The sequence below is a fragment of the Mesoplodon densirostris genome, chromosome 1, assembly GCF_025265405.1.
Source record: "Mesoplodon densirostris isolate mMesDen1 chromosome 1, mMesDen1 primary haplotype, whole genome shotgun sequence".
In the NCBI taxonomy this organism is placed as follows: Eukaryota; Metazoa; Chordata; class Mammalia; order Artiodactyla; family Ziphiidae; genus Mesoplodon; species Mesoplodon densirostris.
In genome coordinates this window covers 166,656,779-166,945,136 of record NC_082661.1, presented here as the reverse complement: position 1 = coordinate 166,945,136, position 288,358 = coordinate 166,656,779, and the positions used below count along the sequence as shown (strand labels likewise).

The 288,358-nt window shown below is 39.3% G+C and overlaps 2 protein-coding genes across 2 annotated transcripts; one reads left to right on the top strand and one right to left on the bottom strand.

Moving 5' to 3' along the window:
• Positions 1 to 67,663: 67,663 nt before the first annotated feature.
• On the bottom strand, positions 67,664 to 68,382 carry LOC132485090 (ras-related protein Rab-5A-like). The gene has a single exon (XM_060091574.1). It carries the CDS (start codon positions 68,340 to 68,342, stop codon positions 67,695 to 67,697), a length of 648 nt encoding a protein of 215 aa, XP_059947557.1. The 5' UTR covers positions 68,343 to 68,382; the 3' UTR covers positions 67,664 to 67,694.
• Positions 68,383 to 101,430: 33,048 nt separating this feature from the next.
• STIM2 (stromal interaction molecule 2) lies at positions 101,431 to 279,347 on the top strand. Its single transcript, XM_060111378.1, has 12 exons — positions 101,431 to 102,002; positions 172,282 to 172,412; positions 215,532 to 215,646; positions 244,864 to 244,975; positions 248,923 to 249,038; positions 251,923 to 252,100; positions 252,623 to 252,800; positions 258,579 to 258,746; positions 259,430 to 259,530; positions 259,771 to 260,009; positions 272,762 to 273,035; positions 277,914 to 279,347. The coding sequence occupies exons 1-12, from the start codon at positions 101,597 to 101,599 to the stop codon at positions 278,389 to 278,391; spliced, it is 2,496 nt and encodes an 831-aa protein (XP_059967361.1). The 5' UTR covers positions 101,431 to 101,596; the 3' UTR covers positions 278,392 to 279,347.
• Positions 279,348 to 288,358: the final 9,011 nt, after the last annotated feature.

Sequence of the window (288,358 nt, the reverse complement as noted above, 5' to 3'; positions counted from 1 at the left end):
TGTTTTGTTTTATTTATTTATTTTTTGGCTATATTGGGTCTTCATGGCTGAGCCAGGCTTCCTCTAGTTGCGGTGAGCCGGGGCTGGTCTTCCTTGCGGTGCGCAGGCTTCTCATTGTGGTGGCTTCTCCTGTTGTGGAGCACGGGCTCTAGGTACACAGGCTTCAGCAGTTGTGGCTCGCGGTCTCTAGAGTGCAGGCTCAGTAGTTGTGGTGCCCAGGCTTAGTTGCTCCACGGCACGTGGGATCTTCCTGGACCAGGGCTCGAACCCATGTCCCCTGCAATGGCAGGTGGATTCGTAACCACTGCACCACAAGGGAGGTCCCAGTAATTAATTTTAAATATGACATTTTAAGATCAAGTGGTAGAAGATAATATGTGAAGAATGCCCAACTTCATTAGCATTTGTATGACTTTGTTAATTTGAGACTTCATCTATATCTATAGAAAATGGACCGTGGCATAGCAGATCCTTTCATTTGGAACAGGTGGCTCTAGCCAGTCATTCTGAATCTGAACCCCAAAGCCAAACCTAGTAGGCTGCCACACATTTCGCTGCTGTCACAAACCCCTCTCAGCCATATGCTGCTCTTGGCTGCTTGTTAAAACACTGCATTGAGGGCAGTCAGGTTGCCTTGCCCACTCCATCTCTAACTACACTCACACTACTTCTCTTGACCTCCTCCCTCCAGCATTCTCCCACGCCATCTCCTACCAACCCCTGGCAGCCCCTCACATAGGCTCTGCCAGTGATCACAATGATCTGAGTAACCAGTGATAATTACATCATTATTCTACCTGTGGCATTCTTACTGATGGTGAAATAGCCTAATAGACGAATGGCATTTGGCTCTTCTGGATTTCAATTCACTCACTATGTATGTATGTAATATGTATGAACTTATATTGTGGAGGAGTTTATTGAACAATCTTTTAGATCAGAATGTTTTGGTAATGCAGCCTTCTGGCTAATTGAAACTTTCAGTGTATCTTAAATGCATAGCACCCACTTACACTCTGCATGTACTCTCTGCCTACTTCATAGAGAAAATAGAGACCATTAGGCTTGAACTCCCTCAGGCTTCCACTTCACAATTTAGCTTTATTCCCCTATACTTATCTTTTTCTTTGTCTCAGGAAGTATCTAATCTGTTCTTACAGCTCTCTAAATACAGGTTTGATTGTGTCACTTACGCAGTTAAAAATTAAATGATACCACATTGCTTAAAGGATAAAGTCCAGGCTCTGTAGCAGAGTGGGGGAAATTCACCACAGCTTGATCTTTCCATTCCTGTTCTCTCACACTGATCTGTTATCCTGTGCTTCATCCTCACCAAATTACGTGCTCATCCTCAACCAGCTATGGCCTTGTACTTTATCTCTGCCAGAAGGACCTCCATTTTTCAAGGCCCCACTAAAAAACTCTCCTCTACTGTAAGATACCCTGGAGCCTATAAATTAGAATTAATTACACCCTTCTCTTTGTTCTCATAAAACTGCTCATTTACTAATACGGTGCTTAGAATATTGAGTGATAGTTTTTTGTATATGTATTGAGTTTCACATCACTTCGTTCTGAAGTCAATTTTCATTGACTAGTCCTAGGAATGGAAGATGAAAGAAGAAATTTGCCCATGTGTGTTTGTACCCCCAGACTTGTTCTAAAAATTGTTGGAATCTGTTCAACAATTATGTTTTTCTTAAAATATAATTCCTCCTAAGTATCTATAGTCTCCCTTCTTCTGCAAAGGCTCTAATTTTTATTTGGAGATCTACCCCTTCTCCATGCGCTTCAGATGAGTCTGACTCCCACCTCCAGGACCTCTGGGTCCTGGCCAAGCCATCATTATGTACCATCTCTCTGACCACAAGGATTGCTTCAGGATCCATGCAAAACCTAAGACTGCAAAATCAATGAAACTTGATTATGAGGCTTTGGTTTAATCTTTCAGGGAAGCTGGATATGAACAAGAGAGGATATAGGGTCTGGAGCTGCTGCAGCCTAGGAATGCAAAAAGGGAGAAGCTGCTCTGTTGACCTTGTTAATTCCCAGGTCACACTCCATCAGTCTACCCCTGGACTGTTTTGTTACATGAGCCAAAAGATTCTCTTTGCAATAGAAAGGATCCTAACCGAAGGTATAGTTATTTTACCTTTTAGGTGATCCTCTACAACATGGATATCATCTTTGGTACAGGACCCCTATCTACACACTGGTTAAACTAGCGGAATCTTTTAAAACTTTTTTTCAGTCAAGACACAAGGATGAAATCTGTGTTCCAGACGTACTAAGCAACCTGCAGTACCTTAAACACATGGTATGTCTCTCTCTCCTTTGGCCCTTTGCCCATACAGCACCCTCTGCTTGGAATGCCTTCTCTTCCCTCTCTACCTCACTCTTACTTGTACCTCAAAATCCAACTCAAGTGTTGCATCATCAGGGAAGATCCCTTCTCTTATGAATTCTCTTCATACCCTAAATATACATAAGCAGTATCTTAATGATATGTTAGCTTGCCTTTGTCTTCCACTAGACAGATTCCTAAAGGGCAAAAATGGTTTCTTTTTCAGCTTTATATCTCTAGAATCTGGCATATTTCTTGCCCATAGTGAGCTTTAGTCAGTGCTTATTGAATGAACAAATGAAGTCATCTAATTCACTCATTTTACTGATGAGGAAAATTGCTCAGTTCAGAGTAATAACTCACTTGTTCAGTGTCACTCAGCTATTTTACCTACTAAGTTGATTTGTGGAATTGCCTGTGGAAGTCCAAAAAGGAAAAATATTTTGAGAGAAAAAAAATACACACTTCAGCTCACTCAAGTTATTTCATTTAAGTCAACTTTATTAAGATATAATTTATGTACAATAAAATGTATTCATTTAAATTATACAGTTCTATAAAGTTTGACAAATGTATAAACCCACATCACCACCACCACAGTCAAGATACAGAACATTTCCATCACCTGAAGCAATTCTCTTTATGCTCCTTCCCATTTGATCTTCCATATGCACATTAATTCCAAACAACCATTGATCTGCTCTGTCCCTAAATATTACATTGGTCTTTTCTGGAGTTTCATGTAAATGGAATCATACATACGTACTCTTTTGTGTCTGACTTCTTTTGCTCAGCATGATGTTCTGAGATTCATCCGTGTTGTGTGATTAGTTTTCCATTCCTTTTTATGACTTAGTAGTATTTTATACAGTTTGTTTACCCATCATTGTTAACGGCCATCCATGTTGTTCTCATGTTTTCGTGTATTATGGATACAGCTACTATAAACATTTGTGTGCAAGCCTTCATGTAGAATATCTTCATTTCTTTAGGGTAAGTACCTAGGAGTAGAATTGCTGAGTCATATGTAAGCATAAATTTAACTTTCTAAGAAACTCCTAACTCTTTTCTGAAGTGGTTCTACCAGTTTACATTCCCACTAGCAATTTATAAGAGTTCCAGTTGCTGCAGATCCTCACCAACACGTGGTGTTATCATGTTAGTCATTCTAATAGGTGGTTTTAATTTGCATTTCCCTAGTTACTTATGATGTTGAGCATCTTTTTATGTTCATTTGACATTTATACGTATCCTTTTATGAAGTGTCTAAATCTTTTGCCCATTTTTTTTTTTTTTTTTTTTTTTCTGTACGCGGGCCTCTCACTGTTGTGGCCTCCCCCATTGCGGAGCACAGGCTCCGGACGCACAGGCCCAGTGGCCATGGCTCACGGGCCCAGCCTCTCCGCGGCATGTGGGATCTTCCCAGACCGGGGCACGAACCCGTATCCCCTGCATCGGCAGGCGGACTCTCAACCACTGCGCCACCAGGGAAGCCCTTTTGCCCATTTTTAATCAGTTACCTGAAGTGGTAAGAATTCTTTATTCTGGTTTGTAAAATTTTCTCTCAGCCTCTGGTTTGTCTTTTAATTTTTAACTATCTTTTTTTTTTTTTTTTTGTGGTACGTGGGCCTCTCACTGTGTGGCCTCTCCCGTTGCGGAGCACAGGCTCCAGACACGCAGGCTCAGCGGCCATGGCTCACAGGCCCAGCCGCTCCACAGCATGTGGGATCTTCCCGGACCGGGGCACGAACCCCCGTCCCCTGCATTGGTAGGTGGACTCTCAACCACTGCGCCACCAGGGAAGCTCCTTTAACTATCTTTTAAAGAGCAAAAGTTTTAATTTTGTTGAATCAGTTTATCCATTTTTTTATGGTTCATACTTTTTTTCTCCTATCTAATAAATCTTTTTATAACTCATGGTTACAAAAATTTTTTCCTATGTTTGTTTCTAGAAATTTTATAGTTTTAGCTCTTACATTTAGGCCTTTGATTCTTTTTTTTTTTTTTTAGTTAATTTTTGTGTATGGTACCAATTAAGGATTGAGAGTCACATTTTGCATATGGATGTACAATTGTTCCAGCACCATTTGCTAAAAAACTATCCTTTTATGTCAGCACCTCTGTATAAAAGCAATTGATCGTATGTCTGTGGGTTTATTTCTGGACTCTTTATTCTTCTCCATGGATTCATGTCTATACTTATTCCAATATCACACTGTCTTGATTTTTGTAGCTTTAGAGTAAATCTTGAAATCAAGTAGTATAAGTACTCTAATTTTACTCACCTATGTCAAAACTATTTTGGCTGTTTTAAGTTATTTGCATTTCTAAATAATTCTTAGAATCAGCTTTTCCATTTGTACCAGAAAAATAAAAGCTGCTACAATTTTTATTTTTATTGAGATAGCATTAAATCTATAAATAGGCTTGGGAACAATTGATATCTTAACAATATTGAATCTACCAATCCATGAACATGGACTATCTCTTCATTTTCTTTAGGTTTTGTTTAGTTTCACTCAGCAATATTTTGTAGTTCTCCATGTAGAGTTCTTGCACATATTTTGTTAAAATTATCCCTAATTATTTCACTTTTTATGCTATTGTAAATGGTATTTTTAATTTCAATTTCCAATGGTTTGTTAATATATAGAAATACAGTTGCTTATTTTATATTGACCTTGTATCCTGAGATCTTGCTAAACTTACTACTTCTAGTATCCCTTTTTGTAGCTGCCCTAGGATTTTCTACATATACAATGTGTCATCTATAAATAAAGACACTTTTACATTTTTTCAAATCTATATGCCTTTTATTTCTTTTCCTTCCTTTATTCACTGACTGGAACCTGCAGTAGAATATAGAAGTGCTGCAGCTCACCTAATTTTAAATTAAATGTACTCCTTTCTTGAATAAGTGCAACAAATATTTTAAATATATGTCCATTTACTGGTTTAGCCAGTTTAGGGATTAAACAGTGGAAGGAAATGAGACAGATTCAGAAGGAGGTGGGGAGACATATTGGTACAAAGTGAAGATAACTTTGTTAAGTTTTATTTTGCTGATGATCCAAATTGCTTCTTCAGATCATTTAATTAAACAATTGGCCTCAGGTATTAATGTCTTTGTTTTGTTAATTGGGTTAATTTTATATTACTTCAACTATTCTTTACCCTTAAAACTTTTTTCTTAGATATGTGGTATGCATGTATTTATTCAACAAACACTAAATGCTTACTCTGAACAAGGTACTATTCTGGTTGCTCACGTTTATACGTATTTGTATGTTTGCTTTTTCAGTAATAAATGTGGTAAGAGACATTACTTCTTCTGGAACTAGAATACTAACACCTCTTTTTTCAAAGTAATTGTGCTATCCCTCTTACAATAGGAAGAATAATGTTTCCCCAAAGATTTTCATGTCCCAATCCCTGAATCCTGTGAATGTGTTACCTTATATGACAAAAAGGCATGTTGTTTGTGATTAATATAAGGGATTTGAGATGGGGCTATTATCCTGGATTTTCAGGTGGATTCAGTGTAATGACAAGGGTCCTTATAAGGAAAAGAGGGAGGCAGGCAGGAGTATCAGAGTCAGAGAAGGGTTTGAAGATGCTATGCTATTGGTTTTGAAAATGGAGGAAGGGACCATGAGCCAAGGAATGCAGGAATGCATAAGGCAAGGAAATGGAGTCTCACCTAGGGCTTATGGGAGGAACTTGACCCTGTTGACACCTTGATTTTCAGACTTCTGATCTTAGAACTGTAACATAATCAATTTGTGTTATTTTAAGCCACTAAATATGTGGTAATTTATTACAGCAACTGCAGGAAACTAACCTACTTCCTCTCAGATAAATTGTGTTTACCATATCGACTGTAACCTATGACAATAAATACGCATTGCTTCAATTCTCTTACCTAAAAAATAGGTGATTCTACCTGTCGAGTTCCTCTCATGTGGTTTTTATAATATTCAAATAGGATAAAATTTGTGAAAGTATTTTGAAGACAACCTTCTATTGCTCTGGTGCTGACAGGGAAAAGACCCCAAAAAGCTGAGCTTTTATAAGGCAAGTGTAACGGAGGAAAAGACGTGTTGGGGGAAATGCATTGCCAAGTCGTAATGTTTCTCTCCATGTGGAGGGAGTTCACTGGTGTAATGCTTCTCACTCTCTCCTCCCGTAGAGAGGAGTGAGTTATATCATTGTTGAGGTTGGGATCAATGAGTGGGCATGCAAATAAAGCCAGCCCCTTTCTCTCACCTTTCTTTTAGGGTCTAGCAGCCCAGAGCAAACGTATGTTCTGTAGTGTTCCTCTATGCCCTAGCTTTAGAAGTCTGGATCCCGTGGTATGGGGAGAAAGTGGGGTGAGGGGGTGGCTGCAGTTGTTCAGGTCATCCCTGAGTGCATAAGCCCAAGACACACTTTTGAGAAGCCTGTCCTTGCTGCAAAATTAAGTCACATTCCTGGGATTAACTTTATCAATAGGAAAGAAGATACATCATCTTCATCTGCTTTTATTTACCTAGATTTTCATTTTACCTCTCAAGTACTCAGAACTCAGGCAGGAAGAAGGGTGCTGTTTATTGGACCTCCAAACTTCATTCAGTAGGGCAAAGAGGGCACTTCTTTGGCAGTCCTGTGATTAAGACTCCACCCTCCCAATGCAGGAGGGCACTGGTTTGATCCCTGGTCGGAAAAATAAGATCCTGCATGCTGCAAGTCATGGCCAAAAAAAGAAGAGCAAGGAAGTTAAGGGTTTGAAGGAAAGAACTATAACAATGGGTCATGGCATATAAACTAGAAAAGAAGAAATGAGGGATAAGGAGGGGTTGGTGATTGAGGGCTTTCATTCTCTTATATGAATAAAGAGAAGTGGTTGGATTAAAGGTCACAACAAAAAAGTGAAAGCACTTTTGAAGGAAGGGTACTTTAGCAAGTAGCTTGGAGGAATAATATTTGTAGCCAGGATGAGATATTTGCATTTGAAATTTTGGAGATTATGTAATTTTTGTTGATGCTGAGATCTAAGGCATGGTGGATAGCTATGGTAGGGTAGAAGAACACATCATTGAAAATATGAGGAAGTCAAGAAACCAGGAGTCTGTAGTATTGGATGGGTCAATCATCAGCCTACATGTTGAAATCAACAAGAAGGATGACAGGGGTAGAGATAAGAAGAAAATTGAATTGAAATTTAGTTTTACTGAGAATGAGGAAGAAAGACCCAGAGGCTACTAATTAGTGACTATAACATGGAGGAAGAAGAGTGGTACAATTGGATGCTGTGAGCCTCAAAGGAGCGGAAGGGGTTTACAAGATGGAAGTGGGGATAAAACTCCAACTGGCATTGAGGATTAAGGCTGATGCTGAAGCACTTTGGGTCTGAGAGAAAAGAAATAATCCATTTGAGAGGGCTGCATAGAAACCATGTTCCCAGGATACAGCCACTTTTAGTTAAGAGGTGAATACAGTCTTCAGAGAAAGGGTTGAAGAATACAAGCGTTCATTGATTTCACATTGGGAATTAGAAATTCTAAGAGACAAAGGGGGAGGAATTTACTAGGGAGAGGAATGAAGAATGGGTGGGAATTAGGTCAGAATAAGGGAGGAAAGTTTAGGTAAGTAATTGATGACTGGGAAGCTTAGAATTCTGATGGAGAGAGGAATAAATGGAATCCTCTCAGAGATGATTGCTGTGCTCCAGACCGTTTTCTGTGGTGGAGCAGCTGCTCCCTGAGGGAGCCTGGGGTTGGTATGGTCTAATTATAGTCAGCTGCTTCTTCAGTCAGCAGGAGTTGTGGTTGTCTCTGCGCCAGCACTGCATTAGTTTGGTGACTTAGCTATTTTTTTCCCCATCCAGTGAATTTGGTTCTCCTCTTCCTCTTTGGGCTTTTGCCTATTCATGTTTCAACTTATTCATGGCTTGGGGAGAGATTATTTTAATTATTCAGACAAAAGGATCCTTTCTTTATAAATGGAATCACTGCAAATTTTCATGAAATAGCAACAAATTATCTCTAATTACAATTTAATTTGCACCCATTGAACAAGCGATGGATTGACTCATGGAGAGACAATGTGTGTATGTGAGAGAGAGAGAAAAAATGAATGAATGAATGAATGAAAGGATGAGAATGTCAATGTTAAGACTGTATAGGAAGAAACTCTCTCACCTTTCAAAGGACTGTGTGCCTTACCCTCAAAGAAGGGCATACTATTTTTTGTATTGATGGGCTTCCTCCCCTTATTGCAGGAGAAAAGTGGCTGAATAATTAAACATCTCATGTGTGAGAGCCTAAAAAAATGGAAAGACCGGAATAATTGTATGGGAAGAAAGATTTAGATCTGCGGACAGGCCTCTAGGACCCCAACTCTGACAGGGCTCTGACATTGCCAGGCTGGTGGCCAAGTTCACAAATGTTGTAAGGGGACACAGTATGACGGACAAGAACTCCCCTGGACAGAAGGCCAACACAGGACTTCAGCCCTAGGACAAGGTCAGTGGCCTCATCCAGAGAGTAGGAACAACACCCTTCCTGACCTTCAGGACTTCTCTTACCAATATACTCAATGACTGTGTGAGAACACCTCCCAGCATTAACCTTAGGACCCTCTTTACTCTAAGGGACCACCAGATACCTATTCTATGTGAGGGAGATTGTTGGAAGGGAGGGGGAGAGTTCCTACTGTGCTTTGTAGGGAACCATGCATATTAGTAACTCCTGTGCTGAAGACAGAGGGAATGGTCACAGCTCTTGAAAACAAATATTTTCACAATATCCCTTTCTTTTTAAAATAAATTTATTTATTTATTTATTTATTTATTTTTGGCTGCATTGGGTCTTCGTTGCTGCGCACGGGCTTTCTCTAGCTGTGATGAGCGGGGCTACTCTTCATTGCGGTGCACAGGCTTCTCATTGAAGTGGCTTCTCTTGTTGCGGAGCACAGGCTCTAGGTGCGCAGGCTTCAGTAGTTGTGTCACGTGGGCTCAGCAGTTGTGGCTTATGGGCTCTAGAGCGCAGGCTCAGTGGTTGTGGTGCACGGGCTTAGTTGCTCTGTGGCATGTGGGATCTTCCCGGACCAGGGCTCGAACCCATGTCCCCTGCATTGACAGGCAGATTCTTAACTAGTGTGCCACCAGGAAGCCCCCCCATATTCTTTTATGCTCTATTAGACATGAACTTGAAGCCCAACTCCACCATTTGCTAGCTATGTGACCTTGGTAAAATTACCTAAACTTTATAAGCCTTAATTTCTTCATCTATAAAATGCTAATAAGAACCAAATAGGACTGATCACTCTGAAAATTAAATGAGATAATGCATTTTAAACATTTCACATGACACTTTACTTACAAAGAAGAAAGGAAACTGTTCTTTTCCTCAAGAGGTATAGAATTAATATGTACATAGTTACACAAAAAATAACAAGTCCTGAATAGTAGGGCCCATCAAAATCTCTGCCATTTTTAGGATTTCATGATTAATACATTTGGGAAATGTGTAGTACAATATCTTCCTTTTGGAGATTTACACTGCCATTAGAGACTCTGAGAACTCTTGCAATAAACAACCTGATTAACTACTTAGCCCTTGGTTTTTCAACATTGTATGTACACAAACTATTAACATCTTGCAGATTTAGTCTTCCCCAAAACACAGTTTGGGGAAACTTCCACTTCTGTCCTAGGTGGTTGTTATTGACTGAGCGTTTGTGTTGCCCCCAAATTCATATGTTGAAGCCCTAACACAGAATGGGATGGTATTAGGAGGTAGGACCTGTGGGAGGTAATTAGGTTTAGATGAGGTCATGAGGGTGGAGCCTCCTGATGGGATTAGTGTCTTTATAAGAGGAGGAAGAGACCAGAGCCCTCTCTCCAGCACAAGGAAGAAAATGTCCTGTGGGCACACCAAGATATATTAGCCACCAAAAGCCAAGGGAAGAGGCCTTAGAATGAAGTCTACCTTGCCAGAAACTTGATCTTGGACTTTCCAGACTCTAGAACTGTGAGAAAAAACATTTCTGTTGTTTAAGCCTCCCAGTCTATGGTATTTTGTTATAGCAGCCAGTTAATGAAATAATTGGAATCATATTTACTCTACCCCTAAAGCAACTAAAAAGCAAACTGAAACAAAAGGTCTCAAGCCATGTGGGACATCAAACACTAAGGACAGTGAACCTTACATTGCCCCAACTTACTGCCTATAGAAAGGTACCATGATGCAACATAGGAAGGGGAAACCCAGTAAGAATTTGATGGTCTCCCTGAGTTGAAGAAATGGAACTAGCAGGCCAAGGAGACCAAGGCAACAGGGGTTTTCAGGACAGAGTACTGGAGAGGAGAGCGATGCACAGAGAAGTGAAACTAAGGATCTGCAAAAAAATCCTTTTCAACTATCCAGCTGGGAGCTTTCCTCAGAGCATGCCTGTGAGGAAACTACCCAAGGCCAAGAAAAAAAAAAAAAAAAACTACCCCAAAGTATTAGAACAATCCCTTGAGCTCACACAGGGCCAGGATGGTGCCTGTTCCCACCAGCCAAAGTGGAAAACCTCATAATTCATGGGACATTAGGCAGAGTATTCAAAAGCATTTTGCCTCATTAGTGGAGAATATTAATCCTCAAACTAATGGCACTCTGGTCCCACCTAACAAACCTTAACAGCAAAACTGAAGATCAAATGGTGTCCAAGTAACTTAACCCTAACGCAAAAGAGAGCTCAAGAATACCTATAGGAATACAAATATACCCAGCACTCAACAAGGTAAAATTTACAATATTTGGCATTTAATTTAAAAATTACCAGGCATGCAAAGAAGTAGGAAAATTCACTTCATAAGAGTCAAGAAACCAGTAAATCAAAACTGATTGAAAAGACACAGATGATAGAATGTCTGAACAAGGACATTAAAACAGTTTTTTATAACTGTGTCCCATATGTTCAAAAAGCTAAAGGAAAAACTAACCATATTAAGTAGAGAAATGGAAGATATTTAAAAGTTCCAAATCAATCTTCTGGAGAAAAACAAAAATACAGTGAGATGCAAAATAGCTGGATGTTTTAATGTAAAATTAGACATTTCAGAAGAAAAGATTAGTGAAACATGAAGAAATTGCAATAGAAAGTATTAAAAATGAAATACAAAGAGAAAAAAAGACTGGAAAAAAAATGAAAAGATAAATGAGATATATGTCAGCTTCAGACAACCTAATATACTTGTAATCAGAATCCCTAAGGTGGGGGGTAGAGAGGGTGATATTTGCAAAAATAAAGATAAAAAATTTTCCAAATTTGATGAAAAATAACCTCATGTGCAAGAAGATCAACAAACCCCATGCACAAGAAACATAAACCAACAGCAACAAGACAAATCACAAATTTGGTTAAAAGCAGTGATAAAGAGAAAATCTTTGAAGCAGCTGAAGAACTCCCATTCTATGCAGAGAAATGAGGTTAAGGATGACAGCATGCTACTTGCCAGAAACATGCCACCTAGAAGACAATAGAGTAATATCTTTAAAGTACTGAAAGAAAAAATATTGTCAACCTAGAATTTTTTACCCAGTAAAATTATCTTTCAAGAATGAATGGGAAGGGACTTCCCTGGTGGCACACTGGTTGAGAATCCTCCTGCCAATGCAGGGTACGTGGGTTCGATCCTTGGTGCAGGAGGAACCCACATGCTGCAGAGAAACTAAGCCGGTGCACCACAACTACTGAGCCCACACACCAGAACTATTGAAGCCCATGTCCCTAGAGCCCATGCTCCACAACAGGAAAAGCCACCACAATGAGAAGCCCATGCACTGTAACAAAGAGTAGCCCCCACTCACCACAGCTAGAGAAAACCTTCGCACAGCAATGAAGACCCAATGCAGCCAAAAATAAAATTTAAAAAGTACCTTAACACTTAAAAAAAACGTTAAAAAAATGAATGAATGGGAAATAAAGATAATTTTTTCACACATTCAAAAGCTGAAAGAATTTGTCACCAGCAGACATGCCTTAAAAGAAATGGTAGGAGGCGGAGTCAAGATGGTGGTGTGGGAAGACGTGGAGTTAGCATCTCCCCACAACTAGGCCACCTGCCAGCTGCTGGTGGGGAACTCTGATGCCCAAGGAGACGGGAGGAACCCCAAAGTGAACCAGTAGGACATAGGGGGACAGAGGGGGGAGGAAAAGTGAAGCCAGACAGGTTCAGCGCCCCTGAGGCTGGGGACATCATGAAAGGCAGGCGGGAGGGATGCTCCGGGAAGAGCGGGAGAGGAGTGGAGGGCAGTCACCTGACTCACTCGGGCCAGGAAGCCTGCTGAGCTCCCAAGCCAATACCCACCCCAAAGCCCCATCCAGGCCACGTGGGTCCTGGGGGCATAGGAGGGAGGCTGGGGAGATCAGGAGATGCAGGTGGGAGGGGCCCTCCCAGACCAGAGGAGCAGGAGAGGAGAGGAGGGCATGTGCCCTGCCCACTTGAGCCCAGGAAGCCTGCTGGGCTCCCGGGTGAGGTCACCCACCCTCTGAGACAAGTGGTGGGGGGCACACCTGGGCCCCTTCTGTTCCTTGAGCCTAAGCCCCACCCCCCACAGCCCCCAGGGAGTTTTTCAGCCCTGTGGGTCCTAAAGATAGGCCCTGCCCACCATCCAAAGCTCGCATTTGCTTAGGCCCTACCCTCCACAGCCAAGGCCTTTCCCCCGCTTTTTCTTTATTTCTTTTCCCTCCTCCTCTTTTTTACTAATGTGGTACTGATGTACCTTCCTGTTGTTGATTCATTTTTATTTTTATTTTTATATTCTTTCTAACATATCTGTTAGTTTCCTAGTCTAATTTTATTTTTTACTTTGTTATTGTTCTCTTTTTCTTTTTTTTTTTTGCCACCCCACATGGCTTGCTTGATCTTGGTTCATGAGCTGGGGGTTGTGCTGAAGCTCCTGTGGTGGGAGCTCCAAGTCCGAACCACTGGACTAACAGAGGACCGCAAACCCCAGGGAATATTCATTGGAGTGAGGTCTCACAAAGTTCCTCAACTCAGCACCAAGACCCAGCTCTGCCCAATAGTCTACAAACTCCAGTGAAGGAAGACTCAGGCCAAACAACCAGTAAGACAGGAACACAATCCCACTCATTAAAAAAAGAAAAAAAATGGGATTCCCTGGTGGTGCAGTGGTTGAGAGTCCACCTGCCGATGCAGGGGACATGGGTTCGTGCCCCAGTCCAGGAAGATCCCACGTGCCGCGGAGCAGCTAGGCCCGTGAGCCATGGCTGCTGAGCCTGCACGTCCGGAGCCTGTGCTCCACAACAGGAGAGGCCACAACAGTGAGAGGCCCGTGTACCAAAAAAAAAAAAAAAAAGAAAAAGAAAAAAAAGAGATGGCAGAAAAATATGTCACAGATGAAGGAGCAAGGTAAAAACCTACAAGACCAAATAAATGAAGAGGAAATAGGCAATCTACCTGAAAAAGATTTCAGAGTAATGATAGTATACATGATCCGCAATCTTGGAAGTAGAATGGAGGCACGGATTGAGAAAATACAAGAAAATTTAACAAAGATCTAGAAGAACTAAAGAACAAAAAGAGAGATGAACAACACAATAACTGAAATGAAAAATACCCTAGAAGGACTCAATAACAGAATAACTGAGGCAGAGGAACAAATAAGTGACCTGGAAGACAAAACGGTGGAAATAACAGCTGAGGAGGAGAATAAAGAAAAAAGAATGAAAAGAATTGAAGACAATCTCAGAGACCTCTGGGACAACACTAAATGCATCAACATTCAAATTATAGGGGTCCCCAAAGAAGAAGAGAAAAACAAAGGGTCTGAGAAAATATTTGAAGAGATTATAGTCAAAAACTTCCCTAACGTGGGAAAGGAAATAGTCCAAGTTCAGGAAGCACAGAGAGTCCCATACAGGATAAACCCTAGGAAAAACACACCAAGACACATATTAATCAAACTAACAAAAATTAAATTCAAAGAAAAAATATTAAAAGAAGCAAGGGAAAAACAAAATATAACATACAAAGGAATCCCCATAAGGTTATCAGCTGAGTTTTCAGTGGAAACTCTGCAGGCCAGAAGGGAGTGGCAGGATATACTTAAAGTGATGAAAGAGAAAAACCTACAACCAAGATTACTCTACCCAGCAAGGATCTCATTCAGATTTGATGGAGAAGTCAAAAGCTTTTCAGACAAACAAAAGGTAAGAGAATTCAGCACCACCAAACCAGCTTTACAACAAATGCTGAAGAAACTTCTCTAGGTGGGAAACAAAAGAGAAGAAAAAGACCCACAAAAACAATCCCAAAACAATTAAGAAAATGGTAATAGGAACATACATATCAATAATAACCTTGAATGTAAATGGATTAAAGGCCCCAAACAAAAGACACAGACTGGCTGAATGGATACAAGAGCAAGACCCATATATATGCTGTCTACAAAACACCAACTTCAGACCTAGGGACACATACAGACTGAAAGTGAAGGGATGGAAAAAGATATTCCATGCAAATGGAAATCAAAAGAAAGCTGGAGTAGCAATACTCGTATCAGATAAAATAGACTTTAAAATAAAGACTGTTAGGGCTTCCCTGGTGGCGCAGTGGTTGAGAGTCCGCCTGCCGATGCAGGGGACACGGGTTCGTGCCCCGATCCCGGAGGATCCCACGTGCCGCGGAGCGGCTGGGCCCGCGAGCCATGGCCGCGGAGCCTGTGTGTCCGGAGCCTGTGCTCCGCAACGGGAGAGGCCACAGCAGTGAGAGGCCCGCATACAGCAAAAAAAAATAAATAAATAAAAATAAAAATAAAGACTGTTACAAGAGATAAGGAGGGACATTACATAATGATCAAAGGATCAATCCAAGAAGATATAACAATTATAAACGTTTATGCACCCAACATAGGAGCACCTCAATAAATAAGGCAAATGCTAACAACCATGAAAGGAGAAATTGACAGTAACACAATAATAGCAGGAGACTTTAACACCCTACTTACACCAATGGACAGATCATCCAAACAGAAAATAAATAAGGAAACACAAGCTTTCAATGACACAATAGACCACATAGATTTAATTGATATTTATAGACCATTCCACCCAAAAGCGGCAGAATACACATTCTTCTCAAGTGCACATGGAACATTCTCCAGAATAGTTCGTATGTTGGGTCACAAATCAAGCCTCGGAAAATTTAAGAAAATTGAAATCATATCCAGCATCTTTTCTGACTACAATGCCATGAGATTGGAAATCAATTACGGGAAAAAAAAACTGTAAAAAACACAAATACAAGGAGGCTAAACAGTGCGCTACTAAATAACCAAGAGATCACTGAAGAAATCGAAGAAGAAATAAAAAATACATAGAAACAGATGACAATAAAAACATGACAACCCAAAACCTATGGGATGCAGCAAAAGAAGTTCTAAGAGGGAAGTTTATAGCAATTCAGTCTGACCTTAAGAAACAAGAAAAATCTCAAATAAACAATCTAACCCTACACATAAAACAACCAGAGAAAGAATAACAAAGAAAACCCAAAGTCAGTAGAAGGAAAGAAATCATAAAGATCAGAGCAGAAATAAATGAAATGTAAATGAAGAAAACAATAGCAAAGGTCAGTAAAACTAAAAGCTGTTTTTTGAGAAGATAAACAAAATTGATAAACCCTTAGCCAGACTCATCAAGAAAAGAAGGGAGAGCATGCAAACCAATAAAATTAGAAATGGAAAAGGAGAAATCACAACTGACACTGCAGAAATACAAAGGATTATAAGAGACTACTACAAACAACTATATGACTATAAAATAGACAACCATGAAGAAATGGACAAATTCTTGGAAAAGTACAATTTTCCAAGACTGAACCAGGAAGAATTAGAAAATATAAACAGACATATCACAAATAATGAAATTGAAACTGTAATTAAAAATCTTCCAACAAACAAGAGTTCAGGACCAGATGGCTTCACAGGCAAATTCTATCAAACATTTAGAGAAGAGCTAACACCAATCCTTCTCAAACTCTTCCAAAACATTGCAGAGGGAGGAACACTCCCAAATTCATTCTACAAAGTCACCATCACCCTGATATCAAAACCAGAAAAAGATATCACCAAAAAAGAAAATTATAGACCAATATCACTGATGAACATAGATGCAAAAATCCTGAACAAAATACTAGCAAACAGAATCCAACAGCACATTAAAAGGATCATACAACATGATCAAGTGGGATTTATCCCAGGGACGCAAGGATTCTTCAATATACACAAATCAATCAATGTGATACACCATATTAACAAACTGAAGAATAAAAACCATATGATCATCTCAGTAGATGCAGAAAATGTTTTGACAAAACTCAACACCCATTTATTATAAAAAGTCTCCAGAAAATAGGCATAAAGGGAACCTACTTCAACATAATAAAGGCCATATATGACAAACCCACAGCAAGCATCATACTCAATGGTGAAAAACTGAAAGCATTTCCACTAAGACCAGGAACAAGAGAAGGATGTCCACTCTTGCCACTCTTATTCAACATAGTTTTGGCAGTCTTAGCCACAGCAATCAGAGAAGAAAAAGAAATAAAACGAATACAAATTGTAGAATGGGCATCATCGGAAAATCTACAAACAACAAATGCTGGAGAGTGTATGGAGAAATGGGAACCCTCTTGCACTGTTTGTTGGAATGTAAATTGATACAGCCACTATGGAGAACAGTTTGGAGGTTCCTTAAAAAACTAAAAATAGAATTACTATATGACCCAGCAATCCCACTACTGGGCATATACCCTGAGAAAACCATAATTCAAAAAGAGACATGTACCACAATGTTCATTGCAGCACTATTTACAATAGCCAGGACATGGAAGCAACCTAAGTGTCCATCAACAGATGAATGCATAAAGAAGACATGGCACATGTATGCAATGGAATATTACTCAGCCATAAAAAGAAATGAAATTGAGTTATTTGTAGTGAGGTGGATGGACCTAGAGTCTGTCATACAGAGTGAAGTAAGTCAGAAAGAGAAAAACAAATACTGTATGCTAACACATATATATGGAATCAAAAAAAAATGGTACTGATGAACCTAGTTGCAGGGCAGGAATAAAGGCATAGACATAGAGAATAGACTTGAGGACATGGAGTGGGAGGGGGAAGCTGGGCGAAGTGAGAGTAGCATCAACATATATACACTACCAAATGTAAAAATAGTTGGCTGGTGGGAAGCAGCAGCATAGCACAGGGAGATCAGCTCGGTGCTTTGCGATGACCTAGAGGGGTGGGATAGGGAGGGTGGGAGGGAGGCTCAAGAGGGAGGGGATATGGGGACATGTGTATGCATGTGGCTGATTCACTTTGTTGTGCAACAGAAACTAAGACAGTACTGTGAAGCAATTATACTCCAACAAAGGTCTATTAAAAAAAAAATAAAAAGAATATTATATATGTATAATTGAGTCACTTTGCTGTACAGCAGAAATTAACACAACATTGTAAATCAACTATACTTCAATAAAATTAATTTTTAAAAAATGGTAAAGGGAATCCTGCAAGCAGAAGGAAAATGACATTAGAAGGAAAGCTGGATCTACAAAAGGTAATGGAGAGCACTGGTAATAATAATTATGTAGGTAAATATAAAAACTTTTTTCTTATTATTTAAATCTATTTTTAAAATAAACCGTGTCAAGCAAAAATAATAAGAAATTATGAAGTTTACATAGAAGTAAAATTCATGGCAATAGCACAACAGCATGTAGAGTAGAAATGTAGTGTACATAGTTTAAGGTTGTCCACATGTGTGGTATGAATATCACTGGAAGGTGTACTATGGTAAGTTTAAGATGTATATAATAAATCTTAAGGCAACCACTAAAATGAAACAACAGTTATTATAATAAGCCAAAGGAGATAAAGTGGAATCATAAAAACATGCAGTTCAGAGGAAGGCAGAAGAAGGCAGAAAAAGGAGTAAAAAAGATACAAAATACACATGGAGAAAATAGAAAATAGCAAAATATTCAGCCAAATCAATAATCACATTAAAATGTAAGACTTAGATGTAAACATTTCAATTAAAAGGCAGAGATTGTCAGATTAGATAAAAAACTAGACCTAACTATATATTCCTTTTAATTAGCCCACATTATTATGAAGGTATATTTAGGTTAAAAGGATGAAAAAAGATATAGCATGCTAATACTAATCAAAAGTAACCTGGAGTGGCTGTATAACTATCAGACAAATTAGATTTCAAAGTAAAGAAAGGAACGTTACCATAATGATAAAAGGTGAAATCATCAAGAATATATAACAGCCCTAAATGTTTATACATACAACAGAGTTTCTAAAATTATGAAGCAAAACTGATAGAGGAGCAAAGAAAAAGAGACAAATTTAAAATCATAGTCAGAGATTTTAGCACCCCTCTATCAATTATTTACAGAAAAATTAGGCAGACAAATCAGGGTGTTGGTATTGGTAGTTTTGTGCTGATCTTCTGAGGTTCGTTCTGTGCTCTTTCAACACATAATTTCTAATCTTTTTTTCTTTTAATTTCAAGAAAATTTTCTTGAAATATAGTGTTTAGTATTTGTTCTGTTTCCTTGTTTTTGGTTTTCTTCTACAGGAAACCCTGGGATAGTAGGTCCCCTGATATCTTTACATAGCTCTATTAGATAAGCCTTCTTCACTTTTCAGTGAATGAAACTGATGATCAGAAAGATTATGCAATTTGTTCAAGCTTCCACAGCTTGTAGGAAGAGAACTAGAACTCTGGCCTGCTCAACTCTGAATCCTGAGGTCTTTCTCCCACACTACCCTGCTGCCTGAATCCAGAAATAGGCCTTTCACTGCATTTATTTCACTGCCTTTCAGTCCCATGGTCACTCTCATATGTCTTAAAACCTTGCTTCTCAAAGTAAGGTCCTTGGACCAGCAGCATTGACATCACCTGGGAACTCATTAGAACTGCAGAATCTCCCTTGCTTTAGGACTTCTGAATGAGAATCCGAATTTTTACAAGATGCCCTGGTGATTCCTGTGCCGTTAAAATTTGAGAAGCACAGCTCTAGGAGAAATATCTGAAGGTGCTTCATGCAGTGGTTCTCAAACTTTTACTGCCCGTTAGAATCACCTTGGAATCATTTAAAAATCCTGATACCCAGGCCACAATTCCTACCAAGTAAGTCAGAATCTCTTGGGATGGAGCCCATGCATCAGTATATTTTAAAACTCCCCAGAAGTACAGCCAAGTTTGCACACCAGTGCTTAAGGGAGAGCTTTTTAGTCCTTAATGTTCCTAGGAATCACCCGGGAGCATCTTAAATGACAGATACTGATTTAGTGGATCTGGGGTGGGGCCTGAGATTCTGCGTTTCTAACAAGTTCCCAGATGACAGATGCTACTGGTCTGAGGAGTTTCTGGAGAAAAATGAAACTCCCTGGGGTTTCTTTCAACAATACCAATAAATGCAAATAGCACAGAATCACGGCAAGCTTATCTAAGGCACAGTCCTGGCCTGCTCATCTCTGAGTGAGATAAAATAAGAAGCTCTGGGAGAAGGGAGCGGGTGCTTCAGGCTCTTCCGTGGCCTTCCTGCTTGCTTCACACCTGGTGCTGGGCTGGGCAGCCACACCAAGCCCGGACTGATCGTGCAGCCAGCATCGGGCTGCTGCACTGGGGCCCCAGGGCGGAGCTCTTGCCAGGGCTGCTGCACTGGGGCCCCAGGGCAGAGCTCTTGCCAGTACGCACTTCGGTTGCCTGTGCCTTCACAGGCCGTCTACCTTTTCTTCCCCTAGTTATCTTCTCACTTCTCCCTGGGGTCCTGCGTCTAGGCTTACCAGCAGGCCCTGGGGCACTTGCTCCGCCCCGTGTGTGCTTACTCGGGCTAAGTCAAAACTGCAAAAGTTCAGGCCATAACACTGAGGAACTCAAGCCAGGAGAATAAGGGCCACAGGATGAGTGACCAAGAGACCCGGCGTGACAGAACTCGATTTGTTGTTCATCCCAGCTCCATGCGTGGCAGGCAAAATTCGGTCTGACGACTGGAGCTTGGCAGGACTTAACACACACTGTGCTCACTCCAGCTTCTAATTTACATATTTTTCTCCCTTGGCAAGACCCAAGCAACTGTCATCAGCAAGTTGCGTGGGACCTGCCGAGTGCGAGGCGGGCCTGTGTTGGGTCCAGAGTTTTGACTCAGATCCCCTGGCCTCCAGCAGGCAGGGCTGGGTTGGTTGTCTGTGACATGAAGGCTGAGTAAGGGGTCCCTCTGGACACAATGAGGCTAAGGAAGCCCCCTAGCCCTGTTTCTAAGAAGGCAGGACACTCACCCAAAATTCCAGTGGACCCAAAATTAACCTATACAACAGAGCAAACTAATTCACTTTTCTCTAGGGTTGGCAGAAAAAAAAAGAAAAACAGGAAGGGAAGGGAAAACTGAGACCTTAAGACGTCTAGTGCACAGGCCACCAAGTAGGGGATTCTTTCTAACTGGGCTTATCCCACATTTTTTATTTGGGGCTTGTTCACTGATGTTTCTAAGCCCTACTTACAAGGCATTTTACCACGTGCCACATAAAACTAGTTATCAGAGCACAAACTGTTTACCCTCTGTAATAACACCTGCCTGCCCCGCCCCTCGCGCGCTCCAGATTCTTGAGACTCTCTTTAATTTCCTGCCAGTTTCCAAGGATTTAGAGAAAGCAACTCTGGGAACTAAAAGAGTTAATGTAGCTCAAAGACTGAGCAAGTTTCTCCTCTCTACTGATAGCATAATTAATCCTTATTGGTCCCCAAAGGATAGCCAAGGGAATGGTTCATTCCCCAGATGGGGGTGTTCAACAACCTCCCAGAGGCTCTGGCCCCAGCTACTAAGTGGCCAAGTACCCGCAGCGCAATCAGTGGGCTGGACCCAGCCTCTCAGATGGGCCTCTGGTTTCCCATGACAAGTTTAAGTAGATTTAGTTTCCTGTCTTCACTTCCCCAAGCCTAATAACACCCCCTGGGGGCACTATTTAAATGTAGGCCATTGAGGGTGGAAACAAAAGAAGAAATTACTTCCTGGCCAGTGAGTAATTGGCCTAGTGAAACCTCACCTGGGGGCAGCTAGTTAACCAGTAGAGAGCAGAGGCGGAAGCAACTCTGGAGGGAAGTACCTGACAAGTGGAGAAACAGCCCAGTGTGTGGAGATTGTCTGTTTATGGGACTGGAAGTTTCAGCCTGGCCACTGGGGCCCTCTGACAGCCCTAAGCATCCAATAAATTAGAGGAACTTCTTAAGGGCTCTAAGACCCAGGCCTTGAACTGTCTGCCTTGGAAAGCCCCAGAGTTAAGGTCCTGCTCTCACCCACTTGTTCTCAGTGTGGTTGCTAAGGAGCAGCATCCCCATCACCTGGGAATTTGTTAGAAATGCACATTTTCAGGCACCGTCCCAGACCCGCTGAGTTCAAATCTCTGGTGGTGGGATCCAGCAATCTGTGACTTAACAAGCCCTCCAGGTGATTCTGGCACAGGCTCAAGTACGAGGACTACTGCTCATCGTTTATTCAGCCCCTTGAAATCAGGCTGCTTTGGGACCATCCAGAGGTAATGGATGTGACTTTGGGTCACAAAGTGGGGCTTCCAAGTTAGATTGTCAGGTTCTGAATATTAGTTCTGCAACTTCCTAGTCATGTGACCTTGCAAATTGGTTCCCTCGGCTCTAAGATGGAAATAACACCTCTTCCACAGGAGGTCATGAGCGTATAATAGTTTCTGTCTCTTTCCCACTCCACTGTTTCTGATAGGAAATTTACAGAACAAGACCTACTGCCCTTAGAGTGAAAATCTGCAAGACAGGAAATGGCCACACATATATAGGATGCTAATGTTAATATGTTTTAATTAACATTTTTTAATGGTTCTAGGTTTAAGAGTTCAGTTCAGCCTTTGAATCCTGATGATAAGGATTTTTTTCTTTTAGCAGAAATATATTCCTCATGCTGACATCCATCCAAATAGTTTCAAATATTAAATTAAAACTTTCCTAGGGCTTCCCTGGTGGCGCAGTGGTTGAGAATCTGCCTGTTAATGCAGGGGACACGGGTTCGAGCCCTGGTATGGGAAGATCCCACATGCCGCGGAGCAACTGGGCCCGCGAGCCACAACTACTGAGCCTGCGCATCTGGAGCCTGTGCTCCACAACAAGAGAGGCCGCAATAGTGAGAGGCCCGCGCACCGCGATGAAGAGTGGCCCCCACTTGCCACAGCTAGAGAAAGCCCTCACACAGAAATGAAGACCCAACACAGACAAGAATAAATAAATAAATTTAAAAAAAAAATTTCCTCTCTAAAAAAAAAAAAAAAATTTCCTAAAAAGTGAAACTTAACTTCATGCACTGATGCTTCCCTTTTTTTTTTAAAATTTTAAAGATATATTTATTGGAATGTAATCTTGGGCCAAAGAATATGAACTCTCTCAAGGATTTTCATATACATGTATCACCAAAGTACTTTCCATAATCTCTGTGTGACCCTGCAGTCATGCACCTCTTTCATTTAATAACTTCTCAGAAAGATGGAGTTGATCAACTCTCAACTTCACTTCCTAATTGAATAGAACACAGGAGAGTGAAAGGTAAAAACACATAATAAATGTCCCATTTGGGGCTAAGATGTCAAGGAGCACAGGTGGGCAATGATGTCCCTGAAGCAAGACTGTGCCCATAACTGTGATACCTAGTCATTCATTGTATTAGTTTGCTAGGACTGCCATAACAAAGTACCAGGTTGGGTGGCTTAGACAACAGAATTTAATCTTCTCACAGTTCTGGAGGCCAGAAGCCCAAGATCATGGTGTTGGCAGGCTCCTTCCGAAGTCCCTCTCCTTGGCTTGCGAACGGCTGCTCGCTTGCTACCTCTTCACATGGTCTTCCTTCTGTTTGTGCATCCCAGGTTTCTCTTTGTGTGTCCAAATTTCCACTTCCTTTTTTTCTTTATTTTTTTTATACAGCAGGTTCTTATTAGTTATCCATTTTATACATATTAGTGTATACATGTCAATCCCAATCTCCCAATTCATCACACCATCACCCCCGCCACTTTCCCCGCTTGGTGTCCATACATTAGTCCTCTACATCTGTTTTTTTTTTTCCTTTTTAAGAGAGAGAGGAAGCTTAATTTGGGCTTTTCGTATATATAATTCAGGATCAGGCAAGGTTGACAAAATTAATCAAAACAATGTGAGCATTTTCCTTCTCTCTTAAGGCACAACACTTTTGATTCTATATTGCATGCTACACTGTTTTTTACTTACATATTAAAAAGTATATCTTTATAGCAAGAATTTTAGAAAATACAGAGAACTATGAAGAGGAAAGAAAACACCCATATCCTACTGCTTAGAGATTGTCACTGAAGTACAGTTAAGATTTCAGTATATTTCTCTGTGGTTTGGTTTTCTGCTCACAGGTGTAACTATTAATATGTATACATATAGAAAAACTTTTTCATAGGAGCTCACTGTATTGTTGTGATCACCCCAACTCAAAATTTGGTTCAACGTCAAAACTGATGATGCCACACATGCACCAGGAGGATATGAAAAGGTTTATTACTCACATTATGAGGTATTCTGGGGAATGCAGGGCAGGCTTCAAAGGAGGTCCAAAAATGGCTCGAAAGAGCAGAGAAAGGAGACTGGCTTGAGGGTTTTAGTGTGGTTAGAAGCGGGGGCTGGGTGAGGGTTCCTGCACGGGGACTGGAGCCTTACATGGTTTGAACTTCCTGCTGGTGCCAAAGGAGGTTGCACCTGGGCGGTCTCCTCAGCTTCCCCAGCCATGGGCCAGACAGGGAAAGGGAGAGGGGCTTGAAGGTTGTCGGCAGACAAACCTCAAAACTTGAGTTAGACTCCATTACTTGCACAGTTTTGCATCTTTGTCTTAAATTTAGCATTGCGTGTTGTACTACGGTTAATGGTGACCAAAAGCTTTATTGTCAAATTAAATTTCTTTTGACATTGGTGTCTTGTGGCAATGCTTGTTTTCCCTGTAACTGATCGTTTATTTATTCATATTCCGGAAGGATGTATAGGTTAAAAAACAACGTTGATTTTTTTTCTTATAAAACAAATTTTTTAAAATCATGGTACCTACACACACTACTATATATAAAATAGGTAAACAACAAGGACCTACTGTATAGCACAGGGAACTATACTCAATATTGTGTACTAACCTATATGGGAAAAGAATCTGAAAAAGAATATATATACATATATGTATAACTGACTCACTTTGCTGTACACCTGAAACTAATACAAGATTGTAAATCAACTATATGTCAATTAAAAATAAATTAATTAAAAATAAATAAAATAAAATGCAAATTGAAATAACAGCAAATCATGGAAGAATAAAACATAGCATATATCCTGAAAACAAGGCATTAATACGTTTTCCTTGAAAATAAATACAGGTTGCTCAGGGAAGAGAATACAAATAGTTTTCCTGTTTGTGAGTATATTTGCATTTTTTATGATCACACATTCTACAGAATGTGTGAGTCACATATCTAATCTGCTTTTAAATATTGGTCCTAAAGAATGTAAGTACTTACAATCCTACAGTTGGAGTCCACACCTTGTGACCACAAAAGACAACTCAAGTCAGCTTCAAACAGGAATTATAACTAACCTCAGGGCTATTTTTTCCAACTGTAATAAAGAATGTTCCAACATCTTAAACGACTGAAGATAATCCTCTGTCATGTTGTGCATCTTGGTTATAAAAATATATGCACTGCTTTGAAGAAAGGTTCTGGTCCATTGATGTCAAGTGAAGGTCAGATTATGGAAAACTGGCATTGTTTCAACAGGAATGAAGCCTGCTTATGTTTCTCTTGGTATTTTTGAATAAAGAATCTCACTACGTAGGTTCCAACTTGAAGATTTAATTAAGGGCATGAGGAGTGATTGATTCTAGATGTTGATCAGGGAAGATGACTCACCGTGTGTTAGAGAAACACCTTCCATTGAAATGTATGAGGGAAACAAAATCTGGTTTCCGATTGAAGGTCTACTGAAAGACATTTTGAATAGACCAGAAGAGCAGAACAAATTGGAATATCTTATTCCAAGATTAAAAATCACTTTTTTAAAAAAGAAGCTATTTGGGCTTCCCTGGTGGCGCAGTGGTTGAGAGTCTGCCTGCCAATGCAGGGGACACGGGTTCGTGCCCCGGTCCGGGAAGATCCCACATGCCGCGGAGCGGCTGGGCCCGTGAGCCATGGCCGCTGAGCCTGCGCGTCCGGAGCCTGTGCTCCACAACAGTGAGAGGCCCGCGTACCGCAAAAAAAAAAAAAAAAAAAAAAAAATGAAGCTATTTGGTAGAAACCTTAGCCAATCCCATTTTTTTCCCTTTAATGCAAAAGAACTTGTCACCCCGAGGAATAAAGTAGGTATGCCTTTTGAGCTAAAGTGTAAAGATTGGCAATACAATGTCAAAATGATAGCTAGATGGGGGAGATATAAGATAGGAGGATGGAGGCGGGGTGAACAATTGAGAAGTAATGCTTTTCAGGGGTTTTAATTTAGAGAAATAGGCGTTCCTCATAGTTCCCCTAATAGGTATGATCCAGCCGTGGCAGAAATGTTCCTGGAGCACAACGTCCTCTGGTGATTGCCATCTCCAGGAAGCTTCCCCCAAGCTTCTAGGCCGATCATCAATAATTCCAATGATGTATGCAGAGTGGTTAACACAATGTCTGTCACACAGTTTGCACTGAAAGATGTTAATGTGATGATGACGGTAATGACGACATGGCTATTGCCCTCCAGGACTTCACAGCCTAGGGGAGGGAGCGTTCAAGTAAACAGATGATCATAATACAGTGCGGTGAGAATCTTGCATGAAGTGTGATCAGGACTTTAGATAGGAGAACTCTAGCGACTGGGGGCAGGGGAGCGGGTGGGACCCACACCATTCAGTCAACACGCAGAAGTGCTGCGTGGATGTGCATGGGTGGCTGACAGCCACTTGTTTGTCCATCTGCTGTGTAAACAGGAACAGAGTTGGGTTCAGACAACTGCTGCTTTATTCATTTCCTTTTCCTTGTGCTACATAGGACCAGGATCTCCAGGAGCTTTTTAAAATACCACTTTGGTTGCTGTTGAAGAGTAGGTTGGATTTGTATTCCAGTCATCAGAGCTTTCATTGTAATATTATAAAGGGGCATGCAGGATGGAAAGAGAAAGAATTATGGTTGTTTAGGAAACGGAGCTCTGTTTCCTGTGATTACAATCTCAAGGCTAAAGTTCATTGCTCACTGCAGAATTTTCTTGACAGCATTGTATACCTGTCAAAAGGTTTGGAAATGCTATAAAACTCAGGTCCTTTGGGGTTCCAGGAGACGCTGGCTCAGGACTCTGGCAAGAGACCCTTTGTCTGTTGACCTGTCTTAAATGGACTTCCCTAGCCCTGGTCGCCTAAAGACTTGGCCTTCTGCCTCCTGGTCATCTGGGAACATGGTTTTTATTGTCTCAACCTGCCCATAAAAAGCAGGGTAAATATTCAGTCATTAACCCGTTGTCAATAAGTATCCAAAATGCTCAAAGTGCTGTGGTAGGCTTCATGAGGGACACCTGATCCCTGTCCTTGGTGATTCCGATCTGGCTAGAACGGTAATGTCTACACTAGGAAAGAATTAGTACCACACTGGGCTACCATAGGAGGCTTACAGATACTGAGCATCACAGGACATTGGAAGTGGAAAATAACTGCTTTGTTGTATGTAGGTATTTGGGGAAGGAACAAGAAGGTGGTAGATGGTCAGTTGAATGGATAGATGGGAGGGTAGAGGGGTGGGCAGACAGATGGGTGCCTGTACACATGCATGGTTGCTGCGGCATAACTCAGTGGCTTTTTCTTTTTTTGGTTTTTCGTTTTCGTTTTCGTTTTTTGGCTGCGCTGGGCCTTCGTTGCAGCGTGCAGGCTCTTCGTTGTGGGCTTCTCTCTAGTTGTGTTGCGCAGGTTTAGTTGCCTCAAGGCATGTGGGATCTTTGTTTCTGCATCCCCTGCATTGGAAGGCGATTTGTAACCACTGGACCACCAGGGAAGTCCCACAGTGGTTTTAAAGCCAACTGGGCAAGAGTTGCCGGTCTGTCATTTACTAGTGACATGACCTCAGGAGATTTAAATAACTCCTTCAAACCCAATTTCTTCACCTATAAAATAAGATGATAATACTTGCCTTGCAAGATTGCTGAGAGAATCAAATGTGATAAGGTTTGTAAAACACCTCTTATATGGTAGGCACTCAATAAAGAGTGACATTTATATTCGTAATGGTCTAGAAAAGTTTCCAGGTGGACATGAATTAAAGGCAGGCCTGGAGAAAGGATGGGATTGAGATGAATGGAAAGCAGGGAGAGGGTCCTCTGGCGGAAGAACAGCATGATGAGAGTGTGTGCCTAGAAAAGCTGGAAGCACATTCGGTGTCACTAAGGGGGGCTACCTGGAGCCATAGTTTCCTGAGGTGGCAAAGGCGAATTGAGGCCTGAGCTTAGAGGACTTGAAATGCTAAGGAGTTCCGGCTTTTCCCTAGAGGTCAGCAGGGAATACCGAAGGTTCAGAGGAAGCAGAAAGGCCCCCTCTGGGCCCCCTTTCTTCCTCAGCCCGACCTTGACAACATCCGGACTTCCTTTGAACTTGGAGGCTCTCATTTTTTACAGTATTTCTAGTTCCCCTTACCTTTTACATGTAGCCCCTGGACTTCCTGTGCCCAGGACAGCTGCAGGACTGTGGCAGCCAGCCTTTCCTCCATTACAGAAACCCTCCTCTGACAGTGAAGAAGCAAATGCTTTTTAAAGATTAGCTGTCACAAAGGGAAACAAGGCCCCTTAAACCTCCTTTGTCAAACAAATGCTCCCTGTGAATCAGAAGAGCTTCTGCCATGACTCACACTTTCACAAGGCTGGTGGAGAAGGCTGTCTGCCAGCAGATCTGGGGGCGCGGTGCCAGGCAACCAGAGGCCTTGGCTTGTGGGGTGCGGCTGTGCTTAGCACAGCCAAGCGGACCTCCTGGAGGCTGACCCCGGAACCCAGAAGGTGCCTGGAGGTTTCCTTCCATAGGAGGCAGCAAAAGCAGAGGGAGCGGCTCTCCACTGCTTTTGGAAAGCAAGAGCATTCAAGCTAAAAAGTAACCAGAGTCAGCTGATCTTAACGAGGGCTTCAGGGATACCCTTCCGGAAGTCTGGCAGTCCTGCAAAGTCAGGTGGCTATGTGCATTTTGTGGGGAGAGGACCCCTAGTTTTAGTTAGATACTTTCGGTTTTAAAACCCCCCTGGGGGCCTCCCTGGTGGCGCAAGTGGTTGAGAGTCTGCCTGCCAATGCAGGGGACACGGGTTCGTGCCCCGGTCCGGGAAGATCCCACATGCCGCGGAGCGGCTGGGCCCGTGAGCCATGGCCGCTGAGCCTGCGCATCCAGAGCCTGCGCGTCCGGAGCCTGTGCTCCGCGACGGGGGAGGCCACAACAGTGAGAGGCCCGCATACGGCAAAAAAAAAAAAAAAAAAAAAAAACCCTGGATGTCTTGATCACATCTCAACTCTTCACTTTGCCCAGAGAGCATGAGTGAGTGACTTCCCAAAGTTACTCCACCAGTGGGCAGCAGAGAAGAGAGAGGAAGCGAGGTCTCCAGGGACCGTTCCACTGCCCTGGCCCCATGAGAGAGCCTAAAATAAGACGACAGCCCATGGTGTTCTGAACAGGGCCCCCTAGACAGAAATTAGACCTGTCAGATGGACTACTGTGGAAGTCTTCGTCCCGCCAGCCCCTCTCTGCCTTCCAGTGAAGCCCTCCCCCACAGCCCGCCCACCTGCCAGGCTGGCTTCCTGTTAAGAGAACTACGTGCTCTTAGTGACAGGCATTTGTGATGGGAGGATGGCTGAGGCTGCCTCCCTGATTATCAAGCACCTGGCAGGGAGGGGGAGGATGGGCATGGGATTGTTGCTGAGTTTATGGCCCTCTTGGCTGTACCCTCAGGGGAAACGGCAGATTGAGAGTGAGCAGAAAAATGGGAGCACTCTAGGGGTCTAGGAGTCTTTTTTTTTTTTTTTTTATTGGGGTGGCTGGTCATCACTTTGCCCTAACCTCAATGGAACGTCATCACAGTTGTAGTGATAAAGAGGCTGTACTCTGGGCACTGACAGCTTGGGTTTGCATCCTGGCTCCATCACTTTTTACTGATATAACCTTGGGAAATTTCTTAACCTTCTAGCCCTTGGTCTTCTCACATGTAAAACAATACACTAGTGCCCGGCTTTGGCAAATACAGATATGTGCCCACTGTTCACACACAGCCAGACTGTTCTTCCCAGCCCAGCCTCCCTTGCTGGTAGGTCTGCTATGGGATTGAATTCTCCAGCGAATGGAATGAGAGGGGAGTGGTGTGCGCTGATTCCAGGCCTGCCTCATGGAAACTTCCTGAGTGATCCTCCACATTCTCACTTAACCCATCTGCTAGCCTAGGGTGCCTAAGAGGACTCTGAGGCCTTGGGGGTGAGGGAGCCACCAGATGGAAGGAGCCTGGGCTCCTGAGTCACCATGTAGAAGGCGGCCTGCCAAACACCTGCATGAACTATTACTTGAGTGAATAACAAACTTTTAAAAAATTTTTATTTATTATTTTTGGCTGCATTGGGTCTTCGTTGCTGCACGCGGGCTTTTTCTAGTTGCAGCGAGCGGGGACTACTCTTCATTGCAGTGCGTGAGCTTCTCATAGCAGTGGCTTCTCTTGTTGTGGAGCACGGGCTGTAGGCGCACGGGCTTCAGTAGTTGTGGCACACGGGCTTAGTTGCTACGCGGCATGTGGGATCTTCCCCGACAGGGCTCGAACCCGTGTCCCCTGCATTGGCAGGTGGATTCTTAGCCACTGCACCACCAGGGAAGCCCAAAACAAACTCTTATTGTGCTAAGAAGCTGAGAATCTAGAGTGGGTTTCTACAGCAGTTAGCCTACTTCATAAGGCAGTTGTAATAATTAAATGAAGTAACATATGCAAAGCTCAAAACAGTGCCTGGAATATATATATAAATGAGCTACATACATGATTGCTATTATCATGATAGGTGGATGGGTGGATGGATAACTAGGTATTGAGAGAGAAAGTGAGAGACCAAGAGAATTACCTTTAAGGATTGCAAAGGTATTGGCCCCAGAGTCTTTTCCCAGTTTTATGAGATATAATTGACACACAGCACTGTATAAGTTTAAGCTCTACAGCATAATGGTTTGACTTACATATATTGTGAAATGATTACTATAAGTTTAGTTAACATCCATCACCTCATCTCAATATAAAAAAAGAAAAAGAAAAATAATTTTTTTCCTTTTTAGGAGAACTCTTGGGACCTACTCTGTTAACAGTTTTAAAATATACCATACATCAGTATTAAATATAGTCGTCATGTTGTACATTACATCCCTAGGGCTTATTTATCTTATAACTGGAAGTTTGTACCTTCTGACCACTTTCATCCAATTCCCCCTTCCCCCTCCTTCCCCTCTGGTAACCACAAATCTGATTCTTTTTCTATAAGTTTGGTTCATTTTTGTTTTTTGTTTTGTTTTGTGGTAGATGCTACATACAGGTGAGATCATACAGTATTTGTCTTTCTCTATCTACCTGATTTCACTTAGGCCAGAGTCTTATTTCTTAGATTGTTGCCAAGGTAATATTAAAAATATATTTTTACCATACAGCTGTAGAGTTTGCATTTTGAGGGCAAAAGATGGCATTGTAGAAAAATACATTGAAGCATTTATTAGTACATTCCTATGTTTCTTGAAGAAAAACAAAAGTCTACCACTTTCCTCATAGAGATATAGTATGGATGAGACAATTAAATTTTTTTCCAATCAAATATGGTGTTTACAAAAAAATAATATTTTCACTTTTCCACTCAAATAATCATTATAATCATTTGCTTATTGGGAAATAAGAAGAAAAGAAGGAAGGTCATAACTGAACATGCCTCAGAGGAATCTCCCTCTCCAGATGTTGAGTTTTCCCTTGCAGTGCTGTCTTTCTGCCCCAGTCACAAAGGCTTAAACCCCAAAGTCATCATTAGTTCTTTTCTTGACTATACGAATGGCCTCCTGCTGGCCAACCTGCCCCCAGTTTCCTCCCCATGCCCCCTCGCCCAACCCCACAGCCATCCATCACACTCTCCCCAAGACAGTTGTCCCCAGATACTCCTTTGTCCCTTATCTCTCTCCTGCTCTAAACCCTGCATGCCTCTTGGCTGCTTCCCACAGAGAAGCTCAAGCTGTTCTAGAGAAGAGTCGTAATGGAATAAGAGAACAAACTCTGTCATCGATTCTTTAATCATTGATTCAGTTCATTCCAATAACATTTTTGAGCACCTGTTATGAACCAGGGGTAGTGAAAAAACAGGCCAAAAAATCTCTGCCCTCGTGGAGCTTACACTAGAGTGCAGGAAGATAGAGGATAAATGAATAAATAAGTTAGATCACAGCAGAAGCAGAAGGAAAATAGTTAATTAAGGGTGAGTAATAGTAGGTACCAGGTGTGGGTGTAGGAGGATGCTATTTTAAATAGCACCTATTTTAAATAGGTGATCAGGGAAGGACTCACTGAAAAGTGATATTGAAGTCAAGCCCTGAGAACATGAGGGAGCAAGGAATGTGCAGAGCTGAGGAAGAGCATTCCAGAAGAAAGAAATTTGAGCCAAGAGCAGGCCTGATGTGTTTGAGGAGCAGCAAGGAATCCAGCAGGACTGGCATGGAATGAGTAAGGAGGAAAGGCGCTAGATCAAGTGAAGACTTGAAAACCATCAGAAGGAGTTTGGCTTTTCCCCTGAGTGAACTGGGAAGCCATCGGAGGGTTCAACAGGAATGAATGGCATGGTCTGACTTATGTACTAAAATGATAGCTCTGGTTGCTAGGTGAAAAATACCCTAAAGTGGGCAAAGGCGGAAGCCAGGAGATGAGTAAGGAGCTGAAGAGTATATGAGCAAGAGACGATTGATCATTGCAGCTTAGACCAGGGTGGCACCAGTAGAAATTCTGGATATAGTTTGAACATAGAGCCAAGACAATTTTCTGATTGACTGGAAGTGGGGTATAAAAGAGGAATCAGGGCTTCCCTGGTGGCGCAGTGGTTGAGAGTCCGCCTGCCGATGCAGGGGACACGGGTTCGTGCCCCGGTCCAGGAAGATCCCACATGCCGCTGAGCGGCTGGGCCTGTGAGTCATGGCTGCTGAGCCTGCACGTCTGGAGCCTGTGCTCCGCAACGGGAGAGGCCACAGCAGTGAGAGGCCCGCGTACCGCAAAAAAAAAAAAAAAAAAAAGAGGAATCAGTCATGACTCCATTGTTTGAAGCCTAAAAATATCAAAGATGGAGTTGTCATTTAATGAGATGAGAGAAGAACAGGTTTACTGTGGGAAGACCAAAAGTTTCCTTTTTGGGTGTGTTAAGTATGAGATGTATATTAGACACAAGTAGGGATGTCAAGTATGCAGTTGGAATTCAAGGGAAAGGTCCGGGCTGGAGACAGCAGTTTGGAAGTTGTCAGCATGTAGACGGTATTTAAAGCTGTGAGACTGGCCGAGATCACCACACAAGACATGTGAATAGAACAGGCAACAAAGGGCTGAGACCCAGAATGCTCCACCCCCTTGCCTCCCCCCACCTCCATGCAAAGTGGTCTGGGAAATAAGAGCCAGAAAAGGAGATGGAAAAGGAGTAGGCACTGTGAGAAAAGAGACCCTAGGGGAATGTGAGGTCCTGGGAGCCAACTGCAGAGAGTGCTTCCGGGAAGAGAGGCTGGTAAACTACATCAGATTCTGCAGCGGTCACAGAAGCTGAGGGCAGATAATTGACCACTGGATTTAGCAACACGGAAGCTACTAGGGACTTGACAAGATCAAAGTGGGAGCAAAGCACTGGTAGGGTAGGTTCAAGAGAGACCAAGATGAGGAGAAGGAGAGACAGTAAATTTAGACATAGCCCTTTGAATGAGTTTTGCTATTAAGGAAGCCAATTAAAGGGGCTAGAGCTGGAGGAGAATATGGAGTCAGGAGAGGGCTTTCCTGAAGATGAGAGAAATTGCATCATAATTGTATGTCACCAGAAAATTGGGGGTGCATTAGCTGAAGCAGCCTGTCATAAGCATAAAACTTCTTTGACGTCTTAAAGATTCAGATCAATTTTCCCTTTTATTCTGAAGAATATGTATTAATTTACAAGCAACTTATCCTCCCAAAATCTTTGAATAAAATTGACCCCCCCCCCAAAAAAAGCTATATTTGTCCTCTTTCCCTGCAAGTACTCAAAATATATACATGCCCCATTCTGAGAAGCTGAGTTCAGATCAAGTTCTGTCTGTTTAGCCTGGCTTTCCAGGCCCTCTATACCCTGAACACAGTTCCTTTCCTGGCCTCCCTATCTCTCTGTACCAACACACACACCCTGTTTGCAGCCTTCCTGCCTTTCCAGGCAAATGGGTCACTTAAGGAGGTAGTTCTGTGACCAAAAAGTTAAACAATTCTGCCTTTCTCCCAAGTCAAAACATTCAAACTCCTAGCCAGCTTTGAAATAAAGGGTTTTTCTTTCCTGTTACCCTTAAAAAACACCAACATTTAACAGACAACCATAAGACTTGGGGAAGCAAATAATGTAGAAGTTTCACGCTGAAGAGACCTACGAAGTGGGCCAAGAGGGAAGTGACTAAGAAAGCCTAAAGTATAGGCGGTGACTCTGCCAGTGGTGACTTGACCCCTCTCTACCAAGAGACGTGCAGTGACCACACAACCTGTGTCTATTAGGATTCCTCGTATGGTGTGTGTCAGAAGTCCAATTCAAACTCACTAGACAAAAGTGGTAATTTACTTGCTTATATTACTAGAATGTTGAAAGGAGGTGAATCAGCTCAGACATGACATGATGTCATTAAGAATCCATTGCTTTGTCTCTGTGTTTCTCTGTGTTGACTTCAGTCTCAAGCTCTTTCTAGTGGCAACAAGGACAGCCGCCAGCAGCTCCAGACTCTTTTTTTTTTTTTTAAACAATGACTTTTCCATCTTTTCTCCTTTTTTTTTTTTTTAAAGAAGATGTTGGGGGTAGGAGTTTATTAATTAATTTATTTATTTAGGCTGTGTTGGGTCTTTGTTTCTGTGCGAGAGCTTTCTCTAGTTGTGGCAAGCAGCGGCCACTCTTCATCGCGGTGCGCGGGCCTCTCACTATCGCGGCCTCTCTTGTTGCGGAGCACAGGCTCCAGACGCGCAGGCTCAGTAGTTGTGGCTCACGGGCCTAGCCGCTCCGTGGCATGTGGGATCCTCCCAGACCAGGGCTCAAACCCGTGTCCCCTGCATTGGCAGGCAGATTCTCAACCACTGCGCCACCAGGGAAGCCCCAGCTCGAGATTCTTGCTTCATAGCCTCTGAAATCTCAGAAGGACAGTCTCTCTCTTTCCCAACAGTTCTAGCAAGCCCTGGGAAGAGATCTGATTGGCTCATCTTGGGTTCTGAGCACATTCCTGGACCAATCATGTGGCCAGGTAGATGTAGAGCTCTGAATAGCTAGGTCTGAGTCATGTGCCTCCATCCTCGAGCTTGGCAGTGAGATATCATTGCCTATGGATAAGGGAGACATTGTCCCTAAAGGAAAATTGATGTTCTGTTGCCAAAAAGAAGGGGGATGCATATTACAGGAGCAAAAAGAAACATTGATGTTAATACTACACTACTAATTTCAATTTATTTTTGAAGGAAAAAAATCCTAATTTAGTCAAGAATTATTGTCACTTAACTATTCACATTTTCCAGCCTACTTTGTTAATGCCTTGGAGCTTAAAATTAATTTTTCTAATTAAGAAAATAAGCCAAATGAACTAGGAAGATGAAGTTAATGAGACAAAAATCTAACATTATTGAAATAGAAATCAACAAAATAATGAAAGGATAAATAAATCCAAAGTTGAATTACTTGCAAAGACTAATAAACAGATTTTATGAGCTTTATTATGGATAAAAGAGAGAAAAATGTACATTTATAAGTAAAAAGGAAGCACAACCACATATACAGAAGAGATTAAAATTCACAAATGGATGTACAATGGAAAACATCAAGGAAATGTATGATTTTTAAAACAAAATACAAAGTATCAAAATTAATCATAAAAGAACCAGAAAAGTCAAATATTAATTACCATAGAGGAGATGGAAAATGTGACTTTAAAACCACCATTGAAACAGACATTAGTATCAGATGGCATCACAGTTGAATTTCAACTTTTAAAAATGGATAATTAAATGTTACTTAAATAATTCTAAGCCATAGAAAAATGTAAAAAGTTCTGTAATTCATTTAAAAGATAAAATAAACTAATCAATTAAACATAAATGTAGGGCCTCCCTGGTGGCGCAAGTGGTTGAGAGTCCGCCTGCCGATGCAGGGGATACGGGTTCGTGCCCCAGTCTGGGAGGATCCCATATGCCGCGGAGCGGCTGGGCCCGTGAGCCATGGCCGCTGAGCCTGCTCGTCCGGAGCCTGCGCGTCCGGAGCCTGTGCTCCGCAACGGGGGAGGCCACAACAGTGAGAGGCCCGCATACCGCAAAAAAAAAAATAAATTAAAAAAAAATAAATGTAAAACTTGAAAACAAATCAGTTAATACAATCCAGCAATGAATCAGAAGAATAATAGCTTCATGACTGAGTTTTTATTCCAATAATTCAAGGTTAGTTTTGTTTCAGAAAATCTATCAACATAATTCATTACTACAACATTTTCCCAATTATCTATTTATACTTAAGAAATGACCTCAAAACCTGTGGCTTCAATAAATGACAGTGTAGTATTGCTTGTGATTCTACAGTTTGGCTGGGCTCAGCAGGGCAGCTGTGTTCCACATGGTGTTGTTGAGTCCCTCATGTGATTGCCTTTGACTGGGAGTTCAGCTGGGCCCAGAGCATCCAAGATGGACTCTCATCACTCAGTAGTTTAGCCTAAGCTTTGTTACAGCATAGCACCTGGCTTCTAAGGGGGAGTGTTCCAAGAGGACCACTTCCATTGTGCAAGTGCTTATCAAGCTCTGATTGCAGCATGCTTGCTAATGTCCAATTGGCTGAAGTCATACAGGGGTGGGAATACTGGGAAGGGTATTCATTGGGGTCACCAATGTAACAGTCAACCACAATATTAAAAGAGAAAAATCATAGGACCCTACCAACGAGTACCAAAACAAATTTGATAAAATTTAGCAGCCATTTCTAATAAAAAACTAGGTAAAAGAGGTATGGAAACCAAGAATAAACATTTCTATTGAATCATGTGAAATCACCAATGTTCAACTCTTTTAGACCTATAAAACAATTGGATATGGTTCAACCTATTATTGACCTAAATGCAAAATGCTGAAACTATTTCCATTAAAAAAAGGAACTTGGAAGGAAAACTATAACCATCATTATTATTTAACAGTGTCTTGGGTTCTAAAAAATGCATTCAGACAAGAATATGAAATAACTTGTATAAATGTTGAAAGAGTCTAAAAGATCTCTGTTTGCTGATGATATGGTTATATATCTGGAAAACCCAAGATAATCTTATAAAATGCTACAAGAATTCATTTTAAAAAAACTACATTGAGGTATCACCTCACACCAGTTAGAATGGGCATCATCAGAAAATCTACAAACAACAAATGCTGGAGAGGGTGTGGAGAAAAGGGAACCCTCTTGCACTGCTGGTAGGAATATAAATTGATACAGCTATTATGGAAAACAGTATGGAGGTTCCTTAAAAAACTAAAAATAGAATTACCATATTATCCAGCAATCCCACTATTAGGCATGTACCCAGAGAAAACCATAATTCAAAAAGACACATGCACCCCAATGTTCATTGCAGCACTATTTACAATAGCCAGGTCATGGAAGCAACCTAAATGTCCATCGACAGACGAATGGATAAAGAAGATGTGGTACATATATGCAATGGACTATTACTGAGCCATAAAAAGGAATGAAATTGGGTCATTTGTTGAGACGTGGATGGATCTAGAGACTGTCGTACAGAGTGAAGTAAGTCAGAAAGAGAAAAACAAATATCGTATATTAACGCATATATGTGGAACCTAGAAAAATGGTACAGATGAACTGGTTTGCAGGGCAGAAATTGAGACACAGATGTAGAGAACAAACGTATGGACACCAAAGGGGGAAAGCTGCAGGGGCGGGGGCGGTGATGAATTGGGAGATTGGGATTGACATGTATACACTGATGTGTATAAAATTGATGACTAACAGGAACCTGCTGTATAAAAAAACAAATAAAATTAAATGAAAAAATTTAAAAAAAAACTAATGTGTTCTTTCTTTGGGCAATAAGCACTTGAAAAACAAAATGGGGAAAAATGTTTCATTCACAATAAAGTCAAAACTTTTCTAGAAATAAATTTAATAACAAGGACACAACCATAAATCAAAGTATCTAAGCCAAAATCTTAACAAATAGAAAAATATTTCATAGTCTTGGTTGAGAGAGGACAACGTAATTTAAAAATCCACTCTCCCACAGGAATAAATTTGCAGACATAGAGAATGGACTTGAGGACACGGGGAGGGGGAAGGGTAAGCTGGGACGAAGTGAGAGAGTGGCATGGACATAATATATACACTACCAAACGTAAAATAGATAGCTAGTGGGAAGCAGCCGCATAGCGAAGGGAGATCAGCTCGGTGCTTTGTGACCACCTAGAGGGGTGGGATAGGGAGGGTGGGAGGGAGACGCAAGAGGGAAGAGATATGGGGATATATGTATATGTATAGTTGATTCACTTTGTTATACAGCAGAAACTAACACACCATTGTAAAGCAATTATACTCCAATAAAGATGTAAAATAAATAAATAAAATTCTTTAAAAAAAAAAAGAAGAAAGAAACATCTATATAAACCCAGCCCAGCCAGGCCCACAGCCGTCAATCAGCAGTGCAGGAATCAGCCTTAATCTGTCTAAGAGCACACATTTTTATCGCCATAAATTTCCATTAGTAAAAATAGAAAAATCAGCCCTCCTTTTCTTCTAAAGGACTGATAAATTTGGAGGAAGGAATTATATGTCTGGTGAAACACTGTATTAAACATAAAAATCCAGTCTCCCAAAATTAAGATATGTCTAATGTGATTACAGTTGGAATGCATGCAGTGTTAGGAAGGTGAGGAATGGCTAAAATTATCTTAAAATTTGTATGGAAGGATAAGTGCCTGAGAATAGCTCACAGAAAATTTTGAATAGGCAAAAATATTAATTAAAGTTAAGGGAAAAATTATACAGTGAAAACTTTTTTCCCATCCTTGTCCCACATCTGCCCAGGTCCCTCTCACCCCCCCACAATATCCTTCCAGAATTTCTTTGTATAGGTATAAGCAGACACAAATACAGAATCTTGTTTTTTCCACACTTTTTACATAAAGCGTTGCATATTATTAATTCTGAATCTTGTTTTTTTGTTTACTAAGTCTCCAAGGTATTTGTAGAATAAAAAGAGCTTTTCTGTCCTTTACTATATAGCTCTTCATGTTCTATTGCATAAATATACCATAATTATTTAACTATTCCTCTGCTATTGAAGGTTGAGGTTGTTTCTAATATTTTGTTACTACAAACAATGTTGCAACTGTGTGTGTCACACCTTTTCTCCTTAATGAAAATGTATCTGTAGAATAATTTCCCAAAAGCACAGTTGCGGGGAAGATGTATTTGACATATCGCCCGATTGCCTTACCTAGGGGTTATGCTCTTATCAGAAATGAATAAGAATATGTTTGCCCATAGCCTCACCAACACAGCAAACTTTTGGATTATTGCCAATTTAAGGGGTAAAAATGGTATATTGGCACAGTACGTTAGGAGTGAGATTGAGCATCTTTTAAAAGATATTTGTATTTTCTTTTCAAAAACTCTTCGTATCCTTTGCTCATATTTCTACTGGGTTGAATGAGAGACAAATAAATCAGTGGAACAAAGCAGGGTCCTGAATGGATCTAACCACATACTTATAGTTTCTGGTAGGACCAAAGTGAGTTTTCACCTATAGAAAAGGCACATTTATAAACACAGAAAGCAGATCTGTGGTTGCCTAGGCTGGAGGGTAAACAGGCATTAAGAAAACTTGTTGGGGTGATGGAAATGTTCTGAAGCTAGATTGTGATGATGGTTGCCAAACTCTCTAAACTTACTAAAAATCACTTAATGATGGGTGAATTTTATACGGTGTGTAAATTATACCTCAGTAAAGCTGTTCTTAAAAGTCATTTTTCAATCCAGTAGGGAAGGATTAGATATTAAATAAGGTTGCTAAAACAACTGAATATCCAGCCAGAAGAAAATAAAAATGAACTCATCTTTTATCCCATATGCAAAAATAAATTCTGGTTGGATTAAAGACCTAAATGTAAAAAATTAAATAGGATAAATAATACTAGAACATCACATGTAAAATCAAGGATGGGTGAAAGCTTTTTAATCAAGACTGGAAACTTGGAAGCTATACAAGGACATATATACATATTTGATAAAATGAAAATCAGAAATATTTGGAAAAGATACCATGAACTAAGTCAACAGATAAACACTAGATTGGGGAGCAGGGGAGGACTGGCAACCCAGAGATCAGACAGAGGGTAAATGGCTATAATATACAAAGAATTCTTACAAAACAAATAAGTAAGACAGGGATAAACACCACAACAGATAATTGAGCTAAGGATATGAATAGGCAATTCAAGGATATGAAAAGAGGCTCAAACTCACACGCAATCAAGGAGATGTGAATAAAGCCACAATGAGACATCAGTTTGCACGGGTCAGATGGAAAAATTAGACAGCAACAATTCTTATTGCTAAAGGGGATATGGGGACTTTCGTAGTACATTTCTGGTTGGAAATATGTATTAATGCAGTCTTTTTGGAAAGCAATATGGCAACATCTGTTATGATTAAAAATGCATTCATCTTTGACCAGAAATCCCACTCCTGGGAATCTGTCTCTTAGGAATGAAAGCTTCCAAACCGAAGGACATATTTACATGGAAGTGGACTGCATATGATAGAAACAAACAAACAAAAACCGAAAACTGGAAACAAAGTGAGTATCGTCCATATGGGAATGGTTGAATAAATTATAGTTCTGTCACCCCATAAAGTTATATGTGGTCATTAAAAAGAATAAGTTGGAGCTAAATTGAGTGAATTAAGAGAGATTCCATGAGGTGTTAGAGATTTTTTAAAAAGCAAGATACAGAAAAATATAAAAATAATAAAACAATGGTAAACGACTTAAACTGTATAGATGTACATGGATGTTTACAGATGATTATATGAACATGGAGAAAAAATAATGGAAGAATAAGGTCTTATTCAGCCTAGGGCTGCTGTAACAAAATACCATAGCTTCATTATCAGACATTTACTTCTTACAGTCCTAAAGGCTAAAGTGCAAGATCAAGAAATTCAATTCTTGGTAATTGCCCTCATCTCACCCTAATTACCTCCCAGAGACTCCACCTCCTAATACCATCGCATTCAGAGTTAGGACTTCAACATATGGATTTGGAAGGACAGACACATCCAGTCCATAACAGATATGTCCTAAGTTGTCTATACAGGTTGCCTGGGGTACCAACAATGCACTGGGGGTGCTACAGTACAACTAAAAAAAAGAAGAATGGAAAAAGAAGAAAATAAATCACAAGATTTACCTGTTAAAATAAGGATTTATCTTGTTCCAACAGATTTCAGGGCACCTGACTAATAGTTGCAGCCCGTAAGGTTTCTCCCTGTTTTCAACATGGAGAAAGGCTGGCTCAGAGAGGATTATTTCCTGAGCCAGGGCCTCACAGCAGGGCAATTACTGAACCATAAATACCACCGAAGCCTCTTGACTTTCCCATGGCTTGAATCGGAACTATTCCCAGATAAATATAACCAAGTCATTAGCATGAAATCGATGAACACAAACATATAAATGACAAAGGCTTGGCTTCACAGCCTGGGAGTTTGGAATTGGCCCTGTGACTTCAGAGAGTATCCAGTGTCGCTTTGCGGGGTGGAGGTGAAAGTGGCTGCCTCTCTGTGTGTTTCCGAAAGAAACAGAACAAATGTGGTTGTGGCTGGAGCCGCGCGAGTCAGCTCTGTGGTCCGGCTCCCAGTTGTCTCCAGCGCATTTGTGGCAAACGGTGCATCTGGAGGGATTAACAGGGAGTAGGAGTGGGTGAACAGATGCAACAGATCAGAGAGGAAATCTGTTCCTGGGTGGCTCTTGGCAAGCTGGAGGGGGTTCTGGCAGAACAGCAGGGAGAGAGAGAGAGGCTGGGGAAAGGAGGAGATGGAAATGTCTCTTTCATTTTTGATTTTGCAGGGCCCTCTGAACAAGAATTTTTACTGCTTGCATGCCCTCTGTAAACTGCAGCTACATTATAAATAAAGGGGAAGGGGGGAGTTGATTTAGGAAGGGTGAATTTTCCGGAATTCAATGGATTCAAATGAATTCAGATGGAATTCAATGGGCAGCCTCAATTTCTCTTTCAATGGACTTGTCTCAGAGGGCCCAGGGATCTAACTCCTACAAAAAAAAAAAAAAAAAAGCAAGTAGCTAGCTGCCTTTTTCTGGGTTATTAAAAAGTTGACAACTGGTTATCTCTGCCAGCAGATCATGGGCATTTACCCTGGCATCTGAAAGTCTACCTGGGACGTGACTCCCTCCCCAGCCTTTCACTTGGGTCGGGGTGGGGGGCAGTTGGCGGACCTCAGCTAAACAAGAGCACCCTGAAAGAGCAGGGAAGCAACCTCGTCCCACTAAAAGGGGGGCTGGTTCTGATGGGCCAAGACGACCAGGCACGGCCACAGGACTGAGCCGGCTTGGTCTGAGCAGCTGCAGGAGAGGCCAGCCCAGGCTTGAGGGCCCCTCTCCCCTTCCATGCGTGCAGCCATCCACTTCACTAGCACTTGCGACGTGTGCGGTAAATGGAGCTCTTAAACGGGAAGCAGCAGACACAGTCCAGAGGGCAAGGTTTATTTTTATTTAGAAACGTTGAAGAGGAAAAATTTAAACCTGATTTATATATTTACTCAGAGAGGCGGACAGCTGAAGCATTCTAACCTAGACTCTGGATGAGAAGTTGAAGATTGCCTTTCTGCAGTCAGCCACCGGCCACAGAGAAACCCCCTGGATGAAAGAAAGAGGGCGTGAAGATTCAGGAGAGTCGGGAAATCAGTTTACAGTTTGAGGTCACGTGGCCCAGCCCCTCATCGCACAGATGCTTGATTGGACTTGCCATGAGACTCTGGGCAAATTACTTAGCTGCTCTCAGCCCTGGTGTTTGCGTCTGTTACAGTTGGAGGGGAAAATACCTAGTTCATAAAGCTCTTATGAGATTAAAAAAAAAGGGAATGTAAAGTGCTGGCACATAGGAAGTGCTTAATAAAAGTGAGCTATTATTCCCTAACTCTACGTTAGGCCTAGGAAACTACAGTTTCCTGGACCCTCTTATATGAAGATTCAGTGGGTCTGAGAAAAGGCCCAGGGATCTGTATTTTGAATATGCTCTCCAAGGGTTTCTACTGGGCAACCAGGTTTGGAGACCAGCGTCTCACGACCTCATGCAGAAGTGTCCCCAGCCCCTACAGTGGATGCCAGTAAGATTCTCAACCCAGAGGTCCTCATTAGGATTCGGATGAGGTGCATAACAGACCAATGGATGCCTAACAGAAGTACAGAGCTGAGTACTTCCCCCCGACTGCTCCTACCTCGCCCACACCTCCCAGATCGCAGCCTTAGCCACACAGTCGCTCAGGTCTCGAGCTTGAGCTTTCTCTCCCCTTCCCCGTCTCCTACCCCAACAAGTCCTGTCACAGCCTCTCCTCCTGACCTCCCCCTTACCTGATCTGTCTCCCGTCTTTCCCTTGTGCTCCACTGCTAACGCCCATGCACAGGCAGAGAGAGCTCTATAAAGATTAAATCAGGCCCCCGGGCCCCCTGCTCCCAAGGCCTGCATCTCTCCTCTCTCTTTGCTGCCCCACTCTAGACTTCAGCCACAGCCTCCCCTCTCTCCTGTGCACATGCTAAACTTGTGCCTCACTCCCGGCCTTGGCACTGGCTCTTGCCTGTGCCTGGAACACCTGTGCTCCCCCCCACTCACCCCTCCGGCCTTCCCGCTGCTGCTGCTTTCTCCTCATCCAAGTCTCTGCTTGCAGGCCATCTCTTCAGAGAGGTTTGCTCTGACTGTCACAGCCAAAGGGACTAACTCTGTGAGGTTTGGCAGGTCACTCAGCTTTTCCAGAATTCAGTTTCCTCATCTGTAAAATGGGGATAATATTAGCACCTGCCCCTTAGGGTCGCTATGAAGGCTCTATGAGTTTAAATGTAAAATTAATTAAATTTTTTTCCTGTTTTATTAAGATATAGTTGACATATAACATGGTATTAGTTTAAGGTGTACAACATAATGATCTGATATATGTATATATTGCAAAATGTTTACCACAGTAAGTTTAGTTCACATCCATCACCTCACATTGTTACAATTTTTTTCTTGTGATAAGAACTTTTACAGTGTACTCTCTCAGCAACTTTCAAATGTACAGTACAGTGTTGTTAACTATAGTCACCGTGCTGTATATTCCCTCCCCAGAACTTATTTATCTTATAACTGTAATTTTATACCTTTTGACCACCTTTACCCATTCCCTCCACTCCCGCACACCCCACTGCTGGCAACCACCAATCTGTTCTCTGTAGTTATTTATTTATTTATTTATATTGATGTATAGTTGATTTACAATATTGTGTTAGTTTCAGGTGTACAGCGGAATGATCCAATTATACATATACATGTACATGTCTATACTGTACATATCTATATTCTTTTTAAAAATTCTTTTCCATTATACTTTATTACAAGATATTGAATACGGTTCCCTGTGCTATACATAATAGATAAATCCTTGTTTATTTTATATTTATTTTATATATAGTAGTGTGCATCTGTCAATCCCATACTCCCAATTTATCCCTCCCCCTGCTTCGCCTTTGGTAACCATAATTATTTTCTATGTCTGTGAACCTCTTTCTGTCTTGTAAATAAGTTCATTTGTACTATTTTTTAGATTCCACATATAAGTGAGATCATACAGTATCTGTCTGTCTCTGTCTGACTTATTTCATTTAGCATAATGCCTTCAAGTTCCATCCATGTTGTCACAAATGACAGGATTCTCCTCTTTTTTATGGCTCAATAATATTATATATAATAATATAATATTTTATAGAAATAAATAAAATAATATATAATAATATTTTATAGAAATATGTTATATAAATAAATAAATATTATATATCTTACATTTTCTTTATCTATTCATCCATCTATGGAAAATGTACATTGTTTAAAAGAGTGCCAGGCACTTAGTGCTCAAGGTGTTAGATCATATTTGTCTCATTGAATTACAATAATTTACTTATGTGCCTACTTCATCTGCAGATTGTGAGAATATGGGGGATCTTACTCATCTTAATATTCAGGCCAACTGGCAGGGTGTCTGGCATAAAGAAGACATGTCTACTGGGGTGAATAATAGACCCCAAAATTCATGTCCACACAGAGCCTCAGAACGTGACCTTATTTGGAAACAGTCTTTGCAGGTGCAATTAGGTGAGGTCATACTGGATTAGGGCAGGCCCTAAAGCCAATGACTTATAAGTTCACACGGTCCTTATAAGAGGCCATGTGAAGATACATACAGGCACAGACACAGACACAGAGGGAAGAAAGCCACGTGGTGACAGAGGCAGAGGTTGTACTGATGCAACTTGAAGCCAAGGATCATCAGAGATTGCCAGCAAGTTCCAGAAACCAGGAGGAGGCAAGGAAGGATGGTCCCCCAGAGCCGTCGGAGAGAGCGTGGCCCTGCCGACACCTGGATTTCGGACTTCTGTCTTCCAGAATTGTGGGAGAGATTTCTGTTGCTTTAAACCACCCAATTTGTACTTTGTTATGGCAAAGTACAAATGAATACAACAGCCAGTACCTGCTGTCAGAGAGAGAGAATAATTCAAAGAGCACACTGTTCAGATTCTCCCAGCACACTGACTTCCAAGAGAGGGCAAACACTACTCTTCTCCTTTTCCCTCTAACATTACCAGGGAGCTCTTCGGGGTGCTGGCAGACAGGGTCCCCTCGGGATATACAGTTGGGGACCCAGAGTCCTTCCCACCTTCGATTTGGAGGTGGGGAGACCAGTAACGGGCTTGCATCAGCCAAGGTCAGCCCAACATAAACCAAGCCGCCATCTGTCATCAAGACAATGGCCTCTGTTAAAGGTGGGAGGAAGGTTTTCCACAGCAAAAGCAGCTAAAACCCATCCATTGGTTTGGGGACACCTAGTGAGTACCCACCCACCGACGCGTGCCAGGTACTGAGCCTGACTCTGGGCTCCCACAATCACTGCTCTGCCCTCTCTTGGGAAACCTCTCACTTCCTCTCTGAATCTTGGCTATTTATATACACTGAGCTGCCTCATTTTTCCCAAGGGGGTCATTTGGCAAAGATAAAAATGGCTCGGCAAAACCACAGACCAAAATACGTTTCTGATGAGAACCGCCCACCCATCAATGTGCCACTTGCGGGTTGAGTTCGTTCTCTCCCATCCACGGGGAACATTATCAGTTCGCCCAGGACACAAGAGAACGTAGCCCCGGTCGGTTTCTCTCTCTCTGGATCTTTGGCCTTTTAAGGTCAATCCCTATATTCTCTAGGCCAGGTCATAGGTTGAGACATAATTACAGACTATATCAGGCTGATAGGACAATGGAGACTAATTAAAATAATGACAACTGGTCCTACTGAGGGCTTACTCTGTACCAGGCACCGTGAACTCTATGTAATGTTTATCACACCCCACAGGGGTAAGGGACTACTATTAACCCTGCTTTGGTGATGGGGAAATTGAGGCATGAGGAGGTTGAATAACTTATCCAGAGTTACACAGTGAATAAGGGACAAGTGACAAGCCAGAGTGTGATGATGGTGGTCTGGCCCCAGAGCCCAGGCTCCCAGCCACTGCTGATAGCAGAGCTGAAGGACTCATTTTTGCAAGAAGCATATTATGCTATCATTGAGGACCCAAAAATGATTTCTCTGAGGACTTACCTTGTCTGTGTTTCTAAACGTAACCAGTATCGACTTTCTTAGCAATAATCCACTAGAAACCTTTATTGAAGCATAGAATAATGTTGAATTTGGAGTCAGTGAGACATAGACTTCATTCCTGGCTCTGGCCTCACTAGATATGTAACCTTGAGCAAGTCACTCAGTCTCTCTGGATCCTGGTTTCTCCACCTGTAAAGTGATGGCATTTACAGGTTGCCTGGCACATGGTAGGTATTCAGCATTTTAGGTCTGCCAGCTCCCTCTGCCTAAGTAGATTTTACATGAAATTCCACAGTTAAGGAGGTACGATATACCCACTGTCTTAGTCCTTTCCAGCCTCTATAACAGAATACCATAGACTGAGTGGCTTAATAACAGCAGAAATTTATTTCTCACAGGAGGCTGGGAAGTTCATGATCAAGGTGCCGGCAGATTGGGTGTCTAGTGTGAGGCTGCTTCCTGGTCCTGTATGCTCACACGGCAGAAAGGAGAACCCCAGTCTCTTCAGACCCTTATAAGGGCACTATTCCCATTCTTGAGGGCTCTGCCCTCATGACCTCATCACCTCCCAGAAGCCCCACCTCCTAACACCATCTCCTTAAGGGTTAGAATTTCAGCACATGAATTTGGTGGGGGGAGGCAAACATCCCATCTATAGAACTACCTTAGGTCACATCTAATCTAAGCGAGATCATTATTAAACTAAGATATTTGAAGCTAAAAGGGACCTCCAGGAATCAAGAAGTTTGGTTACTGATTCTAAGCACCAACCAAACAATTATAGAAGTGTTTAGTAAACACTCAGAATATGGTCATTGCAGAGCAACAATAACCTTGTTTTCTGGGAGGACATAGTGTACTGGGGTGAATGCTGGACTCTGAAGCAAAAGAGAAGATTTAGATTCCTGGCTCAATAGGGAATGAGTGTTGATACCTGCTCTGCCTAGCTGACCCAGTTATTTTGAGGCAAAAGGAATCTGGGGTCAGTGTAAAGTAACTGTAACCATAAAGAGCTCACAAATATAAGGCATTGTTGGGTAAAGCTGTGTTTGTCATGAAATGGTGAGTTTTCCAGCAGCATGGACGCTATTCTGAACAGTGCAGGTTACATGCTACATCCTGGTGGGATACAGGTGTGCTGGATGTTCTCTATTTGCCCCGCACCCGGACTGTGCCCTCCACTCTTCTCCTTGCTCTGTGCTCCTGGAGACCCTTCCTCTGGGACCTACCACATCACTGGGGCTTCCTTGTCCTCTGGCTGGAGGACTGGGCAAGAGAGGGGCCACGGAGCTTCGGCCTTCAGCTCCCTGCCTAGCAAGCAGGGCAGGGCTGCAATTCTCTACGGAAGACCACACTCCCCTTGGACAACCACTTTTCCCTGGGCTCTAGCTCTCCATGTCTCCCACCAAGAAGATTCTTGGGTTAAGAAGGACTGTTTAGGGGAGTAGGGAGATGCGCCAGGAAAGGGAAGGTGGCGATACAGGGAGCACTGCTGAGCTGCTCGGCTCAGACCTCGGCGAAACAGTGTCTACGCACTCCGCGTTGTCCGCCTGAAGGGTGGGGAGGCCAGGGTCCCCTTTCCGGTCCCGGAGCGCTAACTGGCTGCCCACGGACGCCGGCCTCGCCCGCCCACACCTCCGCCCCCATCGTCCCTCCATGCAGTTCTCTTCGCTCACCCCCTGGGCGTGCCTTCTCTTCCCTGCCTGACTCCAAAACTCACCGTGTTTTTCCAAATCGTTCTACCTGAATAACCAGAGGGCGCGGATGCTCGGGTCCCGCCCCCAACCTATCCCTCAGGTTCCGAGGACAGCTTCTTCGCACGCCTGCGGCTCTGCCTGCGGGCTTCTCAGGCTGCAGGCTCCGCTGGCGCTCGTGCCGGGAGCCACAGTGTCGCGAGCCAAAGCCCCTGGGAGCTGCCCTCCAGCAATGACGCGGGAGCCCATGGACAGTTCCCCCCGCCCCTCACCCCGGCGTTCTCGCCCCTGGAGTGGAATAACTCCGAAGCACGGTCCGCAGTTTTCCAGGGGTCTGAGCCGGGCTGATCAGGGCAGTAACTGCTCATCGGGGCCGCCTTCCCTTTCCCGACCCACTTTCCCAACCTTTAACAGTCTTTCTTGGGATCGTCGCCCAGCGAAGCCGCTGGCACTTGAACCTTTGCCTCAGAGTCTGCTTCTGTGAGAACTCAACCTAGGACCCCAGGTAATCAGGCGTCCTGATTAATCCTGACCTCTGGCATCATCGAGAGCCTTCTCTATCCAGGTCATTTACCAGCCACTATGGACCGAACTGTCTAAATTCCATAGCGAGGTTGATAAGATCCTCTACGATCAGGCCCCTGCTGGCTGTCCAGCTTCACCTTTCCCCAATCCCTTCTCCACCCCACCCTCCTCCCACATACCAGCTACCGTCAGTTATGTGTGGCTCTTGGAATATATTCCAATCCTCAAGCCTCTGGCCCGGTGCCATGCTGGTCTCTCTGCCAGGGATGTCCTTCGCTACCGTTCATTTGTCTCCCTCCCACTTGGCTGCGAGGTTGCCGGCTTCCTTGGTCACCCCGACAAGCAAGCACCCAAGCTGGGTGACCTGTCCCTCTTCTGTGCTCCCAGACCACTCCGTCCTCATACTGCCTGTTTTTTTTTTTTTCACTAGACTGTAAGCTCCAGCACGCAGGAACTCTATCTTATGTATCTCCAAATTCTCAAGCCTAGCACCATACCTAGGCAGAATAGGTTTTGAAAAAATGCTTGATGACTTAATGGGGGAAAAAAAGTACTAAATGAACAAAGCTTTTAATTTTGAAAAGGGAATAAGACAATTCTTCCAATACAAGGTGGGATATGGTGAGAATCATGAGGAAAGTCTAAACCACTTTGTGGGCAGCCAGTGTAGAGGCAAGGCAGCCATGACTTCCTTGTAAAAGAGATGCACTTTGGCTTTGAAAGTCATCAAGGATGGTTATAGTTGGGCAGTGGAATTGAAGAGGAGGTGTTCTAGAGAGAGAGAACCGTTAGCACAAATGTCCTGAGGAATGATCCAGGCCAGCAGAGTGCAGAGCATCCAGGAGGGCTTTTGGGGGGAGGCAGTGAGGAAGGGGCCGATGGGGGTGCTTCCTCTGACCATGTAGACACCATCGCAAAACGTGTGACTTTACTTATTGTTTTATATACGGACCCTCCCCCAGCACTGCCATCTTTCCTTCCTTCCTTAGCTTCCTCCGTTAGTGGGTGAGGCTTCCTGTTAAGTTGTTCTGAGAACTGTGGTTTTCAGAGCTTCAGAGACCAGGAATGCCTGCCAGCAAAATTACCACTAAAGATCCCCACTGAATTCCAAGAAATGATTCCTCACCCTGCTAACCTGGGCACTTCAGGGTGTGCCAACCATCCAGGGGGATTAGCTGTTCTCCTCACTGTGGGGTCCCATCCTTGACAGAGGATTCAAGGCCGCTCAGGAGGAGTCCTGCTCCACCCCACTTCTTGCCACAAAGCCAATTTGTAATGACCAGGATTCTTACTATGTAAAGGAATCCTGCTGTGAATCATTTCCAGGACAGAGACTCTCTTGTGAAGTGGATCACCATTCTCTTCTATTTTTCAATTAATAATTTGAAAAACCTATATAAGGTAAATTTCCATTTTTCTAGAGTCCAGACAATATATGTATATATAAATAACTACACAGTAAAAGAAAGACTATAAAGGACAACCGATCAGCATTCATAATAATGACAAGAAAATGCTACCAACTCCTAGGATGACTTCTGAAAATTTAACTACTGGTTAATAATTTCTTACCGACAGTTCCAAAAATCATTTGATAGCAAAAAAAATGGACCTGAACTAATGAGAAGTTATTTATATTCATTTATCTCACTTAAAGTAAATATTCATGCCTTTTGCTTCAGACACACGAATATATTTTATTACAGGGTGCTGCCCTAGACCCTGCTGGGGGCTTTATATAATATATAGTTCATGAGAGTAAAAATATTCTCAATTCCGGAACACCTCTGGCCCAAAGGGTTTCAGATAAGGGATTATGAGCCTGAGCTCATGTAAATTGTATTCATCTTTATTTTAGTGTTAGTGAGAAATGGAATATTTCCTGCCATATCAGTAAACAAAGGATGTAACAGTCATCAGCAATTGCAGCCAGTGGTGAGCTGGTGAGCCCTGAGGGAACTCAGGAAGGAAAGAATACCTGCCATCTAGCAGCCATCAGACTGCAGCCACTCCCTACAGTGAGGCCTAAGGAAACTCAGGATATGAAAACACAGGATACTGGCCCCAGATAGGTGAGATGCATATCAAAGAAATGATTTCAGTGAGCCCAGACTCTTTCATCTTCCCATACATAGAAAAGCACTAAATTCCTTAACTTGGGATATCTGGTTTTCTTTAATTAACAATACTCCTTTGACATTCAGAATACCTGCCCTTTGTTGCAAAACTTCTATATAACCTGGCTTCCTCCCTCACCTCCTCTGAGCAGATGTCCTAGGGTTACTTGACATGCTGCCTCCCGGGCTTGAAGTCCTAAAAACTCCTGCCAAATAAAACATAATTCTCAACTGTTAGGTTGTGAATATGTTTTTATTTGACATTAGACACTTTTTAGGGTGTTTCAACTTCGTGACGTTGAAGCGCTGGCTATTCCCTTTTCATTGCCTGCCGCCCTCCTGTCGCCTCCTGGATCCATACTTCACGCCCGGCTCTCTGTCCCAGGTGGCCACCCACATGGACGGCCTCATTCTGGCTGACCCTCTGGGTGGCCAGTGTCAGGGGCTGGTTGGAGAACCAGATGAGAGGGAAGTTGGGGTGTCTCCTCCCTACTGGACCCCGCTTCAGTGCCCGTTGCTGGCACTACCTGCCTCCTTCCCCATGTCAGCTCCCGCCAGGCAGCCCAATTCACATTCACAGCTCCAACCACTAAATCCCTCCCTCCTTCAGCTCTTAAGGGTAGTATCTGCTCCCCAATCTTGCAGGAGGTGGATGTACCCACCTCCATGTTTGTTCTCTGTATCCTGCCCACACCTCGTAAGCGGCTCATTTGTTAGAGTCTCTCCATTTGAACCATCTGGAGTGAACGCTGTTCCCTGCTGTACCCCTACCAATACGCTGACAAATCAGAGTCCCTGTAATGCCCTGTAAAATGCACTGAGCTTGAATCAAGAGGCTTGAGTTTCAGGATTGGCTGATTTGGGGCAAGTCACTTCACTCTTCTCCTCCTTAGTTTTCCTACCTTAAAAGGGAACTGATATGCCTATTTCAGAGTGTGCCTTGATAATAAAACAAAGCAATGTATGTAGAAATATCCAGGAAACTACAGAAATACTAAGAATTTGAGAACACTTAGAAAACTAGAATATTCAATTATTCCAAATAGCCTATTCTCCCAAATCTTCTGGAGAAGAATATTTGCTTTGTGCCTTAGTCAGTTCAGGCTGCTATAACAAAAACAACATGGTTGTCTTAACCAGCAAACATCTTGGTACGTCCAAGATCAAGTCTCAGGCAGACTTAGTGTCTGGTGAGGAGGCCCTTCCTGGTTTGCAGATGGAGATGGCTGTCTTCTCCTTGTATCCCCACCTGGTGGAAGAGAGATCCCGTATCTCCTCCTCTTTCCATAAAGGCACTAATCCCATCATGAGAGCCCCTCCCTCATGATCTCATCTTACTCCAAGTATCCTCCAAGGCCCCACCACCTACCACCATCCCATTGGGGTTAGGGTTTCAAAATATAAATTCTGGGGGGACTCAAACATTTAATTCATGACACTTTGTTAAAGCAAAGTATACCTATGCTGAGACCAGAGGTGACTAGAAAAAGGAAAGCCCCCAGCCTTCCCTCCCTCTTCCCTAGGTGTCCACATTCTTTGCTGCCTGAACTTAATTTCTGTCATCCAACTTCAGTGAGTGTCTTAGCCAGAAGCTTGTGTGTTTTAACCTGACCGGGCTCAATCTATGTTTTCTTTTCCATCTTCTGCCATTTTGTAATTGTCTGGGCTCCATTTTTACGATCTTCAATATTCTGTCCTGTTTTGAGGGCTTCTCTATCTGCTTTAAAGTCACATATTTCCGTAGAGTGTAAAGTAATAATTTTTAGTAAGGACTCTATCATTCACTGAAATTCTCTTCACCGCCTCAAGCTAACACTATCTCAGAAAAGAATCTCCTGTGGATGGTTTTTATCAATAAGAAATTGTTGCTTTGGCTTTAGAAAAATCTAGATCAGTTTTCTTGTGTGGCCAAAATTCAACAGAAAGTTATTCTACTCTCTATTTTACTTTAATCATATAGACGTGGCCTAAAAATTTGATCTTTTCCAGTAGCTGGTCATTCCAACACTACATGGGTGTTCCCCATAAAAGGGAACAATCAACAAGATTAAGTTACTTTGAGTTCTTAATTGGTTTGCCAGAACTTCCTCTTCCTATCACAAAATGCAGCCTGAGCAGCACATTTAATTTTGCCTAATTCTGCCTGGAGCTTTAGCAAACAAGATGCATTCTGGAAATAAAAGAAACTTCACATGTAAATGACCAGTTGATACTTTTAACCTCCCAATAACCCTTATTATTTATCTTTACCAAATCTACTGCCAAAACAGCTTTGAGAATTGTTCAAATTCGTTTGATCCCTGGAGTTTTGTTGTACCAAATATTTGCTAGAAATAAAGAGGACATTCTTACAGGACTTGGCAATACTTTGAGATGCAAAGATTTTGATCATGCTAATTATGATAATCGTATTTAATTGCTGTGACTTGGTATAATTTTCCTTCTTGATAATTTATAGTTATACTCAAAAAACAAACAAATGAAAAACCAGAATTACTCTCTTTTAGGTAAGACATTGCATGACACCTCTATAGTGTGTGTTGTAGCCCAAATGGGGAAGCCCTACACATTCCTAGGTTCTGGGGCAGGAATGCATGTGACTTGCTGTACCCTGATCCCCCCACACCTGCTGTACCCCTCAGGGCCTACAGAGTAGATGAATGTTGCCTATGTATGACTTAAACAGAAGTCCAGTTCAGCAGAGCTCTCCCCATGGGCCTTTTTATCAAGGGTCAGCAAACTTTTTCTATAAAGGCCAGGTAGTAAATATGGTAGGCTTTGAGGGCTATGCGGTCTCTGCTGCATCTTCTCAATTCTGCCATTATAGTGTGAAAATAGTCAGAAATAATAGGCAAGCAAATAAGTATAGCTGTTTTATTTACAAAAATAGGTGTTCAGCTAGATTTGACCCAGGGGCTTGTAGCTTGCCATCTCCTGCTTTACCTCAGAGCATTTGCTATATTATACTGTAATTTCCTGAAACTTGTCTGTCTCCTCCATAAACCCATGCACTTCTAATGCAGATCCTCTCCTGCTAAACATTTTCAAAAATAAAGACTAATTATTGGGCAACCCATCATAAAAATAATTGATTCAGGCAAGAGTCATCAGTGGATACTAAAATGAGTGAGAGAGTTTAATGAGAAACAAGATATTTACATAGTCTCTAAGTATCTCTCCACAACATACTTATTAATTACAAAGGAGAAAATAATAATTTTACAGTGGAGAAACTGGGCAAAAACCCCCTCAATCAAGTGATCAAAGTTAAGGTACCTTGTCATGGGGTAAATCAACACCATACATCTCAGTTCTGTGGGATTCCTGCCAAAAATAAATAATCCAAGTCCAGTTGTGTGAAAACATCAAAGAAACCCATACTGAGGGACATTCTGCACAATATTTGGACTATACTCTTCTAAATATCAGTGCCACGAAAGACAAAGAGTGAGGAACTTGTCCAGATTGAAGAATCGAAAAGAAACATGACAAGTGAAGGCACCATATAATCCAGGATTTTCTTTTTATAAAGAAAAATTGGGCATTATTGGGAAGATTGACAAAATCTGAAAAAGGTCTGCAGATTGAATAGTATTTTGCATCAAAATTGATTTCCAGATTTTGATCATTGTACAGTGGTTATGTCTTTGATTTTCATAAATACACACTGAAGTATTTACAGGTAAAAGGGCATCACAGCTGCAACTAGAGTGACCAGTTGTCCCAGTTTGCCTGGTACTGAAGGAGCTCTCAGATGTAGGACTTTTAATATTAAAATCAGCAAAGGCCCAGGCAAGCTGGGAGGATTTGGTCACCCCAGCTGCAATTGACTCTCAAAAGGTTCAGAACAAAAATGTGTATGTGTGTGTGTCTTGGTGTCTGGTTGTGTCTATGTGTATGTGTCTGTGTGTATGTACATATGTAAGACAAATGTGGTAAATGTTAACATTTGGGGGATGTGAGTGAAGAACCTTTGTACTATTCTTGCCACTTTTCTATGTCTGAAATTATAGCAAAATAAAAAAGTTGAAAGGAAATAAAGTCCAACTCAGTTTGAAGCAATGTCCTCCTAGGAAGATTCAAATGTGTCTTTGGTGTCATAGTAATAAGTACAGTGGCCCAACGTAGGAACCACAGTGATCTGGGTCTCTGGGTTGTAGGGTGTTACTCAAAGAGCGGCCCCCTTGACTTCAGGTGAGGGGAAGCCCTGCAGCACCCCAGCTGGATCACTGGAAGCCCGTGTTAGATACCATGCTTTTAGACCCAAGAGTTAGAGGCGAGTCGGAAAATAACTGAAAGTCAGTTATTGTTTCATCATCGATTCTATGCTGAGCACGACGTTACGGACTTTCTTTCAGGTACACTCTCTCAGTCCGCAGAACAACCTTGGGGGAAACGTTAGAAACCTCATTCTACAGGCGAAGGGAACTTGATTAATGGAACACAGCTATAAGTGGCCAAGGAGGGATCCAAAATCAGGTCCAAATAATGGAAGACAACACAAATGCCTAACAGTGGGGGTGGGAGAATGGGGGTGGCAGTTAAACACTGTATGCTGATCCCTACTGGGGAATAGGAGGTGACTGTTTAAAAATATGGGTTATTGGGCTTCCCTGGTGGCGCAGTGGTTGAGAGTCCGCCTGCCGATGCAGGGGACGCGGGTTCGTGCCCCGGTCCGGGAGGATCCCCCATGCCGCGGAACGGCTGGGCCCGTGAGCCGTGGCCACTGGGCCTGCACGTCCAGGGCCTGTGCTCCGCAATGGGAGAGGCCGCAGCAGTGAGAGGCCCGCGTACCGCAAAAAAAAAAAGTGGGTTATTGCTGCATATACTGATACATGTGTTATTGAGTCAGATTAGCCCAGCCACATTCAGTTTGTGTTATACGAATCCCTTTGTGCAGGCAGGTATGTGTTTAATCTGTGTGTGTGTGTGCTTTTGTAAAACTATATGTACACATGCACATTTTGTGTTAATAGAAAGGTCAAGGACAATTGACTTCTCAAATTTTAGAGCCGCTAAGAACCGCCTGATGAACTTGTTAAAATGTATGTAGCAGCACGTTCTGCTTCTACTGAAGAGGTGGGGACCCACGAATCTGCATTTCCAACAAGCTTCTAGAATCTGGAAGGCCTCCAATCTAGCTGTTTCCAATGGTTCCACCTAGAGAGTAAGAATTTTTATTTTTTACTTTTAAAAATATTGTATTGTGTGAATATCTTTAAACAGGCATATACCACTTTTATAATTTTAAAATTTATTTTTCACCCCTGCCTGGATCCCAGTCCACTTATCAAACCCCACAGCCACCTGACAGCTACTGGACTCAAGACCAGCCCGTTACTGGCAGCTGAGACCCAGGCCCCAGGGGAAGCAGAGAGCTGTGAGGCCATCCTGTAAAAGTGAGTCTGTCCAGATGCCAGGCTTAAGGTAAGCCCAGAGGCTAGCTCATATGTAGAAAACTCATCTGAGCTTCTGCAAACAGCAGCTGTGCATCTCCAAAGAAATGGATGCCAGGGAGGCCAACGCCCAACAAAGGCAGGCTGTGACCTCCCAGGGCAGCTGCTGGGAACAAGGATAAAAGAAATTCCCAGCGACTAACTGGTTCCTAGAAGAAAAGACTAACTAGATTTTTTTTCTTTAGTGTTTGTGAGCAACTTGTTCTATACTTGGGCATCTGTTTTCTCTCCCAGTGTAGCCGCCCGCAGAGGTTCTAGGAACCAGAGATGGTGCACGGAGATCGAGGTGCCTGGGATGGAATCTCTGTCACTGAGAATGACTGGGATGGAAGGGGTGATGGGTCTTCTGGGTCACCTATTCCTGCTCTGTTTTGCTTCTGCTTCCCCTGAACAGAGTGGGGAATGCTGGAGAGAGGAGGGAATCACCCACACAGAGAAGAAGGAAAAATATAAAGTCTAAATGGATCCAGCGTCTTATCATTTCTCATAATTTCCATCACACACACACTGGTCCAAGCCGCCCACGTCTCTCATCTAGATGACTGTGAGAACCATAGACTTGGCCATAGCAACAGCAAAACTCATGATCGCCCTGCTTCTGCTTTAGTCACTTTCAGTCTGTGCTCAACGCTGCAGCCATGGTCATCTTGTCAATACTATGTAAATCAGATTGTGGCACACTGTTGCCTCCAGTGGCTTCCCATCTCACTCAGAATAAAGTCTAAACTCCTTACGATGACTCATGAGGCCCTTCCCAGTCTGGTACTCAGATGCCTCTCTGACCTTATCAACTACTAGTCCCTGCCTTGATTACTTCTCTGTAACTGTGCTGACCGCCGCTCTTCCTCAAGCTACCCAAACATTTCATGCCTCTGAGCATCTGTGCTTGCCCCTCCCTCAGCCTGGAATGCTTTTCCTTCAGATATCTGCCTGACTTTCTTCTTCACCAATTTCAGCTCTTTGCTCAGATAACCCCTTCTCAATGAGGCCTTCTCTTACCACTATGTCTATCTAGAACTGCAACCTTCAGTGCACTTCCTCTGCTTTACTTTCTCCTTAGCACTTACTGCCACCTAACATATTATACCTTTAACTTATGTGGTGATAGTCTTTGGCCCCATTAGACTGAAAGTTCCATCAGTACAGGGACTTGTTTTCATGGCTGTATTCTGAGAGCCCAGAACATCTCCTGGAATATAGTAGAATATAGCACATAAACGTCTGTTGACTGGTTACTAAACGGACAGGAATCACTCTACTCAGGTTTTCATATGCCCTGATCCTCGTGCTGAATTTGGTGTAGGGATGCATAGGTCCTAATGTGATGCATGGAAGAGAGGACCTTTGGACTTAAGCATGCATGTGACTAAATACTCAGTAGCTTCAGACTGTTCGAAAGGTCTTCAAGTCCTAGCCTCCCTTTCTCTTGAAGATCCCACATCTTGGAAAATCCTTACATCTTAGAAAATCTATTTAAACGCACCTACCTTTCACATTAAACATAATTTTAGCTTAAATTTTTTTAAAGGACTGTTATGATTTTGCTTTTGAAATCATTTGGCAATGAGTGACAAAGTTAATTTACAACTGGCTCTGACTTTCAGCAGTCATGCTCTTGGGATTTCTTTTGAAGTGAAATCAAATCTAACTTTCAAATGGTCTCCAAATGTAATGAAATTTTTCTGAATAATCAATTCAACAGTTAATGAAATGGGGATAATGCTGTGCTTTGTGAGCACTTATGTAAGCCCCTGTGAATTCGGGTTTTGCAATGCTCCTTGTTTCTATGAGAACCGATCATTGTTTTCTTACTCAGGGACTCAGCCATGTTCATGGGCCCCTGGAATCTCATTGCACCAGGTCTGGGACCTAGAAAATCCAATGGATAAAATAGTCATGGCAGAAGTCAGAGATTAGTAAATGGAAGTGTCCCTTTACTGCCTGATAATGTAGGTCCTTGGCAATGAGAGATGTTCCATGGGTGTGGTGGGGAGGCCGGAACTGTGGCGGGCCTCACTGTGGTTGGGCTATGAGTATCTGTCCTAGGCTGCTGGCATGTATGAGCCGGGTACCCATTCTTGATGTGTGGTAGACCTCTGGTGGTCAGGCAGACCACTTCCCTTCGTGACCTTCATCATCTCGTAGACCCTAGTGAAAGAAATGTTTTCACTGACATTTTATGACACTTTTGCAGAATTCCGTTGACTCATGCGAGACAAGATGGGGGATTTTTCTGCAGCAGTTGCCACCTGGGAAAACAGATCTGTTAGTAACATCATACGCCAAGCCCGGCTGCTGTCTATGCAGAGCATTTTTAATCACGTAACTTTCAAAGCTGTCCCTCAGCTACAATGACATTAGCCTGGGTGAATTTCTTCCCCAACTTAAGCTGTCAGTGACTGAGCTTTTCTTGCTGCTCTCTCTGGCAGAGGCACATTTATTTATCACAGAAGAGTCTCGCTCTGAAAGGACCCATGCAAGCTTCCTTCTGGAGCCGAAAAGAAAACCTCTCATCCCTAGCCTGTGCCATCCACTGAAAACCTTTCCAAACCAAAAGCTAGTGATTGTCCTAGGGGACAGATGTCATCCAAAGCAGGCATGGATCATTTTGCTTGTTTTTCTTGCTAACCCTGCATGACTTTGAACCCACTCTGTAAATAAAAGAGACAGGAGCATAAAACTCCTTACACTTCCTGCTTTCCTCCCAGTGTGCTGACATTTCAAAGCCCCATATGTTTCCCTAAACAAAGTTTCATGAAAATATGTATTCAATAATAATACAATGGTTTTTAGGTTATTACAACCCAAGAGGAGTGATGCTGCCTGCCTGTGGCTGTGTAGGGCAGTTTACAGGGTGCTCTGATCGCTTCTACCTCTCTTGTTAAACAGGAGGCATGTTGGAAAGGCTTAAAATGGAGATATGGTTGAAGACCTGTGATATGTGTATGCTTCTTCATTTAGCCATGTAAGTTAGCAATATTCTGCAATGAAGCCGCAGGCAAGATATAGTCTTAATAAATATTTCCTGTTTAGAAATGGACATCTAGACAGTGTTTAAACACATCAGACTCCTAAAGAGTTGTTATAGACATTTGCTAGTCACCCCTCCAGCATGAACTCTTCCCTTTCCCATGTTGACATTCCTTGGGAATACACACCTCTTCCACCTTCACTGGTGGTCCAGATGGGATTGACCTTGGCCCCAGCTTCAGGAATGAACTATAATTGGCTCAATCATTGTATCCCATCCCTCAGGCCATATGAATTGGTCGGGGATGAGTTCATGATTCAATTTAGGCCAATGATTCATAGCAATAAACACCTACATTAAGAAAAAAGAAAGAGCTCAAATAAACAACCAAACTTTACAACGCAAGGTACTAGAGAAAGGAGAACAAACTAAGCTCAAGTTAGTAGGAAAAAGGAAATAACAAAGATCAGAGCAGAAATTTTCAATGAAATAGAGACTATAAAGGCAACAGAAAAAAAAGACAATGAAAACATCAATGAAACTAAGAGCTGTTTTTTGGAAAAGATAAACAAAATAGACAAACCTTTAACTAGATTACCAAGAAAAAAAGAGGGAGGACTCAAATAAATAAAAATAGACGTGAAAGAGGATTCCAATAAAAATTTTAAATTTTTAAATTAAAAAAATGTGAAAGAGGAAACATTACAAGTAATACCACAGAAATACAAAGGATTATAACAGACTACTGTGAATAATCATATGCCAACAAATTGGACAACCTAGAAGAAATGGATAAATTCCTTAAGCTTAAAACCCACCAAAGGTGAATCATGAAGTAATAGAAAATCTGAGCAGACTGATTACTAGTAAGGAGCTTGAATCAGTAATCAAAAACTCCACAACAAAAAAAGTCCAGGACCAAATGACTTCATTGGTGAATTCTACCAAACATTTAAAGAAGAATGAATACTAATCCTTCTCAAACTCTTTCCATTTGGGCCAGTGAGAGAGGTGACAATCACAGGCCTTGCTTGAAAAATACTAAAAGAGATTCTCTGTCCCTAGGTCACACCTGGTGGGTGGTGAGGATGAGTAATTCGCTACCCTGGAGAGAGAGCCCAGAGTTGCCAGGAGCCTTTGTATAGAATCTGGAGCTGAAACTGTCACCACTGGAGAGACTGAAAGAGCCAGATCCTTGGGTAGCTTAGCCTTACTGAAGCCAGCCCAGATTTTTCAGTTATGTAAACCAATAAATTCTCTTTGTTGTTTAATCCAAATCTAAGTGAATTCTCTGTCACTTGCAACCACAAGAAATCTAAATGATTCAAGGCTGCTAATGCTACTCCTAGCCATGCCTAACCAGCCTCTAAAGGAACTGCAATCTTGTGGTGAATGTGTCTTTGTTTTTGTGGCTTTTACCTCACCACGTATTCCACTCTTCTTTTTTCACATGGAACCAACCCCACTGTCTCTTAGGGAAAACACCTTCCCCATCTCTCACTCCGGCCATCCTAGCTAACCACACCTCCTGGCTCCAGCACTGGGCATGTGACCCAGACATAACCAATCACGGCATTCCATTCACAGAACTGATAGGATCACAGATGGGTACACTATCCTCAGATGGCCAATGAAAATAAGATTCAGGACTTTTAAGTCTTATTGAAAAGGCAATTGGTAGATTTGCTGAGAGAGGAGGATATAAATAGATTTGTGAACACGTGTACCACCACATGGAGAGAACATTCCTAAAAACGAAGCAATAGAAAGAAAAGAAAGACAAGAGATAAAGAGATGGTGAGAGGTCTGAGACCTGGTCCAACCATGCCTGACGCATGTTCAGGAATAACTTCCTTCTTGTTAAGACAGTTTGAACTGGGTTCTCTGTCACTCAAAGTTTAGCATATTGATTAATATAGACCTGAAATTTTTTCCACATTAAAATAAATATTTTTATTTATTATAATATGCTTATTTTCCCCTAGTACAAAAGTAATACGTGATTAATGAAGAAAATCTGGAAAACACAAAGAAAATATAGCAAAATTTACTTTTAGTACTACAACTCTGCTGTTATGACTGCTAACCTCTTAGTGTATGTTCTTTGAGTCTTTTTCATACGCATATTTATGGACTTCTACAACATAATTTCCAAATTATGCAGGTGCATTGTAATTTCTTTAATTTCTCCTTTTTAACAAATGAAGTCATTTTCTTTCCTTCTTTCTTTTCTTTTTCTTTCTTTTTCCTATTATTTACTATTTACTATCATGAACATCTGTTTTGGTAAATCTTTGCTCACATCCATGTCCATTTCCTTAGAAAAAAATTGAATTGCCATATGCATAATAAATTTCTCATGAGGTTGCTCCCAAGTTTTTATTATAAATAATGTTTAAATAAACACATTTATGCATTCTTTTGTATAGAATTAATTCCTAAAAGTGGAATGGCCAGGTAGAGGGCATCCTTGTTGAAGGTTTTTAAAATTTTTTTTTAATTTATTTAATTTATTTCTTTTGGCTATGTTGGGTGTTCGTTACTGCGCAGGCTTTCTCTAGTTGTGGAGAGCGGGGGCTAATCTTCGTTGCAGTGTGTGTGCTTCTCATTGCAGTGGCTTCTCTTTCTGCGGAGCATGGGCTATAGGAGTGCGGGCTTCAGTAGTTGTGGCATGCGGGCTCAGTGGTTGTGGCGCATGGGCTTAGTTGCTCCAGAGTGTGTGGGATCTTCCTGGACCAGGGATCGAACCCATGTTCCCTGCATTGGCAGGCAGATTCTTAACCACTGCGCCACCAGGGAAGTCCCCTTGTTGAAGGTTTTTGATACTCTGTCAAGCTGCCCTGTGAAAGGTTATTTGACCCTGAACCTCTGCTGCTCCTCCCCATGACCACACACACTGCGTGTTACTATTGCCACATTACTATCAAGATGAACATTTTCTTCATACGTCATTTGGCTGTTTGTATTGATTTTTTTTTAACTTTTTATTTTATATTGGAGTATAGTTGATTAACAATGTTGTGCTAGTTTTGGATGTACAGCAAAGTGATTCATGTATAACTGAGCAGAGTTTCCTGTGCTATACAGTAGGTCCTTGTTGGTTATCCATTTTAAATATAGCAGTGTGTACATGTCAATCCCAAACTCCCAATCTATTCCTCCCCCCCCCCCCGACCCTTCCCACCCTGGTAATTATAAGTTCACTCTCTAAGTCTGTGAGTCTATTTGTTTTGTAAATAAGTTCATGTATTGATGTTCATGTATTGACTTGCCTCTTCAAGACCAAAAATTTGGAATTCTTTTACTTTTCTTTCAGGAGTGATGGGTAGATAAGGCAACACCTCATTTTCAGTTATTTTAGTTATTTTTCCAAAGACATTTTCTGTAGGTGAGAGAAACAAAAACAAAAAAACAAAAAACAAAAAACCCTCTAGGCTCTAATGGATGTATTTTGGTTAGAAACACCCATTGCCCATGGCTTCAAATTTTTGCTGACAATTTTCCGAATCATTGACCTGCCATGAGTTAAGTACAATGACTTGAGAATTTCTTTTTTTTTTTTTTTTTTTGTGGTACGTGGGCCTCTCACTGTTGTGGCCTCTCCCGTTGCGGAGCACAGGCTCTGGATGCGCAGGCTCAGCAGCCATGGCTCAAGGGCCCAGCTGCTCCGTGGCATGTGGGATCTTCCCGGACCAGGGCACGAACCCATGTCCCCTGCATTGGCAGGCAGACTCTCAACCACTGCGCCACCAGGGAAGCCCGAGAATTACTAATGTCCAGTCACACTACTTACGTAAAAGAGATTTGGATCCAGACTTTCTGGGTTCAAATCCTAGCCCTCTCACTTAGTGATTTTGTGACATTGGAAACATTGCTCAAAATCTTTGTGCCACATTTTCCTTATCTATAAAACCAGGATAAAACTACCTACTTCATAAGATTGTTATATCATTAAGGTAAGATGAGTAAAATACTTGTAACAAAGCTTCCTGGTACAAGTTCAGCCGTCAATAAGCATTAACTATTAGTAATGGAATATAAAATAGCTAAACCATATTGAATGTTCACTGAGATACAAAAGACAAAAACATCTCACTTGATCTTCATCAACTCTCTGAATCAGCTTCTTTTGTTACATTCATTTTATAAATGAGCCAAGATACAGAGGGGTTAACTAACTTAGCCAAAATCTCCTTGTTAATATGTGGGACTGGGACTAAAGTCCAACTATATTGCCTCTGGAAGAATATAGAGGACAGATTGTTCACATTTAAAAATTGTTTTGGTTTTTTTTTTAACATCTTTACTGGAGTATAACTGCTTTACAATGTTGTATTAGTTTCTGTTGTATAACAAAGTGAATCAGCTATATGTATACATATATCCCCATATCCCCTCCCTCTTGCAACTCCCTCCCACCCTCCCTATCCCACCACTCTAGGTGGTCACAAAGCACCTAGCTGACCTCCCTGTGCTATGCAGCTGCTTCTCACCAGCTATCTATTTTACATTTGTTAGTGTATATATGTCAATGCTACTCTCTCACTTCGTCCCAGCTTACCCTTCCCCCTCCCCGTGTCCTCAAGTCCATTCTCTACGTCTGTGTCTTTATTCCTGTCCTGCCCCTAGGTTCATGAGAACCATTTTTGTTTTAGATTCCATATATATGTGTTAGCATACGGAATTTGTTTTTCTCTTTCTGACTTACTTTACTCTGCATGACAGACTCTAGGTCCATCCACCTCACTACAAATAACTCAGTTTCGTTTCTTTTTATGGCTGAGTAATATTCCATTGTATATATGTGCCACATCTTCTTTATCCATTCATCTGTTGATGGACACTTAGGTTGCTTCCATATCCTGGCTATTGTAAATAGTGCTGTAATGAACATTGTGGTACATGACTCTTTTTGAATTATGGTTTTCTCTGGGTATATGCCCAGTAGTGGGATTGCTGGGTCATATGGTAGTTCTATTTTTAGTTTTTTAAGGAACCTCCATACTGTTCTCCATTGTGACTGTATTAATTTATATTCCCACCAACAGTGCAAGAGGTTTCCCTTTTCTCCACACCCTCTCCAGCATTTACTGTTTGTAGATATTTTGATGATGGCCATTCTGACCAGCGTGTGGTGATACCTCATTGTGGTTTTGATTTGCATTTCTCTAATGATTAGTGATGTTGAGGATCTTTTCATGTATTTGAAGGCCATAATTTTGTTTAAAAAGTTTAATTGAATTCCCACTGTAGGTAGAACTTCACATTCTGTCTCCTACCACAAATCTAGCACTAGAGCATTTTTACCCAGCAACCTAATACATATTTAATGATGACAAGTATCACAAAATGCAGAATATTTTTAAACAATTTAAAGTTGATATATATATCAGTTCCCTTACTGTCTGGTTATAGTAGATGAACATTTTTCAGAAAAAAAATATATGAATGACATTACTACTAACCATGTATAAATGCTTAACAGACTCTCCTTATTAAGGTAGCAGGGCTGTTACAATCCTAAACACTTCTTGTGGCTCTTCAATATACCTTTGAGTGTCATTGTTTTAATTGATGTCCACATGTATTTTGTTAGTTTGGGTTTAAATAGATATTCAAGCACCCTAACCACAAGTCCAATAAAGCTTGGCCCAATGACAGTTCAAGGATTATAACCCTGTTGGTAGGCAGAAAAGACGGTGCTGCTTTTACTTAATAAAGATTAGTACTCTGATGTTGGGTAGATGTTTATATTGGTTCAGGGTGTGGGTGGTGACGTAGATTGAGAGGACAGAGCAGAGAAAGTGGAGAGTAAAGTGTTATTAGCAATAAAAGATAAACACTTCCGGAGAAATAATAATAGTTTTGAAATAGGAATGAACCTCCCAGTCAGGCAGTTCAACCCCCTACTGTGAGGTGGAGTCAGGCAAGTCTCTCCCCTAAACTGGTTACATAATATTTTTTTTTCCCCTTAGGAGGTTTCACAACCTCTTTTATAAACTGTTAATGTGCTTATTCAATCGTATCATGGGGAAAGGTAACTAATTTTTAACTTTAACCAGGATGACTTGACCTTCCCATGCTAAGTCTGGTGAATAAATGCAGGCTGCTGTTCCATAACCTTTCTTTGACTCCTCATCACAAATTCCTCACAATAAATGATAAATACAAAGATTGAAAATGCTTTGTTTTCTCTTTCACTTGATTGAAATACTCAGCTTTAAATGTATTGCTATTTAAATGATCTCTCATCTTGGTCACCAAATCCATCATTTGGATCAAAAACATTAGGCTGGCACCCACCTACCCAGCCCTAAATCCAAGCAAATGTTTTCGAGAAAGGGACCATTTCACTGGGCTTTGAGATGGATAGAGGCCATCCAACAAATCCATATCAAAGGTTCTTAAAACAAAGAACTTTGAAATGGTTCCTCCAAGAACGAGTTTGGCAGATGTTTTTTTCTTTCTTTTTTTTTTTTTTTTTTTCGGTATGCGGGCCTCTCACTGCTGTGGCCTCTCCCGTTGCGGAGCACAGGCTCCGGATGCGCAGGCCCAGCGGCCATGGCTCACGGGCCCAGCCGCTCTGCAGCATGTGGCATCTTCCCAGACCAGGGCACGAACCCGCAACCAGGCATCGGCAGGCAGACTCCCAACCACTGCGCCACCAGGGAAGTCCTGGCAGATGTTTTGGTGCCTATATGTTTAAAGGGTGGGATGGAAATTGCCCAGCGCTCCAAGTCCGAATACCTCAGCTCTGGCTCTCATTGTGTGCTGTCCCAGGAGAAATGTCAAGTACTCTGAGCCTCAGTCTTCTCTTCTCTAAAATAAGTTTGTCAGAGGATCCATGGGCTACATGTGTGAACACAAGGGATGCCTGTTATGATTATCACTTCCAGGTAGACCTAACATACGTCACCTGGGGAAATTAACTTCAGCCTCCAAGACTGTAGCTTCAACTGCCTTAAATGGAAGGACCTGACCTGTGAACCCTAACTTCGTTTATTTTTTCTAATTAAAAAAATTTTGTTTTGTTTTTTATACTACTGTATTCCAACCTGAGCACCTCAATATAAAACTAAACCTTGGTGAAATGTTTTCCTTACTAATTTTGAATTACTGTGAATGTACAAGTTCTGCTAGCAGTTCAACACTTAAATAGATTAAATCATCTCTGACACATGGTAGATTTCATATAATGAAAATACCTAAAACAATTAGTGCAATATACTGACCTGATCAAAATAAAATGAACTTTGGAAAACAAGCCTTCAAGATTGTTACTAACATATCCAATACTTATGTTACAAATTACTGGTACATTATTATGGTTCTAGCCAGGTAGGAACAATTGAAGTTCCTTCCTTTCAAAGGGGGAGAGATGGAAAAAAGTAGCTGTTTTAGTAACTGTACATTTGGTATACTTTTAAGCAACTCTTAAATATTATAGAAAAGTAATAAACATATATGGAGACTGCAATGCAGTACCCTATTTACAGTACAGCTGAAGAGCAAATTTAAAATAATCAAGTTTGAAAGTACACAATTGTTAGTGCATTGACTACATTTATGTCCAAAGGGCACAAAAGCCCCCTCCCTACTCCTAAACAACAAAAGCTATGTAATGGCCAGCAGTGATTAAACAGAAATCACAGACACCTGGTTTGTTTCATTTTTGTTGAAGAACTTACATGTTTGAAGGGAACACTATCCTTTAAGGTGCATTTTATTAGTTTTCATACTCCTAAAATAAGACGGGGTTACATTTGATTTTTTTTTTACCCCATTTAAAAAATAACAGGACTAGCTATAATCTAGATGCCACTAATGTTCATTTCCTTCCCCCTGAAGATGTGGGACTGTTTCCTTGTGGCTAATTTATTAAAATGTGGAATGTATACTTTAAATAAGGATACTAAGAGAAATTACAGGTTGCCTGAATATGGTAGCTAAGCATAAATATCTTTAGAACCTCCTTCCAAAGAAAGAATTTTTTTGGAAAAGTCCAAATGAGTAAGTTCCAAATCTTTTTCACAGAACTGGCTGGTTAACTGTGGGTTCAGAGTCATTTGTTTATATCACTGGTGAAGAGAGATGCGTCCCGCTAACCTTCCAAGGAAACAAGTGTACACACAGCTCTCATTTCCCCCTTCCACTGCTAAAACATTAGTCAGAGGGTGACATGCATGTTATTAAAAATTAAGTTCAAAACACTTAAAATAATTCTGTATTAGAAACTTGGCTATTGCAAGTCTCTTCTTTTTGGAAGTCATACTGGGCTAGTTAAATGCTCCAATTCCACTGTTATTAACAATTAGAAAGCAGAAGAACATTCCAGTTAGTTTAAACAGGAGGTTTAGTTACTACAGCACTGACTCCTGGTTGGCTGCGTGGGTTCAGTAAGGTCTACTCCTCTTCCTCTGGCAGAATGTGCTCCTGGATTCTGCGGTTCATTCTTTGGCAACTTTTGAGCTATTGCCATGAATATTTCATTTACGTTCATTGATGTTTTAGCTGATGTCTCCATAAATAATAAACTGTTGTCATCTGCATAGGACTGTGCTTCCTGGAAATTGACAGCTGTTTTATTTGCGAGGTCAGCCTTGTTTCCTGATAAAGCTATTACAATGTTAGGATTGGCTTGCCTCCGAAGTTCTGTAACCCAGTTTTTGGCTCTGACAAAGGACTCCTCGTTTGTGACATCATATACAACTATGGCTGCTTGCGCTCCTCTGTAGTACATTGGTGCTGGGCTATGGTATTGTTCTTCACCAGCTGTCTCCCATATTTCAAACTTTACTGTTGTGTCATCCAGACACACAGTATGGGCTAGAAAAGCAGCCCCCATGGTACTCTCTTGAAATTCATGAAAGTGGCCCTTCACAAGACGAAGCACTAGGCTCGATTTGCCAAAAGCAGACTCTCCCAGAAGTACTAGTTTGAACTGGCATATTTTATTTCCAGTATTTGGCGTGTTGGGTCTTGTTGCTCCTCGATTAGCCATGTCCAAATTTGAAAGAAGTCTCTAATTTCAGTCTCTTAAATGAACTTCCAGGATGCAAGGTGTCAGTTGTTTTCTTTCTGGAGGTAAAGAAACCTGAGACCGCAGCGCCTGGGGCCGCGGCTCTGAAGCTTCCGGCTGCAGGTCCCGGATGGAGCCTGAGAGGCTAAGGCTGAGGCTCCCTAACTTGGTTTAAAACAGACTCCTCCTGGCAGTTTTTTCAGAAATTCACTATGGGAGCAGAGATAAAAAGAAAGTACTGAAACATCTTTGGCTGTTCCATAAAATCTTGGAGCTGTTGCTTTTATGCTGATTATTATCAGCATAAAAGATTACTCAATGGAAAGATTATTAGATGGAAATCATTTTGTCATTCCAAATCATCTCTAGATTAGCCTTTGCTTGGATAATAAAATACTAGATGAAATGACATTTTAAAAACTTCTGTTATAAAACATTGCTTTCTGAATTCATGCATGCCTGAGTATAATGCACTATGGTAAAGTAGCTGAGAGTCTGGAGCCCTATCACCTTCAAATTTTGCTTTTGCCACTTATTAGCTGTGTGACCTTGGACAAGTTACTTAAGCTGTCTGTGCCTTAGTTTCCTCATTGTTAAATAGGGTTAATAAAAGTACCTACCTTATAGGACTATAGGGAGAACTTGCTAAATTAACAAATGTAAGACTTGGAATATTGTGAGTGCTATGCTTAGTGTTAGCCCTTAGAACAGTGTTTGGCAATTAGGCACTGGGTAAATGTTACCTTTTACGTTACTGTTTTAAATGATAGAGGCTGCGATGCAGGAGAGTGGGAAGAACTCAGGAAGGGAGATTAGGACAAAATCCATTTCGTTTATATGCTTTAGTCATTGTATCTACAGTGTTTATCAAACCAGTTAGCTTTCTTTCTTTCAGCTACAATTTCCTGGGCATCTGCAGATGCCCAGAACTCAAGATTGGAAGGAAAGATGAAGCTCTAATAGCTGGTAATTAGAAGGAGTTCACTCTAAAAAGTATGTTTGTTTTTTAAAATAAATTTATTTATGTATTTATTTATTTTTGTATTTATGTATTTATTTATGGCTATGTTGGGTCTTCCTTGCTGCGTGCGAGCTTTCTCTAGTTGTGGTGAGTGGAGAGCTACCCTTCCTTGCAGTGCGTGGGTTTCTCATTGCGGTGGCTTCTTGCGGAGCACGGGATCTAGGCGCACAAGCTTCAGTAGTTGTGGTTCGCAGGCTTCAGTAGTTATGGCACGTAGGCTCAGTAGTTGCGACTCGCGGGCTCTAGAACACAGGCTCAGTAGTTGTGGCACACGGGCTTAGTTTTTCCGTGGCACGTGGGATCTTCCTGGACCAGGGCTCGAACCCACGTCCCCTGCATTGACAGGTGGATTCTCAACCACTGCACTACCAGGGAAGTCCGAAAATATGTTTGTTTTTTAATGGCACTTTACATGAGCTCCTGGGAAGTTTATTATAAAATGCTTGCCTGAACCAAATGCCTTAATGGGAGAAGCCTTATTGAAATTCCATTGTTTAAATAATATACAGGCCATGTCCCTCCTGGAACTCTGTTCCCTCTGTGGGATTCAAAGATTCTTTGAATGTCCCAAGGTATTCCAAAGCAATCACAAAATCACATTTCAGAGCTAGAAGGGGATTTAGAAACAATCTCCTCCTAAGCTCTCTTTTTACAGCTGAAGAAACAAACCCAATAGGGTTAAAGGATTTGCCTGAGGCAACTCAGCAACCTTGAAGCTAAAGTCGACCCCCAGTTTCTTTAACTCTTAGTCCAGCCCCTTGCTACTAACCTGTCCCCAATCTTAGAGAGAGAGGGAGAGGGAGGGCCAGAGGGGAAAGGACCCTGCTACGTGCAGACTTGCAGATGGGGAGTGCCCCAGTTTTTTCCCTTTCGCACTGAAAAAAGAATAAATTGATCACATACTTGTAGAAACAGTTATAATTTAGCAGAGAAAATATCAAGGCTAAGCAATGAATCACCAAGCATTCAAGGCGAAAGTTTATTACCTTTCTTGTTTATTTTTACTTCATCAGGACTAAAACCTGTTGCTATGTTGGGTCTGGGCAGCATTTTGTGATGCCTGCAGACAAACAGCGTGGCTAACTATCCAGGTGGTGAGGCTTTGCTCTCCCGGAATATTCTAGCAAACAATGTAACCTGACACGGGTGTGACAGGGCTCTCCGGGTGGTTATAGTTTATCTTTGGCAATTCCTTCTGCACCGCTTCCACACCCATAAAACCATACAGGAACCATCCAGGACCTGGGCTCGGGGAACAGGTACTCTGTGATGTGGGCCATTCCATCCCAAGGAAGTTATGGCTCCCCAGTCTAGGGTGCCCACTGTCCACAAAATAGATTTCTGTAAGAAGTGGACCCTACCAGAGGAGCACCCAATCGCACATACTGAATTTGGAGGGAAGAACACATAACTGTTTACTCAACTTAGCAGGTACTTGCAAATCACCAGCTCTCTTCCGCCAGTGAATAAACAAAGCTTATATGCAAATGATGAACACCAGTTTTGGCGAGGACTCCTGAGCAGTGTGGGTTGGCATGCCAGTGGAGACTTCACCGGAGGGTTCCTGTCTCCCATCTTTAACTTGGTGGGTTATCATTTAGTTATCCAGTTACTTTTTAAAAATTTTTATTTATTTTTTATTTTTTTAATTTTTGGCCGTGTTGGATCTCTGTTGCTGCACGCAGGCTTTCTCTAGTTGCGGCGAGTGGGGGCTACTCTTGGTTGCGGTGCACGAGCTTCTCATCGCGGTGGCTTCTCTCGTTGTGGAGCATGGGCTCTAGGTGCATGGGCTTCAATAGTTGTGGCACGAGGGCTCAGTAGTCGTAGCTCACGGGCTCTAGAGCACAGGCTCAGTAGTTGTGGCACACGGGCTTTGTTGCTCCGTGGCATGTGGGATCTTCCTGGACTAGGGCTCGAACCCATGGCCCCTGAATTGGCAGGCGGATTCTTAACCACTGAGCCACCAGGGAAGCCCCTATTCCAGTTGCTGTAAATGTATGTGACATCCTACCTCTGCAGAGATATTTCTGCAAACCTGACTTGCACTGTATACTAGTGGGTAGAAAAAACTGAAAGAGGTAAGAGATAAGTCCTTGCAATTAAGTGTGTGGCCCATACGGAACTCTCAGAGCTGTGCAGTGTTTGCATATTTCTGGGACATTTATCACCTGACCTCTGCAGTTGCCTTCTATTACCGGAGATTCCCTAACCACCAGATTGCAGCTTCTGCAATTCAGAGGCTCACAAAGGTTTTTGTTTGTACCTCAGATCATGTAGAGCCAGCATCCAAACACTAGTGTCTGCAGCCTAAATACCCTTTAAGGCTCTACTTTTATAAAACAAAGAGGCTGCCTCTGAGGTGTGATTTTCCATGGATGCTGGGACTGCCCAGCATCCGTGGATGCTGGGACCCTCCGCATCCCCCTCCTCGGACCAGCTCGTGCCTGGAGTCCTGCCTGTAGAGACTCATCGGTCAGTAAAAGAGTAATTTACCTGGACTGTACAGGTAGGCTTCAGACCTCTGTGAACGCTTGAAATTATGCATAGAGTTTGAGTGCATTTGCCCATTTTTAGCCCTAAGGGAGACTCTTTAGGCCTTTGCTGGTAACCAAAAGAGTCGGTAACCACCAAAAGTTTAAGAATGATTGCTTTTTCTCATAAGATGTTTTAAGTTATTTACTATTGAATATGCCTGAAAACACATAAACACATGACCATAAATTTTATGTCACAAAGAGGACCAGATGGAAACTTTGCCTAAGATATTTTCTAGGAAAACAAACAATTTTATTAGCTTTCTTCCTATTCTTTATTCAAAACAAAATATCTGTACTCTTGAGAGAGATGTTCACAACACAGATGCTACCTTTTCATTCTTCACTTCAAAAGTAAGGCCCGAGTGCAGGACTAATGGGGATTCTGAAACTGACTATGGAAGATGTTACCTCTTAGAGGAGAGATGGTCAAACTTCTGTAAACAGTCAGTAGTAAATATTTTCAGCTTTTTGGGCCATGTGGTCTCTGCTGCAACTTCACAGTTCTGCTGTTGTGTGGAAAGCAGCCATAGACAATATGTAAACAAATGGAAGTGGTGATGTTTCAATAAAACTTTATTTACAAAAACAAGTGGCAGGCCAGATTGTCCCATAACAGCAGTTTTGCACCCCTGTCTTAAAGGTTTAAAGATGCTATTGAATGAAAATAACAAGGCTCACATATTTGCCAGGTTTATAATGTATACCAAATTCAATCTACTTTGCAAAATATGAAATGCCAGATTATATTATTCTATTGATTGTTGTGTTGGAATGAAAACATTGAATAATTTCAGCAAGTTATTCTACAGGCTGGGCAAGCTATGGGTGACATTAAACACCTGACAATTAAAATCAATAACTCCACATGCCACCATCAACAAAACGAAAAGAAAACCTACTGAATGGGAAAAAATATTTGCAAATGATATGACCAATAATGGGTTAATATCCAAAATATATAAACAATTCATACAGCTCAATATAAAAAAAAACGATTAAAAAATTGGCAAAATGGGGCCTCCCTGGTGGCGCAGTGGTTAAGAGTCCGCCTGCCGATGCAGGGGATACGGGTTCGTGCCCCGGTCTGGGAGGATCCCATATGCCGCGGAGCGGCTGGGCCCGTGAGCCATGGCCGCTGGGCCTGCGCATCCGGAGCCTGTGCTCCGCAACGGGAGAGGCCACAACAGTGAGAGGCCCGCATACCGCAAAAAAAAAAAAAAAAAAAAAAAAAAAAATTGGCAAAATGGGCTTCTCTGGTAGCACAGTGGTTAAGAATCCACTTGCCAGTGCAGGGGACACGGGTTCAAGCCCTGGTCCAGGAAGATCCCACATGCCATAGAGCAACTAAGACTGTGTGCCACAGCTACTGAGACTGTGAGCCACAACTACTGAGCCCACATGCTACAACTACTGAAGCCCATGTGCCTAAAGCCCATGCTCTGCAACAAGAGAAGCCACTGCATCACAACCAAGAGTAGCCCCTGCTTGCTGCAACTAGAGAAAGCCTGCACGCAGCAACGAAGACCCAACACAGCCAAAAATTTAAATTAAAAAATCAATACATTTTTAAAAAAAGATCAAAAGACCTGAATAGACATTTTTCCAAAGAGGAAATGCAGATGGCACAGGCACATGAAAAGATGCTCAACATCATTAATCATCAGAGAAATGCAAATCAAAGCCACAATGAGATATCACCTCACACCTGCCAGAATGGCTATCATCAAAAAGAACAAGAATAACAAGTGTTGGTGAGGATGTAGAGAAAAGGGAACCCTCATACACTGTTGGTGGGAATGTAAACTGGTGCAGCCACTGTGGAAAACAGTATGGAAGTTCCTCAAAAAACCAAAAATAGAACTACAATATGACCCAACAATCCCACTCCTGGGTATATATCCAAAGAAAACAAAAACACTAATTCAAAAAGATACTTGCACCCCAATGTTCATGGCATTATTTACAATTGCTAAGATATGGAAGCAACCTAAGTGTCTATCAACAGATGAAGGGATAAAGAGGATATACATACATACACACACAATGGAATATTACTCAGAAAGAAAAAAGAATGAAATTTTGCCATTTGCAACAACGCAGATGGACCGGAGGGTACTATGCTAAGTGAAATAAGTCAGACAGAGAAAGACAAATACTGTATGATATCACCTATGTGTGGAGTCTAACAAATAAAAGAAATGAATGAATATAACAATAGAGAAACAGACTTCCAGATATAGAAAACAAACTAATGGTTACCAGTGAGTGGGCAGTAGGAAGGGGGAAGGGGCAAGATAGCAGTAGGGGATTAAAAGGTACAAACTACTGTGTATAAAATAAATAAGCTACAAGGATATATGTGTGGTACAGGGAATAGAGCCAATATTTTATTAAAATTTTAAATGGGACTTCCCTGGTGGCACAGTGGTTAAGAATCTGCCTGCCAGCGCAGGGGACACGAGTTCAAGCCCTGCTCTGGGAAGATCCCACATGCCGGGGAGCAACTAAGCCCATGTGCCACAACTACTGAGCCTGTGCTCTAGAGCCCACGTGCCACAACTACTGAGCCCACGTGCCTAGAGCCCGTGCTCCACAACAAAGACAAGGCACCAAAATGAGAAGCCCGCACACCTCAACGAAGACCAAAAGCAGCCAAAAATAAATAAATAAATTTATATTTAAAAAAACTTTAAATGGAGTAGAATCTATAAAACTATTGAATCACCATGTTGGACACCTGAAACTAATATAATATTGTACCTCAACTATACTTCAGTAAAAAAATTAAATAAGTAAAAGACATAGCTTTAAAAAAGAACTCCACATGTCAGATTTTTCCAGGGCATAAGACAAAAATAAAACCAGATTCTTTAAACTGATTTGTCTCCATGCAACTCAAGGAAATCATATTTTTGGCAAATGACAATGGTAAAATAATCCTTTTACCCTGAAGCCTCACTCCGGGTGGGAAATCCCTCCCCGATCCTCCACAGGTAGACTTCTGTTTTTTCTAGAAACCTGATATGCTTTAGAATCACAGGCTTTTGGCAGCGCAAACACAAGCAGGCAGCACCTGCCAGGCTTCAGGCTGCTGCTTGTCCAACTGGGGAGAAAAAGTCATCTTTGTGATGCTCCCAAAGTCTGCAGTTTCCTTCATTTCCAAGGAAGAATAGAGAAACTCTGGTCTTCTTTTTACTTTCCGCATTCAAAATAAGAGTCATTTTATCTTCCTGTTTAATATTTAGTTTTGCATGCTGTCTGGTTAGAACCTTCATATCCGCACAGTATCAGATAGCGAGGTTTGAACAAATGAACTAAGAGGAAAAGGGAAAGGGCTGGAATCGGCACCCTATGAACCAGAGGCAAGTCAATCAAAAGATGATCAAAGAGCCCATCAAAATTGAAATCACTCCTCTGGAAAATAGACACCCTCAGAATGAGTGAGTGCTGAGTGCTGACTTACCGACAGGAAAAACAATCAAAATGTATGTAAGCTCTGCCCACTGTCCACAGGAGCAAACAGCAGTTGCAAAAACACAGAGACAAACCAGGAAAGATTTTACACTGCCGGTAACAGATTTAAGTCGACACGAGTAGCCAGACTTCATACATGCCAAGGTAGGAGGTGGTACAAGAGAGGAATCAGGGGTGCAATGCAGGTGCAAGAGTCAGTAGGATGGAAAGATTTTTTTTTTAAGTTAAGCTTACTGAAGCATAATTTACAAGCAGTTAAATCACCCTCTTGAGTGTATAGTTCTATGAGTTTTGACAAACACATACAATCATGAAAAAATATTTCCATCACCACAAAAAATTCCCTTGTCCCCCTTTGTAGTCAACCCCTCTGGCAAATCCCAGCCCCTCCCAACCACTGATTTGATTTGAGTCCCCACATATATATTTCTGTCTTTGCCTTTTCCAGAATATCAGATAAATGAAATTATACAGTGGGTAGCAGAAAAAGTGGGATTTTAATCTCAAGCAAAGAGGAGTGTTTTAGAGATCAAATGTCTCTAAAGCATCTTAAGACAGATGAGGCAGTTGGTAAAGGTGGCCTGTGCTATAAAAACTGCCATGGATAGTGGAACTTCTGCAGGTATGTTATTTCCACACAAACTTCCTAAAATGAATACCTGATCGTGCCACCTCCCTACTGGAAACCTTCAATGGGTTCCCATTTTCTTTAGGATAAAATCCAAACTGTTTCATGTTGGCTCGCCAGGCCTTTCTTTTTTGTTTTTAAAGAAGATGTTAGGGGTTGGAGTTTATTAATTAATTTATTTATTTTTGCTGTGTTGGGTCTTCGTTTCTGTGCGAGGGCTTTCTCTAGTTGCGACAAGCGGGGGCCACTCTTCATCGCGGTGTGCGGGCCTCTCCTTATCGCGGCCTCTCTTGTTGCGGAGCACAGGCTCCAGACACGCAGGCTCAGTAGTTGTGGCTCATGGGCCCAGCTGCTCCGCGGCATGTGGGATCCTCCCAGACCAGGGCTCGAACCCACGTCCCCTGCATTAGCTGGCAGATTCTCAACAACTGCACCAGGGGAGCCCAGGCCTTTCTTGATATGATGTCTTTTGCCTCCTCCAGCCCCATCTCTCCTCATTCTCCTCTTTTCCATTCTCCACTTCAGAATTTCTGTGCCTGCCACTCCGCCCACATCTGGTTTTTCCTCCTGAAATGCATTCTCTTTCACCTCTGGGCCTTTGTATGTGGGTTTCTCTCTATCAAGTGCATTTTCCCATGACCCCTACCTCTTTGGCTTCAGACTTTAGCTTCCTCTAGAAGCACTTCCTGACCCTCCCAGTTTACTTTAAACACCATTCTTGTGTGGGCTCCCACACATGTACTTCCCCTATCTTAGTGCTCATCAAGCTACATTGTAATTGCAGGTTTAACGGTGTGTTTCACCAACGAGACTTTAAATTCCATGAAGCTCCAAGGGAACAGAAGCCTAGCCTGTCCTACTCATAGTTGTATTTTCAGCACCTAGCATGGTGCCTGGCACCAAGCGGATTCTCAATAAATATACTTTAAATTGAGTCAAACAGACAAACAAAATTTAGACAAAATTCAGAAGAGGGAGTGTTTCTTTTAGCTAGGGGTGGTGGAGGGGCCGGGAGGTAAGGAATCAAGAACTCCTTTAGGAAATGCATGCTATTTGAATGGGGCTCTTGTCGAGTTAATGCCTGTTGTCTCACAGCCCCACCTGCCATTCTGTGCTATGCCTCGAAGAGGTAAGGCTGAGTGTCTGAAAACTACATTTCCTAGACTCTCTTATGTGCTGGGCCCAGAAGAGAATCCAAAGGCAGCAGAGAGAGGAGTCCTGCTCTGGCTCTGAGAGTTAGGTGGCTGCTGGAGCTGCAGCAGGGGTGGGGATCCAGACTGTAGCAGCCCAGGCCGTGGCAGCATCATTTCAGAAGTTCCAGCCTGGTCCAGGCAGCACCCCTTTGGCACATCCAGAACTGACAAGCAGTACAGTAGCAGGCGTGGACTGAGAGGCTTTAGACCAAGGGTGCTTAGCTGTGCCTTCTCTTTTACTCCTTCAGCTCCCCCCGCCTCACCTTTTGCTATTCCAACACCTCCAGCATCTTTACAACCAATTCCCTGTATTAAATTCCCTGTGTTTGAAACGCCTAGAGTGGTTTCCATTCTCCTGCCTGGACCCAGACCAATACTGCCTTGAAATCAGGATGGGGGTAAAGACAGAAAGGGAGAGACCGCCATGAGCAAAAGTCCAGAGTTGGAAGAGTTTGCAGGGACTTTTGGAGAGCAGAAAATAGTCCAGTTTGGCTGGGGTGTAGTGATTGAATAGGGGAGTGGCAGAAAGAAAAGCCACAGAGGCATAATAGGCTAGCTTTCCCACTATACTGCTTGTTGACTTTGGTCTACAACTTGACAAAGATGTTGGGTTTATGTGACATGATTTGGTAGTCATCGGCACAGAAGTGAGAATCAAAAACATAATGCTGGATGACATCACTAAGGGCGAGAGTAGAGAAGCCAGTCCCACAAGGATGCACGTGGGAGGTGGGTGGGAGGATGAAGTGTTGGAGGTGAGAGAAAGGATATGGAGAAGTAGTGGGAACGTAGGTAGCAGGAGGACCAAGGCTGTTCTGCGCCACAGAAGTCAAGGAAGAAGAAGACTTGATGAAAGGTGGGACTTGCCAAGACTGTCACTTCCTGCAAAGCGTTAAAAAGAATAAAAGTTGAAGAAAAATCCATGGGGTTTGCACATGTCAGTCTTAGTGATGTAGCAGGCACAGAATTAAGATTTCTAATGGCTAGAGTGGTTGGATAATGAGGAAGTAAGACAGTGAGAATGGCCTCTTGGCCCCTTCTGCACCCATTTTCTCTGCCTACCACAAAGCCCTTCCCTCCCCACACCCTCAGCCCCTTACCCACAGCTCCCCACACCGCCTTCATCCAAGTCTAGGATGGGTCAACTGTTGGGATTATGTATACAAAGCCAGCTTGCTGACTTGCAACTTTGGACTTCAGGTAGAGAGTATCAGCTTATTGTGGAGGCCAAAGCTATTCAATAGCATCAAAGAATGGTGCTCAAAGTTGCAGACTAAATGCCCTTAACATTATGCTTTCAGTTTTCCTTAAAGATGTCTAGCAATTTAGTAAATAAAGGCTGGTTGCTATCTACAACTTCATTAAAAACAAACATATAAGAATTATACAGTTCTCCCCTCCCCTCCTTTTTTTAAATAAAGTGTAGCTTGTCTCATGTACTTGACATCCACTCAAAGTCACAAAATCTCATCGACACACATCATTGTGTTGAAAGCTGCATATCTTACAAGACCCTGGTGAACTCTGCAGACCACACTCTAAACAGTTGGTGAGGGGAGGCCACAGAGGGAGTGAGCAGGCTTCCTGTATTTTGATAGACTAGTGGAAGCCAAGGTTAAAATCTGATTACTTTGCAAGGATTCCAAAACTTGACCTAAATCACCTCGCAGAAGTCCGTTAACAAATCGGAGCATCTCCAGTAGCACCGAGCAAGAGGCATTCAATCCTCACAATTCTGGTAAGTTCCACTTTGGGGGTAGGGTATACTTGCCCAAGTCAGACCTTTAATAAAATGTAGAACCTACTAAGTCCAGAGCTAACTAGTTCATGATCAAATATCAGCCTCTAAATCACATTCTGTATGGAAAAACAAGCCTGCAAAACATCCAAACAATGGTGCAGTAGGTGGAAACAGATGTCACCATTTATTTTAAGATTAGTTTATTCAACAATTGAAAGGGAGAATGTTGCTTATTCTACATAACAGCTTAGGATTTGAGTCGTTTACCTGTTATTTTTTTAAAAATACAGGGCTATCAGATAGTTTCCTAGATGTTTTAAGCAGAGCCTAAATGTTTAGCTCTGTGTTGTGCTGCTATATTAAAAGAAAAAAACAAACAAAAAAACAGGTTAAATATTTTAAAGTAACCTTAAAAAAAAAAACTCTGAATTAGTCTCAAATGGCCTAATTTTATTTTTTCTAACTGCCAATAAGAAGCAATAAATACTCATGATTGGTATCTTTGAGGATGACACTTTAACAGGGAGCAGTAAAATCTCAGTTAATTTCCACTTCTGGTCTTGAACTAATTTTTTTTTCCCAAAGTGTAAAATTTCGAGCAGAGATGTTGCTTTATGTCATCTTGCTTTCTTTCTTTATTTAGTTATAGAGAGTGTGTGGGAAGGAGAAAGAGGGAGGAATAGGGATAGCTGGGTGGGTTCAAACTACTTTTCCATCACCCTCCTTTATGACAAAAAAAAGAAAAATGCGTGAAAAATGAGTCTTTACCTTTGCTGCCTCAACTTCATCACCTCCCATTCACTTCACAGCCCACTGCCATCTGGCTCCCATCCCATTTGCTCCATTCAGACTGTTCTAACGAAGATGTCAACAGTGTTTTCCTACTTGCCGAATCCAATGACCTATTTTTAGGCCCTCTTCTACTTGACCTTCCTGAAGCATTGGACAGGCTGTGGGACCCAAGTTTCTGATCTCGGCACCCACGGTAATCGGCCTGGGGGGAGCGGGGCCCGGGTGGCTGCACAGGCAGAGCCCAGTGAGTCCTGGGAGGCTAGTCCAGCAGCAGCGATGCGGCCCTTGCGGGGGTTGATTTTTGCCATCGCAGAGTGTAGACACGGTGTTGTTAAATCTCTTAATTTTTTAAAGAAAAGCTTGTTTTATGAGAATGCTTCTCATTTCTAAATATTGGCTCAAAGTTTTAAAATGCTTGTGGAACAAGTAACCATATCTGTAGAGCTCCCAGGAGAAGCCTCCGCTGGAGGTGGTCCCCCCCTTCTCTTGGCTTCTGCACTTACCTCTCTCTCCCTGTTCATCTCTGCCTTATTTTTTTTTAAACATCTTTATTGGAGTATAATTGCTTTACAATGGTGTGTTAGTTCCTGCTTTATAGCAAAGTGAATCAGCTATACATATACGTACATCCCCATATCTCCTCCCTCTTGCGTCTCCCTCCCTCCCACCCTCCCTATCCCACCCCTCTAGGTGGTCACAAAGCACTGAGCTGATCTCCCTGTGCTTCGCGGCTGCTTCCCACTAGCTATCTATTTTACATTTGGTAGTGTATATGAGTCCATGCCACTCTCTGACTTCGTCCCACCTTATACTTCCCCCTCCCCGTGTCCTCAAATCTGCCTTATTATTTTTTTTAATTTATTAATTTATTATATTTATTTTTGGCTTCATTTGGTCTTTGTTGCTGCACGCGGGCTTTCTCTAGTTGCAGTGAGCGCGGGGCTACTCTTTGTTGCGGAACACAGGCTCTAGGCGCACGGGCTTCAGTGGTTGCGGCACGTGGGCTCAGTAGTTGTGGCTTGCGGGCTCTAGAGCACAGGCTTAGTAGTTGTGGCGCACAGGCTTAGTTGCTCCGTGGCATGTGGGGTCTTCCTGGACCAGGGCTTGAACCCGTGTGCCCTGCATTGGCAGGCAGATTCTTAACCACTGCGCAACCAGGGAAGTCCCAAGTCTGCCTTATTTTTGTTCTTGCTTTTTTTTTTCTTCCATCTACCTCTCTCATGTTGGAGCTCCCCAGTCTTCCTTCTTGGCCCTCATCTATTTTCTTATCCTCTTGGGCAATTTCACAGGCCTAGGGCTGATTGCATGTGTTTGAGATTAGTACAGTCGCAGAGTCCCACGCTTGGGGTTTCATGCTGCTGTCCTGAGATTCTTATGCTGTCCTTGAATTTGTGTTTGAGAGTGAAGGCTGATGGTCAGTGGGAGCATGTGCTGAGGGCTTGGCATCTCAGTGTACGTGCTATCTTTCCTCCTGTGCCTCCCTGGGAAGTGTCCTTGGCCACCAGCTCTCTGACCCTTGTCCCCTGGGTCCTGCCTGCTCTCCCTTACTCCCCCTTTCCCCAAACTGCTGCCGCCCTCTGCCCTGGCAGGGATCTGAGTGCAGGTGTGAGGAAGTTTGGGGTCACAACCAGTGGTATATCAAGGGCAAGGCCCGGCAGTGGTGGCTGTCCCCACCCTAGGCTGGCAACACTGCAGCTCCTTCAGTGGGCGATTGGCTGGGGCCAGCCACTCCTTGATCCAAATACCCGGCACATCCTGGCACAGAGGTTGTGGTACTCTTGGGGTCGCCTATCTGCTGTGGATTGGGACAGATGGAAATGGGAGATGCCTGACTTGACTTCCCAGCTCCCTCTTGAGGCATGGCACATTGGTCTGGGGGCTGGTGGGAGGGGAACACAGCATCTATCAGGTCCAAGTGCATGCAGATCTTGCCAGTCCCAAGGTGGAATCCCCAGCACCTTCAAGGCTCTGAACTTACCCTGCAAGTATCCCCAGATCCTTTGGGCTCACACCGTGCCTGGGGAAACCTTTTCTTCCTCCTAACTTCTCTGAATCTGGCTAGTATTCTTTTCGTCGGAGCAGCTTTGAGGCACCTTCCAGAGTCCAGCCGGAAATATGAATTGCATAATTTGAGTGATTCCATCTACACAGAACAGTTGAGCATTCTGATATCTACATTTAGAAGTGGCATTGCACAATATAAAGATGAATGGTAAAATTCATGCCAATAATTTAAAATTTTTATTTACTTAGAAGAACATTAAACAGCAAATAAAAACCACCATGACATGCTGAGAGACTGTGGAAGAAAGGAAAATGCTTTGTATTTTAGTACAAGTTTATTTAATAGCTTTAATGGCACCCTATTTCTGCTTTGTGAACAAGGGGGACCACATTTTCTTTTTCACCAGGTCCCACAAATTGTGTGTCTGGTCCTGTCCAGGCCATCATTTGCTGATGGCTCTCACCCTTCTTCAGTCGGGACCTCCCTCCTCCTCTCAGACCCACATTTCTGAGGGCACGCTGGGCCAGTGTACCTGGAGCCTTTGCAGGCAACTCAAATTCAACATATTCTCATCTGATCTCACCCCCCTAAACTGCTTCTCCCCTTATATTTCCTTTTTCTGTCATTGGAATGTCATCCACTCACTCTCTTGTAGCAGAGTAGGTAATAACATTGTTGAATGAGTAAAATCTTAGAAACGTTTTCAATTCTCTCCTTTCTCTCAATTTCCAACATCCAATTGGTCATCAGGTTCTGTCAGTTCTACCAAATATTCCATGCCCTCTCCTATCTCTACGCCTATATATGATACATGCTGCCTGCAATACCCCTTTAATGCCCACTCAAAACCCAGATCACATACTACCTTGTCTAAGAAGCCTTTTCATAATTGCCCAGGAAGAATTAGTCATCCCTTTTTCTGTGATCCTATAGCCTGCTTTTACATTTATTATGCTGTATTGTGATTATTCATTTATATGTCTGTCTCCCTTACTAGCCTGGGAGCAAATCAAAGGCAGGGTATATTTATTTATCTCTATATTTTTTGTGTCTGGCATAGTATACTGGAGACTCTCAGTAAATGATTAGATGGTGCAGGGAAAATAAGACAGAATTTACGGGCACCAGAAAAAGCAGACTCTTATACAGAATAAACCTATTTTCTAGGAATACCTGGGCCCAGGGGGACTGAAAATGGAGGCAGACCCCACATCTGTGTAGCTAAAGGTTCATTTCAAGCACAGACATATCATGAAGAAGAAACACAGAAAAAGAAGAAGCAGGAAAAAAAATTTTTTTGCCACTTGCAAAAACATTATATATGGAAATTAATGAGTAATGAAATAATTCCTCTATTATTTTTTTTGGAAAGCATTAACATGACATTTTTTATTTTAAAAAACGTTTTGACATGGGCTTCCCGGGTGGCGCAGTGGTTGAGAGTCCGCCTGCCGATGCAGGGGACACGGTTTCGTGCCCCGGTCTGGGAAGATCCCACATGCCGCAGAGCGGCTGGGCCCGTGAGCCATGGCCGCTGAGCCTGCGCATCCGGAGCCTGTGCTCCGCAATGGGAGAGGCCACAACAGTGAGAGGCTCGCGTACCACACAAAAAAAACAACAAAAAAAAGTTTTGACATACAAAAAGCTATACATAATTAATGTATACAACTTGATGGGTTTGTAGATAAGTATATATCTGTGAAACCATCACTGTGACCTGTGCCATAAACTTGTCCATTACCTCCGAAAGTTTTCTCCCAACCTCATATTTATTATTATTGTTGTTGTTATTATTGCTATTATTATGTGATAAGAACACTTCACATAAAACCTATCTTCTCAGCAAAATTTTAAGTATTCAATATAGTACTGTCAACCACAGGTGCTGTGCTGTACAGCAGATCTCTAGGACTTATTCATCTTGTATAGCTAAACTTTATACCCTTTGGCTAATACCTCCCTGTTTCTCTGGCAACCTTCATTCTACTCTTTATTTCCAAGAGTCTGACTATTTTATAATTATCTTGTAACTGGTATCATGACACTTAAAGCTTCACGCTTATTTGAAGTCCACCCAAGGAAAAACTATCAAGGCCGTGTCCAAGTAAATTCATGTCTCCCCAAACTTTTTAGTCATAGCATACATTTGATCAAGAATTCTCTATGTTCATTACATGTTTTTCCCCAGTGTCTTACAAATCCAGATACCAGATGTTAGGATTAAACATCTTAAGGAATCAGAGAAAGTCGATATGGTGCCAAAGCACTCTGGTGAAAGCACTATGATAAAATGTTCTACTGATCCCAAAGACCATTAATAACATATATTACATTTTTATCAACATTAACTAAGAACTTCAGGACAAGGTCTATTGTAACCCAAAGTTTAAACTTTAGTAATAGCAGAGACAGAGAGTTCTTTAAAGTTAAAAAGAGGGCTTCCCTCATGGCGCAGTGGTTAAGAACTGCCGGCCAATGCAGGGGACACGGGTTCGAGCCCTGGTCCGGGAAGATCCCAAGTGCCGCAGAGCAACTAAGCCCGTGCGCCACAACTGCTGAGCCTGCACTCTAGAGCCTGTGAGCCACAACTACTGAAGCCTGCGCACCTATAGCCCGTGCTCCACAAGAGAAGCCACTGCAATGAGAAGCCTGCGCACTGCAACGAAGAGTAGCCCCTGCTCGCTGCAACTAGAGAAAACCCGCGCACGGCAACGAAGACCCAATGATGCCAAAAATAAATAAATAAAATAAATAAATTTATTTTTAAAATAAATAAATAAATAAAGTTAAAAAGAAAATCATATGCTCAACATCCCTAATCATCAGGGAAATGCAAATCAAAACCACAATGAGATATTACCTCACACCTGTCAGAATGGCTATCACCAAAAAGAACACAAATAACAAATTTTGGCGAGGTTGTGGAGAAAAGGGAACCCTCTCACACTGTTCATGGGAATGTAAATTGGTGCAGCCACTGTGGAAAGTAGTATGGAGGTTTCTCAAAAAAACAAAAATAGAACTACCGTTTGACCCAGCAATTCCACTCCTGGGTATATATTTGAAAAAAAAAACAAAAACATTAATTCAAAAAGATACATGTACATTAATGTTCACAGCAGCATTATTTACAATGGTCAAGATAGGAAGCAACCTTAGTGTCCATCAATTGATGAATGGCTAAAGAAGATGTGGTATATATATATATATATATATATATATATATATATATATATAATGGAATACTACTTGGCCATAAAAAAGAAGGAAATTTTGCCATTTGCAGCAACATGCATGAACTTGGAAGGTGTTATCCTAAGCGAAATAAGTCAGAGAAAGACAAATACTGTGTGACATCACATATGTAGAATCTAAAAAATACAACAAACTAGAGAATAAAACAAAAAAGAAGCAGACTCACAGATATAGAGAACAAATTAGTAGTTACCAGTGGGGAGAGGAGAGGGGGGAAGGGCAATATAGGGTAGGGGATTAAGAAGTACAAACTATCATGTATAAAATAAGCTACAAGAATATTTTGTACAACACAGGGAATATAGCTAATATTTTACAAATGGAGTATAACCTTTAAAAATTATGAATCACCATATGGTACACTTGTAACTTATATAATATTGTACATCAACTACATCAACTATACTTCAATTAAAAAAAAAAACAGAATTGGGATTTCCCTGGCAGTCCAGTCATTAAGACTTCGCCTTCCAATGCAGGGGGTGCGGGTTTGATCCCTGGTTGGGGAGCTAAGATTACACATGCCTCACAGTCAAAAAACCTAAACATAGAACAGGAGCAATGTTGTAACAAATTCAGTAAAGACGTTAAAAATGTTCCACATCAAAAGAACCCAAAAAACAAAAAAAACAGAATCATAAAACCTTAACTAAAGTCAGTACAGGTGTGATCCTCAACTGCCTTAAAAATGCAGCAGGTTATTTTGGGTAGGTTAGTATTGATACTTTCCTTTAATCTAACAAGTGAGGCTATCTACCTCTTCTTGTGCAGAGTAGCAAGCATTAATATGTTCTGAGTTGGAGACCTGATAAAGCAGAGAACTCACTAGTAATTCCTAAATTATGTCTCCATAGCTTGCTCCCACTGTTTCAGAATATCCAGAACACATCATCTGGGGTGTCTGTTAAAAATGCCAGTACTTAAGCGCCATCCCAGACCCACTAAATTAGGATCTTTTGAGGAAGGACTGAGGACACTGCATTTTTAATAAGCCCTCCACCCTATCCCAAGTGATCATTAGGCACTCCAGATTTTAGGAAAACCCGATTTCCAACATAAACACAAGAATTTTAGATTGTCAAATAAAATAACTTTTAATTTCTCTTTAACAATATTGGGAAAATGAGGAGTTCTAGCTAAGTGAGTTTCCCAGAAGCATTTAATTTCAGTTTACCCCCGGAAGTGCTGGAACTTCTCAGTGTTTTAAACATTTTAATGAAAATCCTTCTAAACTGTGTTATATAATGCACCACCTTCTCAAATAGAATATATTACACACATTGGGCATCGTTATAGGTGACTCAGGCTCATTATTACAAATATCCATTATTATAAGAATAGCTTAAAAAGTTATGAAGTCTATAAAACTGTCTGATCCTACCCTAAATTCTACAGCCAGCTGTGTTTTTATGGTACTACAGCTGCTTTTTTGTGTTTTGTTTAGATTATTTTCCTGTTTTCTCCCTTGCTGGTAGGTAACTTTTATTAATGGAACCATTACTTTTTCTACTTTCCACATTTCTCTTTAATAAGCTCTGGGAAAGCATGAGGAATTCTAGATGAGAAAGTTCTTGTGTGGGTGTAAGGATCTGTTGGAATGCTTTCAGGTGTCATAAAGAGCCCCAAGTCAGACTGGCTTAAATAATAAAGGATTTCATAATCTCACATAACAAGAATCCTTGTTTTTGCATAGTAGTCGAAATCAAATTGTATATACAAGTTTTATTCTGCCTTTTTCACTTATTATATCAAACTATTTCTTATTTCATTAAAATCCTTAATAAATATTCTTATACGTAACATTTCATCATACTAATTAATTCAGTGGAGCTGTGTTGGGTAGCTTCTAGGTGCCAAGCACAGGAAGGGGGGTGGAGATGAAGAGCAGTAACAGACATGGTTCCCACTGTTCTGCACTTCCACTTTGCTAGGAATGTGCCATTATTTACTTTACCATTATTTTGTTTCCAAAGAATTGTTTTACAATTATAAAAAACATTCTGATAAACATTTTGCTTAAATTTGAGTTTATTTCTGCATGAGTAATTTCTAAAAGTGAAATCACTGGGTCATTTTAAGGCTCAATATATATACACACATGTATATATATATATATATATATATAAATGTATATATATACGTTTTAAGTTTGTTTGTGGTAAAATACATATAAGTAAAACTTACAATTTTAACTATTTTTTTAAATTAATTAATTAATTTATTTATTTTTGCCTGAGTTGGGTCTTCATTGCTGTGCACGGCTTTCTCAAGTTGTGGCGAGCGGGGACTACTCTTTGCTGCGGTGCACAGGCTTCTCATTGTGGTGGATTCCCTCGTTGTGGAGCCCAGGCCCTAGGCATGCAGGCTTCAGTAGTTGTGGCTCACGGGCTCTAGAGCTCAGGCTCAGTAGTTGTGGCACACGGGCTCAGCTGCTCCGTGGCATGTGGCATCTTCCCAGACCAGGGCTCGAACCCATGTCCCCTTCATTGACAGGCGGATTCTTAACCACTGCACCACCAGGGAAGCCCCCATTTTAACTATTTTTAAATGTGCAATTCAGTGGCATTAGATATACTCACAATGTTGTACAATCATCATCAATAACCATCTCCAGATCTTTTCAACATCCCAAATTGAAACTCCACCCATGAAACGACAACCTTCCACTCCTCCCTCCCCAGACCCTGATAACCTCCATTCTGCTTTCTTCCTCTATGGATGTGATTATTCTAGGTACCTCATACAAGTGGAATCACACAATATTTACCCTTTCGTGTCTAGCTTATTTCACTTCACATAATGTTTTCAAAGTTCATTCACAATGCAGCATGTATCAAATTTCATTCCTTTTTAAGGCTAAATAATATTTTATTGTGTGTATATACCATATTTTGTTTATTCCTTCATCTGTTGATGGACATTTGGATTGTTTCCACCTTTTGGCTATTGTGCATATCTCATTCTATTTTTAAATTTCTTTCTGAAATGAATTGTACCCGCTTAGGTCTCCTGACAGTATATAAGTATTTTTTTTTCATAGTTTATTTCCCATAAAATTTTTAAACTTTGTTAATTAATAGAAGAAAAATATCTTAGCATTGTTTTAATTGATATTTCTCCACATGTTAGTCAAGTAGATCATTTTCAACTGTTTATATTTCCACTTTTGTGAAATGTCTATTCATGTTTCTCATCCCTATATATATTAGAGTCTTAAGATTTTTCTTATTGTAAGAGTTTTTTCAATTTAAAAATATTTCCCCATTGTCAAATTTACTGCACATGTTTTCCCAGTTTATCTTAGCCTTTAGTTTTGATTAGGCTTCTTCTCGATGCAGAGAATATTTTTCATTTTAATGGAGTCAAATTTATCATTTAGTGCATTTGTAAATTATATAATTTATTTTAAGCTTAGAAAAGTCTTTCCCATCAAGAGCATATTTCTTCACTGATTCTTTTCACTCAACACTTTATCCATCTGGAATTGGATATATTGGCGTAAGATGATCTAAGCAATTTTTATGGACACTTTTTATTGCCAGTCTTAATCTTTCTGCTGCATTGGCTCCTAACCACTCTTTCTGGAAGTATGTCTACAATTTTGCTGCTCACTCTTCCCTGGTTCTTCCATATTCTTGCTATTGGTTTTCAGGCTCTTTTCTTGCACCTATTTTTCTACTTGTTCCTAAAATTGATTTCAATCATTTATTCTTCTCATGTTGTACATACTCGCTGACTAATCAGCCCCTTGGACCCATATGTGACTGACACCCTCCCCCCTTCTTTTAATCTTTGGCAGAAAATCCTACCTGGATCTATATGTTCAGTCATTAATTCATTTAATATTCACCAAATATTACTTGAACATTTACTCTACCAGGCACTTTTTTAGGCTCAGGAGAAAAAATGCCTACTCTCATGGAACTTACATGGGGGAGACTGACAATATTCTAAGTACATACAATATTTAGTATTTAAGGGCTATAGAGAAGTAATGCAGGCAAGGAAGTTAAAAAGTATCTATGGGTGGAAATGAGGGTGCGATTTTAAATTGAGTGGTCCAGGAAGGACTGCTGAGAAGGGGACATTTATGCAAAGAGCTGAAGGAGATAGATGAGGGAACAACCATTGTGGACATCTGTTAGAAGAACATTCCAGGCAGAAGGAAAACCAAAAGCAAAAGCCTGAGGCAATGTTGTACCTAGTTTCTTTCAGAAGGAGTAAGGGAACTGAAAGGCTTATGCAGATTGAATCAGGAGGAGAGCAATAGGAAATGTGGTCAGAGGTGCAACTGCGGCCAGATCAGCCATTTATTGCTTTTACCCCAAGCAAAATGGGCTGTTCGAGAGTTTTAAGGAGGGAAATAAAATGATCTCTGGCAGATGTGCCAAGAATAGCCTTTGGGAGAGCATGGGCAAAACAGGGAAACCAGTTAAGAGGTGCTTGCAATAATCCAGGCAAGAGGTGATGGTTGCTTGGACCAAAGTGCTAGCTGTAGAGGCGATGAGAAATGGGTGGAGTCAACAGGATTTGCTGAGCGATTACATGTGGGAGCGTGAGGAAGGATCTCAGTCACTGACTGAGTTCACTGAGAGAGAAGCAGGTTTGGGGAGAATATCAGGAATATGGGTTTTGAACATGTGAACTGGAGATGCTAATTAGATATCCAAGTGGAGATGTCAGTGTGAGTCTGAAGTTCACAAGACACCTCTGAGCTGGAGAAATTAATTTGGGAGTCATTAAACTATGATGGCATTTAAAGCTATGAGATTGGCTGAAATTATCAAAGAATGAGTGTAGCCAGAGAAGAGTTCTACACACTGAGCTCTGGGCACTCTGTATATGTATAAAACCGCCATTTTGATAGAACAGAGGAATAAATACTGAGAGGAAAGAGTAAGTTCTTATATAGGTTTAAGCTCTTATATGATTATTAAAATCTCAGAGCAAATTTAGCTTTGAGCTTCCTGGAAGCCAAAGAACAACTACTGCTCATCAAATTCTCAGAAGCCTTATTACCATTATTACTTCTTTCTTTTACTTTGCAATGATAAGCCACTAGCTTTTCTAAAGATCTTCTCCCACCCATTTCTGCTCCAGTGGGTGTACACGACTGTGGTTTTCTTCCATCTGTCCCACCATATTGTTTATTAGGTAGAAATAAGCTTTTAGGTTTAGATCTTTCAACTCATAATGTAGTATTCTAAGAACTTCCCAAAAGGTTCAATGTTGAAATGTGCACGCACACCCACACACAAACACACACACACCATCATGAATTTGAGGCCTCATGATGTCAAGATCTATTATTCAATTATCTACATGCTAATGTTAAGTGAAATATGGTTCTCCAAAGAGTGCATATTTACTTTTTTATAAGAAAGTTGGTTTTTTTAAAAAAAATATTTATTTATTTACTTTTGGCTGCTTTGGTTCTTCGTTGGTGTGCGCAGGCTTTCTCTAGTTACGGTAAGAGGGGGCTACTTTTGTTGTGGTGTGCGGGCTTCTCATTGCAGTGGCTTCTCTTGTTATGGAGTACGGGCTCTAGGCGCACGGGCTTCAGTAGTTGTGGCATGCGGGCTCTAGAGCACAGGCTCAGCAGTTGTGGCGCACGGGCTTAGTTGCTCCGCAACATGTGGGATCTTCCCAGACCAGGGCTTGAATCCGTGTCCCCTGCATTGGCAGGCGGATTCTTAACCACTGTGCCACCAGAGAAGCCCTATAAGACAGTTTTTACTTTCTTTTTTCAGCTGCTAGTACTTCCAACTAGACTATCTTCCCCTTTCTCTTTGTCTTGTTACCTTTTAACTGGTAACAGCTTCTTAACCTTCAAAGCCATCTTAATTATTGTCTTCTCTAAGACAATGGTCTCCTCTATTGTCTTCCCCAGCGCCCAAGTAGGACTGTGATTATACAGCATTCTCTTTTTACCCTTACTACTATATTTTTACCCCATTATGACATTTTTACTGTAACTCCTTATTCATATGTCTCCATCACTAGGTAGAGTTTCTTGGGAGCAGACAATCTGTCTTTTTAACTTCTGATGCTCAGCAAGTAGCACAGTGACTGGCATTAGTAATCAATTGATACATATATGGTGAAAAAATTAATGCCCTTTGCAAATGAAAGAGCTTTAATGAACACAGAAAATTAAGGTTCTCTTGTTGTTGGGTGGGCTTCTAATCCACATCACATTAACTTTAATTTCTAAATTATTTTCCAAGTTTTAGAATAACCCAATACACTATTATATGCAACTTTTGGTTGGCTCTGAGGGAGAGTGTAATTTTCATTATTTTTACAGCCAGCTCATGTCTAGTACCATGTTAATAGAAGGTTTTTTTAAGGGATTATACTTAGATCACTATTGTTTGCCAAACCGTATTTTCTGTTACCCTACAAAATCTGATTGCCTACTATATGCCAGGTACTGTATTAGATACTGGACTTATTTAAGCTTCAGGATAGTCTTGAAACCTAGGTTTATTATTTTCACAGGCACTGCATTGGGTTGAATTGTGTCCTCTTCCTAATTCATATGTTGAAGCCCTAACCCCTAGTACCTGAGAATGTGACCCAATTTGGAGATAAAGTCTTTGCAGAGGTCATCAAGTTAAAGTGAGGTCATTAGGGTGGGCTCTAATCCAATATGATTAGTCCTCATAAAATGAGAAAATTTGGAGACAGACGTGTGTAGACAGATGGGAATATGAAGAAACACAGGGAGAAGATGTCCATCTACAAGCCAAGGAGAGAAGCCTAGGCAGATCTTTCTCTCACAGCCCTCAGAATGAACCAGCCCTGCTGACACCTTGGTTTTGGACTTCTAGCATCCAGAGCTGTGAGAAAATATGTTTCTGTTGTTTAAGCCGGTTTGTGGTACTTTGTCATGGTAGCCCAAGCAAATGAATACGGACATGTATTAATTTTCTCAATGACAAACAGAGTAGGCTGATCCCAGGGCTGATTGGCGTCAAAGACTTTTTGTTGTATTGTGAAATACACTCCTTGACATTTCAAACTTTGGGTGAGGGGTACAAGAATATAAACATAAGCTACCGAATTTACTTTAATAAACTCACTTTGGATCATTTGGCCATTAATTTAACAAAGACTTTGCAGTTATTTAAATACTTATTCTACTTCTAAGGTTAGTACAGTCTATAAATGAATTCCTTGCTGTAATAAGTACTTTTTCTTTTTTTGCACCTGTTTAGTGCACAAAGGACAAGATAGGATGGGTACATTTTGGTAAAGTGTGGATAATCTCATGGTTTTATAGTCAATCTATATGCTGATGACTTCTACATGTATACCTCCAGCCTGGGCTTTTCCTCTGAACTCTAGACCTGTATATCCAACTGCTCATTGATGTTTCCACTGAGATGGCTAATAGCATCTCAGATTGAACCTATCCAAAACAGGCTTTTAATCTTCTCCACCATCCACCCCTACCCCTGCCCTGCTCTTCTCATAGTCTTTGCCATCTTAGTTGCTGACAACTTCACTCTTACAGTCGCTTAAGGCAAAAATGTCAGTGCTATCCTTGACTTTGTTCTCACACATTGTTTTCAGTTGGCTCAATAAAGCCAGTTGGTTCTACTTTCAAAATTCACCAAGAATTTTACTATTTTTACCATCACTTCTGCCTCTATTCTGGTCCAAACTGCCATCACCTCTTGTCTTGGTTGTTACAGGAGACTCCAAACTATTGTCCCTGCTCCTGCCCTGAAGCAACTGGAGTGATCCTATAAAAACTTACATCAGATCTCATCGTGCTATTCAAAACCTTCCACTGCTTTTTTTTTCTTTTTTTTCAGATTTTTTTTATGTGGCCCATTTTTAAAGTCTTTATTGAATTTGTTACAACACTGATCTTGTTCTATGTTTTGGTTTTCTGGCCACGAGGCATGTGGGATCTTAGCTCCCCGACCAGGGATCGAACCTGCACCTGCTGCATCGGAAGGCAAAGTCATAACCACTGGACTTCCAGGGAAGTCCTCTTCCACTAGTTTCTGACCTCATTCAAAAGAAAAAGCTAAAATTCTTACTATGACCTGGGAGACCCTGCACTTTCTGGCTCCTATTTCTAGACTCCTATTACATCTACTATTCTCTCCCTATGTCGACTCTAGCCATACTTACCCCCTTGTCATTCCTGGAACAGGCCATACGTATTGATTCACCCAAATCTTCCTGCTTCTGGGATCCTCTCTCCCCAGATATCTGCGTGATCATCTCACCCTGTTCAAGTCTTTACTCAAAAATCACCTTCCTTCACCTTGCTTTTTTTCCTCCTTTATTACTTATCAGCATCTGACACTTGACACATATTTATCTTACATATTGTCAGCTTCCCCAGCTAGAACGTAATTCCCATGAGGTGTGTTTTTCTTTTCTTTTTATATTTCCCCATAGTCAAGGGCCCAATAAATTTTGGACAAATAGCACTAATTTGTTGTGCTTAGAGAGAGAACACTGAACTGTCATCTTCTTCCTTCTGGATTTGCAGTAATGCTACAAGAATGTGCTCCTCCATAATCTGAACCTCCACGTCTCCAGGCTGTTTTCCTTCTTTTCCATGTCAGAAGTCTTGTTCCCAAACAAGCCTTTAATCATTCCACTCCTCCAAACACATTCTGGAACACCTTTGTGTAAATATTAAAACATTCAGACAAATGCCTAATTTTCCAGTTCCTGGCAGCTGCATTATGTGAAGTATGAGATCATTCATAAACTCAGTTGATATTAATTTTTTGAGGGAAGAACTTGAAAAATGAACTGTTTTCTTGGAAGTTTTAACCACACCAGAGATTGTAGAACCATCATTTAATGATGGCAGATATTATTAAACAAAGCACAAATAAATGAATGAAATATCTATTTTTTTTATTGCTGTTATGTGACTGTGAGCTCCTGAAGTCCTGAACGTAAGGATTGTTTTTTTTTCATCTTTGATCCTAGCACCTAATATATTACCTGACACTTACATTCAATGGTTGATGCATGAATCATGAAGGGCTTCTCTTAGTTCATAATGCCTTTTATGCCTTGGTCCTCCTATATCTCTGCCATTACTGTTAGGTCGAACCCAAGTTATGTGTCTCCCTGAGTTTGCTTGGTCATAGTCTTCTGTTTGATGCTACATTTGCCATCCAGGAACGTTACTGCACTGCAACAGCACCCTTCAAGGTTGCAAAAAGGATGCTTCAATCTTCCTTGGAAGGAGGCTTGTTGAAATCTGTGGCTGCCTTGGTGATAGTGGCCAAGACATTGTGATGCTCTGCTTGCTCAGGTCCCTCATGCTGCTTTGGGGACTGACTCAGTAATGTTTTGCTTAATACCTTGAATCCCCAGCCTTTTTTTCCTGGAGCCTCTCTGTTGCTACAGAGGTGGTAGGCACTGCTGGAAGCTGCAGGCTGCGGGTGGACAGTTGGGGAGTGCTGTTGGCTCCCATTCACTTGCCGGCTCAGCTCATGCATGGATAATGCCACTGCTGCTGAGAGTGTGGCTTCCCTGGCAGCTGCCTGAGGAGGCAGGAGCCATGATTCAGAAGTATGGCGGGCTAGGGCCTCCCTGGTGGCGCAGTGGTTGAGAGTCCGCCTGCCGATGCAGGGGATACGGGTTCGTGCCCCGGTCTGGGAGGATCCCATATGCTGCGGAGCGGCTGGGCCCGTGAGCCATGGCCGCTGGGCCTGTGCATCCGGAGCCTGTGCTCCGCAACGGGAGAGGCCACAACAGTGAGAGGCCCGCATACCGCAAAAAGAAAAAAAAAAAAGAAGTATGGCGGGCTCACAGCTGCTGCAGGAACCTTTGCCTGAAGGGAGCCCGGAGCTCCATTGTTCTACCTTCCTCTGTTCCAAAACACTGTGGTCTCCCAAGCCTGCTACGGAGAAATCACACGAGACCCAGCAGCCAGTTCAGGAGTTCATCCCCTTGATTTTTTTCTACTTCCTTCCTTGCCTCATTTCCCCTTTCCCCTGACTCTTGGCATTGCACTCCCCAAAGAATTGTTGTTATATAAGCCTTTACCTCAGATTCTGTTTTCTAGAGAACTGGGATTCAAATACTATCATTGATCATCCCCTCAGGCATAGGCCCTGTAAAGATTTTTATGTGCTTACTTTTGTGGTATGTGCTCTTATGTTTTTCTTGTGTTCTTTCTTTCCATGTTCCTCTTTTGCACAACTTAAGTGAAAACAAGCTCTTGTCCTTAACACCCTTATGAGCTTAGATACTAACAGCTATTTATGCACCAGGTACCTTTACAACCATTTTTACCTCACAACAACCCTGTCTATGTACTATTATTATGAACTTTTTACAGAAGAAACTGAAGTTAAAATGTTTAGTGACTTGGCCAAAGTTACACAGTTAGTAAATGGCTATGTGAACTCCAGAATCCATATTCTTTTTTTAAAAATTTATTTTATTTTTATTTATTTTTGGTTGCATTGGGTCTTCGTTGCTGTGCACGGGCTTTCTCTAGTTGCGGTGAGCGGGGGCTACTCTTTGTTGTGGTGCGCGGGCTTCTCACTGCGGTGGCTTCTCTTGTTGCGGAGCACGGGCTCTAGGTGTGCCGCCTTCAGTAGTTGTGTCACACGGGCTCAGTAGTTGTGGCTCGCGGGCTCTAGAGCGCAGGCTCAGTAGTTGTGGTGCATGGGATTAGTTGCTCCGTGGCATGTGGGATCTCCTGGACCAGGGCTCGAACCCGTGTCCCCTGCGCTGGCAGGCGGATTCTTAACAACTGTACTACCAGGGAAGCCCACTCCCCTTTTTAAATAAATTTACTTATTTATTTATTTTTGGCGGCGTTGGGTCTTCGTTGCTGTGTGTAGGCTTTCCTAGTTGCGGCGAGCGTGGGCTACTCTTTATTGCAGTGCACAGGCTCCTCATTGCAGTGGCTTCTCTTGTTGCGGAGCACGGGCTCTAGGCATGTGGGTTTCAGTAGTTGTGGCAGGCAGGCTCAGTAATTTTGGCTCGTGGGCTCTAGAGTGCAGGCTCAGTAGTGTGGCGCACGTGCTTAGTTGCTCTGCATCATGTGGGATCTTCCCATACCAGGGCGCAAACCCGTGTCCCCTGCACTGGCAGGCAGATTCTCAACCACTGCGCCACCAGGGAAGCCCCAGAATCCATATTCTTAAAGACATCATTGCTCAAATAAGCCTCCAGCAAGGACCTGGCTTTCCTGGAACCAAGATACAGGAGCGTCTCTCCTTACAAAGCGTTTAGATTCCAAATGGCTGTACTCATGGCCATGTTTTTATTCATTCAAACTTAATGAGAAGGGGTTTAAATTTGCAGTCTCCAGATGAATTTTCCACAAAAGGAAAGGGAGATGGGTAACCCTTTGAAACTTTAAAACCCTTTGAAACTTTGAAATGTCCTTGCTCATATATGTTGTATGGCATCTTTTCCTAAAATAGACATGTTTTGTATATAGTAAGTCCCCTTCATATGAGCGAGTTCCATTCTGAGAGCGCGTTCATAAGCCCAATTTGTAAGTCCAACAAAATTAGCCTAGGTACCCAATTAACACAATCAACTATATAGTACTGTACTGTAATAGGTTTATAATACTTTTCACACAAATAATACATAAAAAACAAACACAAAAAATAAAGAAAACATTTAAAATCCTACAGTACCTTGAAAAGTACGGTAGTACAGTACAACTGATGGCATACAGGGGCTGGCATCGAGTGAACAGGAAAGAAGAGTTACTGACTGGTGGAAGGAGAGGAGGTGGGAGATGGTAGAGCTGAAGGATCATCAGCAATAGGAGACGGAGGGCAAGCTGCAATTTCACTCACGCCTGACGTTGATGGAACGTGAGTTCGCATCATCGAAAGTTCGCAACTTGAAGGCTCGTATGTAGGGGACTTACTGTACTTTGAAATTGAGGGTAGATAATTTCCTCCTAGATAATCTCTTCAAGTATTGAAAGGAACACTTTAGCATATTTGTGCCCTGTAACTCACAGGTGTTATGAACATTTGATTAGTGCTTTGAGCCCATGGAACCCCACTTTGCTGGAAAACAAAAAATTTACCATCCTAAGCTTTAGTTCTAGAACAAATACTTGGTCTTAACTGACTTCAGATTAGGTTAGTAGGCATCTGACTTAGAAGCTTATCTCTTGCATCAAATTCCAAGGTTTTTCTATTCCATCAATCACTTTTCCAGTCTCTTGCTGTCAAGAGCATAGGTGTATCATGTTTTACCTGTTGCATAATTTGCCTTTTTATCTTCAGAATTGTCAGTACTATCCAAGGAAGTCATCTGTGTGCAAATGAAGCAATTCTCATTCTCTCATCATTTTCAGTTATGAATATCTCTTCTGTTATCTCCAACAAAATTCCACTCTTTTTTTACAGGAACTGTCAACTCCTACTGCTTTTGCACTTAGCAGATACTACATGATCATTATTATTCATGTAACACCTCAGATTAAGCAGTACCAGAGCCAACATGTTTAATAATAGAAATGACCCCAGAGTCTGCTGACTCCCATAGCTTTGGTGGGCAAAGTTGACTTGCTTTTGCTCTGATGGGTGGCTTTTTTAAAAAGTTATGTTAATACATTAAAAATTCTTAGTTTTTTATTTCCTACTCTGGATGCACGACACCTTTTAGGATACTTCCTTTCTCCACTCAAGCAGAAAGATGGTATGAGGTTTACCACCTTCCCTGGATTAGGTGAGTAATATTCCATGCCTTATTGGCTTTAGGAAGAAGGAATCTTGCTAATGAGTTACTCCCAATGTGTCACTTTTTTTTTTAGTGCTTTAATTTATTCAACAATTTGAGGGCCATATTTATACGCGGAGGCTTCACTGATCAGATACTGGAACCATCAGATAAGCAGTATCACTTTGGATGTGTTTCCAAAGTTCTCGGGGCCTCGATTCCCTTGCAAGCTAGTGTGGGGAGTCAGTGGGAAAACACAGAAGGGCTGGCGCGCAACGGTGCTTCCCCCAAAGGGAGCTCTTTGCATTTCTCCAAGGGGCTTAACCAGGATGAGCAAATGAAGCGGGCTCTCGGATGGATGATGTTCAGTCAGCCCCCGATATTCCAGGAATACGAAGTCTAAGGTGAGAAATCCTACTCGCAACCGCCCTCCAGGTCACAAGCGGACCGGAGAAAGTCCGTGGGCGGTGCGAGTCGCAAGACAAAGCCTCTCTCGGTTAACCACAGGCTGGAGCTCCCCACTTCTCCACCCCCATCCCTGCTCTCGCTCCACGCCCACCCACGGCCCGCCCGCATCACAACGTCATCGCCTGGCTGCCGGGTGCAAGGACGCGCCGCCCACGGAGGGGGAGCCGGAAGCCGGGAGGGCAGCCGCGCGCGGCGTCCCGGAACCGCGGGAGTCTGAGAGCTCGCGCACCTGGGGAAAGCGGCAGGAGACAGCGGGCATGCGCGAGGCTGCCGGGCGGCGCAGGCGCGCTGCTGGCCTCACTCGAGGGACCAGATCCGGTTCTCCGGGTTGGAGCGGGTGGGGTGTTGCGGGTTGTGCTTGCTGCCGGGGAGAAGCGGGGGGAAAAGGTGATGCGGAAGGAGGCAGACTCTTCAGAAGGGCGGATTTGCCTCTGGGATGGAGAGGGCCCGGGTGGACGGATCCTAGTGTGCGTCTGTGCTGGGCGCCCCACAGAGTTAGGGATTTCTCGGAAGATGAAATCAATCCACCGCGCAAAGTGCGATGCAATTTTCCTAAGCCAGGAACACGCTTAGAATACACCCCCAGAGCCTGGGGCCAGTTCTCCCTTGGGATGACTACGTATCTGTGTGCCGGGCATCGCTCAATGGCTGACCTGTTATTTCAGTCTGCCGCCGCCACCAACAACCCTGTGAGGCGGGTTTATTACGTGGTCCCCAGTTTCTCCTTTGGAAACCTAGGACAGATTAGCTTGTCTACAGGTCGCGCAGCTGAAATATCGTGGAGTTGCTCTTGCCACCAGGTTTGTCTGATTCCAAAACTCACTGCTGCCTATCAGATGCCTGAAGTCATGAATGGGTGAAAATTAGACAAAGACATTCTGTAAATAAATGGTAAATCGTGAGGTTTAGACGTTAAAAGGTATAAATCAGGCTATAGGAGTAGATAGGTGTCAGGGAAAAGGGGTCAAAGTGGATTTTGAATAGGATTTGGCTGGAGGTAAGATAAGGGAAAGCAAAGGCTTGGAGGTGGAACAGGAAACCTGAGAAGAAAAGGAAGCGATTGCTTCAACTGGAACCTTGTCTTTACGTTTGGCTTGCAAATTGTAGCATCTGTAATTCTAGAGATAGGCTTGTATTCCAAAGCAAGGGACTTTCTCTTTTCTGCACCTAGATTTCTGCCCGATGCACAGTGATAACTATTCCTCTGTTCAGCAAGAAGATGCATTCTGGCCACCCATTTAACAGCCGGAAACTTTGGTACCCGTGACAAAGATGATAGGAGATGGAGGATGTCTTGCTGAACCCTGGCCTGCCTGAGAGAGGTCTCTTTAGTGCTTGCAGGTTCTTCTACCTCTGTAACTCCTTTGTGGCTCCAGTAGTGAGAAGAATAAACAATCATAAGCCCCAATCCAGTACCATCTCAGTGCCAACATCTATCTTTAAAAGAAAGAAAGAAAAAAAGCCCATATCATCTTTGTTTAAAGAAGTTTGGACCCAGTGATTTGTTAATTTGTTCGTGGTTTCATACTGCTATTGAAACAGCAGTAACAGCTTGCTCTGCCCAATTTAACAACTGATTAACTACTACCTTGTATTAGCCTCTAATTGTTTAATGGGTGTAAATTTTATCTGCTAAGCAAGATTGTAAGATTCCCCAGGCAGGGACGGTGTTCTCTGTCTTATATCTCTGAACTGACTTGACTTTTGCAAGTGTCTCTCTTATACCCCCTTGAATCCCCACTGCTAAGTACTCTTCCTGGCACATGCTAGGCACTCAGTTAATGTTGAATGAAATGTTGCCTTCTGGAGAGCAGAAAACAAGCCTGCTATTTCTTTATATTTTTCTGGCCCTCTAGCACAATTATCTCCTTTTGGAGGACATTCAGCAAATACATGACTTGATTGCTGTGCCTTTCAGCAGGGGAAATATAATCTCCCTGTTGCCTTATAAAGAATTGCCACCTAAACACCGTGTCCCCAAGAAGTCTGTCAAGAAATCATTGTTGATAGATTGATTAGCCTCAAAGAAATTCTTAGTTCTTTTCTGAAGTGTGCATCTGTCCTTCCACAGTCAGTGACATTCATGGTTATGTTGGTCAGACTGCCTAAGAACTTATTTGGGAGATTGTGTAATTTGAGTATCTTCTTGACTTGAGAAAACAAACCAATAAAAAACCAAATCAAAACCCTAACCCAACAACAGAAACCCAATAACAAACAGGACCTTTGTGCTTAACCCTATCTGCAAAACAACTTTGTGCCTCTGGAGAGAATGTGTGTGTGTGTGTGTGTGTGTGTGTGTGTGTGTGTGGAGTGCTTCTTCTGAGGTACGTGAAGCCAAATGAAATCTGAAACACCGTTTTTCTGTCAACCTATTCAGCTGACAGCAAAGACTCCTTGGGGTGGGGTGTGGTTAGGGAGGTGATGAGTTCAGGTAATGTTTGAACATAGGAGAGTAGAGGCTAGACCAAATCCTTTTCAATATTTACGTTCAGTGGCGCTAAATCTGGCACCGTCTCCCATTTTTTAGCTGTGGAAACTGGGGGCAAATAACAACGTTTCTCAGCCTTAGTTTCCTCTTTTGTAAAATGGGGATGAAAACGATATCACCACCTAACTTTTAGAGTTACAATATGTAAATCTGTAAAGCGCTTAGGACATTGCCTGGCACACTGGCACTTAGCAAGAGCTTTAAGTCTTTGGTAAGTAAGTAAAACGCTATGAGCTCCACTTCCAAACTGCTAGCCTCTTGTAAGCCCCACCTATACCGAAATTCTGGAGACGCCGCTGTTTCCGATTACAAGGTTTGACCCATGCAATTATTTTTGCTGCCATCTGCACGGTTAAAAGTCGCCCAAACGATTTCGGATGTCCGTACTCTTCTCCCCGTCCCCTTGGTTCCGGTTCCCGCTCCCCCTCCCCCACCGCCTCAATCGCGGTGGGGGCGTGAATGGGGGAGGGGGATGTGAATGGGGGAAGGGGGCACGTCCGCCTTCCTCCCCACCCCCTATCTTCGCCGCTCAGCGAAAGCCTTGGAAACCACCCCACGGCTCTCGTCCTACCCGGAACGCCCCCGGGGGCGGGGCTCGGGTGCCGCGCAGGCCCAATGCAGCCCCGTCGCGCCTGCGCAGTGGAGGGGCTGAAGGAGGCGGGGGATTGGTATGCGAGCGAATGTGTGAGGGGAGGAGGCGTCCGCGCCGAGCGTGGTACTACGACGGGCGCGGGCCGGAGGGGGCGGGGGGATGCGCCGCGGCGGCGGCGGCGGCGGCGGCGGCGGCGGCGGCGCGGGCGCTGGGACTGGTGTTTGGAGGCGCCAGAGCAGCGGATCCCAGTCTTGCTGCCGCAGCAGCGCGAGTGTCGCGCGCGGCCTGAAGACGACGTACCTTTTTGCTCCTCACCTTTTTTTTTTTTTTTAAATAACCGAAACCAATGAACGCAGCCGGGACCCGAGCTCCAGAGGCCGCCGGTGCCGACGGGACCAGGCTGGAGCCCGACAGGAGCTCGCGTCTGAGGCGGCGGGGGCGGCCCGAGGAGTCGCAGGAGGCGGCGGCGCCTCGCGAAGCGGGCGAGTGGCTGGCGGCCGGGGCGCCGCCGCGCTTTCCCCCCGCTCCTCCTCCGCGTCCTCATCCCGCCACGACGCCCGGCCCGGCCTCGGGCTGGCTGAGGCGGCGGCGCTGGGCTGCGCTGCTGGTCCTCGGGCTGCTGGTGGCAGGCGCGGCGGACGGATGCGAGCTGGTGCCCAGGCACCTCCGCGGACGGCGGGCGGCGGGCTCTGCCGCGGCGGCCGCCTCCTCTCCCGCCGCGGCGGGGGGCGACAGCCCGGCGCTCATGACAGGTGAGGGCCGGGAGGGCGGCGGGCGGGGCTCGGCCGGGCGCTGCGGGACCCCCATCCCCGGGAGGGGCCCGCGCCCCCTGCCCGGCGCCTGCTATTCGACGGCCCTCGTCAGTGCGCGATGCCCAGCCGGGTGCCCAGACGCCAGCGCCCTGGCAGCTGCTTGGGCGCTGCACTCCGGACGCCTTCCCTCTCCCCCTTGATACCCCGCCCTCGTCAAAGCCTCTCGATGGCAGTCGCTTCCCCGCCCTTAAATCTGCTCTCCGGTATTCCACGCTTAGCAATGCGGTGGTTTCTCTTCCGTGCTGCAGAAGAGCCAGCAGGGTCTGCAGGGTACTGGACTGATTTTTTTTTTTTTTTTTTTTTGAAGCTGCTAGAAGAAGTCAGCAGCAGCAATGCGGTATTGAGTCCGCCTTCGGTGCTGCTGTTGCAAAGGCAGCTGGCAGCGAGTCTCACAGGTTCAGAGACCCGCTGAGCACAGTGTCCCAGGGGAGGCTGCTGGAGAGGATTCTTTGAGAGTCATAATACCTAGTGGTATTTAGTGGTTCCTTATTAGTATGCGGAAACCTCTAAGTCTAATGTGGACTTTTTGAGGAGCGGGGAGAAGACCGTTTTAAAGGATGGATAGATAGTATTTGCTGGTGGGAGCATCACTGGGTGCAAAGGGTGCAGAAAGCTGAGCAGGTTACCAGGAATATACCGAAAATTTACCAAGTGCAGGATATTCGGTGCTCGTATTTGAGCAGCACAGTTCTGATAGACTGCAACAGCACTTTTAAAAAATATGGAACGTTCTTGAAATTATTGAAAACTGGCGAACATATGTGGTAAGGTGAGGTAGAAAATTGAATCCTTTTAAAGCTTTCCATTGTCATGTACTACTGATAGGTTTTGTTTTAAGTAATGATGTAAGGATCTTGAAATGATTTCTTTTGGAAAAGTAGTGGAGTTTAAAGTAAGCTTTTTTTTTGTACTTTATTTTTAAAAGTACTTTGTAGATTTTCTGCATAATTGCAAGACTAAAAAGGGAAGAGTAAAGTGGAACAAGATGACCCATCATTAATTTAACCAAAGTGATAGTCCAACAGGCGTTTCAAAGTTGCTAACAGCTGCTGTGAGTGGAGCTCAGGAGGTCTGTTCTTTAGAGCAAAGCAACTATTCACTGGGTTCTATGACAGGATGTTTACTATTGTAGAGAGGAGGGTGTTGGTAAACTTTCCAAGTTCTTTGGAAGTTGTAGTGTGTGGAATATAATGATAGGAATATTTAACTTGCTTTACCCTGAAGTATATTAAGCCCTTTAAGTGGAAATTGAAACATCAGACTTAGCACTGGGTAATTTTGATAAAACGATTACAGAATGATCAGTATTAGGAGTGTAATAGAGTTTGAGTGAGAGGATAGATTGGATAGCTTTATGCTTGAATAGTCTTACAGTGATTATTGGGAAAGTAGCAAGATAAAACTATAATGTGAAGGTTTAATGCCTCATGCACGAAGGGAAGGAGTAGAATTACTTGGGTTTCTAGAAGCTATAGGAGTGTGGCTCTTGGTTTCTTGAGCAGAAAAGTTTGGTTAATAAATAATTGGCTAGTGTTTTATCAATATGTAGTTGCTAAAAGGGCACATGATTCGAGAAATGTAGTATTCACCACTAACAGTATGTTGTATGTCATGTAGATTAGGTCAAGAAAATTACTTAAGATCGAATTTTATTTTAATAAACTGTTTATAATCCTTCCTTTTGAAGATTTAAATTCCTCTGAGTTATTTATGGTATTGTGAAAAAGGAAAGGTGATTCTTATTGGATGAAAAGTCTGATATATCACACAAAATTAGTTTGTGCTGTAGTGCTTTAAAATAAGTTTACTAAAATAATATTGACCCTGGAATTTATTTTTAATATTCTTAATATTCTTTCCCTTTGTTAGAATCTTGATTTTTTTAAATAAATTTATTTATTTTTATTTTTGGCTGCGTTGGGTCTTCTTTGTGCTCACGGGCTTTTCTTTAGTTGCGGTGAGTTGCGGTGCGCGGGCTTCTCATTGTGGTGGCTTCTCTTGTGGAGCATGGGCTCTAGGTGCATGGGCTTCAGTAGTTGTGGCTCGCGGGCTCTAGAGCACAGGCTCAGTAGTTGTGGCGCACGGGCTTAGTTGCTCCGTGGCATGTGGGATCTTCCCGGACCAGGGCTCGCACCCATGTCCCTTGCATTGGCAGGCAGATTCTTAACCACTGTGCCACCAGGGAAGCCTGAATATTGATTTTTTGAATTATGTAAATCACTTGAAATTTAAGATAATCAAATTACACAGTATACAAGTTAAATTGGGTCATTTTAATAAGTTTATGTAAATACAGTCAACAGTTAGAGCATACTGAAAATTTCTTTGAATTATATGGTCAGTATGGGGCTCCTTCCTATTCTGATTGTATGAATAGTGCTTTCTTTTGTGGTTTCCATTTGTAAATGTTGTGCTAAACCCAGAACGTAATTAATTATTGCTGTTGTACACTTCAGGAAGTAGAACCATAGACTGAACTTAAAAAATACTGTGTTATCATAATCTAGGCAGTGTTAATGGATAGAAATGGAATAGAGAGTTTCAGTAATGAAACTGAGCTTCATGTGAATGTTGAAAATGGAAAATTCTTGTAAGAATTTTGAGAGAATTGTTCTCTCTGGCTCTGTATTAAAGATGTCATTTAACTGTGAATTCTTAATAGCTCTGAAAATGACAACCAAAGTCATTTTATCTTCTCTTTTTCTCTTCAGATTAGTATTTTAAATACTTACCTTTAGGAACTTCATAAGAGTTTGCCTCTTACTAATAAAATCTAGAAAACAGTCTTTTCCACTGAAGTTTGCCTCTCAAGAGTTTTACTTTAGAGGTTTAGTGTATTTTAAGAATAAATTGCCTTTAAATCATCTATTACATGCTTAGTTTTGAGCAAGCAGGTGTTCTTTTAAAGAGAGAGACTATGTCACATCAAAATAAACAGGCCCATTGTCATAAGAATATTGGTTTATATTTCCTTTTCTTTTTTTATATTACCTTTTCAGGATTCAGTGTGTGCAAATGTTTTGATAAGGTGAAACCATTAACTATTTACAATGCTGTGTAGTAAGGGCTTAAGTTATATATATATGTGTGTGTATATATTGATACATAAAATTTTAATAATAATTTAATAATTTAATTTAATAATAACAATACATTTATATTTAGGGTTCTTACTTTCAAAGTGATTGAAATTTAAAGCAAGTTAGGGATTGGTGATTGAGTGCTTGTTGATTATAATCTAAAGCAGTGTTTGAATAATTCAAAACATCACTTTTTTTTTCTTTTTTGCCTAACAGATTCAGAGTCAATGAATTGATCCCAGTAGGCAGTGATTGATCTCATCCAGATATGGTCCCTGAGAAATAGCTTATGAAAGGGCACACATATATGCAATAGACATACACACATACATAAATATATCGCATGTTTGTAGAACACAATTATTTATTCTGACAAAATATGTATATTTTGTCATATATATGTTATATATATACATATATATGTTACTTTGAGTAATATTTTGTGAATTTGCACGTGTTAATGTTTTCATTGTGACAATAGTTAAATTCATAGTGTACTTCACATAGTGTTAGAAAATGTTTTTGAATTTAGCTTCTTTAGCTCTTTTGAATTTAGCTTAGGATTTCCTGAAGCTGCCTTTTGATGGCTAGGTCTTCTGCTGTATTCCTTTTTTTCCCTTTTCCATAGTTATCATTTACCGGTCCCTTTCTTTTTAAAAAAAAAAAATTTTTTTTTTTTGATGTGGACCATTTTGAAAGTCTTTATTGAATTTGTTACAACATTGCTTCTGTTTTAGTTTTTTGGCCGTGAGGCATGTGGGATTTTAGCTCCCTGACCAGGGATCGAACCTGCACCCCCTGTATTGGAAAGCAAAGTCTTAACCACTAGACTGACAGGGAAGTCCCATACCAGTCCCTTTCTTTACTAGTCTTTGGTCATTGCTCTAGGTTGTTTTTTCTTTTTCCTGTTGCTGACTACAGAATTAAAGAATATACTCGTATCCCTTTTGATCTAGTCTATTCTGACCATTTAAGAACGGGTAGTAGTCTTATTGGTCTGGAAACATTGCATCCCTTGGTCCTCTTTTTAAGAATGCTATGGCAGAACTGAGTGGTCTCTGTTGGGAATCTCCTGACACAGGAAAAACTCAGAGGGCCAACTGGAAAACTGGGTTCAGGATTTAGTTTAATTTTAACAACAGGATCCACACAGGAGTTCTTTAATTTGCTAAAGGCTTGCTTTGTGATTGGATACATGCTAATGTTTTTAGATTAATTTAGACTTTTGAGTAACTGTATCAAGTATTTTGGATATTGCCCTACTCATTGATAATAATGCAGTGTGGAACATTTTCGGAATGATGCATGGAGATCTATGTTTGTGTATAAGGTAGCTAAAGTTTGAACTCATTAAGCTAATGTTAAAATTAACAGCTAATAATATGATTAGCAAGCCATTTTTTGATATTCGCCAGAATTTGGACCTTACCTTATTAAGACCTACCTAGGAGATTACTTCTGAATTGATCAGATTTCATCAACCAAACAATTATTAAGCATATGCCAAATACCATGTAGTACGAATGGGAAAAAATACAAAAGAGACTAAGACATGGGTCTGCCTATTGGGAATAATAGGTATATTTATTAAACTATTACTGGCAGTCAGTATTGTGCTAAGTGCTTTATATACATCACTGTTTTTGATTGTGAGATTAATTCTGTTAGATAGTTGCTTTTTTCATGTAAGAGATGAGGAAACTGATGCAGGATGATCTTAAGTAACTTGTCCAAGGTTACATTTAGTAAGTAGCAGAGTCGGATATTGACCTGTGTTTCTCTGATTCCAAAGCTTTGATTCTTAGCTGGTATGTTGTATGCTTCCTTATACACACAACTAGACATAATAATGAGATAGACTGTGATTAACAGACCTAAAAATGTTGGAGAAAGAAAGGCTACTAGAGACTATTACTTGGAGGAGGGTTGGGTTTGAGCTGGACCTTGATGTGTAGATAGGATTTGTTGTGGAGATGAGTGAAAAGGCTTTCAAGGAGGAAGCGTATGCAAGAATAAGGAATAAGTTAATAGTTTTCTTTAGAGTTAAGCATAGGTTGTATGTAGAGTGGCAGAAATGCAAGGAGAAAGAAGGTTTGGCCAAATTATCAAAAGCTTTAATATTCCCTAGTTTATTCCCTGTGTATCAAAATGTCAGCACATCTAAAACTGGGGTACTCGGCCATGTGCTGGGGAGTATGGAAAGCCACAGGAAAGTTGTGATACATTTTCTTGGCATATTCATTTTACTAGATTATTTTGAAAGCAAACATTAAATATTTAATAGATAGTAATTTAAAACATTTAACAATACTAAACATGCACAAGTTATGGAAAATGTAAGTTTACTTTAAATTTTAAGGTCAAATGAAAGGCTTAAAAAGGTATTTTGACCTTTCAGAATGTTTTGTTCATGAACTTAGAGTTCTAAATCTATTATCCTGTCAGGGGTTGAGAAGCCCTGTGGTTTTTAAACATGGGAGTGACATAACCTCAGTGTTTGAAAAGCTAAGTCTAGGTGGGTGGAAGTGAGGAGATAAGAGAGATAAATAAAGAGGCCAATTAGTAAGCTGTATAGAAGTGGAGGTCTTGAAAGTTTAAAAGATACAGTGGCTATGAAAATGTTTAGAGGAAATTTTATAAAATTTCCTTTATGGTTAGATTAGAAAGGAATCTCTTTATATAAAGTCTAAGAAATAAAAATTGCCTTTAAACCTTTAAACTCCTAGAGTTTGGAAAATGACTTAAATTGGTACAAATCCTTGAAAATAGGCAAGAAGGGATACTTTGTTGTAGAGCGTCTTTATTTCAAATGTGCCTATTTAATTAAAAAATTACTATTTTTTATATGATTGGACTTACGTGATGATTTACAAACTGTTTATATGAAACTTTTTAGTGTTCCATATTTAAAAATGCATGTTTATTCCTTAACAAAGGATAACTGTTTCCAGATTGAACTAACATTATAATGTCTCAGGGTTGAACTCCCCCCCAGGCGCCATTTGAATAACGGTGTCTCAGAGTACTGATATATTATTTGTTTCAAAATTAACTTTTGAATTTCATTGTGTGAATTTCACACTTGATCTGTAGATGATTTCAAATGCCAAATCTAAATGATTTGTTCCTTTCCTTATCCTTCTAGATCTTTATATTAGTAGATATTAGATATTCAGTCCATCTTGACACTTTCTAATCCTACCATCAGTAACTATTCTCCTTGACTGGTTTCATTGTTGCAGATTTAAGGTTGATTCTCCCCTAAGCCTGTGTCCTCAGTCTGTGTTCCTCTAGTCTACCTGAACATTTCCTCCTCAGAGAACTTCATTACTAGGAAAGTTCTGAATTGGGGGTGGGGAACCCCAAGCCAAAGATTGATTGGACTTTTGGCTTTATTTCATTTGGCCCTTGAGGTGATACTGCACACCCATCATGGCTGCAGTCCTGAGAGTAATTTCCTTTCTGTTAGGCTTTATCAGCCATCTCGTCTAAAGTGAAACAACTTTAGGATTAAGGCTAAGATTAGCTTTAGAATGTTTAATAGTGACTTTTCAGTGTTTTCTTAAGATAGTGCTAACCACCCCCACCCCCCACCCCAGGACCAGGGAACCAGAGTATGACAAACACAGTTTACTTGGACTAGTTCATTTCAGAAGTCAAGTGCCTGTATCTGTCCCAGTGTTCTTGCAAATGAATTTATCTTTTTGTGTGCCTGGATCTTGGCCTCTGTAACTTACTATTTTTTCCTCTAGTCATTTTCACTTTCTCTACCTCTCTTTGATTTTCCTAAACTTGACATTATATGGAACTGAAAATGTCAAAGACGATTTTACTGAATTAAGTAAAAACTGGTTTTTAAATTTCGAAAATATTTGAAGTGAGTATCTTATTTAGGTAATTAAAAAATAGTAAGAAACCTCATCACAAACCCCCAGAGTAATGAAAGTGATTCATAATTGTTTAAGTGATTCTCAATAAGTGAAAAAGGTTTTAAAATCCTTACTTGAAATTTTTTCCTGCTATTCAGCACAGTGTACGGGTCCATGTTATTGCACTCATGTTTTCTTTGCACTATTGTTTTTCTTTCCTTTCAAAAATATATGATGTTGAGTAATAGATAATCTTAGTTCCCCTTCTTCTTTATTCCTAGTCTCCAGCAATAAATCTTTTAATTTTTCCATTAATGACAAGTATGTAATTTTTCCTCTTTTCCTGCTCTGTCATCTTCATCTGTTCTTTCTACTTTGTCACAAACATTCAGACTGTGTTAATCCTTGATATTTCTTTCTTCTGTATTTCTGTGTACCAAATTAAAAAAAAAGCTACTCCAGGGGCTTCCCTGGTGGCGCAGTGGTTGAGAGTCCGCCTGCCGATGCAGGGGACACGGGTTCGTGCCCCGATCCCGGAAGATCCCACATGCCGCGGAGCGGCTGGGCCCGCGAGCCATGGCCGCGGAGCCTGTGTGTCCGGAGCCTGTGCTCCGCAACGGGAGAGGCCACAGCAGTGAGAGGCCCGCGTACAGCAAAAAAAAAAATAAAAATAAAAAAAAGCTACTCCAGATCTTTGTCCAGCTGTGGTACAGGTATCCTTTGCTGTTTCTTGAATTTGCTTTTTTAAGTATACCTTGCAGTGTGCATCCAGTATTTGGTTCTAGGTCGATCGAAACGGATCCTAAAAACCCCAGAGGCTAAAAGTGAGAAAGTCAGAGTTCAGTGAATATGTGTGTACGCATATAGTTTTGAACATTTTTTAATGACTGTTTTGTGTCAGAATGATGCAAAGAACTGGGAATATAAAAATTGACCATTTTTATTGTAGCAAGAACAATATAAACTTGAAAATTCCTAGAGAGTGGATTACATAATTTTAAAAATGTATAAATATCATTGAAAAAATTGAGGTATAGATGATATACAATATTATATATGTTTCAGGTGTACAACAGTGATTCACAATTTTCAAAGGTTATACTCCATTTATAGTTATTATAAAATAGTGGCTGTATTCCCTGTGTATCCTTGTAGCTTATTTTATACATAATAGTTTGTACCTCTTAATTCCCCACCCCTATCTTGCCCCTTCCCCCTTCCATCTCCCCACTGGTAACCACTAGTTCTCTATATCTGTGAGTCTTTCTTGTTTTGGTATATTCACTAATTTTGTTTTTTAAAATTCCACATATAAGTGATATCATACAGTATTTGTCCTTCTCTGACTTATTTCACTTAGCATAATACCCTCCAAGTCCATTCATGTTGTTACAAATGGCAAAATTTCATTCTTTTTTTATGGCTGAGTGGTATGCCATTGCGTGTGTGTGTGTGTGTGTGTGTGTGTACACACGCATACATACACACCACATCTTCTTTATCCATTCATCTGTTGATGGACACTTAGATTCCTTCCATATCTTTATTGGCAGTTGTAAATAATGCTGCCGTGAACATTGGGGCACATGTACCTTTTCAAATTAGTGTTCTCCTTTTTTGGGGATATATACCCAGGAGTGGAATTTCTGGGTCATACGGTAGTTCTGTTTTTAGTTTTTTTGAGAAATCTCCATACTGTTTTCCACAGTGGCTGCATCAGTTTGCATTCCTACCAACAGTGTGCGAGGGTTCCCTTTTCTCTATGTCCTCACCAACATTTGTTATTTGTGTTCTTCTTGATGATAGCCTTTTTTTTTTTAACATCTTTATTGAAATATAATTGCTTTACAATGCTGTGTTAGTTTCTGCTTTATAACAAAGTGAATCAGTTATACATATACATATGTTGCTATATCTCTTACCTCTTGCATCTCCCTCCCTCCCACCCTCCGTATCTCACCCGTCTAGGTGGTCACAAAGCACCGAGCTGATCTCCCTGTGCTATGTGGCTGCTTCCCACTAGCTATCTATGTTACGTTTGGTAGTGTATATATGTCCATGCCACTCTCTCACTTTGTCACAGCTTACCCTTCCCCCTCCGCATATCCTCAAGTCCATTCTCTAGTAGGTCTGTGTCTTTATTACTGTCTTACCCCTAGGTTCTTCATGACATTTTTTTCCCCTAGATTCCATATATATGTGTTAGCATATGGTATTTGTCTTTCTCTTTCTGACTTACTTCACTCTGTGTGACAGACTCTAGGTCCATCCATCTCACTACAAATAACTCAATTTTGTTTCTTTTTATGGCTGAGTAATATTCCATTGTATATATGTGCCACATCTTCTTTATCCATTCATCCGATGATGGACACTCAGGTTGTTTCCATCTCCGGGCTATTGTATTTTTTTAATTTTTTTTTTATTTTACAAATTTAATCAGTTATACATATACATATGTTCCCATATCCCCTCCCTTTTGCATCTCCCTCCCACCCTCCCTATCCCACCCCTCCAGGCGGTCACAGAGAACCGAGCTGATCTCCCTGTGCTATGCGGCTGCTTCCCACTAGCTATCTACCTTACGTTTGGTAGTGTATATATGTCCATGCCGCTCTTTCACTTTGTCACAGCTTACCCTTCCCCCTCCCCATATCCTCAAGTCCATGCTCTAGTAGGTCTGTGTCTTTATTCCTGTCTTACCCCTATGTTCTTCATGACATTTTTTTCTTAAATTCCATATATATGTGTCAGCATACAGTATTTGTCTTTCTCTTTCTGACTTACTTCACTCTGTATGACAGACTCTAGGTCCATCCACCTCATTACAAATAGCTCAATTTCATTTCTTTTTATGGCTGAATAATATTCCATTGTATATATGTGCCACATCTTCTTTATCCATTCATCCGATGATGGACACTTAGGTTGTTTCCATCTCCGGGCTATTGTAAATAGAGCTGCAATGAACATTTTGGTACATGACTCCTTTTTTTTTTTTTTTTTTTTTTTTTTTGGTACGCGGGCCTCTCACCGTTGTGGTCTCTCCCGTTGTGGAACACAGGCTCCGGACGCGCAGGCTCAGCAACCATGGCTCACGGGCCCAGCCGCTCCACGGCATGTGGGATCTTCCCGGACTGGGGCACGAACCCGTGTCCCCTGCATCAGCAGGTGGACTCTCAACCACTGTACCACCAGAGAAGCCCCATGACTCTTTTTGAATTATGGTTTTCTCAGGGTATATGCCCAGTAGTGGGATTGCTGGGTCATATGGTAGTTCTATTTGTAGCTTTTTAAGGAACCTCCATACTGTTCTCCATAGTGGTTGTACCAATTCACATTCCCACTAGCAGTGCAAGAGTGTTCCCTTTTCTTCGCACCCTCTCCAGCATTTATTGTTTCTAGATTTTTTGATGATGGCCATTCTGACCAGTGTGAGATTATATCTCATTGTAGCTTTGATTTGCATTTCTCTAATGATTAATGATGTTGAGCATTCTTTCATGTGTTTGTTGGCAGTCTGTCCATCTTCTTTGGATAAATGTCTATTTAGGTCTCCTGCCCATTTTTGGATTGGGTTGTTTGATTTTTTGTTATTGAGCAGCTACATGAGCTGCTTGTAAATTTTGGAGATTAATCCTTTGTCAGTTGCTTCATGTGCAAATATTTTCTCCCATTCTGAGGGTTGTCTTTTGGTCTTGTTTATGGTTTCCTTTGCTGTGAAAAAGCTTTGAAGTTTCATTAGGTCCCATTTGTTTATTTTTGTTTTTATTTCCATTTCTCTAGGAGGTGGGTCAAAAAGGATCTTGCTGTGATTTATGTCATAGATTGTTCTGCCTATGTTTTTCTCTAAGAGTTTGATAGTTTCTGGCCTTACATTTAGGTCTTTAATCCATTTTGAGCTTATTTTTGTGTATGGTGTTAGGGAGTGTTCTAATCTCATACTTTTACATGTACCTGTCCAGTTTGCCCAGCACCACTTATTGAAGAGGCTGTCCTTTCTCCACTGTACATTCCTGCCTCCTTTATCAAAGATAAGGTGACCATATGTGCATGGGTTTATCTCTGGGCTTTCTATCCTGTTCCATTGATCTATATTTCTGTTTTTGTGCCAGTACCATACTGTCCTGATGACTGTAGCTTTGTAGTATAGTCTGAAGTCAGGGAGCCTGATTCCTCCAGCTCCGTTTTTCGTTCTCAAGATTGCTTTGTCTATTCAGGGACTTTTGTGTTTCCATACAAATTGTGAAATTTTTTGTTCTAGTTCTGTGAAAAATGCCAGTGGTAGTTTGATAGGGATTGCATTGTATCTGTAGATTGCTTTGGGTAGTAGAGTCATTTTCACAATGTTGATTCTTCCTATCCAAGAACATGGTATATCTCTCCATCTATTTGTATCATCTTTAATTTCTTTCATCAGTGTCTTATAATTTTCTGCATACAGATCTTTTGTCTCCTTAGGTAGGTTTATTCCTGGATATTTTATTCTTTTTGTTGCAATGGAAATGGGAGTGCTTTCTTGATTTCACTTTCAGATTTTTCATCATTAATGTATAGGAATGCTAGAGATTTTTGTGCATTAATTTTGTATCCTGGTACTTTACCAAATTCATTGATTAGCTCTAGAAGTTTTCTGGTAGCATCTTTAGGATTCTCTATGTATAGTATCATGTCATCTGCAAACAGCGGCAGCTTTACTTCTTCTTTCCTGATTTGGATTCCTTTTATTTCCTTTTCTTCTCTGATTGCTGTGGCTAAATCTTCCAAAACTATGTTGACTAAGAGTGGTGAGAGTGGGCAACCTTGTCTTGTTCCTGATCTTAGTGGAAATGCTTTCAGTTTTTCACCATTGAGGACGATATTGGCTGTGGGTTTGACATATATGGCCTTTATTATGTTGAGGAAATTTCCCTCTATGCCTACTTTCTGGAGGGTTTTTATCATAAATGGGTGTTGAATTTTGTCAAAAGCTTTCTATACATCTATTGAGATGATCATATGGTTTTTCTCCTTCAATTTGTTAATATGGTGTATCACATTGATTGATTTGCGTATCTTGAGGCATCCTTGCATTCCTGGAATAAACCCCACTTGATCTTGGTGTATGATCCTTTTTTTTTTTTTTTTTTTTTTCTTTTTGCGGTATGCGGGTCTCTCACTGTTGTGGCCTCTCCCGTTGCGGAGCACAGGCTCCGGATGCGCAGGCCCAGCGGCCATGGCTCACGGGCCCAGCCGCTCCGCGGCATATGGGATCCTCCCAGACCGGGGCACGAACCCGTATCCCCTGCATCGGCAGGTGGACTCTTAACCACTGCGCCACCAGGGAGGCCCGGTGTATGATCCTTTTAATATGCTGTTGGATTCTGTTTGCTAGTATTTTATTGAGGATTTTTGCATCTATGTTCATCAGTGATATTGGCCTGTAGTTTTCTTTGTGACATCCTTGTCTGGTTTTGGTATCAGGGTGATGGTGGCCTCATAGAATGAGTTTGGGAGTGTTCCTCCCTCTGCTATATTTTGGAAGAGTTTGAGAAGGATAGGTGTTAGCACTTCTCTAAATGTTTGATAGATTTCACCTGTGAAGCCATCTGGTCCTGGGCTTTTGTTTGATGGAAGATTTTTAATCACAGTTTCAATTTCAGTGCTTGTGATTGGTCTGTTCATATTTTCTATTTCTTCCTGATTCAGTCTTGGCAGTTTGTGCATTTCTAAGAATTTGTCCATTTCTTCCAGGTTGTCCATTTTCTTGGCATAGAGTTGCTTGTAGTAATCTCTCATGATCTTTTGTATTTCTGCAGTGTCAGTTGTTACTTCTCCTTTTTCATTTCTAATTCTGCTGATTTGAGTCTTCTCCCTTTTTTTCTTGATGAGTCTGGCTAATGGTTTATCAATTTTGTTTATCTTCTTAAAGAACCAGCTTTTAGTTTTATTGAACTTTGCTATCGTTTCCTTCATTTCTTTTTCATTTATTTCTGATCTGATCTTTATGATTTCTTTCCTTCTGCTAACTTTGGGTTTTTTTTGTTTTTCTTTCTCTAATTGCTTTAGGTGCAAGGTTAGGTTTTTTATTCGAGATGTTTCCTGTTTCTTAAGGTAGGGTTGTATTGCTATAAATTTCCATCTTAGAACTGCTTTTGCTGCATCCCACAGGTTTTGGGTCGTCGTGTCTCCATTGTCATTTGTTTCTAGGTATTTTTTGATTTCCTCTTTGATTTCTTCAGTGATCACTTAGTTTTTAGGTCGTGTATTGTTTAGCCTCCATGTGTTTGTATTTTTTACAGATCTTTTCCTGTAATTTATATCTAGTCTCATAGCGTTGTGGTCGGAAAAGATACTTGATACAACTTCAATTTTCTTAAATTTACCAAGGCTTGATTTGTGACTCAATATAGGATCTATCCTGGAGAATGTTCCATGAGCACTTGAGAAAAATGTGTATTCTGTTGTTTTTGGAAGGAATGTCCTATAAATATCAACTAAGTCCATCTTGTTTAATGTATCATTTAAAGCTTGTGTTTCCTTATTTATTTTCATTTTGGATGATCTGTCCATTGGTGAAAGTGAGGTGTTAAAGTCCCCTACTATGAATGTGTTACTGTCGATTTCCCCTTTTATGGCTGTTAGTATTTGCCTTATGTATTGAGGTGCTCCTTTGTTGGGTGCATAAATATTTACAATATTTACAATTGTTATATCTTCTTCTTGGATGGATCCCTTCATCATTATGTATTGTCCTCCTTTGTCTCTTCTAATAGTCTTTATTTTAAAGTCTATTTTGTCTGATATGAGAATTGCTACTCCAGCTTTCTTTTGGTTTCCATTTGCATGGAATATCTTTTTCCATCCCCTCACTTTCAGTGTGTATGTTTCTCTGGGTCTGAAGTGGGTCTGTTGTAGACAGCATATCTATGCATCTTGTTTTTGTATCCATTCAGCCAGTCTGTGTCTTTTGGTGGGAGCATTTAGTCCATTTACATTTAAGGTAATTATCGATATGCATGTTCCTATTCCCATTTTCTTAATTGTTTTGGGTTTGTTATTGTACGTCTTTTCCTTCTCTTGTGTTTCTTGCCTAGAGAAGATCCTTTAGCATTTGTTGTAAAGCTGGTTTGGTGGTGCTGAACTCTCTCAGCTTTTGCTTGTCTGTAAAGGTTTTAATTTCTCCATCAAATCTGAATGAGATCCTTGCTGGGTAGAGTAATCTTGGTTGTAGGTTTTTCTCCTTCATCTCTTTAAATATGGTCTGCCACTCCCTTCTGGCTTTCAGAGTTTCTCCTGAAAGATCAGGTGTTAACCTTATGGGGATTCCCTTGTGTGTTATTTGTTGTTTTTGCCTTGCTGCTTTTAACATGTTTTCTTTGTATTTAATTTTTGACAGTTTGATTAATATGTGTCTTGGCGTGTTTCTCCTTGGATTTATCCTGTATGGGACTCTCTGTGCCTCCTGGACTTGATTAACTATTTCCTTTCCCATATTAGGGAAGTTTTCAACTATAATCTCTTCAAATATTTTCTCAGTCCCTTTCTTTTTCTCGTCTTCTTCTGGAACCCCTATAATTCGAGTGTTGGTGCATTTCATGTTGTCCCAGAGGTCTCTGAGACTGTCCTCAGTTCTTTTCATTGTTTCTTCTTTATTCTGCTCTGCAGTAGTTATTTCCACTGTTTTATCTTCCAGGTCACTTATGCGTTCTTCTGCCTTAGTTATTCTGCTATTGATCCCTTCTAGAGTATTTTTAATTTCATTTATTGTGTTGTGCATTGTTGCTTGTTTCATCTTTAGTTCTTCTGGGTCCTTGTTAACTGTTTCTTGCATTTTGTCTATTCTATTTCCAAGATTTTGGATCATCTTTACTATCATTATTCTTTTTCAGGTAGATTGCCTATTTCCTCTTCATTTGTTAGGTCTGGTGGGTTTTTATCTTGCTCCTTCATCTGCTGTGTGTTTTTCTGTCTTCTCATTTTGCTTATCCTACTGTGTTTGGGGTCTCCTTTTTGCAGGCTGCAGGTTCATAGTTCCCGTTATTTTTGGTGTCTGTACCCAGTGGCTAAAGTTGGTTCAGTGGGTTGTGTAGGCTTCCTGGTGGAGGGGACTAGTGCCTATGTTCTGGTGGATGAGGCTGGATCTTGTCTTTCTGGTGGGCAGGTCCATGTCTGGTGGTGTGTTTTGGGGTGTTTGTGGACTTATTATGATTTTAGGCAGCTTCTCTGCTAATGGGTGGGGTTGTGTTCCTGTCTTGCTAGTTGCTTGGCAAAGGGTGTCCAGCACCAGTAGCTTGCTGGTTGTTGAGTGAAGCTGGGTGTTGGTGTTGAGATGGAGATCTCTGGGAGATTTTCGTTGTTTGACATTACGTGGAGCTGGGAGTTCTCTTGTGAACCAGTGTCCTGAAGTTGGCTCTCCCACCTCAGAGGCACAACAGTGACTCCTGGCTGCAGCACCAAGAGCCTTTCAGCCACATGGCTCAGAATAAAAGGGAGAAAAAGAAGAAAGAAAGAAAGAGAGAAAGAGAGAAAGAAAGAGAGAAAGGAAGGAAGGGGAAAATAAAGTTATTAAAATACCAAATAATTATTAAGAAAAAAAATTTTTTTTAAGTAAAAACACAAACAAACAAACAAAAATCCTGGACGTGTAGAACCCTAGGACAAATGGTGAAATTAAAGCTATTATAGAGACAAAATCTCACACAGAAGCATATACATACACACTCACAAAAAGAGGAAAAGGGGAAAAAATAATAAATCTTGCTCTCAAAGTCCACCTCCTCAATTTGGGATGATTCGTTCTCTATTCAGGTATTCCACAGATGCAGGTACATCAAGCTGATTGTGGAGATTTAATCCGCTGCTCCTGAGGCTGCTAGGAGAGATTTCCCTTTCTCTTCTTTGTTCTCATAGCTCCCGGGGCTCAGCTTTGGATTTGGACCCGCCTCTGCTTGTAGGTCGCCTTAGGGCGTCTGTTCTTTGCTCAGACAGGACGGGGTTAAAGGAGCCGCTGATCCAGGGGCTCTGGCTCACTCAGGCTGGGGGGAGGCAGGGTTACGGCGAGTGGGGTGAGCCTGCGGCGGCAGAGACCAGCGTGACATTGCACCAGCCTGAGGCGTGCCGTGCGTTCTCCCGGGGAAGTTGTCCCTGGATCCCGGGACCCTGGCAGTGGTGGGCTGCACAGGCTCCCGGGAGGGGCGGTGTGGATAGTGACCTGTGCTCGCACACAGGCTTCTTGGTGGCGGCAGCAGCAGCCTTAGCATCTCATGCCTGTCTCTGGAGTCCACGCTGTTAGCCGCGGATGGATAGCCATTCTTAATAGATACCTCATTTACAATGAGGTGATATCTCATTATAGTTTTAATTTGTATTTCTCTGATGATTCATGATGTTGAGCATCTTTTCATATGCCTGTTGGCCATCTGCATGTCTTCTCTGGAAAAATGTCTGTTCAGGTCTTCTGCCCATTTTTTAATTCGGTTGTTTGCTTTTTTCATGTTGAATTGTATGAGCTGTTAATATATGTTGGGTATTAACCACTTATTGGTCATATCTTTTGCAAATATTTTCTCCCATTCAGTAGGTTATCTGTTTGTTTTGTCAGTGCTTTCCTTTGCTGGGCAAAAGCTTTTTAGTTTGATTTGGTCCCATTTGATTATTTTTGGTTTTATTTCCTTTGCTTTAGGATACAGAGCCAAAAATTATTGCTACAATTTATGTCCAAGAGTTTTCTACCTATGTTTTCTTGTAGAATTTTTGTGGTTTCTGGTCTTACACTTAGGTATTTAATCCATTTTGAGTTTATTTTTGTATATGGATTTAGAGAATGTTCTAATTTCATTTTTTACATGTAGCTGTCTAGTTTTCCCAGCACTGCTTATTGGAGAGACTGTCTTTTCTTCATTGCATGTTCTTTCCTCCTTTGTCGTAGATTAATTGACCATAAGTTCGTGGATTTATTTCCAGGCTCTCTGTTCTGTTTCGTTGATCTATGTGTCTGTTCTTATGTCAGTACCATACTGTCTTAATTACTGTGGCTTTGTAGTAGAGTCTGAAGTCAGGTAGCGTGATTCCTCCAGCTCTGTTCTTTCTCAAGATTGTTTTGGCTCTGTGTGTTTCCATACACATATAAAAAATATATATATATTTTTAAAATTTATTTTGCCGCGTTGGGTCTTAGTTGCGGCACATGGGATCTTTCATTGTGGCGCGTCGGCTCTTCGTGGTGGTGCACGGGCTTGTCTCTAGTTGTGGTGCACGGGCTCTCTAGTTGTGGCGTGCAGGCTCTAGAGCGCATGGGCTCAGTAGTTGCAGTACATGGGCTTAGTTGCCTCGCGGCATGTGGGATCATAGTTCCCTGACCAGGGATCAAACCTGTGTCCCCTGCATTGGAAGGTGGATTTCCAACCTCTGGACCACCAGGGAAGTCCCTCCATACACATATTAAAACTATTTGTTCTAATTTTGTGAAAAATGCCCTTGGTTTTTTTTGTTTGTTTGTTTTGTTTTTAAAGTTGGGGGTAGGAGTTTTAGTAATTTATTTATTTATTTTTGCTGTGTTGGGTCTTCGTTTCTGTGCGAGAGCTTTCTCTAGTTGTGGCAAGTGGGGGCCACTCTTCATTGCGGTGTGCGGGCTTCTCACTATCGCGGCCTCTCTTGTTGCGGAGCACAGGCTCCAGACGTGCAGGCTCAGTAGTTGTGGCTCACGGGCCTAGTTGCTCGGCTGCATGTGGGATCCTCCCAGACCAGGGCTCGGACCCGTGTCCCCTGCATTAGCAGGCAGATTCTCAACCACTGCACCACCAGGGAAGCCCTGCCCTTGGTTTTGATAGAGATTGCAATGAATCTGTAGATTGCCTTGGGTAGTATGGTCATTTTAACAATGTTAATTCTTTCAGTCCATGAACACAGTATACCTTTCCATCTGTTTTTATTGTCTTCAGTTTCTTTCATCAGTGTCTTACAGTTTTTCGAGTACAAATCTTTTACCTTCTTAGGTAGATTTATTCCTAGGTATTTTATTCTTTTTGATGCAATTGTAAATGGGAATGGTTCCTTAATTTTTCTTTCTGATAGTTTGTTATTAGTCTATAGAACTGCCTCAGATTTCTGTATTTTTTTTTAAATGGAAATGACTATGGTAGCTTATCTAGGAGCGTTCCTGCATTTACTAAAAATATCTTTTAGAATTTTTATTACAAGTGCTTGTTATACATTTGCAGTATTGAAAATAAGTCTCCTTTTCCCTTTCTTTGGAAAAAGGTATAATGTAAACAAACATTCTTTTTTGTTCACCCCTTTGTATTACTTTTATTCTTCATTTACAAACAAACCAAAAACTACAAGCAAACAAACCAAAACCTTCAGTGACTTTTATATGCCAGTCACCAAATCAGGTGTTTGGAATTCCAGGATTAATAAGCTATTGACTCTGCTTTGTTTTCCAGGAGGAGATATAACCACTTAAAGGGTGATGATACATTGTAATGAGGGTATATGGACATTAGGGCATGTGCTGTATTTAGTAAAATTAAATACAAAGTTGGGAGTCCCTAACTCTGATGTGAGGAGGTGGGTTATTAATGAAGATGTCCCCCCTTCCTCACAGTAGGGGTATTCACTGAGACTATATAAGAGTTTGTCAGATAGGGAAAATTATAATGGTATCAGTGAAGTAAGCTGAGTGGGAACTGACATTGATCATACACACTGGCATTTGAGAATGCTGGATGGTGATTGTGAATTACCAAATACCCAGATGGCAGAGTCAGTGGTCAGCCTGCTTGTAGTGTACGAACATTTGCGTGTGGGATTCAAATTTACGCCTGGCATTTGTATGTTTTATCTCATTTAGTCCTTACAGAAGCCTTGTGAAATTATCATCTCCATGATAAATTATTCCGTATAATGGAGATTTAGGATTGCTTTCAGATAGTTTATGCCTTAAAAATCCTCCAGTGCCAAGGAGTGTTACGACAAAGCCCAGGGTGTGATTAGAAGTAAATTAGGAGAAAGCGCGGAGCCCAGAGACGGGCGTGGGACGCTGGGGCTGCTGCTGCTGCCGCCAAGAAGCCTGTGTGCGAGCGCAGGTCACTGTCCACACCGCCCTTCCGGGAGCCTGTGCAGCCTGCCACTGCCGGGGTCCCGGGATCCAGGGGCGGCTTCCCTGAGAGAACGCACGGCGCGCCTCAGGCTGGTGCAACGTCACGCCGACCTCTGCCGCTGCAGGCTCGCCCCGCACTCCGTGCGCCTCCCTCCCGCCCGGCCTGAGTGAGCCAGAGCCCCCGAAGAGGCTGCTCCTTTAACCCTGTCCTGTCTGAGCGAAGAACAGACGCCCTCCGGCGACCTACACGCAGAGGCGGGGCCAAATCCAAAGCTGAGACCAGGAGCTGTGAGAACAAAGAAGAGAAAGGGAAACCTCTCCCAGCAGCCTCAGAAGCAGCGGATTAAAGCTCCACAATCAACTTGATGTACCCTGCATCTGTGGAATACATGAATAGACAACACATCATCCCAAATTGAGGAGCCAGGAGTCAGTGCTGTGCCTCTGAGGTGGGAGAGCCAACTTCAGGACACTGGTCCACAAGAGACCTCCCAGCTCCACATAATATCAAACGGCGAAAATCTTCCAGAGATCTCCATCTCAACACCAGCACCCAGCTTCACTCAACGACCAGCAAGCTACAGTGCTGGACACCCTATGCCAAACAACTAGCAAGATAGGAACACAACGCCACCCATTAGCAGAGAGGTGGCCTAAAATCATAAAAAGTCCGCAGACACCCCAAAACACACCACCAGACGTGGACCTGCCCACCAGAAAGACAAGATCCAGCCTCATCCACCAGAACACAGGCAGTAGTCCCCTCCACCAAGAAGCCTACACAACCCACTAAACCAACCTTAGCCACTGGGGACAGACACCAAAAAAAACGGGAACTACGAACCTGCAGCCTGCAAAAAGGAGACCCCAAACACAGTAACATAAGCAAAATGAGAAGACAGAAAAACACACAGCAGGAGAAGGAGCAAGATAAAAACCCACCAGACCTAACAAATGAAGAGGTAATAGGCAGTCTACCTGAAAAAGAATTCAGAATAATGATGGTAAAGATGATCCAAAATCTTGGAAATAGAATAGACAAAATGCAAGAAACAGTTAACAAGGACCTAGAAGAACTAAAGATGAATAAAGCATCGATTAAAAACACAATAAATGAAATAAAAAATACTCTAGATGGGATCAATAGCAGAATAACGGAGGCAGAAGAACGGATAAGTGAGGTGTAAGATAAAATAGTGGAAATAACTGCTGCAGAGCAAAATAAAGAAAAAAGAATGAAAAGAACAGAGGACAGTCTCAGAGACCTCTGGGACAACATTAAACGCACCAACGTTCGAATTATAGGGGTTCCAGAAGAAGAAGAGAAAAAGAAAGGGACTGAGAAAGTATTTGAAGAGATTATAGTTGAAAACTTCCCTAATATGGGAAAGGAAATAGTTAATCAAGTCCAGGAGGCACAGAGAGTCCCATACAGAATAAATCCAAGGAGAAATACACCAAGACACATATTAATCAAACTGTCAAAAATTAAACACAAAGAAATCATATTAAAAGCAGCAAGGCAAAAACAACAAATAACACACAAGGGAATCCCCATCAGGATAACAGCTGACCTCTCAGCAGAACTCTACAAGCCAGAAGGGAGTGGCAGGACATAATTAAAGTGATGAAGGAGAAAAACCTGCAACCAAGATTACTCTACCCAGCAAGGATCTCATTCAGATTTGATGGAGAAATTAAAACGTTTACAGACAAGCAAAAGCTGAGAGAGTTCAGCACCACCAAACCAGCTTTACAACAAATGCTAAAGGAACTTCTCTAGGCAAGAAACACAACAGAAGGAAAAGAACTACAATAACGAACCCAAAACAATTAAGAAAATGGGAATAGGAACATACATATCAATAATTACCTTAAATGTAAATGGACTAAATGCTCCCACCAAAAGACAGACTGGATGAATGGATACAAAAACAAGACCCATATATATGCTGTCTACAAGAGACCCACTTCAGACCTAGAGACACATACAGACTGAAAGTAAGGGGATGGAAAAAGATATTCCATGCAAATGGAAACCAAAAGAAAGCTGGAGTAGCAATTCTCATATCAGACAAAATAGACTTTAAAATAAAGACTACTAGAAGAGACAAAGAAGGACACTACATAATGAACAAGGGATCAATCCAAGAAGAAGATATAACAATTGTAAATATTTATGCACCAAACATAGGATCACCTCAATACATAAGGGAAATATTAACAGCCATAAAAGGAGAAATCGACAGTAACACAATCATAGTAGGGGACTTTAACACCCCACTTTCACCAATGGACAGGTCATCCAAAATGAAAATAAATAAGGAAACACAAGCTTTAAATGATACATTAAACAAGATGGACTTAATTGATATTTATAGGACATTCCATCCAAAAACAACAGAATACACATTTTTCTCAAGTGCTCATGGAACATTCTCCAGGATAGATCATATCTTGGGTCACAAATCAAGCCTTGGTAAATTTAAGAAAATTGAAATTGTATCAAGTATCTTTTCTGACCACAATGCTATGAGACTAGATATCAATTACAGGAAAAGAGCTGTAAAACATACAAACACATGGAGGCTAAACAATACACTACTTAATAACGAAGTGATCACTGAAGAAATCAAAGAGGAAATTAAAAAATACCTAGAAACAAATGACAATGGAGACACGACGACCCAAAACCTATGGGATGCAGCAAAAGCAGTTCTAAGAGGGAAGTTTATGGCAATACAATCCCACCTTAAGAAACAGGAAACATCTCGAATAAACAACCTAACCTTGCACCTAAAGCAATTAGAGAAAGAAGAACAAAAACATCCCAAAGTTAGCAGAAGGAAAGAAATCATAAAAATCAGATCAGAAATAAATGAAAAAGAAATGAAGGAAACGATAGCAAAGATCAATAAAACTAAAAGCTGGTTCTTTGAGAAGATAAACAAAATTGATAAACCATTAGCCAGACTCATCAAGAAAAAAAGAGAGAAGACTGAAATCAATAGAATTAGAAATGAAAAAGGAGAAGTAACAACTGACACTGCAGAAATACAAAAGATCATGAGAGATTACTATAAGCAACTCTATGCCAATAAAATGGACAACCTGGAAGAAATGGACAAATTCTTAGAAATACACAACCTGCCAAGACTGAATCAGGAAGAAATAGAAAATATGAACAGACCAATCACAAGCACTGAAATTGAAACTGTGATAAAAAATCTTCCGACAAACAAAAGCCCAGGACCAGATGGCTTCACAGGCGAATTCTATCAAGCATTTAGAGAAGAGCTAACACCTATCCTTCTGAAATTCTTCCAAAATATAGCAGAGGGAGGAACACTCCCAAACTCATTCTATGAGGCCACCATCACCTTGATACCAAAACCAGACAAGGATGTCACAAAGAAAGAAAACTACAGGCCAATATCACTGATGAACATAGATGCAAAAATCCTCAACAAAATACTAGCAAACAGAATCCAACAGCACATTAAAAGGATCATACACCATGATCAAGTGGGGTTTATTCCAGGAATGCAAGGATTCTTCAATATACGCAAATCAATCAACGTGATACACCATATTAACAAACTGAAGGAGAAAAACCATATGATCATCTCAATAGATGCAGAGAAAGCTTTTGACAAAATTCAACACCCATTTATGATAAAAACCCTGCAGAAAGTAGGCATAGAGGGAACTTTCCTCAACATAATAAAGGCCATATATGACAAACCCACAGCCAGCATCGTCCTCAATGGTGAAAAACTGAAACCATTTTCACTAAGATCAGGAACAAGACAAGGCTGCCCACTCTCACCACTCTTATTCAACCTAGTTTTGGAAGTTTTAGCCACAGCAATCAGAGAAGAAAAGGAAATAAAAGGAATCCAAATGGGAAAAGAAGAAGTAAAGCTGTCACTGTTTGCAGATGACATGATACTATACATAGAGAATCCTAAAGATGCTACCAGAAAACTACTAGAGCTAATCAATGAATTTGGTAAAGTTGCAGGATACAAAATTAATGCACAGAAATCTCTGGCATTCCTATATACTAATGATGAAAAATCTGAAAGTGAAATCAAGGAAACACTCCCATTTACCATTGCAACAAAAAGAATAAAATATCTAGGAATAAACCTACCTAGGGAGACAAAAGACCTGTATGCAGAAAATTATAAGACACTGATGAGAGAAATTAAAGATGATACAAATAGATGGAGAGATGTACCATGTTCTTGGATTGGAAGAATCAACATTGTGAAAATGACTCTACTACCCAAAGCAATCTACAGATTCAATGCAATCCCTATCAAACTACCACTGGCATTTTTCACAGAACTAGAACAAAAAATTTCACAATTTGTATGGAAACACAAAAGACCCCGAATAGCCAAAGCAATCTTGAGAACGAAAAATGGAGCTGGCGGAATCAGGCTCCCTGACTTCAGACTATACTACAAAGCTACAGTAATCAAGACAGTATGGTACTGGCACAAAAACAGAAATATAGATCAATGGAACAGGATAGAAAGCCCAGAGATAAACCCACGCACATATGGTCACCTTATCTTTGATAAAGGAGGCAGGAATGTACAGTGGAGAAAGGACAGTCTCTTCAATAAGTGGTGCTGGGAAAACTGGACAGGGACATGTAAAAGTATGAGATTAGATCACTCCCTAACACCATACACAAAAATAAGCTCAAAATGGATTAAAGACCTAAATGTAAGGCCAGACACTATCAAACTCCTAGAGGAAAACATAGGCAGAACACTCTATGACATAAATCACAGCAATATCTTTTTTGACCCACCTCCTAGAGAAATGAAATAAAGACAAAAATAAACACATGGGACCTAATGAAACTTCAAAGCTTTTGCACAGTAAAGGAAACCATAAACAAGATGAAAAGACAACCCTCAGAATGGGAGAAAATATTTGCAAATGAAGCAACTGACAAAGGATTAATCTCCAAAATTTACAAGCAGCTCATGCAGCTCAATAGCAAAAAAACAAACAACCCAATCCAAAAATGGGCAGAAGACCTAAATAGACATTTCTCCAAAGAAGATATACAGACTGCCAACAAACACCTGAAAGGATGCTCAACATCTTTACTCATTAGAGAAATGCAAATCAAAACTACAATGAGATATCATCTCACACCAGTCAGAATGGCCATCATCAAAAAATCTAGAAACAATAAATGCTGGAGAGGGTGTGGAAAAAAGGGAACACTCTTGCACTGCTGGTGGGAATGTGAATTGGTACAGCCACTCTGGAGAACGGTATGGAGGTTCCTTAAAAAGCTACAAATAGAACTACCATATGACCCAGCAATCCCACTACTGGGCATATACCCTGAGAAAACCATAATTCAAAAAGAGACATGTACCAAAATGTTCATAGCAGCCCTATTTACAATAGCCCGGAGATGGAAACAACCTAAGTGTCCATCCTCGGATGAATGGGTAAAGAAGATGTGGCACATATATACAATGGAATATTACTCAGCCATAAAAAGAAATGAAATGGAGCTATTTGTAATGAGGTGGATGGACCTAGAGTCTGTCATACAGAGTGAAGTAAGTCAGAAAGAGAAAGACAAATACTGTATGCTGACACATATATATGGAATTTAAGAAAAAAAAATGTCATGAAGAACATAGGGGTAAGACAGGAATAAAGACACAGACCTACTAGAGCATGGACTTGAGGATATGGGGAGGGGGAAGGGTAAGCTGTGACAAAGTGAAAGAGCGGCATGGACATATATACACTACCAAACGTAAGGTAGATAGCTAGTGGGAAGCAGCCGCATAGCACAGGGAGATTAGCTCGGTTCTTTGTGACTGCCTGGAGGGGTGGGATAGGGAGGTTGGGAGGGAGACGCAAAAGGGAGGGGATATGGGAACATATGTATATGTATAACTGATTAAATTTGTAAAATAAAAAAAATAAAAAAAAATAAAGGTAATAAAAAAAAAAGTAAATTAGGAAATGAGGCTCGAGAAGTAGCATAATTAAACTTTTTGATTAATATTAAATTCTGTATCTTTATTGTCCAAGGAACTTTATGAGTTCTTTCTTCATTTATCTTTGGTAAATAAACAGTTTTTCATTTTTTAAAATTTTGCTATTAAATATTCTGAACTCTTAAAAAATACATATTTAAAATGTATGATTTCTGGGGCTTAAGACAAAGGACTTTTTTAAAAAAATTGGTATTCTCAATAAGTGGGTAATTCCTATTTGTGCTTTGTTTTCATGAATATTCCTTAAGGATGGAATGTAATTTTTAAGAAACATAGCATTTTATGTCTTGAATTTTTATTTGGGCCATAAGTCTGTTCCAACTAGTGTGGTTAAGAGCATCACCTCTCAACTAGAGCATGATTTCCTGGGCTTGAGGCCCAGTCTGACAGTGCTTTTGTAATTTAGGGTAGGTAATTTAACCTATTAGTACCTAAATTTCCTTATCTCTAAAATGCTTTAAAAGTAAAAATGAGTTAATCTATGTATATTGCTTAGAATGTGGGAAGTGTAAGTGTTCAATTACCGTTGACTTTTTTTAAAATCTGTAGATATAGATGTAGTAAAGTTGTAGAAATGTGCTGTGATATATTGAGTATTATTAAAATGTTTTATATGCATTTAGAAAAGTAAGTAGGCATAGTTTGAGTCACTTCTGTGATCTAAACAACCAATAATGGTCTGATATTAGTTAAAACTTTGTAGAAATACAAAACTTAAGTATAGGCAGAGATTGAAGAGTACTGTGGTGTTTTTAAGAAGTTGGTTGTATCATTATCTTGTTTTGTACCTTTATTATTTTATATAATTAAAAGATCTGAAGCATTTAGAAGTTGAAATATCAGTCTAAAAATCTTTAATTTCTGACTATAAAGATTTATTATAGGAAAGTTAGAGCATATCGGAAAGTATAAAGTCAACATGTCTACCTCAATAACTAGAAATAATAGTTGTCACATCAGTCTTTTAAAGATCTGTATGTATATTTATATATATTTAATAACAGGCTTATAGAATGGTTTTTTCTTAATGTGAAATTACTCAATAAATATTTGAATGTTAAGTATATAGCAGGCATTTGATAAGTATTCGGGACATAATGATGAACAGGATTGATGAGGTTCTTGTCCCTGTGGAGCTTGCATTTTGTTTGGGAAGATAGGGGAAAAAAATAGTATTTTAATTTGTGAGAAATGCTACCAAGGAACAGAAGAGACATAAGATAGAAGAGAATGTGGATGGTTTGGGGACACCTGTTTGTTTAGGTAGCCTGGTTAGGGAAGGCTTCTGAGAAGGTCACATTTAAGGTGATATCTGAAGGATAATAAAGAGCCAAGTCTGTGAAGAATTAGGGAGGAGCATTCCACACAGGGGTGATAGAATGGACAGAGACCTTGAGGCAGGAAAGAATTTTTAATTGTTTGAGGAAGTGAGAGAGTATCATTTTGACTGAGCATCTTGAAGGAGGAGAGTAGCATGTGATCTGGCTGTACAGGCAGGAAGGACCAGATGGTTCAGAGCCTCATGGACCTTGTTTGGAGTTTATCAGTGGGTGATAGGAAGCAGCTGAAGAATTTTAAGGAGGGGAGTGAAGTGATATGATTTACTTTTTTTTTTTTTTCCTTTGGCCTGCTGTGTATGTATGTTATGAAAAAAACATTACATAAAATTTATCATCTTAACCATTTTTAAGTGTACAGTTCAGTAGTGTTAAGTATATTCACTACTATCTACTTTCTGTTTCTATGAATTTGACTATTTTAGATACCTCATATAAGTGGAATTATTCAGTATTTGCTTACTGTGACTAGCTTATGTCACTTAGCATAAGGTCCTCAAAGTTCATCCTTGTTGTATATGACAGGATTTCCTTCTATCTTAAGGCTGAATAATATTCCATTGTATGTTTATACCGCATTTTTTTATATCCATTCATCTGTCGAAGGACACTTGCGTTGCTTTTACCTCGGCTGTAGCGAATAGTGCTGCTATGAACGTGGGTGTGCAAATATCTCTTTGAGACTCTGCTTTCAATTTTTTGGTGTATATATACTCAGTGGTGGGGTTGCTGGAGCATATGGTTGCTTTTTTTAAAAAAAAATTTAAAAAAAACCCTCTGTACTGTTTTCCATGGTGGTCGTACCATTTTACAGTCCCACCAACAGAACACATGGGTTCTAGTTGCTCCATGATTTATATTTTAAAGATTTCTTTGGCTGCTGTTTGGGGAATGAATTGTTGGGAGCAAGAGTGACCACAGGGAGATTGCCTAGGAGAGTAATTGTTAAGAGTCCAGTTGAGAGTTAAATAATGGCTTGGATTAGGATGATAGGAGAAAAGGAAGGGTTAACAAGATGTTTTGGAATTATTGAATAGAATCAATTTGACTTGCTGATGGATTGGGAAACAAGAGTGAAGGAAAGGGAGGAATCAAGGGTAATTCTTAGATTGGTGGTTTCAAGGTTCCTAATGACATCCATGATGCTAATGCAGGTAAGAAAGTTTCCCAGAGCCCTCAACATATTTCTTCTCATGTCTCATAGGTCAGGCCTGGGTTATTGGATAATGGAAATAGGATTTCCCTTGGGTAGAACAATCAAGTTTCATTGTCCCAGGCCTAGGGGAGTGGTCCACCTTCCTGAGCACATTGCTGGCCCATATTTGAACAAAATGGAGGTTCCCTTAGGAAGGAAGAATAGAGGGAGTGACACATAACTAATTAACTTTGTGAGCTTTGGGGAAGCATCTTGACTTCTTTGCTTCATTTGTAAAATGGGAGTATAACTACCTCACAGAGTTGTTGTGAAGACTAAATAAAACAGTGTATTTGAAATGCTTAGGAAGGAATAAACGCTCAACAAATGTCATTTTCTTTACATCATTCTCCCTCCACCCCATCTTTTTTTTGACTTTGTATTTCTTTTAATTATGCCACCGTTTTCTGATCAACCAAAATCACAGTCTTGGAATTATATTTGACCTTTTCCCCACTCTTTTCATTCTTATTGCTGCCATATTTGTTCTGAACTAAATCATTTGTGTTAGAGGAGGCAATAATCTTATAACTCATCTTGCATTCTCTTATATTCTAGTTTCATTAATAAAGCTTTTATTATTTTCCACTTATACCAAACTAAATTTAAATGTGTTATGAAGTTCATAGTGGACACAAACTCCTGCTGATCTTCTGCATGTTATAAATATACTCCAGCAAAATTAGGCTACTCCGTGTTCTTTGAACACACCTTATTTCCTCCTTTATTCTTTTCGTTACGTTTTTCCCTCATGCTAGAGTGTCCTCTCAATCTCTCAGGGTCCATTCTAAACGTTTGTTTATTCAGTCAGTAAATATTGATAATATTCTGTGTTCAGCGCACTGTTGTAAGAGTTGGAGATGTCATAGTTGGCAAAAATTGAGATGGCTCCTGCTCTTCCATGTTTCTGTTGTCATAAAGTCTTTCCAGAGTCATCTTTAATTTGAGGGTATGACTTCTTCCACCTTGGAACTTTCTTAACGGATTTTTTATACCCTTACTTACTGCAATTCTGTCTACTTATGTTGTATTATAGTGGTTCTTCTTTATTTTTTACTCAATGGAAGTATCTTTCTCTTAAAAGTTGTACCATAGTCTTGTAGATACTTTTTGACTTGAAGCTTTGTCTTTGATTGTAATCTGTTATAGTTGATGATACCTTACATTTATACAGTGATTAATCATTTACAAATATCACTTTGATTCAGTGTGTCCAGCACTTTAAAATAAGTTAGTCTGGAATATTGCATGATTTAATCATTGACATCTGTTCTGATCTAATATGTCTTTGTTGGTATTGAAAAATTTTGTGTGTTAGGTATTTTTGAGAAGAACTGTAGCACATCTTCATCTGTGACTGCTAACTTCTAATGGAAAAATGTTACAGGATTAACTTTGTTTTTCACTTTTATAGACTGAGCAGTTATAATTAATATATTACTCAGTTGGCTTAAGTCATGAACTCTTCTTTAATTGATAATTTCACATCTTTTTGAAAGAGTTTAGGGAAATTTAAAATGATGTGATTATTAAAAAGGATGGAATTTTATTCAACCTGTAATCTTACAGACTTTAAAAACATTTAAAAGGGCTGATTAATGTGAAATTAAGGGTAGTAGAATCAGTAAGTATTAGGCAGGGACTGTGAGATTACAGTGTGTTATTTAGTTGGGGAGTATATTCAACAGATGTTTGAATGCCTACTTCAAACTACTAGACACTTTTTAGGTGCTGGAGAAATATAGAAAACTAAACAAATGAAGTCTCTGCTCTCATTTCACTTTTAATGCTCTGGTTACTTGTCATGCAGTTGTAGTTTTGCCGTATACAGTATCTCATCTTTAAACAAATTGACAACTTCCTCATTTTATGGTTGCCACTGATCCCAGTGTTCACTAGTTCCCAGACTCCTTTGTAGTTGAAGCTAAGTGGCACATTGATTTTATTTATCAATCTTTTTACTCATTTATAATATCAGTTATACAAGTCACGATAAATCTCTGAGTTTTATACAAAGCATATACAAATACATGTTTTCTAAAATCAACTTTAGTACAATATGGTAGACGTAGAACTAGAATCCAGAATCTATTAACTCCTGGTCCTGTGTTGTTTTTGCCATATGCTATATAATATTTATTTATGGGACCTATTTTTTTCTCACTGTCCCTCCCCCCATCCCTCCATCCCTCCCCTGTCCCCCACTGCTTCCTCCTCCCACAGTCCACCCATAGCTTGATGCAGCTGCCTCTGCCTGACATGCCCCCATCTGCTCTCCTCTTGTGTGTGCTTCTGCCCTCAGCTAGCTTCTGCCTTGTTAAAGGTGTGTGGTTAGCTTCACGTTTGATGTCTCCTTGGAAGCCTCTTTCTGGGTAGTGTGGCTGTGTGCAAGCATTAGGGTATCCATTTTTCTGAGCCTGTATCTGTCAATTTTTATACTTTTATTTGCAGCTCTTGGAGTTTACTTATGTATCTTCTTTTTTTTAGCTTTTATTCAAATTTTTTTTCTATAGTCATATGTTTGTTACCATTTGTAGAATCTTAAAAAGAAACCGAAGTTCATATTTTGTGTCTTAACATATATATATATATTTTCGTGGTATGTGGGCCTCCCACTGCTGTGGCCTCTCTGGTTGTAGAGCACAGGCTCCGGATGTGCAGGCTCAGCGGCCATGGCTCACGGGCCTAGCCACTCCGCGGCATGTGGGATCCTCCCGGACTGGGGCACGAACCCATGTCCCCCTGCATTGGCAGGCGGACTCTCAACCACTGCACCACCAGGGAAGCCCTTAACATATATTTTAAAAATTTTACTGTTTTTACCTTTTGACTTTTTGGGGGTCTATTTTAAAATGTCATAGAAACATGCAGATATGTTGGCCCTCTGAATTTAGTCAAAACACATATGAAAATCTCTGAGAAATTGTTTAAACTTGTTTATAAAATTATCAACTAGTTTTTATGGTGTACTGAAAATATAGGTTTACATTTTGAAGTCTTTAAAAATTTGTTTTCAGGTACATGGTGATAGTCATGACATATTCATTATAAGCCTTGAATACTGAACTGTTAATAATTAGGACTGTTTTTTTCATATTCTAGGTTAGTTAAAGGAGTAAAAAATTGCTACGATATTGTAGGACCTCTAATTTATAATGAAACAACATGGGAATAGACTCTGCTTAGGAAATAAAAGATAATAAGATAAGTCTTTTTTTGTATTCAGTCATTTTTTCCACATTTCTAGATAAACAGCAGCTGTACTTGTTAAATAGAAATTCCAAAGCAAGACATGGTATGTTTATAGATAATTCCTTTCTAATCATGCTGAAGATGTTTCTGAAAAATCTTAACCCTACCACAATTTGAAATTGAAGAACTAAGATCCTGTGGGAAAAATGGGCTTTGAAGTGAGAATCAACAGACACATGAAAGTCTATTTTTTGAAAATAAATTTATTTATTTATTTATTTATTTATTTATGGCTGCGTTGGGTCTTTGCGGCTGCGCGCGGGCTTTCTCTAGTTGCAGAGAGAGGGGGCTACTCTTTGTTGTGGTGCGCGGGCTTCTCATTGTGATGGCTTCTCTTGTTGCGGAGCATGGGCTTTAGGCACACGGGCTTCAGTAGTTGTGGCACGTGGGCTCAGTAGTTGTGGCTTGCAGGCTGTAGAGAGCAGGCTCAGTAGTTGTGGCACACGGGCTTATTTGCTCTGCGGCATGTGGGATCTTCCCTGGCCAGGGCTTGAACCTGTGTCCCCTGCATTGGCAGGAGGATTCTTAACCACTGTGCCACCAGGGAAGTCCTCTAGTTCATTTTTATGTGGAGATAGTAAATAATATGTCGTATTTTTATGGGTAATAGAAAATATTTTTACAATATCTGCTAAATACATACTCCTCAGTAGCTTATTATTTCAAGCTATATCTTTATTGAAACCTTTTAAACTTGCTTGATATAAAATAATGATAACTTCACAATTTTAAGAGTTTTCTGACCTCCTTGGGTCTGTGATTTATTGTCTTTATTTAATTTTGGAAAATGTCAACTGTTACCTTTTGAGATAATTCTGTTCTATTTTTCTTCATTGGGACTCCAATTAAGTGTATGTTAGACCATTTGATATTGTCCCACAATCATTGGGTGCTTCCTTCTGGTTTCTTTTTTTTTTTTAAACACCCTTGTTTTCTCTCTTTGTTTCACCTATAGTTTCCATGTCTCTGTTGAAATCCCCCATCTGTTCATACATATTATCCAGATCCTTTTACATACTAATCTTTTCCTCTAGGTCTTTTAACATGTTAATCATAGTTATTCTGGCATTCCTGTCTGACAGTTCTAACATCAGGGTCATCTCTGTGTTTGGTCCTGTTGTTTGCTTTATCTCTTGACAATGAATTTGTTTTTCCCTTTTTATGTGTCTCATAATTTTTGATTGGATGACAGAACAGTTGAGACTGAGGACATAAATGTTGCATATGTCCAGAAAGGGGTATGTTTCTTCTATTAGACAGTTAGTATGGTAGTTTGAGTTAGTTTTGTCACTAGTTGAGCTGGGTATGGCTCTGTTGTTACTGTTGTCATGTTCAGTGCACCACAGACCTGAAATTTCCCCAGTGGAGTATTGCTTTTACTTGGTGTTTTGTGTGGCCTGAGTATTGTTCCTGCTCCACTGGCAACTATCCACAGCATGGCTGTGCTACAGAGGGGCCCTCTTTGTGTGTGCTACTGTGGGAGTGGCGGAGTCCTTGGTTCTCCTGATTTGCCTTCAGCTTTAGGTAGAGCTTTTGAGCTTGGACCTTGGCAGTGGGGCAGCTAAACTCTGCCTTGTATCTGAGGGAGGACTTAGGCTTGAGAGAGTTTCCTGTCTTTTGCCCAGGGGTAGCTAACTGCTTAGCTGCGGTATGGGATCCTGGGCCAAGTGGGTTTCTTGTCTTTCTCCTGAGGCAGTGGGATTTTACTTCTGCCTCTCCTTTAGGAGCAGTGGATCTTTGCCTGGGCCCTGGGGATAGGAGAATTTCTCAACTCTATCCCAGAGGTAAATACCTGCTTCTTCTGGTCTGTGCTTCTCTCTCAGACTCTAATACTGGTTTTTGGTATATGTCTCTTTGCTAATGCTTTTCCTTCCAGCTTTTGGATTCTGTTCTCTTATCCTGGTACTCACTTGTATTCCCTGTCTAGGTCTTGACTTCCTGTTGATAATTCTTTGCTGCCCAGACCCCCATGGTCTAACTAAATTCCTAGTCTTGTGCTCCCTCTGCATTCTGTTCCGGTTGAGTCATCAACATTACTGAAGTAGGGTACTTACTGAAAAGACAGTAATGTTTTCAGTTAATTCTGTGATTCAGAAATTGCCAATTATTCTAGTTAATCTACTTGACTGTGTATTATACTTAACCCTCTGGACCTTGGATTGTTGTGTAATCTGTACCAAAAAGTTTCTAGTGAGGATTCCATCTTCTCCTTGGTTGATTTCACAATCTAACGGTTGTTACAGTTTTTATTCTTCATTGTTCACCTGTGGTGTAGAGTGTAGAGTGTATGTAGAGATTGAGTCAGATGACCTGGGTTTAAATTCCTGTTTCACCATTTCTTTTATCTGCCTGTCTAATAATCCATAAAATATTTATTGACTAACTTTTCTATTCTGGTTGCAGAGTCATTACTATGACTTCTGGCAGATTTAATTTATTGAGCCACAGTCATTATGTTAAATAAGTGTTTTTCATAGGTTCACATTTAATTCTTCCAACAGCTCTGTAAGAGCAGTAGGTGTTTTTGTTTTTGTTTTGTTTTGTAGTAATTATATGAGGAAATATTGAGTAATTATTTTAGGAAACTGAAGGCCTGATCAGTTAAGAATCATGTCCACTGCCTCCAGATAGTAAGAGAAGCAAACCTTCCACAAGCATTAGTAACGTTTATCTGATGGATACTTCAGAATATACTTAACTCCTCCTCTGTTAGAAACACACTTTAAGTTTTGTAAGTAATGATTCAGCCAGACTCCTAGGAGCTATACTTGATTGTTCTGAGTTCTCATTTCCCACATCCTGACCATCTGTCAGTAAATACTATGGGTTCTAACTACCCACATATGTTTTGAGTTTCTCTACTTTTCTCTATTCCCATTGCCATCACTCCTAGTCCAGGCCACCGTTACCCCCAACTGAGATTCCTGCAGTAGCTTCCTAACTTCTTGTTATTGCTTTTGACATTTGACAGTCTGTCCTCTCAGAAGCCTCTAAAAATGCACATAAGATAATTTTCTTCCCCATTCAGTGGCTTTACTTTGTAAGTATAATAAAATAGCAACTTTTTACCCTGGTCTGCGAATCCCTGCTTGTTCTGGCCCCTACCTACCTCTCCACATCTCTTTTTGCCATTTTATCCCACACTGAGTTCCTTTCTGCTGCTAGAATATGCCAAACTCTTTCCCTGTTTCTAAGTCTTAGCACTTGAGGTTTTCTGTGTTTACTGTTCCTCTGTTCCTCATCAGCTTTTTTTCATGGCTGACTTCAGTGTTTGGTTTTGCATCTTTTTCAGAAAGATGTTTTTTGGTGATCACCTATAGGGGCAGTCTCCTTCCTATCTTCAATAAATTTACAAATCACTTTTAATACTTAGATACACTTATAACTAGAAGTTATATTTTGATATATTTATTAACTTGCTATCTGTACTTGCCCATAGAAATGTAAGCTCCTAAAAATTGGACCCCTGTCTGTCTTGCTTGTATATTACCTAAATAGTGTCTAATATGTCATAGGTAATCCATGAAACTTTTTGGATGATGAATGTCTTGATTCATGCTTTTTGTGCATAAGCCTTTTTCTGTATTTTGATCTTTTCTCCCCTGAAGCTAGAAAGCCAAAGTAGAATTAAGCTAAAGGAAATGTTTACTGTATTTTTAACCATATGTGGTAATTTAAACTTTTCAGAAATGATTTCCTCTCTTTTTATTTAGATCTTATGATACTTAAAATGAGTGCTGGGCCATCTCAATTTTCATTCTTCTTTTATATAGTTTTTTTAATTATGAACTTGGAAAATACAGACAAGTGTAGCAAAGAGAATAAAACAAATTTCACCCTCAGAACCACTTTGGTATTGTTCTTTTTTATATACAGTATTATTGTATGTGTATAGTTGCAGTCCTCTTAGATGCAGTTTTGCACCTTGCTTTTAAAAATCTAACATTCTGAGCTTTTTCCTAACTGTTAAATGGAATAAAAAACATATTTACTTGTTCTTATTGTTGGATAGATTCCCATTGTTAAATAGATTGTCTTCAGTTTTTCCACTAAAAATATTGTTTTTTAGTGGAATTTATGTGCAGAAACCTTTCTGGCATTTTGGATTTTAAGGGTACCTTCCCAAAAGCATACTATTAGATTAAAGGGTATGAATATTTTTTGTTTGTTTTTTGTTTTGTTTTGTTTTGTTTTGTTTTGTGGTACACGGGCCTCTCACTGCTGTGGCCTCTCCCACTACGGAGCACAGGCTCCGGACGTGCAGGCCCAGCGGCCATGGCTCACGGGCCCAGCCGCTCCGCGGCATGTGGGATCCTCCCGGACTGGGGCACGAACCCGTGTCCCCTGCATCAGCAGGCGGACTCTCAGCCACTGCGCCACCAGGGAAGCCCCAAGGGTATGAATATTTTAAGATTTAAATAATATGTATTACTGGCAGTGTATGTATATTTTGCCTAATTCATATATTACTGCCAAATTGCTTTCTGGAAGGATTGTGTTTTTGAGTGCCCATTGGTGTTTTCATTGAAAAAGAATCTTTGTTATTTTGGGTGAAATATCATGTTTCATTTCTTTAATTATTATAGTTGGAATGTTTTCTCCTTTGTATATTGTTAAATACATTGTCCCTTGTGATCAGTGGTCCTGACAACAGATCTCTTAAACTAATGAGGGGATGAAGCCTGATTCTTTCCTGACATTCCATTATTGTGACTCTTGTAGAAGTGTGATATTAAAAGGGTTGCACTTTCTGATAGATTATTTATGCTTCCATTTTTTTCCAATTTTGTTACAGTTTTAGCTATTGATAGTTTTCCCCCCTCCTTTTAATTCTGATTTAATCCAGAACCTAGTTTCTTGAATTTCTTGAATTGAGCAACTCAAATTTCTGACCAGTAAGTTACCATGAATATTACAAATGTTGGTTGCCTTTATTTTCTGTTGTAAGTTCCTCTTGACTGTTCACTACTCTCTATGGTGATGTCCATGATACCTAATTGCATAGTTAGTCTGAAGTTTGTGTTATTCATCTCTTTTTATGACTTGAACTATAATATGTAAGTCTAGGAACTAACTGTGTGTCTCTTCCACCATGGGGACTGGTGATCAGAGAAAACTGCAGAGTGAGAAAAAAGAAGGGTAGGGAGTAAAGATAGGCTTGGAATAAAGGAAAAACTAGGCTTTAGAGTGGAAAAACTAGGCTTTAGAGTAATGTAAACCTGCATTTTAATTGTGTATCATTTACTAACTTAAAGTTTCTGTGCCTCAGTTTCTTTCTTGGGGAAAAAAGGAGATGATAATTCCTATCTTTCAAGGTCACAGTAAGGATCAAATTATACACACACATAGTATGTATATACCTGTGCTGTGTAATATATTATATGGTGTTCAGTAAATAGCTGTTTTTTCCCTTTGGAAATAGAGGGATTGTCACGATGTCTGGGAGGACCATATTGTATAAACACAGGTGTGAGTTGTACGAGCATATGTTAGGACATTGTCTGAGATGCCAGACATATACAGTAAGTTACGTTGTGGTGAGCAAAACACTTCAACAGATTTGTTCTCTGTAACCAAGCTGTAGTGGAAATAGAATTGTATAATTAAAATAAAGTATGAAAAAACTCTTTGAAGTTTAATTAAAAATGAAAACTTCCTGCTACATTTATTAATTTTTTGGAAGGAGACTTAATGCTCTATCAAATAATGCTTCTTTGGTAATTGAAGGGAAAAAAGCAGCATGTAGGATACTGGAGCACTGTTGCTGTACTGTGAGGCATGTAAATCTGCAAGATTGTGTCTTTTGATAGGATGTTGATAACTTAATTTCACATTAGATGCCCATCCAATGGATCCTCAGCATTTATCATATTCTCTGAAAAGTATTGATGAAATATCCCCTGGATTAACACCTGGCAAATGGATAACCTCTCAGCAAACCAAGCAAGTTACCTCAAATGGGACTGGAATAATGGGATTAGATGCTTGAGTTCTTTACATTCCTCTTCTGGAAGTTAGAAGATGCTTGCTCTAGAATTCACTCAAACGCAGCTGGGCTTAGTTACAACTTTTTTTTTTCTTAATATTTATTTATTTGGCTGTGCTGGGTTTTAGTTGTGGCACGCAGGATCTTCGTTGCGGCAGCGTGCAGGATCTTTTAGTTGCAGCATGCGGGATCTAGTTCCCTGACCAGGGGTCGAACTCAGGCCCCCTGCATTGGGAGCGCAGAGTCTTAACCACTGGACCACCAGGGAAGTCCCAAGAGTTACAACTTTTTAATGAGCCAGTTCCTGGAGAACATTCCTGAGTCCCTTCTTTGTGCTGTACTCTGTGCCAGTTCTGGGAAAGGGGAGTTGAGGTATTCATAACCTAGGGAGGAAGAGCAGGTATAACTACAAAACACTGTGATAACTGAGATATATATAAAGACTGAGAGAAAAAAATTGTGAGAGAATAAGGTGAAGGAGATAAATGTAATAAAGTGGGCTCTGAAGTAAAATGGACTTACGCCATTTTAGTTAGGGTGAACAATATATAATACCTATTTAATAGGGTTGTTGTGAATAAATAAGATCAGTAGAGGAAAAATGTTTGGCACAATGTTTGCCACATAGTAACTCTTACAAAGTGTTAAATACTAGTATTACTTTAAATTCTTACAGTTTCTTTCTGTGATGATGCAGTGCTCTAAGCAGTTATTTATTTAATTCTTAAAGCTATTTGGAGTAAAGGATTAAAAAAGACCCAGAATGGGACTGGAGTATGATTTGTTGCTACTATCCCAACTTCTTTAGGTAATTCAAATATAAGGAAAGCTAATAGTTAATGATCCTGTTTGATAGAAAGAGTGTGGTACATGTTATTTTAAGAAGGGGCTTTTCGTTGCATTCTGGTGCCCATCTGTCAGTTGGCTATGGTGGAAACACCCCACCGTGTTTATTTAGCATCATTGGGAGATAAAGTATGTTACGTGAGTGAAAAGCCAGCACTTATCTGAATACTTACTTTGTGTCAGATGCAGTTCTAAATGCTGTACACAGAGTAATTCATTTAGTCCTCACCACAGGCTTATGCGGTAGATCTCCATTTCACAGGTGAGGTAATGGTGGCCCAGAGAAGTTAAGGACACATTCACAGGGCTGGCAAGTGGTAGAGGCGGGATTCTACCAACAGCTCTCGTATCCTTAACCAGTACTCTTTTGATTCTTGAATAATTGCAGCTTAACTCTTTTGAATTATAAACTTCTTTTATTTTAAACATTTTGGAATCAAATTATTTCTAAAATTTGTTACTTCCCTGCCTGGTACTGAGTGCAAGTTAACAGGCACATTGTTACTGCTGGTGCTCATGCAAAAGCACAGGTATTTTTCAGGACTGTTGATTCATGTAGAGTTGTTCAACCTTATCTCTCATGGCCTTGAACAGCTGGAGTATTTATTTCTTCATAAACATTTTACTTAAGTAGAACAGTACAGAAAATGGCATGAAATCTTTAGACAGCTCAGCTGTTTTTCACAAAGTGAATGCTCACATATTACTAGCACCCAGCTTAAGAAACATAATATTGCCCTCACCCCTGATGTCCCTCATGCCCCCTTATCATCACTGCCTGCCTCTGCCCAGGGTTAACCGCCACTGTCCTTACTTCAAATACTGTAGGATCACTTTCCTGTTTTTGAATGTAATATAAATGTAGAATCATCAACATATGATTACATCACAGTTTATTCATCAGACAGCTGTATTTTAAAAACATTTTTTGGTATCTGCTAAGGCTGGAAGATGGGTGTCAAGGCTTGGGTTGTCATACCTATTGGTAGTGTAAGGGGTCCTCCTTTGAGTAAAGCATGTAGAGTTTTTATGTGTGATATTTGTGATATCTTTTTCATTTCTGAGGATGTATTTGTAGTTTTTCAGGTTTATCTGTGTTCTGCCTAGGTGAAGTCAGAAGGAGCTTTCAGATAAATGAAGTTTATCTGAGTTTAACTCTGATTATCAGACTAAGGAATTTAGGAGCAGAGAAGCTCAAAGTGTGAGGTTCAGTGTTACTTGCGTTTTAATTAATTATTTTAAATTTAAATATTAAAAAATAATTATAGGGGCTTCCCTGGTGGCGCAGTGGTTGAGAGTCCGCCTGCCGATGCAGGGGACACGGGTTCGTGCCCCGGTCCGGGAAGATCCCACATGCCGCGGAGTGGCTGGGCCCGTGAGCCATGGCCGCTGAGCCTGCGTGTCCGGAGCCTGTGCTCTGCAACGGGAGAGGCCACAGCAGTGAGAGGCCCGTGTACTGCAAAAAAACCCCACAAAAAAACTATATACATATTGAAATAGATTAATTTCAGGGAACTACTTGTAACAATTCCAGTTTTTCTGTAACTGGTCACATGGTCGTAGTTGGTATTTCTGCTACCTTCTTCTACTACCCATTCCATATTCTGTTTGTTCTCAGCACCTTAGCTGGTTGTGGTTCTTTGCTTGGTGAGGTGACCCAAAACTTTATTCCTGAAGGATCTGGGCCATTAGTAGTCCTGCCTGGATTGGGTTGTTGTAGTTTTCTATTGACTTCAATCACAGGGCATGGTAGTACTACTATGAGTTACCTTAAGGGATTGCCTGTATTTCAGACTTATTCTTTCTTACCATCCTTGTTTAATACCAATCCAGTCTCCTCTTGGTAATCAGGATTCCTCACACCAGTCAGTAAAGTAGCTCTCTTCTTTGCCTGTTGATGTAGAGGGAGGAAGCGCCTAAAGTGGCCGGTGGCAATTTTAACTTCCAGTTCAGTGTAATCGTTGTGTCTCCCAGTGGCAGCATCTTCCCTTTGGAACTAAGACCTCTAGACAATCAGAACATAAAGTCTTGGGGACAGGGAGCAAAAATTTTGCTAGTGGATCTCTAGGGGCAGCAGTGAGTGGTGTCACTCTCATTTCTGCTCTTAGATTCTAGGATCTGTGAATCCTAGCTGTCAGAGAAAGGACTCTATATATTGGATGCTGATTTAGAACATATACAACCTCCTGGAGGACATTGCCCCAACCCTGCAAGATATTGCCGCCTAAGTAGCACCGTAACTGAGTCTTCAAAAGGCCATTCTGTTGTTCTATCAGCCAGCTGCTTAGGATGATGGGGAACATGGTAAGACAAGTGCTCTTACCAAGTGAATTCCATGAGCATGAGCCCATTGCTGCACTTCTTCTGCTGTGAACTGAGTTCTTTGATCAGAGGTAATTTTGTGTCTAATATCATGATGGTGGATAAGCCTTCTGTAAGTCCATGGATGGTAGGTTTAGCAGAAACATTAGATGCAGTGAAAGCAAATCTGTATCCAGAATGTCTGTTTCAGTAAGGACAAAACTTCCCCTTCTGTGATGGAAGCAGTCCGGTGTAATCAACATGCCACCAGCTAGCTGGCTGATCACCCTGGGGAATGGTGCCATATTGGAGACTCAGTGTTGATCTCTGCTGTTGGCATATTGGGCATTCAGCAGTGGCTCTAGGCAGGTCAGTCATCATGGGTTGAAGCTCATGTTGCTGAGCCCATGCCTAACCTTCCTTCCTCCCATGACTACTTGGTTCATGAGTCCATTGGGCAATGATAGTAGTGGCTGGGAAGAGAGGCTGACTTGTATATACAGAACAGGTCATCTTATCCACTTGATTATTAAAATCATCCTCTGCTGAAGTGACCCTTTGGTGAATAATCACATGGACACAGATATTTTCATGTTTTTTGTCCATTCAGAGCGGTTTATCCTTATGTCTCCTCTCCAGACCACCTTGTCACCAGTTTCCCAATCATGTCCTTCCAGGTCCCTGATCATCTAGATAAACCATTTGCTACATCCTATGAACTGGTATGCAGTGGCACCTCTGACCATTTCTGCTAAGCAAAATGATCAACCACATGCACTGCTTGAAGTTCTGTCCACTGGGAGGATTTCCTTTACCACTATCCTTTAGGGATGTCCTGGAAAGGGGCTGCAGTGCTGCAGCCATCCACTTTTGGGTGGTGCCTGCATATTTTGCAGAATCATTTGTAAATGAGGCCCAAGTTTTCTCTTCTTCATTCAACTGATGGTAGGAAATGTTGCATGAGGTCATAAATGTAGGCTGGGAGAGAGAAAATAATGTAGCAGGAATGGAGACCATGGGCATTTGGGTCACCTCTTCATATCTTACTTGTGTATGTGTAATCTCCATCTTGTATATACTATTTACTTCCATTTGATGCTGGAGTGCTGATGTGCATGCCTAATCTTATGGCTTGATGGGTCAGATAATACCCAGTTCATGATGGGCAGCTCAGTTCGCATGGTAACTTAGTGGCCCATTGTTAAGCATCAGTCTCTGCTGAAGGCCCAGTAGCATGCCAGAATCTGTTTCTTAAAAGAGAGTAGTTGTTTTCAGAGGGTGGCAGGGCTTTGGTCCAAAATCCTAAGGGTCTGTACTGTGTTTAACCTATATAGGCCTGTCAGAGGCTCTAAACAGCATCTCTGTCTGCTCTCACACTTCAGGCATCATTAGGTGTGTTGGATCACATGGGCCAGAAGCTTGCAGGACAGCCTGAATTGTCTCAGAGCCTTCTTTTCTTCTGGGCAATACTCAAAACTAGTAGCTTTTTAGGTTACTTGGTATGATGGATAAGTTTTATGTTTCAGCTTGGCTAGGCTGTGGTGCCCAGTTGTTTCATCAAACACTGCTGTAGATGTTGCTGTGAAGGTAATGCGTAGATGTGATTAACATTTACAATCAGTTGACTCCCTAAGTAAAGGAGATTCTTTGATAATGCGGGTGGGCCTCATTCAATCAGTTGAAGGCCTTAAGAGCAAAAACTGAGATTTCCCAGAAAAGAAGAAATTGCACCTCTAGATTGTATCTAGAAATCTTGCCTGAGTTTCTGGTCTGCTGGCCTGCTCTACAGATTTTGGACTCAAGACTGTAACATTGACTCCTGTCTGAGTTTCTTGCCAAATGGTCCATACTACAGACTTCAAGTTTGCCAGACCCCACAATCGTGTGAGCCCATTCCTTAAAATAAGCGTATATTCTCAGTGTGTATTCTCTCTCTTTCTCACTGTGGATGTGTGTGTGTGTGTGTGTGTGTGCGTGCATGCATGAGTATATACATGTTTATATCTCCCATTACTTCTGTATATTTGGAAAACCCTGACTGATGCACTTGGTTAATGGGCTGGAGTAGTACACCCAAATGAGGAGTATGTTGCCTCTCAAATCCAAAGAGGCCCGCTAGGTGTTCTCTTTGTGTTTGTAGGAGGGATCAGATGCAACTTACCCTTTACCTTAGAAGGGATATCTTGACATGCCCCATACCACTGGACTTCTAGAAATTTTACTTAGGTGGAAGGCCCCTGAATATTTGTCCAATTTATTTCCCACCCTCTAACATGCAGTTGTCTTTACCAATAAGTCTAGAGTAGTTGCAACTTCTTCCTCACTAGGTCCAATTTGTAGACTATCATGAATGTAATGGATGTGATATCTTGTGTAAGAGAAAGTCTGTCAAGATCCCTGAGAACTAAGTTATGACCCCCATCAAAGGGCTGGAGAGTCAGTATACCCCTGAGTGAAGATGTAGTGTTGGACTTGCCAGCTGAAAACAAACTGCTTCTGGTAGTCTTTATTTTTTTTTATTTTTTTTGCATTTCAATATTTTATTTTAGTTTTTATTTTATTTTTTAAACACCTTTATTGGAGTATAATTGCTTTACATTGTTGTGTTAGTTTCTAGTATATAACAAAGTGAATCAGCTATATGTATACTTATATCCCCATATCCCCTCCCTCTTGCGTCTCCCTCCCACCCTCCCTATCCCACCCCTCTACGTGGACACAAGGCACCGAGCTGATCTCCCTTATGCAGCTGCTTCCCACTAGCTATCTCTTTTACATTTGGTAGTGTGTATATGTCAATGCCACTCTCTCACTTCATCTCAGCTTACCCTTCCCCCTTCCCATGTCCTCAAGTCCATTCTTTATGTCTGTGTCTTTATTCCTGTCCTACCCCTAGGTTCTTCAGAACCCTTTTTTTTTTTTTTAGATTTCATATATATGTGTTAGCATATGGTATTTGTTTTTCTTTTTCTGACTTACTTCACTCTGTATGATAGACTCTAGGTCCATCCACCTCACTACAGATAACTCAATTTCATTTCTTTTTATGGCTGAGTAATACTCCATTGTATATATGTGCCACATCTTTATCCATTCATCTGCTGATGGACACTTAGGTTGCTTCCATGTCCTGGCTATTGTAAATAGTGCTGCAGTGAATATTGTGGTACATTACTCTTGTTGAGTTATGGTTTTCTCAGGGTATATGCCCAGTAGTGGGATTGCTGGGTCATATGGTAGTTCTAGTTTTAGTTTTCTAAGGAACCTCCATACTGTTCTCCATAGTGGCTGTATCAATTTACATTCCCACCAACAGTGATAAAAGAAACTGAAGAAGACATAAACAGATGATCTATTTTTCTGTTTTTGTGCCAGTATCTGGTAGTCTTTATTAATAAGTATTGTGAAGAAAGCATTTGCCAATCTGTATCTGTATACTGGGTACCAAGAGATCTGTTAATTTCCTCTCACAGTGAAACCACATCTGGAATAGCAGCTACTGTTGGAGTCACCACCTGGTTAAGTTTATGATAATCCACTGTCATTCTCCATCTGTTTTCTGCATAGGCCAAATAGGTGAGTTGAATGGCGATGTGTTGAGAATCACCAGCTCTACCTTTAAGTTGGTGGTGTCACAAATCTGTGTAGTCCCTCCATGAATGCAGTATTGCTTTTGGCTTAATATTTTCCTAGATAGAGGCAGTTCTAGTGGCCTCCACATGCCCTTTCCTATCCTAATAGCGCTTACTCCACAAGTCTGGGAACCAGTGTGGGGATTCTGCTAGTTGCTGAGTATGTCTTTTTAAGTTACGAATTTTGGAACTGGGGAAATAACCACAGGAGAATTCAGGGGACCTAATGGATCTATTGTAATATGGACCTGAGCTAAAGCTCCATCAATTACCTGGCCTCCATAGTCGCCTACTGTGACACATGAACACAGTGACATTTTGGGTCTCTTGGAATTAGTGTCAGTTCAGATCCAGTGTCCAATTGTCCCTGAAAAGTCTAATTATTTATTTTTCCCAGTACATAGTCACCTTGGTAAAAGGCTGTAGATCCACTTGGGAAAGGCTGGGACAAAGATTAACAAAATGAAATTTTTGCTGTGTAGGAGGGTCTTTCCTCAAGGGGGCCTATTCCCCCCTTCACCCAAGGAGTTCTGAGTCTGTAAACTGGCTTAAGTTTGGGAGGGCCTTGACTGTGTTTTGGTTTTTCAAGTTAGTCTTGTGTTCACTTGACCTAGAACTCTTGCCCATATAGATCAAATAAGAATTTAGTAGACAGCCCATCTGTTTCTTTTAGAGGCACCATGATCAACTAGAGAATGCCACACACAGGTCTCTGAGTCAGACTTTTCTGATATCCGTTTTTGCCCGGCTTTTGTCCATTGTGGTAACAAAGTCCACCTTGTATTTGGTGATTAAATACTGTCACTTGGCCCCTACCTCCCAGGATGCAGTTTACCCCATTGCATTTAAGGATCCCAGTTCACTGGTATCAGTTCCCACTGTAATTTCTGATCTGCAGAGAAGAGCAACCATGGAGTTCTTCAGCGATGCACACGTTTATTTCTGACAGTTGTGGTGAAAGGTAGGTCTTCTGGACCATTCTGGCGTGGGTGAGCAGGTTATACATGATAAAACCGTTTTTTACATTTCATTTTCTCAAAGCCTTTGGATACCACCTTCTACATTATACCAAGGCAGTCCTGGTATTTCAAGTTCATTTAATGTAGGCCACCTTTTGGGGCATGTTTTATGCAACTCACCAAACTGCTAGAGCCTTTTCTAACCCCTTGAGCTACAACATTGACTCTAGAATATCTGTTTAATTAGTCTCATAACAATAAATTCGGCCTCATCCAACTTTATGTTTCGTCCATATTATCCCACATCCATAATATTAAATCCCATACATCTTCCTCAGGTTTCTATCTATATAAATTGGAAAAATCATGCTGCTCTTTTGAGTTGTAGTACGTCTCTTAGAGGTCACACTTTGTATCGCACCTTTCGGGGCCAGTGGGACTTGAGTCTAGTTGTAGGTCTAGAAGCAAAGGGTCAGTGTAGGTCCCGAGGATAATCAGCTGTGTCTGGCAAGGCAGCTGCCTAAGGGGAGGTCATTATAGATTCTTCATGCATAGCATAGTTCACCTCTGTCAAGGGTAGAAGGTCTGCTTCTCCTAGCAAAGAAGACCCAGCAAAATGTAAGGCTTCAGTGTCCCCAGCTTCATTGAGATCTGCCCACATGTGCCCATTCCAGTTTGCAGGATCCCATTTCTTCCTAATCAGTGCCCTTACTTTAACAGAGTATCCTGTGAGGTCGCAAATTCAATGTGTGTTGGAATTTAGCCACTCACAGGATGACACTCTGGGTTTGGTTTTCAGAAATCTCAGCTCTGAGGCTTCAGTAGATAAGGGTTTCTCTCAGGGAAGACAAAAGCTTTCAGGTCATTTGCATAGCATATGAAGGTGCTGAGCTTATACTTTTACTTCCCCACTTTACCCAGCACAGTTAGGAGTCACCAGCTAATGTTATTGTAATTAATAATTTGACAGATGTTTGACAGATGTTCTAAGGTGTCAGTTGCATGTTCACCTAGAGCCTTGGTTTTTGTAAGTATTTGATTAGGAGTATCCAGTGGTTATATTTTGTATATCTCTTTTGCTGTATCATGCCATGGATCACCAGTGCCTACTTTGCCTCTTTAGTGGAAATGGAGTCATTAGTGCCTTTAAATCTACTCACAGTAGAGAACCAATTTCATAAACCCCAGAACCAATTCAGAAAACTCATCCATAAGTTTCTGTTCCTCTAGAACTACTCTTAGCACCCAAGTCAGTAGTCAGTATCAGTCAGGGTTCTTCAGAGAAACAGAACAAGTATATATGTGCACATAGATGTACACATTACTTCTGTGGTAATAATTTTCTTTTGTTTTTTACTTTTACCATTTGTATATGTATACCTAAACAATATTGCTTAGTTTTGTCTTGAAGAATATATTAATAGAATCCTTGTATGTACTTTTCTTTCTCACTTATGCTCAAGAAAAGTATGAGTTTTGTTCATTTTATTGTATGTTACTTCATTTTATTGCTGTATTATATTCCAGTTTTGAATACTCCACAGTTTAATACATTTTTTTTTTATTGTTTCTAGTTTTGGCCTTTTGTGAATAATGCTTCTGTGACTATCCTCTTATTGTACATCTATGTGAGTTTATCAAGGAGATGTAATCAAGGAGGTTGCTGGGTCAGATGATATCATCTTTACTTAGTAATGCCTAATTTTTTGCCAAAAGAGGTGTATCAGTTTATTTTCCAGTATCACCAATATTGGTATTATACACTAAAAAAAATTTCTGTGGTGGATGTGAAAACGGTATTTTTTTGTGCATTTAATTTGCTCTTTACTATTGAAATTGAGCATTATTTCATATTATTGGTTATTTGGATTTCTTCTTTTGGAGATTGTCTTTCAGGGCTTCTGTCCATTTTTCTATTGGGTTAGTTCTTTTTTTTTTTTTTTCCTTATAGTGTTTTTGGAATTCTTTATATTTCTATTCTTTGTTACAAAGTATTTTTGGAATTCTTTATATTTCTATCCTTTGGTTACAGTTGCCATATCTTTATTCAATTTATGGCTTCTCTCTATTTACTTTATGGTGTGTTAATGTTAGTATTATCAAATTAACTGGGCTTTTTATCGTTAAATGCTTTTGGTGTCTTAGTTAAGAAATTCTTTCATACCCTGATGATATTGTTGTACATTATCTTAAAGCGGTATAATTTGTATTTCAAATTTAGGTTTTTAGGGCTTCCCTGGTGGCACAGTGGTTGAGAGTCTGCCTGCCGATGCAGGGGACACGGGTTCATGCCCCGGTCCGGGAAGATCCCACATGCCGTGGAGCAGCTGGGCCCATGAGCCATGGCTGCTGAGCCTGCGCGTCCGGAGCCTGTGCTCCGCAACGGGGAGAGGCCGCAATGGGGAGAGGCCACAACATTGAGAGGCCCGCGTACCGCAAAAAGAAAAAAAGAAAAAACAATTTAGGTTTCTAATTTGCTAGTAATTGATTTTTGTGTGTTTTGTGAGAATTGGGTCTGATTTCCATTTTTTTTCTATATGTGGATGCTCAGCCAGTTCCAGAACCATTTATTTTATAAGTGAATTTTCCTTACCAATTTGCATTGCTCATTCTGTCATATATCAAGTGCCTGTATATGTGTGGATCTGCTTTTGAGTTCTTTATTTCTTCCACTGATTTGTCTGTTACTTTGACAATACTCACAATTTTTAAAGTTACTGTTGTCTTATAAGTCTTAGTATTTGGTATAGAAGGTTTTCTTGTTTTTTTCAAAACTGTCTGGCTGTTCTTTGCCCTTTGCATATTCATGTACATTTTATAATCAGTTTGTCCAGCTCTAGGGGAAAAAGAAACCTATTGGGTTTTGACTGGAATTGCATTGATTCTTTCAAATTGATTTGGAGACAGTTGACATCTTTATAACATTGAATCTTTCAGTCTAAAAATTTGGTGTATATCTCTATTGATTTAAATTTATTTTAGTGGTTCTCATAAAGTTTTATAATTTCTTTCCTTAGAGGTCTTGCACATGGTTGTATTTATTCCTAGGTACTTTATGTTTCGATCTCCCCTTCTGTCTGAAAAAATAGTATCTTTATTTTAAAAATGGAATTGTCAGTTCTCATGCTTTAGGATAACAAGTATTATAGATTCATGATTGTCTTGATTGTCTTTGTACTTCAAGAAACATGAACTTGTAAATATTCTCTTTTCCTGAAATTTTTTAGCATGGGTAGGGAAAGGCAGGAGTTGGGGCTTAAGGTGGGTTTTGGAAACCCTCTATGGATGAGAAATGTGAAAAAGAGGAATTTGGGTCTAACCAAATTTCATCAGTTTTAAGTCTCCGTCTTGCTCTGTTGTTTATGAGTTGTAATCCCAACCATGGAACTCTTTGGATAGTTTGTTCATATGAAACTTTCAGCCAGAACATGAGGGCCTAAGGTTCAGACAAATTTTGAATTAGTTTGAGAAAGTAAATGAATCTATTTTTGGCTTTATCCACTCCTCAAAGTCATAGTCTTTGCATGTTTGAGGAATAATTGTCAGACTCAGTGTATTAGTTATCTGTATTGCTGCATAATACATTACCACAAACTCAGCTGCTTAAAACAACATGAATGTATTTTATCTTGGAGTTTCTGTTGATCAGGTGTCTTGGCGTGGCTTAACTGGGGTCTCTGCTCGGAGTCTCTCAAGGCTGAAGTCAAGGTATTGGTTGGGCCACATTCTCATCTGGAGCGTAGTGTCCTCTTCCAAGCTCGTTCAGAGTGTTAGCAGAATTCAGTTCCTTGTGGTTATAGTACCAAGGACCTTGATCTCTTGAAGTCTTTTGGCCAGTTGCTTTCTTCACAGCATGATGGTTTGCTACTTCTAGGCCAGCAGGTGAATCTCTCTTACATGTTGTGTCTTTTTGACCTTTTTTATTGGCCTTTTTAATGGATGAGGTAGGTATTCCCACCCAGGATAAATTCTCTTTTGAAGTGAAGTCAGAGTCAACTGATTGACATAACCTTAATGACATCTACAAAGTCTTTTCTGCCATGTAATATAACATAATCACAATAGTGATATCCTATTCACAACTCCTCACATTCAAGAGAAGTGGATTGTACAGGATGTATACACCAGGGAGCAGGAATCTTGGGAGACATCTTAGAATTCTGCCTGTCACACTCTGATCCATACATGAATATTCCAGTTTCTCATATCAAATGATACCTTGATTCTTCTTCACACCTGGATTGCTTTTATTTTGAACTAATTGTAGACTCAAGAAGTTGCAAAACTTTTACAGAGAGGTTCTCTATATCCACCCTGATACTGAATCTTCCAATCTAAAAATTGGAAGTTTTCCCCAATGGTGACATCGTACATAAATGTAGTACATTATCAAAACCAGGAAATTGATATCAGCATACTATGATTAAGTAGACTACACACTTTACTCCAGTTTCACCAGTTTTGTATCATTAATTTTTAAATTTTGGTATGTCTATGTGTATAATTCTATGTATAGATTCATATAACCTCCACATTTAAGACACAGAACTGCTCTGTCATCACAAAGAAATTTCCTTATGCTCCCCCCATATAGTAACACCCTACTTCTGAATCCCTGGCAGCCACTGTTCTATTCTCCACTTCTATACTTTTGTCATTACAAGAATGTTATATAAATGGAATTTTAGATTATGTAACTTTCTGAGATTGACCCTTTTCACTCAGCATAATGCCCTTAAAATTCATTCAAATTGCTGAATGTATCAGTAGTTGGTTTCTTTTTATTGCTGAGTAGTATTCCATTGTATGGATGTACCACAGTTTGTTTAGCCATTCACCCATTGAAGGAAATTTGGGTTGTCTCCAGTTTGGGCCTGTTAACAAAGTTCCTGCAAGTATTTCTGTTCAGGATTTTGTGTGAATGTGTCTCTCTTTTTCTAGAATAAGTGTCCAGGAATGTAATTGATGGGCCATATGGCAAGTGTATGTTTAACTTTTTAAGAAACTGCCAGACTGATTTCCAGAGTGGGTGTACAATTTTACATTCTCATCAGCAAAGGATGAGTGATACAGTTCCTCTGCATCCTTGCCAGCATTTGGTTCTATTGGTACTTTTTATTTTGACCATCCTAATAGATGTGTGGTAGTATCTCATTATGATTTCAATTTGAATTTTTCTAATTGCTAGTAGTATTCAGCATCTTTTTATGTGTTTATCTGCCATCTCTATATCTTCTGTTCATGCCTTTGCCCATTTTCTAATTGGATTTTGATTAGTTTTTACTGTGGCCATTTTCAAATAAATATTGAAGTTGAGACCGTGGTATAATGAACCCCTATTATCAAGTTTCAGCAGTTACATTTTACCCTTTTGTTTGCTTTGAATATTTTAAAGCAAATCAGATACATAGACTTCATGACATTTCACTTGTAACTACTTAATTTAATGATAATTCCTTAATATCTAATACTAATACCTAATGGTATTAGTATATGCTTAGTATATATTAGTACTAGTATATGTTAGTAGCTAGTATATCCTTAGGATATGTCACTAATAGATAATAGATATCTAATAGCTAATACTTAGTTCATGTATAGATTTTTCTGTTTTAAACATGTATTTTTAAAAGCGGTTGGTCTGAATCAGAATTCAGATAAGACCACTTAGTTATGTATTCTTTTTTCATAGCACTCCCTCCTTTTTTTTCCCCCTCAGACAATTGATTTCGTTGGAGAAGTTGGGTCATTGGTCTTCTAGACAAATTTGGATTTGGCTGATTCCTTTCTCTTTGTGTCAGTTAACTTGTTCTATGCCCTGTTTCCTCTAAACTAATAGAAAGATTTAGTGGCTCAGTTAGATATGGGTTCAAATTTTTAGACAGGAGTACTTCACAGGGGTACTGTGTACTCCCTGTTGCATCACATCATGAGACACATGATGTTTGATTGTTCTGCTTTTTGGACTACTAAGTTCAATCAGTTGGTTCAGGTATTGTCAGCCCCATCCCTACATTTAAGCATTTTTCATTTATCTTTCACCTAATGGTTATGGCTTCTATTGATGATTGTTGCCTAGGTCCAGTATTTCGTTTGGGGTTGCAGAATGATGATTTTTCAATTTAGTTATTTCTGCATTTATTTGTGGGACTGTTGAGAACTTTCATCAACTTTTTGGTTTTCATTAAATACACTCATACAAGAAAAGTAGGAAAAAATGCTCAATTCCCCCCACTCCCCTTTAATTATCAGTTCTCAGAGTAATGACTTGCTGCCCAGGTCATCTACAGAAGACACCAGTGAGGTGTTTTTCCCCCATCATTTTCTCTGTGTATTATTTTGAATTTGTAGATTTTTTAAAAAGGTATTTGATGCTTTTCAATGACAACATTTTTAAAAGTATTGGATGCTTTTAAAATGTCACTTTCTAACCATAGGTGTTTAGAAGTACAATTGATTTTTGTACATTGATCTTTTTAATCCATCAACCGTTAAATTCTTGTTCATTTAAATTTATTTTTAGATTTTTATCATTGCAGATGGCAGTTTTTTATTCTGCTTTTCAAGTCTTTATACCTTTCATTCTTTCTTTGTTCCTTACTGTGGTAGTACAGTACTCGAGTACTATTTGAATAGAAATGGATAATGCAACCCTTTTGTTATTCCTTACCTCAGGGGCAACACTGTCAATATTTCACTATTAATAATGTGTTTTACTCTAGGTTCTTTATCTGATTAAGGATGTTCCCTTATATACCTATATATTTTATCAAGTATTAATGTCTAATTTTATGAAATGCTTTTCTGTATCTGTTTCTATGATTATATGAGTTCTCTGCCTTTAATCTGTTAATGTGAATTATGTTAATTGATTTTCTAATGTTAAACCAATCTTTCATCCCTGGGATAAACTCAGCTTTATCATGATGTATTATTATCCTTTTTGTAGTTTGTTAAATTTAATTTGCTAATATTTTCAGATTTTTACATTTATGTTCACAAGTGAGGCTGGATTTGTAATTTTCATTTTTAGTACTTCCTTCTTGGTTTTGGTACTACTGTTAAGCTATCCTCATAAAATGAGTTAAGGAAGTTTCTATTCTCTTTGTGTTAAAGGTAGAATTCCCTTTTCCTTGATTATTGTTAGAACTCACAAATGAAAACATCTGGGCTTGGAATTTTCTTTGTGGGAAAAATTTCCAGGTGGTTTAGTTTTTAGTTCTTTGAAGAATATAAGGTAAAAGTAGTATCTTCCTGTGGTGACAAACTAGTAGTTATAAGTGAAAAATTCATTTTTTTTTTTAGGATCCTGTAAACTGTTTTAAAAAAATTAAAAAAAAAAGTTCACAGGAGTTCTTAGTTTTCAATTTATGTATGTATGTATTTATTTAAATTGAAGTATAGTTGATTTATAGTGTTCGTTAGTTTCAGGTGTAGAGCAAAGTGATTCAGTTATATATATATAGTTAGTTTTATATATATATATATGTACTTTTCCAGATTCTTTGCCCTTATAGATTATTACAAAATATTGATTATAGTTCCCTGTGCTATACAGTAGGTCCTTGATGGTTATCTATTTTATGTATAGTAATGTGTATATGTTAATCTCAGACTCCTAATTTATTCCTCCCTGCTTTCCCCTTTGTTACCCATAAGTTTGTTTTCTATATTTGTGGGTCTATTTGTTTTGCAAATAAGTTCATTTGTTTCTTTTTTTTAAGATTTTTTAAAGATTTTTTTTTTTTAGATTCCACATTCTTTGATTAATAATTTTTACTGAATGGTTTGAGTTGAGCTATTTTGTCTCTGTTTGTTGAGGTATTGCCTACGTGCTTTTTGTCTGTAAGTAACTCTTATATTAAATACAGTTACATTAAAAAATAGGTTATCTACTATATTGCTTTACTACAGTTTAGATTTGTGTTTTAAGCTTCTTAAGTTTGTTAAGATTTCTAAATAACGAATCTTTAAGGAATCTTTAGAGGACTTTGATCTAGATACCTAAGTTCAGCTTCTTGCTCTGCCAGTTACTATCATGAGTATGTCCCTTACTTTTGGGCCTTCAAATTCCTCATTTGTAAAGCACATATCTACTTCACATAGTTTTCATGAGGATAAACTGTGAAGTGCTTTATAACCGTAAACTATACATAAATGAAAGGTTTTAAAGGTAGTGAATATAGATAAAATGTTCCAAGAAAGAAAGAGGTTAGAAGGAAACAATATTATATGTTATAGGTATGCAGCATAGTGATTCACAATTTTTAAAGGTTCTAGTCCATTTATAGTTATTATAAAATATTGTCTATATTCCCTGTGTTGTACAGTATATCCTTATAGCTTATTTATTTTATACATAATACTTTGTACTTCTTAATCCCCTACCCCTATTGTGCCCTTACCCCCTTCCTCTCCCCAGTGGTAACCACTAGTTTGTTGTTTATGTCTGTGAGTTTGTTTCTTTTTTGTTATATTTACTAGTTTGTTGTATTTTTTAGATTCCACATATAAGTGATATCATACAGTATTTGTCTTTCTCTATCCAACTTAAGTTCACTCAGCTTAATACTCTCCAAGTCCATCCATGTTGTTGCAAATGGCAAAATTTCATTATTTTTTATAGCTGAGTAGTATTCCATTGAATATATATATCATAATCTTCATCCGTTGATGGACACTTAGGTTACTTCCATATCTTGGCAATTGTAAATAATGCTGCTACAAATATTGGGGTGCATGTATCTTTTTGAATTAGTGTTCTCATTTTTTTTTGTTGTTTGTTTGTGGATATATACACAAGAGTGGAATTGTTGGGTCAAGTGGTAGTTCTATTTTTAGTTTTTTGAGAAACCTCCATACTGTTTTCCACAGTGGCTGCTCCAATTTACTTTCCCACCAACAGCGTAGGAGGGTTCCCTTTTCTCCACATCCTCATCAATGTTTGTTATTTTGTTTGTTCTTTTTAATGATAGCTATTCTGACAGGTGCGAGGTGGTACCTCATTATGATTTTAATTTGTATTTCTCTGATGGTTAATGATGGTGAACATCTTTTCATGTGCTTGTTGGCCATGTTCATTTCCTCTTTGGAAAAATGTCTATTCAGTTCTTCTGCCCATTTTTCAATTGGGTTGTTTGTTTTTTTGATGTTGAGTTGTATGAGCTGTTTATACATTTTGACTATTAACCACTTATTGGTAATATCATTTGCAAATATTTTCTCCCGTTCACTAGGTTGTCTTTTTGTTTTGTCAATGCTTTCCCTTGCTGGGCAAAAGCTTTTAAGTTTAATTAGGTCCCATTTAATTATTTTTGGTTCTATTTCTTTTGCTTTAGGAGACAGAGCCAAAAATTATTGCTATGATTTGTGTCAAGAGTGTTCCTCCTGTGTTTTCTTCTAGGAGTTTTATGGTTTCTGGTCTTACACTTAGGTCTTTAATCCATTTTGAACTTATTTTTGTATATGGTGTTAGAGAATGTTCTAATTTCATTCTTTTACATGTAGCTATCTAGTTTTCCTAGCACCACTTACTGGAGAAACTGTCTTTTCTCCATTGTATATTCTTGCCTCCTTTGTTGTAGATTAATTGACCATAAGTGTGTGGGTTCTGGGCTCGCTATTCTGTTCCACTGATCGTCTATGTGTCTGTTTTTCAGCCATTACCATACTGTTTTGATTATTGTAGCTTTGTAGTATAGTCTGATTAAGGGAGCATGATTTCTCCAGGTCTCTTCTTCTTTCTCAAGATTGTTTTGGCTATTTGGGGTCTTTTGTCTGTCCACATAGATTTTAAAATTATTTGTTCTAGTTCTGTGAAAAACGCCCATGTTATTTTTAAATTTTTATTTATTTTTAAAATTTAATTAATTAATTTATTCTTGGCTGTATTGGGTCTTCGTTGCTGCACGTGGGCTTTCTCTAGTTGAGGTGAACAGGGGCTACTCTTTGTTGTGGTGCGTGGGCTTCTCATTGTGGTGGCTTCTCTTGTTGTGGAGCACAGGCTCTAGGCGTGCGGGCTTCAGTAGTTGTGGCTCGCGGTCTCTAGAGCACAGGCTCAGTAGTTCTGGCACACAGTCTTAGTGACTCCGCGGCACGTGGGATCTTCCTGGACCAGGGCTTGAACCTTTGTCCCCTGCATTGACAGGCGGATTCTTAACCACTGCGCCACCAGGGAAGTCCGCCTTTGTTATTTTGATAGGGATTACATCGAATCTGTAGATTACCTTGGATAGTATTGTCATTTCAACAACATTAATTCTTTCAGTCCATGAACACGATATATTTTTCCTTCTGTTTGTGTTGTTTTCAATTTCTTTCATCAGTGTCTTACAGTTTTCTGAGTACAAGTCTTTTACAAACTCCTTAGGTAGGTTTATTTGCAGATATTTTATTTTTTTTGATGTGATGGTAAATGGAATTGTTTCCTTAATTTCTCTTTCTGATACTGTTTTGTGAGTGTTTTGAAATGTAACAGATTTCTGTGTATTAATTTTGTACCCTGCCACTTTACTGAATTCATTGAAGAGCTGTGGTAGTTTCTGGTGGCATCTTAAGGATTTTCTCTTTGTAGTATCATGTCATCTGCACACAGTGACAATTTTACTTCTTTCTAATTTGGATTCCTTTTATTTCTTTTTCTTGTCTGACTGCTGTGGCTAGGACTTCCAATATTATGTTGAACAAAAGTGATGAGCATGGGCATCCTTGTCTTTTTCCCAGTCTTAGAGGAAATGTTTTCAGCTTTTCACCATTGAGTATGATGTTAGCTGCAAGTTTGTCATATATGGCTTTGATTATGGTGAGGTATGTTCCTTCTGTGCCTACTTCCTGGACAGTTTCTGTGTAAATGAATGTTGAATTTTGTCAAAAGCCTTTTCTGTGTCTATTGAGATGATCATGTGGTTTTTATTCTTCAGTTTGTTAATGTGGTGTATCACATTGATTATTTGCAAATATTGAAAAATCCTTGCATCTCTGGGATAAATCCCACTTGATAACAGTGTATGATCCTTTTAATGTGCTGTTGGATTCAGTTTGCGAGCATTCTGTTGAGGATTTTTGCATCTATGTTCATCAGTGATATTGGCCTCTAATTTTCTTTTTTTGTGGTATCTTTGTGTGGTTTTGCTTAGAAGTAACCTTTGAGATCTGGTTGAGTCCCTCTGGTTTATAGGAAATAGAAGCTACTACTGTATGTATAGAGCTGTCTGCACAACCCAGGCTTCCTGTTTTCTAAATCATTGGTTTTTCCTAGTTTGTCTTCCTTCAAATTAAACACTGGATGCTTGAGAGAAACTTTGACTTCTTTAGGCACATAGTTGAGTGTGTCATTCCCAAGAGGTTAGGTAGAAAAGTACATGTGATATTAGGGAGAAGAAGGAATTTTAAGACTTTAGTTTCTTAAGTTACCAGTAATTAAAACTGCTGTCAAAGTAGTTATTGATTTTTTTTTTCCCCCCGCCAGAGTTTAAACAAAGAGAACCTTGTTATACTTTTCAGGGATTAAAATTCATGTAATGCAGTAAGAAGTAAGGCTCTGTGTGGTTGCTGCATAACTTTATACTTGAAATTCAGTTGAAATTTTACTTAAAAAAATTACTTCAGTATAATTTTAGTAAAATTTTACCTTATATTTAACATGAAAACTTTCAAACCAATTGTGTTTGTAAGAGTTAGTTCCTTGAAATCTAATTTGTCTGCTTAATTCCTTATTGTCACTAAATATAGTCTTGAAGAAAATTGTTTCCTTCAGATTTAAGTTCATACTCATAGTGGGAAGGGTTGTTTTTATTTGAGCTTTGAAGATTCAGTATACAGTAAGTCCCCTACATACGAATGAGTTCTGTCCGAGAGTTCTGTTCGTAAGTCCAACAAAGTTAACCTAGGTACCCAACTAACACAATCGGCTATATAGTACTGTACTGTACTGTAATAGGTTTAAATATATTGTCTTGTATTTATGGTGTCTTATCCCCGGGACGGGCTTTTTCCTCCCTCTCTCTCACTGCTGCAGTAACTGGAGACCCCAGACTGCTGCTCTCCTTCCCTTCAGCTTAGCCTTCTCTCCGCCTTCTTCTTCATTAGAGCAGCACATACTTCAATTGCTAATCCCTATCTCCAGTTCCTGTTGTCTGCTCTCATTTAAGAATTTCCTCTTTCCTTCCTTTCTTACCCTTCCTTTCCCAGGAAGTTTATTCCTTATGAACTGATGAGACACACAGGGACATATTAAAAGGGAGGAGGCCAGGTTTGCTGAGGCAACTTTAAAATACCAAATGTCTTTGTAGAAAATATGTGTCCCATATTTTAAATGAATTTTTAAAAATTTTACTTAAGTCATTTTCATCACGCTTGCATATTTTTTAAAGGTAATGCCGTTACATGCTAGATTTGTGAATAGTTATTTTGAATAAAAAGTTTCTAGGAACTGAGTCTGTGTTGTTTTTGTTTGAATACTAATTTCTCTGAAGATTTAATAAGCATTTATATAAAACTAATTGTAATTTTGTTGATTTAAAGTTGAAGGTCACATTTAACGTGGCTTGTTACTTCTTTGCTCTGAAAAGCAGGACATTTTACTTAAATAAAACTCATTACATATATCCTCGTCACAAAAGTAGGGCTTATACCTTCCATGGAGAAGGTTTAGTTCCTTTGTATAATACATGTTAGTTTCTTTTTAGGTTTTATGGGTGTTGTTAGCTGCACTATAGTTCTCCAGGTTTACCAAAAGCATGTATTATTTTTTACTTATATTTTTCAGTGCTACTCATAAGAAGTTATGAGGGTGAATATTTTGCAGGTGAGGAAGTTAAGAACCAAAGATGTTAAGAGGTTTGCTGAAGGTTACATGGTTACTGCAGTGAAATTGAGATTAGAGCTCATGTCTGTTGCCGGAGTTGATGGTATTATGATTATTTAGGGAATATATGAGCTGATAGGTAGACAGTTACATGTGATTATAATAGTTATGCATAAAAGTGCTGTGAAAGTGGAGAATAGGAAATATCTGTTAAGCAGTCAGGAAGGCTTTATAGAGGGGGTTAATCACTGGTGAAGTGATTCTTCAGGGATCAGAATGTGCTTTGTATTTCATGCTGGGGTGATTGGGCTTTATTCTTTAGGGGATTGGGAAGTACTGAAGGATTTCAGCAGGAGGGGTGATGTGACCATCTTCATATTCTAAAGATATGGTGGCCGTAAAAGGGGATACATTTGTAGCGTGGTGGTACTAGAGATGGGGAGAACATTACAGGAAAGCTGTGGAGGAAGTGATGAGGTTATCTCTGATGGCAGCGGTGGAGAGGAGGAGAGGAGGGAACTGGATTTGAGCTTTTTTTGTGTGTGTGGTATGTGGGCCTCTCACTGTTGTGGTCTCTCCCGTTGCGAAGCACAGGCTCCAGACGCGCAGGCTCAATGGCCATGGCTCACGGGCCCAGCCGCTCCGCGGCATGTGGGATCTTCCCGGACTGGGGCACGAACCTGTGTCCCCTGCATCGGCAGGCGGACTCTCAACCACTGCGCCACCAGGGAAGCCCTGAGCTTTTAATAGTCAGACAACATACAGATGTTGTTCTCACTTTTTCCATCCCCCACCCACCCCGCCCCCATCAGAAAAAGAGCTAAAAGTTTGCGTTTAGAAAACTGACCCAGTTCTGATCATCTTCAGATTGCTGATCTGCAAAGAGCTTTGCTCTTAATTGTTAAGGGTATAGCTACATTTAGGATAGAAATCATGTCTTTTAGCAACAAAGCTCTTTCTCTGGATGGAAGCTAAATTTATGCCTGGATTATGGTAATAGTGTAAATAAGACTTTTCAATATAGGATCTACACAGTCACATCATTTCAGGAAGCAAAGCTAACATTACTTAAAATGATCAGTACTATTTTATGAATGACTTCTTTCATTCCATTCTAGATCATTCTAAATCATTTCTTAGAAATTTCTGATTGAGTTCTGTAGGCAGGAAGAATGCTGTAATTATCAGTCTCTTTGATATCATGTCCTTCTAGGCCAGATTCTGCCTATTTGATGCCACCCTGTATCTTGTCCTTTCCTCATATCCTGAAATGGAAGGGACCTGTTGCAATGTTCCCATCTGTCATGTGGTAGGTGGAGTGTTCTTGGATTGTCTGTAAGAACAGTCTTCCTATTGCTAATTGGGCCAAAAAAGAAAAACAGGTTTATAATAATATGAGTTTAGTTTTTAGTGTCTAATCATTCAGAGATTTAATTTATATGTATTTCTCTAAAATTATGAAATACAGAGGAAAATGATGCATATCTATCTATCTATCTATCTATCTATCTATCTATATATATTTTGTTTTTTGGCCGTACTCGGGCCTCTCACTGCTGTGGCCTCTCCCGTTGTGGAGCATAGGCTCCGGACGCACAGGCTCAGCGGCCTTGGCTCACGGGCCCAGCCGCTCCACGGCATGTGGGATCTTCCCAGACCAGGACACGAATCCGTGTCCCCTGCATTGGCAGGCAGACTCTCAACCACTGCGCCACCAGGGAAGCCTGGCAGGTAGATTCTTAAACACTGCTTCACAAGGGAGGTCCCTGGAGTGTATTTTAACAAAGAAAAGGAGGAGGGAAATTCAAGATGTTAAGTTAGCAATGTTTTCGAGGAGATTTTCTGCAAAGGGGAGTAGTAAAGTGGAATTGAGAGTGTTTTGCCTTTTTTTTTTTTTTTAAAGGATGGGAGAAAAGCCTGTTTATATTCTGACGCCAGTGATTCACTGAGAACAAAATGTTAAGGATGAATACATGGAGTAGTGCTCTTGAGGAGCTTCATTGGATAAGATTTAGTTCACGAGTGTAGGGATGGGCATTATATAGAAACTTGGATAATTCCTCTGTGTTAATAGGCCAGACACACAGTATGGGTGTAGACACTGGGAGGTAGTTCGATGGGTCATGAGAGTTTGTGGAACATCTCTTCTAATTGCTTCATTAAAAATTTTTTTTTCTTTCAGTGAAGCATAGGAAGCAGAGTCATTGCCATGAGTAAGGGTGGGGAGAAGACATTGAGGGTTGAGGATCAGGAAGATGTGAAATAGAGTGGGAGAGTGAATAGACCAGGGAGTTGCAGTATGATTGCCTGGCAACATTAAGGGTGCCGTTGAAGTCTGTGGCTATGGATTTAAGGCATCATGATGAGCTGTGTTTAGATGCATGGGTATAGATGCACAGTAGGTGGAGAATTAGGTTTTTATCTAATTGTTGTGGCTTTGCTAACCAAGAATGATGAAGTGAGAGAATGGCAAGGGAGTTGAGGGTGTTTGCAGAGGAGTGATTATTATGGGTGGCCATGGATTTAGCTATAAAAGGAAGGGAGAGAAATCATTAAAGATGAGGGACAGTAATCCATGCGAGAGATGATGACTCTGAATAGTGTCTAGGTAATCGGTCTTCATAATGTTTCACAGGTAGAACCAACAGGTTTCCTGAGGTTGGATGTGATGTGTGTGAGTGTCGTCAAGAATGACCTTAGAGTTTTTGACCCTTAGCGCTTATAAGAATGGAGTTGTTGTCAGCTAAAGTGCTTGGTACTTTATCACATTTGGTGGTTTGGTTATATTTTGTTGATTTGATTGTTCCATATAAACAGAGAACGTTTTCTAGTGTAATTAAAGGTAGGCAAATATAAATATAAACCAGCTTAACCCATGACCACTCATCAAGTTTCTATATTGATTCATTCGGTTCATACTTATTGAGTACTTGTTATGTTTCAGGTGATGTTCTAGGTGATGGGAATATAGCACAAAATATTCTTTTTGGGTATTTTTAAAACTAAGAAGTCTTTTTCTTTTGACAGATTGTGGGATATAGGGAAAAATAAAGTTCTTTGGATTTGGACAGACATAGGTTGAATTTCAACAAAATGATTAAAGCCTTTCACTGTGGGTAAATTACTTTACATATGAGAATCTTGGCTAATTCATTGTGAGAAGCGGTAGCATGATTCCAACTTGGTAAGGTTGTTGAGAGAAGTAGAATTAGATAACCAAGTAAAGCACCTGGCATATAAGTTACCCAACAAATACTCTGCTCTCTCTTTATCTTCTCTCTTTGTATTTTAGGGTGTATTTGATTTTGGGATCGACCAAAAGATATTTAGAGTTAAGTCTAATTAAAAACTAATGTTTTTGATATCTGTTAAGGTAATAGTAATATTGATATTATAGGAAGAGTACACTTAGATTGCAGGAGACTTTGCATTGAATTCCTACTGTGCTGTTTAATTTCAACAGGCACCTTACCTTTCTGGATAATAATAAAAAGTATCTCTTGAGTGTTGTCTATGAAGTTCCAAGTATGTGCTGCACACTGTGTTAGGTGTTTTATATATAGACGTCTCATTTAATTCTAACAGCAACCTTGCAAATTTACTATTATTCCCATTTTACAGATGAAGAAGTTAAGGCAAATAAGTTAAATAAGTTTCCTGAGGTTATATAATAAGAGGCAGAATGAGAATGAATTAAAAGTTCTTTTACCTCCTACAGAGTGCTCAACATTTCTCATCTGAAAAATTGGGATACTGATTTTATTTTTGACTGTTGTTAAGTTCTCTCACTGAGAGAGAAGTGAAACAGAGAAGTGAAACAGTTGGATCAATGCCTGGCAGTAACAACAACGTTCTCTTTATTTCCTGAGGTGTTGATATAGGTAGAATGGTTTTAATGGTCTTTGTTCTCCATAGCTTATGTTTTGCTTATAGCTTTTTAAAAAATTGTGGTAAAATATATATAACATACAATTTACCATTTAAACCATTTTAAGTATATAATTCAGTGCCATTAAGTACATGCACAGTGTTCTGGTTGTAACTTTGAATTATCATTTTCTTCCCTCCAAAACAAATAAAAATAAGCAAAGCTATTTCACTACTCTGTGCACATAATGTTGCGAATCAAAATGTTAGTGTTTAGGGCTTCCCTGGTGGCGCAGTGGTTAAGAATCCACCTGCCAATGAGGGGACATGGGTTCGAGCCCTGGGCTGGGAAGATCCCACATGCCATGGAGCAACTAAGCCCTCATGCCACAACTGCTGAGCGTGTGCTCTAGAGCTTGCAAGCCACAACTACTGAGCCCACGTGCCACAATTACTGAAGCCCATGCGCCTAGAGCCCGTGCTGTGCAACAAGAGAAACCACCGCAATAAGCCTGCGCACCGCAACAGAGTAGCCCCCGCTCACTGCTACTAGAGGAAGCCCGTGCACAACAATGAAGACCCAATGCAGCCATAAATAAATAAATAAATAGATAGATAGATAAATAAATAAACTTAGTGTTTATAGCATCCTGGGAAATTAGGAGTCAGTAAATAAGTGTATGCATGCATCTGTTTTGTTTTTTGCACCTAGTCAGCAGTATTTTCCTGCCTATGACAGATACAGCAAAGTTATACTCAGATATAGTATTGCTTTCTAGGAGGTTATAGTATAAAACACAGTGGGAAAAATTAGGCAGCTGTCAATGAATCTAGAGATAAATACAGCTGCATAAATACTTCTCATTTATTTACATACATTAAAGGAACATATTGGTTAACCACAAATGTAAGTGTAGATATTTTTGGGTTGAGGAATGTGTTGGTAAATGAATTGCATATTAAGATAGTTTTGAGGCAGAGGCATCACCTTGTCTCCTACCTTTAGAGAGGCTCTTTGAGAAGATTAGCAGGAACTTTTCGAGGTGGTAAGGACAAGATGCTTTGTGAGGGTGGGGGAATAAGTGGGAGTGAAATAATCAGAAGATGGTAAGTTGAAAAATATCCCTGGAAAGTGGGAAAGGACCTAAGTAACTGAGTTTGTATCAGATAGTCTGTTTAAAACATTTGGAAGGTATAATTGCACTTAGCAATTTTTAAGGGAAATTTTTAGCTAACAGATGAGGGGAAAGTTCTTTCTTTTTACAAGAGTCAGACTAATTAATGAGGACTTTGTAAACAAAGTCAGTGATTCAGAGCTCCAAGAGGCAGTCATCAATCAGAAAGGGTTTCAAAATAAAGGCTTTTTATTCTCTTTTCAGTATAATACTTAAGCCATAATTTGATATATCAGCAGTGGTTTCTCAGCCCTGTTGTTGGTGTCTGTCTCCTTTGTTGAACTTTTCAAAAATCTGAGTTAAACATTTGAGATTCAGAATCCACCTGCATTTTTATAGCCTCCTGGTATAGCGTTGTGTATACGAGTTACAATTTTCCTTTTCTCATTTGTTGTTCTGGCATGTAATATACTTTCAGTAAGTATTAGCATAGTTTGAATATCTATGAAATTATATTTCCTGGTACCATATATCGGGAAATATAATAGATTATGGATTGAAACTTCTCTTTAAAAAAGTATGTGGCAGCCTTTATTATTTATTTATTAGACTTTTTGAGAAACATCATTAATCCTCCTGTATGCCAGGTGTTGGTGATATGCTAGACATTGGGATAATAAGAGAAATAAGGCAGACTCTGCCTTAAAGAGGATATCAAAAAAGAAAGAAGACATTATTCACTTTCTTTTTGAGTTTGAATCAGATTGTTGGTTTATTGAAAAAATGACACCAAACGGTTATTTCTGAAGATTTTAGAGAAAATTTGCTCTCAAAATATTCAGATTGAAGTGTTTGATTTGATAAATGCTTGAACTATTAATGGAAGTACTAAGTATGAACAATATTTATTTAAAATTTTCTCTCAGTGGTAGTAATTAAGAAAATTCTAATCATGAGACTCATAAATAGTTGCCAGCGTGGTAAGCCACGTTCTTGGCAGTATATGATGTTGCATATTGTTAATGGGCTACAGTCATTGGTTTGTGATGAAAAGTCGACTGGCTCTCCTTCTTAGTTCTCTTCTGCATGAAATTTGCTGACCTTAAATGTATTATAGGAGGGAAACTAGCTTTAAAGGCTGGATTTACTTTTTCAGTTTCATTTATTTCTTAAGCTCTTATTTTCTTACATTGCTGAACTGTATTCCTTGCCTATATCAATTGACTGGGACAACAAAATATAGAATATGGCATAAATATTTATGCCTCTAGTAAAGGCTTAATGGAATCACATTTGGTGCATTTTGTAACTATGTTGTTTGGTTTCACTCAGCCAAATAGAAGTGTACCTTTGTTTTACCTAGACTTTATTAGTTCATTCTAAAAATGTCAGTCATATTTGTCTCCTTTCTCTCAGTACACTCAGTTGTCACTTCAGTCTGACCTCTTCCATCTATCCTCACTGCTGTGGTTGTAGTTTATGTTGTTACTTCCTGCCTGTACTGTTGGAATAGGCATTCACTGGTAACAAGCATGTAAACTGAGACTATAGTTTTTTCTCTAGATTAAAATAAAACTGACTATATGGGAAAGCATTTTTTGAACTTGAAAGCACTACACAAAATATAAGTTGTGATTTCTGTTATATTTGCCATCAAGTCACAGTTCACTTAAAAATGATCAGTGGCTTCTTTTAGTCTCTTCTTTCTTGGTTCATTGTCGTTCACTGACTGATAACCCCAAGCCATCTTTCCAGATTCACATCCTACTGCTCCTCCACCCATGCTTGCTAGTGCCCATCCTCCCTCTGGGTAGTACTGTTAGCTAGCAGAGGACAGTTCCTTGTTACGTGGGACTGGCCTCCCTACCCCTCCGCTGAAGGCCTGCAGCAGCAGCTGGAGGAGAGGTGAGCAGCGAGGAGCCCTGAGTAGCACTCTCAGTAGAGAGCCAGTCTGCTAGCCAGACTGCTCTTTGTGGGTCCCAGATGTCATCTTATTTCCTCTTTGGGTTTGTTCTTGTTTTCTCTTTTTCTAACCCCACTTATTAAAATCCAATTTCTCTTTCCTAATACCACGAAAAATGCAATTGCTTGCATGTAAAAGCCAGTCAGCCATAATTATTTATTAGGAATAGTACTGTATAATAATAATGTACATATATTCTAACATATATAATAATAGTAATAATATATAGTAATGAATAAGACAAGCTTAGTCCTTGCCTTCATGAAATTTTATGTTTGCTGCTAAACTATAAGGGCCTTGAATCGTAAATATTTTAAAGTTCCCCTCCATTATTTTTTTATAATGTGTTGTATATTTTGTTCATTAAGTATTTGACAGCAGTATTTGACAGTGAAAAAATAGACTTTATACTTTAGGCTCTTGGGGGCCACTGAATAATTTTAATTGGAGCAGGAGTAATATTAGTAGATTTCTACTAACACTTAGAGTTAACTTTAGTACTATTAAGAGGTGAGGGGTTTTACTGTCACTTTCTACATCTTAGTTTTCTAATCAGCCAAGTAATTTCGTGAAAAGTTTTTCTCTTCCAAACATTTATATTGGAAACCAGTTAGGTAAGTACTGTAGTAAACATATTTTTTGAGCGCTTACTATGTGCCAGACACTGTTCTAGGCACTCAGAAAAGAGCAACAATCAAAACAAAGCCTTTCATCTCATGATTGCATTATAGTGGAGGATTGGACAGTAAGAAAATAAATACATAATATGCGCACTGTGATTCAGTGCTGTGAAGAAAAATATAACAAATAGAAAAGGGGAAGGCTATTTTAGATAGGGAAATAAGATGACCTCTGAGGAGAAACATTTGTGCTGGAATGAACCAACAGTGGGTGTACTTGGGAAAAAGAGCTTTGCAGGTCAAGGAAACTGCAAGTAGAGGGTCTCAGTGAATAATTTATTAACATTTTTCCCCTTTATTGTCACTTTAGAATAATCTGTAGATCCCTCCATAATCTGACCCTCAATAATATTGTCAGTCTTTGCGCTTAATTACCTAGTCAAATGGTAATAATAATGCCTATTTTATAAACAAAGTGAAATATATAATTTATATATACATTTATGTAATGTTATAGACACTCTGTAATTGATAGTTATTGTCATCATTATTTTGTTAGTATAATAACTATTAGCAGCTTATGTTCTTGCCTATTCATGTCTTCCTAGAGAACACTTGCTCATCTTTCAAGAATCAATGTGTAAATATCACTTTCTCCTCAAATCTTCTTCTTGCTATACAGGACTACTCCCTTAGTTTTACTGCCATTATATATTTATTACATGTCTGTCATTGTACTTGCCATATTTAAGTTTATTTGTTTTTACCCTTTGTATACCTGGCTTCTAACCTGAAGTCTGGTTGGCATTTATGTATTTTGCTAGATAAGTAACAAATTCAGAAGTTTATTTAGTTGGCTTCTAATATTTATATATGTTTAAACTTTCGACACATGTCTGTTACTGTGGTAATATACTTATTGTAAAGGTTTGTTCAAGGGGAGTGTGAATTAAAGGTACGTTATTATCAAAAGGAGAAGTAATCTAAGTATAGGTCTGTATTTTAGATTATGTCTGTCATTTATGACGTATCTAGTGATCCCCTTCCTTGGGACACATTTATGCTTCTTGGTTCTCTCTGCTTCCCAGCCAGGTTCTGGAAGTATCTATGATAGCAGTCCTTTATTCTTCTCTGACACTGGTGACACTGACGCATTTATGTTCATTATACTGACACTCGAACATGAATTGGAGTCTTGAAGACTGTTGTGAATCCCAGGTCTGTCATTTCTAGGGGTGTCATCTTAAGAAAGTAACTCATTAGTCTCATCTCCTCATCTGAAAAATGGAGATAATATATTCCTCACACAGGATTGTAGGGATTACATTATGTACATAAAAGAGCATTGGCTTCTAGAATATAGCAGATGTTTCTTATTAGGTGAAATCATTTTAATTCGGTAACTCTGTTTCTGCAGAATCAGATTGAGCGTTTGTTTGGCTTTGGGTAGAGGAAAACAAGGTGGAATTTAACAACGGTGTTGATTACTGACTTTGGTCAAGTCTTACTCTGTTTCAGCTGATTCCTTTTTTTCTCAGTGGAATGTGCTGGTCTTGATCCAGAGAAAAGAAAAGAATGCTCAGCATAATAATGCTAGAAAGATATATCACACCATGTTCCATTTAACACAAGGTGAGGGCACCAAGGGGAGGAAATTTGTCTTAGTTGGGTGTCCAGCACCAAGTACAGGGCCTGGCACATGACAGGCACTCCATATCATGTTTAAATGAACACGTGAATTCTGTTTAGATGAGAAACCTGTTCTGGCTGTGGAGTACATAGTGCATTTTGGGCAGCTAAGGTAGATGTCTGTAAGATGTTGGCAAAGGAGACTGATTTTGGTATTTTATCAGGTGTCTTTGAAACCATCATACCTGATTCATTATATGTACAGTTCTTTTATATCATTTTGTATATTTTAAAAGAAATTTAGGTCAGTTAAAAATGATGACTTGTGCTAAAGTAACCTAGAACGGAAACAACTGAGAAAAAGTGAAAAAGACCTTAGAACAGGTAATGGAGTTCAGAATTCACAACTATTCTAAGTTAGACTTCTAGGCCTTAAGTCACTGTACCAAAAGGAAATAAAATTTTATGTGGAGAAATGGATCACTCTTGCCGTATCCTCAACCCCTGTCTTTCCTTTCCTTCTGCTGTTCCAACTTGGCAAAACACCAAGCCTTAGAGCAGCCTTCGTCATCTACCTCCTCCATTCCTTGGTGGCATGGACTGTTGAATGTGGCCAGGATTCCTGAGGCACTTCCCGACAGCTGTGGCTCCCAGTCTTGCTTCCATCTTGTCTATTTTCCACTGTCACCAGAATGGTCTTCGTATAATGAATCTGGTTGTGTTGGTTCTCTCCTTGAAATCCCTTATGGGCTTCTCAGTTTTCAGGATAAAAATCCAAATTCCTTAGTATGGAAAACCACTTTTAGAGATTTGACCCGTTCTTACCAATCTCCTCTTTTTTTTTTTTTTCCACCCACATATTATCTGTACCAGACATATTAACCAGTTGCATTTCTCTGAGTGTTTCATGTTCTTTTCATGCCACTGAACGTATGATGTTTCTTTTTCCAGGCATGCTTTTCTCTCCTTCCCAAGGTCATCAACTACAGGTCCTTTAAAACTCCCCACGGTTACCTCTAGAAAACTTATGACTTTTCCTTTCTCAATCTGGATTAGGTGCCCTTTCTCCATGCTCTCGTAACGCCCTACAATTAATGTTCTCAGTGGTACCTAACCCAATAACTTGCCTTCTTCCTCCCTAGACTGTGAGCTTTTTCGAGTACAGGATACTCTTTTATCTCTTTAATTTCTAATGCCTGTCACTGGTTAGCACAGTATAGAAGCCTAGAGCTTTGTGATTTAGTTAATGTATGAAGTAACAGAATTTATCAGAGGTCCAGATTGTGCCCAGCTAAGTCCTAGGTATTATGAGCATGTGAGAAATGGAATAACATGGTCCCTGCCCTTTTCATAAGCTTAGTTGTATGGACAAAATGACATTAAGCAATTAAAGGTTAATTAAAAGTACATTAAAAGATGATTTGAGAATAAAGATACAGTTGAAAAGTTCAAATCCCTTGGCATTTCATTGTCTGCCTTTTGCTCTGTTTTTCCTTAATATACCACTACTAATATGCTATGCCTTTTATTTATCTTATTATGCTCATCTCCTCCACTAGAATGTAAGTTTTATGAGGAATTCTTATCTCTTTTGTTTATTATGGTATTTCTAATGCCTGACACATGGTAGGTGCTCAGTAGATATTTGTTGAATGGATGGAATGGTGTTCGGAGAAGGATGTACTCAGTAGGTGTTAGTATTTATGAAATACTTCATGGAGAAGTTACATCCAGAAGTAGACCCTAAAAGATAGTGTTTTATTAACTAAGTTAATTTAAGTAAAAAACTACCCATTTTGTTTATATGAATTTTTTCCAGATCATATGTTCCTCCTAATTTTCTCTTAAGCTTTTTAATGTTTCTGCTGTCCTCACTGTTGACTTTGCTTAGAGAATTTGACAACAAAGCCTATTTAATCAGAGTGAGTGATACTAAGCCTTTCCTTATTGTACTAGTTGTAATAACTTTCACTTCATATGTTTGTTAGCAAAATAAATATGTGTTAAAAATATGTCTGCTGGAGGCAGTAACATGTTGTATACACATCTTCTTCATACCATGTGTTGTTGTGATACCTTATATTTTATTTTGCATCCATTCAGAATAACTTGTGGGCATATCAGGGTTCTGGATGTCTTGTGAATTAGGGACCATAATTGACCATTATGCCTGTAAGTTCTTAGATTTTAGCAAATCTTAATCAGAGTTTTGAATATTTATACACATATTTATGTCACATAACTTATAATTTCATTTTTAGAGTTTTCTTTTCTGTTTCCTTCCCTTCTAAGATTTAAGGAATCAAAATTAAGTTTCAGATTAAAAATTTAAAACTATTAGAAATGTTAAATTGCCAAAATGGTCTATAAGTAGAACATGCAGGTAATATAGGCTTAAATTTTTTTTTTTAGAAAATTATTAGTTGGTCTCCAGGACTGGCTTCTTTTCTTGTAATTTTTTTTCCTAAGTGCAGAATTAGATATTCTTAGGCCATTATGGCTGCAATAGAGCTTAGTAAACATCTAGTCTACTTGCTTTACTTTAGAGAGGTAACTAAGATACAAGGACAAGTGATTTGTCCACAGTCAGTTAATTCATAACAGGACCAGATGATAAACTAGATTTTTAACTATTGTTGAGGAGGTAGCCAAACTGTGGCTAACCCTTCTGTTATGCTAATAACCACTTTAAACTTTAAGACCATACTGTTCCTAGAAATACATGTGGATCTGATGGTGTTTTAAAAGGCTATTATTTTAGTGACCTGGTAGAAGTCAGTTCCTGGAATTTGTCAGTCCAGCAGTCAGCCAGATTGGGTTTGAGTGAAGTTTTGGCAGTACTTTTCCATTTTGGTATGTAGACTGTTTACTAATTGAGTCAACAGGAGGTAATTTTTATTAATCTCATTTTAAGCCATGAAAAACCCCACATTCTCTTTGAATTGTTAGTTTTTGACAACCTAAATGTGAGGATTCACTCATTTTCCATAGGAAAAGGTTTAGCCAATAAATGTATATTAAGAAAAACATGAAGAACAAGATTTTTAAAATTTCAGTTTTTCCTTGTTGAATCTAAGAAGTTATACATTTTATTTTAAAAAGTCATATGATGGACTCTTAGATTCTGTTAGATAGAAAAATGATAAAAAAAATGTCTAAGGATCATGTGAATACTCTGCATTTCTTTTTCTTGTATTCTTTGTGATGTTTCCCTAGAACTTACATTTTAAACTGGACTATACAAAAATAGCACCTTGTACTCTGTGATTTTTAGTTTTTTTTTTTCTTTTTTTTTAAGGAGGGAGTTTATCTGTTTTGGGGGAGGAATAATTTATAAATATAATGAGCTGGATAAGAAGAAAATGGTTAAAGATGTGGAAGAATGTAGACAACCTGAATTTAGTACTGGTTTTAGTTGACTAATATCAATTAAATTGAATTATTTATTTTTAGTCAGTGTGTTCATATATTATATTTTTGATGTGAAGAATACCCTACTAGACTTCTTAAAGCCTCTTAGTTTGACTTAGTCTGAAATTTAATTTGTTGGTTTTGTTTTAAATTACATTCTCTTGACTATAGCTTGTGTTTGGGGATTGCAAGTTAGTAATTGCCCTTTGTTCTATTTCAGATCCCTGCATGTCATTGAGTCCACCGTGCTTCACAGAAGAAGATAGATTTAGTCTGGAAGCTCTTCAAACAATACATAAACAAATGGATGATGACAAAGATGGTGGAATTGAAGTAGATGAAAGTGATGAAGTAGGTGGAAACCCTTTTTCTCTGGTATTCTCTTAAAACAGAATGACCAAGTTTTTAGTCTTAAATTTTCCCATTATTCCTTGTGTGACTCAACTCCTTCATCTTCATCATCTTTAGTTTTTCTCTTTACATTTTAATTTTACCCTTTGTATTTACATGGTTTTTCTTTTTTCTTTTTTTTCACATCTATACAAGTCTTCTCAGTTTTATAAGAATTCCCAGTCCTGTGTACTTGGGTTTCTCAAACATATATCCTATTCTGACTATGTCAGTTATCTATTGCTGCTTTACAAACCACCACAAAATTTAGTGGCCTAAAACAACAACATTTTGTTATTTCTCCTGATCCTCTGGGTTGACTGGGCTTTGCTGAGCACTTTTTTGTTCCCGTAGTTACGGCCCGAGGTCACTGTGGCAGTTGCATTCAGTTGCCAGCTCTGCTGGGCTGGAATATCTCAGATGACCTCTTTTCCATCGGAGTCTCTCTCCATCCAGTCTCTCATCATTCAGGAGTCTAGCTCAAGCTTCCTTACAGCATGGCAGCCAGCTTCCAGGTGGCAGTGTTCCAAGAAAACAAGTTCCCATGTGAAAGTGCTTATCATGCCCCTGCTTGCCAATGCCTGTTAATATCAAATTGGCTTAAAGCAAGTTATTTGGCTGAGCTCAGAGTCTGTGTGGGAAGGGATTATACAAAGATATGAATACCTGGAGATGTGGTTTACTGGGGGTCACCAATGTCCTAATCTACTGTACTCACCGTACAAATAAATAGTACTTTATTTCTTAAGCATTCTCATCTTACCCCTGTCCCTAGTGTCACTTTTAGTTTTCTTCTTAGAGGTTGTTTTCTTTATTTGACTATGGTCTCATTCTAACCAAATTCCCTGGTCATCTTTTAGTTCTTTTCACCCTTTTTGTTGTATTTGTCACTGTTGAGATGCTTCTCTTTTAGTTTACATAATACTAAATTACACTATTTTCTACATTATTATCTAATGTTGTATAACAGTGACATCCTCTTATCCCATTTTTTTTTTTTTTTTTTTTTTTTTTTGCGGTATGCGGGCCTCTCACTGTTGTGGCCTCCCCCGTTGCGGAGCACAGGCTCCGGACGCGCAGGCTCCGAACGCGCAGGCTCAGCGGCCATGGCTCACGGGCCCAGCCGCTCCGCGGCATATGGGATCCTCCCAGACTGGGGCACGAACCCGTATCCCCTGCATCGGCAGGCGGACTCTCAACCACTTGCGCCACCAGGGAGGCCCCTCTTATCCCATTTTTATCTAATCACATTGTTATGTAATAAAAACATTCTCTAAAGATCGATTTTTGACCTGGTGTATAAAACATTTACCTTGAGAATGCTCATCCATTTTTAGGTTACTCCTGATTCCTCCATCTCTAAGCCAGTCCAGATTCTGACCTACATATATTGCTTTCTGCCTGACATCTTTTTTTTTTTTTTTTTTTGCCGTACACGGGCCTCTCACTGTTGTGGCCTCTTCCGTTGCGGAGCACAGGTTCCGGACTCACAGGCTCAGCGGCCATGGCTCACGGGCCTAGCCGCTCCGTGGCATGTGGGATCCTCCCGGACCGGGGCATGAACCCGTGTCCCCTGCATCGGCAGGTGGACTCTCAACCACTGCGCCACCAGGGAAGCCCTCTGCCTGACATCTTCTGAGGGCTCTTTTGTTTTCAGCTTAGTTTATCTAGAGCAAAATCCCAGATCTTCTCTTTGAAATCCCTCACTGTTCAATGGCAATTTTGGACCTACTTCTCTTCAGCTTTTACTCTTTTATTTAATTTTTTTAAAGTTTATGTATTTATTTTTAATTTTTGGCTGCGTTGCGTCTTTGTTGCTATGTGCAGGCTTTCTCTAGTTGTGGCGAGCGGGGCTACTCTTCATTGCAGTGCGCGGGCTTCTCATTGCGGTGGCTTCTGTTGTTGCGGAGCACGGACTCTAGGTGCACGGGCTTCAGTAGTTGTGGCACGTGGGCTCAGTAATTGTGGCTCGTGGCTCATGGGCTCTAGAGTGCAGGCTTAGTAGTTGTGGTGCATGGACTTCGTTGCTGTGTGGCATGTGGTATCTTCCTGGACCAGGGCTTGAACTGTGTCCCCTGCGTTGGCAGGTGGATTCTTAACTGCTGTGCCACTAAGGATGTACCAGTTCTTACTCTTTTAAATTAGGAGTTGGCAGACTTTTTCTCTAAGGGGCCAAATTATGGGTTGAAATATGTTCCCCCCGCAAAAAATATTTTGAAGTCCTAACCCCCAGTACCTCGTAATGTGACCTTATTTGGAAATAGGTTCATTTCAGATGTAGTTATTTAAGAGGAGTGTATATTGGAGTAACATGGGCTCTTAATCCAATATGACTGGTGTCCTTGTAAGAGAGGAGAACACCATGTGGACAGACAGACACAGGGGAGAAGATGATCATGTGACAGTGGATGCAGAGATTGGAGTTATGCAGCTACAAGTCAAGGAATGACAAGGATTGCTGGTGACACCAAAAGCCAAGAGAAAGGCATGAACCAGATTCTCCCTTAGAGCCTTTCAGAGAGCATGGCCCTGCTGACACTTTATTTAGATTTATAGCCTCCAGACCTGTGAAAGAATAAATTTCTGTTATTTTAAGCCACTCAGTTTATGGTACTTTGTTACAGCAGCCATAGGAAACGAATATAGGCCAGCTAGTAAATAGTTTAGATTTGTGTGAGCTGCATGTTCTCTGTTGGATCTACTTAACTCTCCCATTATAGTGCCAAGCAGCCATAGACAGTATATGAACTAATGGTCATGGCTGTGTTCCGATAAAACTTCGTTTGCAAAGACAGGCATCAGACTGTAGTGTGCCAAGCCCTGCTATAAATAAAATTTTGTGTTCTTAGAATTTATTCCTTTTTCTTCCTTTTTCATTTACCTGTTTTAGTTATTTACTTATTCCATTTTAATCTAGGTATTTATTATCTTATGCCTAGATTATTACTTCTAAATTTTTCCTCTCTAATCATCACGCATATCACTTTGAGAGTGTCTTTCTCTAGCTAAGAAATTTTTTTTTTTTTTAAAGAAGATGTTGGGGGTAGGAGTTTATTAATTTATTTTTGCTGTGTTGGGTCTTTGTTTCTGTGTGAGGGCTTTCTCTAGTTGTGGCAAGTGGGGGCCATTCTTCATCACGGTGCGCGGGCCTCTCACTATCGCGGCCTCTCTTGTTGCGGAGCACAGGCTCCAGACGCGCAGGCTCAGTAGTTGTGGCTCATGGGCCTAGTTGCTCCGCGGCATGTGGGATCCTCCCAGACCAGGGCTCGGACCCGTGTCCCCTGCATTAGCAGGCAGATTCTCAACCACTGTGCCACCAGGGAAGCCCTAGCTAAGAAATTTAACAGTGATTTCTTAGTACTTATTAGATCAGATATTAACTCTTTAGTCTTTTTTTTTTTTTTTTTTTTTACTATCTCTGCATCAGCTGATTCATGCTTACTGAGATAATCTCTTCTCATTGTGGTTAAATCATTTTAATTAGAGTTCAGTTCTATTAATACCAAAATCATGGCTTTCAGTTCAAACTAGTCAAATTTATTTCTTTCATTTTTGGAGCTGCAGATGACAGGATAGTCCTATTTTACATTGTTTCCAACTTAAAAAGTATTTGAAATATGTAAATGTATTCTGTTGGTCGTAAAGTAGAGTAAATGAAATGAAGTAGATGATTATTAGGAGTTTTACTTACTGGAATATAACAAAGTAGTTGTCATTTATTGAGGGTCAGTTTATTATACTGAGTAATTCATTCTCTCAACATCATCACCCATTCCTTCTCTTTCTTCCAGTACAAACACACACATATACACAATAAAATAAAGCTATAAAACTACTTTTTAGAAGTAATACTCTGAATTATTAGTGATGAATTGTTCTTTCTAATCCTTCCAAGATTGTCTAAATTGTTTACTTAGTTGCTAATATAGTTGCTTAAGATTTTGATTATCAAAAATTCTAACATAAATTCCATTTACTCCATAAATTATTACTATCCATATGAATTATGGAGTCAGTAGAATTTTATGTTCATATATTTGATACTCTTTGTAGAGGAAATTATTCTCTAGACTAAATAGATTTCCTGAAATTGCTGTACATTTTCTTAGTCATTTACAGTATTAGTTTGATCAAATTTCATGTCAACTCAGAGAGTGTAGTCTTTAGTAGATGAGTACTCTGTGCAGTTTCATAATTCTGTCCATCAATCCGATTGGAGATAATTTACAACACTAATTCTTGTACTGTGTTGAAAGGTTATAATTTTAAGTTATTACACTGATGGTGCTAAGTTTTCCCTTGATTTTGGATTTCTGAGGAACTAATCATTGCTTAGCATTGTTTTAGGTTAAGAAATATATTAATTCAGAGGGATTATTATTTTTTTTTATAATTCAATTTATTTTTTTTGGCTGTGGTGGGTCTTTGTTGCTGAACGCAGGCTTTCTCTAGTTGTGGCGAGTGGGGGCTACTCTTTGTTGCAGCATGGGGGCTTCTCATTGCTGTGGCTTCTCTTGTTGTGGAGCACGGGCTCTAGGCACACAGGCTTCAGTAGTTGTGGCTTGTGGGCTCTAGAGTGCAGGCTCAGTAGTTGTGGTGCACAGGTTTAGTTGCTCCGCCACATGTGGGATCTTCCTGGACCAGGGCTCGAACCCGTGTCCCCTGCATTGGCAGGCGGATATGGTTAATTTGAAGAGTTTTAGTATTATAAAATGTTTGAAAAGATCGGTGTGCACTTTCACTTTTTAAAGCTAGAATAGTTTTAGGTAGCCACATTTCAGAAGTTACAAATTAACTTATTAAGATTGGTTAATTCTGAGCCTAGAATAAGGCTAGATTCTGTATATTAAAAATCTACATAATAAAATTACTTTTGTTATTAATTGATATATCAAATTATAAATATTACTACTCTGGGGTGTTTTTTGACACCAACCAGTTCTTCAGTTTTCCAGCACCAACTGCATTTCCAACTATTCAATTCAATTCTGATGCTCTCTCCCTGATCCCACAAGTTAAAGGGCTCAGTCTCATAATACTGCCCTCACCTCAGATCCCAGTCACAAGTCTCTGGTTATGTTTTTGAACTTCTGACTGACTGGCGATAAATCTGGGGTTCCCATAGCTCCTTCCTCAGGTTTGAACATTTGCTGGGTATGTATCTGAAAAAAACAAAAAAACACGAATTCAAAAAGGTACATGGACCCCAGTGTTCATAGCAGCATTGTTTACAATTGCCAAGATATGGAAGCAACCTAAGCATCCATCAGCAGATGAGTGGGTAAAGAAGATGTGGTACATAAATACAGTGGAATACTACTCAGCCATAAAAAGAATGAAATTTTGCAGTTTGCAGCAACATGGATAGACTTGGAGGGGTCTTAGGCTAAGTGAAATAAGCCAGACAGAGAAAGAAAAATACTGTTTGGTAGCACTTATATGTGGAATCTAAAAAATAAACTAGTGAATAATACAAAAAAGAAGCAGACTCACAGATATAGAGAAAACACTAGTGGTTACCAGTGGGGAGAGGGAAGAGGGGAGGGGCAATATAGGGGTAGGAGATTAAGAGGTACAAGCTATTATATATAAAATAAATAAGCTACTGTACAACACAGGGAATATAGCCAATATTTCATACTAACTATAAATAGAGTATAACCTTTACAAATTGCAAATCACCATATTGTACACCTGTAACTTATATAATATTGTACATCAACTGTACTTCAGTAAAAAAAAAAAAAGAAAATTTGCTGGAATGGCTCACAGAACTCAGGAGAACACTTTACTTATGTTTACTGGTTTATTAAAAAGGATATAACTCTGGAACAGCCAAGTGCTGTATATGTATAGGACAAGGTATGGTAGAAGGTGCATGGAGCTTCCATGCCCTCTCTGGGCGTGCTGCCCTCCCAGCACCTCCCACACCTTGATATATTCACCAACCTAGAAGCTCTCTGAATCTCTAAGTTCAATAGTTTTTACAGAGCTCAGTTTTCCCAGAGGTCAGGTAGCTGGGACTGAAATTTCCAATTCTCTGATCACTTGGTCTTTCTGGTGATCAGCCCCATCCTGAGGCTATCTAGGGGCCCCACCCTTAGTCATCTCATTAGCATGAACTCAGGGGTGATTAAAGGAGGAAAGGACACTCTATCACTGAGGAAATTCCAAGACTTTTAAGAGCTCTGTGCTAGGAACCAGGGATAAAGACCAAATATATTTCTTATTATATCACAATTTAAAAAAATATTTAAATATGGAAAAAATAGCAAAAATTCATATTTTTAATTATTAAAAATACCTTCAAGAGAAGGATCTGTTGCAATTGTGTGTAATATATAGACAGACAGGTATTAAGTAAGCCTAAGCAGATATTTGACAGCCTATTTGAATGTATTTGATTGCATAATAATTCCTAGAATTACAAGTTATTTTAATCTTTTTACCTCATCATCAGATAGTAAATGTTCAAATGTGTGAAATATTATCATTATCACTGTGCCAAACAAAGTAAGCACGCATGGCTGTATAATTTATACTTAAATGGAATTCTTATTGAGTCTTTTAAATTTTAGTGGAATTCTAAATATTTTGTAATAAAAAAATAATAACTTTATGTTAAAAAGTAAAACTTATGTTAAAAGAACTTAGAATTCTATCAGTATAATAGGTGAACTTTAATGTTTAAAAACAGAAGATATCTTTCTCTCTGTATTTCTTTTTATATGAATATTTACAAGCAAATATAGTATGCTTCTATATTTTATTAGTACCCCCCAAAATCTAGAAATCCATTGTACAGTATGGTAGCTACTAGCTATATTTGTCTATTAAGCACTTAAAATTGAGGTGTGTTATATGTGTAAAATGCACTTCAAATTTTGAAGATTTACATAAATATTGAAATATTGATTACATGTTGGAAATGATTATATTATGGGCATACTGGGTTACATGAAATAGAATATAAAATTAATTTCACTTGTTTCTTTTTACTTTTTAATGTGACTCCTAGGAAATTTTTAATCACATATGTAGATCACTATTTATATTGGACAGGACTGATCTTAGAGACTATAGTGTGTTGCACGCTTTAAGAGAGTGGGTTTTTAATTCTGTAGTTCTTGGACCAGTTTGGTGCCTTCAGTTCATTATTGCTACATCTTGATTTGTATTTCTTGTTAAAGTGTCTCTTTTTTAAAGAAGTGAATATTAATACTGTTATAGGTCTCTAGTAGCCATCATTAGGCAACTTCATGAATTTAATAGGAAACCTTAGAAATTTAAAAATACTTAATTTCTTGTGATTTTTGAATGGAAATATTGCTTTTTAAAAAATTTAGCAAAATATTTAGCATTTGAAAATGCTGGTTGGAAGCCTAAGTTTTTTCTCTTTAGTACCTATTGTTTTTGGTCATATGAGAAAACATTTACTTTTCTAGTTTATTCATTCATTTGATATTGAGCTAATATTTGAGGATGTATTCCATGCCAGATACTCAAATAGATCTTGAAACATATCAGGAAAAAAACAGACAAAATCTCATATAAATCTTCAAGCCCTTAGGCTAACATTCTCATGGGGCTTGTGACTAAACAAAACAAAACTAAACAAGACTAAACAAAACAAGACTAAACAAAACAAGACTAAACAAAAAACTAAATAAGCAGGGGATCAGGACAGGTAGATAATGGATGGCTGTAATTTTAAATAGGATGGTCATGGCAGACCTCATTAAGAAGGTAACAAAGTGTGTACTGTTTGCAGTGCTTGGACAAGTAAGAGAATAAATATCTGGCAATTTTCCAGAGCTATTCTACAATTGAAATTGGAGGACTAGGGGTGTTTCAGATTAGGAACAGGATATGCAGCTTTTGCTCTCTAGGTCATTGTCTTCTGACAACGACGCAAGATCTATAAGATTAGATGTCAATGTATTTGTGACCTGCTTAGATTGAGTTGTGGATTACAGTTAAGTTTGCCTGTTCTGTCAATATTGAAGATATTTTGGACAGTGTAGGTACTTGATTAGCAAATAATTTAAATGAGAGTATTGAATGGTTTTGTGGCCCTGAGCACAGCAGTAGGAGGCAGTGAGAATTGACATTGTTATTGCCTACTTAGTGACTGGAAGTTTTATTATAGTTCCTAGTGTGTATGAACTTTGTTTTCTGTTTTTATTTTTCCCCCCTTTTCTTTTATATTTTAAAAGGTTTCTTCTCCTTTTTCTTCCTTTTTATCCATTCTTCCTGTTCATTTATGTGATTCCAAATAGTTTTAGAGCGTTTGTTATCAGTTGGTTTTGTATACATATGTATATAAAACCAACTTTAAGGCCAACTTATGTGAAAAATCTGGTTGTACCTGGTATTTGTTTTTCTTATATTAGCTATTCTGCCTGAAAAACACCTTTGTCATCATTTCTCTGTACACTTCTCAGAAAACTTAGTTTTAACCACACAGATGAATCTGTCTGAAACAAGGAGAGTCACTTAAGAAAATAGACAAAAGTAGGGCTAGAAAAAAATAGTAGAAAATACATTTTTTTTTTTTTTTTGTGGTACGCGGGCCTCTCACTGTTGTGGCCTCTCCCGTTGCGGAGCACAGGCTCCGGACGCGCAGGCTCAGCGGCCATGGCTCACGGGCCCAGCCGCTCCGCGGCATGTGGGATCTTCCTGGACTGGGGCACGAACCCGTGTCCCCTGCATTGGCAGGCAGACTCTCAACCACTGCGCCACCAGGGAAGCCCCCAGAAAATAAATTTTAAAAAAAGATCACTGAGTTTTGAATTAAATGGAGTATTGTTTCTAAAGGAATAACTGCATCTGTTCTTTACTGAAGTTTTCTAAGTTAAAATTTCAACTTAGGTATTAGTTATCTATTGTGTTATCTATTAGTTATCTATTTGTGTAACAAATTCTTCCCAACTTAGTGTTTTACTAAGCCACTCACGGTTTTATCATCTCATGGTTTCCGTGGGTTCGAAATCCAGGATCAGCTTAGTGGGCTCTTCTGGCTCTGGGCCTCTCTCACTAGCTGCGGTTAAGATGTCAGCTGGTATTGCAGTCATCTCAAGGCCTGATTTGGGGAGGATCCACTTCAAGGCCTACTCATGTGGTTGTTGGCTTCACAGGTCCTCACTGGTTGCTGCTTACAGATGTCGGTCCCCTGCCACATGCCCCTGTCCATAGGGCAGTGTTCTTCCCTGAGTGAGAGGGGCTGAAGGGGGTGGGGGGAGCATGGGGGGAGGGGGAGAGAGAGAGAGGGAAAGGACAACATGGAAGTCAAAGTCTTTTTGTAACCTCATCTTGGGAGTGATGTTTCATCACTTTTTGCCATATTCTTTTTGTTGGAAGTGAGTTGCTAGGTCCAGCTGATACTCAAGGGGAGGCAGTTACAGAGGAGCACAAATAAGAGGATGTGGGGATCATTATGAGCCATTTCATTTTATTTTATTTATTTATTTATTTACTTATTTATTTCTGTCTGTCTGTCTTGTTATCTCATTTTATTTACCTTTTAGAACTCTTCCAATGAGCCATTTTAGAGGCTGCTTACCATGGTTTGTTTTTGTACTCTGCTAGAGAGATTTGATGGGAAATTTTCAAGCCATGGAATTATAAAGTATAAAAGCAGTAAAGTTATATAACTTCCTTCAAAAGGCTTTGCTTTGGAAGTGACCCACAATAAGACTTTTCATGTTTATCTTTGTATTAGGATATGTCTAACATTTTAAAGCATGTTAAATTTGATTAAAATTATCTACTGAGTAGTACTTTACATGCACAAATGTACCGGTACAACTTATTTGACTGAAGGATCACTTGGCATTCACCTGAAAGGACAGGCAGGGCAAAGGTAAGGTGAAGAGAGTAGGTGCTAAAGAATTCTTGCTGTTAAATTATAATTATTGAGGTATTTTCCTGTATACTGAAATTTTCATAGTTTCATAGTTCAATTAGTTAAAAACTTGATGCTATAAAAACAGGCTTTAATTCTTTCTGGAAAATAATACCAGTAAGCATACAACTAGAATAGCAGAGAATGTTAATAGTTATTCCATAGAAAAAAGGGTTAGATGGCCAAAACTGGGAAATGCTGAATTAATTTAGTTTTGTTACTGGAGGACTTCTCAAACTTGTATTTATGGATTTATATACTAAAATAACAGAAAATATTTATTTAGCATTTACCGTTTGTTCCACACTGTAAGCACTTTGCATACACTGTGGAATGGACTCCTCATAGCAACCCTGTGAACTAAGAATATAGCATAATTATCTATTTGCTGATAAGGAATAGGCTTAGAGAGATGAGGCAAATGCCCAGGGTCACCAGCTTATAAATGATAGAACAGACTGAACCCATGTTCTTGATTTCTAGTCTGTGTTGCTTTTCTATGTTAATATATATCATTAGGCCAGTACATTTATAAAAGTATGACCTAACACAATTATTCAGGGAAGTTTAAATAAAGCAACACTGAAATGCTGATTTTAATCACTTGGATATTAAAATATTAATTACAGAAAATAAATGTTACTGTATTATTAATAATATAATAAATTGGAACAGCCCATTTAGTGAACAATTTAGCAGTATTTAGCAAATTTAATATGTTGAAATACAGTGACCTAGAAATTCTATTTCTAGGTATCCTATAAAATTTCTGTTCTCTATGTAAAACTATATAGAGCAAAATTTTAAGTCTTTTTGAGAAATGTGAAAATAACTGTAAAGGAGCTATATTTCCATCATCAGTATGTGGTTAAATAAATTATAGTGCACCTATACAATAGCAGAACAAGATTGACCTCTATGTACTGACCTGGAATGAAGTCCAAGGTATATTGATGAGAAAGATAGCAAATAAAAGAACAATATGTAAGACATATATTCATTTATGTTAAATAAAACAAACAAAAAATATATATATATCATTAATCTGCATCATTATGCCCTCCCTGATACAATTTATAAATAAATAGCTGTATGTAAGTAGTATGTATATATAAAAATATTTTTATTATATATACATTCTGTTATACCAGTGTTATGTCTTTTTTAAATGTTCATGAAAATATAAATTAAAAATGAGATAAAATTAGATATAAATGGAAGTTCTAATGTTTTCTCCCTCTAAAGTGGGTTAGATTGTACATCCCTATGGGGTCTGGGCAACCGAATTTGGAGACCACTGCTGTAATGAATTGTAAAGCAAGGTCTGTTATTAGATACCTAGGCTTCATTCCAATTTTATAAGAACAAACAACTGTGACAATTTTTCAAAAAAGCAATTTCCAGAAACACTGATCATGTTAATATTCTTCTCTAATTTCCACATTCATTGTATACAGGTCTCTACTATACAGCACATCAATTACTGATATTCTTATGATGACCACTGCCTTTCATGACTGAAATTAGCTCTGATACTGTGATATCTAGAAGAAATGATATTGTAAGAATGGAGGAAAGGTCACACTCATTTATACTAATTTAGAAAAAAAGGTAGGGAATGACTGAGGCAGAAAATTTAGATATCATTTTGATGAGAGAAGAAATGATTAAAATCTACACTTTATTTCCTTTGTTTGAAAAATACCTTTTTTCTGTACATTTGCCTATGATTTTTTATTTTAGCTGCAAATTCTAAATTAAAAAATTTAATTTTTAAATTATTTTTTATTTGGAATGTGTCTAATTATTGATCTGTAGAGCTCATAAAAGAAGTAATGATTTTGAACACCTTTAAATAGGAGTCTGTTCAAGAAACATCCTTCTCAGGCTTCCCTGGTGGCGCAGTGGTTAAGAATCCACCTGCCAGTGTGCAGGGGACACGGGTTCGAGCCCTGGTCCGGGAAGATCCCACAGGCCGCGGAGCAACTAAGCCCGTGTACCACAACTACTGAGCCTGCGCTCTAGAGCCTACAAGCCACAACTACTGAAACCCGCGTGCCTAGAGCCCGTGCTCTGCGACAAGAGAAGCCACTGCAATGAGAAACCTGCGCACGAAGAGTAGCCCCCACTCACCGCAGCTAGAGAAAGCCCGCGCATAGCAACGAAGACCCAACGCAGCCGAAGTTAAAAGAAAAGAAACATCCTTCTCTTACCTAGGAGGAAGTCATCTCCTGGGGTTTGCGTACAGTATTTTGATACTCTACAGAACATCAAAATCTGTTAAGAACCTAATATCTGTTAGTCACTTTGTTTATTACCTCTTCTCTGTTTGCATCTTCTTAACTATGGCTGGAGCTATTCAAAATAATGTGGAGGCTGTATACATGTTTTGGAAGTAAGGCAGAAATAAGGTTGGGGCACTCTTCCATTAAATACTTTGTTTGCATTTAGCCTACAGAATGAGGAAAGAAAGGCAGTGAACCCATAAGACAGAGTGGATTACTGCAGCCAAATCTTTGGGCCTCAAGGGAGAGAAGTGGATGAAAAAGAAGTTGGTATAGTTTTGAAAGATTGCTCTAAGGAATAAATCAAAAGTGTGCTTCTGGGACAAGCAGCAACTTGTTAGAACTGCAAATTTTCAGGCCCCCTCCCAGCCCTACTGAATCAGAAACTTGGGGGTGGGGCCCAGAAATCTGTCTTAACAAGTCCTTCCATGATTCTGATGCCTGCTTCGTACTTTAATAAATTTTAACAGCTGTTTTTGCACTATACTTTTGTAACAGTTTTTATAATCTCAGGCATTATATTTGGCTACTGTGATGGTCTTGCAAAAGACATTTTTTCCTGCCCCTGTACTTTGCGATTTCACATTGGCCAAGTTCCACCTTAAAGAGGTCATGGACTTGCAGTTACTATAAAGCAGGGCTATATGTGTATTTTTCTGGGTAGAAGATTCTTTGCTTTTGTTAAAGTAAGATGGTTCTGTAGCCTAGAATATTAAGAACCACTGTATAAATTAATGGGATGTATCTTAAGAAAATATCTCATTTTATAGTTATATAAGCATAACTAGAATATTTCTTAAGTTCTAAATTTTCTATTCTGCCTCAGCATTTATTTAATTGAGTACCTGGGCTCTTATGTCTTCCCTTGACAATTATAGTACCTATTTACTAGACTTCCTCCTCTATCTCTTTCTTTTCCAATTCATTTACCACCTGCTGTTGTTATCTTTCTCTTTATAGATATTTCATAGAGTATTTCAATTCATATACCTCTATCTCCTTCAAAGCAACCACCGTAGTAACCAGAAGACTTCCTCTTTTCTTACCACCCAGACTGTCTCACTTCTACCTCTTCAATCTCTTCTTCTTTTTTTTTTTTTTTTTTTGGTATGCGGGCCTCTTACTGTTGTGGCCTCTCCCGTTGCGGAGCACAGGCTCCGGACGCGTAGGCTCAGCGGCCATGGCTCACGGGCCCAGCCGCTCTGCGGCATGTGGGATCTTCCCATACCAGGGCACGAACCCGCGTCCCCTGCATTGGCAGGCAGACTCTCAATCACTGTGCCACCAGGGAAGCCCAAACTGGAATACTTTTGAGGGTGAAAGAGGGTGCTATTAATAATTATACCAGGACAACAGGTGTAAATGAGGAGTAACCCTGGCAAGTGGAGCTGTATAATTACCTTGCTATGTGTCTATCACAGTCTGCTTTCTATTGTACTGCTTATTATCTTTATCTTTATTTTGCTCCTTTACTAAGTTGTTATTAAATTGATCTAAGTTTATGCCAAGATTTGTGCTGTTAGTAAAACTTGGCTGGATCTATTTCACTTTAGTTTATCGTCTTAGTCTTTTTACATGGTATAGTTTGTTTCCTAGTGACATGACAGAGATTTGGGCATTTTTCTATTCCTTTTTCTTAGAGTTAAGTGATTTTGTCCTGTCTCTCTTTTCTTTAGAAATACTATAACTTAACAGTATTTCTTTATTAACTTAAAATAATACTCATTGACCCTTTCATTGATTTTTACAATTACTTTTTTTTAGTAGTAAGTTTTCTGGCTTTCCCTAATTTTCGTATCTGAAGACTTTAGTCTGACTTTTCCTGTGGACCTATTCAGTGTTCATACTGCTAGGCAGAAGGGAGCAGAAGAAAGAAGCAGATTGGTTGTGTCAAAGGTAACCTTCCTTTAGGGGAGAGTTGTGGGTCTGTGGGGCAGCTTACCTCAGTAGTGCTGACCAAGTGATTTCTGATTGACTGGTTTAAGGTTCCATTCTTGGGAGAGGCCAAAACTGTAATTAAATTAAGTATTGTCTTGGTTTGGTGATGTGGGGCTTACTGTAAGTGACTCCATTATGGGCCTGTTGTCCTGTTTTTAACAGTTCCCCCCTTTTGATCATGACTCTCAGCCTGAGAGGTATGATCAAAATTTAAGGCATTAGTGCCACTGCCAGCTACTGCTCTGAAGTTCTTGCAGTTTTTACTGATCCTTTGTGTGGTATTCACAGGTCATGACTTCAGGTTCACGTTTTTTAAGCTGGTCATTCTCTTCATTCCTTTCTGATATTCCAGTCTTAGGGAGATCATTTGTTTGGTGGTTAGGGGCTGCAAACATGCACTTAAAGCTTTTGAGAGAATACAGCATACCAGGGAGACTATTGTGGTTATTATAAGCAGGAAAATTCTTAATATCTGGAGTGCATTTTGGAGCCATGGTCCCCAAGACCAAAACCACTCAAATTCAAATAAGTCAAAGAAAGACCCTGTTGAAGGAGTCACTTTCTTAAGCCAAGTGGCTTGTTCAGTGATCTTACATAACTAAGTTTTAGCTTCCTCAGAAGTGTTAATCCAGGTGCAGCAGGTGGTGTTGGCCACAGCACAGGCACCTTCTTGCTCAGCTAAAAGATAATCAAGGGCTATCCCATTACCAAGAACAAGTTTGGCCAGAGAGTTGAGGATTTTTGTTGGACAACTGTTGCTTTTGCAGCAGATTCTGTAATATCTTCAAGAATTAAGGAGAGGTTCCTGATCATAACCTCATTTGTACTCACTCCTAACCAGGGAAGTAGGGACCTGCCAAAGGAAGCAAATCCTGAATCATGAATGCCTCCTGTTAGGTCCCTTCTAACTTGTTGATATAAATTCAGGAGAGTTGATCAATGAGGTGTCTCACTTTGTGGACAGTTAGGAATGCAGTTAGATCACCTAAGAGGCATTGCTCAGTTATGTGCCAGCCATCTAGGCATAAATAGGTCCAAGGAGAATGATAACCACCATAGACAAAGATAAATCCTGTCAGGGCACAATCTATTCCCACTAAGCTGGTACTGTTAATGGGTTCATTCCCAGGGATGGTTGGATTTGCCTCTTCCAAGCCATGGGTCAGTTAGGTTTTCAGTGCATTTGGAAAGTAAATCTCCTAGCCTGAAATTAAAAAAAAAAAAAAAAAAAGTCCTAAATTCCTTGCAAAAGATGGGTGCTGCTGGTGAGATCTTTTCATGATTGGGGGCAGATCCAATTTAGATATAATCAAAAGAATGTGGGGTACAAATGTACCATGATTTATGTAGGCATTTGTGTCTAATTGGGAAAGTACAGTTATAATTGGAGAAAGGTTAAAACAAGGCAATGGATGTTCTGGCTATAAAAGTCGGGGGACTCTGTAAGTGACTTCCAACGGAGTTTGAATGTAGTTCATTTGTTCGTTTGTTCTTCCCTCCCTCCCTTCCTTCCTTTTTTATAGTTTATGGTGACATTGGGAATAGAAGAAAAATTGGTCACAGGGAGGACCAGGGGGTCTCTAGCATCACGGATAAATTGGAGTATTTGATAAGAAATCCTGCAGTTTGAAAGGTTACCTCTCTTAGCAGTGGCTTGGGAGATACAGATGAGGCATTATCTTCCCAGGCCAATGCCAGAGTAAAGGAAAGAAAGAGAAGAAGAAAGTGTTTCATGTTTAGCTAAAGCATGAAGTCTTGACCCAGCATCTTGGGTGGAAGCAGTCTACTTGGATGTTGGCTACTTCTCTTCCTAGTCAGTTTGATTTGGAGGTTTCTAGTGTTCGTACAGGACCAGATGTCAGATGGAGCCTTCTTCAGCTGTGAAATGTGTACCCAAGTTTTAATGCCTTCTAGTTTCATAGTAGTGTCTGTGGTCAGAAGCACTTGGTAAGATCCATTCCAATGGGGCTCAAGGGTTGATGACATTTCCAGAATACCCGATCACCAGGCTTCAGACTGTGACCAACAGGATCCTTTGAATTGGGATCTGGGAAAGCTTTTTTAACCTATTGATAATAGGCTTTAGCATAAGACATTAAAGACTTACAGTAGGTAGTCATATTAGCATGTGATAACAAGGGATCAAAAAGTTGTATACCAGTAGCTCATGTGGAGTGAGTTTGTTTCCTAAAAGGAGTACTGCAAACAGTCAGCAAGACCAAGAGGCAGTACCTTAGGCCAAGGGAGACCAGTAGTTTCAGCAAGTTTTGCAATGTTTTTGTTAAGGCTTGTATGATTTGCCCAGTGAAGTGGGTTCCCTAATTACTGGAGGTTGTGGAAGGTATACCCAAATGGGAGACACGTTTTCTAACAGTTACTTTGCCACTGTGAGGGCATTAGCCGTGTGGCAAAGAAAGACTTCAAGCCAGCCAGAAAACATACATAAAATAACAAGAACATATTGATAACTCATTCGAGGTGCAATTGAATGAAGTCCAGTTGCAGGTGCTCAAAGGGTCCAGAGGGATGAGGTTTGAAGCCTCTGGAAACAAAAATAGTTTTCCCAGAATGCAGACCTGACAGGTCAGACCTTTGTGGTAAACTGTTTTCATAGTTTTACAGAATTGTCCTCACTCATGTTTATTCATAATGAGTCATCTTAATTGCACCGTGGTGGGTAAAGGAATGTGAAAACTGAAAGATGGGGTTTGCCAGGGAGCTGGAAAAACCAAGCGGCCATCTTGGGTTTCCATAGCCCCAACTAGTCATTTAATTTGCAACCATTATCTGCCCATTGTGGTTTCTCTGATTCAGGAGCAGATTGTTGCCATGTTGCAATGACATCAGGATGGCAAAAGTGTGGCAGCAAGCGGTCAGCTTTTGCAGAAGCAGAATGGACTTTATCCACATGTGCTGCAGGCTAGATTCCGTTGCTGCTGTCTGTGCAGGAAGGTCAGCCAGGGCATTTCCCTGATAGCCAGGTTCAGTCCTTTTGGTGTGAGCCTCAGTTCTGATACAGTTTCAGAAAGTAAGAGAATGGTAGTAAGAAGGTCATTTACGTGTTGTCCTTTTTAAAAATTTTTATTTATTTATTTATTTATTTTTGGCTGAGTTAGGTCTTCACTGCTGCGCGCAGGCTTTCTCTAGTTGCCATGAGCCGGGGGTTACTCTTCGTTGTGGTGCGCGGGCTTCTCATTGCGGTCGGTGGCTTCTCTTGTTGCGGAGCACGGGCTCTAGGCACACGGGCTTCAGTAGTTGTGGCACAGGGGCTTTGTTGCTCCGCGGCAGGTGGGATCTTCCCGGAGCAGGGCTTGAACCCGTGTCCCCTGCATTGGCAGGCGGATTCTTAACCACTGCGCCACCAGGGAAGTCCATGTGTTGTCCATTTTTGATGCGAATCTCGGTGGATGTAAGAAAGCCCCTTTATTTCCATGACATCCCCAAATCATAGATGACCCCAAAGGCACATCAGCTGTCAGTATAAATATTAACAATTTGTCCTTCTGATAATTGGCATTCTCTGGTAAGGGCATGGAGGTCTGCTTGTTGGGCTGATTTAGCTTGTGGGAGGTTTCCCCTCTCAAGTAGTTCATGTCGAGTAGTAACAGCAGAGCCAGCTGGGAAATTTCCATTTTCATTTTTACAGTATGACCTATCAACGAACAAAATTAGATGAGGATTAGTCAAAGGGGCATCTCATAAATTGGTGTCATGAGATGGGATGTTATTATCTCACAGTCATGGGATTCACTCTGATCAGGCAGGGTAGTAATGAAGCAGAATTAAGAACACTGCAACGTTTAAGAAACACATTAGGTGATGAAAGCAGAAGGCTCTCATAAGAGGTTAGACTGCTTGCAGAGAAATGCTTAGTCAATTCAGAATTAAGAAGACTTTGGACAGCATGTGGAGTTTGTAAGTAAATATCATTTCCTAGGCTTCTGAGGCTTCTGTTAACTTTGCAGCTGTAGCCTGTAGCCTAAGGCAGTTGGGCTAGGCACAAACAACTGAATTGAGTTCTATGCTATAATGGGCAATAGGCCTGTGTTTATTGCTGTGGTCTCCCATGAGCATTCCCAGGGCTTGGTTATCTTGTTCATGCACAAATAAGGTGAAAGGCTTTGAACAGTTTGATAGCCGTAGGGCAGGTAGCTCTTGCAGCCCTTATTTAAGTCTTAGGACGGCCTGCTCTTGTTATCTTCCCAAAGAAGGGGTTCAGGGGCTGAATTTTTAGTAAGTTCATAGAGTGGGGAAGCTGATAGAGAAGAATTAGGAACCCATAGTCTACATTAGCCAGGCAGACCTTGGAATCCACGAAGCTGTCGCTTAGCTGTGGGCCTAGGAAATTCTTGGATTAATTTAATTCTTTTTGGAGATAGCTAGATTCCTTTAATGCTTAGATTATGACCTAGGTGATGAACAGTGTCTAAAGATAATTGTAATTTTTCCTCAGAGACTTTCTGTTTTCAGCTAACTGTTGCAGCAAATTAATGGAATCCTTTATGGATGCCTCTTTGGTGACTGAACATAAAAAGAGGTCATCTACATGCTGTAGAAGGATTGATTTCCTGATGAACTGCAGGGTACTTAAATTTTGGTGGAGCACTTGGGAGAAATGAGAAGGGACCTTAGTGAATCCTTGAGGTATGACTGTCCAGGTATATTGTTGATTGTTCCAAGTGAAGGCAAATAGTTATTGACTGTTAGAGTGGAGTCTACAAGGGTGCTGAAGAACGGTGAACATAGGTCCGCAACAGTCAACCATTTTGAGTCAGGTGGAACTTGTGACAAAAAGGTGTTTGAGTTTGGAACAACTGGGAAATGGGGAATAGCTTTCTTATTAATAGCTGTCAAGTCGTGGGCTTATAACCATCCCTGCCTGTTAGTTTTACAGACCGGCAAGATCTGTGTGTTACGGGGGCTGGTTCAGGGAATGATTAGCCCTGGAGTGATTGGGTCTTCTATTATTGCTGTGAGGCCTTGTATGGCCTTGGGCTTTAATGGATATTGAGGCCATTTGGAAAGAGGTTTAGATATATGTGTATCTGAATTTTTATAGGTTCCACACTTTTATTCTTCTAGTGTCAATATTAGAGGTAGCCCACAGATTTTTTTGTTAACCTTGATTAACTTAGGGCTTTTTTGCTGGAATTCTTTCTCTTCTGTATCAAGGACAGATAGTAACGAACGTAAAAGATCAGGTTCAGATTGGTCAGGAAATTCTAAGGTGAGGTCTCCATTGGAGGCAAAACATATTAGCCCTTTTAATTTAGAAAGGGAGTTTTTACTGAATAGATTAATTGGAGCTGTATCACATAGCAAAAAAGGAATGTTTTTCAGGGAAAGGTCCCAGAGGCATCTGTACTGATTGAGATAGTAACTCTCTTTGGGTTTTATTAGATACACCCACTGTAGAAACTTCTTTTTCACTCTGAGTTATTTGTTGTTCTATGAGACTAGGGTTTAAAGTAGAGAGTGTAGCTCCAGTATCTACCAGAATTTGGCAAGGTTTTCCATCTACTTTAATTTTAGTTCTTTCTCAGCTGTCTACAGGAATTACTGGTAGCAGTTTACTGGAGAATTCCAGAGTCTTGTCAGTTCTAGGAGGGGTCCATATGGGGGCCTTCCTTCTGGAGTACGCATGGGGGCATTGAAGCTGGTGATGAAGAATTTACATAAAACCTTTGAGGACAATCTTTTTTCTGGTGTACCAGTTGGTTACAAATGAAACACTGATTCCTGGGCATGCATTTTGATGATGAACCCCTAGGAGGGTACAGTGGGGGTGGCCCAGGTATTGTTTCTGGTTTCTGGCCTTGGAACTGTTGTAGCTCTAAGGCTCATAGCTTGGCGGACTTTTGTTTACAGTCTTATCCCAAAGTTCTTTTCAAGTGCTCAGCTGTGGTCATGAGTTCAGTCAGATCAGAACTGTGGCTTCCCATCCAATTTTCTGCCTTTTTATTAATCCACTAATCTCAGGAGATAATCCATTTACAAATAGCGCAGCGAGAGCAGGTTAGGTGACATCATTTTTTGTATGGAACCTGGAATGCTGTAAGAAGAGAGGTTCCAGATGGGCTTTAAGTCTGCCACAGATTCATCTTTCTTTTGTAAATGACCAATCAGTGCAGGCAGGGAAGACTAGGAATAGCTTTGAAAAGATCGGTTGCTATTTTGTGAGCTTTTCCTGTTCCCTAAGGGAGAAGACCAAGTTGAAGATTGAGGATCTCAAATGTCACACTCGGGGTTATGCCATTCTCCTTTTTTTTTTTTTTTTTTTTTTTTTTGTGGTACGCGGGCCTCTCACTGTTGTGGTCTCTCCTGTTGCGGAGCACAGGCTCCAGACGCGCAGGCTCAGGGGCCATGGCTCACGGGCCCAGCCGCTCTGCAGCATGTGGGATCTTCCCAGACCGGGGCAGGAACCCGTGTCCCCTGCATTGGCAGGTGGACCCTCAACCACTGCGCCAACAGGGAAGCCCCATTCTCCTTCTTGCGTGCATTTTTGGACTTCACCAAGTCCTATCAGCATGTGCACAAGCTGCCAAAGATCTGGCAGCACAAGGTCATAGCCCCCATAAGAACTCTAAATTCTTCAGAAAACTTTTGGGGATTCCCCCCTGGGTTTGGAAAATTCTTTAACAATGGCCCTTAATATGGTCTTTGACCGAGGAGTGAAAGATACCTGAAGAGGATTGCCTGCAGTCTCGGGTGGTCTTATTTTAAATGGTAACCGTTTAAAAGTCTCCGCAGAGTGGAAAGGCAATTCAGATAGAGAATTAGAATGTGAGTAGTCAGGAAAAGGAGACCAGAGGGCAGCAGTAGGAGTCATGTCAGTCTTTTTGCCTTTTGTTTTAGGTACCTCTTGTGTATTTAATTTTTCATAAGCCTTTTGCAACAGATCTTTCAGTGAAGCCGTTTTGGAATCTTTAAGCCTTTTGAAGCCTTTTGCATACCAATTAAAATAGGTATCCTATCTCTATTGTTTGATTTGGGAACCTTTGCTTTCAAGTGTACTTCTTACATGAATGATCTTGTCTAATTGGAACGTTCCACATAATGGCCGCTGTAATTCTGGGTTGTCTGCAGCTTCTGGGACCACAGTTCTTAGAAATAAAATGATCAGGTGTGCTGGAAGGTGGCACACTCAACTCTTTGGAACTTAAGGATTGCATTTCTCTAGCTAAGCTTTGGGTCTCATGGAGTCAAATTAATACCTAGGAGGGATGCGCTATTGGGTTGGGGGTTGTGTGGTATTTTAGATACACCTCCTTGCATGGAAATTTGCTTGAGGTTGGCTAGTGACCCAATCTAACCTGTTCTGTGACCAACTTAAAATTTTAACACAGGAGTCTAGACTTAAGTGGTGAGTGCTCGAACAGCTTTTAAGTGCTCCACTCATGACCACCAATTTTGTGGCTTTGGCTTCTGAGATTACCATTAACATCAGCCTTTACCTCATGTTCACATTAACAGAGACCAACAGTAACCTGGCCAAGAGAAGGCCTTGTGGGCACCACCAGCAATTCCCATTGTGGAACTGGGCAAAGGACAGAAACAGCAGACCCCAGCAAATGGGGAATGTGGACTGGGATTCCACTCAAATGGGGAACTATGGACTGAACCCCCTGCAGTTCCCAATGTTGAATCTGAGGACTGAACCAAGGGCTAGGGGTTTTAGTTTCCAAGTGGAACCATCTGCTAGCTCAAGCTGACCTTCCCTGAACTGGAAAGCCAGTTAGATCAGGAGTTTGATGCAAAGAGAGCAGAGCTTGGAACTGAGAGGAACTTACCCACAGCTCTCGGAAACAGCAAGAAAGAGAACTCATAGGGTTCACAGTTACTAGTGCCTGTGTTTCTCATTGTACCCAAAGCCATCAGAAGTTTCCTTCGGATCCCACTGCTGCCACCAATACTGTTAAAAAACAAAATTCAGGAAATTACCTGGGGGTCCAGGGGTTAGGACTGGGTGCTTTCGCTCAGGGGCCTGGGTTCGATCCTTGGTCGGGGAACAAAGATCCTGCAAGCTGCTCAGTGTGGCCAAAAAACACAAACCAAAACAAAAACAAAATTCAACTGAGTAAATTTAAAAGATCTTATTGACTTTATTCAATGCTTCATGACTCGGGCAGCGTCCCATCTAGCAGATAGAAAGGAGCTCGGAGGAGCTGTACAAAATGAAAGGCTTTCCTAGACAGAAGGGAGTGGAACAGGAAGTTATACTAGCAACAAGCAGATTGGTTGTGCTGTGGCAAGGTCACTTTCCTTTAGGGGATGGCTGGAATCTATCAGGCAGATTATCTCACTAGTGTTGACCAGGTAATTCCTGATTTACTGGTTTAAGATTCCATTTCTGGGAGATGCCAAAACTGTAATTAAGTCTTAAGTCTTAAGTCTTGGTTTGGCGATGTGGAGCTTAGCAAAAGTGACTCCATTTGGGGCCTGTTGTCTTATTTTTATCACAGTTCAGGTTTTCCTACTCCTGCACTGGTTCCCTCAGCGGTTTCTGCTCCTAAGTCTCTCTTCCAGTAAGGGTAAGCTGAGACTCCCGGTATTCGCTTGTCAGCTATCCAGCCTTAGGGGCAGTGGTTCGTTGTTTCTTCCCCACTCTTATAGATCTAAGAAGAGTATTTATTTTTTAGTCTGTTCAGCTTTTTTTTTTTTTTTTTTTTTTTGCGGTATGTGGGCCTCTCACTGTTGTAGCCTCTCCCGTTGCGGAGCACAGGCCCCGGACGCGCAGGCTCAGCGGCCATGGCTCACGGGCCCAGCCGCTCCGCGACATGCGGGATCTCCCGGACCAGGTCACGAACCCGTGTCCCCTGCATCGGCAGGCGGACTCTCAACTACTGCGCCACCAGGGAAGCCCTGTTCAGCTTTTTATAGTGCTTTTTTGTTAGGATGGAGTGGCCCCTTCCAAACTCCTTACATATATAACCGGAAACCAGAAGTCTCTTCCATAAAATTTTGGGCCTCTTTCCTTTCTTTCACTTTCTAGGAAGCTTTATTCAGGCACATAGCTTTAATTATCTGTGTATGTTCAGTTCTGACTTTGTCCTGAATTCCATTCTCACATTTTGTCTGTTAGGATCTCCAACTCAATGTCCTAAATTCTAACAAAATACATTGCTTTCTCTCCTGGTTTCCTTTCTACATAGTCTCATGCTGAACCAATTACTGCCTTCCCTTAAAAAAGTTTCCGTTTCCCCTTAAATTTGTTATTTTTTGATGATATCACTCTTTTACCTGCAACTCAGGCTTAATGCTCCAGACTCATCTTTGTCCCTGAGTTGTTGTTCTCTATTTATTATTTGGTTTCTAACTTGTCTTGCCATTGCTAGTCTTTTCCTCCTTTAAAATCCATTTTGACCATTATTACTTGATTAAAATATATTAGAACATGATATTTTGTTATTTTCTCATCCTACTCAAAAACTTGTATTGGATCTTCATAGACCAGTGGTCTCAAACTTCAGTGTGCATCAGAATCACTTGGAGGACTTGTTAAAACACAGATGGCCAAGCCCATCTTCAGAGTTTCTGATTCAGTAGGTCTGGGATGAGACCCAAGAATTTGCCTTTCTAACAGGTTCCTAGGTGACGCTGACATTGCTGGTTCAGTGACCACACTTTAAGAATCACTACCAAAGTCTGCCAAATATAGCCTAGACTTCTTAATTTGGTATTCAAGCTCTTTTGCAGTCTGTTTATAATCTACCCTGTTAGCCATTATCAATTGCTATGCAGCTTCTTTACACACTCTTTATTCTTGCTAAAGTGAACTGTTGATAGACAGCTCTCTGTACATATCCTGTATTCTCGTGCCTACAGAGGCACTTCATTCATGATTTCTCAGTCTCTTCCTGTTCCATTTTGCATGTCAAATTATATCCATTTTTAAGGTTAATTTTAAGATTTAGCTAAAATAAGACTTCGGGGCTTCCCTGGTGGTGCAGTGGTTGAGAATCCGCCTGCCAATGCAGGGGACACGGGTTTGAGCCCTGGTCTGGGAAGATCCCACATGCTGCAGAACAACTAAGCTCATGCGCCACAACTACTGAGCCTGCACTCTAGAGCCCACGAGCCACAACTATGGAAGGCGGCGCACCTAGAGCCTGTGCTCCACAACAAGAGAAACCACCTCAGTGAGAAGCTCGTGCACCGCAATGAAGAGTAGCCCCCGTTGGACACAACTAGAGAAGAGCCCGCATGCAGCAACAAAGACCCAACACAGCCAAAAATGAATAAATATATAAATAGATAGATAGATAGATAAATAAATAAAATAGGATTTCATCCATATAAGTCTTCCCTGTTTTTTTTAATATATTTTTTCTATCCCTTTAAGCCAGAGTAATCCCTTACATTGCACTGTGTTTTTCCCTTCTGGTATTTGTTGACTTATAGTTTAGCTTGACCCTTATTTCATTTTATTTCCTTCTTTCAGCCAACTCTTTATGTTTTCCCTATCCCACATTAGCATATGTGTGTTGACTGAAGGAAATTAAGCTCTTTCTGTAGGCTATAACAAGGAGGCCTAACAAGCCAATATTCCTTGTGTACCAGTATAGGATTGTCTTATTCAAAGAAATGGATTACAGTTACTACCCTGAGTCTCACTGATGGAAGTATTTTAAGCTCCTCTTCTATTCTCTTTTCTACAACTAAAAATCAACAAATGATAGAAAAAGACATTTAAAAGTTACAGTATATGGCAAATTAATGGGATCTCTTAAAGGTTGGCTTTCTTAATGATCCTGAGATATGAGCAGTACGTTTAAGGTAAGTATATTTTTAGTGAATAAAATTGTACCTATAAAAGACAATGAGTTTTCTAATATTCTTGTTGGTTTAAATATTTGAGGTATGTTTTACATTCATTTCAGTGCAGAGATTTTAGCTATCAGTTTGATGGATTTTGACAAATGTGTACACCCATGTATTTACCACCCCATTTGAGATACAGAACATTTTGCTCCTCAGATTTTGAAACTCTCACTTTCTTTTGTAGAATACAATGATGGGAAATCTTTGTGCTGCTTTAAATCTACTAAGTGTCATTGGTCAGTAATTTTCCTTTAACTCCCCATTGCTAGTTTATTTCCCATACTTTGTGGTATGTTTAAAATCTTATTCCAGTGATTGAATAACTAACCAAAGATATTAGGATTGGGGTAGGGAAGTTTTTTCCTCTCTCATTGTCAGAGCCACATAACATCTGGGGGCTCATCCACCTGTATTCGTGTCCATAAGCTCTATATCTTTCCTATTACTGTGGGTTGACTGTTTGTGCTCTTTGCAGAAATTGAATTCCTCCACCTGTGCACTCAATCTCATCTTCTCTTGGCCACTCTTTAGCAATTTTCCTCTCTTCTTCAACAACCATATTTTCCACTTTTCTACTGGATTTTTCTCATCTGACTCAAACCTGCAGTTACTTTCCCACCTTATAAACACAAGAGAATAAAAACTTCTCTTGATTCTACTTTTCCCTTTGGTTATTGCCCAATTCCTTTCTCCTTCCTTTACAACAAGATCCCACAAAAGGACTTGTGAACTATTTCTCTCATCTTGTTCTTTCTTCAACTCACTTAAGCTTTTGCCTCTTACCCACCAGAGATGTTCATGTTGCTATGCAGTGGTCAGTTATCAAGCTTTATATCACTTATCAGTATCATGATAAAGTTAAACATGCCTTATTTTTAAACATGATGTTTTTCGGTTGCTTCCAGGAAACCACACTTTCTTTCTTTCTTTTTTTTCTCCCCACACTTTCTTTATTTCCTTCTGTATTAGTTGCTTCTTTTCACTTTCTTTGCTGATTTCCTCTTCATCTCCCTGCCCTCCTAATGTTGAAGTGCTCCTGAGCTTAGTGTTTACACCTTTTGCCTATTTATACTGAACCGCCTTAGTGATCTCATCTAATCTCTAACTGCCTTAGTGATCTCACCTAATCTTAAGGTTTTCAAATATCTTCTTCTGATTGGAGTCCTGAGCTCTGGTTTTATGTATCCAACTGCATCAGCATCTTTTAAACTTAGATTTAAGTTGTTCAAAATTTAGCCCTAATTTTCTGCTTGACTCAAAATCTCTTCTCAGTTATCTTCATTTCTAGCAATGAAATTACTGTTTAAACAGTATATTTAACAAACCTTGAGTGCCCCCCCCAAATTTGCATCATCTCTAATGTTTTGTGATTTTATCCACTGTTGCTAATCATATCCGAGATCCATTAATCTATTAGAGCTGCAAAATGCTGATATTTTAATGCCATTCTTCTTTCTTACTAATTGGGATACTTCTTTAGTGAAAAATTTCAGTATATCTGTTACTGGGTTTCCTGCAGGATAAATCCTTGATTCTTTCCCCTTATTTATAGGTTTTCAAAATAATTAGGTGGTTTCCAAGGTTTCACCAAAGGAGATAGAAGAATATATGTATGTGTGTGTGTGTGTCTGTGTGTGTGTTTGTGTGTGTGTAGTATCATGAACTTATTGCATCTAAATGAATTTCAAGCTATTATTGTTTTTAATCTATTTTGTTGTTTAAATTGTCCCATATGTGGCCAGTGGAAGCTTATTTAAGCTTTCATTGGGTCCTTTTGACTCAACTTGAGTAGTCTTTGATAGGTTTCTTGCTTTCTACTGTAATAAGATGTACCAGGCTCTGTTTGTACATAGCTGGCCCCAGAGTTCCGTTTTCTTTAGCCATTTCTTTTAGAAGACTTGATTACTTTTATTGGAAAACAGTATCTGACAGACCATAATCAAGATGCTAGCGGTGCTGAGTTAGTCATTGTTTCTATGTCTTTTCAGTGGAGAGAGCCAAGAAACATTTTATTGTTACTGTTTTTTTTTTCCTAAAGATGATACTCACTATGAATTCAGCTTGATACTTAAGATTCAAATTTAGTACTACAGGGTTTTTATTTATTTTATTGATCTTACCCCTACAGTCACATTGAAACTCTTGGTGCTTAACAATACCAGCATAATTACTCATTAGAATTATCCCACAGTATGTACCCAACAGTCTCAGGATAACAATACTAATATTAAGTCCAAGGTATGGTCACTAAAAATAGTTTAAGCCTTTTTTCTTTTAGTTCTTGTTTTTGTTCACAGGGTATATCCTACTAGGGATATATGATTAAAATCATTGGAAGGTGGTTCCTAATTATGTTGTTATACTACTAACTGGATATATAGTTAGGTTCATTTGTTTTATTTTACTTGTGATTCTTAGGGGTTACATTTAAAAATTCATTTTTTCAATAATTATAAAAGACATTTATATGATTCCACAATTCTATCTGTAAAACAAAGTATATGCAAAAAGTATAGCTTCTGTCTCTGTGTCACAGATCATATTTCTTCCATCATTTCCTTTAAAGGAAACCTCACACACACACACACACACACACCCGCCGCTGACTTTATGGTTTACCTATCCTTTAATTTTTAAAAAATAGTAAGCAAATATTTACATAGTTTTATTCTTAAAAAATCAAGCTTGTTTCAAGTAACAATATACATTTAATTTTACTTATTAATTTCTGGGTTCCTCATGCTAGGAAGTATATTCTTTGAGGGTAGGGATTTTTGTTTGTTTGTTTTTTAAATAAATAAATTTGTTTATTTATTTTTGGCTGCATTGGGTGTTCATTGCTGCATGCGGGCTTTCTCTAGTTTCGGCGAGTGAGGGCTATGTTAGTTGCAGTGCATTGGCTTCTCATTGCGGTGGCTTCTCTTGTTGCAGAGCATAGGCTGTAGGCATGGGCTTCAGTAGTTGTGGCATGTGGGCTCAGTAGTTGTGGCGCACGGGCTTAGCTGCTCTGTGGCATGTGGGATCTTCCCGGACCAGGGCTCGAACTCGTGTCCCCTGCATTGGCAGGTGAATTCTTAACCACTGTGCCACCAGGGAAGTCCCTTGTTTGTTTCATACTGTATATTCTTACAACTCAGAACAAAGTCCAGTTCATAATAGATACTCATTAAATATTTATATGAATAATTGATGCATTGTGCTTTCATGGTGTTTTATCTTAATGCAATTTAAAATTTCTGTGTTTATTAAAATATAATGCATTAGGATTCTTCAGTATACGCAAATCAAGCAATGTGATACACCATATTAACAAATTGAAGGATAAAAACCGTATGATAATCTCAATAGATGCAGAAAAAGCTTTTGACAAAATTCAACACCCATTTATGATAAAAACTCTCCAGAAAGTAGGCATAGAAGAAACTTACCTCAACATAATATATTAAGGCCATATATGACAAACCCACAGCCAACATCATTCTCAGTGGGAAAAACTGAAACCATTTCCTCTAAGATCAGGAAGAAGACAAGGATGTCCACTCTCACCACTGTTATTCAACATACTTTTGGAAGTTTAGCCACGGCAATCAGAGAAGAAAAAGAAATAAAGGAATTCAAACTGGTAAAGAAGTACAACTGTCACTGTTTGCAGATGACATGATACTATTCATAGAGAATCCTAAAGATGCTACCAGTAAACTACTAGAGCCAATCAGTGAATTTGGTAAAGTAGCAGGGTACAATATGAATGCACAGAAATCTCTTGCATTCCTATAGACTAATGATGAAACATCTGAAAGAGAAATTAAGGAAACAGTCCCATTTACCATTGCAACAAAAAGAATAAAATACCTAGGAATAAACCTACCTAAGGAGACAAAAGACCTGTATGCAGAAAACTATAAGACACTGATGAAAGAAATTAAAGATTATACAAACGGATGGAGAGATGTACCATGTTCTTAGATTGGAAGAATCAACATTGTGAAAATGACTATACTACCCAAAGCAATCTACAGATTCAGTGCAATCCCGGTCAAACTACCAATGGCATTTTTCACTGAACTAGAACAAAAAAGTTCACAATTTGTGTGGAAACACAAAAGACCGTGAATAGCCAAAGCAATCTTGAGAAAGAAAAACAGAGCTGGAGGAATCAGGACCCCTGACTTCAGACTATACTACAAAGCTACAGTAATCAAGACAATATGGTACTGGCACAAAAACAAAAATATAGATCAATGGAACAGGATAGAAAGCCCAGAGATAAACCCACGCACATATGGTCACCTTATCTTTGATAAAGGATGCAAGAATATACAATGGAGAAAAGACAGCCTCTTCAATAAGTGGTGCTGGGAAAACTGGACAGCTCCATGTAAAAGAATGAAATTAGAACACTCCCTAACACCATATACAAAAATAAACTCAAAGTGGATTAAAGACCTAAATGTAAGTCCAGACACTATAAAACTCTTAGAGGAAAACATAGGCAGAACATTCTCTGACATAAATCACAGCAAGATCCTTTTTATTTTTTTATTTTATTTTAATTTTTTTTTGTGGTACGTGAGCCTCTCACTGTTGTGGCCTCTCCCGTTGCTGAGCACAGGCTCCGGACGCGCAGGCTCGGCAGCCATGGCTCATGGGCCTAGCTGCTCTGCGGCATGTGGGATCTTCCCAGACCGGGGCACGAACCCATGTCCCCTGCATCGACAGGCGGACTCTCAACCACTGCGCCACCAGGGAAGCCCCGCAAGATCCTTTTTGATCCACCTCCTAGAGAAATGGAAATAAAAACAAATGGGACCTAATGAAACTTAAAAGCTTTTGCACAGCAAAGGAAACCTTAAACAAGATGAAAAGACAACCCTCAGAATGGGAGAAAATATTTGCAAACAAAGCAGCCGACACAGGGTTAATCTCCAAAGTATACAAGCAGGTCATGCAGCTCAATATCAAAAAAGCAAACAACCCAATCCAAAAATGGGCAGAAGACCTAAATAGACATTTCTCCAAAGAAGATATACAGATTGCCAACAAACACATGAAGGGATGGTCAACATCACTAATCATTAGAGAAATGCAAATCAAAACTACAATGAGGTATCATCTCACACCGGTCAGAATGGCCATCAAAAAATCTACAAACAGTAAACGCTGGAGAGGGTGTGGAGAAAAGGGAACCCTCTTGCACTGTTGGTGGGAATGTAAATTGATACAGCCACTATGGAGAACAGTATGGAGGTTCCTTAGAAAACTAAAAATAGAACTACCATATGATCCAGCAATCCCACTACTGGGTATATACCCCGAGAAAACCATAATTCAAAAAGAATCATGTACCACGCTGTCCATTGCACCACTATTTACAATAGCCAGGACATTGAAGCAGCCTAAGTGTCCATTGACAGATGAATGGATAAAGAAGATGTGGCACATATATACAGATGGAATATTAATCAGCCATAAAAAGAAACAAAATTGAATTATTTGTAGTGAGGTGGATGGACCTAGAGTCTGTCATACAGAGTGAAGTAAGTCAGAAAGAGAAAAACAAATACTGTATGCTAACACATATATATGGAATCTAAAAAAAAAAATGGTTCTGACGAACCTATGGGCAGGACAAGAATAAAGACGCAGACGTAGAGAATGGACTTCAGGACATGGGGAGGGGGAAGGGTAACCTGGGAGGAAGTGAGAGAGTAGCATTTACATATATACACTACCAAATGTAAAATAGATAGCTAGTGGGAAGCAGCTGCATCACACTGGGAGATCTGCTCAGTGCTTTGTGACCACCTAGAGGGGCTGGATAGGGAGTGTTGGAGGGAGATGTGAGAGGGAGGGAATATGGGGATATATGTATACATATAGCTGATTCAGTTTGTTATACAGCAGAAACTAACACAACATTGTAAAGCAATTATACTCCAAAAAAGATGTTAAAAAAATAGAATGCGTTACTTTATACTTCATTTAAGAGTGATAATATGCTGAAGAGCTCAAATTAGTATTCTAAAGTTTATTTTTACTGTTGTGTAATAATCTTTCCCAGTAACTAGTGAAAACAGTTTCTTAATGAAAGTAACAGGACATTCTTTGTAAGTTAACAATCACTGAATGTGTTTTTCTCATTGATTACCCAAATAATATTTCCCCAAACTCTGTGTCTGTTAAGTCTGTGCATATGTGTACATATGCACTGGTTTGTGAATATGGCTCAGTATAGATTTTAAATCTAACAGTGTATGGAGAATGTTTAAATGAAAAAAAGCATGTACTGTGGGGGCAGAGGATATATGGGAACTCTACTTTTCTGCTAAATTTGCCTGTGAACCTAAAACTGTTCCAAAAAATAAAGTCTAAAAAAAATCATGTACTATTTTAGTACTATTAGTACTACTAATACTATTTGAATTGGAATCCATGGCAGATTTACAGAGTTACAGTGATATCATTTAGTTTTGTGCCAGGAGCCATGTATAAAATTGTTGTATTTGTGATGTCATTATTTTAAGTTGCACATGCAAAAATCATTTTTCTAATATTAGTGTTAAAGTGAAACAAGTAAATGCATTTAATAGAATGAGTATCCCATAAATAGAACTGTCTGTGTATGATTAGGTTGAACAGTGTAAAAATACTAATATTTGACCATGTTTAATTATATAAAGGTAGTAGTGTAGATATTGGAGATTTTAAAGTTATTTCAATAAATAATACTTGGATAACTAAGATATGGAGAAAAATAAAATTAGATTCTAAGCTTTAACCTTACATCAAAAATAAATCAGATTAAAAAATTTAATAAAAGTGAAACCATTCAGAAGTTAAAAGAAAATGTAGGTAAATACTTATTAAAAATTACTAGAGCTTATGACTAAGAACCTGTCAGTTCCCTTAATTAGTCTGATTAAAACTTGGTTCTTAATATTGGCAAGGGAAAAAGAATATCAGATGGAAGGAACTGTTCAATTATAGCTCTGGCTTTTTTTTTTTTTTTTTTTTTTGCGGTATGCGGGCCTCTCACTGTTGTGGCCTCCCCCGTTGCGGAGCACAGGCTCCGGACGCACAGGCTCCGGACGCGCAGGCTCAGCGGCCATGGCTCACGGGCCCAGCCGCTCCGCGGCATATGGGATCCTCCCAGACCGGGGCACGAACCCGTATCCCCTGCATCGGCAGGCGGACTCTCAACCACTTGCGCCACCAGGGAGGCCCTATAGCTCTGGCTTTTATCTCTAGATATTTTTTCTCTCCTTAGGAAGGTCTCTCACTGTTTACTGCTGTGATTGCCTGGCAAACTTGTGTGTATGTGTGTGTGTGTGTGTGTGTGTGTATGCATGCACACTTCTGTGTATTTGCACTTCTCTGCACTCTTTTTCCTTTATCTAACTCTAGTTATGGAAGTATGCCTTTCCTTCAGTTCCCCCAAAGCTGAAACAAATTTTGGATGGCTTCATATCCTTTAGTTTTGATTAAAAGAATATATAGACAATAATATGCAGTTGGATAATTAGTTTATAAAGTCAGTTTACCAGTTTGATTTTGTGGTTCCTTATATTTCTAATTCCCTATTTGTCTCTTGCTTTATTTCCATGTCAAGAGTCATCTTTGCTTATTATTGGTCATTAAATGAGTGTAGACTTTGGGTAATGAGTGCCGGATGGGGACTGGCAAGCTACAGAAGTTTTGTTACTTGAGGATTGTATATTTTAGGATGATTTTGGCTGCAAGTTATATAATATCTGAATTAAAGTAGCTTTAAAGGTAGGAGTTTAGCATTTGAAATTACCATAAGTCTGTGACCAAATGGTTTCAAGGTTAGTTCAGAAGCTCAGTGATGTGTAGGACTCTGTGTTAGCTTTTTTTCATTTTCCTGGCTTTCTGCTCATGCTACAAAGCTCCAAGTTTTGTATATCCTCACATGATAACATCAAGAGTGAGGAGAGGGCCTCCCTGGTGGCGCAGTGGTTGAGAGTCCGCCTGCCGATGCAGGGGATACGGGTTCGTGCCCCGGTCTGGGAGGATCCCATATGCCGCGGAGCGGCTGGGCCCGTGAGCCATGGCCGCTGGGCCTGTGCGTCCGGTGCCTGTGCTCCGCAACGGGAGAGGCCACAACAGTGAGAGGCCCGCGTACAGCAAAAAAAAAAAAAAAAAAAAAAAAAAAAAAAAAAGAGTGAGGAGATTGGAGGGCTGTTGTTTTGCATTTATCTCAGTCTCTCTCTCTTTGTTTTATCAGAGAGGAGTCCAACACATATTCCCAGATGTAAATTAAGTATGTAATATTTCATAAAAGAAATACAAATGGTTAGTAAACATATATGAGAATTTTAATCTCATTAAGACTCTGGGAATGCCTGATTTAATTCTGTTGTTTTTGGAAATTATCAGACAGTGCCTTGATGAATCTAGCTAACACCTTCCTGCATTAGGATAGGAGTTAACAGATAGTATGAAAATGTACATCAGAGGCTCTGATTGATTTGTTATAATTTTGTTTTTTAATGTATTAGGCATATAACAGAGGTTTTAGTCAGCATGAAAAAATATACAATGTAATCATACTCAGTGAACATAATTTTATTAAGCATCAGATTTATTAAATGTAAGCTTCTCTTTTTTTAAGGATAAATAGACCTTATTTTAAATTTTACCATGGTAATACCATAATTTGTTTAATAATTCTCCTAATTGTTGGCAGTTTGGGTGTTTTCAAATTTTTATTGTTGGTTAACAATATTGCAATGAAAGTTCTTGACCTTTTTTATGGTTTTGGGAGTGTTGCTGTAGGATGAATTCTGAAAAGTGGAAATTCTGAGGTAAAAGCAATGAACATTTAACATTTTAATTGATTTGCTAAAATTATCCTCCAAAAATGTTGTGCTAGTTTGTACTCCCACAGATGTATGAATGTGCCATTTCCTACACATCCTGTACAGGCTTTGTGTTTTTTTCCACCAGCTTTATTGAGGTATAATTGACTTACAATAAATTACATATATTTTTCCCATGTAGTTACATTTCCAGCAATCTTTCTTCTGCTTATAGGGCTTTAAAAACATTTCTAGTGGTACAGGACTTCTTGTCTGAACAAACTCTCTGGTGTTTGTATATATGAAAAAGTTTTTATTTTGTCTTCATTTTTGAAAGGTGCTTTTGCTAGGTAAGAATTGTAGGTTAACAAGTTGTTTGGTTTTTTCCATACTTTAAATATGCTGCTGAAGTATTCCTTGGGTTGTATTGTATATGATGAAAAGTCTGCTGTCCTCCTTTTCTTTCCCCTGTACTTAATGTGCCTTTTCCCCCCTCTTCTAGATGCTTTTAAGATACTCTGTTTATCCCTCATTTAAAGCTATTTGACTGTCATGTGGATTGGTGTAGTTTGTGTCTCTTGTCTTGAGGTTTGTTGATCTTATGGAATCTATAGGGTTATTAGTTTTAATAAAATTTGGAAAAATTATAGCCATCATTTATTCCAATAAGTTTTTTTGTCACTCTTTCTTGGTTCCTCAGGGATTCCAATTACACCCGTGTTAGCCTGCTTGAAGTAGACCCACGGCTCATTATCCAATTTGGATAGTTTTTTTTTTTTTTTTTAAATAGAGTTTTGTCTTTGTTTTTTTAAATTTATTTTTGGCTGCGTTGGGTCTTCGTTGCTGCGCGCAGGCTTTCTCTCGTTGTGGCGAGCAGGGGCTACTCTTCGTTACGGTGTGTGGGCTTCTCATCGTGGTGGCTTCTCTTGTTGCAGAGGACAGGCTCAGACATGCGGGCTTCAGTAGTTGTGGCATGTGGGCTCAGTAGTTGTGGCTCGCTGGCTCTAGAGCGCAGGCTCAGTAGTTGTGGTGCACAGGCTTAGTTGCTCCGTGGCATGTGGGATCTTCCTGGACCAGGGCTTGAACCTGTGTCCCCTGCATTGGCAGGCTGATTCTTAACCACTGTGCCACCAGGGAAGTCCCTGGATAGTTTCTAATGCTTATTGTTTTTAAGTTTGCTAATATTAGCCTGCCATGTTTAATCTGTCATTCTCATTTAGTGTAATTTTCATCTCATTCATTGTAGTTTTCATGTTTAGAATTTTGATTTGGGTCTTTAGAAAAGAACTTTAAACATGTCTCAATTAACATGCTTAATATTTACCCTAACTTAAATATCTAGAATATAATTGCAATAGTTATTTTAATATGTTTGTTTACTAATTCTCTCATCTGTGCCATTTTTGGACTGGTTTTAATTGATTTTTATCCTAATTTGAGGTTGTATTTTTCTGTATCTTTGCATGCCTGGTAATTTTTCAGTGTATGCCAGACATTGTAGATTTTACCTTGTTGGGTGTGGGTATTCCTAGTTATTCCTGTAAATGTTCTTAGGCTTTGTTCTAGGACAGGTTTAAGTTACTTGGGAACAGTTTAATCCCTTTGGCTGGTACTTATAAGCTTTTTAGGCAAGACCAATGTGGAGCTTAGTCTAGGGTTAATATTCCCTAGTACTGAGGCAAAACCCTTTTTAGTATTCTACCTGGTGACCCACAAATTATGGTTTTCTACTCTGTCTTGTAGGAATAAGCACCATTCCCTGCCCTGTGAAATCTTCAGGGATTGTTTTCAATAATTCTTTTGCATGTCTTTTTTCTTTGGCTTGCTGTAGCTTCCTTGCATGCATGAGCTGATCAGTAGTCAGCTAAAGACTCAAGGCACTCTTTCTAGATATCCAGGCTTCTCCCTCTGTGCAGCTCACTCTTCTCTGGTACTTAGTCCTGTATTCTCTACCCTCCCTTAGTCTCCTCAGCCTTTCAGTTCCATCTCTTCAACTCAGGACTGCCAGTCTCTGCCTGGGTTCTCTCTTCCTGCACCTTGTTCTGGAAGTTCTCTCCAGGAACTAATGTAGGGCAGCTATAGGGCATACTTTGTTTGTTTCTTGTCTCTCAGAGATCACTGTAATTTGTTGCCTAGTGTTCAATGTCTTGAAAGCTGGTGTTCCTTACATTTTGTATGTAAGTTGTTTTTAGTTGTTTTGGGGGAGGATGGTACATCTGGTCTCTATAATTTCATTTGTGGCTGGAAATGTAAGTTCTGACTTACTAAATTTTAGCCAAAAAAAACAGAAGGAGATTTTTTGTTTGTTATGTCTTGAATGCTTATCACTACTTAAAGTGAAATTCACATATTTGTGTTAAATTTGAATGACTTACTTTATATATATTACTGATGTTATGCTGATTGGATATAAGTTTAATTTATGTGATCTTATGAGTATTGATCACACACAAATTCATGGATGGCAGAAAGACATGTATGTATGTATTTGGGTGTTCAGAGTTCTGGAATCTGAGACCAAATCCTAATGGTAGGTTTTGGCAGAGGAAACTAAGGCCAAAACTTGACTTTGGTCTATCTCTAGTTGGCACAGTACCTACCTGTTTTAACTCCAGTATATATTTTCACCATATATTTGTAAAGCTATGCTCTCTTTTTTATCATTATAACTTTGTGAGATATCTTTTACCTTTTATTTTCCAAATGAGAACACAGAAGGTAAGTCATTTTGACTCTTACTTTCGTGTTCTTGTTAATGACAGTACAGTGCTCTTTTTCTTTTTTAAACTAGTGGACAGACTGATGGAATCATGGGTAATTTTGTTAGAGATTTTTGGATTGTGATCAATAATAATCTTGAAGAATAACCATGATATAGGTCATGCATTGGTTTCTGTAAAACAAATGGCAGGCCGACTTCAGTTGATAAAAACATTGTATTTTACAAGTTTCTTTGTAAATTAGTTGTTTGACTCTGACCATGGGTCATCTCTGTCTATTAACTGATCTGTCAATTGCACCAGTGTCATAAATAATGGTTAAGTTCTACAATTAGCTTAAAAAAGGCTATGGTGTAGCTTAAATGGTATTGACAGTAATCGTGGAACCAGTTGAACCCTGAGCAGTTCAGAGAACAGGATCCTAAGGAGGTCATCATTGGATTTATTGTTGCAGGTAAACTGGGGATTGACTGGTGGATTTTTGATGTTGGAAGCTCAGGGAATGGGATTAAGGGCTGAAATGGTACTATGGCAAGACTGCAAGGAGTTACCGTGGTGGGAGGTGGAGCAGAAATGTAAAGTTATGCTTGTATTAAAATGGAGAAACTATCCAAATCAGCCTGAAGTTTTCATTAGCATATAATTTAAATGTTTGAATTTAGGATCTGAAGAAAATGTTTTCAGATGTTAAATAATTATACTGTTTTTTTCATTCTTAACTTTCATGAAAACATATACCAGTTTGCCTGTGTTCTCTTGTGTTTTTGTCATCATCCATCTTAGATGATAAGATCAAAGTTATTAAAACAAGGAATGTCTTAGTATACTAGAAATAGCTCACACTTTTGAGTGTTTACTATATACTGGGCACTGTTCTTTACACATCATATGAAATAAATTAATTTTCACAACCCTTTGACGTGTGACTTTTATTACCGTTTTGCTGATGAGAAAACAGGAGCACAGAGCATAAAGTAACTTACTAAGATCGTATGACAAATAGTAGATTTGGGATATCTGTGTGGTCTGGAGACTGAGTCTGTGCTCTGAGTCACTGTGCTGTTTGTTTTAACAATTGGGGGATGAAGAGAGAAACATAGGCAGCTCATGCTTAATTGTTATGTTATCATTTCTGAGAGTTTGGGAATCAATGAATTTTTACAGAATAGCCAGGTTAGGATGGTGGTGAAGAATGTAAATTTTAGAATTATTTAGAATTTACTTTCACTATTAGGTCTTCTAAATAGCTATATACAAAATAGAATAAATTGTTAACCCTCTCATTGCCTTAGCTTTTTCATTTTTAAAAGTTGAGGTTAACAGTAGTTACCTTTCTTGTTATGCATTCTTTCCCCTCTGAAGCATTATGCTAAGCTATTTTAGTATTATTTTCAAGACAGGAAGACCCTGGAACTTTTTTCAAGGAACGCATCTGCTTTGACTGACTCACATATCAGACCTTGGATGATATGTGTTGTTTTGATGACAGGTGTCCTTTGGGAAAGTCTCTGCTTACATTGTCAGTGAAAAGACTGTGGTTTTCCTCTCCATCTCTGTGTTACGTATTTTGTTTCAGAATATATGAAATGGTACTTACGAGTATTGGGCAATCTTTTCTTCATAAATGTCTAAATTCCCCAAAATGTGTATTAATCCTACCAATATAGTTGGGGTGAAACTCATTTATTTAGGCTTTAAACTTCAACAGTAATAACATTGATATGTAAAAAACAATTATTTTGGTTTGAAATATTTTTATTGTCTAATACTTCTGTGCACTATGAACGCATGTTTAATTTAATCTTTTTCATAACCATACGTAATGGGCAATTTTATTTTCCTCACTGTACAGAGGAGAAATATGAGGCTATAGAGAACGTAAGTAGTGAAGTCAGATTTTGAATACAGTCTGTCACTTCCAGAGTCTGAGTGCTTAACTATGATGATAAATCACCTCTCCTGGGTTTTGAGGTCTTAAAATTGTGTATTTAAAAATAAAAGAGGAAAGACAGATTTATCATTGTTACATCATGGAAATCAGGACAAGAATTGTATAGCCCGGGCCTCCGGAGTAACTGAGACTGGAAAGTCATTGGGAACCGAGGCAGTTCTGGTGCTGTATCTTTCTGTGTGCTCACTCCTATCTTTTTTATTATTTTCTCTCTCTGCATTTTGGCTTCCTCCATTCCCCTCACCACCTGGCCCACCTTGACTGCTCATAAAATGGTACCTTCAACACAAGTGTCTTTACTACCTTAAAAATCCAGAACCTTGGCCAAATGACCTAACTTTTCATGATCTGATTTGTAGTTTCTTGTGAGATAGAATTCTGTCATCCTGGTCAGGCTCTGGATTATTTTCTTCTGGGTCTGTCCTTTGATCACATAGCTGTGGTGGGGGTGATAGGTTGAGGGAGGGGACACATTCAGGGATCTACACTAATTTTGGTAGGTAGTTCTCAGGGAAAGAGGTAGAGGCTGAATAGTGTCCCAAAATATGTTTATGTTAATATGTATCAGATTTTATTAAGCAGTATCATAAAAATACACAATACAAATATCAATACAAATGCAATAAATAGCATAAAAATAAAACAATAAAAGTAAATACAACAAAAATATGCACAAATACAAAATACAAATATAAAATGCAAAATAATATATATGTTACAGGTACAAGGAACTGAAATCAGTCTTTCAAAAGGTGACTTCCTGTAAGGTTGTGACAGTCAAGGAAAGACTGATGAACTGTTCTCAATTGAAGGAGACTAAAGGGACATGTGGACTAAATTTAACACATGGTCCTAGACTGAATCCTTTTGCTACAAAGAATATCATTGGGGCAACTGCACATATGGAATGTGTTCTGTGGATTAAATAGTAGGGAATATAGAGTATCAGTGTTAATTTCCTAATTTTTGTGGTCATACCATCACTATATAAGATGACATCATGTTTATAGGAAAACGTGCTGAATTATTCAGTGATAATGGGACAACATGCCTGCAACTTATTCCCAAGTGATTCAGTTGGGGGAAAAAAAGCTTTTTGTTTATTCTGCACCCTTTGAAAATATTTCAAAATAAAAAGTAAAAAAGAAAAAAACCCACAACTTCTTGAAACTAGATATGTAATTTCTTTAATGGTACCAGAAGAATTTATATAAAAGAATCATCTGGGTAAATGTTTTTGAAAAGAATATTCAATAGTCATTTATTTATTGAGCATTCCTTTATTTGTATTGTCAGTGCAGACTTTCCTGCAGTGGGTTTGCATAATTGGATATGTTTACTAAGGAACTCTACATTGTTTGCTGTACGTTATTTGAAGATTTACTTCATAGGATTACAGGTTCTATTTTCAGATTTCTTAGTTCACAGATTTTAATGAATAAGAAGTATTTATAATTTGCTCATGCATTTTCAGTTATTGGTGACTCTTTTTAAAATTTCTCTACTAGCCTCCTCCATTTCTAAAATCTGCAGTTTCCTGTGAAGTTTTAAAAAAGTGTGAACAGCCAGAATTGTCTGCTCCTTTGTAGGATATTGGGAAAATGGTTTAATGGAAGCTAATGGTTTGTATTGTATTTGGTTTAAGTATTTTCCAACTTAGTGTTAAGATAAAGTAATTCTAATTATGGTGCTTTCTAGTCATATTTTATGATCAAAATGTTGAAGATATTAGATATAGAGTATACTTTTGTAATATGAATATACTTCTGTTTTATTTCGAGGGTCATATTTTATTTTATTTTATTTATTTATTTTTGTTGTACGCGGGCCTTTCACTGTTGTGGCCTCTCCCGTTGCGGAGCACAGGCTCCGGACACGCAGGCTCAGCGGCCATGGCTCACGGGCCCAGCCGCTCCACGGCATGTGGGATCTTCCCGGACCGGGGCACGAACCTGTGTCCCCTGCATCGGCAGGCGGACTCTCAACCACTGTGCCACCAGGGAAGCCCTCGAGGGTCATATTTTAAAACAGAAGTATGTATTAATTTTTGAATGATAATTCCAGAGAAAACATAATTCAGTGTATTTATTCAGTTTACGCTCAACTTTCTTAGGAGTCAGACAGTTCTTTTACAGCAGATGTACTATAGATATCTTTATAAGCTTTATTTTATTGTCTTTTTTTATATCTTAATTATTTTATTTTGTTAAGCACATATTTTGATAGATATCTATATACTCATTCTAGGCTTTCTAGAGTAATTCAGTAGCTAGAATGCCACACCTAGTTTATATATGGTAATTAGCTTTATTTTCTGAAATATGTTGATCCTAAAGCCACAGAACTCTACTTCTGGGCTCTCACGTGGTAAAAAGAATTTCCTAGGACATTGTTTTTTTAATGTGTCACATAAATGAAACAGTTGCCATTTGTTCCAACTGACTGGACCATTTCCAAGACAGGCTTCCTCTGTGCTCTGTCAATCATCATGTTTTTCATTCTAGAATTTCTCTCTAACTCTTGGATCTCTTCCAAGATAGGGGCAGTTCCTGAGCATCTCAGTGGCAGATATTTTCCAGGTATATCTACAGGTTTCTAAAAATGTCAGTCAGAAGAGGAAGAGAGATGGGCAGAAATAGAAAATGGGAAATAGAAATAGACAGGAGGAGTGGAGGCAGTGAGGCAGGTCCCTTTAAAAATAACTTTATAAAAGGGCATTTAGGGGCTTCCCTGGTGGCGCAGTGGTTGAGAATCTGCCTGCCAGTACAGGGGACACGGGTTCGAGCGCTGGTCCAGGAAGATCCCACATGCTGTGGAGCAACTAAGCCCGTGCGCCACAACTGCTGAGCCTGCGCTCTAGAGCTCACGAGCAACAACTACTGAAGCCCGCGCGCCTAGAGCCAGTGCTTCACAACAAGAGAAGGACCGAAATGAGAAGCCTGTGCACCGCAGCGAAGAGTAGCCCCCGCTCGCCGCAACTAGGGAAAGCCAGCGCACAGCAACAAAGACCCAACACAGCCCAAAATAAACAAATTTAAAAAGGGGGGGGGCATTTAGGAAAAAAAAGAGTAAGACATTATTTAGAACAATATAATATACAAGTGCTAAAGTGCACCTTCTACATTAGTGCTTTCCAGATTACCTCTATGGTGAAGAACCAGATATTTTGTTACCAGTTCATTATGGATAGGACCTACATGGCAAGTAAATTTACCTCATGCTTGGGGTCAGATTCTTTGAAAGCATTGTCTAATTGCTATAAAGTTTTCTAAATTCTGAAATTTCTTCATTTTTGTGTATATTCTACACCAGTGTCAGTTTGCTGATTGACACTAGTCTGCTGACCACATGCTGAGTAGTGGTTTTTCCTAAAACTTTGTATCTTCATTTGTACCCAAGGTTATTTAGCTTAGAAAAGTGAAATGCTTTTCTCTATATTTCTCTGCAGTTATTAAATTTTTCTTTTTTAGTTTCAGTAGAGAACAACTCTACTCAAAAGTAAAATTTGGTCTTTTGTTTGAGGGTGATGTTCATTGTCAGTATATAAAAGTCAGAAAGATATGCCTCTAGGGTTTGGAGCTCTAAGAGATTTCTACTTTCTGCATTATGGATTTCTGAAATAAGCTTTTGTATGATCTTATAATTTTGGAATCAGAAAAAAAATTAATAAAGATACCAAGTAAAACAGTACCAAAGCAAGAAAGATCAGAAATATTGAGGTAGAAAAAGCATAATAATTTATGAAAACTATTAGTTTTATATAATTAGAGTATTGGGTTGATACGGGGAAAGTGTCAAGAGTTAAAGCCTAAAAGATTGTCAGGGACAAGATTGGGAAATGGTATGTAATTCATAAAAAGTTTGCTTTTTATTTGCTAGACAGTGAAGGGCAGTTGGAGAATTTTATATAATGGAGCAATACGGAGTAGGTTGGTTTTTAGCAAAGAAAATTTTTAGTGTTTTCTCTCTTTATATACTTTAAAGTAAGATTAATAGAGGATCTACTTCAGTTTTGTAAAATACTTTAGTTCTAAACACTGTAATCATGTCTTTCAACTATAAGTAATGACTTAAAAGCTAGAACAGAAATACGATGCAGTAATTGAGGTTAGTATTTAGTGTGTTCTGAAATACCCCTGTCACTAAGTATTTGGTAAAAATGTATAATAATTGAGGCAGTACATTATGCTGTTGAGCGTAACCAAACTGCTTGGGTCGGAATCTCAGCTCTGAAATTCATTATTTTTTCAACCTTAGGCAAATTAGTTAACCTCTTTGGGCCTTGGTTTTCTTATCTATAAAATGGCAATACATAATACTTTCCTTATAGAACTGTCATGAAGTTAAATGACTGTGTGTGTGTGTAGATATGACATATTTATTATGTAATGTGCAATAGGACCTGATAAATAATGAGTTAAATAAGTACTTTTATTGCTGCTGTTGTTGTTATGATTAGAAGACATCTCATTAAATAAATTTTATAAACATTTAAGAATAATGTGAGTATAAAATACCAAACACGCATCAGTTATGATCAGAAAATTACCAGCTGCTGTATTTCACATTTTACTTTTTTCTGTTTATAGAGAATAAAATAATGAATTCAAGAATACTTAACTTAGTGTTTTCTCTTTTATAGTTTATCAGAGAAGATATGAAATATAAAGATGCTACTAATAAACACAGCCATCTGCACAGAGAAGACAAGCATATAACTGTTGAGGATTTATGGAAACGATGGAAAACATCAGAAGGTAAGACTGTTTTAGTGATCTGAATCCCTGAGCTGCTTTTCTGAGCTCACTAATTGCATATGATTTACAAACAAATCAAAATAACATTTCTATGAGGATATTTATATTTTAGTAAATAATTGTTCCATTTTTTATTTTGAAATATGATTTAAATTTTTCTTAGGATTTATTAAAGGTCAGCCTGTTTTCAGATATTTTGATACCTTATACTAGAATAAATAAGGTAACGCATGTCTGAGAGCTTAAAGTCGTAGAGCATTGTTTCATCTGTTAAATGGCATTATTATAAAAGGTTTGTCAAATAAACATGTGGATCCCAAAGTTTAATTTTTTTTTAATTTATTAATTTATTTTTGGCTGTGTTGGGTCTTCATTGCTGCGTGTGGGCTTTTTCTAGTTGCGGCAAGCAGTCTACTCTTCATTGTGATGTGCGGGCTTCTCACTGCGGTGGTTTCTCTTGTTGTGGAGCACAGGCTCTAGGCGCACGGGCTTCAGTAGTTGTGGCACGCGGGCTCAGTAGTTGTGGTGCACGGCTTAGTTGCTCTGTGGCATGTGGGATCTTCCCAGACCAGGGCTCAAACCCGTGTCCTCTCCATTGGCAGGCGGATTCTTAACCATTGTGCCACCAAGGAGGCTCCACCAAAGTTTTTTTTTAATTATGGAGAACAGTTCCTAAAGTCTTTAGAAGGCAAAGTCTGTTGATGATAAAGACTGCATGATACAGTTGTGTAATTTATATTTTATTCCTTTTTCTACCCTTAAGTCCTCAAGCTGTCTTACGGATAGTAATTTTTTAGGGCAGGAAAAGTGTATGGCCTAAAACCTCAACTTGATCCCCAATTGTAGAAAGCTACATAAAAAAAAAAGTCTGTTAAGTTCTTTTTTCTTTTTCTTTTTTTAGTAACAGTGTCAAACAAAATGTCTTTTTCCTAATGTTTCTATTCTTTTGTCAAAGTCAAGCAATTATATTGTAGCATATATTTTTCTCTGCCAGTTTGAATAGTGAAATGAAATTAAAAAGAATCTGGGACAGATTACCAAGTAGGAGTATGAAAAAATAACAAAGTTTACTAGACTGTCAGTGGTAACATTTGGAAATGAGAAAATACAGGAAACTATTCCATCAACTCAGTATTTTTATTAATATAGAAGAAGGTTTGCTTGGGAGGGGAGGGATAAATTGGGAGATAGGGATCGATATATACACACTACTATGTATAAAATAGACAACTAATAAGGACCTACTGTGTAGCACAGGGAACTCTACTCAGTACTCTGTAATGACCTATATGGGAAAAGATTCTAAAAAAGAGTGGATATATGTATATGAAAACTGATTCACTTTGCTCTACACGTGAAACTAACACAACATTGTAAATCAACTATACTTCAATAAAAATTTTTTTTAAAAAAGGTGTTCTTATGTTTTTGTTTTCACTTTTCTAAAAGAGGCATCTGATGAAATACTCTGGGAAGAAGAAAAAGAAAGAAGGAAAAAAATAACCACTGACTTTAATGAAAGATACATAGACTTAAAAAAAATCTCTCCATTTCCCTTCCCCATATTATTTTAAAGTAATATGAACTTGGGTAGGAATAGAAATAAATGAGTATAAGTTTCATGGGAGAAAGTGCTAGAATGGTCAAAAACTCAGTAAGACTATTTATATGAAATATCTCAGCAATATGTAGATATTAGTAAAGGACTTGGAGATCCAATGGAGTCTATTGCCACTAGTATATTTTAGATTTGGAGTTTGTGGTAAGCTGAATGGAGCCCACAAAACTAACTACATTTGAATGAAGGAAAAAAAAGATTTGACCACTTCTCACCACCTGTTGTGCTACCACCCTGGTTCAGCCCTCATCCCTTTCCTGGATAATTGTGGTAGCTGCCTGAGGGTCTCCTTCTGTATACTTGTGCTCTTTTGAAATTTGTTCTTCACTTAGCAGAGTAATCTATTTAAGATATAAATCAAATTTGCTCAATACCCTGTAATGGCTCAGAGTAAAAGTTAAAATCTTTACAAAGATCTGTAAGGCTCTACATGATCTGTCTTCTCCTGCACCCTCCTCTCTTCCGTTTTCTGTCTTTTCCATTTCTCTCACTCAATGTGCTCTGCCCAGATGGAATCCTTGCTGCAGGAATGCAGATGTCCTCCTGGCTAACTCGTTATCTCTTTTTTGGGCTCTTCTTTCCTTGAGGCCTACCCTGACACCTCTATTTAAAATTGCAAATTGCAAACCATGTCCCCCCGACCCCCTCTTGGTTGTTTGGCACCCTTGTTGATCCCTCTTACTTAGCTTCACACTTTCTTTTCCTCATGTCAGGAATCAGCTTCTAAGTTATAATATAATTGACTTATTTGTTATGTTTGTCTACCTTCTGTCCCCTACCCCTGAAAATGTTAGCCTCAGAAGGCGGGGTGGGGGGAGGTCTTTGTCTATTTTGTTTATTACTGTGTCCCAAATTCAAGGGGATTCTGTCCTTAAACCCCATTTTGATTTCCCACCCTGGTGAGTTTTGTGGGATCTTTTGTGATTTATGAGAATGTTTGTTTGTTTTCTGCTTAAGGTCTTTTCAAGTTGAATAGCTTCTTAAATCTCTTTTTTCCTAGGCTTTCACCTTAATTTCCACCCCCTAAGATTTTACCATTATGGTGGTGAGAAGATTTCCCCCTAAGTCTTCAAAGAGTTGGCCTAAATTATCTGCTTTATGCCTCCTTTTCTCCAAACCCCAGTCTCTCACATACCCTTCTTAGGGGATTAGGGCTTGGGCGGAAGTATCTTAGTAGGGCTCCTACTAAAACAGCTGCATGGGAGGGAAGAGAGAGGAGTTGAGTGAAATTAACCTCTACTAGAAGCTTTATGGTGACCTGATTTATTTTCTCAGTGTCATTTTTCTCAATTGATTTTACCATGTCATACTCTTTTTATTTATTACAGGCTTCATGTAAAAAGGCAGAGCATTGTTGTTAGATCAGTGGTTTTTAAATCATAGCCTGACAAGCCCCAGGTTTCCTGGAGGTATCTCAGGGACAGGGATAAATGTGTAGAGTTCTGCTTTTATCTGGTATATTCTGTTTCTGTTTAAGATTTCTCTTGGGAAACAAAAAGTAATTCTTCTGAAAAGGTTTCGAAATTGTTGATAAAGAGATTAGAATGCAATAATATGTAATTTAAGGTTGTTTAGTTGTATATGAATATAGGTACATACACACATATATGCACACACATGCGTACACACACAACCATACAGTCATACTTTGCCCGTCATTGTTGTGTCTTCAGTGCCTGGAGCAGTGCCTTATTTACTTTGATCTTCAGTAAAGATTTGTCTAATGAATTGAACGAATGAGTGCATAGTGCCCCATGAGCATTGGATTCTCAGTAATTCAGTTCATACTTTGAGTACAGGCATTTCTGCCATAATGAAATATATGCATTCCTGGAAAACTTATGCTTTGCAAAATTATGAACTTAAAAATTAGAATTTATGGGAAAAATCGGGGTGGGAGCAGACTACTGAAAACCTATGCAATGTTGTAATCAGAGCACTAACAGTACTAATAAAAATACAGGTAAAAAAGACGTGTTAAATTCCTAATCAGTAAATACTGTAGTAGATATAGGACTTTACCTTAAAAAATAATTAAAGATAACTTATTAAAAGGAGGTATTAGGTAGGGTTGAAGTTGCTAAATTATGAAGACAAGGGCAATGTGCACAAAGATGAGAACTGAGCAACAAGCATTTCTAAGAGCCTGTGGCCAGATTGAGCTAAAAGGAAGAAGGAATGGTGAGCAGGCATCATGTTCATAGCTTTGTTGTTCTGGTGTTCTTCATACTTTGTATCCATTTGCTGTTACTTGGTGGTGTTAAATGATAACATGTGTAAAATTATGTGACTTTTACATTATATTAACAGGATTCCTTTTTACCAGTTACAGGTAAGCTAATTCATGTTACAGTAGCAATGAAGCATAATTGGTTGTATCTGTTATGTGCTAAGCAGGCATTGGATCCTGGGTACTAAAGATGAATTAAATGTGTCTCTGGGCTATAAGGAGTAAGTAGCTGAGTGGGAAAAACAGAGTAAACAAATAATTACAACATGTGGTGAAATGTGTAATACTAGAAGTAAGTGTAAGATATGAGGTAGCTCCCTGGAAGGACTAATGAACTCTCTGATAGGATTATACACAGAAGGTGGTGTTTTCGGTAGGCTGTGAGGGTTGACCAGGAGTCCTGGAAGGGGATAAGGAGGTAGACCATAAATGGTAGCCCCCATATAGCTCCTCCTTCAGTTACCTGAAAATTTGCTAGAAATGGAAGTGTAGGTAGCATACTAAAGGAGGCATGTGGGCTTTCAAGCTGTACAAATTTAAATCCTGGCCCTTCTGTTTATGAACATTAAGACATTTGGCACATTTAAAAATTCACTTGTAAAATGCAATTCTTGTGTGATTTAAATGAGTAGTGTAGTAAAAGTGCCTGGCATAATTCCTGGCAACACCTGATAGGCACTAAGTAAGTGTTGACTTACTTACCTTTGTAATAATGCTGAACGAACTAAAATGTTCAGCTCTATTTAAAGGTTTGTAAGGTTTTTGATTCAGTCTCTTAATATTCATCAATAAAATGAATAGATATATTAGACTACATACTCACCATTGTAGTGTGCAATTCTCTGGTTGGTAAAATGTACCTGAGATCTTTATGGAATATTGTCAGTGGGGAAAAAGTAAAGTTGTGTTCCTCAGAAATTGATACTGATCTCATATAGAAAAATTTCAGCGTGACCTGAATGTACTTTTTGTGTGTGTGTGTAGAGAATGCTTGGTTAGTTTGCACACGGCAACAGTCCAATACAAATGAAAGCTATTTAAAAAACTAGTATTAGACTTCAGACAGATTTTGATAAACTGGATCAGTTGTTAAAATTAATGAATGAGCAGTTAAATAGTAGCCAGCTACCTAATGAAGGAAAATATAGATAGAAAATTATTGGTTATGTATAAGATCTAGGGACCATAGTAGATAAAAAAACTGATTAGGTAATGTACTGTTTTTAAAAATGATAACTCATTGGGTTAAATAGTTATTTTAACATGTGACACTCATGAGGTAATCTTTCCATCCTGTTCAGCACAGGTCTTACCTTACCTAAGGTCGTTGTGTAATTTTGGGCTTTACAGATTGAATAGACATCTGGAAACCTTGCTGAAGGTTTATTATTATTATTATTATTGTTTTTTGATTAGAAATTTAAAGGAACTGAAATTGTCTGAGAGAATGAAAGATGTCGGCCTTTAATGATGGATGTTTTGAAGTGTATATAAAGCCTAGCTAGAGATAAATGACTAAGAGTGTTTTCTTTCTGTTTAGGAAAGCAAAAATGTAAATGTTACATAAAGGAAATATAAAGGAAAAGAATTCCTGACTATGGGTGTTAAATTTCTAAAAGTAAGGAGGATTATAACTATTTCCTTTGTATAGATCCTTGATATTCATAAGGATTTTCTTTTGGGTGTGAAAGTATAAATGGATCCCTAAATGTTGATAAAATCTACCAGCTTTTTCATGTGTATGCTGTTGGTTACAATGAGACTGGAATGAAAAAAAATGAAAAGGATCAGTGCACATTGCTTGACTTTATCAGCAGAGTAACTCAAAATGTAGACCTTATAGATAATAAGGTAGCCATTATCTTTGTGGTGTCCATCAACACAATATTGTATGTTTACAGTAGTAGGCATGGCAGTCACTATGGTGACTGATATTCACTTATACAAGTAAGTATAAGATAAGGCCTTGTTTTTCCAGGAGTTTACAATATTGTTACATGTGCACAGATGAAATGTTAAATAACAGTACAGGAAGGTTTGATTAAATACTAGGTCAGTGGTTCTATTGTGGGAGTTTAAGAGAATGAATAGATTTATTATGAGGAAGTCTTCATTAGGGAGATGACTCTTCAGCAAAATTTTGAAAGAGAGAAAATTTTCTTAGAAGTGAGAAAGAGAGGGATATACATACAGGTTAGCACATTAAAATGAGTAAATGAATAGGTGTAATTCCAGACTTTAGTCCTAAATCCCTCCAATAAGCACAGTCTACAAGTCAGAAATGTAATTTTTTTTTTTTTTTTGCGGTACACGGGCCTCTCACTATTGTGGCCTCTCCCGTTGCGGAGCACAGGCTCCGGACGCGCAGGCTCAGCGGCCATGGCTCACGGGCCCAGCTGCTCCACGGCATGTGAGATCTTCCCGGACCGGGGCACGAACCCGTGTCCCCTGCATCGGCGGGCAGACTCTCAACCACTGCGCCACCAGGGAAGCCCAGAAATGTAATTTTTTAGTGTACGAGAGAAGAATAAATCATTGTTTTAATATTTATCTTTTGCTATTAACATCTAGTGCTTAACCTTTCTGTGTCTTGGTTTTGTCATCTGTTAGGGGTAAAGGTTATCTATTACATCAAAGTGTTGAGGATGAAATGAATTTGTACATGTGAAGTGCTTAGACTAGTGCCTACTACATAGCAAGTGCTCAATGACTATCTGTTGTTACTATTTTTGTGAAGGTGGCACATGGGGGGGATGTTGGAGACTAATATTTCTGAGTTGGGGAATAGTAGAAAATAGGGTTAGTTAGACAGGGAGACCAGACTATTGAGCCTTGATGTTTAAGTCTGATGAACTGCTTTAAGAATGACAAGTAAGATTCCACTGATACACCAGTGCTTACCAAACGATAGTGATTGCCTGGAGGACTGTATTAAGGATGCTTGATCTGTGCCTGGTCTCAATAGCAAAGAAGGATATTACTGTAGAAATTACTGGTTGGCCATATTTACTACGTATGTGGGAGGTGGTGTAGTGTATTTTAACATTTTTATCATCCTTGGACTAAACATTAGGAGCTATTACGGCTTTTTGTTTTAGAAAGTCATATAATATGGAAGAGTTATAGGATGATGAATTCACTATAGGCAGGAAAATCAGCTGTGAGTTTAATGTAATGTGGATTTGAGTGGGAAGAATGAAAATACACAGATACTGAAGACACACAGCTGAAGAATATGTTTTCTGTCCTCCACCTGCCTGTAGTCTATCATTGGAGAAAGTTCTGTTGGCAAGTAATTAAAGGATGTGATACTATCTGTAATCAAGATAGGTAGTAGGCACTGTGGGTTAATAGAAAAAGAAGTATGTTAGTCTACCTGCAGAAGTCAGGTAAGGCCAGAGGAGTTAGTTGTGTATAAAGGGACATTTACTTTTTTCATCCTTCCCTGGGAAGGACTCTACTGGATTAATAGCTTTCGGGATATTTGTAATTAATATAGCACATTTTAAAAACACAAGGCACTTAATATGCTTCAAATGCTTATGCTGTTTTATTAGCCCAGATGTTTAACACTGTTCAACTTTTATACAATACTTTTAGTTCTAGGAGAAGCAGTTGTTAGCCATCTATAGAGGTACTGGGTTTTCATTGTCCACAGAAAGTGGTTTATACAAGGGAAGGCCTGTCCTTGAGGTAAAGTCTGATTTCAGAATGACAGATGTCATTATTTGCACCACTAACAAAAGTCTTTTGTTGTCAAAGTTTCTTTTATATAGAGAGTAGGTGACACGAACATATTGTTCATTTATTCTATCAACCAACATTTAAGTGTGTTAACATGGGTTTTTTTCTATAACAGTAGCATAAATATTACTTGATCAGTTGGTAAATTGATCATTTTGCAAACACTGCTTTATATTAATCAGGATTGATTTTTGTACTTTGTATAAAGTGTGTTTTTATTCCTTTTAATCAAATAGCTTTCTTTGTATTATATAATTATCCAAATGAATTCAGAGCACTCACAATAAATTGCTAATCTTTCTTCATCTTATTCTATGTTAGTATTTCAGTCTTTCTGTACCCTTAATTTCAGATCTCTTCATCAGGACTGTTTTGGTTTTTATTAGTGTAGTTGTTTTCTTTTCTCTCTCTTTCTCTTTCTCTTTTATTGTAGGCACTCTTCCTCTTTTACTTCAGGATACTTGACTTTTGGAGACTTAGGGTCATTGCATGTACTGATTTTCTGGGATTAGTTATGACTTTTTAATCTATAGAAGATACTTGACTTTGAGATAGCTCTGTCTTCCTTTATAGTTCTTTCTTGGTTTTGTTCTGAAATAGAGACCACCTCTCAGAATAGGATGCAGAGACTGACTGCCTATTACATCTCTCTGTACTTTGGGCTTTAGAAAACTTGACAGTTTCTATTCTGTGTGGACACATTAATTAGATACATTGTGAGCCTTCATTTTTTCTCAAATAACAAAAACCCAACTTTTATATATTCATCATATCATGACGCTTTTCTTATAATTTAAGGAAGTACTATTCTAAAATTGTTTGTGAATTTGCCTTATGGTTTTCTATATACCTGAATTATTCTACATTTCTCCTCTGCTGTGTTCACAGACTCAAGGGATACCTCAAGTTTGGAGTACAGTAACAGAACCTTCTGCAGAAGGTAAAAATGAGGGCTGTCCACTTTTCACTGTGATGGACTATCTAGAAAACAATAGGCTTTCTTGAACATCTTATTCTTTCCTCCCTTACCCCACCAACTGGGAACCAGTTCCACATGGATGTGTGTTAAATTTTGCTTTAGTAATCCTTGGTTTGGCAAGGGGTGGGTAGGAGGACTCTGGTTCAAGTTCTGGTTGTTAAAATATATGTTATTGTGGGAGATTCACTATATCAAATTCTGCTTTAAGTGGAACAAATATTTTGTTCCTGCTCTTTTGGATGAAGAACTTGTTCGTTGGTAATAATATTTTCCTCTTCAAAGATGGTCAGTTTTACAAAAATCTTTTCTCAAACAAATTTTATGCTTACCTGGGGCTTTTTTTCAATTCCACTGAATATTACTTAACAATTTAGAAGCAACTGTAATAGAAATAATGCAAATTACAATGAAAATAAAGATTTCACAGATACTAGATAACCATTTTGATTTGAATATGACTTATTTCTAAAAATTCATTTCTATAATTCTGAAACGTATATGTATACACATAATCTCTTATATTACATATATAAATATGTCTCAGGGAATGTATGATTAAAACATAGGATAAATCACATAGCGTTTATATTATGTCTTAAAAATCTTTTCACTCTGTGGATGGTTATGTATTCAGATAGGGTACAAAGTACAAATAATGTTTATTGTCTAACTTTCTCATCTGGTTAAGGTGCTCTTAAATAAGAGGTCCTTAATAAGCATTCCTCTAACATTTGGCCAGTCTTCTGTTTCTCTTTCGCTCTGCATCAGTGTGAGTTCTTCCGAGGTGTTGAAAATGGTGGACATTTGGATACTTTTGATTCAAAGTGTTTAAAATCAACTGCTTACTTAAGTTATTAGTTTAAAACTAAGAGTCTAGATCAGTCTAACAAAATGAAACAGCAAATGGCAGTTGCATTGAAGGAAATTAAGTTTTTATTTCCATCATCAATTTTCTTTCCTTACCAGGTAATAGCTAAAAAAAAAAAAAAAAAAGTATAAAACAGGTGTTTATCACTAGGAGCTTATGGCTGCTTAAGGGCTATGTTCTAAAACAGAAATAACAATATAGAGTTGTGATTCCCTCATATAAAGGTAACATAGTTAGAGTTATATGAATTAAGAGTTCACTAAGAGAAGGAAAAGGAAAGAGAATAGCCCCTTGGGAATACTGCTAATAAGACAAAAGCAAAGGATTAGCTAATGAAACAAATAATGACCATCAGAGACACGGGAGATGAATCAGGAAGGTGCACTTTCTTGAAAGTCTGTAGAGGAGAGTTTTCAGGAAGTGATGGATGGTTGTATAGTTGAGGGCATAGTCCACCATATTGCAAAGTATCTGCTGAGAGCCCTCATGAAGAATCTTTTTTTAGTTCTCTGTAATAAGAATAGTTGTATTCCTGAGGGGATGATTTGTGCTTATCTTGTGGACCCTGTGACTGATTTTATTTCCTTCTTTGTCTACTTTTTGTAGCTTTTATTAAGGACCTCATTTATATTTGTGCATGCTTTTAGTTTGATTTTATTTCTCTGGTCCATTGACATCCTTCGTGTTTTACTCTCTTTATATTATATGAATCTTTGTAAGTCATTTCTTCTCTCTCTCTGTCTCTCTCACTGGGGGATAGAGAGAGGAGAGATAAAAAGTGGCCAGTAGTGCTAAATAGAGAAATACAATATATTGGAAAAAAGCCATTAGATATGACAAGAAGAAAATCATTAACCTACAGGATATCACTTTAAACATTGGTATGGGGAATTGACTCACATATACACACGGAATAAATCTTAAAAAAGATTTAAGTGGAAGCAACCCACATGTCCATCAGCAGATAAATGGATAAACAAAATGTGGTATACAGTGGATTATTATTCAGTCTTAAAAAGTAAGGAAATTCTGACATATGTTACGACATGGATGAACCTTGAAGACATTATGCTAAGTGAAATAAGTCAGTCACAGAAAGGCAAATACAGTATGATTCTGCTTATATGAGATACCTAGAGTAGTCAAAATCATAGAGACAGTAGAATAGTGGTTGCCGGGGGCTAGGGGAAGGGGAATGGGGAGTTATTGGTTAATTGGTACAGAGTTTCCATTTTGCAAGATGAAGGGAGTTGTAGAGTTGGATGGTGGTGATGGTTATACAACAGTATGAATACGTAATACCATTGAACTATACACTTAAAAATGGTTAAGATGGTAAATTTTATGTTATGTGTATTTTGCCAAAATAAAAAATGATTTAAGAGAATGAGTAGATAGGAAGTAGATATATGGGTAACCCCCTATTTAAGGGGTAGGCAAGAAAATGGAGGAAATTGAATGGTAGTTACAAATAGGTAGTATGCTCAAGTAAAGGGTTTTCTTAAGAACTGGTAGATCTGATTATGCTTAAAGAAAAAGGGAAGTACTCTACTGACATTTTACAAAGTTGAACATTTAAAAAGATTTTCATTTCAACAAGGATTTTGTTCAAAAAGTACTACCACTATGTATAAGAGTTGGAAGTTGGGATTACATCTTAATGTAATAAATGTCAGTATTTATTTTCTTTATGGATAATTATGTTGGTTATGGATTGAAAAGATATTGTTAGGTTAATAAAAAATGAATTAAGCTAAGACAGGCAAGAAACTAGTTGACAGGATAATTCTTCATTGCTAGATGGCACTATCACTAGCCATTTTCAAATCCTTTGCAGAATTTACTTCAGGTGAAGAATTTGAGTGACAGTTCTTTTAAAACAATGTCTTGAACTTTTTTGGAAGGGGATAGAGGTGGCCTAGGAAAAGGGGAAATGGGAGGGTGAGTAACTAGAAAGGGGAGGCCCAAGAAATTCTTTACCTTTTACATATGCTTATTTGTTTGTTTGGTTTCTGAATTATATATTGTAAGAATATAGAATTCTAACATCCTTATTTTCCATGTTTTGACCAGTACCAAATATTTTGTGGCAGAATTTTAATGATAGTGCTACAGCTCTACTACAATGAATAATAATAGGTTTCTGTGTGCTAGCTGCATACCCACTGATCCAGAGCCTGTAACCTTAGCAAAGGTAAGCATATCCCAGATTGCAGTGTGAGATAGTTGAAGATTAATCTGCTTTGGTAGTTGTTTAAATTTCTCTCATCTGTTATTAATGAGCATGCTCAATTGCATGAATCTGACTATGACTTTAGACTGCATTCTCTTTTAGATGTGTTATTGGAAGCTTTTGAAAAAGGGAAGGTTAAGTTTTAAGTTAGTGGATATATGTTTTAGGACTGTGTCTAGATTCTTTGAGTGTTTTTCAGTAATGCCCCAAAAGTAATCACTCTAGTTTCTAATGGAACCTGCACTATATTAAGTACTGGAGGCTGAATTTATCACAAAACTAAACACTTAATAAGTTACTGTGCATAACTGATTGTTCAACATGCTTTGTTGATTGGCTTGAAATTACAGTATACTATGTCTTCTTTTTTTTTTTACTACAGAGCTTTATTTTAAAGTTTGAGCAGTTTGTATGTCTTAATAAGTCTTTTTTTTAGTGGCAGAAGATAAAGATAGAAACTCGAATTACTTCAAGTAATGGGAAATTTGTTGTAAGGATACTCTGTCATCAATGATTTTATTAATTGCAAGTGACTCACTGGCATTATTCTGGGTTTTGGGGTTAGAGCATTGAGCAAAATAGATATCCTACCTTCATGAAATTAGAACTCTTTTAGGAAGACAGATAATGAACAAGTCTGCATGTGTGTGTGTGTGTGTGTAGATATATACACACTCACAGGACTGCTGGAACAGATTAGTGTTATGATACAAGTAAAGCAGGGTAATACATGGTCGGTGACTAGGTAGGGTGGGGGCTATTTAAGTAACGTAGTCAAGGAGGAACTTCCCAAAGAAGTGATATTTGATTATAGACCTGAGTGATAAGAGAGAGTGAGTCACAGGAAGGTCTGGATGAAGTATATTCCAGGTTTAGAGATCAGCCAGGCTAATACTCTGAGGCTGAAATGACCTCAAAGTATTTAGGGGACTATAGAAGGCTGGTGTAGCTAGATGGTCATAAGGAATGGGGAGAGTGGTAGGAGACAAGTAAGATCACTGGGATAAACAGGGGCCAGATCTCATAAGGCCTTGAAGGGCCTAATAAAGAATGTGGGATTTATTTTAAGTATAATGTCAGTATACTTACTGAAAGTCTAGCTCCATTTAGGAGTTTTGAGCTAAGTAAGGATGTGTGGTCTATCTTTTGAAAAGATGATGTAGTTACTGCGTGGATATTAGGCTCTGCAGAAAAGAGGCAGGAGTAGAAGTTAAAGGTCTGTTGAGGGTCTTGCGGTGAGCTGGTAGAGGGAGGTAGCAGAGGTCTGATTTGAGATATAGTTTGAAGGAATAGCTGGCAGGATTTGCTGTTGGATTAGATATAGGAAGCTGATTGGGGTGGGGACAGGAATTAAGGACGGTGCCTAGGTTTTATGTATCTGTGGTATTAAAATTTCTTGGAGATGGAGGCAATTAGGGGAAAAAGAAGTTGAAACAGGCTCAGTTGGGCCTAATCAGTAATGGGAAAAAAAAAAAAAAAGTTGAGAAACATGGAGATCACGGTGCAAAGAAGTGAAGGACTGAATGCTGAGAGGAGAAGGATCCCGGAAAGAAGAAAGAGACGACGTGACCAGTGAGGTATGAGGGGAACTGGGAGAATCTAGAGTGCTGAAGTATATGAAGGAAATATTTTAAGAAAGAAGGCATAGTCAGTGTCAGATGCTCCAGAGTTGGCAAAGTAGAGGCTGAGGTTGCTGGTGATCTCGACAAAGCAGTTGCACTGTAGTGGTGGAAGTGAACGTCGGATCGGAGTGAATAAAAGAGGAAGTGCAGACAGTAAATATTGTTGACTTTTCAAAAGGAGGAGAAGAGAAGTGGGGCTGTGATAACCTGAAGATAAATATGATATGAAGGCAGTTTTTTTTATTTTTTAAAAGGTGGAAATATATAAAAGTGTGTTTATTAATGGAATGACCCAGTTGAGAAAAAATTGATGTAGGAGAAAGTCAATCTATATTAATTAAAAACTATCTTTATTTAACATAAGGAAAGTGTAGGTATGTAGTCAGGGGCTTAATCCACCCTGGTTATCTGCATTTCTCTGTTTCTTTCTGGATTTTGCTTTTATTTTCTCCTACTGAATTTCCTAGAGGCTAAACTCTGTGGCTGTGGGCAGTTGTAAACTTACCTTTTCCCAGGATCTTGACCAAAGAGAAAGGAGTCTTTCCTGCCTGCTCTAGTTCGAAAAAGTTCAGGAAGTAACTGGCTTAGGTCATGTGGCAGTGTCCTCTGATTACTTCCTTTTCTGACCCCCTTTCCCTGGTGACCATGAGTCTTGTCTCAGAAGACGACAGAGAGAAAAGGGGTACCTAGTTGACAAACAGCTATAACAGATTGATGAGCAAGAGAAACTAGACTTTGACAAGAGTAGGCAGAAGAAAAGCTTAAAAGGTTATTCTGGATCCAGAAGTAGGTGTGTGGGGTCTGGCAGCGTGGGTCACAAGATGTAAAATATAGCCACTCCTTCAGAAAATCTGATATGTTCTTGACATTTTCAGGCCAAAATTTTTGGGCTATAAATGGATTTTCTCATATACCTCTTTTTTTCCCCACTCTGAATTTTATGATGAATATATTATTTCCCAAATATACATGCTTTATTAAATCCCATTTTGGTATTTTAATTAAATGAGCTAATATAACTCTCATCACTGGACACTATATCAGTAAATTTCGCTCTACTTCTACCCTTTCCAAAATCTTCCTCGCTGTTACAGATTTTCACCTCTGCACAGCTCTTTTTACTTTGACAAGGTGAAACCCTGACTTTGTTCACCTAGATCACCAGACATGTCTATACTGTGCAAGAGGAAACATAGATGTTTTTAAAAGCATTGTTGGAGGATCAAAGAAGTGAATTCGAGGAGGCAAAACCTAGGTGCTATCATTCTGAGTTAGTTTGGAAATCTTGAGAAAGTGATGCCCTCCAGATACATGTTAAGTTTAGGGAATATATGATTCTTGGCACATGACCTTTAGGTGTTTACACCCCCAAAAGCCAAATAGTATTCATCACAGTTAAGTAATATCTAAGAATACCAGCTACCGTTCACAACTACTGGTAACTTTACTGTAAAGAGCCTAAGAATGTAGAAAGTTTTTGCAGTGCTGTGTCTTCATGATGTCCTAGAGTTCTTTTGAGTTACTCATGAATTTTTGCCAAGTGAGGTCTTCTCAGTAGGGAAAAGAACAAATATGACATTAGAGAGTCAATGAATATAAAGTTTATAAAGGCATCCAGAGAATTGTCTAGGAAGATATGCTTTTATGAAATTATAAAAAGTTATTAAATTATAAGTAGTTATAGGCAGTACTTTGCTGTTATCAATTCTAGGAAAAGCAATACTTTTATGAGATTTAGACTACTATAAGAAATGGAAGTTTTATTTAGTTTACAGTGGTGTCTTCATTTTCTATATATATATATATATATATATTTAAATATTTATTTATTTATTTGGCTACCCTGGGTCTTAGTTGCAGCTAATAGGACCTTTTAGTTGCAGCATGCATGCGGGATCCAGTTCCCCGACCAGGGATCGAACCTGGGGCCCCCCGCACTGGGAGCGCAGAGTCTTAACCACTGGACCACCAGGGAAGTACCTTCTATATTTTTTAATGAAAAATTTGGATGATATTTTTTCAGAAATTAATTTGATGTCATTGTAATTGTCTTTCATTTTTCTTAATAGGAAGCAAGGAGTAGAATTCTCTGAAATACCAAATTGGTGTAATATTTTTATTAGTAGCATTTGTGTAGACTGAAGACATGGATAAATTACGAATAGATATGGTATTTGTCTTCTGCAATGTAAGAATTTGTTTATTTTGCAAGTAAATTGGTTAGGCAGGACTTAGAGGTCACTTCTGTGGTTTTTGGTTTGTCAACACTTCCATTAAAATAGATAATCAGGGCTTCCCTGGTGGCGCAGTGGTTGAGAGTCCGCCTGCCGATGCAGGGGACACGGGTTTGTGCCCTGGCCCAGGAAGATCCCACATGCCGCAGAGCGGCTAGGCCTGTGAGCCATGGCCGCTGGGCCTGCGTGTCCGGAGCCTGTGCTCCGAAACGGGAGAGGCCACAACAGTGAGAGACCCACGTACCGCAAAAAAAAAACAAACCAAAAAAACCCCCCAAAAAACCAACAAAGAAAACCAACAATAAAATAGATAATCATTACTCACTAGAAATAAGAGGGCAATTTATAATTTAAGAAGAACTCTGAATTTAATTATTTGGAAATAACTTGTTGTTTTGTCTCCAACACTGTTTCACCAAAGTAAGCAGAATTACTTTCTTACCCATTGACACAGCTGGGGCCTGAAAAAAAAAAGTTAAAGCAGGAAAGTGCTTCTGGATCTGGGAAATAAGTCAATTCAAGAGAACAAAGAAATATAACTGGGAATTATTGAATAGACAATTAGAAAAGGCAAAAGAAAAAAAAAAGGTTATTTCAACTCCAGCTCTACTTTTACAGTAGCAAAATAGTAAAGTTTAAATGTTTTAGTGTTTTAAACCAATGTAGTCACGATGTTCCTAAAAAAAAAACTACTTAAATTTCAGGTTATTCCTGAATGCAACCAAAGTTAAGAGTAGAATTGGTCTTCTTTAAAGTCTAGTTTTCAAAAGTATCATAAATATTTTTTGTTTTGTTTTGTTTTTGCGGTACATGGGCCTCTCACTGTTGTGGCCTCTCCCGTTGTGGAGCACAGGCTCCGGACACGCAGGCCCAGCGGCCATGGCTCATGGGCCCAGCTGCTCCACTGCATGTGGGATCTTCCCGGACCGGGGCATGAACCCGTATCCCCTGCATCGGCAGGCGGACTCTCAACTACTGCACCACCAGGGAAGCCCATAAGTATCATAAATATTTTTGTAGTAGTTTATTATTAGTTTTTTGCTAAATAAACATAATAAATCTGTACTAGAAATTTCCAATATTATGAATTTAGGATCTTACATCTTTTCAACCTGCTACTAAATGAATGTTGAACAACAAGAAAACTTTTAATGGATTCTGAGGCTTTATAATCACTGAGGTCTCTCATCTTTTAGTTACTGGTATCTTGCGAAACTCCAATGTACCGCTGTCCTTTCCTAGAGAGACAGTATTCCATAGAAAGTGTGGAGCTTGACTTCCTAGATTCAACTCTTTGTGTAACACTTAGTATATTTTTTCCCCCTTGGGCAAGTACCTTAATCTTTCTGTCTTTAACCTTCCCCATCTGTAAAATGTAGGTAGTAATAGTACCCACCTTAGAGGATTGTGTTGAGGATTAAGTGAGTTAATCAATATATAGAGCTTAGAACAATGCTTGACAGCTAACAAGGGCCTAATATTTGCTATTCTCATTGTTAGTGTTAAAAGATTACCATACTTTCTTGAAGAAAACCATAAACTACAAAAGTAATGAAGTTAGCAATTATTAGAACTCTCTGCCTGCATAATTGAAAAAGATTATTAATACAGTTTTTTTTAATTGAAAGCAATTTCAAGTTTAGTGAAAAGTTGCAGGACCAGAACAAAGAACTCATACACACTTTGTCCAGAGACCCTTATTCCAATTTTGCCTTTTATCCTCATAATGACCTTTATAGCCAAAGGATCCAAGAGTATTCATTATACCCAGTTGTCCTGAATTTGTAGTCTTCTTTAATCTGGAACAATTCTATAGTATTTCCTTGCCTTGCATGTCTTTGGCCAGTAATTGTCAAAAGTGTCATTTTGTAGATTGTATCTAAATTAGGATTTGTTTGATGTTTTCATATGATTAGATCCCTGTTAGGCATTTTGGGCTGGACTGTCACAGAAATGGTTCTTTTCATTAAATCCTTTTGAGTGGCACACGGTGTCAGTTTGTCTTAGGTGGTGTTACCTTTGATCACTTGATTAAGATAGTGTCTACTCCATTTTTGTAACTGTAAAGTTACTTTTTTCCCCCTTTGTAATTAATATTGTGTGTGTGTGTGTGGAGAGAAACTTGGAGACTTTGTAACATCACATTCCTCATAGCACTTTCACCCACTAGTTTCAGCATCTGTGAATGTTTCTTGCCTGAATTATTTATTACACTGATGGTTGCCAAATTGTAATTTTTCAAATTCCATCATTCCTTCTATTTATTAGTTGCATTTTACTATAAGGAAGAAATTTAAACAGCTTATTGTCAACATCTTGTCCTGTGAAAATGGTGGGAGATAACAGACATATCTTGAAAATAGAAATTGGGGAAATAGTGAATCTCAAAATCTATGACTGTTCTGAAGATTGATCTTCTGCATTTATTAATTTATATCAGCATGGACTCCTGGATTTATTGCTCTCATTATTTTAATGCTTAAATTGTCCCAACTATGGCTAGTGGGAAGCCTTTCAAGCTGGCCTTTCTATTCTTTCATGTGTATGTCTCTATCATTTTTTGAGCTTTCCTTATATTCTGGCACAAAAAGATGTCCCAGGCTTATTTTGTTATTTCTCAGTCCTACCCCTGGAAACAACCATTTCTCAAGGAGTTCTGGTTACTTTTAGTTGAGGTGGTATTTAGAAACCAAGATTTGCACACTAGGTGTTCTCATTGCTACTGAGGTATTATTCCCAGGCCTTCTCAGTGGACAGAGTTAAGAAACACACACACACATCTCTATTTACTTCTCTCTATATATTAAAAGTCACGAGTTCTCACTGATACCTGATACCAGTTCACACTGATACCAGTCTAACACTACTGGATTAATTCTAGCTGGTTAATTCTAGTTAACTTATTTCCCTATTTGTATCTCATTTCACTGACCGTGAAACACCTAGCTCTGTTATCTTCAATATATTTTCTAATTTGCTGAGTCCCCCTGTACATATTCAGTCTCTTGACACCATTGGGCTGCTCCCTCACTCAGGAGCCTGCCTTGTAGGGACCTAGTGTTCCCATTGTCCTCATTATGCAGACTCTGCCCCCCACTAGCCTATCTTCCCATCCTCACATGGAACCCAGCTACTGCTGGGCAATTTGAGAATTAAAAAAGACTTTGGAGAGAAGTCGAGTGAGCACTATACAGTGACATTGTATTAAGGAGTTCGTCTTTATGAATTTATTTTTATCACTGAAGCACATTATTCACATTTTTCCTTCATCACATAACTCTAGCTATTGACAAAGGTCCCCTGTGAATGGGGAGGCTATTTAGTATTTTAATGTTTCAATCATTTTGTCAGTAGTACTCAGAAAACAAGTGAACTTTTCCTAAATTGTTTTGGCATTAATAGTAATGAGTTAAACCACTACTCTATATAGTAGTTGAAACCTAAATTGGAAAATGCTATATACCAAGTAAATGCAGCTAATAGCATTTGTGAACTGTTAGAATTTTAAATGCTACATGTACTAGAAAAAGTCATATCAAAGTTCCTAGGTAATATTATCTTGAAAATGCTTTTACCATTGGAATTGGTGAATTTTTCTATTTTAGGAGAAATAAGGATTAACACATTTTGCATGTGATGTCTCTTCTTACCTGGAGATGTGTGACAAGAAGCTGTGAAAGCTCCATTTTTAACTGGCCTTTGATTTAATACCCTTTAGAAATAAGGTATTTATTAACTGGGCTTTGTGTTCACTTTTGTTGAACTTCCTCTTAAAGTCAATACATTTTCTTAAGTTGAGCTTTATGTTAGCCTTGGTAATAATTCCTTGACTCTGATGTTTTACGTTTATTTTATTTAGTGCCCAGGAGTAATTACTGTGCACTCAGTAAATATTTGTTGAATATAAGAATCCCAGGTCACCTGTGCAGATAGTCTTTTGAAGAAACTCCCAAATTCCAAGAGAAAAAAAATTGAGCATTTTTGAAATCTTAATAGCAGAAAATTAATGCAGACATTTGTAAATATAATAATTATAATTATAGAATTGTTGTTCAACATATTCTTTGAAAAGAAGCGTCCTTTCCTTTTTATGAAGCTTAGCTGTACTTTTGAAAAAGTTTGTTGCTTTATCTAGAAATGCCACTCTTTTTTTTTTTTTTTTTTGCGGTTCGCGGGCCTCTCGCTGTTGTGGCCGCTCCCTTTGTGGAGCACAGGCTCTGGACGTGCAGGCTCAGGGACCATGGCTCGCGTGCCCAGCCGCTCCGCGGCATGTGGGATCCTCCCAGACCAGGGCACGAACCCGTGTCCCCTGCATCGGCAGGCGGACTCTCAACCACTGCACCACCAGGGAAGCCCCCACTCTTTTTAAAGTGAATGCAAAGGTGACATTTTCCTGGCAGCCGTGGTTAATAAATCATTTTGTAATTCACTCACTCATCTAGCAAGTATTAATTGAGTTCCTAAGAAACATCTGCCATTTCACATTTGTTTAGTGCCTGCTGTATTTTTGGCATTGTATATATAACATGTTGGGAATATAGAAATGAATAAGAGATATTGTCTGCCCTTAAAGAACTTATTTTCATTTGATGTGAACTACTCTTTGTAGTCTCAGTTCAGTGTTTTTTAAAAAAAAAAGGTTGAGGGCTGAGTGTAAAATGGAAGTTGCATAACCAGAGATTCAGCCACTCAGTCCCTAACGTCTTCGCTGACATTGTAATGAGATGTTTAGGAAAACTTAAACATTTAATTCCCTTATAGCTGTTGAATCCACTGATTTTGTGGACTTACTTATAAAGAAAGCAAATTCCTTGAATTTACTTATTTATTATAAGTAACAATATTTATTATATTATAATAATTTATATTTGTGGAACAATTTTACCATTCCTAAGAGTTATTTCCACATACATTTTGTTAGTTAATCTTCAGAACAGTCATACAACTTTGAGACTCAGTGTTTCTCCAGTTTCTGTTTTTTAGATATGTCTTTGTTATCTTTCATCATCTTCACGAAACTAGGTGTTGATGGTATACTCCGTTTAAATGATAAGATTTCAATTTACAACAAAAAATATTAAAGCCTTCCCTTAGTGTCCATTGTACCACTGTTGGAGAGAGAACACCTGGTAATTTTTGAGTTCGGAACATTCAGACATTTACCAATATTTATCTAGAGTGTCTAAAAATTACATGTAATTCTTGCATGGTAAAAGGTAAGGAGCTCATGAGAGAAAGTGTATACTTATTTCTCTTTGATACACCTACTAATATCTACTAATATCTAGACTTCCCAAGTTCAGGGTGTGGCTTTTAGGTGTCCAAATATAGCATGGTGCAGGAATTTAGTCCTGTTAACAGAGACATGCCCCACTGACCACTGTGCAGGTGAGGCAGTCACGTGCTGGTTCTGTTCTAAAGATACGCCTCTCTTGACTATGCTGAGCAGCTGATCATCTGAAGTCTCACTCAGAACTGATACCACAAAGTCTATAAACCGCCTGAGTTGAGATTAAGTGTGGAAAGCTTTAAACATTTTCATTTTTTATATTTTAAAAAGTTATTTTTTTAATGTTTATATTACATTTAGTTAAAATTGCTTTTCATCAAAGTCCTGCTATGTTGAACCTTTGGTTAGTTGCATTTTCCCCAGATAAATTGTCTGTCACTGTAAGAACTTCTGACGCTTTCGTAACTTAAAATTCTTAGTTGAAATTGAATTTGGAGAAGCTGTGAATACTGGTCTGCACCTATATTTTAGAAATTATAATGTCACATAAACATGCCAGTAGGGCTTCCCTGGTGGCGCAGTGGTTGAGAGTCCACCTGCCAATGCAGGGGACACACGGGTTCGTGCCCCGGTCTGGGAAGATCCCACATGCCACGGAGCAGCTGGGCCCGTGAGCCATGGCCGCTGGACCTGCGTGTCCGGAGCCTGTGCTCCGCAACGGGAGAGGCCACAACAGTGAGAGGCCCGCGTACCGCAAAACAAAACAAAACAAAACAAAGACATGCCAGTAATTCAAATATTTTTCAAACAACAAATAATTTTTAGCTTGTGTATCAGAGTAGCTTCAAAATATAGAACTTGTTTTACTAACCATTTCATATGGCCAACTTTAAGTATAGTTACTTTTGTTAACAATGTTTCTTCTTTCTCCTTCCTGACCCCCTTACCACACCTTTTGTTACTTATAAAGAAGTTTTCATACTTTAATAGAAAGTAGTAAGTGTGTAGTAACTGTACTGTATGTAGCTATATGGTACTGTATTAAAATATCACAAGTTGATTTTTGAAATACGTTAGTTTCCCAAAAGAAACTGTTAAAGCAATGTTAGTTGCTTTCCTAACATTAAGAACATTACAAATGTTTTTATCACAAATTTAGAAGATAGCAGTTTTTAAAAAGTAGTAGGAGATATTAAGAAATTAAATGCAGAGTAAATGTAAATGGTGTGTCTGTTATATGCAAGGTGTGACACAGCTGATGGTGGCTTTGAAATTTTCTCAGTATGCAGAGGAGGGGAGGAGGAAGTGCGTAATGGTTAAGAGTTGGGGCTTTGAAGTCGATGTAGTTTTGAATCCTATCTCCACTGCTTACTAGGTGTTTGAATTTAGACAAGTTACTCATACTCTCTGAGACTCAGCTTCCTGATCTGTAAACCAAGATTATAATATTACTCCTTAAACCTAGTTCATAGGGTTATTGAAAGGATTTCATGAGATCATTCATGTAAAGCATTTAGCACAGTTCCTGGAACTTGCCAAGTGCTCACAAAATGTTAGGTACTGCTTTATTAACATGTCTCTACATGCACACTAATGCTTTATAATTAGAAATTAGTTTTCTCCCTCACAGTATTTAGGTGATTTCACAAATCATCTTTGAAGGCTTTTAGGACAGCATGTACTTAATATTAAATACAACAGATGAAAACTTACATCGTGGTACTTCACTAAGCTGTTTTGTATTTTTAGGCCTGTAACTTAATACAGGTATATGACTAAGTGCACTGGGTGCATTGGTTTTATAAGATTGCCTTCTGCAGATGAAATGAGCAAGTAAATCATATATTTAAATCTTCTGAAGTTTCTCTTTTACACTGTTCATGTCTGTCACATTTGTTTAAGGCAGAGATGGACTGGAAGCACACAAATTCTCATTTCGTCCAACTGTCAAACACATGGCTATAAAACTAGCACCTTAACCTCCATTATAAGTCTCTGTGATCCTCTTTTGGAGTCAGGGATTCTCTCTTTGAAACGGGATATCATGAAAACAATATTGTTTGTCTTTCATTCCACTATGGGATAGCAAGTAGACACAAAAACAAAACAAAACAGGTTCTTTAAGGAAGAAAAAAGTCAGTTATATATTCAGCTAATACTTAAATGGCAACTTTATGCTGGGCTGCTGGAAGCTTACAGTATGGTAGGAACATAAGATGTAATTAAGCAAACTGTTACAAAATAAGGCAGCACATATGATATGCCATTTGGTAGAAATAGTAAGTACTATAGAAATTCAGGGGAGGGAGAGATCACTTTCAGTTGGAGTGTTTCTTCTACTTATAACCTAGTTTGTACAACTGAGCATGTACCTATGCATGACTCATGAGTCTTTTTTAGAAGGCTGCTTTTGCTGGGTGGCCACAGGAATGCTTGATTCTTTACCTCTCTGTTGCTGGGTATTTCTAGCCCTTACTATCTCTCTTTTTTTTTTTTTTTTTTTTTTTTTTTTTTTTTTTTTTTTGCGGTACGCGGGCCTCTCACTGTTGCGGAGCACAGGCTCAGCGGCCATGGCTCACGGGCCCAGCTGCTCCACGGCATGTGGGATCTTCCCGGACCGGGGCACGAACCCGTGTCCCCTGCATTGGCAGGTGGACTCTCAACCACTGCGCCACCAGGGAAGCCCCCTTACTATCTCTTCATTTTCCCCATTACTATAGCTTCTACTGCTGTCTCCCCTGAGGCCCAGTTATTGTTTTTCATCTTTTCAAAGTGTTGGTCCAAACTAATTATATGGAGGTGGCATTGACAGTAGCAAGTAGGAAGGGCAAGAAAGAGGAACTGTTTTGGTGTAGAATCAGGAATCTCATTCCCTATTACAGAGAGAGCCCGTTAGATAGCAGCAAAGGGAGCATGGAAAGGAGAGTCCTTATAGTGCCTCTGTTCCTGTGAAAAATCCATAAATGTGTTCTCCCACACCCCCTCATCTCCTGGAGATTTGGTTCTAGTCACCATCCTCTCCCCACTACTTCCTTGGCTCCAGAGCCCTGCTCCAGCTCTCAGTCCCCTGACTCTTTGAAATCATACCCTTCAGGCTGTTAGAGCCCCCTTTTCAAGTCCTAGGAGTCAGTCCCATGATGAAGAACTGGTGTAGCTCCATTGGGCTATTGTGTTACTACCTCCAGGGCTTCAGTAGGCCATGATGCTTACTTAATGCCTTTAGTGGAATCCTGAATCCGTTAACGCAATTACCCACAGCAGATTGCTCATATGTAATGTTTAACTCTTGAATTACTATTAGTACTATACGTCTGGAAGCTTTTTTTCTATGAGAAAATGTGTTTTGAATTTTAATGTTAAATAGTGAGCTTCTTCTTTTAAATCAGGAGCCACCTATATTGGCAGTGAACTTGGAGTCAGAAGATTCGAGTTCAGATGCTAGCTGTGTAACTACATTGTAATTACGTGGCCTCTCTTGGCTAAGGTTCTCTCTATAGACTGTAGAGGTAACAGCTGTCTCTCAGATGTGGTTTGGAGGTGTTAAATGGGAATGTATGTGAAAGTGTGTGGTAAAATGTAAAATCCTATATCAAAGGAATGTGGCATTATGGTGTTAATAATCACTGTGTTAGGTAAAAGAACAAGTTCCTGCCCTCTGGGAACTCATCATCCAGAGAGTAACACAGGCACGGACAATTACATTAGAGTATATGATAAATCCTTTGGCAGATATAGGTACATGTGATCAGGGGTGCAAGGAAGAGCAACTATAATCTGGAAATGGATAGATGGGGAAAACATCGTGGGGGAGTGACTTCCTGATCCGAAGGCTAAGGAAGAGTAAGCCTGTCAAAGGAGGAAGAAGGGAAAGCCATTCCAGGTTGAAGGAGTGGCATGGGGGAATATGGCAGATTTAGAAAGCCGCATGTATGGTTTCAAGTATGGAGCATAAACCGTCTACTTGTGCCTAATTTGATTATGAGGACCACTTACCTAACTCTAAAGAGGTAACGTTATTGTACAGTGGTAGACAATTCTAGAAATGGACTTGGTCTGAAACCTGGTTTGACCATTTAGTAATCTGTTTTATCTAATTTAAAACTTCACCTTCATAAACTTATAGGTTCAGTAGGATGATGAAAGTACCTACTTCAAAACGGTTGTTGCAATGGTGGTTTGAAATAAGTTTTGCAAATCTCCTGGTGTTTAATAAACATGTAGTAAATGTTAGGAACGGTTTTGTTGCTGTCCTAAAAGTTCTTAGAGTTACTTTTTCCCTCTCAGTATTCTATAATCTACTGTTCTAGGTTAACAGTTTAGCAATATTTTAAACGTTATCTCTTGTTCATTATAATGAAATCATAAAAACAGAAATTGAATGAATTTTAAAGATGGTCTAGCTCAATTTCATTATTTTGTGTGTGTGTTGAGAAACTGAGTCACAGTTAAATAATCTGGCTATGATATCACAATGAGTTAGTGACACAGCTGGGACTAGAATCAGGTCTGTTTGAATTCCAGAGTTCTTTCTGTTGGTCTTGGAATAAATTGCCAAAAATCACTCAAAGACACCAACCTATGGCACTGACCACAGTTTCTAGCAGAAACAATATAAGTTAACAATGTAGAAACTGACATTTCTGTAGCTTTACAGATAGATTTAAAAAATCTGTATTTTTAAAGGAGTATCATATCCTTCTCTGCCTGCCCTCTGGTGGGAATGGTATTTAGCAACAGCACATGTGAAAGAGCAGTGAGAGACAGATAATAAGGAACTAGATAATTCTCTTTTTTAAATTTACTTTTTTTAATTGAAGTATAGTTGATTTATGGATAATTCTTAAATGAATAATTCCTTTGCCATCAAAAATTTGTCATACAGACAGATTCCTATTTCTGTTTGAATCTCCTTTCTAAAATATGAAAATAGATTTTCATAATACTTCTCAATTAAACACGCTCTACTTTGTTTATTCAAGAGGATCCAATAGATAATTTGTTTAGTGCCTTTTGTGTACCAAGTGCTAGGGCTAGAATGGTGAGCAAGAAACTTATGCTTTAGTGGTATAAACAGATGTTGAAACAATAATCATACAAATAAATAATTATAATTAGTTAAATGCTATGCCTAAAAGTACAGAGTGATATATGATCATATAGTAATGTTTGAGGAGGCTCCCCTGAGGAATTAAAGTTTTAACTGCGATATGAAGGCTCCATAAAGTAAATAGGCAAAGATGAGTCAGAAGGATAGAGAAAAGGAAAGAGGAAACAGCATGTGCAAAGGCCCTGAGGAAGGACATAGTATTATCTGTCCTAAGAATTGAAAGACAATTTACTGTAATTGGAGCAGAGAAAGCTAATATAAAATACAACTCCTGCTCATGAGAAGTGAAGGTATTTACTAGGCATCACCAAAGAAACCAAATAGCACAAGAAGAAGAAATAAACCTCCCCCCCACCAAAGTAAAATGTGTGCTCTATGTTAGAATTTTGCAGTTTTACAGATTCATTGAAAAGAAAATTACTTTAGAACCACTATAATATTCTATTTATTAGATGGAGTAATACTAGGATTTGTGTACTTTAAACATGTATTATTTTTCATTTGATGTTTCTTCTTTTCTATCTTGGTTCATTGGGAATTGAGGGACTATTTTGATGTACTGGAGTGTTTAGATCAGGGACTTTTACTTTTGATCAGCTGAACAGCCATAGAAATGACAGAGAGAATCTTACCCTGTTTTCTTGGCTGAGGTTTTTGTGTGGGTGTGTGAGGTGCAGCTGCACCGTCGGTTTCTTGGCAGTCAAGGCAAGGCAATTCTCAATGCAGTTCATCTTGGATAGGAAGAAACTTAAGATAAAAAGGCTACTTTGCATATATTAAATTCAGTGGAAAGCGCCCAGGGCCTGAACCTTTGGCTGATATTTATTCTAAGTTATTTGGCTAAATGGATACAGCAGCCTCAGGCACATGCCCAAGCTTATGGCAGGAACACATGAGAGAGAGATCATTAAAATAATAGTCAAAGCTTTGTCTCAGTATAAAATTATCAAATACCATATGTAATTTAAAAATTAATTTTTGTTAATTTTTTGTTTATGATTTAGTTAAGCTTTTCCTCTAAAGAACACTTAATGAAAAAGGCAGATTGCTAACACCCAGCTTTGCTTGCAAAAGTTAATTCATAATCAGAAAGATCTTATCTCAGATTTATCACAGATGGATTCCCATCTCTGCTTTTATTGCTCATTTGTTTTCTTCATTCTCCTTTGGCCTTTTCTGTGATCTATAAGCATTTTGTTTCTCCACACCCTCAGATGAAATGCACACGAATATGGGGCTCTTTTTTCAAGCACATTTGCATCCTTTCCTTTGGATAAACTTATCATTGTTCTTCCTACTCTTCAAGTATCAACAGAAATGTTTGAGTTGCTTCCAGTGTTTAACTGCTTGCTTATATCTCTACTATATTTAATATTATTGCTCTTAGAGTAGTGTAGAATCAGGTCCTGAGGTCAGTTGGCCTGGGTTCAGATGCAGTTCAGCTACTGCTATCTTGGTCCCATTAACTTCTCAGTTTCTCATCTCCAAAATGGAGATAATCATGTTAGTGCCTCATAATTTTTTTTTTATTTAAGGTTTAAAGGGAAAAATGCATATAAAGGGCTTAACTCAAAATAAGTGTCTAGGGCTTCCCTGGTGGCGCAGTGGTTGAGAATCTGCCTGCTAATGCAGGGGACATGGGTTCGAGCCCTGGTCTGGGAGGATCCCACATGCCGCGGAGCAACTAGGCCCGTGAGCCACAACTACTGAGCCTGCGCGTCTGGAGCCTGTGCTCTGCAACAAGAGAGGCCGCGATAGTGAGAGGCCCGTGCATTGCGATGAAGAGTGGCCCCCGCTTGCCACAGCTAGAGAAAGCCCTCGCACAGAAATGAAGACCCAACACAGCAAAAATAAATTAATAAATTAATAAACTCCTACCCCCCAACATCTTCTTTTAAAAAAAAAAAGTGTCTAGGAGAAGAGACATTAGCTATTCTTTTCTTCATGATTTAGAACCAATCTCCTAGAATCCACTAACAGCTATCTTCAACTCTTCTGGGTGATTTCATTTAGTCTAAGGACCATCTGTATGCTCATGACTTCTAGTTTATATCTCTGTTCCTTACCTCACTCTTCCCCAAGCTTGAGATTTGTATGTCTGACTGCTACGTATTTCTGCACTTAAATATCTAATACATACTTCAAACATAACATGTCTAAAAATAGAACTTTCGATCTCTGTCACCTGCCCCTGCTTGCCTCCCCAGTTTGTTCCTCCTCATTCTTTCCTTTCTCATTTAGTGGCAGCACTCTCCGTACTTTTTTTGACTTTCCTCTAGCTATCAGACCCCATCCATTTCATCAGAACATCTGAAAGCATTTTCCCCAGAATATGTCCTTAATCTGACCACTTGTCACCATATCCTCTACTAGCACCTTAGTCCAAGGGAATATAACCCCTTTTGCTTGGACAGTTGTGGAAGGAATGGTCTCCTTATTCCTCTCTGTTTTCAGTCTTGTCTCTCACAATTCATTCTCCACATTGGATAGTGATATTTTAAAAACATAGATTATTTACCTCTCCTTCTTCTTATTGAAATTAGAAAAATATCCAGAATTTTTGAAAGTATTTTTTGACCTGGCCCCTCTGACTACTTTCTTTCCCTCAAACACAGCTAGTTCATTCCTTATCTTAAGGTTTTTACACCAGCTTTCTCCTGTGTTTGGATTATTTTTTCTCCTAGATCATCACAATGTTGACTCCTTGCAATTTTTAGGTCTTAATTCAGGTAACAGCTCCTCAGAGAGACTTTACCCTGACATCTTTCTTTCTTAATAGCTGATCACTATCTGAAATTTCCTCCTCTTTTCTTCCTCCTTCTGTTAGTTGCCCCTCCCCACTCCCAAAAGAATTTGTTTTATGAGAGCAAGGACTTTATCCATCTTCTTTATTGCCATATTCCCAGTGCTTAGAATGGAACCTGATACTCAGGTTTACAGTATTATATGGATGGATGGCTAAATGAAGGAATGAATAAATATATATCTGGTAAGTTTACAACCAGGGAGATAGTGGATTATTTCGTCCTGTTCAAACTTTGCATAGATGCTTGTTTTAGAATTAACCATGCTAATATTTTATCTTTTCCTTTATGTGTCTTCTCTGTTCTAGATTGTAAGCCCTTAAGGGTAGAAGGTATGTCTCCATTGTATTTAGCTTTTCATAGAATGCTACATATTATTATACTTATTATTGATTGAATTGAATTGAAAATTCAGTCTAACATCTTTATTTCCTCTGAAGTTATAGTATTGTTATACATATGTGTATGTATATAAATATATATATAATTTATATAAACTCTGAAAGCAGATGTGTTTAAAATATTGCTTCTCTTTTCATCTTTTGCAGTTCATAATTGGACCCTTGAGGACACGCTTCAGTGGTTGATAGAATTTGTTGAACTACCCCAATATGAAAAGAATTTTAGAGACAATAACGTCAAAGGAACAACGCTTCCCAGGTGGGTCTTTATTATTCAAATGTATTTTTTGTATTCCTGGAGAATAATGTTACTTTTCAAAGCAAAATCTACAAGTTACTTCTGTGGCTAAGTGCTCAAAGAAAATATTATAAATATATCCATTCTTTGATATCTGTACAGTGTGAATTTGCAAGCTTTAACCGATTTTTCTTGCCTAAATAATCTGGCCTTTAAAAAAATTTATTCCTAAGGAAGTAATTTTGAAAATTAGAAGGTAGGTCAACTACATCTTTTTTAGATAACATCAAAGGACCAACCTCTGTGGAGCAGCTAAGCCTGTGAGCCAGCATGCTGCAACTACTGAAGCCAACACACCTAGAGCCTGTGTTCCACAACAAGAGGAGTCACCGCGATGAGAAGCCCGTGCACTGCAAGGAAGAGTAGCCCCCACTCGCTGCAACTAGAGAAAGCCTGTGCACAGCAATGAAGACCCAATGCAACCAATAAAAAAACAAAAAAACCCCAAAAAACAAAGGGCCAACCTCTGACCCCGTTGTAAATGTAACAAAAGCTTATTCATTTGATATGGATCCACCTTTATGAAAAGACCTATTTGAATGGATTAATGTACAGATCCTTAGTCTTAATTGGTATTCTTTTAATAACGACACTTAATTTTAGTGACCATATGTTAAACCTCACAAAAATGAAGTTTAATAAATAAATTGTAAATAATAACAACCATTTTTGAATGTATATTACATAGAGGTACTGTATATTATCTCATATAAGCTTCATGGTTAAAATGAAGTACAGTGTATTATTATCCCCATTTTACAGATTGAAAAATCCAAGTCAGAGAGAAGTTAAATATTTTGCCCAAGGTAGCATTTGAACACAGATAGATCTGATACCAAAGTATAGGATGCCAATTTATTCCTTAGATGTCTGGAACTAATTGTCATTACTTTTCTAAATTATGTTTTAAAAATTCCATTAGTTAACCTAATAATCGTTAAATATTTAAATGTTAAAATTTGCATAATTCCATTGGAACTTGACTCTTATGAGATTCTTATGTTCCATTCCAACCTAGATTGTTTCTTGTACCAAAAAAGTCTCTAATAGTGCTATCTAATTATTATATGCATATTATATTTCAAATCAATTTACTTATACATCCTATTTAAATAAGAGGCATTTGTTGCTTTGAAGTTTGTATTTTGGATCAAGTTGAAAGTTTTCATATCTTAAATGTATTCTGAAAATCAACATCAGTATTTCTGATTTTACTGTGCACATGACTATAATGATGAAATTATGGAGTTAAGAGTCAAATCAGCAAGTGCATATTAAGCGTCTTGTATGTTCATGGTGCAACTAGATGCTGAAAAGAAGGAAAAAAAATAAAGTTCTTTTAAATAAGACAAGTTTCTAAGTTAAAACAAAACAGGATAGTAGAGCATTGATGGGATTAGGGTTTTTCAAGTTGTTTTTGTTACCCTGGAACTTATAGAATTTTTCTTATCCTGTCTTTGGGAAGTTTCTTTATATAACAACAACATGAAATAAAATAGGCTGCTTGATTTTGTTTGTTTTTTTGAGCTGCATTGGGTCTTCATTGCTGCACGCGGGCTTTCTCCAGTTGTGGCGAGCGGGGGCTACTTTTCGTTGAGGTGCACGGGCTTCTCATTGTGGTGGCCTCTCTTGTTACAGAGCACAGGCTCTAGGTGCGTGGGCTTTAGCAGTTGTGGCTCGTGGGCTTTAGCAGTTGTGGCTCGCGGGCTCTAGAGTGCAGGCTCAGTAGTTGTGGCGCATGGGCTTAGTTGCTCCGTGGCATGTGGGATCTTCCTGGACCAGGAATAGAACCCATGTCGCCTGCATTGGCAGGCAGATTCTTAACCACTGTGCCACCAGGGAAGTCCCAGGCTGCTTGATGTTTTGACCATAAATTTTATCGCCACTTTTTTCTTTTGGTTAAGTAAAGGTTATCAGAGATAACCTCAAATTCTGGTAGAATTGTTGAGATAACATCACACACTTAATCAAAAGATCAGTTTTTTAAAAATAGTGAACATGTTACTACAGAAGAAAAGCTTATAAATGTGGAAGTTCAGCTTTCAGGTCAGCCCACTGGAGGCTTTTCGAATGGAGGGGAAAGGAAAACTGGAATAGCCTTCATCAAGCCCCTTTTATATGGTAATAGAAATTAGATGAGTCCATTTAAAAGCTTAACTTTTATATGGTAATAGAAATTAACTTAACAACTTTTAAACTTAAACTTTTTTGTAGGGTAACTGTAGATATAAGAGCTATTTATAAGAATGTATAAGAAAATGTATTACACATTCCAGATGTACACATACCTACAATAATTCATGATTTTGTTTCCTTTCTGTGGCATTAAAATATTGTTACATCTGCAGTACGTAGGTAAAATTACGTTAGTTTTATGTCATGGTTATCTTTAAGCCTTTTATTGTATTTTCTATATTCTGTAATTCTTGTTACCAGAGCTTATATTAAGGCTCTCTTCACCTGACACATGCCTCCTCATTCCTTTCAGACCTGTGTGAACTTTCCTGACATCCTCACCCACTCAGGTAGAATTGCTTCCACCTCTGGGCTCATATAGAACTTTGCATAAAATTCTGTTTTATAGTTTCCTTTTTACTACATCTCATTGTCTGTTTTAAATTTAGTCTACTGATAGTATTGCTATTCATTCATGCATCCATCCATGCATTCATTCATCTGTTATATAAACATTTATCAAGCATCTACTTTTGCCAAGCACCATGCTAGGTTTGGGGATAAAGAGATGAGGCATAGTTTGCCTTCAAGCACTTTGATAAGTGTCATATTGAAGATGTAACAGGAGCATACACAAAAGGTTACCTGCAGAGATGATGAGGGAAGGCATTTTCTATAGGGCAGGTTAGAGTTCTTTACTCTCTAGTTTTGTAGAAACCTCATAGGATTTCGGTAACCTGAAATCTTCCTAAATAAAATGTAGTGGTCCAGAGTACAGTCATTGGGATCATACACATTTGGGTTTGAATCCCTGCCTTACTTCTTACTAATTAGTAACCTTGGGCAAGTTACTCAGCCTCGCAGTACCTTAGTTTTCTCATCTATAAAATGGCAATTTTACGCATATTATAGGTTCTTGGAATTCTAAACACCCTTGGCACAGTACCCAGCACGTAGTACATGCTTGTTTTAATCGTCATTGTTATTAACAATTTTATTATTATTATTACACTTTGTATCCTAAGATCCTTCTTGGCATCATAGTTGGTTGATAAGAAATCTTGACTACTGGGATACTTGGATTTGAAGTCCAAAACAGAGTGATTTTATTTCCTTATTTCACCTGTGCCTTTTGGTACCCTGCATACTTTCTTCATTGCTAATGAAATGGTTCAATGCTTCTTACTGCATCAGTCCCTCAGTTTACTCCCCCAGCCAGCGATGACTTTTTACTTTCCATTTATGACTTCAGTGAACTTTAACGTTTAAATAGTTTAAATATTAGAATGTAAAGGTATAGGTGTTTTAAAAGATATTTATAAAGAAAAGCAATATGATCTAAATTGAGGATGATTTTTGAAAGTCTGCTATGTTCAGTAAATTACTTACAATTTTCTTGTTTATGAAATGATAGTAAAATGCCAGAGATAATTAATGATTATAAAATATTTTGAATTTGATAAATTTCTAAATCATATTAAGTTATAGCATAAAGTAACCATAGAAAACAAAAACATCAATATAGCAACTAAATTATTAACATACAGGAGTGTTTGCACTGCTGAGTTTTCACTGAAAAGGTTTTCGATACACGTAATAAAGTGTTAAATTGCACATGGATGAGCTCTTAAAGTAATCATCACTAATATGTAAAGTGTTAAATACGTTGCTGAAATATTTAAATTTACATACTAGTAATATTTTTAATATATATGTATTTTTTAAATGAACAGGATAGCAGTGCACGAACCTTCATTTATGATCTCTCAGTTGAAAATCAGTGATCGGAGTCACAGACAGAAACTTCAGCTCAAGGCGCTGGATGTGGTTTTGTTCGGACCTCTAACGCGTTAGTATTCTCTCTCACAAAATATGGTGCGAAAGAATAATCAGATCATCCATTGTTGTTTAAAGAAGGAAAAAGTAAGAAATGTGGTAGGCCAAGAAGAATCCTCTGTTTGCTATGAAAGAAATGTCATACTATCTTAAAAGATTTATAGGGTGAGATTTTCTGTCATTGAAATACAGAGTGTGGAATTTTCAAAGCTGGTTACTGATGTAGAAAGTTGTAAAAACTATATGTTAGTTGATGATTTAGAATTAAATTTCTAGATTTAAAGCTCTTTACAGCAGTTTTAATGTTGATGTTATTATAGCTGGATATTCACTGAAGAGTCCTTAACAAAAAGGTGTAATCTAACCATCTTGATAACAAGAAGTAATAAATCCTAACTTGACTTTATTAATTACCAGGAAAAGGATTTTTAAGATACAGATCAAAAACAGAGGCCCTAGAGGCCTGCTTGAAACTATACAAAGTAACAGACTATTCTGGCAGAAGTACAAGGTGGAGAATGTTATTTGATTGTTCTAAAGAAGAACTAAGAAATCGCCTTGTCATATTTGTAAGGAAAGTGAACGTTGTTCTTCTTTACCTTGAGAGGAATACTGTCTTCCCAGAAGGGAAGTTTAATATGTTTACTTCATTTAATTTCAAATTTCAGAAAGCTTTGGGGGAAAAATGTTTGAAGAGTACACATTTTAGAGGAATTATATTTTATTTTTCAGAAGCTAAAAAGGGATAACAAAATTAATCCAAGAAAAATGGCTTTCACAAATTATAAATTAAGAAACTAATGTTAATTTTACCTCAGTTCTTGAAGTTAAGAGACTTGCAGATTTCTATAATACCATGTTGGGGGTGCCCCTGCTAGTAAAGGGTTACTGGAGTGGTTGGATGGATTCCATGACTTTACTGGTGGTTCTTTTTTGGCTCAGGCTAAAAGGGCAGCTGGTGAAACAGCTGGAACTCCCCTTTGTGAGAGTTGGTGGAAATTACAAACCCTATGAAATAGAACACTATTGAAATGCCAAGCATTCCATAAAGATGATACCCTTTCTAACCTTTTCCTTATCCTGAATCTGTTGGGGGTTGTCTTCTGTGAGATTCGATCTAGTTTTTTCATGTGAATGATTGGTGAAAATACGAATTAGACTATAGAATTTGTCTCTATATACAAACTGGTCAGGAATATTTATATTTTATTAATCCAAGAACAAACCACTCTCTAAGCCAAACAGTATTATCATTTGAAAAGAAACCAAACTAGTCTCAAAGAATGTTGAAAACAAATGTTTTAGTAACAAACCAGTTTAGAAGTTAATGATGCGTTACCTTTTTAATGTGTTTGTCTTAGAATTATTATTTGAGTGAATGAGCCCTACAGTTGGAACACCCACATTAGATTTATAAAAAATTAGCAGTGTCAAGTGAACAGAAATACATTTTAAAGGAGTTTTCACTGAAATCTTTTCCAGTTTGTGGTACTTACTGTACAGTTTGAGACTTGTCCATCTGTTTATTGTTATTCCTGGTGATTATAGTTCAGCCTAAACAAGGTTTATATTTGGACTAGAGCCTGAGCTGAACCTCTCAGTCTGAGGCAGAATAAAAACAAATCCTTTTGAGAGTTTAGCCTTCTGCCAAAGAGTGAATAGTGAATCTCTTTCACTATAGGTGAGGGCGTGCACTCTTGAAATATGAAACACTGAGGGTCTCTGGCGTAGAACGTGCTGTTTATCACACTATGTAAACATATACGAACGCTAGACTTGTAAGCATGAAAACTTTTCATTTCTATAGAGTTCTTCATCTCATCAAACATGCAGAATATATCCTTGCTTCTGGAGGTGTGGGCAGTTAGGCAGTTTTTCACTGAAAAACTGTATCTCTTTTCAACAGATAACACATTGTATTGTATTAGTTATCATGTCTTCCCCCACTGAACCTCCACACTCAGAGATCAACTAGGAAATTATTTGACTAGCAGTCGCTGTGGTTTGTATTACTGAGGACAGTAGGCCTGGCTCCTGGCTCCTGACTTTAGAAAAAATGTCGGGAGTTACTGTCACGCTTGGTGTGCCACAGGGTAAGGCAATCCCAATGTTTCCCTCTAGTAACCCAGATCTCTCTGGCAGATAACCACCTAAAACGTTACTAGTTATGATCATTTAACCCATGGTTTCTCAACCTTGCTGCTATTGACATTCCGGGCTGGATAATTCCTAGATGATTCTTTGTTATTGCCAGACTGGGGGCAGTAAAGAGACTGTGTTATGCATTATTGGATGTTTGGGAACATCCCTGGCCTCCACCTACTAGATACCCATAACAGACACCCTTACTTCCACCTTCCAAATTATGACAAGCAAAAATTGTCAAATATTTGCTGGAGGGAATATCACTCTTGGTTGAGAATCACTAATTAATCTCGTTACATGGCTGTGTGCTTGGGAAATTGCTTTTTGGTGAATGATTAGGATTTCAGTTTGTGTATCAAAGCATGACCGCTGCCTAACTTGTCTGAAGGAGGGGAGCTGGTAATGGTGATACTTTTCATGACTCCTTTCACCCCACAGAGGACCATCCTCTCTGTGTGATTGGAGATACTGTTGCTTCTTGAGAGCTCCCCAGGAATTCTGTCACTAGCTCCTGTAGCAGCAGGGGGCATGGTGCATCCATGTGGGTTTATCACTGCCCTCCTGTAGGTCTAGTATATCAGGTAGTTATAATAAGCACATTGATTATTTGAGGAGAACTTGTATATGGGAGAGACATCTTCATATTTTGTTTTGGTTTTAGATACCTACTATTTTTTAAAATAAGTGGCTCTGTGTACTGAGATTCTATGATACTCAAAGATTAACTTAACCATCTGTAATTGTCTTCGTAGGCCCTCCTCATAACTGGATGAAGGATTTTATCCTCACAGTTTCTATAGTAATTGGTGTTGGTGGGTGCTGGTTTGCTTACACGCAGAATAGGACATCAAAAGAACATGTTGCAAAAATGATGAAAGACTTAGAGAGTTTACAAACTGCAGAGCAAAGTCTCATGGACTTACAAGAGAGGTGAGTAGGTAAAAAAGACTATAAAACTGTGGGAAGATACAGTTTGTGAATATGTAATATGGGCATGTGCTTACCATTTATATTTAGGTTGGTACATATATCAGGAGTTCATTTCATGTTTTTAGAAAAGTATCATATTGTCATAATTAAAAATATATTATAAAGGTATGCACTAGGGAATAAATGGGCAGAAGACCAGTGGAAATAAATCAAATATAGGTAGAATTATAAGTGAAGTTAAATTTTATTTTTAACATGATTTAAATAATTATGAATTTCTTAAAAGCTTCTTCCTGAAGAACGTTTCCCTTCTATATCCTGTATTTTTAGCTCAATATAAATCAAAATAGCTATATAGTAGGTTACCTGATGTTTTTGTTGTCCAAATTTAAGATTAATAGAAAATGCTGTGAATTCTGATTGAAACATGTATCCTATTGCTTGATACGCATTTATTCTTCATTAAGATAATGAAATTTTGGAAACTTTTATGAGGAATTTTCATTTTTATTGTTCTGTAAGGCTTGAAAAGGCACAGGAAGAAAACAGAAATGTTGCTGTAGAAAAGCAAAATCTAGAGCGCAAAATGATGGATGAAATCAATTACGCAAAGGAAGAGGCTTGTCGGCTGAGAGAGCTAAGGGAGGGAGCTGAATGTGAATTGAGTAGACGTCAGTATGCAGAGCAGGAATTGGAACAGGTATTTATGTTTTAAAAAAGTATTTGTGAGGATATTTGTATTGCTACCCTGAGGAGTTTTTTGGGTTTCATTCAATCGCCTACATTTAGTTCCATCATATACTCTTCCTTAGTTAATAAAAGAGTCATCTGTCTATATTGTTAGCATTGGTCAAAGTTCATATAGCAAAAAACAAAGTACCAACTAAGAAAAAGTTACCCTCATGTTCACTCATTCATGAAGTCCTATCCCATGCCATGTTAATAGTCTTGAGTGAATCTAAGTTGTTTATTTAACAACTGTAGTATATTTCAGTTTCTGACTGTAACCTAGTAAAGTATATCTACTGTTAAAGTTCTCTGCAAATGTTAAGAATCTCTATTAAACATCCATTTGAATCCTGTTAAATGGTTTTAGAACATAATCTGCTACAAATTGTGAAGTTGTTCAAAAGGTGTCCTTTTCAATATCTGCTTCTACTATGCATTTACTCAGGATGGAGTTCAGGCATTGCACAATCCTTCAGAAAAGGTGGGGAGGTCCTGGGAGAATTTAATTATAGGCAGAAGTATTAGTTTTATAATTCTGCTGTTGAAAATTACCACAAACTTAGGGGCTTAAAACAACACACATTTATTATCTTAGAGTTCCTGAAGTCAGAGTCTAAAATAGGTCTGCAGGGCTGCATTCCTTCTGGAGGCTCTAGGGGAGGATCTGTTTCCTTGCCTTTTCCAACTGCTAGAGGCTGCCTACATTTCTTGGCTCATGGCCCCTTCCTTCATCTTCAAAGCATGTCACTCCAGCCTCTGCTTCCATGGTCTCATCTCCTTCTTCTGACTTTGACCCTTTCTTTACTGATACAGAAGTTGAGGAACAAAATGAGGACGAGAGAACTTGTTCAAGTTTAGAGAGTGACTAGGTTGTAAAGCAGGGCCAGGAACCTAGGTATTCTGCCTCCCACTTTGCTTTATGCACTGTTGTCTTCTCAATCAAGTGCTAAGTAAGAATTATGTAATGGATGAGTTTCAGTTTCAACTCATGAGGAAATGTTCAGGGTACATTACTAATTCCTTCAAGATTGTCTTTTGGTAGGAGTTGTCTGACTGAATGCAGCTATCTCTTTTGTTAACAGTTAACTGTTCTTTCTCTCATACCCCAGATACCTGTCTTTTGGGTCTTTTTAGCTGTAAGGGGTTTGTTCTCTTAAGCTGACTCCTAGACCTATTTTGCAGTCTGGTCCTATTTACCTGACAGACCTTGTCCATATAGAATGTAGTAAAGAACCAGGGAGTTAACAAAAAAGGTGTAGCCAATTACCAAAAAAGGCGTAGCCAAATTATACTGTGTCCAAGATTTAGATATTATGTCCTTTTCTCCTGTGAGAACTCTGTGCCTGTTCCCACCGAGACTTCAACTCTTGGTTGTTCCCAGTACTAAATAAACTAAAAAGCTTGTTAGCTGTTTTTCTGAACTTTGTAGATGAGAAAGAACAAATCAGAAAGCAATAGTGGGGATTCTTCTATAGAGACATAAACTGGTAGCAGTATTTTACAGGAAACTGCCTCACAGTGCGGGAAAAAGACACAATATAAAGAAGGACCCCAAAATCAGAAATATTCTAGTCTTGGGTTTGGGGTATAGAGACCTTGCATACCTTAGTAGACCCTAAGATTACTATGATACTACGTCCCAACACAAACATAATAATCCTAATTAGATCCTGAGTCAGTAAGAGGTGGTTTAAAGGAGAGAACTGGGTATTTAAAAAAACTCTGTCCAGGGCCTCCCTGGTGGCGCAGTGGTTAAGAGTCCGCCTGCCGATGCAGGGGATACGGGTTCATGCCCCGGTCTGGGAGGATCCCATATGCCGCGGAGCGGCTGGGCCCGTGAGCCATGGCCTCTGGGCCTGCGCATCCGGAGCCTGTGCTCCGCAACGGGAGAGGCCACAACAGTGAGAGGCCCGCATACCGCAAAAAGAAAAAAAAAAAAAAAAAAAAACTCTGTCCAACGTGATTACAGCAATAAGAAACACAGTTTTATGAGTGCTTACTCTGTGCCAGAACTTTATGCTGTGCACATCATTGCAAAATTTTAATCCTCACTATACATAGACATTATTCTCATTTACAGATGAGATGTGTACAGGATAAATAACTTGCCTTAGGTCACACAGCTATTATGTGGCAAAGGCAAGATTATGTGTGTTTTATTCCAAAGTCCATGTTCTCCCATACTGCTATTAAAAGCTTTGTTTATAAAAGTAAGTTTAACTGGGAAATTAATTTACATATAATGTCACATAATCCACAGTTCCACACAGTTTGAAGCATTACTGTATCTTGTCAAGTGGGTAATCATCTTCTCAAAGTTAGAAGGCAGGAAGATCTGGTACATATTTTGTATAATGTTATTTTCTGTTAAACAAAAGCTTTTGGGTGAATAATAGTACTGCTTTATATTTTGTGTGGTTTAAATACTTTTCACATAAATTATTTTGTTCTTAAAGTCTCAAAAAGCCTAACGTTAGGGCAAGTCACAGTACCTCTGTTGTACATGCAGCAGTATGTCTGCGAAAGTAAAGAACTTGCTGAAGGAAACAGAGGCAATAAATCATAAAGTTGGTCCAGAAACCAGGTTTTCAGATATTTAGACTTTCTTCTGTGATGTCATGTTTTTACTTGTTGCTGTTTTATTCCTAAGACACAAAAATTATATAAATAATTATTGTATTTTTAAACAACTTAATAATTCATCATTTGTAAAACCTATTAATTACTCAATTTTCACTGCATCTATTTCCCTGTAAATAACAATGTTAATTTAGACTGAGGGTTGGAATTCAGATCAAGTGATAAACTTAAGAGTAATGGCAGGGGCCTCCCTGGTGGCGCAAGTGGTTGGGAGTCTGCCTGCCGATGCAGGGGATACGGGTTCGTGCCCCGGTCTGGGAGGATCCCATATGCCGCGGAGCGGCTGGGCCCGTGAGCCATGGCCGCTGAGCCTGCGCGTCTGGAGCCTGTGCTCCGCAACGGGGGAGGCCACAACAGTGAGAGGCCCGCATACCGCAAAAAAAAAAAAAAAAAAAAAAAAAAGAGTAATGGCAGAGAAAATAGTTGCTTGTTATTGGAAGGTCAGAATTTCCAAAATTTTGAGACATTATTTGACAGTCAAAGCATTGGTCAGCCTCAGTTTATACTAGAACTATATCAATTCTGTGTTAAATGTGTTTATTGCGCTTGTTTTGGGGAAATAAATTTATGGATATAAGGAAAATCTTTATGGTTAAAGAGAAAAACATGAGTGAATTTGTTCAGATTCTCTGTATACATCTTTGGCAATGAAAACTGTATAGAAATTTTAGCTTTAAAATCTTGTGAGTGCTTCCCTAGTGGCACAGTGGTTGAGAGTCCACCTGCCGATGCAGGGGACACGGGTTCGTGCCCCGGTCCGGGAAGATCCCACATGCCGCGGAGCGGCTGGCCCCATGAGCCATGGCCACTGAGCCTGCGTGTCCGGAGCCTGTGCTCCGCAACGGGAGAAGCCACAACAGTGAGAGGCCCACATACCGCAAAAAAAAAAAAAAAAAAAAAAAAAAAAATCTTGTGAGAAGAAGGGCCTGTGACCTACACTTTGTAGTGTTATATACAACTCCATGTCACAGGACCTGAGCTCAAATTCTCTCTTGAGAGATTAGCAGGGACACCACACAGCTCTGCCCACTGTCTTATTAAGCGCAGTATTGTCCCAAGCACATTGCACAGGGAGTCATGTCAGGCAAGTGTTGCTTACGATTTGTCTTAAGTGAGTAAGTCCTGTTTTACCCTTCCTGTTAATACCTGTATTTTTTTTTTTTTTTTTTGCGTTACGCGGGCCTCTCACTGTTGTGGCCTCTCCCGTTGCGGAGCACAGGCTCCGGATGCGCAGGCTCAGCGGCCATGGCTCACGGGCCCAGCCGCTCCGCAGCATGTGGGATCTTCCCTGACCGGGGCACGAACCCGTGTCCCCTGCATCGGCAGGCGGACTCTCAACCACTGCGCCACCAGGGAAGCCCAATACCTGTATTTTTAATTGTTTACTTCCTGTCTGATGGTTTTAGGGTTTTAAAAAAAAGTTTTTAGAAAACTTTTTAAAAGTTTTAGAGTTTAAAAAAAATACCTTTCTACATTTTTTTCCTGTAGTATCTGGCAGCTGTTCCTCTTTATCAGAAATTTGTGTCTAGTACTCTAATTTAGTTTATTCTGGCACATGATAAGGTTTATTTAAATAAATTGGGTTTGATCAGATCAAACGTTCTTCTGCACATTAGTTTAGGAATGAAGTTTTAGTTACTTTACTTAACTGTGGGGAAAATTAATTTGCGGTTATGGTACTCCAGAAGCAGGATGCTCCATAGTTCATTTGTCACTTTGTCTGAAGGTTTTGAGTGTGTGTATGTAATTTCATAAATTCCATCATGTATCTTTTTTTTTAAAGAAGATGTTGGGGGTAGGAGTTTATTAATTAATTAATTTATTTTTGCTGTGTTGCTTATTCGTTTCTGTGCGAGGGCTTTCTCTAGTTGTGGCAAGCAGGGGCCACTCTTCATCGCAGTGCGCGGGCCTCTCACTGTTGCGGCCTCTCTTATCGTGGAGCACAGGCTCCAGACGTGCAGGCTCAGTAGTTGTGGCTCACGGGCCTAGTTGCTCCGCAGCATGTGGGATCCTCCCAGACCAAGGCTCGAACCCGTGTCCCCTTCATTAGCAGGCAGATTCTCAACCACTGCACCACCAGGGAAGCCCCATCATGTATCTTTATACATCCTTAACTTGAGCTCTTGCTAGTTTTTAAGTGAATCATTCCTACAATGGATTGTCTCTTTATTCTGTGTCATTTTCTTAGTGAGACTTTCCTTAAGAGTTTTTTCCTTAGCATGTAATACTGCCTCATACACTAAGCATTTTAGTTTTCTGTTTATTGTCTGGCTCCCCTAAAGGGCGGCTAGAAGAAAAACTTCCACATTCTGACACTGAAGCTACTCATAGTTTCCCATGGAAAAATCAAGAAGACTCTCACTCAGAATCTCTTTTCTCGTAATTTACACTTGGTCTGCAAATGCTAATTTATCAACTTTTTGGTATGTGAGAAGCAGGAAAAAATTAAATAGAGGTGATAAAACAGACTATAATAAGCAGATATGCTCAAAACAATGAGAAATAACTGGCCATAAAGATGTCTGAAAAACTTTTTAAAAATGATATAATTACTTTAAAAAAATGAGTGTATAGTTAGGTAGCTACAGCAAGGTCTTTGGGGAACATTAGAAGGGGTAGTAGAACAGGTATTCACCCTATTTTGGATACTTCTTCATATCCTGTCCATAAACAAAAAAATACAAAAAATGTAATCCATTTCAGTTTGTACATGCCCTGGGTTTTTGTCTCTCAGTGAGTCTGGCTATTATAAAATATAAAAATGCAATATTGCAACCTAAGATATATGGAAGTTCCCTTTCACCCTCTGGCTTTACAAACTTGCTTAGTGAGTTTAAGAGGTACTTAAAAACTTCAGCTTTAGTTTTAATGTTAGAAATATTGATTTAGACTGTGGTTTAAAAAGATGTTTACAAAGAGCATAATTCAAATTGCCTTTTCTCTTAATTTTGGTACTAAAAAATCTTAGTTTAAATATCTTAAAAAGAGAAGTTTCTTTTCCTCTCTCTAACCTCTACCACCTTCCTCTACCCCTCTTTCTCCCTCCCTCCCTCCCTCCCTCTCTCTCCTTCTCTCCCACTCCTCCTTTTCTTTCCTCCCTGCCTCCCAGGTTCGAATGGCTCTAAAAAAGGCTGAAAAAGAATTTGAACTCAGAAGCAGCTGGTCTGTTCCAGATGCACTTCAAAAATGGCTTCAACTGACGCATGAAGTAGAAGTACAGTACTACAATATTAAAAGACAGAATGCTGAAATGCAGTTAGCTATTGCTAAGGATGAGGTACTCTATTATATTGCAAAACGTACTACGTCTCTAAAGGGATTAACCAGTTGGTATACAAAGATCTGAATAAAGTTTTTAGTATCACAGATTATTTTCGTGAATTGGAACTTATTGCATAGATTGACTCTCATAAAAGTGAAATTACTTTATTTAAGAGAAGTACATACCTTTCAGAATGACCTTAGTATCATTTAAAAATCATCCCTACTATCATTATCATAAATGTTTTATACGGAGCTTTTCTCCTCTAGGTTGCTGCTTCATATCTGATTCAGGTTAGTAGTTACTAGAAATTAATGTCTGACTCTTAATAATTGTGTGAAATATATTGAGTCTTAATCTGATTTCTAGTGAAACAACAATAACAAAAAACTCAGTGCACTCACTAACACCTCCATTGCAGTAGGATATAGTTTGTTATTCTCCTAGTTTGAAATAGAAGATTCAGGTCTTTCTGATCCATAGAAATAGGGGAAAAAATTCTCCAGAACAAAGTTTGGCTTAGGAAAGCATGCTTTCTCCCTCATTTGTTTTCTTTTTTGGAAAATAGGGCTATATCTTGGCTAATAAGTCCCCATTGATTTTATAATTATTAATATATTCAAAACAAAATAAACCTTATTAGTATATGTGTATTTTATCTGAAACCTAGCCTTATTTTTCTCTCTTTGGGTTTCTAGGCAGAGAAAATTAAAAAGAAGAGAAGCACAGTCTTTGGGACTCTGCACGTCGCACATAGCTCCTCCCTAGATGAGGTAGACCACAAAATTCTGGAAGCAAAGTAAGAATGTTACTGTCACTATCTATTTTTATTGCGTTGAAATGTGTAATTTATAGGCAATTTATGTTTTAACTTGTCATTTAATTAGGTACTATTATATCATTTATACTAATTCTGAAAAGGGGTAATTTCTTCTTGAAATTGGTTAATTGCCTTGGTCTGTTCACGTAGTTGACTTTTTTCAGTGCTGTATTAAAGACTCTTTGATGAAACAAGTAATTCCTATATTGGCTTTTCCAGGAAAGCTCTCTCTGAGTTGACAACTTGTTTACGAGAACGACTTTTTCGCTGGCAACAGATAGAGAAGATCTGTGGCTTTCAGATAGCCCATAACTCAGGACTCCCCAGCCTCACCTCTTCCCTTTATTCTGATCACAGCTGGGTGGTGATGCCCAGAGTCTCCATTCCACCCTATCCTATTGCTGGAGGAGTTGATGATTTAGATGAAGATACACCCCCAATAGTGTCACAGTTTCCCGGTAAGTGGTGAGTTCAAAAAAGAGAGTTGGTACAGTTTTAAAAGTAACTTTCTGCCATGCCTTTTATGAATCATTTGCTTTGAAATCTATGATAAAAATTGTGTTAATTCTTCATTTTCTCTTTTTTCTTTTTGATCATTGTGTTTACTGTTTGACATACTATATGAGCTGTGTGTGTTACATACATATATATATGTACACATATATAATAGCACATCATACATGCTAAGTCATTGTCTGAATGAAGTGCTGAGCTTTGAGGGAAAACATCCTTTCATATGGCAGCTTAATCTATAGTAGAAATTAAAAATTAGAGGAAGACCTTGGAAACCTGAGTTGCATTCCTAGCTCTGCCACTAACTAACCAACTGTGTGACTTTGAGCCAGTCGATTTATTTTAAATTGAGTTGCCTTCCCAGTAGGCATGTTTCATAGTATTTTGCTTTGCTTTTCCAATTCTGTCCTTTTATTGAAAGAGTATTATCCAGCTGTATTTAACTCATAAAGCACTAAATCCACTCACCTTGACACAAAATTAAATTGCGTTTATATTTAGAAAACATATTTTTTTGTTGCTAGAAAGTGGAGCTTCTCCCAAAGGTGTTTTTTTTTTTTTTTTTTTTGGCGGTACTCGGGCCTCTCACTGTTGTGGCCTCTCCCGTTGCGGAGCACAGGCTCCGAACGCGCAGGCTCAGCGGCCATGGCTCATGGGCCCAGCCGCTCCGCGGCATGTGGGATCTTCCCGGACCGGGGCACAAACCCGCGTCCCCTGCATCGGCAGGCGGACTCTCAACCACTGCGCCACCAGGGAAGCCCCCAAAGGTGGTTTTAACATGTACAGTTTTCATTATAATTGCTTTGTTATGCTGTATTACTTGAAGATGTTTACAGTGTAAAGAATACATTTTGGTAAGAAGGTGAAATTTTACTATTTTAGATTTTATTAATAAATTGTAGAATTTATTAATAAATATTTGGAAATTTTGCAAAGTTATAGAGAGTTTAAATTTAAAGTGGTGTATTTCTTTTATTAGAAATCATTTGAAAAACTATTTATCTTTATCACTGCTTGCCTGATTCATTTCCCCAATCTTTGTAACCTTTTTGAAACAGTATAGCTAGAACAAGATTCCAAAGAATAGAGAGCAAAATTTAATCGTTAATCAGTTGAAAACTTACACAGAAATTTGAGTCCTTGAGACACAAATCATGATATATGAGCATTTTGCAGTTTGAAATTTCTGTCCAATTGTTACAGCTTTCCTAAAGTTATGATTTAGAAAGGGTTCTAATGTTAAAACAGTTTTATGAAATAAAGCCCTAAGTTTACAAATAATTAATCAGTGACTATGTGCTTCTGTTCATTTCTGTGATTTTAATTATCTGGTTTAATGGCAGACAGATAATGCAAGCAGATCGGGGAGACACTAAACTCTTAAAAGAGGAAGGGGGAGAGGACAGATTGTAAATGCAGTGAATACTGGGAAGTATGTGACCTCAATCATTTCATTTGCCCCATGCTGCAAGATAGTGATGGTTGCAAAGTTTTATCTAGATATGGGCTAGCTCTGCTGTTTGGATACTGTCAACTTGCGTTTATTCGAATTATGTGCCCTTAAGCTTACCATATATGCAACACTGATTCATAAGTGTATGATTTTGTTTGAAAATGATAGCTTTTTAAAGTTGCAGTTCCTCCTTAGAAACCATAATTATTCGATATCAGAAGTGTGCGTATATGTATTCCCTAAAATTAACTAGTTTTTTCTTTACTTTTTTAAAGTACTTTTTGATTAGCAAGATATCCACATGTGCATTAAAACACTTATAACTAAATGTGAATAATTTTTTAGGGATTGTGATACACAGAGAAATTTGAACTTTTTAAAATTCAGTATGATGTTTTAGAAATGCTGAAGTTTATTATCTCTGAAAAATAACTTATGCCAAAGATTACACTTTGAGAGCTCTGTCTCCACCCAGTGGCACAAAAGTAATACTCCACTCTGTTTAGTTATAAAAGCATAATTTCTGGACCTGACAAATAAACTCTTGGCAGTAGTACTAGGGTCTAGGGTAGGATGAGGGCTTTTCATTATATACCCTTTTAAGCAGTTTTAAATCTGCACCATGGATATGTGTAAATTGTCTAAGAGTGAAGGAATGACAAGGAAGCCTGCCTGTGGTATGTTAAGAGTGAAGTAAAAGATTATAAAACCATATACAGAATAATATTGTCTATGTTTAATTATGTGTAAATAAAAAAGAGAAAATATTATCAAAGGTTACCTCTATATGGGTTTTCCCAGTACCTTTATAGTATCTACTAAATATTCATAGTGGGATTGTGGTAGCAGTTTATTTAAAATTTCTAATCTTAAAGCTCTTCAGATATGCTTAAAAATACTGAAAATAAATTGCTCATTTACTACAAAGATAAACAGATTTTAACGTTTTGCTTTATTCATCTTTCTTTTTCTCTGAAAAAGAAAAACACATCTCTTCCCCTTCCTACTAAAGTTGTATATCTTCTTTTTTTTTTTCTATTTTTTTTATTAGTTTCTGCTTTATAACAAAGTGAAGTTGTATATCTTCTAAAGCCTGTTTTACTTGTATTACATGCAGCTATATCTATAAACAATAGATAGAATTGTTGTTTGTTTAAAAATGTGCATAAATGTTATCAAACTGTGGGTATCATTTTGCAACTTTTTGGTCAAAAGTATGTTTTAGAAAATTTCCATGTTTATATACAGATAAATTCACTAAAACTGTTTAATATGAGTCAACCACAGTATATCTATTTATCTTTTGTAATAATAAACCACAGTTTATCCATTTTTCTACTGAGATAGGTTCTTTCTACTTTTTTGCCCTTGCAAACAATACTGAAATGAGCATCCTTATCTCTGTCTCCTTGTTCCTAACTTTGAGAGTTTCTCTGGCTGGACACCTAGAAATGGATTACTAAGTCATTGGGAAGGCACCTCTTATTAGTCGTTGCCAAGTTGCTTTCAAAGTGGTTCTGTCTGTTTACATACCCACTGTTTATAAGAATGCCTGTCTGCCTGTATCCTCACCATACTGGGAATGATCTGATTTATTTGTTTTGTAACTTGAATGCGTATGATATGATACCTTAGTGTTATTAAAATTGTAATTTCTTTAAAGACTACTGAGGTTGAGTACCATTTCATATTTATTGGTGTTTGTCATTCAGATTTTTTCCTCTCTGAGTTGCTTGTTCCTGCTGTGGAATCTCCCTCCAAGATTCCTTACTTATCTGGAAGAATTTTTATTATTATTATTATTTTCTGGTTACTTGAGGGTTACAGATGTCTTTTCCTAGGCCTTGGCTTTTCTTTTTTACTGTGCTATGTTACTTTCTTTTTTAATCAAATGGTTTTTTTTCAAAAAGAACATTTTTAATGACAACTTTACAAATCTGGTTTGTGTTTTTATGTGTTTTTCATAAGGCGATAGATGGTTGTTTGCTCTACTAAAAGTTTTTAACTTTCACTTTAATCCTTTAGTCTTTTAATCTACCTGGAAGTTATTTTTGTTCCTATTGTGAGGTTGGAATCTAAAGATATCTCTTGATATATGGATAAACAGTTGTCCTAGTCTCATTCCTGCTCTATCCTTGCTGTTTTGTAATACAACTTCTCTCCATAGATACATAAATGCTTCCAGGCTCTCTATTTTTGTTCCATTGATCCCATTTTGCTTTAGTTGCTATATGTAGCTTTATAGTAAGTATTAATGTTTGATGGGTTTAAATCTTCCTCTATTAAATTCAGAATTGCTACTCTTGGCAAGTTACTCTTATGAATTTTAGGATCAGCTTACGAAACGCCATGAAAAGTTCCATGGGGCTTTTATTGGAATTTCTTTGAATTTAAAGATTAATTTTTAGCTTGGTTTTTTTTTTTTTTTTTTTTTTTTTTTGTGGTATGCAGGCCTCTCACTGTTGTGGCCTCTCCCGTTGCGGAGCGCAGGCTCCGGATGTGCAGGCACAGCAGCCATGGCTCACGGGCCCAGCCACTCCATGGCATGTGGGATCTTCCTGGACCGGGGCACGAACCTGTGTCCTCTTCATTGGCAGGCGGACTGTCAACCACTGCGCCACCAGGGAAGCCCTAGCTTGTTTTTTTTATAGTTACATGTGTTACCTTTCTTTAAAAAGTTATACTTCAAATTGCTTGTTGCTGATATGTAGGGAAAAGCTGTTGATTTTGGTATGCTGATTTTGTATATAGAAACATTGAATTTTTCTGTAAGAGTGTTTTGGATTTTTTTGTGTGGACAATAATAATGACTTCTTTCCCCCCTTTCCATTCCTTGTGCTTTTTTCCCAAGGCAATCTAAGACCTCCAGTAAAATGTTGAATAAAAGTGAGAAAGTGATTGTGGACAAATAGTGATCTCCATTTCTAACTTTAAAGAGAATGCTTATTTCATCATGAAGTGTGTTTTTTTGTTTATTTGTTTTGTTTTTTGCTCTGTGTTTGATGGGTTACAGTTTTTTTTGGCCGAGCCACGAGACACGTAGGATCTTAGTTCTCTGACCAGGGATTGAACCCGCGCCCCCCTGTGTTGGGAGCACGGAGTCTTAACCGCTGGGCCGCCAGGGAAGTCCCTGATGGATTTGTTTTTTTTTTTTTTTTTTTTTTGCGGTACACGGGCCTCTCACTGTTGTGGCCTCTTCCGTTGCGGAGCACAGGCGCAGGCTCAGCGGCCATGGCTCACGGGCCCAGCCACTCCGCGGCATGTGGGATCTTCCCAGACCAGGGCACAAACCCGTGTCCCCTGCATCGGCAGGAGGACTCTTAACCCCTGCGCCACCAGGGAAACCCAAGACATTATTTTTTGTGTGTGTAGCTTTGTGGGAGGTACCCTCTCTGACTCTAAGCTTCCTTGTCTGTAAAATGTAACCTACCCTATGAGATTATTTTGTAATTTAAACTAAATAATAGTTGTAAAACAATTAGAACATACCCTGGCCCATAATCATCCTCAATAAATGTTTTGAATTTTATTCTGTATTCTGAAATATTATAAGATACAGATGATTCTATGGAGATTTTGAAGAAATTGCCTATAGGCAGTTTGAGTTTGGTGTGTGTGTATGTTGGCAGGAGGGAAGGAGACAGATTTTTAAATTATTGATTCAGTTTCTTATAATGGTCATAAGTCTAGATTTGTTAAATTATATATTTCTAAAATATTGTTTGTTTTATCTGAGTTACAAAATTTGTGGCTTAAAGTTGTCCATAGTATTTTATTTGATTTTAAAAATCTCACATCTTTAAATTTTCTTTTCATTTCTCCTCCTTGATTAATCTGGCATGATTTGTCTATTTTATTTCACTCCGTCATTCTTCAAAGAGCTAACTGTTGGTTTTGTTGATATTCTCCATTTAGTTCCGCTCTTATCTTTTATTTCCTTTATTGGAATTTGCTTCATTTGTTTGTTTTTAATATTTAGGCACCTAGCTCATGAATTTTCAGTCCTCCTGTTTTCCTTAATATATGATTTTTATGGCTGTGAATTTCTCTCTAAGAATGACTTTAACTGAATCTACCTAAAATTTGGATACGTATAGTTTGATTATCATCTAGTTTTAAAATGTTTCCAACTTTTAATATGTCTCTTCCTTGAAATATGAATTATCTGGAAGTATATGTTTAAGTTTCCAAATGTAGTATGTTTGTTTTGTTGTTTATTTGGCCATTAGTTTTTAAAGAATATCTTTACTTATCAATTTCTAATTGTATTATGCTTAGAGAATAGCATCTATATAACATTTATTCTTTGGTATCTTCTGAGACTTGCTTCATGACTTAGTATTTATTTGATCGAATATTTAAAATTTTCCACACATATCTGAAAAGTGCATTTTCTTAATTGTTAGTTATAGGATACTATATTGTTTGTTAAATCATGTATTAGTTATGAAAAATCTCTATATACCTACATTTTGGTCTACTTTTCTGTCAGTTGCAGAAAGAAGTTTGTTCAGATCTTTCACGTTTATCAATTTCTTCTTGTAATTCTGCTCATTTCTATTTTATATAGTTTAAACCAAGTTATTCGGTGAATACAAGTCCAGATGTATCTTTTTAAAAGACTAACTATTCTTCTATGATTATGTGGAGACTGCTTTACAGCTAACCGTACTTTTTGCCTTTAAGTTTGTATTATCTGATATTAAAATAGCTATAGGAGCTTTCTTTCGATTAATATTTGCCAATGTAACTTTTTCTTTAGTTAAAATTTTTTCCATCATCAGGCTCTAGATATGTCTGTATAAGAAATAGCAATAACTGTTACTATTTTGCTTTCTATTTGAGGATCTCTGTTGCCAGCGAAGGCCAATTTAATCCAATTACATTTAATCTGCTTGCTGATCCGTTTGGATTTCTCTCTGGCATATTATTTTGTGGTTTCTCTTTTCTATACCTCTTTTCAGTTTCTCTGTCATTCTCCTAAAGGATCTTCAGATGCTTTAATTTTAGACACTACCCTCCGCATCTTATATATTAATGTTGTCTAGTATTTTGTTTTGAATACCCTGCAAAAGTCATTTTTTATTGTTTTATTCAGTCATTGTTCAGAAAGACTTATATGTGTTTCTCTGTTCATCATTGTATTTTGTTTTTTACTCTTTCCTTTTTTTTTTCTTCCTTTGAAAATATGTTCTTTGGTAAAAATTCTTTCAGCTAGCAACTGGGAGTGATAAATTCTCTGTCTTTGCCTGAAAATGTCTTTATTTTCACTCTCACTTGAGAATAATAGTTTAACTGGATATCAGATTCTAGATTAACAATTACTTTTCCCATAGTATTTTGAAAACATTTGTTGTTATTTTCAGGCCTCTTATTGTTACTGTTGAGAAGTTTTAGTAAGGCAGGTTGTTCCAGTTTCCTTTTAGGTAACTTCTTGTTTCTCTCATCGCTTAGAAAATGTTTTCATTTTCTTTTGTTACACGTTTTTACTATAATATAATTAGGTGTACAATTTTTTCCCTGATACTTGGTATGCTTTTGAATCTGAAGATGATTATCTTTTTTCAATTACAGAAAAATTATTAGTTTTCTCTTTTAATATTGTTTTTCTTTTCTCTGTTCACTCCTGGAATATTAGTTGTATAGAAATATAAGACTAATATTAGCCTATAATTATATGTGTGATCTTATTTTATCTTCCACATCTCTTAACCTTTCTTTTTATCTAATTGTGCTGCATTCAGAAAAATGTCCTTAGATCCGTCTTCGAGATTACTTGCTCTTTCTTCAGCTCCAATTTTGTTTAACCCATTCTTTGAATTTTTAATTTCAGTGACTGTTTTCATTTCTCTTAGTTCTCCTTGATTCTTCATAAAATCTACTTGTTTTTTAATGCCTTGTCCTTTTTTCATTTTTAATTTTTATTTTATAATTTAATGCCCTTAAATATCTTATTTTTTAGTTTTATTTGATAATTGTATTATTTGATGTTCTTGATTGATTATTGCAGCTGTTTCTTGAGTTTGCAGAGCAGATTGCCTTCTCCTGTTTTATAATGTTTTACTGAACTATCTTAAAGGAACTTCTTTTTTTCTTTCCTCCAGGGAAACACTTTGTGAGGAGTAGGAGTGCTCCTCAATATGATTTCTTTTGCTTCTGGCAGTAGTTTCAAGGGCTTCACCTACTCAGGACCATCTTTTTTTGTTGTTGTTAACCTTTTGGATTTGGATTTCACAGACCCTTCTGGTAGTATAAACTTGAACTCCACGGTAATATGAGTTAGTTTATATTGAGTTTGAGTATTGAACACCCAGCATATTGAGTTTTTCATAAGAACCTTTTTAAATTCCTGTATCCAGAGAACATGCATTGAAGGAAGTTCCCTTGTTCATTGGTCAGATTTCTTTTCAGTACACCCTCCCACTGAGGAATGCAGCCATCTAGGCCCAGGTTTTTATCCAGAACACTCACAATTCCTATTCCTCACCTTCTGTGGGCTTAAGGTGTCATTTATATCCCCAAATTAAAGGGCAAACCCTTAAATTACTGAGACCGAGAACCTCCCACAGCAGTTGCAACATCACTCACAGGCCTACTAGCTCTGACTTTTAGTCTTTGTATTTTGGCATCCGAGAATTTTCTCTTCTTCCTTGCAAACTCAGCTATGCATTTAAAACTATTGTTATATTTTATTCAACATATTGAAGTACTTGAGGCTATTTAAAGTGTGTGGTTGGAGGTTGGGAATGGTGGTCAGGTTATCTTTGACTGCCATATTGCTAGAACCAGAAGTCCCTATATTACTTATTATTTTTGGTTGTTGGTGGCGGGGGGACCCCCTTATTCAAAACCAAATTTTATCTTCTTTGCCATAAGAAAATACAGTTTGCAAAATAGTGTCTTATTAAACTGTTATGCTTCTGTATGTAATTATTGATATTAGAATGAAAAATCACCTCAAATAAATTTCTGTACAGTGAACTTCAGTGTTTTATTTAACTATTCTTATAAATCACAGGTAGGGATGGCTGTCGGCTTTCATTGAGAATTAATAATAGCCTGGAGATATTATTAAACATGTTCACCTTTTGTATAGGAGAGATTGTTACAAGGTCAGAGTGAACTGCTTTTTAATCCTACATGAGTTTTATGGTGTTGGCAATATGTAAGAAGAAAATTTTTTGAAAGGATTGTAGAGTTGTAAACATGTTCTAGATGTGACCCATTTATAAGTCTCATCTTTATGTTATATTCTTTATTGGATTACTTAGAATTTTCCTCATATAAACTATTTACTTTGTTTTTAAACCTTCTTCATGCAGTATCTTTCCATCTTTGTGAGTAATACTCATTTTTCCAAGTAGGGAATCCTGATTCTTCTCAGCCCTTCTCATCACACCTAGTCATGGCTGAATGTGGCTACGTTTTACTGTGTATACCAAGTAACCAGTGATTGATGAGAAGGGCTGCATTATATGCTAAGAGTTGTAGAACTTAATCATCTGTGTCAGTCTGGACACATTCTTTTAGTATTTGTAGGATATTATTTCTTCTTTCACAAAGTGAGAACATCAGACTAAAGATTTCAAGGGTTTCTTCCAGTTCTGTAATCTATGAATCATTATAAATAAGGGAAAATTCTAATGTTTGTCTACTAAATTATAAATAGTTTCATATTACATAGTTTGTGTTTGGAAGAAGCCTTGTACGGTATTTATGGAGGTAGTCAAATATTCTGAAAATATTCCCTTTAATTTTACCCATTTTCTTTTTTTTTTTTTTCCAGTCCATCAGGTTATTTCAGTGGCTGTTTCTGTTTGAATTGTTTGTTAATTCACTCAGTAAATACGTACTGTACATCTTTTTTTTTATAAATTTATGTATTTTATTTTTGGCTGCATTGGGTTTTAGTTGCTGCGTGTGGGCTTTCTCTAGTTGTGGTGAGCAGGGGCTACTCTTTGTTGTGGTGCAGAGGCTTCTCATTGCAGTGGCTTCTCTTATTGCAGAGCACGGCTCTAGGTGCGCCGGCTTCAGTAGTTGTGGCTTGCGGGCTCTAGAGTGCAGGCTCAGTAGTTGTGGCACATGGGCTTAGTTATTCCGCAGCTTGTGGGATCTTCCTGGGCCAGGGCTCGAACTTGTATCCCCTGCATTGGCAGGTGGATTCTTAACCACTGCGCCACCAGGGAAGTCCCTGTACATTCTTTTTGTCTGGCATTGTGCTAGTTGTGATGCAGTGTTGAACATGGTACACAGTTATTTGCTTCATGAAACATGCAGTGTAATGGAGGACAGACAAGAGCAATGCACTAAGTTATGTCATAGGGAAATACACTTTGGTGTTGCCATGTGAGCACAAGAGGGCAAACACTGACCTTAAATTTGGAGGGGTTGGGAAACTTCCTGGAGGAGCTGCTCTTTAAGTGAAATAGGAGGTCAAGGGAGAGATGAGATGAGGAAAGAAGGTGTGGAGCCAAGAGATACTCTGATACTTCTGGGAGCTGAGTGAGGTATATTGTTCCTAGTATTCCTATAACAGAGAAGAAGGACACTAGTTCCAAATTAGAGGCTAGATAAATAGGGCATTCTAAGCCATGTTAAGGAGTTTGACTTTATCCTAATCCTAGAAGTAATGGGAGCAACTTAAGGGTTTTAACCAATAAAATGTCATATTCCTTTTCCATTTTAAAATGATCATGCAGGTTGCAGTATGGAGAATAAGTTGGAGGAGAAAGACCAGTTATTATTCTGGTGCAGTAGTCCAGCATAATACAGCAGTGGTTTGTTTAGGGGGAAGTGGAGAGATGCGAGAGATACCCAGGAGGTAGAACTGGAAACACTTTATGATCAACTAGATGTGGTTTATGATGGAGGAAGAAGAGTCAAGAATGTCTGCGTTTCCAATTCAGATAACTAGGTGAGTGGTGGTGTGTTTTATTTTTAACCAAGGTGTAAGGAACATAGAAGAAGGAGTGGGTTTGGGAGGAAAATGTTGAATTCAGTGTGGGTATCTGTGGAATACCCAAATGTCCAGTAGGCAGTTGATTGTGACGTTCTAAAGTTTAGGAAAAAGATTAAAAGCTGGAGTCGCAGATTTGGACTTCTATAGACTGCAAAGGGTAATTGAAGTAATGGGAGTGGATGAAATTTCTTGAGAAGAATAAGTGGAACAAGAATAACAAGGCCTAGAACAGAACTTCGGAGACAGACAATTAAGGGACAGTAAAGGAAGAGGTGAGAATGTGGTTGGAGAGGTCAAGGAAAGGATAAACTAATAATGTCACGTGCTGGTCCAATGTCAAGGAAGGATGGAGATACTCACTGAGTTTAGCAATGAGGAAGTTTATCATAACTTCGTTAATGATAGTTGCAGGGAAATTGTATGGAAGCACTTTACCATTTCTTTGATGAACGAGTGAAGATAAAGTAGTGTGGAAAGCAACTAGGTCATTTACATAAAAGGGAAGAGAGATGTCAGCTGAAAACAGTCTGAGGGTAGAGGAGGTTTTCTTGTTGCTCTTGTTGTTTATCTGTTTGTTTTTCAGGTTTGTTTTTTCAATTTTTTAAAAAAATAAATTTATTTTATTTTATTTTTATTTTTGGCTGTGTTGGGTCTTCGTTGCTGCACGCGGGCTTTCTCTAGTTGCGGCGAGCAGGGGCTACTCTTCCTTGCGGTGCGTGTGCTTCTCATTGCGGTGGCTTCTCTCATTGTGGAGCACAGGCTCTAGGTATACGGGCTTCAGTATTTGCGGCACGCAGCCTCAGTAGTTGTGGCTCGCAGGCTGTAGAGCACAGGCTCAGTAGTTGTGGTGCACGGGCTTAGTTGCTCCGCAGCATGTGGGATCTTCCCGGACCAGGGCTCGAACCCGTGTCCCCTGCATTGGCAGGCAGATTCTTAACCACTGCACCACCAGGGAAGCCCCCTGTTTTTTCAACTTTTATTTTTAAGTGCCGATGGGAAATAGAAGGGGAGAAGATGAAAATAAAGGCAGCAAAAGGGATAAACAGTAGATAAGGTCCTTGAGTTTAGGGTAGAGAATGGGACAGATAGTGGAAGGAACAGAATGTGTGAACTAGAAAGGTAGGAATGTCAGAATCTAAATTATCTGATGTCTTAAGCTTATTCAAAAATGAAGCAGTTCTGAACGATGGCAAGACCAAGGCATGAGAGTGGGTGGTGGAGTAGAGTAGAGGTGAATGTCTGGTGAGAAGAGATGAAAACCATGATTGGTTAAGGTGTTGATCTTACAGATGAGATGGCTCAAGCTGGTGAGAGGTTGGATGGACTGGTAAGAGAGAGACTAAGCAGGAAGTGACTAGTGAAGTGGAGATGAGAGATTCACGTGGCGTAATAGTGTGAGTGTCAAAGGAACATGTTTTTATAAAGGGAGTGAGGGTTTACAACAATATTGGGGAGTGAGAAGGCCATCAGTCTGTTGTTCTGATGCTGCAGCACGTGAGGTATGAAGAGTGAACGGCTTCAGCTTGAGAATGGTATTCTTAGGAGAGCTATGTTTCCATTAAGGCAAAGAAATGAAGTGCCCATTCAATGAAGATTTAAGCACATAGGGGAAGTTTGTCTGCTGTCTGCGTGGGTCTAGACTGAGACTGGGAGCAGAAACAAGGTAATCTAAGACTTCTGGTTAGTTCCACAATAGTCAGTGTTCAAAAAACAAGTTTTTATCTGACCTTTGCCTAAAAAATAGTGAGACTATATATACAGTATTTAAATGATCCTTGATTTAAAATTTCTCAAAGTTCAAACAAGTTGTGCTATCTCAAGAGATATTTGTTGAAAAATCCAACCTGTTTTACTGAATAGTTTTCTCGTCTTTCAATGTTAAAATTCATTAAAATATTTGCAATAAAGTACAGATTCCTTACAAATATGCTTTATTGATTTTTAAATATAAAAATTTGTTATCTTGGGTAAATGTTTAAGCCTTTATGGTTAGTAATGTCAGATTTTATATTTAAAACCTCATGTGTTTATATGTTCACTTCTGTTTATTTTTTAGACCTGTTTTTATTTTTGTTACATTTTTTTTTACTTCTTAACTTTCCTGAGATGCAGCGTTATAGGTGATAGAGGATGGTAATAATTGTACAGTTACTTCAATAAAGGTAGATTCAATGGTGACAAAGGTAGATTAATCACATCAGTTCTCTTTGGTGTGTCTCTGTAGTGTGCATGAAAGGAGCATTGGATTTTATGAACGTTTTCATTTATTTCTGCTTGGCTTTCAGGGACCATGGCTAAACCTGCTGGATCACTGGCCAGAAGCAGCAGCTTGTGTCGCTCCCGCCGCAGCATCGTTCCGTCCTCGCCGCAGTCTCAGCGAGCTCAGCTTCCTGCACATGCTCCTCACCCGTCACACCCCCGGCACCCCCACCATCCCCAGCACACACAGCACTCCTTGCCTTCCCCTGATCCAGATATCCTCTCAGTGTCAAGTTGCCCTGCTCTTTATCGAAATGAAGAGGAGGAGGAGGCCATTTACTTCTCTGCTGAAAAGCAATGGTATTGGCAATGAATGAAATACAGTATGTGTTGGGCTGGGTGGGTAGGAGTGGTATGTTGTGTTAATTTTCTACTGCTGCATAACAGGTTACAACAAACTTTAGTGGCTTCTAACAACACCCGTTTATTAACTCTCAGTTCTGTATGCCAAAGTCCAAGCTTGGTGTGGCTAGGTTTTCTGCTCAGGGTCTCACAAATCTAAAATCAAAGTGTTGGCTGGGCTTTATTCTTATCTGGGGCTTGGGGACCTCATCAAAGCTCACTTGGTTGTGGCAGAATTCAATTCCTCGTGGTTACAGTACCAAGGTCCTGGTTTCCGTGCTTGCTCTCAGCTGGGGGCTGCTCTCAGATTCTAGAGGCTGCCCGCTCTTCCTTGCCATGTGTGGCCTCTATCTTCAAAGCCAGCAACAGAGAATTTCCCTTCTTTCAAATCCCTCCTTTGCTTTGAATCTCTGCCTTCCTTTATCTCTGATCTCTATACCCAAATTTAAAAGGCTTACCTGGATAATAATCTCTCTATATACTAAGATCTACTAGTTTGGGCCTTAATTACACCTGCAAAATCCCTTCATAGCAGCACCTATGTTAGTGTTTGATTAAATAACTAACTGGGAGAAGATGTGCGTACACCAGGGCTGGGAATTGGGGGACCATCTTAGAATTCTGAACTCCACAGACATAGGATATTTTGAGATATAACTGCTTAGAGGCTATTGCACACAATTGACTCAAGTCTCAGAATATATACTTGTCTAACGAACAGTTTCATATGTAAAATATAATGGCAAGAGCTTAAATATACTTGAGCACAAGGAAACATTAAATATGACTGACTGAGGTTTTAAAATATGTGTTGCCAATTAATGATTTGTTCTGTTATGTGCTAGCAAGCAAGCAGTATCAGATGCAAAAGATTTAAGAAAATGTCAGGAACTTAAAGGAGGAAATTATATTATAACACTTTTTTTTTTTTTCTATAAAGTAGATATAACAGCAGTGTATTCTAGTCCAATGAGACCGGTTACTGTTGGGGATCTCTCTAAACCATATTCCTCTTTTGGAGCAGTACGGTATTAAGTGACAGAAAAACTGGTATTGGTTTCTGAGTTTGCCACTTAGTAGCCATGTGGCCATGAAGTCTTTACTGTTCTTGTAAGAAAAACAAAACCAGAAGGAATGGGCTGGACACTCGCCATAAGCCCTGGTGGCTCTCTGTCATGTGATTCTTCACACATAATTGTTTCATCTGCTAGTGAAAGTAAATTTTATGATTAGCAAGTGATCATTATAGCATATTCCTAAGGAGATAGGACAAGTTTTGTGTTGTCATTGCAACTGGAGAATCTGATGCAGCTTTGCTTGGTTAGTACTTTATGCCCAGCTTTTTTGTCTAACCTTTGCAGTATATACTACAGTATAACTGTAGTCACCAGTAAGATGGCTTTACTGACAAAACTAATTTTGTGTGGCTTACGGAAATTAGTAGGAAAACTCCAGAGCTCTGCTGTCCAGTAGAATTTTTTGCACTGATGGAAATGTTCAGCCCTCATTTCAAAGAGCACTGTCAGAAATTCACAGCTAGCTCATAAATTTGAGAAGAATTTGGATTCAGACAACTTCCTCCTCTCCATTTTAGTCTTTTAAGTGTTGAACCACCAGAATCCTTACAAAATAATAATAATACAAACATTTACTATTTACCAATCTTTTATGTTCTATGCATTATTGCACGTATACTCTCATTTAGACCTTACCTTGAGTTAAGTCTTGTTATACGTGCATTAAACTTACATAAATTCAACTACACGTCACTGTGGGAAAAAAATAAAAGAAAAATGACATAAATGGTACATACAATTAAATTCAATATTCTGAAGAATATATGCTCCGGAAAAAATGGGAGATTTTAAGGTGTACTAGACCTGTATTCCAAGTCTGACTAGTTATGCAGAAGAAGCAACACTTCAGATTATTATTTGTTTTGGAATTAGGATATTAGAACTAGAAGTAGTATTAGAGATTAATCAAATACTCTTACCTAGACAAGAAAATTGAGATCTGGTTAAATTAAGTGATTTGCCCAAGATTGTACGGCTAATTAATGACAGGACCAGGATAGGAATCTAGGTCTCCTAAATTAGGTCAGTATTCTTTTCACGCATTATTTAGATTTTAGAAGTTAGTTTTTTTTTTTTTTTTTTTTTTTGTGGTATGCGGGCCTCTCACTGCTGTGGCCTCCCCCGTTGCGGAGCACAGGCTCCGGACGCGCAGGCTCCGGACGCGCAGGCTCAGCGGCCATGGCTCACGGGCCCAGCCGCTCCGCGGCATATGGGATCCTCCCAGACCGGGGCACGAACCCGTATCCCCTGCATCGGCAGGCGGACTCTCAACCACTTGCGCCACCAGGGAGGCCCCAGAAGTTAGTTTTTAAAATATTTTTAACCTAGTTTAGAATTTCACACACAAAGCAGCCAAACCACATAACAGAATAGAAAGTAAATTCATAAAATTTTGACTAGATCAGCTTCTGGCTCTGGAAGCTGAAGGAACAGTGAACAGCTCCAGGGAACAGTGATATATGCTGCTTGATTAATGGACATCTACTCCAAAAAGAAGCCTTGCAGAAAAGTCCCTACCAGTGATTGATTTCTGAGTCATTTCTTCCTATCTGAACTGCCTCTTGCCCTCTGTTAGCACTATCCATTATCAATTGTAAGAGCATTTGAGGAATTATGCAGTACATGTAACTGTATAAAATGAAAGCATTATTTAAGTCTTTATTTGCCCAGGAGATTTTGTACCTTCTGAAAGCTTGTAGCGTAATAAAGACAGTCTTCACATACATGTGTGAGTAAAGTTCATAGTAAAGACTAAATACATTTAGCAGTCTAATATATAACTGAAGTATGGTATTAACAAAATACATGTCAAAATCAATAAACATGCATATCATAATATGAATAATGATAGTAATCATAGGTCATCCAAGGTGAGAGAGCATTCAATTCATTTACTCTATAAATATGAATTTAGTCCTTGCTGTGTGCCGTGTACTTGCTAATAACTTGAGCTGCCAAGACAGATGAGACAAGGTCCTGGCCTAGTTCCAGCTGGTAGATTATGATCATATGTGTTCCTGCCTTTCTGTCTTCAGCTCTCTTCCTTCTCTCACCTTATTTCTTTCACCAGTTACTTTTTACCTTGACTCTACTTTTCATTTCATAATCATTCCGTTCATAGAGTGAACACTATTCATCTCAGGTATGGTACATTCAAAAATGAATAAATTGTTATCCCTATTCTTCAAAATTTTCCTCCCTCCCTCCCTTGCTTCCCCTCTTTCTTCTCTTATCTTTTCTTCCTTCTTTTTTTCCTTCCTCCCTCCCTCCCTTTCTTTTCCCTTGCTCCCTCCCTCCTTCCTTTCTTCCTTCCCTCCCTCTTTCCCTTCCTCCTTCCCTCCCTCCCTTCCATACTTACTAAATATCCACTATGAGCTTGTCACTATTCCAGAGAATACAAAAGTTAATAAGACTTCCTGCCCTCATTGTCTCCTTTCTTCTGGGGAAACTGACTATAAATAAGTTAATATAAAATATTTTAGGTAGTGATAAGTTCTGGGATGCTAAACAAAGACAGGTAAAAGGAAAGAGAATGCTGCTTTGGATAGGGTAGTTAGGAGAAGCATCTCTGGAGAGAGCATTTGAGTCATGTGGAGATGGAGGGGAAAAAAGATGAGGCAGAGGGAACAGCAAGCGCAACAGCCCTGAGGGAGTCGCAAGATTGGCATGTGGCAGGAACAAGGAAGAGGCAGAAAATGGTACATCGTGCAGCTGGAGGGATAGCCATGGACCTGACCATGCAGGGCTTTGTGGCCTTTGGCAAGGACTTTGGAGTTTAGCCTAAGTGTGTGAGGAAGCGTTGGAAAGTTTTGAGCAAGAGATTATTGTGCTCTGATTGAGTTTTTACAAACCACTTTAAGGGCTGTGCAGAGAAGTAACTCAGAGGGAAGAACAAGAATGGAAGCAGGGAGACGAATTAGGAAGCTATTGCAATCATTGAGGTAACTGGTAGGGCAGGAAGAAGGAAGGTAGCAGTGGGACAGGAAGAAAAGGGTGTGTTTGAGGTATATTTTGAAGGAATAGCTGATAGCATTTACTGTATGTTGGCTTTGGGGTTGTAAACTTTATTTTTTCCAGTCCTCTTTATTTCTCTTGCCACTGTGGAAAAGAGGGAAAAATCACAAAGGAATAAACTTGTGATAATTTATTGAATGTCTACTTTAAAAAAATAGCTCAATATCATTACCTTTCACCTGCCATCCACTCCCCACCCTAGTGTATCTCACCTCTCTTCCCTTCTGTTTTAAACTTGGGAGAGCTTATATTTTAGCTAAGTATATTCTTTTCTTCCTTCCTTAGGAAGCTATATTTAATCAATTTAATGACTAAACAATAAAGGGAGAATGTGGTGACTAAAATCCATCTTCTCAACTATATGTCAACTATGTGCTTTAGAAAGAAAAATTTTCAGTGTTGAAACAAAACAGAAGTAGCTGAAATGATAAAAACCTGTAAAATTTAAACATTTTCATTACTCTGACAATTGAAGAAGGTGTAACTTTAAGTTATAATATTTTCTAGTTGGAAGGTATCATTATCATAGTTTATGTTAAAAATTAAACATTTTGGTAAGTTATATTATTTAAAGTAGTAATTTTCTAATTTTGTTGAAATGTGTATAGAATCTTAACATCTCTCCCTTTAATATTTCGATAACTTAAACAGTGGAAGATGTTTTGGTTAGAATTAGTTAGAATGTCTGCCAGTACCCTTAAGAAACATTGATTTAAAATTTTACCTTTGCCTCTATCTCATCCAGGGAAGTGCCAGACACAGCTTCAGAATGTGACTCCTTAAATTCTTCCATTGGAAGGAAACAGTCTCCTCCTTCAAGCCTTGAGATATACCAAACATTGTCTCCTCGAAAAATATCAAGAGATGAGCTCTCTCTAGAGGATTCATCCAGAGGAGATTCGCCCATAGCTGCAGATATCTCCCGGGGTTCTCCTGATTGTGTAGGTCTGACAGAAACTAAGAGCATGATCTTCAGTCCTGCAAGCAAAGTGTACAATGGCATCTTGGAGAAATCCTGTAGCATGAACCAGCTTTCCAGTGGCATCCCGGTACCTAAACCTCGCCACACATCATGTTCCTCAGCTGGCAACGACAGCAAACCAGTTCAGGAAGCCCCAGGTGTTGCCAGGATATGCAGCATCCCACATGACCTTTGCCATAATGGAGAGAAAAGCAAAAAGCCATCAAAAATTAAAAGCCTTTTTAAGAAGAAATCTAAGTGAACTGGCTGACTTGGTGGAATTTCATTCAAGTGGCATCTTTAAACTTTTATCTCCCATCCTTCACTCCTCTTTTTTTGTTTTAATTTTAGGAATGTAACTCCATTGGGGCTTTCCAGAGTGGATGCCATAGTGGAATGTCCTTAAGAGCAACTGTCTACTGTCTGCTTATTTAAATGACTATATAATCAATTTGTCAAGCCAGTTATCACTGAAAAATCATTAAGAGATGAGACAGTTTACAGTCATTTTTGCCTATTTATTTCTGCTTTGTTATTAGTGATATATATACAACATTTTGTTGAGAGCCACTATGGACTTAACAAGCTTTAATGGACTAGTAAGCCAGCATGGGCTTGCAAAAATTTCTTGTTTACCAGAGCATCTTCTTATCTTTCCACAGAGCTATTTACATCCTGGACTAAAATAACTTAAAAGGAGTAAAACTAATTGCACTACTGTTTCTCAGACTGGAAAAAATATCTCTGCAAGTGAAACTGTATAGAGTTTATAAAATGACTATGGATAGGGGACTGTTTTCACTTTTAGATCAAAATGGGTTTTTAAGTAGAACCTAGAGTTTCTAATTAACTTGATTTCTGGAAATGAAAACCCACGCTTTTATTATGGGAAGCTTCTTTAAATGCATTTAACATTATAAAGTTTCAAGTCCTGCTGTAAAGACCATGTTGTTGTTTTTTTTCCCAGGGCTTTCACTGTGATTTTCTGCATTGCAGGCTGTATGATAAAATATAAATAATTTAAAGAGAGAGGCTCTTGATTCCTTACACAAAGTGGAAGAGTTAAAACTTGATTGAAGGACTTAAAACATTCACAAGCATATACTAAACTAGGGGGATGTGGGGATTCAGGCACTTGTTTACAGACTCAATAACTGCAAAGATTTATGGTTTGTGAAAAACTTGTACTGTGGAAAAGATAATAAATCGAAGACATTATTGTGTGGGACTGTGCTGATTTTTGTTGATAACACTCCACTAAGAACACTATATGTTTTTTGGAGAGCTGTGTAAGCTGTCTTCTTGCTTAACTGCAATGTAAGAAATAGTGATGTTTTGGAAGTAAGTTGTCAACAAATTTCTTTCTATTTTATATTGTTTGTCATATTTTTATGTAGTTTGAAATGTTTAAATGTTCTAATATCAAGATTAACAAATATAAATTTATGGTGCATTTAGATTGTATTGTATTTATAAAGGTTGGGGTTTGTTAAACTGATAGCTTATTATAAAGGTAACTTTTACTGTGAAGATTGTCACATGAGTAACAAAGTACATTAACATCTGGGGAGTTTCTGCTTAAACTGCTTCTTTTAAAAATTCAGTCAAAATGATCTGGTTAATGCAATGTGGATGGACATTTAGGTGAACAACTGATGCATATTAGCTAGAATGGTTTTTCAGCTTTGTGGCTGAAATATATAATGTCCAACTCAGTCCTGTTTAGATGAAAATGCTGATTGATAAACAATCAGCATTCAAGATTTGCTCCAAAGAAATACTTTACTAAGAATATGAACAGTTTCCCAAAGTTTCCTGTAAATTTTGTATACTTTAGTGCCGTTGTTAAAAACTGTTAAGGTCTTGAATATTTATATACGCAGATATTTATATATTTAATAGACAGTGCTTTGAGGTCAAAAATTGTTTGACTGAAATAAACATAGTGTTTTGGACTAATTATAAGGTAAGTTAACCTGAAAGGTCAAGAGTTGAGGAACACAGACCCTAAAGCTGTTTAGAAAGGGGAAAAATTGTGCATGAAGAATTGAAAAGCCCCCTGGAAAGTTTCTTCAGAGTGAAGGGAATACCTAATCTTCTTTCTCCTTCTTACAATCAGCCAGGAGTTCTCCCCATTGAAAATTGCAAAAGGGATGAGAACCTTTTAGTTTGATGAATAGAGAAGGTAAAAGCCACAGAGCATGAAGGGCTGGGAGAAGGAGGATCTCTAGGAGTGCCCAGCAAGGCTTCCACTTGTTCAGGGTTAGAAGGGATCCTGGATCAGAACCACGTGGATGCTAGAACTTGTGGCTGGGAGTGGGAGAGGCTGGCCTAAGTAAAATGTGGGCTGTCTTAAGTCGGGGGATGCATTGTTTGTTCTAAATTTCACACGGTTATAAACAAATTCAACCAAGGGATACTTGCTGCCTTATGTTGTTTGTAATATTTACTTGCATTAGTACAATGCTCTGTATTTGTAAATTCAACAAAATAATTGAGTTTTGGAAAGCCACAATAATTTCTGTATCACATCATTTACACACGAAGAGTTGGACGTTAATATAAATTTTTTAAATTACCCATTTCTTACCTTATTTTAACCTTATAAAACTATGGTATTTTCCTGATTTTAAAAGTAATACCTTCCTTATTGTAAAAAACGATTCATGATAGAAAAGTATGAAGAAGAGAAACAACAGCAATCAAATTCTACTACCCACAGTAATCACTTTTAATATTTTGGTATGTTTTCTGCTAGATCATTTTCTAATTACTGATATATATTTTACATAATTGAAATCATACTATATAGCTTTATATTATGCTTTTTCACTTAATATAGTATAAGCATTTCTCCAATATTAAAAACTCTTCATGAACAACATTTTAATGATTCTATGATATACCATTGTATTGATTAACCATAATCTTTTTAATCATTCTTTTATTAAACATTAGGCTGTTCACAAATTTCTAATATGAGGAATAATAGCATTTAACATTTATTGAGCACCCTATATACCAGGCACTGTTCTAAACTCTATATATATTCTCATTTAACCTTGTAAGGTAGGTGTATTTTTTTTCTTCTTTTAAAATCACCATTTTACTGATGAGGAAACTGAACCCAGGAAATTAATAATCTGCTGAAGATCACATAGCTAATTGGTAGAACCATGCTAACTTTTAAGTCATACTGCATAAAGTCTAGTGAACATTCTCATTCCTTAGAATATATATTTTTAGAAAAGCATCAAGATTTTTATTTTATGTATATGCACATATGTTTGTATGTATACACACAAAGTCTCACATATATACCTTGAGGGTGACTGTTTTTAAAGTTCTTTCTCCATGTAGCTATGTTTGTATTCCAAACCTCAATACTTGAGGGTACAAGTGACTTTCTGCCTCAGACCATCATTTCTGAATTACCATTTGGTTAAAACTTTGCTATTTTAATAAGTATTTTTTAATTGGTAAATAATGTCTGGTATGGATGGAAAGGTTTTTTTTATGCCATGTATTTTTCATTTCTGTGAATTGTCTCTTCATGTCCTTTGCCTGTTAAGTTCTTAAGGTCCTAGTGTTATTTTTCAGTCTTTCACACAGTCTTTCAAATGTAGCTCTTCTTGTATTCATTTACTAACTAAAACTGATTTTTTAATCAAATAGTATTTTTCATGTTTATTTTTTAAAGTAAGCCGAAGAAAACCTATATTTAAATTTTAGTCTTATTGCTCTCCTGTTTTTAGGTCTTCAGTGAGAGAGTAGATTCCCCCGCCCCCCAATTACAGGTTAGAGACAATCAGAATCTGCTTAATTCATTCAACAAATATTAAATAGCTTACCACATACCAAGCATCACGTTAAGCTCTGGAGGTATAGAGACTAATGTGACAGGTACCTGCCCTAAAGGAACTTGGTATCTAATAGAGCAGACAGGTCATAAACCCTTAAAATAAGTGCAGTAATAGAAATGTAAACCAAATGTTGGAGAGAGATTATGTAACTCAAAAGTATCTATTAAATCAAGGATAATTTAATGATGCTAATTTCCTGAGGATGTGCAGAGCACTTGGTGTGGCTGAAACATACAGGTCCAAGGGCAAGTTGCACCGAACTAGTAGTCTAGTTCCAGCAGGTGAGCTTGCAGTTACTGAGTTCCAGCAAAACACTTTGTTACAGCTGTGAGCGTGCTTATTCGGGGGTAAATTGTTTACCAGAGAGAAACAGTGTTTGAGCAACCCCACATAAGCCCTGATTAGTACTGATAAAAAGACTCTCCCTCCCCACATCTCCAGCCCTGAAACAGGATGGTCTGTTGAAAGACACTCTCCTTCAGATTTACTCAGGTAAGCCTGATCTGATCTTGTGGCAACTCTAGTTTTTTGAGGAACCTCCATACTGTTCTCTGTAGCAGCTGCACCAATTTACCTTCCCACCAACAGTATACGAGGGTTCCCTTTTCTCCACACCCTCTCCAGCATTAACGTTATTTGTAGACTTTTTGATGATGGCCATTCTGGCTGGTGTGAGGAGATACCTCATTGTAGTTTTGATTTGCATTTCTCAGTTGGTGTCAAGTGGGCTTCAGGCCAATTTTCAGATATTGCCTCAGTCCCATGATTGGGCTTTTCTGAGGTTATCTACAGGTCTCTGGAGTGGCCCTCAAAGGGTCCCCTCCATGGCGATGTTTGTTGTAGGCCCAGATAGGACATTGTAGGGAGGCCTCAGTCCAGATCTTGATTTCCTATCAACAAGAAAGGATTGAGGCAATGCCCAGGATCCCTTCATGAGCTACAGTTTTGACTGCCAGGGTCTCCATTATCCTGATGATCTAGTGTTTACTGCTTATGTTGCAGTGTCTTCATCAGCCTCCAGAAGTGAGAGAGCAAGCGGGGAGCTCCAGGTAAGCCTGGCAGTTGGCCTCTACTGGGTGAGAGCGGTTCTGCAGTGTGTGGAGTGGGGGGAATGGAGGAGTGGGGGTCATAGTGGCTCAGCCACTCCAAATCCCCAGTCCTTAAAGCAGAGGCAGAGCTGCTGCTTCCCCTTCCCCCATCCTGCCCAGTTGGCCCTGGCGGGTTCTAGTTCCCTGTAAAGCAGACCTCTAAGAAGTCTTACTGGGTCAAACTTGTTCTTCATCTCTTGCTTCAGACTGCCACATTTTAGTTTCAAATAGTTGTGTAATATAGCAGCCATCCCAGTATTGTGGTTCTGTTAAGAATACCTTGTGTCTATTCCTTAAGTACTGCCTCTTTAATTGCAGCATCTTAGTTCTAAAATATCCACATGAACTAATTTCCCACATGTGAGAATGTTAACTTCTGAGATACTCTCACAGACATCCAGTCCCTGGGATATGATGGCATCAGATCAGAGGGAGATTGAAGGGCAACGCCACTTAGGAACTGGAAAAGGTTTCTAGAAGAAGAATGTGGCTTTTTAATTTTGTTTTTGAAATACCGGCTATTCAAGTTCGGTGCTTCTCCTTTAAAAAGCTTTCTATTAACACTTGAGGTGTGCATCTGTAGTCAAAGAGTACAATGACAAGAAATTAAAAGAGGGGGGCTGGATGGTGGTGGGGGTGATGAAGCCTGGGTGTTACAGTGAACCAGATGTTGCCTTTGATGTGTAATGTAAAGGGAAGAAAATGAAACTGGAAATAGGACTGGGGCATATGGGACCTTGGAAAAAGAGAGGAGGTAGGGAGGGAAAAGGTGCATTTGTTGTCACATCACCAAATCTTGTCCATTTAATCCCTGAACATCTCAGCTAATGCCTCTACTGCTGTGGGGCCTTACCTTCTCCATTTCTCATTAAAGAGCTAACTGAACCCAACCTTACCATCTTTCATCTACTTGTTGGTGAGCTTTCTAAGCCATAGGATGGATTTTCTCTGATTAAAATCTTTCTTTACCTTTCCATTGCCTGTAGGATAAAATATAAACTTAAACTAGCAAAAGACCTTGGTGTTCTGGGCCTGCTTACTTCTCTAGCTTCATGGCTTCACATGGACATAACCTAACCAGTTGCACAGAACTTCATACAGGTTTCTGAAGAAGCCAGGCTGCTCCTTTTGCCTGGAATGTCTTCTCAAGTCTTGGGCCACAAACTCTAAACCTTTAACTCAGCTCACGTATCTCCAGGAAGGCTTCCATACAGGCCCCCGATCTGAGTGAGAAACCACTTCGGTGAATGTCCAGAACTTGGTGTTTATTACAGCACTTGTCACATCATATTACAAGGACCTGTTTACTTGTTGGCCCAATAAACTGAACTGCTTAAGAGCAGGGACTCTGCCTTATCTCGCTTTGAGGTCCCGAGGACTGGAACTTCAGGCACTGAATACATTACATGCCTGATGAATGAATAAATGAATAACATGTTATTGCTGCCTTCAAGTTTCAGACTGTTAAGGGCATTCACAAGTTTAATGATTAGAAGACAGTTCAAGACTATTACCCAATACAAATGAGCATTGTACAGCTGTGTTTCTGTTGTCTTATAATGTAGATTCCAAGGAAGGAAGAGATCAAGATGGCATGGAGTAACTAGTCCGTTTTCTTTGTGAAACGTATTTTTACAGCTGGACTCTGAGTGGTGAGTGCTGTCTGAATAGGCCTAACAGAAATGACGTCAGAATGATTGGATTCTTTCCTTTCAGACTCTGTTGTGGTGTTTGCTCTGTGCAGTTGCTTAGCCTATCCAGTCCTGCTGCTCTATCCCGTCTCCTGACCTGAGCTTTTAATGACTATTCTACATATCTGGTAATTAATGAGATTTCTTGTCTTATTAGGTCTTATTCTTTTAATAAGAATATGCTATAATATGCTGAGTGCTGGGCACAGAACCATAACTAAGATAAACATTGTCCTTACCTCACTTGTTGAACAAGTCCGTAAATAATTGTTTAAATCACCATGCCTGTTATTAGTGCTATGAAGAAAAAGGTCACGGGGCGGCTCTGCGAGTGCTTAATGGAGATCTAACTCCAAGGGTGGGAAGGGCCTTGCCGAGGAAGTGACATTTGTGCTTAACCCTGCAGAGTTGGTAGGAAACAGACGAGGAGGAGAGCAGGTTTCTGAGTGGCCCAGGCAGTGGTAACAGCATGTGTAGAAAGAGTCCAGGAGGAAGAGGATCTGGTGGGTTCAGGAAACCGAAAGAAGCCTGGATTGTAGGGAGGGAGTGAGAAAAGGGGGCCCAGTGGTGTAGGGCCTTGCAGGCCATCTCGGTCCTGAGATCAGTGGGAAATCACTGAAAGGGTTAAACGTGAGGAAAATCATTCTTTTTTAAATTTATTGAAGTATAGTTGATTTACAATGTTGTGTGAATCTCTGCTGTACAGCCAAGTGACTCAGTTACACATATAGATACATTCTTTTTTTATATATATTCTTTTCCATTATGGTTTTTCCCAGGAGATTGGACATAGTTCCCTGTGCTGTGCAGTAGGACCTCGTTGTTCATCCAGTTTAAATGTAATAGTTTGCATCTACCAACCCCAAACTCCCAGTCCATCCTTCTCCCTCCGCTCCCCACCCCTGTGGCAACCACAAGTCTGATCTCTATGTCTGTGAGTCTGTTTCTGTTTTGTAGATAGGAAAATGATTCTTCTTAAATTTATTTTACAGTTCTGTTGCTTCCAGGTAGCTCGAGGGGTAAACGCGTTTGTTTATATATCCTTACATTCCCTCTTAGCACCTGCCACTAAATCAGAGACTCAGTAAATATTTAGCAACTTGTTTTCCAAATGGAGGGAGACAAGTATAAGGTTGAGAATGAGTAGGGTACTTCGGGAGACTAGTAAGGACCCTAGAGAGAACATGGGGAAGTAGGGTGGTCACCTCCTTCGGTTACAGGCTTGTATTAGCTGGGGCTGCTGTGGCAGAATACCGTAGACTGGGGGGCTTCAGCTCAGAAGCTTATTTTCTCACAGTTTGGGAGGCTGGAAGTTCGAGATCAAGGTGCCAGCATGGTCGGATTCTAGTGAGAGCCCTCTTCCTGACTTGCAGACAGCTAGCCATCTTCTTGCTGTGTCGTCACATGGCAGAGAGCCGGAGGGGAAGACGGGGAATGCTTAGGTCCTATCAGATGAGGAACCCACTGTGTGATTTCATTGAACCTTAATTACCTCCTTGTAGGCTCTGTCTCCAAATGCAGTCACATTGGGGGTTAGACCTTCAACATATGAATTTCAAGGGGACACAGTTCAATCCATAACAGGTTTGATAGTGTGAAACCACTGAAGCAGTCGTTCTCAACCAGCATGTAAATCAGTAGCACTAGGGGAGCTCTCTCAAAATGGATGTTTAGGAGACCTATCTTGGGTGTTTCTATTTCATTTAATTCTAGGCTAGGGACTCAATCTACATTTTAAAAATATCTGCTGGGGATGATCCTGATTGTATCAGGGAATATTGACTATATCTCTGCATTTTATTCTTAGCCTGTAAACGAAGGGACTTCTCCATGTTTAGGAAACATTTCATCCTCTCTTCCACTTTCTCTAGATTTTTTTTCCTGATTAGAGAAATTTGAGAGAACCCAACATTTGCTAGGTCTGCACAGGAAAAGCAGCCAGCCTTTCACTCTCTTGTGCTCAGTATTATTTGTCCTGCCATGATGGACTGGACTGTTAAACAAGCCATAATCTCCATCTAGCTGGCTGAGTGGGTGCCAATCACACCTAGCTTTCCCACACATGGATCGCAAGGCCTAGATTTGAAGGAGGAGAAAGTGGGAAGCACAATTCTGACCCTGGGGGTTTACACAGGATTGCATTCAGCTGCAAGTCACAGAAAACACAGCTAAGCAATGGCTCAAAAAATTAGGGCTTTATTTTCCCTCATAGGACTGGATGTCCAGAGGAAGGTGGTCCAGGGTAGGGTAGTGGCTCCTCCCCTCTTTCTGCTTTATCCATCCTGAGCTGCCCGATGGCCCAGGATAACTGCGCTGCCTCTGGCATCACATGCACATGCCAGACAAGAAGGGCAAAAGCAAAATGGTGTGTGCAGGCTGATGCCACTGCCTTGTAAAGAGCTTTTCAGGAAGCCTCGCCCGGGAACCTCCTTTTCCAGCTCATCAGCCAGGATGATGCCTCACAGCCATCATCAGCTAGAGAAGCTGGGAAATAGAATGGTTTCGCATTTATTTATTTATTTTTGGTGTGCTGCTGCTGCCCTCAAACTCAATTCTACTGATAAGAAAGAAGGGGGATTTTAAGTAAAGAATTAGGAAGGTCTGCCACAGGTCATTGGGCACTTGCCTGGCCTTGAGATAAATTTTAAAATATTTGAGCTTCTACCGTGTGCCAGGAACCATTCTAGATGCTGGGAATGCAATAGTAAAAACAAACAAACAAACAAAAATGAAAAAAGCAAAAAGACAAAGTGCCCCTCTCATGGTGTTTACGTTCTAGTGGAGGATACAATAAACAAATGAAATATGTGATATCTTAGATGAACGGAGTGTCCAAGTAGTGAGGGTTGAGGTTGTGGGTTGTAATTTTCAGCTGGATCCTTAGGAAGACCAGTGTTATGAAGCTGGTTATGAGTAATGACGTGAAGGAAGTGAGGTTCGTAAATTCCTTGGTATGTAAATACCTTGAAAGGAGCCTCTGAGGCAGAGCAACCAGGAACAAAGATACAAAGTCCCTGGGTTCTTCTCTGTACTTCCAGTATATGTTTGTTTTATGGATTCTCTATATTTTTTATCTTAATTGCTCCATATGGACAGTAATAGGTACAGTTGTGCTGTATAGGGCAATTCTAGGGGTACCTAGTGCTTCCTCCCCCTTTGGAAAAAACAAGGTGCCTGAATGTACATCTTGAGAAATTATTAAGTACCTTTTCCCACTTCTCTCCCCTTCCTGAATCCTGTTCCCTTATTTCCTTACTTTCCTGGAGACTATGCTGTAGTAATTATGAAAATGGACTTTGGCCTCTTGATAGTTCTGGGTATGAGCCCTGACATTTCCTACCTGTGATACTGGGCAAATAGCTTATCCTCCCAGAGCCTATTAGCTCATCTAAGAAGTTGGGATGCTAATATGCCTCCTTCAGTATTATTGTATTGAATGAGATGGTGTGTGTGAAGGGCCCGCCGCAGTGCTGGGTACCCAATGGGTATCTCTACTCTACTCTTCTCCCCTTCCTTGTGGTCTTCAGGCTCTGGGTCACACAGAATATCTGGAAGAGGTCAAGCGTTGCCCTATGAAAAAAGAACTT

Excerpts from the sequence above, each read along its gene's own strand:
- LOC132485090 (XM_060091574.1), bottom strand. The coding sequence starts at position 68,342 with ATGGCTAATCGAGGAGCAACAAGACCCAACACGCCAAATACTGGAAAT.
- STIM2 (XM_060111378.1), top strand. The coding sequence starts at position 101,597 with ATGAACGCAGCCGGGACCCGAGCTCCAGAGGCCGCCGGTGCCGACGGG. Across the intron at positions 102,003-172,281 it reads CAGCCCGGCGCTCATGACAG|ATCCCTGCATGTCATTGAGT; the intron begins GTGAGGGCCGGG and ends GTTCTATTTCAG. Across the intron at positions 258,747-259,429 it reads TAGCTATTGCTAAGGATGAG|GCAGAGAAAATTAAAAAGAA; the intron begins GTACTCTATTAT and ends TTGGGTTTCTAG.